The sequence below is a fragment of the Mus caroli genome, unplaced genomic scaffold, assembly GCF_978045245.1.
Source record: "Mus caroli unplaced genomic scaffold, Mus_caroli_1 scaffold_19, whole genome shotgun sequence".
In the NCBI taxonomy this organism is placed as follows: domain Eukaryota; kingdom Metazoa; phylum Chordata; class Mammalia; order Rodentia; family Muridae; genus Mus; species Mus caroli.
This window is the reverse complement of record NW_028227274.1, coordinates 54301211-54589568: the sequence shown is the minus strand read 5'-3', so window position 1 is coordinate 54589568 and position 288358 is coordinate 54301211. Positions and strand designations below refer to the sequence as shown.

Sequence of the window (288358 nt, the reverse complement as noted above, 5' to 3'; positions counted from 1 at the left end):
ATGGTGTTTTGGATGTCTTCAGGATCTGTTGTTATGTCTCCTTTTTCATTTCTGATTTTGTTAATTAGGATGCTTTCCCTGTGCCCTCTAGTGAGTCTGGCTAAGGGTTTATCTATCTTGTTGATTTTCTCAAAGAACCAGCTCCTTGATTGGTTGATTCTTTGAATAGTTTTTCTTGTTTCCACTTGGTTGATTTCACCCCTGAGTTTGATTATTTCCTGCAGTCTACTCCTCTTGGGTGAATTTGCTTCCTTTTGTTCTAGTGCTTTTAGGTGTGTTGTCAAGCTGCTAATGTGTGCTCTCTCTAGTTTCCTTTTGGAGGCACTCAGAGCTATGAGTTTTCCTCTTAGAAATGCTTTCATTGCGTCCCATAAGTTTGGGTATGTTGTGGCTTCATTTTCATTGAACTCTAAAAAGTCCTTAATTTCTTTCTTTATTCCTTCCTTGACCAAGGTATCATTGAGAAGAGTGTTGTTCAGTTTCCACGTGAAGGTTGGCTTTCTATTATTTATTTTGTTATTGAAGATCAGCCTTAGGCCATGGTGATCTGATAGGATGCATGGGACAGTTTCAATATTTTTATATCTGTTGAGGCCTGCTTTGTGACCAATTATGTGGTCAATTTTGGAGAAGGTACCATGAGGTGCTGAGAAGAAGGTATATCCTTTTATTTTAGGATAGAATGTTCTGTAGATATCTGCCAGATCCATTTGATTCATAATTTCTCTTAGTTTCACTGTGTCCCTGTTTAGTTTCTGTTTCCATGATCTGTCCATTGGTGAAAGTGGTGTGTTGAAGTCTCCCACTATTATTGTATGAGGTGCAATGTGTGCTTTGAGCTTTACTAAAGTTTCTTTAATGAATGTGGCTGCCTTTGTATTTGGAGCATAGATATTCAGGATTGATAGTTCCTCTTGGAGGATTTTACCTTTGATGAGTATGAAGTGTCCCTCCCTGTCTTTTTTAATGACTTTGGGTTGGAAGTCAATCTTATCAGATATTAGAATGGCTACTCCAGCTTGTTTCTTCATGCCATTTGCTTGGAAAATTGTTTTCCAGCCTTTCATTCTGAGGTAGTGTCTATCCTTTTCTCTGAGATGAGTTTCCTGTAAGCAGCAAAATGTTGGGTCTTGTTTGTGTAGCCAGTTTGTTAGTCTATGTCTTTTTATCGGGGAGTTGAGTCCATTGATATTAAGAGATATTAAGGAAAAGTAATTGTTGTTTCCTGTTATTTTTGTTGTTAAAGTTGGCATTTTGTTCTTGTGGCTGTCTTCTTTTAGGTTTGTTGAGGGATTACCTTCTTGTTGTTTCTAGGGCGTGGTTCCTGTCCTTGTATTGGTTTTTTTCTGTTATTATCCTTTGAAGGGCTGGATTCGTGGAGAGATAATGTGTGAATTTGGTTTTGTCGTGGAATACTTTGGTTTCTCCATCTATGTTAATTGAGAGTTTGGCTGGGTATAGTAGCCTGGGCTGGAATTTGTGTTCTTTTAGTGTCTGTATAACATCCGTCCAGGATCTTCTGGCTTTCATAGTCTCTGGTGAAAAATCTGGTGTAATTCTGATAGGCTTGCCTTTATATGTTACTTGGCCTTTTTCTCTTACTGCTTTTAGTATTCTATCTTTATTTAGAGCAATTGTTGCTCTGATTATTATGTGTCGGGAGGTATTTCTTTTCTGGTCCAGTCTATTTGGAGTTCTGTAGGCTTCTTGTATGTTCATGGGCATCTCTTTCTTTAGATTTGGGAAGTTTTCTTCTATAATTTTGTTGAAGATGTTTGCTGGTCCTTTGAGTTGAAAATCTTCATTCTCATCCACTCCTATTATCCGTAGGTTTGGTCTTCTCATTGCGTCCTGTATTTCTTGGATGTTTTGAGTTAGGATCTTTTTGCATTTTACATTTTCCTTGATTGTTGTGCCGATGATCTCTATGGAATCTTCTGCACCTGAGATTCTCTCTTCCATCTCTTGTATTCTGTTGCTGATGCTCGTATCTATGGTTCCAGATTTCTTTCCTAGGGTTTCTATCTCCAGTGTTGCCTCATTTTGGGTTTTCTTTATTGTGTCTACTTCCCTTTTTAGGTCTAGTATGGTTTTGTTCATTTCCATCATCTGTTTGGATGTGTTTTCCTGTTTTTCTGTAAGGACTTCTACCTGTTTGATTATGTTATCGTGTTTTTCTTTAAGGATTTGTAACTCTTTAGCAGTGTTCTCCTGCAATTTTTTAAGGGATTTTTGTGCTTTCTCTTTATTGTCTTCTGCCTGTTTAGCAGTGTTCTCCTGCATTTCTTTAAGTGTGTTATTAAAGTCCTTCTTGAAGTTCTCTATCATCATCAGGAGATATGCTTTTAAATCCGTGTCTAGCTTTTCCGGTGTGTTGGGGTGCCCTGGACTGGGCGAAGTGGGGGTGCTGGGTTCTGATGATGGTGAGTGGTCTTGGTTTCTGTTAGTAAGATTATTACGTTTACCTTTCGCCATCTGGTAATCTCTGGGGTTAGTTGTTATCGTTGTCACTGTTTAAAGATTGGAGCAGAAGCTGTGTTCCACTCACCATCAGTCTCTAAATCCTGCGGCGGGGGTCGTGGGTAGCTGATGGTACCCCGGTGCTGGTCCAGCCGGAAGAGGCCTGTGGTCCTACACAGGCCGTTTTTCTGCTTCCCTAACTAATGCAGTCTCTGGTCCCGCGTGCAATTGGATTGGAGCAGAAGCTGTGTTTCACTCTCCAGAAGTCTTAAGATCCTGTGGTGGGTGTTGTGGGTAGCTGGTGAGTGTCAGCCGACCCTGCGCCCCAGCTGCCCCGGTGCTTTTCTGACCGGAAGAGGGTTGTGGCCCTATGTAGGCCGGATTTCTCTCTCCCCAACCAGAGCAGTCTCAGGTCCCGCGTGATTGGACTGGAACAGAAGCTGTGTTCCACTCACCAGCAGTCTCAAAATCCTGCGGCGGGGGTCGTGGGTAGCTGGCGGGTGTCAGGCAACCCTGCGCTCCCGCTACCCCGGCGCTGATCCGGCCGGATGAGGCCTGTGGCCCTACTCAGGCCGGTTTCTGCTTCCCTAACTAATGCAGTCTCTACAGTGGTTTCTTTACTTTGGTCATTTCCTTTTTTCCCCCGCAAGGGAGTACTGATAAATGTAAATCCAACTTTATAGGAACACAGCCAGGTCTGCTGGTTTATAAAGGAAACAAACCTTCACTCATAACTTAATGCTGGCTCCATCCTCAGCCCAGACTGTGTGTTGGTGACATGATCCTGGCCTGGTGCCTTGGTTGACTTTGGAGTTGCCAAACAGCCGTTTCCCATTGGACTTTCTTGGCTCTCTTTAAGACTTCTCTGAAGTATAAATCATTCCCAATTACTTCTTTAATTGACCAGAATATTGAAACGTCCAGGCAGCTTACCTCTGGCATCCAAAGCCAAGATCTTGGTATCTTTGTCTCGGCTCCTAATTCTAAAGTCCAATAATAAAGATACCAAGTGACCAAATGGTTTGTGTATTACAGAGTAAGTCTGTGCATCACTTAGCGTGCTCAAGCTTTAGAAACCGCTTGCAGTTCCTTGGGACAGATTGATTCCAATACAACACAGAATCATGAAATGCAGGCGAGGGATGGGGAGATGGCTTGGTGGATCAAAGCACTAGGTGTGCAAGCCTCATGGCCTGAGTTTGACTCCTGAACCCGTGTAAAAAACCAGAGGCAAGGCTGGAGAGATGGCTCAGCGGTTAAGAGCACTGGCTGCTCTTCCAGAGGGCCTGAGTTCAAATCCCAGTAACCACATGGTGGCTCACAACCATCTGTAATGGGATCTAATGCCCTCTTCTGGTGTGTCTGAAGACAGCTACAGTGTGCTCATATACATGAAGTAAATAAGTCTTTTTTAAAAAGAAGCTAGGTGTAGTAGGTACACTTATAATCCTACAGTGAGGGAGAGGCAGATTCAAAAAAAACTGGCTAGAAGCTCATGGGCCAGCTATTATAAAACAGAGCCACAGAAACGAGAGACTCAGTCTCAACAAGGTTAAAAGCAAAACTGACTCCCAAAGCTGACCTTGAACCTACACATACACACACACACACACACACACACACACACACACAAAGGTCCCTTGAAGTCATGGTTCAACTGGTGAAACTGAGGCTAAGCAAGGTATATTTTTAAAGATATTTATTTATTTTATGTATCTGGGTGTTTTGCCTGGATGTATGTCTACACCAAAAGAATGCATGGGATCTTGCGGTACTACAGTTATGGATGACTGTGAGCCACCAGTTTGGAGTTGAACTCTGTAGCTTTGGAAAAGAGCCAGTGCTCTTTACCCCTGAGCCATCTCTACAAACCAGGGCCAGGAGAGATGGCTTAGGGGTTAAGAGCACAGGCTGCTCTTCCAGAGGACATGAGTTCGATTCCCAGCAACCACATGGTGGCTCACTGTAACTTCAGTTCCAGGGTATTCAATGTCCTCTTCTGGCCTCTGAAAGCACCTGACACATACTTGGTGAACACGCACACATGCCGACAAAATTATCATTTTTTAAATTATTTAAACCAGACCGTATAGCAGGCTGATAGAGAAACTAAGTTTGGAATCCAGTTCCTCTGACCCAGTGGCCTTTGGCCTCTACTGTGTTTACTAGAGAGGAATAAAGAGACTAGCAATGTAACTCTCAGGTGAAATAATTCTTATGTGTCTTAGTTAGGGTTTTACTGCTGTGAACAGACACCATGACCAAGACAAGTCTTATATAGACAACATTTAATTGGGGCTGACTTTCAGGTTCAGAGGTTCAGTCCATTATCATCAAGGCAGAAGCATGGCAACATCCATGCTGGTATGGTGCAGGTAAAGCTCAGAGTTCAACATCTTCAGCTGAAGGCTGCTTGTGGAAGACTGACTTCCAGGCAGCTAAGGTGGGGGTCTTAAGCCCACACCCACAGTGACACACCTACTCCAACAAGGCCACACCTCCTAATAGTGTCACTCCCTGGGCCAAGCATATACAAACCATCACACTACACCAATCAGTGACTTCTCTAAGGAAGTGTAGCAGAGATTCTGTAACAGAAGGGATCTGGAGAGTATCAGGCTGACTCCCTAGAACATCGGCAATCCCGTTAGAGTTCAGAGGTCAGAGTGGAACCCATTGGCGCCGTTACAACTCCTGTCCTGGTGGCTAAACACAACTGATGGTTACTTATTACTCCGTTACCAGCATGGATGCTCCAGGCTTATGGCAGCCTTCTGCTTAATAATTCAGGAACCCAGGGTCTCCCTAATCCCAGCTTCCACAGCCTTACAGACCGGAAGAAGACAGGGAAAGAGCAGGCAGAGAAGATTCCTCAGTCCTCTTGACCTTGAGAAAGTACAATTATTTCACACATTTCCACACTCTTCGTGTGGCCTCGTTTCACTGTGAGAGGCCAGGAGATGAGGTCTGTGACTGACCACTGACTTTGTACACTTGGGAACCAGAGCACAAAAGTTCGACGAGCCCTCCCAGAAGCAAGGGGATTGGACCTACCCTCCGATATCAATCGATTATGGATCCCAGAGAATCTGCGCGGTGGGGAGGAGAGCATAACTATCCAGTTGTATCTGGTACAGACAGCTTCCCTCAGCCCGAAGCAAGCCCCTTGGGAGGCACATCACATCCGGCATAGCCAACCTGGGAAGATGGTTTAGGGGGACAGTCATAGCATCTGGTCCGGCCAAGCATTTGCACCACTCAGCGCCAATCATTCCTCGCGGTAATGCCACTCCATCTGGGGTCTAATCTGCCAGGATTCTGACTGGTGCAATCTTTGAGTACTCTTGAGAGAGAGTTAGTGTTATAAACGTAAACAGCCTGAGCGGTTTGTTGCAGCTGGGCCTGAGCGGAGGATAACGGCCATCATCTCAGCATGAATGCTTGCTTGTTGCGCTATGAAAAGCTCTCAAGTAGCCGCTTTGCCTCCACAAGTGGCTGGTTGATTTTCTCAAAGGACTCTCCTCTAAGGAAGGCTCAGCACTGTTTTTCTCCAGTGACGTTTACCACCACAGCAACAGCAGCAGTTGCTAGGTCAGCTTTGCTGAGGGTCCACGCTGTTGAACTCATTCATAGCTCCGTGTGCTATTCTGTTCATAAGGCAACTAACTCACTGACTGTGTAAGAGCTGGTGTGGCCAAGGCCAATAGCTGAACTGTTCTGGGTGGTGTTTCCTTTTACTTTTAAAAATCATTTAAAATACATTTTCAAATAAAATTTAAAAATGATTATTTTATGGGTTTAGGCGTTCTGCCTGCATATGTGTCTGCACACCACAGACATGCCTGGAGCTCACAGAGGTTTAAAGAAGGCATTGGGTGCCTTGGGACTACATACAGGTAGTTGTGAGTTGCCATGTATATTCTGGGAATAAACCCAGATCCCCTGGAAGAGCAGCCAGTGCTCTTAACTGCTGAGCCATCTCTCTAGGCCCCTGTTTTCTGACTCTTGTTTGGTGCCTCATCTAACATGGTTAGTTTTGGTGTGTGTTATTGGTACTCTGGGGAAAAAATATTACATTTATTTGTTGGGGAGAGGGACATGCCGTATATGGGCGTGGAGGTCAGAGGACAGCTTTACCACATCAGTCTTTTCCTTCTACTAGATAGGTCCAGGAGGATGGAATTCCAGAGTTTTTTTTTTTTTTTTTTTTTTTTTTTTTTTTTTGGTTTTTCGAGACAGGGTTTCTCTGTGTAGCCCTGGCTGTCCTTACACTCACTTTGTAGACCAGGCTGGCCTCGAACTCAGAAATCCGCCTGCCTCTGCCTCCCGAGTGTTGGGATTAAAGGTGTGCGCCACCACGCCCGGCCAGATTTTTTTTTTTCTTGAGGCAGGCTCTTGCTAGGTAGCTCTAGCATTCCTGGAACTCACTATGTCAACCAGGCTGGCCTCTAACTCACAGATATCAGCCTGCCTCTGCCTCCCAGGTATTGGGACTAAAGGTGCATACCATCATGCTGAGCTGAGGATAGATCTCTGATTGACAGCAAGCACATTTACCTGCCGTGCCATCTTGCTGGCCCAGTAGCCCTTCTTGATCAGTATCATTGATCCACTCACACACCCATTCTTCCAGGCATTCATGGTTCCACACATAGCGCTCTTTCCAGGCACACCAATGGTCTGGTCCGTGATCCCTATATACCCTTTTATTAGAACAGTTTCCTCTCCACCCAGAGAGAATACAAGGCGTCCCGCCTGAAGTTCCAGCCCCAACACTGTTGTCTTCCTTCCTTCTATCCTTTTGCTTCCAATGTTGAGGATCTAACTCACTAAACAAGGAAGTTGTTTACTCTATACTGAGCTACACCCTCCCCTCAGCCTTATGCTTTTCCCTTAGATGCTAGGGACACAAAGCACAATATTTCCAGAGAGGAGATGTCTTGCCATGTGCCAGAACACATGGACACTTCTCCAGGGTAGCAGGCAGGTTCCTTCCTGTTTTTAAGGGTTGCCTTTGATCTGTAGTGTCTGTGTCTTGACAGCATTCCAGAGGACTGGGCATCTCTTACTTACCAGGTTCATCTTGATATCGACAGGGTTGACCAATATAAATGTCTATAGGCTGTCAACACGATCCTTTTGTGAATTTTGTTGGTTTTGTTTTGAGACAACATCTTGTTACATAGCCAAGGCTACCCTCCAATTTACAATCCCCTTCCCTCGGCTACCTACCTCGGTGCTTGGATTACAGATTACCCCACACACACCCTGCACTTTGTTTTGCTTCTTTGTTGGCTAGAGCACCTGGAGAAACTGAGAAAGGACATTGAATCATCCCATCTCATTCTCGTAGGCCACCCAGACCCAACCTTGTTCACTCTAACACTGAGCCAAGCATGCCCAGGCGTTCCTGGCCACCATCTTGCCGTTTTGAATGGGTGCTCTTAGGCCTTGCAGTGAACCTGTCTGCGAATGTGCACACCATCTCTTTCCATTTAAAACATGGTTTACGTTATGTGCATGAGTGTTCTGCCTGCATGTGTGTCTAGGTACCACATGTATGCCTGGTATCCCTGGAAGCAAGAAGAGTGGATCCCCTGGAATTACAGATAGTTGTGATCTGCCATGTGGGTGCTGGCTGAACCTAGGCCCTTTGTGAGAGCAAGATCTGTTACCTGCTGAGCCATCTCTCCCAAACTTTACTTTTTAAACTATGATCTCCAACTGAGCATGCTCCAAATGTGTGCCTTAAGTTGAGCATGCTCAGAAACGTCCCCATCCCTGACCTGCTTTCCTGCACCGATACGTATATAGTCTGTAACTACATTTCCACGATTCCTTTCTCAGGGACAGCATTGCTTCGCAGAGAACCTCAACGTGACCTGCAGGCTACAGACAAGAAACCTTTCTCTACCCTTCTATTACTGATTACGTGTTTCAGCTTTGCACCCATGGAGACAAGACAATGGAAAGGGAACGCTGCGTTCGATCACACGGTGGCTAAGAGTAGCATAGTAATCAAAATGGCTGGATTATATAGGAAGAGCCTCTAGGGAAAGGGCAGCCCCGCCCCTGGTATGCCAGCCATACCCTGTCATGTGTAGGTTCCATGCTGGGTCTGCTTTGATATAGTACATAGGCATTTTGGCCACTTGCCCCAGGGTTTTAGACTTAATACAGACAAGTATACATTCCTGTGACCACAAACTATTTGTTATCTAACTGTCTAAGAAGAATAGAAAAGAACAAAATAGCCAGGCATCATAGTGCCCTCCTTTAATCCCAGCACAAGAGGCACAGGCAGGCGGATCTCCGTGAGTTTGAGACTGGCCTAGTCTACAAAGTGAGTTCTGGGACAGCCAGGGCAGTTATACAGAGAAACCCTGTGTCAAACAACAACAAAAAGAAAAAAAGAAAAAAAAAAGGAAGGAAGGAAAGAAGAGGAAAGAACAGAACTACAGAATTACCAGGCTAAAGTTGACATTTCCCTCTTCTGGTAAAGACACTGAGCCTGTCGCAGGAGCCCGTTAGGACTGCGAGTTGATTGGCTCTGGTGCTCTGTGCTCTGCCCGGCTTCCTTTCTCTCTAGAAATCAGGCTGTTTAATTAACTGGATATATATGGAAACCACTGTCTCCATATTTCTTAGGCATTGGGAATATGTTACTATCTACCATTTCTACCCAGGATTCAATACTCCTTTCAGCTATTGCTATTTAGTTGTTTTTAGTTTCAAGTTTATGTTTGGAAATAACCAGAGATTCACAAGAAGTTGCAAACTACTCTATAAGCAGCCCTGTTGATCCAGAGTCTATGGTCCCTCGTGTTTCCAAGGCCAGAACCAATTCACAATTCAGTGCAGCTTCTGTCAATCATCCCAGTGAACCACAGAGGGATTCATTACTTGCCTGGTTGGCATGACAAATACCTGATAAAAAACAGCGTAATGATGGGCAGGTTCATGTTGGCTTGCAGTTCCGGGGGGATACAGTCAACCATGCCTGAATAAGACAGCAGGAGGCTGCTGCTCATGTTGAATCTGCTGTTGGGAAGCAGAGAGGCATGAATCGAGTTCTCAGTTCACTTTCTCCTTTTTGTTACAGCCCAGGAATTCACAGAATGGTGTTACTACCCACAATTAAAGTGGGTCTTCTCACCTCAAACGATCTAATCTAGATGGCCCCTCATGGATAATGCTCAGAGGTTTGTCCTCCCGGTTGATTATAGGTTGCCACGTTTGGCAGTCAGTATTAGCCAGCACTGATGAGAAAGCAAGCCTCTTAGCAATTAAGACTAATAATAGTTCACCCACCACAGATGACACAGGGTTCTCATCGCCATCTAGTGGATGAATGATGCAAGAACTTCCATGGCCAAGCGCGTAAGTGGTCCCTGTGGGCAGAACCTCAGATGAGGAAACTGAAGAGATGGCTCAGTCATCCAAACAATTCCTAGTGATCACGTGGAAACTCACAGGCCTCTGTAACTCAGGTTCCATCGGATGCTCTCTCTTCTGGCTTCCATAGAACCAGACATGCGTGTGGGTTACACACACACACACACACACATGCGAACACCCATACACATAAAATGATTTTTTAAACTTACAGAAGAAAGAACTTGGGATAGGATTTTTTTTACTCCTGTGATTCCAAAGGAGAAGCTCTTCATGGAGGTGAAAAAAGGTGAAGAAATCCAGACTCCAGCTAAACCCTGAATATGAACTGAGCTGCAGGTGCCCTGCCCAAGAGGCTCCTGTCATCCTTCATCTGTGAATCTTTGCCATGGTCTTCTCCAGGAGTCAGGCAGAGCCTTTTAGACATTGTCTCCATAAGCACTTCCAGGGAGGAGGCTGCTGTCAAGCAATGCTAACCCTTCTACAATGACAGAGGCCTGAGCCCTGGTAGTCAGCAGTTCCACAACTGGAGCATATGTAGAGTCTGGGGAAGGGGACGTGGTCAAGGCAGCCAACAGCATCCATTCTGCCTCCCAAAGAAGACAAAAGTCAATATAAAACACTGAATGATAAAATAAGAAGACAGCTATGTCAATGTCTCGGAGCCATGCCGAGATGAGAAGACCTTAGCATGTATGATGTCCTTCAAGAAGGACAACGTGGGTGGAATGTGAAGGTGATGGAACCCAGCCAGGATGGCCTTGCAAATATGACAGAGCATGAGGTAAGAGCAGCTGGCTTTCCCTCAGGACACACTAAGTGATTTAGCTCCTCCATTAATGAATAATTTATACAGGGAACCACTTCTCTTTAATAATTGGAGAAATGAGAGCCACTGTATTAATTTGATGGGCACTAAGACACAGAGAAATTTGAGTTCGTGACCTGGTTTGGATTTGTTGTTCTTTCATTAAAATTACTCATCCACACATCAGCTCATAGCTCATTCTAAACGTATCAGATCTTGGCTATCGCCGCTCTCATGAATTTTTATGAGATTACAAAGCAAGTCTGGCGCTGACCTTGAGAGTCTTATCTACCCTCTCTTCATTAGGCTGTTCTCGAAAGGGCCATTCCCTAAGGAGAAGATGTATTAGTCACACTGTAATGCTCCAACACAAAAGAGTCCCGGACTTGTCACTTCTGACACCAACATCGACCTTCCCCTCTGTGTCACCGTCTGCCTTTGTAGTAGGCGCGTTTTAATTCCCACTCGAAGGATACCGTGACTCCAATAGTGCCTTCCTGACTTCATTTATGGAGGCGACTCTCACCGGCAGTTCAGCAATTCTACTGTGGATCTCGCAAGTCTCCGCCTTCTCAAGCCCCACCCCCCACCCCCGTGGTGAGTCTCTCCTACCACAAACTCTTCTTCCCCGCCCCCTCCTCTCCCCTGGTCCTCATCAGAGACCCTACCCGGTTTGTTAGTTTTCTGTTTGTTTTTGTTTTGCTTTCTATGGAAGCACTCTTGTCTTTTTCTTACTCTGCAGTTCGTCCTATGAACCACATCCAGATGACTGTGTGTCAAACTGGGCTCTCCGCATGAACTTTCTCCTGTGATCCACGGTAGCCAGTCACGATTGCTTGTTTGGGAATTTAAAGTTCTTTCTGAGAAGCCAGGCGCGGTGGTGCACACCTGTAATCCTAGGATTCGGGAGGATGAGGCAAGAGGAGCTTGAGTCCCCAGCTGCAAGGGACACTTCGCTAAAACAAAACAAAACAACAACAGATAAAGAAATCTATTCATGAGCAGATAGTTTTTTTTTCCTATCTAATAATGGAGGGTTTTTTGTTTTTATTAAATTTATCTTATTTGTTATTAGTGTGTGTGCACGCTCAAGCCTGTGTGCCAACAGCATGCGTGGAGAGGTCAGAGGGCACCTTTGTAGACTTGATTCTCACCTTCCACCTTTTTATACGTTCCCAGGACAGAGCTTGTACAGCATGCACGGTTATCTTCCGAGCCACCCGGCTCTTCTCTCTCTCCCTCTCCTTCTGCTTCTCCTCTTCCTCTCCCTGTCTCTCTGTCTCTCTCTGTCTCTGTCTCTCTGTCTCTGTCTCTCCTCTCTCTCTCTCCCCCCTCTCTTCTCTCTCTCCTCTCTCTCTCTCTCTCTCTCTCTCTCTCTCTCTCTCTCTCTCTCTCTCTCTCTCTCTCTCCCCTCTCTCTCTCTCTCTCTGTTGGTAGGGATCAATTCTAAAGCCTGGTAGATGATCTCTCTACTTTCTGAGTCTCATCCTCAGCCCTGGGAGCGTCCGGTGTGACTTCCCTGCGTGAGGACTTTTAGCAGCTTCTGCCTTCTGCCTGACTTTATCCCACGCACTTTTTCCCTTAAGCCATAGTCAAGAGTATGAATGAGCACATGCTGATATGTGTGGGCCTCTATAGTGAATTATATGACATAAACATAAATCCTTGGGACCTTTGAACTTAAGACCAAATGTTCTTCATCCAGTGAATGGGCAGATTGTGGCACGGCCATAGGACAGACTACTGGTCAGTAATAAAGAGTAATGAGTTACTGATACAGAAAACAATTTAGAGAGCTCTCAAGAGCGCGAGAAAAGCCAGTTTCTCAAGGGTTTGCTTAGCAAAGTGTTGTGGACTGTGTGACCTTTCATTTGACTTTTGCGAAATGACCAAGTTATATGAATAGAAGGCAGATCGGGAGTGGTCAGAGGGACGGTGTCCTGATCAAAGGGCAACCCGGGAGAGTTCATTGTAACAGCAGATCTGTACGATTATTGTAGCCATGGTCACCTGTGCCTATACTTGTGATAGAATTTGACCAACTGACCAAGTGTCTGTAATCCTAGTACTCAAGAGGCTAAAGTTGGAGGATTTGAGTTCTAGATTAGCCTGGGCTACATAGAAAGACTGTCAAAAACATTTTTTCCCCATAGTATTAGTCATCAAAACACCAAATCACAACAAAAAGAGTGAAAACTGGTAAAATCAGAATCAGAATTTTTGGTTTTTGAGACAGGGTTTCTCTGTGTAGCCTTGGCTGTCCTGGAACTTACTCTGTAGACCAGGCTGGCCTTGAACTCACAGATCCCCCTGCCTCTGCCTCTTGAGTGCTGGAATTAAAGGAGTGTGCCACCACAGCAACATTTTGAGATGTAGGGAGAGATCCTTCAAATTGGTAAGTATGACAAATGTTTAGACAGTTAAGGGCGTCCTGTCCCTTGAGAAGCCCATTCACAGGGAGGGATGTCTTATGTCCCCTGCTCTCTCCTGGGAAGCACACCCCCGACCTGGGGGGCCAAGCTTTCCTCTGGGCAAGTTTCTTTGTAGCTTTATACTTAAGCCGGTTTTAAAATCTCTCTAGCAAACTCCCAGCTATGCTGGCTCCCAAAGTAAGCTGGCTAGTGCTGAAGCTCAACTCAACAACGACGCTATAAACCCTGGTGTGATTTCAGTCAAGATCCCTAAGTCACTCGAGCTGGTATGGATGGCAGTGGGAAGTGTCTGTCCTCTCATCACAGACAAGTGCAGGGATTAGAGCTCTGAGGAAAGCATTTTAAGGTGTCCTTCCAGCGGGTGCATGAGCGACTTTGTGGACACCTCAGAACACAGATTTACTCCCAGCGGATTCCATGTTTCAGCCTGGAGACAGTTTCACGAGGTTTTTATTGTTATGAAACAAGGGCAAATCAACCAAGGCGCTTTTCAGTTAAGTTGTTGGAAACATCAGAGAAGTGGGTTATAGCTAAGTAGGAAAAACCTCTGCTGAGGCCTCGGATGATATCTGATAGCTGTCTGGGTTTGGGCGGCTGGAAGCCAGTACATCCCAAAGAAAGTTGAGTGTTCCATTTGTACATTGCAAATGATCAACACACTGGTCACAAAGCTGTTTGTTAGGCCAGGTACAGAGGAGGGCAGTAAATGGCTATTAAGATGGCTAAAGATGGGGCTTGGAGAGCTGGCTCAGTGGTTAAGAGCACTGGTTGCTCTTCCAGAGGACCTCAGGTTTAATTCCCAGCATGCTTAGCAGCTAATAATCATCTGTACCACCACCTCTTTCTTCTTTCTTTCCTTTTTCTTTTTCTTTTCTTTTCTTTTCTTTTCTTTTCTTTTCTTTTCTTTTCTTTTCTTTTCTTTTCTTTTCTTTTCTCTTCTCTTCTCTTCTCTTCTCTTCTCTTCTCTTCTCTTCTCTTCTCTTTTCTTTCTTTCTTTCTTTCTTTCTTTCTTTCTTTCTTTCTTTCTTTCTTTCTTTCTTTCTTTCTTTCTTTCTTATATGTAAGTACACTGTAGCTGTCTTCAGACACCCCAGAAGAGGGCATCAGATCTCATTACAGATGGTTGTAAGCCACCATGTGGTTGCTGGGAATTGAACTCAGGACCTTCAGAAGAGCAGTCAGTGCTCTTACCTGCTGAGCCCTCTCTCCAGCCCCTGTACTGCCATTTCTAAGGGACCTGATCCTTGGGCACCAGGCACACACCTGGTGCATATACATACATGCAGACAAAACATGTATATACATATGATAAAAGTAGTAAATTGGAGGGACCAAATAGGCTAAAGATGGAACAAGATACTGAGGCTCTGGTCCTGCAACAGTCGACCCTCTGGCCAGTCACTGTTGCCCCTTTCTGTTCCTGATGCAGAGGCTTGGCTAAAGCTTCTTTCTGGGGACTTCGGCTTCCAGTTCGCCCTGGTGGCCGAGGTGTGTGTGTGTGTGTGTGTGTGTGTGTGTTGGGGCACATACTGTTTATTCAATGTGATTAGTGTCCCATGACACTCAGAAAGGCTTGCTGGGATCGTATGTAAATGGGGCTGAGTCAGGAAAGCAGTCTCCAGGACAGAGGATTCGCTGCCAAAGACATTAAGAAAGAAACTGGATCACATTAAACTCTACTAGACATTATGATCTGGCTCTGATCTTTTAACATTACTTAATCTTTTGTACTTGACATAAAGTGATGCATATTAGGAGTAATATACCTAAATTAAAATAATATCAAGAACATTGTATGAACAGATGAAGGAAATACACATTTTAAACAACCAAAATTTCTGTAATTTCTAAGACTAGGTTGACAACGTATTTGAATCTAAAACACAGAAAACATATTTAAGGTATCTTAAGTATCTAAAAACGTATAAATACAGGTAAAACACATTACTAGTCTTGTGTTTTCTTAACCAATTTAAATAAGTTCATTTGTTGAGGAATTAAGTCATTATAGCAGCTCCCTTGAAATTGCTTTTTTTTTTTTTTTTTTTTTTTTTTTGGTTTTTGGTTTTTTGAGACAGGGTTTCTCTGTATAACCCTGGCTGTCCTGGAAGCTTTTATTTTTTTAAAAAGGAATTTATATCTCCTTCATAAGGCATTGAAAGCCAAATAAAGTTGGGGTATCTTAATTTTATTCCTTTTGAGCCATGTGCTAACCTTTGTGGTAAGTATGATAATCATTTAACAAGTATTTTATCTAAACTATTTTGTCTTTACTTAACAGTAAAATCACAGAGATGAATCATTGTACCGTGTGTATTATTATGATTATGACTAGTGAAATTACCTGTAAACTTTTGTAAGCTTTGACTCAGGTCTTTAAAAATGACCACTTAAAAAAAAGTTATGTCTTACTTAAGCTTCAATAAGATACTGAACACTGAAAAATCCCATTTCATTTTGTTTTAAAAAGCATAAAAATACCTTTAAATCTTTAAAATGCACACATATACATACACACACACACACTCTAAAAGAACTGCGATCAGTCATACTTTTGTTTTGCTTTGGTTTTGTTATTTGAGACAGGGTTTCCCTAGGTAGCCTTGACTGTCCTAGAACTTGCTCTGTAGACCAGGCTGGCCTCAAACTCACAGAGATCCACCTGCTGCTGCTCCACCCACCCCCAAGTGCTGGGATTAAAGTCTTATTTTAAGTCATTGGCATAAAAAGCCCATGAGAGGAGTGCAAGTATCCCAAAGAAAAAAGTGTGCTCAGAGAAGTAACCATCTCTTTCTCTAGCAATAGGGGGCAGGTTGCAGAATCATAACTGAGACAGGGGCCCAGAAGACAACATCGGAACCAGAACCGTGTGGTTTTATACGCATCTATTTTCTTTTCTTTTTAAAAGAGAATTTTCATTTAAATTTAAAAGCTTATGTTGCTGGGCAGTGGTAGCGCACGCCTTTGATCCCAGCACTCGGAAAAAAAAAAAAAAGCAGAAAAAAGTAAAAGCTTATGTTAATTCCAGCCAAGTAGGAGCTATGGCCAACAGCCCCCTTCTCTTGTTCCACCCAAGTGTTCACACTGACCAGACACCTTCTGTTTGTTCTTTGCTGCTATTCTGTCCCTTCAACTGGCATTCTGGCCGTGGGGCCAAACTTACTTACCTGGCTGCAGTCCGTACTGATGCTTTCCGCTTGAAATTTTAGTTTGACTCTGCGCTGAGAGGAAGCTGAACCAACTGAACACCTTCAGTTTACCCGAGAGCACCTACGAGCCAGTTTGGAACTGAGTAAATGATATGTGTGCACCATAGACATGAATAATCACGTCAACTTTTTATAAAATAAAACCGAACAGCTGTCAGGTGGGCAGCTACCTTTACTGATTAAAAACATTTTTTTTCAATGTTACTTTAGGGCATTTTTTTCTTTTTACCATCTTAATTATATTGACTATGCTTGCTTTTGTATCTAAAAGAAAAGGGGGAAGAAAAAAGAATAAAAGAAGTGTAGACTCTTGGATTAGGAGTCAACTCCTGGCCCAGTGCCAGTCTGGAATATAGCTCCCTTCCTAGATCTGGCAATGTTGGTTGGTCTCTTATCTGGATTACACAACACAGGCCTGTCCCCACACAGCCTTTGCTCAGCATCTGGTCCTGACCAGTGTTCAGATAGCTCACTCCTGCTTCCCTTTAGGCATCCCTAGAAGCAGGAGGCCCTTGGATCAGGAATGTTTCTGTCCAGAGTAAAGTTTAAAGACCAGGCATACACACACACACACACACACACACACACACACACACACACACACAGGGGAGAGAGAGAGAGAGAGAGAGAGAGAGAGAGAGAGAGAGAGAGAGACTGGCTTTATAAAACTTCTCATAAAATGAGACGATAAGATAATGAAGTTTAAATTCATCTGCTTTGGCCTGTGAAGTTACAGAAGCCAGCCTCTTCTTCAGAATGTCCTAGACGAAGGCAGGCTGCAGGAGTCCTCTTGTCTAAGCTACTAGCTTTATAGACAGCAGGCAATTCAGGCAGGTGGGAGATGGTGGGAGAACACATTCCAGACCTCTGACTAAGAGAAAGTTTAGGCATTCCTAACGTGCTGCTTCGGGGAGTTGTTCTCTTGGAGGTAAGAGATGCCCCTAGGTCACCTGGGTAACTGGCTCTTAGGATATTCCCTGGAGAAGCTCTGCCTCACCAGACCCAGGAACAGGAATAAGTAGAGGGGACTTTTATTTTTGGCATCAGTTGGCACTTAACAAATGCTACCTGGGTCTCTGGCTAGAGAAACAGAAGCTAAGGAACCCGAGGGAACACACAAGCCAGGCTTAGCAGGGTGGATCAGTCAAGCATCAGATAGAGGGATTTCACTAACACCACTTGAAGATGGATCTCATCACAAGCCCCCAAATTGTTAGCAGTGAGAGCATGGAGAAGTAGCTTCTATGGCCACCCCTAGGAGGCTAAGGAATTCCCTAAGCTCTAGGGAGCTCCATGCAGGCCAGATAAGGATTAGACTTCTAGAGGAAAGGGGTGTTAAAGCAGGCAGTATAGTAAAGAAGTGTTAATGATGGTAACAGAAAAAGAGCTGCTCACGGAGGAATAGAACTATAAAACTGAGCACAGATTCCCAAGGGAAAGTGGCCTTTACAAACAGGGTTTTTCTTCTTACTTACTTTCTTCTTTCTTGAATTTATTTATTTATTTATTTATTTATTTATTTATTTTATTTATTTTTATGTGTGTCTTAGTCACAGTTCTATTCCTGTGAAGAAACACCACGACCAAGGCAACTCTTATAATAAAAAACATTTAACTGGGAGTGTGCTTATAGTTTCCAAGGGTGAGACCACGATATGATCATCACGGCAGGGAGCATGGCAATACTCATGGCACTGGAGCTGAGAACAACATCCTGTCCTGCAGGCCCAGAGAGAGGGGTGGGGAGGGGACTGGGCCTAGCATGGGCTTCCTCCAACAAGGCCACACCTCCTAATCCTTCTAATCCTTTCAAACAGTTGTACTGCCTGGTGACTAAGTGGCAAATTTAAAAGGAGTAAGTATTTCTCCAGGGAAAAGATACATAAAGTTGATTTTTCTTTAGTTTAAGAGTTTATCTTTTTTTTTAAAAAAACTTGCCAGTTAAATTAACATACTAATAAAATGTAAAACTAGCTGGGGTACCAAATACCTATTATTTTTCCAAACCCTTCTCACTTCCCTAAGTTAGATATAAAGCAGTGTTCTGGGGTAAGGGATTCAAAAGACTAGCAAGCTTAATAAAGTGCCTTCTAGAAACAGCAGAAAACAAACCTAATGTCAGAAGTCAAAATGCTTTCAATGCAAATGAACATGGAGACACCTTAAACCTGACACATTGAAAACAAATCCAAACCAAAAAGGTATTTTCCAAGTAGGATCCTTAAACAGCCAGCTCATAATAAACTAATGGCCCATCAGCAAGCCACCAGACGCCTGAACGCACCAAGAAGAACTCACCAAAATTCACCGGAGGAGATAATGTCAGAAGTTGTTTGTTTGTTTGTTTGTTTTTCTTAATCTGTTAGTCACAGAGTGTTTAGACATGGAGGTAGGCAAGGAGTAGTTGTTTAGGGGTCTAAAGGCTGATGGTAGTTGGGCTCTGGACCACAAAATTCCAACTTTCACAGTCTTTGTAATTATGATCAGCTTTTCAGCCTTGTTCTGTTGAAGGTAAAACATTTTTTTTTTCTGGAAATGTCTCATCACTTAACAATGAGGAAAGCCGGGCAGTGGTGGTGTACGCCTTTAATCCCAGAACTCGGGAGGCAGAGGCAGGTGGATTTCTGAGTTCGAGGCCAGCCTGGTCTACAGAGTGAGTTCCAGGACAGCCAGGGCTACGCAGAGAAACCCTTGTCTTGAAAAACCAAAAAACAAACAAACAGACAATGAGGAAGATCCACCACACACACACACACACACATACAGAAAGACACAGGCACACACATAGATGCATACCACATTACACATATACCACACATATACCATATTACACATATTAACATTACAATTATTATTATACAATTAAATACACATTATACATACATATTACACATATATGCAAATACCTGCTACACAGACACACAGGCAAACACATATTGCACACACCATACAAAGATACCTTACATGAGACACACACAGACTCTATACACATGTTTGTGAAAGAAGAAAAGCTGAACTCTCCATGAACTCTTCAGCTCAGGGTCCTCTTACCCCTCCCATCTGGAGATTGTTCCCGGAACACACCTGAACTTTTTACCCCAAGGTACCCCCTCCCAATTGGAAACTGCTCCGGGAACATTTTTTAGATAAGGGGTCTCCTGGAACAAACCTAGTCCTACCCCTCCTAACTGAGGACTGTTCCAAGAACATTTTTGAGATAGGGGCCTCCTGGTACTACCCCAGAATGTTCCAATAGATCGAGTACATTGCCAAAATATAGGACACGACCCCTTGGTGACGTAAAACTTGTACTTTTCCCCTGGCTATTTCCTATAAAAGCCTGTGAAAATTTGGGCTAGTCGCCGAATCTCCTCTGCACCTTGCTGGCTGCATGAGTTTCGACCCCAGATATCTGGTATATGTGCTTTTTATGTGCTTTCTTGTCGTTGCTGTATTAAATCTTACTCTCTATACATCTTAAGTCCGGTCTCAGTGTCTTCTTGGGTGCGCGGCTGCCCCGAGGCTTGAGTGAGTGTCTCCCTTTGGGAGTCTTAGAGTCTTTCATTTGGTGCGTTGGCCGGGAATCAGCGCGACCACCCAGAAGTCCTGGACCCACTCAGAAGTAAGATTTACTGTTCTGCTTTGGTCTGGTGTCTGTGTTCTGTTAGTTTCTGAGAGGCCAGGTAGGCTATTCTGTATCTGGTGTGATCGCAGTTTCGGTTTTGCAGACGCTCAGTGTGCAATGTGCACAGTGAGACCGCGCTCCTGGTAGGAGCGTAGGGTGTGGACAAGGACAGACGTGTCCAGGTGTCCACCGTCTGTGCGCCCTGGGAGACATCCCAGGAGGACAAGGGGAGGACTAAGGACGCTTAGTGGACCCCTCTGGAGACCGGGTGGGTCTCAATCTGTGCGAGATCGTGGGTTCGAGTCCCACCTCGTGCTTCAGGTTGCGAGATCGTGGGTTGGAGTCCCACCTCGTGCCTCGGGTTGCAAGATCGTGGGTTCGAGTCCCACCTCGTGCTTTGGTTTTTTCTTTTTGTCTCAAGTCTTGTGTCTGCTCTTGTTGTGTTTGCTATTATTCTAGAAATGGGACAATCTGCTGGGTGTGTAGGTGTGGAACTGCTGCATTTGTGTATTCTGAGATTGTGGGTTTATTCTGGCAGCTGCCACTGTGGACCGTAAGGACCCTAGTGGCTGTGAGAGGACGACTGTCTATGGCCTCACAGTCTGCACCCCAAAAAGATGTTCCAAGGGAGACCCTGGAAGGAGTGCCCAGGGTACAGAACAGTCAAAAAGACCTGGCTGTTGCCTGGCAGAGTGAAAGAGAGAGAGAGTGTTCTCTCTGCCAGAGCGGGAGTGGATGTGGAATCCCACCCCTATCAGGAAAAGGAGTCAATGTAGAATCCGACCCCGTCAGAAAATAGCGTTTGGCTGGTTGAGTAAGTCCAGGCGTGGACGAGTGTGCTTGTTTGTGGCCACGTGACAGACTGTGTGTGTGTGTGTGTGTTAACCCTTTGTCGACTGTAGACTTGGACTGACGTCAGGACAGAATTTGTCAGGTTTTAAAAAAAAAAAAAGAGAGAAAAAAAACCACCAGGCCGGTCCTGCCCACCGTGCACTCGGCGAGGCAGTACCGGCGGCTCGCAGCAGCAGTGGTGCTGAGGTTCTGAGTTCTGCAGACACAGCAGCAACGGAGGCTGTCTGTGCCCTGCGAGTGAGTTGTGAAATGCTGGTAGTGAGTGCGGCGGCCTGTCGGTCCCGCCTGGTGCCCTGGAGTGGCCGTGAAGCCTGCCACAGCTGGGGAGGGGCCGACTACAGCCGCCGTCCCTCCTTTGCCCCCCCCCAGAGTCTACCCGCACTCCCTTGTGCCTGCCTGGCTGCGTGCTCCCTCCCCAAAGACAGTGCAGAGAGCACCGGGTGTCTATCAGGTAGTTAAATAGTTAAATTGCTGCCTCTGCCTGCCAGTGTTTGTTTGCCACTCCCAGGAGTTTACGCCGCATTCCCCGCAGCTGCGGAGACTCGGGCGCTGGGCTCTTCACATCGAAGGATCTGTTTTCAGCCTTTGCCTGCCTCCTGGGTGGGAGAAAGGCTCATTCTCCTGTCCCCTGTATCCTGTCTCTTGTAAACAGAAAAAATTGTGTTCATTTTGAGATATCAGTGGTCTGGTGCAGCCAGATGATGTGAGAGCTGCACTCCCTTCTCTGCCCCGTGTGTTTTCTCTTCTCAGGCATCGCCCTGAGCTGCTAGCAGTGAATCTGTTTTAAGCTCCGGTGAGGGAGACATACAAGGTAAGGAGCACCTACGAGTCTAACTGCCAGGCTCTGATGAAGGATAGAGGTCTGCAAAGAAGAACTGAGAGCAAAGCTTCAGCAGACTCAAAAGAAATAGGTTAACAGTAAAAAGAGGTAAACTATGAAAAAAGTTAAGTGACAGAATATAGATGTAATAATTAGATAACATTCAAAGTAAGCAAAGACAAGAAAGAGATATATATAGATAGAAAGAGAGACATTATATGAGATCTCCATTGCAGTTAAGAAATAGGAGCAAAGAGAGATAAATGACAAAGACTAGAACCTAGCAAAGTGACACTTGCTAATAATACTAGCACTTAGAGATGATCTGTAAGAAATAAGGAGCCAGAAAATTTTCTAAAAAAGATAAGAGAAATGAAATGCTGGTCACAAAAAGTCAGGGAAACTAGAAAACTTAGTACCTGGCAACAAAAGCAAGCCTTTGGCTAAAGATCAAAGTGTTTACTGTCCTAACAAAAAGAAGAGGAGCCCCCCTCATGACCAAACCCTTCACCTGTTCGTGGCTAAAAATAAAGAGATAGCAGAAGGGGTGCTAACACAGAAGCTGAGTCCTTAAAAGAGACCGGTAGCCTACCTGTTGAAGCAGCTAAAAAGAGACTGTGTTTCATATTCCTCCACTGACCAATGCAAAGCAAGTTTAAAAGGTCCCTGGACACTACAGGCCGTTGCAAACTGTGGATTCCAGGTTTTGCTGAATTAAAAAGATAAACAGCCCTTCGTATAAGAAATAAAGAACAACCTTGGATGGCCTTAGATGCTATTGAGACTGCCCTAATGTTGTCCCCAACTTTGGGACTCCTAAATGTGACTGAGAACAAAAGTATTGCCAAAGAGGTTCTTACTCAGAAATTGGGACCCTAAAAGACCAAGTGGCACTTGAAAAAATTAGACTTGGTGACTGAGAGATGGCCTGCTTGTCTGCACATAGTGGCTTTTGGTCAGGGACACATGATCCAATTGTTTCCCTGACTGATGGACACATTATCAGAGCTTTTTGTTGACAGAACAAGTGACCTTTGCTTCCCCTGCTAACCTGCTGAGTCTTCACCTACTCATCACTGCTCTGACATTCTGGCAGAAGGAACTTCGGCTCAGAAGGCTGAACTCTTGGCGCTAACCCAAGCCCTGCGGTTGGCTGAAGGCAGAGACATCAAAGACAAAGAAAAATTCTGGCCCTCCTAGAAGCTCCTGAATGAACTGGGTGAGTTGGGGTACTGGGTATCAGCCAAGAAAGCTCAGCTATGTCGCACTGAGGTGACCTACTTAGGATACACCCTCCGAGACGAAAAGCGGTGGCTCACCGAGGCCAGAAAAAAGACTGTGATGCTGATCCCAACCCCCACCACCCCGCGCCAAGTACGTGAGTTTCTGGGGACGGTGGGCTTTTGCAGACTCTGGACTAAAGAAAAAGTCCCATTCACCTGGACTGAGGAACACCAAAAAGCCTTTGACAGCATAAAGGCAGCCTTGCTTGCAGCCCCCGCCCTGGCTTTGCCAGATTTGACTGAGCCTTTTACCCTATATGTTGATGAGCGGGCTGGAGTAGCCCGCGGGGTTTTGACTCAGACTCTGGGGCCCTGACAAGCTTACTCTGGGTCAGCATGTGACTATACCCACTACCAGAATTTGTTGCTGAATGATTGAGTAACTTTTGCTCCACCTGCCATCCTCAATCCTGCCACCTCCCCTTGGCGGATGACTCCACTCCTGTACATCAATGTGCTGATGTCCTGGCTGAAAAAAACTGGAACAAGGAGAGATCTGACTGATCAGCCTTGGCCAGGTGTGCCTGCCTGGTACACAGATGGCAGCAGCTTTGTCACAGGAGCAGCAGTAGTAGATGGAAAGCAGCTCATATCCATGGGGCCATCTACCAACAGAGGGGGCTACTTACCTCGGCAGGTAAAGATCAAATCAGGCCTTGGCCTGAAAGTTTGACACGGATGGCAGTAGCCTCATGGTTAAAGGTAAGCGGAAGGCGGGGACAGCAGTGCAGCGGTGGACAAAAAGCAAGTGATCTAGGCCAGCAGCCTCCCTAAAGGAACTTCAGCCCAGAAAGCTGAACTTGTGGTTTTGATACAAGCTTTATAAATGACACTGACAGCAGGTATGCTTTTGCCACTGTATGGAACAATATACAAACAAAGAAAGCTGTTGACATCTGCAGAAAAAGACGGTCTCAATATGGATAAATGAGACTGCTCACATAGTCATCAAGAAGATTATTAAAGAAAAATTTTCCAAGGTTCAGAGTGCCAAAAGCAATAGTTGCCCAGGTAAGTCAGGGTGTGGCCAAGCATTTAGAGGTCAAATAAAAATTACATTGTGTGTATAGACCTCAGAGCTCAGGATAGATAAAAATTAGTTTAAAACTCTAAAACAGACCTTGACAAAATTAATCGTGGAGACTGGCACAGACTTGGTGTTCCTTCCCTATGCCCTATTTCTTGATTCAGTTTTACTCTGTTTAAGATCCTTTATGAAACTCCTATGCCCATTACTGTTTTAAATAATGTGTTTAAACCTATGTTGTTAATAATGCTCTGTATGCTAAGTTAAAAGGGCTTGCAGGTGGTACAGAAAAAAAGTCTGGTCACAACTGGTTACAGTGAACGAGCTGGATACCCCAAGGACATCTCACCAGTTCCAGCCAGAGATCTGATCTACGTGCACCTGCATCATGCCCAGACCCTAACTAAATTAGTTATTGAGACTGGCGGTAAAGACTGGGTGACCCTCCTTCCCTTTGTGCTTCTCAGAGTCCGAAACACACCTGGACGTTTCAGTCTTACTTCTTTGACTGAGTCTAGCAGGATATTGGATCCCTGTGTTGACTCTTCCTCACCCTCTGCTCTGTTTACCCATTTAAAGGCCTTGGAGGTTGTCAGAACACAGATCTGGGACCAGATCAAAGAAGCTTATGCACCGGGGACTACGGCAGTGCCCCACGGGTTCCAGGTTAGAGATTCGGTCCTTGTCAGAAGACATCGCACCGGCACTCTTGAGCCTCGGTGGAAAGGACCATATTTGGTACTGTTAACAACTCCAACGGCAGCAAGAAGGCTCCTAGCCAGGGTGGAGGCAACCATGAGGACAACTGGACGATGGCAACTACTGACAATCCTCTTAAACTTCGCTTGTGTCGCGGGTGCCACCCTAAGCTTGGAGAACCACAACCCTCATGCCCCAATTCAACAGTCCTGGGAGGTGCTTAATGGGGAGGGAAACGTTGTATGGGCAATCACGGCAGTCCTTCCCCCTTAGACTTGGTGGCCTGATCTCACCCCTGACATTTGTAAGTTAGCAGCAGGATCTCCCAATTGGGACCTCCCCGACCATACTGATCTTAGTAACCCACCCCCTGAACAGCGGTGTGTTCCAGGTGGAATAGGGAACACGTATGGGTGTTCAGGGCAGTTCTACCGAGCTAATCTTAGAGCTGCACAGTTTTATGTTTGCCCTGGTCAGGGTCAAAACAAAGAGCTTCAACAAAAATGTGGGGGGGCATCAGATTATTTTTGTGATAAATGGACATGTGAAACAACAGGGGAAGCCTACTGGAAGCCTTCCTCTGCCTGGGACCTAATCACGGTTAAGCGAGGTAGTGGTTATGATAAGCCATATCAAGGAGAAAGAGATCCCCATAAATACCCAAACGATGGCGACCTCCATTATGTCCTAGATTCAGATGAGGCCGCCGTAGGAGCTTATGGGTGTGCTACTGAAAACAGCCCCCCAGGACCATGCAAAGGTAAATACTGCAACCCCCTACTTATAAAATTCACTGAAAAAGGGAAACAAAACCGCTTAAGTTGGCTTAAAGGAAATAAGTGGGGTTGGCGTGTATCCAGTCCACCGAGAGACCCTGGGTTCATTTTTACAATCAGGCTGACTGTGACAGAACAGGGTCCCCCAATAGTACCAGCTCCCCCACAAGTCCTGGCTGTACCAGTTCCACCAACTCCACAGCCCAGAACAGTGAGACCTTCCCTACCGACCTTAGTTTCCCCACCGCCCCTAGATACAGAAAGCCTTCTGGTCAGTCTAGTCCAAGGAGCTTTTTTGGTGTTAAATAGGACTAATCCTAATATGATTCAATCATGTTGGTTATGTTATACCTCTAGGCCCCCTTACTATGAAGGAATTGCTCAGGTTAGGACTTATAATACTACTTCAGATCATTCTCAATGCCTTTGGGGTGAAAACAGAAAGCTGACTCTGGCAGCAGTTTCAGGAAGTGGGCTCTGTTTGGGCCAGGTGCCTCAAGATAAACAGCACCTTTGTAATCAGACCCAGAACATCCAGCCTAGCAAAAGTGGTCAGTACCTGGTGCCCCCCATAGATACAGTATGGGCTTGCAATACCGGTCTCACTCCTTGTGTATCTATGTCTGTTTTTAATAGTTCCCAAGATTTTTGCATTTTAGTTCAACTTATTCCTAGATTCCTGTATCATGATGATAGCTCCTTTTTAGATAAGTTTGATCATCGGGTCCATTGGAAAAGAGAGCCCATTACCTTAACCCTAGCAGTACTTTTAGGATTGGGAGTAGCAGCGGGAGTAGGTACAGGGACCGCTGCCTTAATTCAGACCCCCCAATACTATGAAGAATTACGTACAGCTATGGACATTGATCTTAGAACTATAGAACAGTCTATAACTAAATTAAAAGAATCTTTAACTTCCCTGTCTGAAGTAGTGCTGCAAAATAGGAGGAGATTAGACTTATTATTCCTTAAAGAAGGAGGGCTCTGTGCTGCCCTAAAAGAAGAGTGTTGTTTTTATGTTGACCATTCAGGGGTGATCAAAGACTCTATGGCCAACTTAGAGAACGCCTAGATATGCGTAAAAGAGAGAGAGAAAGCCAACAAGGATGGTTCGAAAGCTGGTTTAATCTTGGCTTACCACTCTCCTCTCCTCCATAGCAGGACCCTTAATTACACTTATGCTTTTGCTCACTTTCGGCCCCTGCATTCTTAATAAGTTAGTGGCTTTTATCAGAGAAAGAATAAATGCAGTGCAAGTTATGGTATTAAGGCAACAATATCGGGTCCTTCAGGAAGCCGGTACCCTGCTCTAAGATTAGAGCTTGTTACTAAAAGAAGGGGGGAATGAAAGAAGAAAAGCTGAACTCTCCATGAACTCTTCAGCTCAGGGTCCTCTTACCCCTCCCATCTGGAGATTGTTCCCGGAACACACCTGAACTTTTTACCCCAAGGTACCCCCTCCCAATTGGAAACTGCTCCGGGAACATTTTTTAGATAAGGGGTCTCCTGGAACAAACCTAGTCCTACCCCTCCTAACTGAGGACTGTTCCAAGAACATTTTTGAGATAGGGGCCTCCTGGTACTACCCCAGAATGTTCCAATAGATCGAGTACATTGCCAAAATATAGGACACGACCCCTTGGTGACGTAAAACTTGTACTTTTCCCCTGGCTATTTCCTATAAAAGCCTGTGAAAATTTGGGCTAGTCGCCGAATCTCCTCTGCACCTTGCTGGCTGCATGAGTTTCGACCCCAGATATCTGGTATATGTGCTTTTTATGTGCTTTCTTGTCGTTGCTGTATTAAATCTTACTCTCTATACATCTTAAGTCCAGTCTCAGTGTCTTCTTGGGTGCGCGGCTGCCCCGAGGCTTGAGTGAGTGTCTCCCTTTGGGAGTCTTAGAGTCTTTCATTTGCACACAGATAACAGAGTGTAAACACATTCCATTGTATAATCATTCCTTGTTTTTTGTTTTTTGTTTTTTTGAGGCAGGGTTTCTCTGTGTAGCTCTGGCTGTCCTGGAACTCACTTTGTAGACCAGGCTGGCCTCGAACTCAGAAATCCGCCTGCCTCTGCCTCCCGAGTGCTGGGATTAAAGGCGTGTGCCACCACGCCTGGCTGTATAATCATTCTTGGTAGTAAGTCTTTGGACTACGCAATGGGAAGGCACCACCACTATGTGGAAGGAGAAGTGGAGTCAGCTTCAGAGCTCTTCCCCGCTGCTGGCAACAGGAAGCTAAGACAAACTGACTAACAGCTGAAAATTCACAACTTGGAATTTGGTGGCAAATTTAATGAAGGAAGCAGGAAATGTAATATTTATAAAACCCAACTCAGTAAAATGTTACTCCAAAGCACAGAGAGGCCCAGATTCAGGACTTGGATTTGACCCACCCCAAGATCTACATCATCTGTGCCCAGGGGCATGCGAAAGGGCCAGTCCTGCTGATCCAAAGCTGCAGGATCCAATGTTGATGGTGTCACAGAAGCCAGAGACTTCAAACCAGACCAATGAGTAAAGATATGTGGACACAGGAATATACTTTGGGATACACTGTGACATACTAAATTCCATGATGAGATATTTTCTATGCTTTGTTTTATTTATTTATTTATTTATTTTTGTTTATTTGTATGGTTTTTTTTGGGGGGGGGAGGTGGTAAGCAGAAGGCAGATATGAGGGGACAGGGAGATGAGCAGGGCTGGGGTGCATGATGTGAAACTCACAGTCAATAAACAGTTAAAAAAATCCCCCAAAGCCTGTCAAATATCTCCTGAACCCACTGAGGCCAGGCAGTATGAGTCAATGGTGGTTCAAAGCACCCCAAGGATCTTAGGTGAGCTTCAGGCCTCCTTTCTGTCTCCGCACTGGCCCTTCAACAAACAATCACTTCAGGCCTGCTCTCTGCAAAGCCGCTGTGGTGAAGGCAAGGGGGAATACCAAGAGGATTAGGGGATAGCCTCAGTCAGGAAGACACAGCACAGAAAGAATAGTGATATAAAATGTGACTGAACCCAAAGAAAGCCCAGAGGCAGGGGAGAGTGTTTCCAGCACACTTGGAGCACAGATTACAGCTGAACCAGGCTCAGTGGCTGGTAGACCAGCCTAGGGCTCTGTCGGGCAAGGAGGGGAAACGGGAGAGCTGTGGGCATGCAGGAGAAGGTGCAAGCTGTGCCCAGGAGCCTGAAGGGTCGTGGTTGTAGAACAAAGGGGTGTGAATGCTCCCATAGTGGGGGGTGGGTATGACCAGGATGGGCTATGGGGCAGGCATTCACAGGTCCCTTCACAGCCAGGATGCCAGAAGCTGTGGGAACGGAGATTGATTGTGACAACATGTTGGTTGGTGACCATTCTAGAACACTATTCTGTAGCAAAGTACCAATAACACGAACTTTACCGATCAAACATTTTTAAAATTATTTATTTATTTCATGTATATGAGTACGCTGTAGCTGTCTTCACACACACCAGAAGAGGGCATCTGATCCCATTACAGATGGTTGTGAGCCACCACGTGGTTGCTGGGAACTGAACTCAGGACCTCTGGAAGAGTAGTCAGTCGGTGCTTTTAACCGCTGAGCCATCTCTCCAGCCCCCCGATTAAACATTTCTATACAGTCAACGGCATCAAACACAGCTGTGGCCACTCACATGGCTGTACCGCCACCCTCACCATCAACCTCACGTCTACCCTCACCATCCTTCCACTTCCACCTTTCTTGAGCGCTTTTGACGGGGAGGATGAAGATCTAACTTGAGCAAGCAATCGCTTTCCTTTCTCTTTGACTTTGGAGACTTGGTTTGATGGAGACCCAGGTGGCCTCAGACTATGTAGCTAAGGATGATCATAAACAACTAATCCTCCTGCCTCCACTTATCCGATCACAGGAGTGCTCCACCTCATCAAGCTTTAACTGGGGACTTCAGGCACCTCGGTGTGGTAGCTTATGCTGAATTGGTAGAGAGCTGTTGTCCCAGTTTGCCCGTGCGATAGAGGAGGAAAAAGCAGGGAACACAGTAGGCACTTAATACTTGGTACAAAAGAGAAAAGATCTGTGGGAATGATCAAGAATGCCTCCATTTTAGAGATCTGGATCTCCTTTTAAACTCGAGTAAACTAACAGGCCGGTAACTAGCATTAGTTTCCAAGTACCCCCGCCCCCAACAAAACCTGAGCCTAGCTCCAATTTTTAGGCTAACTCCAACAAACTACATCTCCAGGTTAATCTCCCCCAGCATTTCCAGGTTAACTACCAACAGGCCTGCCCCTGCCGGACACCCACCAATGCAGAGGGGAGCAGAAGTTAAATTTATGGTTTGACTCCCAGCGCCAGGCAATTATGCTAAAGGCCATAGTAGTTCTCTAATTAGACACTTGCCGGGCTAGAAACACTCACCCCTCGCTTGCCACTTTCTGTAAAACCTTGCCCCAGAAGTGTTCAGGGCTCTTCACTAAAACTGTCCTGTCTGTCTCACCGGTGGGCTAAGCGCAAGCTCAAGCTTGAATAAAGGCCCCCAGTGCGATTGTTTCAGATCGGCTCTTGCTCATCTTTCGGGGTTCACTTACACTTCCTTGGCACAACAGTGGGTGCAGTTTTTAATCCTAGCTGGGAGGCAGAGGCATGTGATCTCTAAGTTCAAGGCCAGCCTGTTCTATAGCATGAGTTCTAGGACAGACCGGGCTACAGAGGAACCCTGTCTCAAAAAACAAAAACAAACAACAAACAGGTGCCTATTAAAAACACCAACAGGACACAAACAGCACTCCTGTTCACCTACAGGGCCGCTGAGTGGCTTTGGTGGGGTGAGTGTGGGGGACAGGAGTTTAAAGTGATTTTTGAGACCCAGAGAACTAAAACTAAAAGGAATGCCTTGATGATGTCACCAATCAATACTAAACCTTCGGGAAAAGGTAAAATAGGCTGAGCGTTGGCACTGGAGAGGCAAAGACAGATGAATCTCTGTGAGTTCAAGATCTGCCTGGTTTACAGAGTGAATTCTACACTTGCATTGTCAAATAACCTAAACATAAGTTAAAAAAATATATTTTAAGGTTGAGACTTGGAAATCTTGATGAATTTTCTCTCTAAGGTCTGTAAAATTATAATGTCTCTAAAGAAAACTCTTTGATTTAAATGCAAAAGTCAGGCCCTACCGCTATCTGAAGAACAGTTAGAGGCCGTGGTTGCTGGGGACAGGGAGTCGGTTTCTTCTGCGCTGTAGTCACTGGTAAGTTACCCGTGCTCAGGAAAATAGCACCACAACAGAGCTCCCGTTGGGAGGCAGAGGCAGGCAGATTTCTGAGTTCGAGGCCAGCCTGGTCTACAAAGTGAGTTCCAGGACAGCCAGGGCTACACAGAGAAACCCTGTCTCGAAAAACCAAAATAAATAAATAAATAAAATAAAATAAATAAATAAATAAAATAAAAACAAATATTTAATACATAAAAATAGTGTGTGTGGGGGGGGTTGTTGGTAAGAAGGGGTTCAGAGCAGGGAGGGGATAAGAAAGAGTAATGGGAGGCGGATAGGATTAAAACATATTATGTACAAGTATAGCATTGTCAAAGAATGGGCTGGCGAGAAGGCTCAGCGGTTAAGAGCACTGACTGTTCTTCCGAAGGTCTTGAGTTCAAATCCCAGCAACCACATGGTGGCTCACAACCACCCTTAATGATATCTGACGCCCTCTTCTGGTGTGTCTGAAGTCAGCTACAGTATATTTATGTATAATAAATAGATCTTTGGGCCTGAGCAGCAGGGTAAACCAGAACGAACAGAGGTCCTAAAAATTCAATTCCCAACAACCACATGAAGGCTCACAACCATCTGTACAGTTACAGTGTAATCACATACATAACATAAATAAATAAAATTTAAAAATATTGTCAAAGAACAATGTTCTCAAAAGACATAAAAGTTTGTTTGTGTGCACTGAGATGTGGACCACCGACCATTGGCTTCCTCTCCAAAGAAAAATGACTCTCCCCCCTCAGCTGCCATCAACTGCCGTTAGCATCTCAGGTAGTGACGGGACCTGAGAAACCCTTCCCATGTAAACCCCTTTTTTCCTTCCTTTTTTCTTCTCCTTTCTTTTTCAAATTGTTTTGAGAATAGATTCTTCTCGCACACATCCCAACTACAGATCCTCTTCCTCCACCCCTCCCACACAGCCCCCGCCTACCCGCCTCCCTGCTCCCCCCTCCTCCCACACAGCCCCCGCCTCCCCGCTCCCCCCTCCTCCCACACAGCCCCCGCCTCCCCGCTCCCCCCTCCTCCCACACAGCCCCCGCCTCCCCGCTCCCCCAGATCCACACCTGTTTCCTCTTTAGAAATCAAATTGCATCTTAGGTGATACAACAGAGCCCCCTTCTGGTCCAGCCAAGGAACTGTGAGCACAAAAATGTCAGGAAGGAAAGGTGAGTGTCTAGGGTGAAACAAGGTCGGTCCAGGAGGAGTTGGTTCTGGAACTGTGGCAGCAGGACACAGGGACGAGCACTTGCCACCTGAAGAAGGGCTTCTGTTGATAAAATACATGTTTGTACCTCCCTGTACTCGCAGCACTCCCGAGTTCAAGGGTAACCTGGGCTACAGAGTGAGACCCTGTCTCAAAAGACCCAAATCATCATCACCGTCACACCCAGAAGTACTAACATTTGGACCATTTTGGTGTTCTGGCTTCCAGCATTGTTTCTAATTGTATAAATTATTATTATTATTATTAATTTCTTTCTCCCACATAGACAAAAGAAAAACAAACGTGTCACTCAGTGTTCTGGCACATAAATGTCCCATATTCCTTTTAGAATACACAGATCCACCCTTGCCAGAGCCCAGAGGATGGAGAGAAGTACACATAAACAAAGCCCAAAGGATGGAGAGACGTGCACATAAACAGAGCCCAGAGCAATTTTAATTCCAGGCACTGCCCACCTTTTCTGCACCTCCCCCAACCCTTCTCAACCCTCGAGGTTCCTCAGACAGACAGAAACTAGTTAGTACTGGTTAAGTACAATCGCCAGTCATCTCAGTATAGGAGAGCCATTCCCATTGGCAATTTGAACCTTGGAAGTCCCAAGGGTTGCACAATCACTGGACAGGACCTACCTAGGCTCATAGTACATTAGGTTCTATTGGGAGGAAATTCTGTGACCTCAAACTAATCCATAATGGAGGAGGGAAGCCCTGAGAGGGGTTGTGGTGGTTTGAATTTGTTTGGCCTATGGGAAATGGCTCTATTAGGAGGTGTGGCCTTATTGGAGGAGGTGTGGCCTTGTTAGAGGAGGTGTATCCCTGTGGAGGCCAGTCTTTGGGGTCTCATATATATGCTTAAGTTTGAGATATATATATATATATATATATATATATATATACACATACACATATATATACACACATATATGCATGTATATACACATACATATACATATATACACATGTACACACACACACACACATATATATATATATATATATATATATATATATATATATATATATGAGAGACAGTCCCTTTCTGCTGCCTGCGGACTAAGATGTAGAACTCTTGGCTCCTCTGGCATCATGTCTGCCTGCATGTCACCATGTTTCCCGCCATGACAATAGTGGACTAAGCCTCTGAAACTGTAAGCCAGCCCCAATTAAATGTTTTCCTTTGTAAGAGTTGCCCTGGTCATGGTGTCTCTTCATAGCAATGGAAACCCAAACTAAGACAGGAGTTAAGCATGAAATTAGGCAAGGGGCAGTCTGAAAGAGAGCACCCACAGGAAAATAAATCTGGGAGTCACAGAAATGTAAGGAAAATCAAGTGGGAGGGGGACTTAATTACTTTTGTACAATTATGATAACATACTTGGGAGAGACAAAGGTTGTTTTTGGTTCATGGTTTCAGAGTTTGGCCCATCTCTGTTACCCATGTACTTAGGCAGAGCATTATGGTAGCAAGAGGTGTGGATGAACCATAAACAGGAGGAGGACTGGGGCAAAGACTGGCATCCCCAGTGACCTTCTACCTCCAGTTAGGCCCCTCCTCCTAGAGTTTCCACAACATCCCAAAATAGCCCCACTAGCTGAGATCAAGTGTTTAAACATTCACCTGTGGAGGGCACTTCAGACTCAAAGTGCAACAGACAGAAAACCTGGTGTCGTAGAGTCACTGTCTCAGAGTTGAACTTCACAGAATTAGACTCTTCTGGTTACTATACAGTATGTACAGGGCTAGAAACTTTTTTAGATTTATTTATTTTGTATATGTTAGTACACTATCAGACATACCAGAAGAGGGCATCAGATTCTGTTACAGATGGTTGTAAACCACCATGTGGTTGCTGGGAATTGAACTCAGGACCTCTGGAAGAGCAGTCAATGCTCTTAACCGCTGAGTCGTCTCACCAGCCCCAGCTAGAAACATTTATAAAGAAAAGTTTGAACCAACTGATGCAGCCCTTTAATCCCAGCACTCGAGAAGCAGAGACAGGTATCTCTTTGTGAGTTTGAGGCCAGCCTCGTCTACAGAGTGAGACTGAGTCTCAGAAAAAGAAAAGAAGGTCTGGAGAGATGGCTCGGCGGTTAAGAGCACCGACTGCTCTTCTGAAGGCCGTGAGTTCGGATCCCAGCAACCACATGATGGCTCACAACCATCTGTAATGAGATCTGATGCCCTCTTCTGGGGTGTCTGAAGACAGCTACAGCGTACTTACATATAATAAATAAATAAATCTTAAAAAAATAAAAGAAAGAAAAGAAAAGCTTGGGCTGGAGGCATAGTTCAGTGGTCAAGAGCTAGCCCGGATGAGTGAAACTCTGGGTTTGACCGCTAGCACTGAGGAAGGAGAAAGAAAGAAAGAGCTCTTTTATGTAGCTCATAGTTTGAAGGCTGAGTGTAAGAAGGGGTAGACCCACTGCTTCAGCTCCTGGTAAGTGGACTCATAATCTGAACATAGCCAAGATGGAGATTACATCCTAACACAGGCCTACCACCTGGGAGGCCCTGGAGTTGATCCCTGATAATAAAAGCAACAACATCAACAACAAAACAGGAAACTGGAACCATTCAAGGGTTCTTACCCTCATAATAACTAACTCAGGCACCCCCCAAGTCCTACCCTAATCTCTTCTGAGGGTACACAGCCAGTTACCCAAGGCTCCCAGTCTGCTTCACCGTTTAACGCTGACACTGTGGGGAACCAAACGACTTCTACACAAATGCATGAACTCTTGTGGGGATGAGGGGACCCAAATCACAGTGGATTGATTGGTGCCACTGGCTGTGAACAATGTATTCAGGGGTCTCTGCATGTGGCCATTGCTCACTGCAACTCAAGATTTTTCTTCTTTCTAGTCCTAGAAATATATGAAGATTCCCAAATCAGATCAGATCCCAGACTCAAGGCATCCTTTCATAGAGGTCTTGGGCTCTTTAAGGTGTCCTGTGACGTTCCTGTCCCTCATTTCTGTAAAGTTGTCTGGGCTTCAGTTATCCCTGGGATTTTAAAACTCGAGTGGCATAAATATAAAGGCTATCTCTGAAGCTGACCCAAAGACCTTGTTTTCCCCGTGTTTCTAGCTGAATTTGCTTTTATGGTCAAACGGTCATAGAAATCCTGGATCGGTTCTCAGCAGGGGCAGGAAAGCTGGCTCTTGAGAACTGGGTTAATTGGTTCAGATCTATTTTAGAGACAAGGCAGTATTAAGCGATTATAAGAGAAAAATCTACTTATCCTAACTAGGCTTTAGACACTCAGGGCTACTAACCTCTCATTTCTTAGCCATGTAATTTATGTAAATGTAGAGACTATCAAGGAAGAGGTAGGAAATGAGCGCTCTGTGGGGAACTCCAGCTGTTAAGAATGGGGTTGATTATGGGACCGAATGACAGTTATCACCAGTGTGATGTTACATAGAAATGTCCGTGCTTTCCCACAATGAACATTTATAAAACAACTCACTTACAAGCCACGTTGGTTTCATCAGCTGTAGCTTGTCAAAAACTCCCAGCTGCCCTTGATAGCAGGGTTGACAAACGCAGCTTCTTTTATTCCACTTTTTTTGTTGTTTTGTTTTGTTGTTGTTGTTGTTTTTTGAGACAGGGTTTCTCTGTATAGCCCTGGCTGTCCTGGAGCTCACTTTGTAGACCAGGCTGGCCTCGAACTCAGAAATCCACCTGCCTCTGCCTCCCAAGTGCTGGGATTAAAGGCGCGCACCACCACGCCCAGCATATTCCACTTTTTAAAAATTAAATTTATTTATTTATTTATTTATTTATTTATTTATTTATTTATTTTTTTGGTTTTTCGAGACAGGGTTTCTCTGTGTAGCCCTGGCTGTCCTGGAACTCACTTTGTAGACCAGGCTGGCCTCGAACTCAGAAATCTGCCTGCCTCTGCCTCCCAAGTGCTGGGATTAAAGGCGTGCGCCACCACGCCCGGCAAATTTATTTATTTATTCACTTTACAAATAGCAGTCCTTCCTCTCCTCCCTGTACCCTCTCCTCATGCAAGTCCATTCTCCATTCCCCTTAGAAAGGGAAGCCCTGCTGTGGGTGTCAACCCCCATCCCCATCCCCCTCCCCGTATCAAGTTTTTATTCCAGTCTTAACAGCGAAGGTTAACTCCAGGTCACAGTAGCAATCACACACAAGTGTCTCTCTCTCTTTCTCTTTCTCTCTCTCTCTCCCCCATTAAATGCCCCGCCCACCCTACACCCTGTGTATGTGTACGAGTTTGTGTGCAGGTTCTCCTGCACATGTGCATCGTGGAATGGTCACGAAGAGTTAGAGGCGGCAGCAGAGTTCCAAAGGTGCCTAAGCACAGGCAAGCAGAGAGCTGCTAAGGATGCAGAGGGAATCTCTGGGCAGTCACCAACACAGCTGGTCAGCTGGAGGCAAGAGCTGTAGAGTCAAGGCGTCAGGGTTAGCGACAAGCAGAGCCTGAGAGTCAGGTTAACAAAAGTTCAGGGCTGTGTAGATGGTAGAGATGAAGGGCGGAACCAGGTCCAGGCACATGAACTAGAGGATCAATGCCGGGTCCAGATGGGCAAATGGAAAGGCCAGCAATCTAAGAAGGCCACATCAGCAGGGAGGGTCAAGCTTGTCTGTCCCTTGATGCACACAATAGGTGGTCTTGTGACAGGCCACGGCCATCACATTGTTCGGTGTTCCCCTCTTTATGGAGGTGAGTGTGTTGTACACTTCCCTCTGTCTGGTATGTTTGGTGAGTTCTCAGGCCTGGTTTTTCTATTATAAACACACCCATGTCCCAATTAATATGGTCCCAATTAACTTTGTGGGGGGGGGGGAGATGCTCTCTTTTTTTACTTTTTGCTATGAGTTATTCATCCACCCATGCCTTGTGGGTAGTGCCAGGCAGACAGAGCTGTTTAAGTTCCCACCAAGGCATTGAATCCTCCTCTCATTAGACTCAAAATAGAGTCACCAGTGGAGTCACCCAGGGCAAGGGACAGCCTGAGAAGTCAGTGTCTGTACAACGCAGTGACACTGAGTGGGGTGCAATCTGATCTCAGCTGTTATGTAAATTATATTCCACCTCATTTCTCTCTTGTGCATTTTTCTTTTCTTTTTTTTTTTTAAATCTATTTATTGTATTTATATGAGTACACTGTCACTGTCTTCAGACACACCAGAAGAGGACATTGGATCCCATTACAGATGGTTGTGAGCCACCATGTGGTTGCTGGGAATTGAACTCAGGACCTCTGGAAGAACAGTCAGTGCTCTTTTTTTTTTTTTTTTTTTTTTTTTAATAAATGAGGGTGGTTTTTTTTTTTTGCCCTTTTTTTTTAAGATTTATTATTTATTTATTATATGTAAGTATACTGTAGCTGTCTTCAGACACACCAGAAGAGGGAGTCAGATCTCATTACAGATGGTTGTGAGCCACCATGTGGTTGCTGGGATTTGAACTCCAGACCTTTGGAAGAGCAGTCGGGTGCTCTTACCCACTGAGCCATCTCACCAGCCCCCAGTCAGTGCTCTTAACTGCTGAGCCATCTCTCCAGCCCAGCGTTCTTCTTTATAATATTTTATTTATTCTTAAGAGGACTTTAAACATGAATACAGTAGGATTTTATCATATTCCACATGCACTGTGCCCCTCAGCTCCTCCTGGGAGCCTCCCTCCCCTAACCATGACTTCTCCCAACATCTTGTCCTATTATCTTTTATAACTTACAGAGTTACAGTCAATGTTTCCCACATGCACAGCTAGAGATGAGTCCTTGTGGCCTCTATTCCGTCCATGTTGACATGCTGATTGGCTGGATCTCGCTCAGGTCTTGCCGCAGCTCTGAGTTCAGGCGCCATGTCACATCCACAGCAGCCTTCCCCAACTTCTAGCTTCTACAAGCGTTTCCCCTCTTTTTCTGAGATGGTGTGTGTGTGTGTGTGTGATGTAAATGCCATATTTGGGCAGAGAACTCCACAGTGACTTATTCTCTGCACTTTTGACCAGTTATGTGTCTCTCTGTATTAACCACCATCTGCTTGCAAAAAGGACGCTTCTTTGATGGGAGACGAGAGCTGCAGTAGTCTGAGTATAAAAAATAATTGTTTACAAGTCAGACTGATACCATGCCCAGTTAGCAAAACAATAGGAGAACATTTCTCTCCAGGATCTATGACAACCTCCTTGGCCATGAGTTCTTAGCCAGGTCTACAGTGTCATCCATGAGTTCTCTCCTGTGGACTGAGCCTTAAAGTTAACCAGAGAGCAGTTCATGGTCGCCATGACTCCATGCTGCTATTGCCCCAATGGCGAGAGCTTGGGAAGCTGGGAGTTACTACAGCTTGTGGGTTTACAGCTGTGTGAGACTGATCCTCCTGTCCCCTGACCCCTGACCCCCGACCCCACCCCAGCAGCCTCCATAACACCTCCTTGGACAGCAAAAGTAGTCACCAGAAAGGAAGGTTCCCAGTCAGTACCGGTTTGATTTTCCCGTGTCCTGTTGCTCAAGTTTATGGTGTTTTCAGCATTAGGGTCTTATTATTGAGACCTGGTTGACAACCAAGAGCAATAGCAAGGGCAAAATGTAGGTTTGGGGTGGGGTTTCTAGGTTGCCCCTGACAACAACTTGAAGGGAGGTACCCTGGGTATGAGAGTTTTGTCTGACAATCTCTATCTTTTGAGAGAGGACATTATCCCCCATGTAAGCTAACCCTCATCCAAACTCTTTTTGTTTCATTTTTACAATATTTATTTAAAATGTAGGAGTGCTCTGTCTGTATGTATACCTACGAGCCAGACGAGGGCATCAGATCCCTTTTATACATGGTCATGAGCCACCCTGTGGTTGCTGGGAATTGAACTCAGGACCTCTGGAAGAGCAGCCAGTGTTCTCAACCGCTGAGCCACCTAATCAGCCCCTTGTTTAATATATATATTTTTAAAAAGCTTACAACATAGGTTCTCATATGGCTTTTTCTAGCATCCTTCTTCAGTGTTAGTTATCCCTCTGTCATCTTTCCTCTGCCTTCTCCTCTCTTTCCCTCCCTAACTTAACCCTTCCCTCTCCATGATCCCCCATTCCCCTGCCTATACCATCTGTATTCTACAATCCTTTCTCCCTTAAGATCCTCTCTCTATGAACGTGCACAATTTAATAATAAAAAATATACAGGGGCTGGAGGGATGGCTCAGCAGTTAAGAGCACTGACTGTTCTTCCAGAGGTCCTGAGTTCAATTCTCAGCAACCACATGGAGACTCACAACCATCTGTAATGAGATCCAATGCCCACTTCTGGTGTGTGTGTGTGAAGACAGTGACATATACATTTTAAAAAATAATATAGATCTTCAAAACCATAAAGTTGTATGGTTGCTCATGAACTCATAAGAGCTGCCTGTGTTAGCCTGCACAAGACTGAGTCAGTGAACATTCAGTCACAAATGGGGCGGGGGGATCTTAGGGGGCCCAGTCCCAGCCCAAGGAGCTTTATTGCAAATGAACGCTGTTGGAGGAGAGGAATCAGTGTTTTAACTAGCCTGGTGTAGCCTCTGGGAAGCTACTAAAGCTTCAGTGAGGAGCCTTACACCTATGCTCATGAGAGTGTCCCCAGTTAAACCCAATGAGTCACCAAGCAAAACCAAAACTCAAGCAAGAAGTCCTGAAAGTGGAGTGGAACTTGGCAAGAGGGAGGGAAAGAGAGTTGATGTGGTGGGAAGAGGCAAGAGGGATGAGTGTCCCAGAATGTATCTATCACATGTGTGGAACCATCCAAGAAGCTCTTTGTGCCATCTTGGTGCCCGTGGAGGCCTGCTGGGAACAGACATCTAGAGAGTAAACATGTCTGGATGACACGGACAAGTCCCTCATCACTGACAAGGAGATCTGGAGTCGGAGAGGCTGCTCTTCACGGCTCTTCTTAAAATCGAAGGTATCCACGGCTGAGATGAAAATGAATTAATTATCCTTAGGTGAGAGGTGTGCTTGTGTTTGTAAAGCAAAGGACGACACAGTGTCTCCTGGTAGCAAAGCCAACAAATCCAGAATAATGTGGGGAAAGGCAACTCAGGCCCATGGAAGTAGCTGCATAGGTAGTGCCAATTTCCAAAGCAACCTTCCTTTGGTGGCTACTGGACAGTCTGTGTGACTCTGTATGCCTCACAGACTTCAGCTAAAAGTGAAGAAATAAAAGAAAACACGCTCCTGTTTAAAAAAAAAAGAAAGAAAGAAAGAAAGAAAGGAGAATAACAGTAACATGTTTTAAATTAAAAAGAGCATAAGGCTAGAATTCTACTTCCTTGGCAATAATGTAAGCGGCTCCTCACTACTAGGGAGAATTTAAAAGAAAAACCATATAACCTTGTGGGGACACAGAGTAAACGAAGAAAGTTTTACTTAAAAACAAACAGACAAACAAAGCTCTTCTAAGGCTCAGAAGATGTGTGAACCAGAACCTTCTCTCTTCTTCATTCTTCCCAGCTTATGATGACAGAAGTGTCACTCTAGACAAGGCTCAGCCAAGGGTACAAGGCTTCCCTTCCCGAGCCCTAATCAAATGGCTACCTGTTGAGGTAAAGCTGGGCCCCATCCTGAGTTACTCCATACTGTGGAAAACTGTGGTTTTTCACATTGTACGTTGCTCTAGGAGACTCCATTTTACTATATGTAAGTACACTGTAGCTGTCTTCAGACACTCCAGAAGAGGGCGCCAGATCTCGTTACGGATGGTTGTGAGCCACCATGTGGTTGCTGGGATTTGAACTCTGGACCTTCGGAAGAGCAGTCGGGTGCTCTTACCCACTGAGCCATCTCACCAGCCCCGAGACTCCATTTTACAAGCATATGGAGGATGGAGGATGGCTGTGCATTTGGGTGGATATGTGAACAACACCTTTTGTCTCAGATCATCCATGCAGCACAGACTGGTAAGGGGAAGTAGAAAGGCTCTACCCTACACACTTATCACGGTGGACTGAAACTGCAAGCACACAGGAAATGTACTAAAGTCATTGGAGGGAAGCCAGGCTCACGGACTTAGCAAACACCAGGCCAAGGGAAAGATATAGTTTCTCCGCATAGACCCCATAAAGAGATGGACGCCCGGCACTGAGATGGCACCAGCCCTCCAACACCTGTCATCTTGTTAGATAGCTAGACAGGCATTGGCAGGCCTAGAGGCCATTGAAGATAAGCCCTCTTTAGAGCCTACCTTCTGTTCCTCTCTGTTTCTCCCTGTCTCTCTCTTTTTCTCTCTCTGTCTCTCTGTCTCCATCTCTGTCTCTGTTTGTCTCTTTGTTTCTCTGTCTGTCTGTCTGTCTCTCTCTCTGTGTGTGTATGTGTGTGTGTACAAGCAGAGAACTCCTGACTTACCTGGGGCTTCAGCTAGTCTCATAGTCTTGTTCCCTACTATTGATGTGGTCTACTTAACTGCCATCTCCAGTCTGCCTGCTTGCCTGTCCCATTCATCCTTCTCCTTGTTCCCTCACCAGGACCTGGTCTTCCCCTTCTGCCTCTGCAGCTGGACTCAGCTCCCTAGCTCTGCTCTCAAGACCCTGGCACACAGTTGCTGCCCCTTGAGCCTCTTTCCTGCGGTTGGACTTGTGTTTCTTGTCTTATCAATACAGACCATATTTAGCTCTGAGACCTTTTTGCTTTAGCTCTTTGTAATCCTATAAGCCATAAAAACAGCTTCACTATACAACACATGATGCATGAGCTGAGGCTTAATATTAGCAATTAAGATTGGAATCCATGTGTTTGCCTCAGCCTGGTTGTCAAGGAGAAGTAGTAATATCTGTTGAACTGCTGTCATTGAGAAACCTCTATACCTTGTGAATGTACTGTTATTCAATAAGTTCTGGTATTGTAGAAAGACTGGGGAGTGTTCACCGGTGTTTCTGACAATGTGCTGATGACATTAACTTTCTATGAGGAGGATGCCCACCTCCTGTACCTACTTCTCAGTTTCAGACAAGTGACCAAGGGCTAAAGGCTCCTTCTTGTACTTAATTCTAACTCATGGGATGGAAGACGTCTCTTGCACAGAGCCCCAGAGAGAACCAGGGCTTCCCTCTTCCTTGCTAAAATCCGAAGGTGGTGGGGTCCATGCTGGTGAACTGAGAAAGCCAATAGCTACCCCCGGCCAGTCTCACCATCCTGCTCAGTGCTGTAAGTTATAGAACAGAACGGCAGTGAGGAGGAAAGGAAGCTGGGACCAACCACCCTTCCGAAGGAGCTTTATTAGGAGAAAGAGAGCGTTGTGACCTTGAGGGCATCGATAGGGCCTTGGGGTGGGAGAACATTAAGGGAGACAGATTAAAGTGGAAGAAGATGGTCGCCACAGACAACACTATGAGGTAACCTGGAAAAGAAAGGGAGAGAGTAGAAAGAGACACAAATATACACAAAAAGAGACATGATAGACAGACAGACAGACACAGAGTGCCTTTAGAGGCATCCCCTGAATAGTATTGTTGAGATGGTTATTAGGGTTCTCTGGAGTCATGGAACTTATGAATTGTCTCTATATAGTGAGGGAATTTGTTATGATGACTTACAGTCTGTGGTCCAACTCCCCAACAATGGTCAACTGTGAATGGGAGTTCCAAGGATCTAGTAGTTGCTCAGTCAGTCCCACAAGGCTAGTAGATTCCAACAGATGTGCTGGCAGGTAACTGCAAGCAGGCAAAGAAGAGTGAGTCTTCCTTCTTCCAATGTCCTTAGGTAGGTCTCCAGCAGAAGGTGTGGCCCAGATTAAAGGTGTGTGCCACCACAGCTGGATCTGGGACTTGTATTGTTCCAGGCTGACCTTGCCTTGAACTCAGAGATCTCCTTGCTTCGGTCTCCTGGGATTAAAGGCGTGTACTACTTTACCTGGGCCTAAATTTTTCATAGCCACTGTGCCTCAAGATCTCCATGCCAAGATCCAGGTCAGAAACTTGTGTCTCCCAGCCTCAAGATCTGGATTACAGGTAGCCTTTCAATTCTGGATTGTAGTTCATTCCAAATATAGTCAAGTTACAGCCAGGAATAGCCAAGACAGACAGTTAGCTGGTAAGTGTGTTTGTTTAGGGTCTTCAAGCTCCACTACCTGCATTTGATCTCCAGGATTCACAAAGTAGAAGAGAACAGACTCCCGTGGGTTGCCCTCTGACCTTGACACACATGCTCAGAAATAAATACTTTGATGTCTTTAAAAAGAAATCCTTCCCACCCCGCACCCCCAAAGGGAATTTTCCTACTTCTCTGAATTTTCAGGGTGTGATGAGATGTTCCACACCAAGTAAATTGAGATGCCAGGGGGTCAGGGGCCCAGGTTCTACTAGATAGGATCATGAATTTATCCTGCAGTTACAAGAGGGGACCATGGGCTTGTTTTCTGCCTCTTCTCTCACAGCAGGGGGATGTCCGCTCTCAGGCCTGTAGGCGGACCTCTGGGAGAGGCAGCTCAGAGTTGTGTGACCTAACACTCAAGGCCTAGTGAGAGTCTTTAGATTACAGTCTTATGGCTGCTCCTTCCTGGTCCCCTCCCTGGCCCCTAAAAGCATGCTGTGCCCCTCCAGCCATCTGTCAAAGAACTGTGTTCCTGCTGTGTGGAAAATCAAGCCCAGCCCCTCTCCTCACTGCCCAGCACAGAGAATATTCACAGCTTTATCAGAGCTTCCCTGAGTGCAGGCACAAGGCCTGGGCTAAGCTAAACCACTGTAGCAGATCTCGCAGCCATCCCCTAAAACCTCTTTCTTGGGTTGTGTTTCTGAAGGGTTTTGAAGGTTTCCCTTCAGGCTCCCCGTCTTGCTATAGGTACACACTACACACTCTCTCTCTTAATGCAGCTCCCTGTGGATTTTGAAGCGCTCTCTCTCTCTCTCTCTCTCTCTCTCTCTCTCTTCAAGGTCCCATCCTGTTGTCTTTGGTATGATGCTGTATCTCTCCTAATTGTTCTCTCCATTGATAAGGCTGGATTAGGTCCCCAAAGTCCCATAACTACAAGGCTCTCTTTATTAATAAAGCTCATTGTGGCCGGGCAGTGGTGGCACAAGCAGGCTCCAGCACTCAGGAGGCAGAGGCAGGCAGATCACGGATCTCTCTGAGTTCTAGGCCAGCCTGCTCTGCAAAACAAGTTCTTGGACAGTCAGGGCTACTACACAGAGAAACCTTGTCTCAAACAACAACAAAAATCATAAAATAATTTTTCGTTAGGTGTAGTGGCACATGCCTTTAATCCCAGCAATCTGGAGGCAGAGGCAGGCAGATCCCTGAATTTGAGGCCAGCCTGGTTGTCTTAGTCAGGGTTTCTATTCCTGCACAAACATCATGACCAAGAAGCAACTTGGGGAGGAAAGGTTTATTTGGCTTACACTTCCATGCTGTTGTTCATCACCAAGGAAGTCAGGACTGGAACTCAAGCAAGTCAGGAAGCAGGAGCTGATGCAGAGGGCATGGAGGGATGTTCTTTATTGGCTTGCTTTCCTTGGCTTGCTCAGCCTGCTCTCTTATAGAGCCAAGACTACCAGCCCAGAGATGGCACCACCCACAAGGGGCCTTTCCCCCTTGATCACTAATTGAGAAAATGCCTTACAGTTGGATCTCATGGAGGCATTTCCTCAACTGAAGCTCCTTTCTCTGTGATAACTCCAGCTGTGTCAAGTTCACACAAAACTAGCCAGTACACTGGTCTACAGAGTTTCAGGACAGTCAGGCTATATACGGCAAGACCCCTTTTCATAAAACAAACAAACAAACAAACAATCAACAATAACAGCTCCTTCTGAAGGGTAATTTTATGTCAACTCCCTTTCAGAAGCTGTCCCTCCTATGGTTCCATTTCCTACCCCCACCCCTCACAGCACCCCTATTTGTAACAAGTGTGTTCCAGGGAAAGAAGTGTTCCACTTGGGCTGGTGAGATGGCTCAGTGGGTAAGAGCACCCGACTGCTCTTCCGAAGGTCCAGAGTTCAAATCCCAGCAACCACATGGTGGCTCACAACCATCTGTAACGAGATCTGGCGCCCTCTTCTGGAGTGTCTGAAGACAGCTACAGTGTACTTACATATAATAAATAAATAAAATAAATCTTAAAAAAAAAAAAGAAGTGTTCCACTGTCCTCATAGCTGCTCCATGGGCAGGCTTGGAGGTCATTCCTGAGAGAAGTTGCTCGAAGACAAGTGACTCCTAGTTCCCTCCCACAGTAACCAGCCTCTTTTGCAAGAGAGGTGTGGGGAGAAGTTTAAGCTTTAAGGGATCTTCAAAAACAAGGCACGACTGAGGACAATGCCATGGAAGGGGCCCCAGAAGCCCAGGAAGAAGGCTGCTAAGACTCTGTCATAGGAGGAAGGCTGTGGACAAATCCACGCCGAGTTTCTAAAAAGTCACCTGGACATTCAACACGACAGCTGTGTCCTAGTCAGGGTTTCTATTCCTGCACAAACATCACCTTCCTAGAAGGAAGGTGGGGAGGAAAGGGTTTATTTGGCTTACACTTCCATACTGCTGTTCATCACCAAAGGAAGTCAGGACTGGAACTCAAGCAGGTCAGGAAGCAGGAGCTGATGCAGAGGCCATGGAGGGATGTTCTTTACTGGCTTGCTTCCCCTGGCTTGCTCAGCTTGCCTTCTTATAGAACTCAGAACCACCAGGCCAGGGATGGCACCACCCACCGTGGGCCCTCCCACCCTTGATCACTAACTGAGAAAATGCCTTACAGCTGGATCTCATGGAGGCATTTTCTCAAGGAAGAGTTCTTTCTCTTTGATAACTCCAGCTTGTGTCAAGTTGACACACAAAACCAGCCAGTACAAGCTGGATGAGGGGTTAGGAGTGGGAATAGGGTGTTGGGAGATAAGAAGTCACGAAAATAACAAGCAAATAATAGTAAGAAGCCCTACATGGAGTGAGCAGTAAGAAGTCAGGACATGTCATTGCTAAAATATATTTCCTTTCTTTCTTTCATTTATTTATTTGAGACAGAGTCTCACTATGTAACCCCTGCTGTCTTAGATCTCACTAAGGACCAGGCTGGTCTCGAACTCACAGAGATCCCACCTCCCTCTGCTTTTCCAGTACTCAAAGGCATGCACCACCTTGCCCTGCTACAACGTATTTTCTAAAATAACTGTTCCCATCTAGAACTTATGAAACATAAGAAATAGAAAAAGAACATTTTATACACTAGAAAAAAGGAAGATAATAGAAACTCCCAGAAGTGAGCGCCGCCAGGTAATACCTTCCTAGAATCCATAGTAAATGTATTAGAATACTGATAACAAGTTTCAGCCCAGCCAGCACTGTATAGTAAGATGCTTTCAAAAAGGAGAGAAGTCTGGCATACACCTTTAGTTCCAGCACCCAGGAGGCAGAGGCAGACAGATCTCTGAGTTCAAAACCAGCCTGGTCTACCCATTGACTATGGGGTTGAGATCTAAATAGGACAGTGTATTATGTCTCTTCTCCCCAACACTTGGATCAAAGTAAAGTAGAAGTGGAGGTGGGAAGACTGCAAGGGCCAGAGGATGTCTGCAGCCAAACTCTATTTGCAGGACATGGCAGCTTGCTTCCACCCATGAACTCCTAGCGAGTGGGATTGAATGCAGAAGGCATTAGGGCTGGATCCATCCACTGCTATTTATCCACCTGGTGTGTAATCCCCCCTAAGGGCAGTTTCCTTCCACATCACCTCAGGTAGCCTCAGACCTGATGCCCTTTCTGAAGCTCCTAAGATCTGTACATTACGCTATTGACGTATAATCGTATAATCGTTAAATATGTCAAACTTGGGAGGCAAAATGCAACGAACGTAAGCGGCAGAACCGAGGGAAGGCAAGAGACTGAACTACTTTATCTTATTGGTTTTAGTAGTAGCGGGGTTCAAACCCTGAGCGTCTTGCGTGTTAGGCAAGCACACCATTACCGAATGACAGCAACTTCCAAGATCCGCATATCAGATCAGTCGCCTCCGGAAGCCGTGGGAAATCACTGTGCTCTGGTATCTGGAGAGAGGCGAATGCAAAGGCATGTCGGCAATCTTTATCTCTGGCAGGCCTTTCTTCAGGACGGCTTTCCGATCTTCCCCATGGCAAAGCCGCTCGCTGTAACCCCAGAACAGAGAATCTTCCAAAGGGCCAGCATAGATCCCACAGGCTTCTGCTTGCTGAGAGAGAAAACGCTTTGCTGAACAGCACACCAGAACCAGATTGTGGTTTTTTTTTTTTTTTTCAGATTGTGTTTTTAATGTTAGGTTTAAAGTGTTTTTCTTGTGTCCTCCCCAACCCCTTCTCTGTGACTATATTAGAATTTATTACTAATGTGGGTGCTGGGAATTGAACACAGGTCCTCTGGAAGAGCAGCCAGGGCTCTTCTCTGTAAGCTGGTGATTTTCAATGTCTATGGTTGTGGTCACCCTCAACCATAAAATCATTTCCTTGGTACTTCATAACTAAAAATTTGCTACTGTTATGAATAGTAATGTATATATCTGATATGTGACCCCTGTGAAAAGGTCATTTAATCCCCAAAGGGGTCTTGGGTCTCTCTCTCTCTCTCTCTCTCTCTCTCTCTGTGTGTGTGTGTAAGAGAGAAAGAGACATGTGTGCTAAATAAAATTGAAGAAAGTCTTAATAATAAACATATTGACTGACAGTGGTGGTGCACACCTTTAATCCTAGCACTCAGGAGGCAGAGGCGGAGGCGGAGGCGGAGGCAGAGGCAGGTGGATCTCTGTGAGTCTGTGAGGCCTGGCCTATAAAGTGAGTTTTCTAGGATATCCAAGGTGATACAGAGAAACCCTGTCTCCTCCACAAAAACCCTATATGTGTGTGTGCGTGTGTGTATATATATGACTGGCATTTGATAACTGAGTCTTAATTTCTTTAGATTTTGTCAGGCTTTAAGCGGAGTATTTGTAAGACAGTACCTTTAGATTCACGTTCCTGAATTTCATGTTTTCTTTCCAAGGCATGACGTAACGGGTCGGGATCATCCCTTGCTTTAGTGAGAACCGGGGCAAGTGAATATCGTCACACCTGAAGGTTAAGTAGGACAGGAGAAAGGAGGTCTCGGGTTAACGTGGGTCCGTGTCACTCTAAGGAATGGACGCAGTTGTGTTCCTCAGATTCTGCAGCTAGCTGGGACAGAGTTGTGCTATGGGTTCCATCTCACAGTGAGCCAACCCTTTAAAGCTCTCAGCAGCCTGTGGTGGCCCAGGCCCGACATCCCGACAATCAGGAAGAGAGAGGATTGCTATGGAGACCATTCTAGTCTATTGCTATGGAGACCATCCTAGTCTACTTATTGAGTACAGGGCTAGCTAGGGCTACAGTAAGACCCCTCCACAACACCAACCAGCCCAAGTATCAGCAAGATCAAGTTAGGGCTTGGTATGTGGACTCTAACTACAAATGAGAAAGACTAATCTGGATTCCTTATCCAAGCTCTATAAGTCAGATGCATTATCCCTTCTCAAACCTCTCTCTCTATGTACCATTAAGCTTTCTGTATAAACACCAAGGAGAAGTCTGTTGTGGTCTGAATGAAAATGGCCTCCATAGGTTCATAGGTTCATTTAAATACTTGGGCCACAGTAGTGGAACTGTTTGGGAAGGCTTAGGAGGTGTGGCCTTGTTGGAGGAGGTGTGTCACTGGGGATGGGCTTTGAGGTTTCAAAAGCCCACACCATTTCCAGTTAGCTCCCCCTCTCTGCCTTGCGCTTCTTTACAAGACACGAGCTCTCAGTTCCAGCACTGTGCCTGCCAGCCTGCTGCGGTGCTCCCTAACACAGTCATGGTCTAACCCTCGGAAACCAGAGCTCCTTATAAACCCTTCTCTAAAAAGTTCTTCTGGCCGTGGTGCCTCTTCCCAGCGATAGGAAAGTAACAACTAAGACAAAGTACAAAGTTACTGTGCTTTTGTATGTAGGTCCCAGACTGCAGATCAAAGCAACAACAACAGAAACCTCTGCAATCATGGAGAGCTGGAGGTGCACACCTGCAATCCCAGCCATGCGAGAGGCCGATGCAGAAGAATCACAAACTGCAGACCAGTCTGGACCTTTTAGGAGACAGCATCTCAAAGGGGGAGGGGAGAGGCAAGGTTGTAGGCGTCAGAGGGCATGGAGGACTCCTGAACATGGCCCACCAAATCAGCTAAGCAGGCCTCGCTTGGGCTCAGAGAGACTGAAGCAGCAAGCACGGGGCCCGCATGGGTCTGTACCAGGTTCTCTGTGTATATGTCATGGCTGTCAGCTTGGTGGTTTTGTGGGACTGCTAACAGTGGAAGTAGTGTATCTCTCATTTTTTGCCTGCTCTTTTCTGAAGAGGAAACAGAAGGGGAGTGGTTTTGGGGTACAGGGAAAGTAGGGGGGAGGGTCGGGAGGGATGGAGGGAGGGGTAACTGTGGTTGGAATGTATTTCCATCTGAGAAAAACCTATTTTCAATTAAAAAAAAAAAAAAACATCAAGGGATGGAGAGATGGCTTAGTGGTTAAGAGCACTGACTGCTCTTGCAAAGGTCCTGAGTTCAAATTCCAGCAACTACATGGTGGCTCACAACCATCTGTAATGGGATCTGATGCCTTCTTCTGGTGTGTCTAAAAGCAGCTACAGTGTACTCATATAAATATAAATCTTTTTTAAAAAAAGAATTGTGTGGTTTTTTTTTTTTTTTTTTTTTTTAATTTAAGGCTGCTGCAGAGATGGCTGAGAAGTTAAGAACATTTGAGTGTCCTGTCACCATGAGCACAGGGGTCAGTTCCCAGTACTCACAACTGCCTGTGGCCCCAAGTCCCCCAAAATGTAACACTCTCTTCTGGACACACACACACACACACACACAAGGAGGGAGGGAGAGAGAAACACAACCACACAGACATGTTCATAAACTCATGCAAATACACATAAGTGATTTTTAAAAATAAAAACAGGGAATAACAGTTTTAAGGGGCTGACAGGGGATGCAGTTTAGGTGGTAGAGAACTTGCCTAACATGAATAAAGCCAGAGTCCCATCTCTAGCACTGCTTGGTGGTGCACACCTGTATCCCTAGCTCTGTAGGAGCAGAGGAGTCCAAAGTCATTCTCAGCTATATTGGTAGGCCAAGTCCAGCTTGGACTATTGAGACTCTGTCCTGGGGCAGATGTGGAGGATGCTGATGAGGCTCAATGCTAGAGCACTGGCCTAACGTGTGAGGTCCTGTTCTGTCTCTAATTCAACACAGCAAACCACCAGCTCAGACCCTGAGGTCTTTAATTATTGGCAGACTTGTGTTGGGGACTATGCAAGAGGAAAAGAAAATCAGCTTTAGAATTCACAGACTGTGGCTCACCTGTCAGCACAACCATGATGGGTGTGCCTCGGAAAGGCAGAGCGCTCCAGGCTCTGTGCCCTGAGGACCTCACGCTGGTGTGGAGTTTCATTTCCCTTGTTGCCCTCATGGCTGTCAGGTCCTTCTTAATATATGAGTTGTAGAAAACTCTAAGGGGGTTTCCAGCCCCTCACTGGGACTAAGAGCTGTGTCACTGACACAGTATTAGCAATTGACCGTCTTCAAGCATTGCTGCTGAAGCAGGGTAATGATTCCCTACCGTTCTTAAGAGTCTGGAGATGTAGATCGTTGATAAAGTTAGGTAAAAGATGTTTTTATTAGTGGCCTTGATGTAGAAAATCTAGGGGAACAACTTAAAGTTCAGAAAGGCACACTTTTGATAATCGAGTGAGGGTTTTTTTGAGGGCAGGCACAAGAACAATGGCAGCTTTCCTAGTATCAGCTGGGACAGGGCTTTCTTGTTAAAACCGGGCTGATGGTCAAGGTGCTGATTAATATCTTGTACCTGTTTTTGCCCTCAGACTCTTGATATCATTTAATAAAAAAAATGTTAATGAGTAGGTATGTACCCTGAGGATTTAAAATAGAAATGACTTTTTAATATAAGTTTAAATTTGTGATTCTTTTGATTTTTTTTATAAGATTAATAATATGACTAGTTCTTTGTAACTACAAATCGCAGCCTGTAACAAAAACTGGCTGAGAAAAACCATCTTGCTTGCTTATACTTACTCCATAACATCTTGCTTAGACATGAATGTGAGTTCTTGGAAATAATTTTTTATCCGTAATACATAAAACATTTATTCATGTAAAGGTATTGGGAACATAACTGCTTTTTAAAATATTCACTAATAAAATAGAATGTAACCACATTGTTAATTTTTATGCTGCTTGAAAGATTTTGTTGGGATATATAAGCTGTGGGAGAATAAAGTTGCGACTTGCTGGAGTCTTGCTTCATCTACCAAGTGCGTGCGTATTCCCTTACCAGTCTCACCATCTCTACTTTTTCCTCTGGCCCCAAAGAATAAAGATTTATTCCTCAAAGAAAAGTCTGCCAGTGTTCAATCGATGCCTCCCCACCCCTCCTGCTTACCTGAACTGTTGAGGCGGCTCTTCTACAGGTTTGCATGTGTTCTCTGCTGTCTGGTTGTCGTCCTCGTCGAGTTTGGGTAAGGCAGGACCGTCATCTTTTTCTGAAGCCATCACTGGCAGCAATGACAGAATTCTCACCTAGAACCCCCCACAGTCTAATTCTGAGGAAACTGCTGCCATTGATGTAACAATGGTCTTGTTAACGCCACAGCAACCCTCAGGAGCTAAGAGGATGCAGGTCAGAGCTCTTTGCTGTGTGTATGTCTCTTCATGGAAACCATTATGAATGGTTTAAAAATGAGACTATGTGGAGACACTGCAGATTTGACAAAGGAAAGCTACGTTGGCCCAGAGCCTGGGGATGTAGGTCAGTTTGCGTACTTGCTCTTCATGACTGAACCGTAGGTTCTACCTTTACACACCAAGTGTGGTTGTACACACACCTGTAATCTCAGCACCAGGAAAAGGCAGGAGGACCAGATGTTCACACTGTATCACTGGCTACATAGGGGATTTGAGGCTAGCCTGATCTACACAGCGTGCATCCTAGGACAGCCAGAGCTTCATATGGGGATTCCAGCTCAGAAAGAAAAACAAAGCACCTTCTATTATTTTCTTTTAACAAACCAATGGCAAGAACCCTCAGTACAGGCTTAAGTTTCTGTCTGTAAGACTGAATGGCTCAGAAGATAAAGGTATCTGAGGTGCAGGGCCCTGCACCCTAGAAACCACTTAAAGGACAGAGACATCTGACTCCACAAGATGCCCTTTAACCACCACATGCATGGCCTCACACCTCCTCTTTCTCATGCACACAGTAATTAACGTTTAAAAGAATGATACTGGGGCTGGTGAGATGGCTCAGTGGGTAAGAGCACCCGACTGCTCTTCCGAAGGTCCAGAGTTCAAATCCCAGCAACCACATGGGTGGCTCACAATCACCCGAAATGAGATCTGACGCCCTCTTCTGGTGTGTCTGAAGACAGCTACAGTGTATTTACATATAATAAATAAATAAATCTTAAAAAAAAAAAAATGATACTAAGTAGTAGACACGGCGCCTAAGCTCCTATCTCAGCCCTGCTTAGGCTGAGGTGGGAGGGGTCAGCCCACACCAAGACCCTTCCCATTACTGAATGTAACAGCTGAACAATTTATACATGTTACAGGATATTTTAATGGAATGTGTTATAACCAAAGCATGGTTCACCAAGAAGAATCAGAAAACCAAAGTGTCGTAATGGCATGAAACAGTGGGCTGAACAGAGAGGTCACAGCCCCACCCAGGCTAACAGTCAGCACATGCCGCAGAATGAGATTTAACCTGTGCTGTGCACCGTGAGACACAGCCCTCCCTCCACACTGCTGCCGAGGGCACCCGACTGTCCACGTACATCACTACTGCTCAGGAACAGAAACAGCGCCCCTTTCTCTAGTTTCAGTACACAGTAAAGCAACCTCAGTAGAAATGGTAACAACTTTTTAAACAAAGGTTTATTCTTCAAAATGTCCCCAATGTGCTTAGAAGATGTCCAAGTCCTGAGGGTGGTCCACCTCGATGGCCTCCTCAGCATCCAGCTTGGTCTCGCCAGGTCCTTCCTGGGCTTCGTCGAGAGAGGCCAGGGCCTCATTAGTGTCACTTGCAAACGTTTCTCGAGATGTGTCATCATCCTCCTGGAAGTTCAGACTTTTAATAGCTTGTTTCATTTTCTTCCCCAAAAGCTGTGTTCTTCTTTTTCTAGCAGCTTTTTTATTTTCATATTCCTTTTGATTTTCAATGTAGAAAATGTCCTGAAATTAGAAGAGCTTGGGTAAAAAAAAAAATAGCAAACAAGAAACCACTCCATACTATTTGTTACAAGTATCCCAGGAGTCAGGTCTTTACAGTCCAGCCATCTATTTCTCACCACTGAGCAAACTCTGCAGCCTAAGCCAGGATTCTGAAATAGGGAGAGGAACCCCATCACCCAAGCACAGGTAAACTATACTCCTAAGAGGAGCTCAAGGTAACTAGCTTCTATCTGGTATCAGTATTTAAGATTTAAAACATTTGCCTGCATTTCTGTACATGCATCACATGTATAACTAGTGACTACCACAGAGGTCAGAAGAGGGTATCAGAACTCCTGAAGAGTTACAAACAACTGTGGATTACTAAAAACAAACACAAGAAGACATGAAGCTAGGAAGGACACATGTTTGGGAGATCTGGGAGGAGTTGGATAGGAATATGATCAAAATACATTGTATGTATATGCCAAATTCTCAAATAAAATGTAAGTTCAACAAAAAAGCACTTGTTGAACTAAGCAGAGCTGAACACCAGTCTATTTCCAAACAAAACAGAAACAAATGTAAACTAAGAAAGTCACCACTAATGAATCAAGTCAAAAATATATACTCATTTTATACTTCCATTCATTGTTTAAAGTTGAACATTAATAAAGTCTTTAGTTTTAGATGGGCGTGGTGGTGCACGCCTTTAATCCCAGCACTCGGGAGGCAGAGGCAGGTGGATTTCTGAGTTTGAGGCCAGCCTGGTCTACAGAGTGAGTTCTAGGACAGCCAGGGCTACACAGAGAAACACAGTCTTGAAAAACCAAAACCAACCAACCAAACAAACAAAAAAAACAAAATAAAGTCTTTAGTTTAAAATGTTCATTAATAAGGAAAAAGTACTACAAAAAATGTAAAAAAAGGCTGATTTTGGCTCTCAAAGAGAAGAACATTGAACAAAATACATAGGTTTTACTTACTGAAGAAAGGCAATATTGATCCACTATTATTAAAGTACTGAAGATTTGCATCCCTTTTTCTCGTGTTTTAAAGCATGCACTACCACACTTGGCTCTCCTCCATCTTTTGAAATGGGATCTTTCCTAGAACGTGAGGCCATCTTCCTGCCTCTGCTTCTGGGTGTTGGGATTACAAATGTGGGCCCTAAATCTGGCTTTCTGATGCATCGTACAGCCAAGGACACAGTCGTCATCATTACCTTAACCTGTTCCTCGCGGATGCTGGGTGTGTTCTTCAGGAGATTCAGAAAGACTCCACCGGGTGTTCTTCTTCGGCTACCGTTCTACAAAAAGGAATAAAAAAAGTTAGCCAGACACTTCCATAGGCAAAATGAGAATATTTCAAACTTGCCAACTTTGTCTGTGAAGACTGATTACTCACTTAACAGTGTTGAGAGAGAAGTCAGGACCTCTGTCTGCCATGCTAGCAAAGTGCTCAGTCACTGAGCTACAAGCCCAGCTCCTACAGCACGGGCTCCAAGGAGGACCAGGGCACATGTGAAGAGGTACACTTATGGAGACAGCCATTTGAAACCCAGATCTGACTCTATCATTTTATTTTATGACCATTGGTGATTTGACTACATGTACATGAGGATGTCCGATCCCCTGGAACTGGCGTCACAGTCGATTGTGAGCTGCCATGTGCTCTTAACCGTTGAGCTATTTAGCTAGTCCTGTGAGTCTGCTATTAAAATGAGGCAGGTATGGTAGCATATACCTTTAATCCCAGCAACTGGGAGGCCGAAGCAAATGTATTCTGAGTTTTGAAGCCAACCTGGTCTACAGAGTGAGTTCCTGGACAGCCAGGGCTACACAAAGAAATCTTGTTTCGAAAAACAAAACAAAATAAAACAACAAATAAACAAAATAAAACGAAAAAGGACAGTAATGAAATAGAACACAATACTACATCAATCCAAAAAAAAAAAAAAAAAGATAAAGTAGGATATTTAATAACTGTGTTGGCGTTATTACACAGTCATCCATGGTAAAGGAGAGAGATACCGTGGGCTCTGCATTATGGCAGGTTACGAAGGACTCAGCTGGGTGAAATGCTGTACACCAGGTAGATCATGAATTCAAGGCAAGCATGGTCTACACAGAGTTCCAGGTCAACCAGGCAGGGTATACAAGAAAACAAAACTTAGGTTTAAACACACACACACACACACACACACACTACACACAGAAACAGACACATCCTTATTGCTCTGTCTTTTAAGCCTGTCAGACCTCTACCCTGACCTTTTTCTTTTTCTTTTTTTTTAAAGATTTATTTATTATTATATGTAAGTACTCCGTAGCTGACTTCAGACACACCAGAAGAGGGCGTCAGATCTCACTATGGGTGGTTGTGAGCCACCATGTGGTTGCTGGGATTTGAACTCAGGACCTCTGGAAGAACAGTCAGTGCTCTTACCCACTGAGCCATCTCGCCAGCCCTACCCTGACCTTTTTCATTGTATCTTCTTTTGATCTATTTCTTTTCTCATAGTGTATATACTTTATAACACACTTGAATTATATTATTTTTTTAATCAAACAAACAAATACTTAACCTTACGTTTTTCAAGAGAGGCATGCACTCCAGGGCACAGGTGTGGAGGTCAGTGGACAACCTGAGAAGCTGCCTGGTGGTTCATGGGGATGGAACTAGGCATGGGACTCAAGACTTGTCAAGCTTGGCAGCAAAACCAAAACCAAACCTTTCCCGCCAGGCCACCTCAAAGGCCACTTTCGTTTGTTTTGTTTTGTTTTGTCTTCTTCCCCCCAACCCCCCCTCTGAGACAGGTCTCATTATGCAGGCTGGAGAGTCTGAAACTTACTAGGTAGGCCAGCTCAGTGCCTCTCAACTGCTGGGATTACAGGCATGTGTCACTATGCCTGGCTTTATAATTACTACAATAAACTGAGTTTTTCTTGTCTCCAACACCTCTCACTCAGTACAAAGCAGACACTCAGTAATTATTCCAAGAGGACATGTCAAAGTGTCCTTGAAGTTTGTTCCTGTCAATATTCAGAAGACCAGTATTACTAACTCACAGGAACGTGTACTTTCTAAAAAGTTACAATACTAATAAACCTTTAACTTTATGTTCAAGTAAATGAAAATATAAATGTATGATTAATTTTATCTTGTTTTGTTGATGATTTCTATAATTTAAGTTTATGGGCAATTCCCTTCAGCCATTATTATCAGTTCTTTTCGAAAAATTGTCAATTTTGGGTTGGAAAGATGGCTCAGCAGTTAAGAGCATAGACTGTTCTTCCAGAAGTCCTGAGTTCAATTCCCAGCAACCACATGGTGGTTCACAATCATCTGTAATGTGATCTGATGCCCTCTTCTGGTGTGTCTGAAGACAGCAACAGTGTACTCATATACATAAATAAATAACTCAGAAAAAAAAAAAAGTCAGTTTTAAGAATTAGGTGTGATAGTGTGAGCCAGAGAACCCAGAGAGGCCAGGGGCATCTAGTCCCCATGGGGCTGGAGTTAAAGGAGGTGTGAGCCACCTGTACTGGCCGGTTTTGCTTCAACTTGACATAAGCTAGACTTACCAGAGAAGGAGGAAATGCCTTGAGACACACTGAAGGTCCTGAGTTCAAATCCCAGCAACCACGTGGTGTCTCACAACCATTCATAACAAGATCTGACTCTCTCTTCTGGTATGTCTGAAGACAGCTATAGTGTACTTACATATAACAAACAAATAAATAAGTAAATCCTAAAAAGAAAAAAATTAGAAAAAAGAAGGGAAAGCAAGCAAGCAGGCTGAGCAAGTCAGTAGGCAGCATCCCTTTGCATCAGTTCCTGCCTCCAGGTTCCTGCCCCGTTTTAATCACTGTTCAGACTTCCTTCAGTGATAAACAGCAATATGGAAATGTAAGCCAAATAAACTCTTTCCTCCCCAATTTGTCTTTGGTCACAGTGTTTCAAAGCAGCAATAGATTCCCTAACTGGTACATCATCCCACAGGGGTTCTGGGAATCAAACTTGGGCCCTCCCAAGGACACCATGAGATCTTAACCACTGAGCTCTCCCTAACCTCCAATGCTGTCAATCCTGGAGGTTTTTCTCTCTATCCCTATAGCATGTTATCTATGTTACTTATGCTGTGCCTACTGGGTAACAGCACACTGGGTAACTAACTACAAACCAAGAGTAGCAAGCTAAAGGAAGACACGCACCCTTCATCCTCACTTCCCAGTGAAAGCTGAATTAATGAAATCCATAAAACCACTGAGTGCTACTGCCTTTGGCCTTGCCAGAGAACAGAGGCATTTTCCCCACCTCTCCCCCATTAGCGCTATCCCACTCTGGGGCCTTTTCAGGTATCTTTCTTTCCCACCCCCATTACCTTTGAACACATGGGTATATTGTGTATGCATCTACTGACTTACTTTGAAGGCAGGGTTTCGCCCAGGCTGTCCTGAAACCCTCAGCAATCTTTTTGCCTTGGCTTCCTGAATGTTGCGATTTCAGGCTCATCCCATCACACTCAGCTCTGGTTGGGTTTTAATTGGTTAAAATTTATTAATTTAGCCGGGTGTGGTGGCGCACGCCTTTAATCCCAGCACTCGGGAGGCGGAGGCAGGCGGATTTCTGAGTTCGAGGCCAGCCTGGTCTACAAAGTGAGTTCCAGGACAGCCAGGGCTATACAGAGAAACCCTGTCTCGAAAAACCAAAAAAAAAAAAAAAAGATTTATTAATTTATCTTTATGTATGTGAGTGTGCTATCTTCATGTACACCAGAAGGGGGCATCTGATCCTGTTAGATGGTTGTGAGCCATGTGGTTACTGGTATTTGAACAAACTCAGGGCCTCTGGAAGAGCAGCCAGTGTTCTTAACCACTGAGCCATCTGCTATTTGGGTTTTATAATTTTTTTTAAAAGATTTATTTTATTTATGCGAGTACACTATTGCTCTCTTCAGACACACCAGAAGAGGGCGGTGGATCCCATTACAGATGGTTGTGAGCCACCATGTGGTTGCTGGGAATTGAACTTAGGTCCATCTGAAGAGTAGTCAGTGCTCTTAACCGCTGAGCCATCTCTCCAGCCTGGGTTTTATAATTTAACAAGTGTTTTTGTTTTGTTTTGTTTTGTTTTGAAGGCAGGGTCCTGCTCTGTAAATCTGGCTGGCCTCGCGCTAATGCCAGGCACTAAGCTAAGACCTTATGTGGACCATCTCATCGAATCCTCACCATGGAGGATTCATCTTTTTTACATGAAGAGACTGAACACAAGGAATCAAATAATTTAGCTAAATCACAGTTAAGTTGTATTCCAAAACGAAACCCTTTGAACTTGAGTTTTTAATTCCTTCTAGACAACTATCTTAAAATTAAACCTGTAAGAGGCATAATGACACATGCCTGCAACCCCAGCACTGATGAGGTATCCCAAGTCTGTGGATAGCTGGAGCTGTGCACATAGTGAATGAACCCTGCCATCAAAAGGGGAATGTATTTGGGAGAGTGGCATGGGGCACGGGGCACAGAGAGGCAAGTTCGTTTTGCTTAAAAAAAAAAAAAAAAAGAAAAGCCAGATGATAGTACAAAAGCAGAAACAGTAAAAACAGCCTTACCATTATGAAGAGACCACCATTTTGCTCGACTTCAGCTGTTTCCATCAGAAGTTCAATGGCCTTTTTGTTCCCAAGTATCCTCACTACTCGGGCTATCAGGTCCTTCTTGGGTTCCTGCAACCTGATGAGAACACAAAGCACATTTACTACCTGACGAAATCTGCTGTAATCTCCGGTGTAGTTCTTAACTAGAACCCACAGTTTCCTGATAACATCGGCTTCCCTAACTCTCCATCCATCAGCTGTGGAATCGCTGCCATGGGAACAACCTCATCTTCAGTCACACAATAGGACGCTAACCTCAGGCTTCACAGTAACTCTTAAAGTAAGGCTCTTCCTTTGCCTTGCTGGATTATGGCAATTCTGAAAATAAATGAACATGCCAAGCAAGAAGAATAAACCCAACTCTAAATGTACGGATGGTAAACTCCATGCACTTCTGCCAAAACAAATGATACTCACACAATATGTTTTCAGTTATGCTTAACAATTAAGGTTCCAATATCTACAAATGGTTTCCTGAAATAGTTCAATTCTTTTTTTTTTTTCTTTTTTTTTCTTTCTTTTTTTTTTTGGTTTTTCTAGACAGGGTTTCTCTGTATAGCCCTGGCTGTCCTGGAACTCACTTTGTAGACCAGGCTGGCCTCGAACTCAGAAATCCGCCTGCCTCTGCCTCCCAAGTGCTGGGATTAAAGGCGTGCGCCACCACTGCCCGGCTGAAATAGTTCAATTCTAATGGCCCCACCTGATCTGTAAATGCCAATCCTTTCAAATGTTAGATACATACGCATTGTTTTCATTTCATTCTTTACAGATTAAAAATACAGGGAACCCCAAGCATGGTGGCCATTCCTTTAATTCCAGCTCACAGGAAGAAACAGGCAAGTTTCTGTGAGTTCAAGGTCAGCCTGGGCTACACAGTGAAACCTGTCTTAAAAAAAAAACAAAAAACAAAAACCACAAGGGCTGGTGAGATGGCTCAGTGGGTAAGAGCACAGACTGCTCTTCTGAAGGTCTCGAGTTCAAATCCCAGCAACCACATGGTGGCTCACAACCATCCGTAATGAGCTCTGACGCCCTCTTCTATGTCTGAAGTCAGCTACAGTGTACTTATTTATAATAAATAAAATCTTTAAAAAACAACAAACAAAACACAAACAGCAGCAGCAACAACAACAACAGTAAAAACCAATCAACCAACAAAAAAATAAAAACACTAAACAAAATACAGGCAGCTGACTAACTCTTCTAATGGTGTCAGACAGCCGTGGTCCCCAGAAAAGGAAAACAGTGCAGAGCCAGAGTGTGAGGACAGGACTTTGGTTTGTCCTCACAGGAGGCAATGCAATACTGTAGAAAAAACCCATCAGCCCAGGAAAAGCAAGCGGCCAAGGGTTCAGTTTCAGGTCTGACACAAAGTCAGCAACCTCGTGCAGGGGAGGTAACTACTGGGCACAAGGTCCTTATCTCTAAGGAAGACTTTGGTTTCTAATCCTAGATTTCTTTCCAAAATACAAACTCCAAACTTCTATTTAACGTGTATGTCTCATGTTTGATGCCCAGGAGGCCACCAGATCCCCTGAAACCCAGGCCTGATTTTAACACGTTTTAAGATTTTATTGCTGGATGGTGCTGGCATATGCCTTTAGTCTTTGAGTTTGAGGCCAGTCTGGTCTACAGATCAGGTCCCAGGACAGCCAGAGATACACAGAGAAACCCTGACATAAAAAAACCAAAACAAAAAACAACAACAACAAAAAAACAAACAAAAAAACACCAAAAACCAAAACCCCAGAAAAAAAAAACAGAAACAGAAGAGGCTGTTTATTCTATGTGTATGAGTGTTTTGGCTGCCTGTATGCAGTGCACCATGTGCAAGCAGTGCCCGCAGAGCCCAAAAGAAGGGGTTGGATTGCCTGGGATGGCTGGGGTTACAGATGGCTCTGAGCTGCCACGTGGGTCCTGAGAGTCACATGTGGTTCCTCTAAAAGAACAGCCAGTGCTCTTAACTAATGAACCATCTTCCAGCCCCAACCAACTTGACTATTAAAAACCAAAACCAAATTAAACCAGTATTGGTGTTGTCTGAAAAGTAAACACTTGTTTCCTAACACCGATACCCACTTTCAAATATGTGACTAGTGAGTGAGAGCTAATAAAACTTAATCAGAATCAGAAACCAGTGAAAAAAGCATGAATTGTCAACTTAATACCTGTGATGGTTTATCTAGTCTTGGACCAGGGAGTGGCACCATTTGGAGGTGTGACCTGGTTGGAGTAAGTGTGTCACTTTGGGTGTGGGCTTAATACTCTCACCTTAGGTGCCTGGAAGTCAGTCTTCCACTAGCAGCCTTTGATGAAGATGCAGAACTCTCAGTTCTGCCTGTGCCATGCCTGCGTGGATACTGCCACGCTCCCACCTTGGTGATAATGGACTGAACCTCTGAACCCGTAAGCCAGCCCCAAGTAAATGTTGTTTTTTATGTTTTGCCTTGGTGTCTGTTCACAGCAGTAAAACCCTAATTAAGATAATACCTGCCAAAAAATTCTATTTACCCAAAAGAAATGAAAATATATTATCAAGGACTTGCAAGCAAATGTTCATTAATAGCATTCATAATAAATAAATGTAGACTGTCCATCCATTTGTGTCTGGAGAGACACAAATCTACACACATGCAATAAAAGTCAGTATGGTGGTGCATGCTTGTGAGTCCAGCCCTTGAAAGGCAGAAACAAAAGGACCAAGGTTCAAGATCTGCCTTGTTACATAGTACATTTGAAGCCAGCCTGGGCCATGAGAAACCTTTCCAAAACTCCCAAATCACACAAAAAGCCACACTCCTTACATAAATGAAAAAAGGTGAGTAGGCACACTGAGCGGTGCACATTTTTAATTCCAGCACTTGGGAAGCAGAGGCAAGCAGTTATCTCGTGAGCTTGAGGCTGGTCTGGTCTATGTATTTAGCTCAGTGGTTCGTTCAACAATGCAACAATTTACACACTGGATTCCAGGTACAAAGTGAGGCCACTTCAAAAACAGGAGGAGAAAAGCCGGGCGTGGTGGCGCACGCCTTTAATCCCAGCACTCGGGAGGCAGAGGCAGGCGGATTTCTGAGTTCAAGGCCAGCCTGGTCTACAGAGTGAGTTCTAGGACAGCCAGAGCTACACAGAGAAACCCTGTATAAACCAAAACCCCAAACCAAACAAAACAAAACAGGAGGAGAGTGTCAATTAGTTCCTGCTGCAATGTAAGTTGATCTTACAAATGAAGAAATGAGCCAGACAGAGTGGTGCAGGCCTTTACTCCCTGAACTTGGGAAGCAGGGGCAGGTGTATCTCTGAGTTCAAGGCTAGCCTGGTCTCAGAGAGAAACCCTATGTTGAAGAAAAAGGAAAAATTGCATAAAACCGTATACTGCATGGCTAATCTGTGTGGTGAATTTACAAGGACAATCTGCTTGTCTGGGAAGGAGACCAGGGTTCCTAATAATAAATAGATACATGGATGTGGACACTAAGGATTTATCGGGTGACGGTGAGAAAAGGTTTGAAAAGCAACAGCTTTTTAAAATAAAGCAAGGGTTGTAAAACTGGATAAATCTGCCTCACATGGGGTGTGTGTGGGAGACCTGAAAAATGAACGGCTATCATGTTAATATAAATATGTGATTATTTATAATTATAAATATATAATATTTATCATATATTAACGTATCAGTCATTTTATTTTCCACCTTCAAATACAACATTGAAAAATTATATCCATGTCTTTCTTTCTTTCTGTCTGTCATTGTTTTTTTTTTTTTTTTTTTTTTGGTAGGGGGAGCTGTGTTGTGGCACAGATGTGGAGGTCAGAAGAGAACTCGCAGTCGTCAGTTCTCTACTTCCACGTGAGACCAGGGATCAAACTGACACCAGGCTGGGCCGCAAGTGCCTTTACCAACGTGAGCCACCTTGCCAGCCCCATCTTATTAATTTTTTCCCCCTTTTGAGACAATGTCATGTAGCCCAGGCTGGCATCAAACTCACTGTGTACTTGAGAATGGGTGCTGGGATTACAGGCATGTAATATAGCTATGAGGTGCTAAGGATGAACTCAGGGCCTCATACATGTTGGGCAAGCACTGTACCAACTGAGCTAGTCTTCAGCTCAAAGTTATCTTTAAAAGACACAAACGCATTCAGAGCCAAATATGCCCTGGGTTAATTCCATTAAGGAAAAACAAATAAACCAACAAACCAAACCAAAACCCTCAGCCAGGTGTGGCACACATCTTTAGTCTCAGCTCTGGGAGGCTTCAGAGGCAGGTGGATCTCTGAGAGTCTGAGGCCAGCCTTGCCTAGCAAGCTCCAGGAAATACAGAGAGACCCTGTCTCAGCAAAACAAAACCCCAGAAAGGAACACATTTACTGTCTAGCTTATTTCCTGTCAGTGTCAGGCATATGCTGCAGTGCTCCTCACCTGAAGGCGATCTCATCGGCCACTTTCTCAGGAGCATCCTCTTCTGTGATCTCATAGCGCCCTTTGTAGTTCATTTCCACTCTGTTACCCAGCCTGTCTCTGACAGGTCGTTTCCGCTTGAGGTGACCTTGCCCATTCTCCTCTTCCTTGGACTCTGGCTTTTTGTCACCATGCATATATTCATCTAGATCTTTGTCCAATTCCTTTGTGTACTCTTGCGATTCCTTCTTAGCAAGTTTCTTAGCAAGCAAATAGTTATAGGTCTCAGACTGCCTGCTTCTGTCGAGGGTGCCCTCCATGCCCAGGATGCCGAGTTCAGTGGCCACCGCGTCTTGATTCTGTTCCTGGAGCACCGCGCCCCAGATGTTGTTCACCTTCTTTCCGCCGTTGAGAGCCGTTTTCTGACCACTTGGTCCAAATGGGAAGGGCTCTGGCTTGGGAGGGGGATTATGACACTTCTGCCGCTTGCGTTTCCAAAGAGAGCAATCCTCATCGGAGTCTAGACTCTCCTCGCTGGAGTCCACATGTTTAACAGTCCGATAATGTGACACTGGTGCGCACGCAGCACTGCCCCCACCTAGGACTTTCTGCAAGCCAAAGACATGACAGTCAGTTCCACAGGACATTAATTCCACCTACCCCCGACTATTTTCCATAATGACGTAGATTGTGCATGCCTGTGATCCCAGTGACCCAGAGGCTAAGGCAGGAGGATCAGGACAACGTAGGTCACACCACTGTGTTCAGGCCCGCGTCTAAGCTGTGCATAGAGACCTTGTTAAGGAGAAAGAGTGTAGTACTCAACTGGAGCATCTACAACAATCACGCTCCTAAGACAGCTAAATTAAATGAACTTGGTTTTGAAAGATCTCCTTCTAAAAACTTAGTAAAGCTTTTACTTCTCATCTTCCAAGACAAGGATGCGTGAGAATGACACACACAGTAATTGTGGCTGGCAGCTAAGACAAATTCTGTTGGGGCTGGCGAGATGGCTAAGCAGTTAAGAGCACTGACTGCTCTTCCAGAGGTCCTGAGTTCAATTCCCAGCAACCACATGGCAGTTCACAACCATCTGTAATAGGATCCGATGCCCTCTTCTAGTGTGTTTGAAGACAGAGACAATGTACTCACACACATAAATACTAAAACAAAACAAAACTCTGTTATCTTTTCTAGTTGGATATATCAACGTCTTTTCTATGTTTTTTTTGGCTACTCCTTTAAGATCTGATGGTGTAGCAAGGTTTGGTGAACACATCCTTAAATCTCAGCACTCTAAGGCAGCAAAGGCAGGCAAATCTCTGTGAGTTCAAGACCAGCCAGAGCTACATAGTTCTTGGGTCAGCCAAGGCTATATAGTGTACACCCCTCAAGTGTCCCTATTACAATCAATTAATCAATCAACCAACCAACCAATCAAAACTGATGGTAAGCTCCTGCTAGGAAGAATCCCAGACATATTCATTTTAACTGCAGGTTTCACCAGGGGCAGTGGGGCACACCTGTAATCAGAGCTCAGGAGGCCGAGGCAGGAGGACCCTGGTTTTGAGGTCACTGTGGGCCATGAAGAGACCCAGCCTCAAAACACCAACCAACCCTGAAAATTCAGATTTCACGGCACTATGTTAACCAAATTATTAATGCAAAAAAAAAAAAATCCAAGGGACTTAAAAATAAGAACATAGTATTAATTTTCTAAGACATCTACACCTGAAGGTAATTGCTTAAAAATTTGCCACATGGTAGCGACCCAAATTTACAAAGTATAATATGATGTCCCAAAATATCCATCACTTTAAGCATTTATCATTTCATTAGGTAAAGAAGAGTCAAAATCCTCTTATTTGTGGGCGTGTGTGTGTGTGTGTGTATTATACTTGGCTTCTGGGTACCGGGGATTGAACTCAGGGCGTCCTACATGGTAGCCAGGCATGCTACCCATCTAGCTACACCCCTCTCCTTCTTGCAGCTAGTCTGCAGTACACACTATTGTTAACTAGTTCCCCCTACAGTGCAAGAAAGCACCTGAACTTACTACTTCTTCTAACTGTGTCCTCCGTCTCTGCTTTTTATAAGAAACACATAACCAAGCATCTGTTGAAGTCCTCCAGAGTTAACTGCTAACACTGGCCAGGCTTTACAGTGTGCAGTAAGTATTATGTATGCACTGCTCTCAGCAGTGTGGTGTGCCAATGCTAGCTAGCTCCACCGCAACACCAAAACACAGCTAAATAAATAAATAGTTTTGCGACGGTGCCTAGGCTTAAGTGCAGGTGGACTGGCAGGAAAGCCTTCTGAGGGAATGAAAAGGAATCTCAACAAAGTCTCAGAAAATTAGGACGCTGCCTAGAGTCACGATGCTGTACGTCTGTGATCTCCCAACACTGCTGGAGGATGAAAGGCAGGACCACAGCTCAGGTGCCAGGGCAGCCTGGGATTCACAGCGAGATGCCGCCTACAACCCTGGACGGCTGAAACAAAGCCTTGATGCCTCCACGCTGCTCGTGAAAGCTGACTAAGCTCGAAGGTGGATGGAGGAGGCATCAAAGACCCGGCCCCGAGCACGCCAAGAGCTCCTTATCTACTAAGGCAAAAACGAGCAGTTGCATGTCTCCGTCCCCACGTTCTATGTCTGGACAAAAAAATAAAAAATCTGTCTCCCGGGGCGGCTGTGCAGGAGTGGGGAAGCTGGGAGAAGCGGGAACCGCCAGGGAGGGAGGGATGCTCGCCCGATCCGGGATGCCGCGAGGCCGTCCGCCGGGGCCCCGCGGCCTCCGACTCAGTGCATTCCCGAGCCCGCCCGCGCCTCTCATTCCCGCCGCGCTTCCCCGGGCGTCCAGCCCCGTCTCCCGCGCGCCCCGTCGCTCACCGCCATTTGCAGAGGCCTATCGCTGGGGACGACCGTCATGTCGGAATCCGAGTCGGATAGCTGCCCCTCTTCCATGTCGCCAGCTTCCAGCGCCATCTTCCCGCGGCGCGTAGGGTCAGGAGAGCGCTTCCGGCGGGCGGCGGAGGAGGGAAGGCCTTAGGGCGGTGCTGCGGCGCCCCCGTGCGGGCGAGCGCTAGGGCGGCGCCTCCGCAGGCCCGGGCGAGCGTCACCATCACAAAACTCAGCGCTGGGAGGCGAGTTCCGCGCAGCCCAGCGGTTTCCCTACGGAAGGTAAGGCAGCGCTTCGGGTTCCGCCCTGACCTCCCGCCTCTCACCCGGATGCTCTGCACAGGCCTTCCGGCTGCCTTGTTCTTGTTGTTGTTGTTGTTGTTGTTGTTATTGCTGTTATTTTATTTTTTTCCGCTTCCACCTCAGCTCCCCGCCAAGCTCCGCTCTCCCGGTTGGCGCGCGTGGCTGTACATTATGGTCACTGGCCCGCTTGGATTTCTGGGCTACCTTTGTTGCCGCCGCTTTTTCTGAGTCTCCCTTAGGCTAAAGTAACTAAGCCCTTATTCCAGAGATATTAAAATGGTCCGTCTTGCCCCGGGGTACTTGGTTAGTCAGGATTAAAATAGTATTAAAGTGCTGTTAATTACAGGCCTTTATTGTTTTAATGTTTATGTTTTCCTTTATCCTAAGCCGGTGGAGGCCAGGGCAATTTGACCCTCTATTTTGCAAGAAATAAATCATGTTACTTACTGCCATGCCTCTACACCATGAGCTTTGACCCTCTCAAACCTCTTTTATTAAATATATACATGCATACATACATACATATGCACATACACACATACATACACATACACACACACACACACACAAACACACACACACACACACCTACATCATGCTCCATTTTCAATTTGAGATGGTTTAGCGCTCAATTACAGGTCAACAGCTACCTACCGACACCCTCCCCTTCCACACCCATGTCTTCCTTTAGATGGCCCCTGGTGCCTGCCTGTCTAGGCAATCTCAGTTTATCCTAGGGTTGAAAAGTTACAGGCACTCTGCCATGTGACAGAACCCATGATTGGAAAAGGAGAGAATCCTAAGACCCAGGATATACAATATATAAGGCCTTGTGTTCTGAACCAAAAGATTGGGGAATTTGGGGAGGGTGAGAGCAAAGGTTGTGTAGCTCTTTGGAATACCAGCATATAGGAAAAGAGCAGGACGTTTTTGCAATTAGGGCCTTTAAAAATCACCGTTTCAGGCTGGAGAGATGGCTCAGTGGTTAAGAGCACTGACTGCTCTTCCAAAGGTCCTGAGTTCAAATCCCAGCAACCACATGGTGGCTCACAACCATCAGTACAGCTACAGTGTACTCTATACATAAAGTAAATAAATAGATTTTTAAAAAATCACTGTTTCATGCTAAACTGGTATACCACTCATTATAGTAGGCTGGCATCAGTGTCTGCAGAATTGTAAAATAAAACCTTTGCAACTTTCCCTAGTCCCTTGAATTTGTGATTACAATGTGAGGGTTCTGTTTCTCACAAAATTGACAGGTTTTCGTCCTTTCCCTGGTGACCTAAGTGAAGGACAGTCAGCTAAGCAACTGACTATCTTCATGCCAGCCCAGCAGTTTAAAACATTCCGTAGACGCACAGCCACATGATGGGGCTAAGGAGTGTTCAAGCTCATGTTGCTGAGTGTGAATCTTTTCTCACAGGCTTATGCCGAGTGGTTGCTGAGGAGTAGGCAGTACATTTGCAGTCATGCAGTCTCTGAGTCCCCAGCAGCAAGGGCTAGTGGGGACAAGGCGGGCAGTGAATGGGTTTCGTATTGTGAGGAAGGAATATGTGGCTTCGACCGATACTCAGAACCTAGCTTTCTCTGAGTCAGTCCCCAACATAACTGCAATCCTGGACCTGTCTGCCTTTTTGTGTGCAGTTACAACACCTCATAACCAGTTCTCTCATGCACTGGGGTTCCTGGAAAGTACTGAGATCTTTTTCATTTTCCCTTATGGATCTGTTATTCCAACATCATTTGTTTAAAATACTTGGCCCACTGCATAGCTATTTGTTAAATCACATATACTTACCATGTAGAAGGCCCTGGGTTTGATTCTCTCTCCCTCTTTCACTCTCTCTCTCTCTTTTTTTTTTTTTTTTTTTTTTGTTTTTTGTTTTTTGAGACAGGGTTTCTCTGTGTAGCCCTGGCTGTCCTGGAACTCACTTTGTAGACCAGGCTGGCCTCGAACTCAGAAATCCTCCTGCCTCTGTCTCCCGAGTGCTGGGATTAAAGGCGTGCGCCACCATGCCCGGCTACTCTCTCTCTCTCTCTTTTTTTTTTTTTTTTTAAGATTTATTTATTTATTATATGTAAGTACACTGTAGCTGTCTTCAGACACTCCAGAAGAGGGCGCCAGATCTCGTTACGGATAGTTGTGAGCCACCATGTGGCTGCTGGGATTTGAACTCTGGACCTTTGGAAGAGCAGTCGGGTACTCTTACCCACTGAGCCATCTCACCAGCCCTCTCTCTCTCTCTCTCTCTCTCTCTCTCTCTCTCTCTCTCTTAAACACACACACACACACACACACATACACCAAACAGAAACAAAAGAACAATATAACTAGAGCATGTAAGTCCCCTTTGAATGCTCCATTCTGCTCCACTGAGCTGTTTGTTTACCTTAGGGCCAATATCATCTTGTCTTTAATACTGCACCTTACACTAAGCATATTGAGCCTACAGATCAACTTGGAGAGAACTGATTCCTTAGGTTTTGAAACAACATTCATGCTATAGCTCTCCATTATCTGAGTGTCTTATTCAGGGTTTCTATTCCTGAACAAAACATCATGATCAAGAAGCAAGTTGGGGAGGAAAGGGTTTATTCAGCTTACACTTTCATGCTGCTGTTCATCAACCAAGGAAGTCAGGACTGGAACTCAAGCAGGTCAGGAAGTATTAGCTGATGCAGAGGCCATGGAGGAATGCTGCTTACTGGCTTGCTTCCCCTGGCTTGCTCAGCTTGCTTTCTTATAGAACCCAGGACCACCAGCCCAGGGATGGCACCACCCACCATGGGCCCTCCCTCATTGATCACTAATTGAGAAAATGCCTTACAGCTGGATCTCATGGAGGCATTTCCTCAAGGGAGGCTCCTTTCTCTGTGATAACTCCAGCTTGTGTCAGGTTGATAGCCAGAACCAGGCAGTACACTGAGTTTTCATTTCCTATAACCATGTTTTAGTCTTCTGTTCCAGCTAATTCCAAACATGTTTAACCACATTTAAATTCAACTCCTGATACCACAAAATCATCTTTATTGAAATATAACTCACAAAATTTATAAGCTTTATATGCTCAAATCATTGGCAAATGAGTAAAAGATGCAAGCACTACAATTATGATAAAGCTGAAAACCTAAAAAGTCGTGCTTTTGACATTTGCCCATGATTTTATGAGAACGTGTTGTGTCCGGCCAGCAGATCACAGTCTGGGTTCTAGCCTGGAAAGGCATTTTGGAGACCTGGAAGAGAAGAGGGGCTAGCCGACGAGAGAAAGAAATGCAGCTAAGACAGGCAGATTCTGATCAACGCTCAATTTTACTGTTCCGCACACAGTTATGAAGCAGGGGAAGGGGGCCCAATTCCCACCAAATAATCTCGGGGTCCAGTAGCAGGGTGACCACGTGTATGGCTCCAAACAGCAAAGGGCAGGTTCCAGCAGTGGGCATGGCAGAACGATTGAGCGGGAAGCTCCACCCCTGAGCAAGCAGGTTTCAGGCTGGGGGAGGGGAGGCTACAAGAACTGCAAAGATGCTTCTACCGTTTATTTAATCACCAATTAATAAGTATTTTAGTTGAAGACAAGCAAATCTGATGCTTGGCTTGTTGGTCTTTGTGATTTATAGTTTGTATTTGTCAGAGTTCACAGAGAGACAATAATCTATATTTAGAGAAAGTTTTACAGTTAGAATGAATGTGTGAATTGGCTCATGTGACTATGGTGACAGAAATCACACAATTTTCCATCTGTGGACTAGAGAGATTTAGTGGGCTACTCCTGATTTGAATTTGAAGGCTTAAAAAAGAGGACTCCCCCCATACCCCTGTGCAAAAAAGGTCAGGCACTTGCCTTTAATCCCAGTACTCGGGAGACAGAGGGTAGCAGATCTTTGTGAGTTCGAGGACTACAGAGCAAGTTCCAGGACAGTTAAGGCTACACTGAGAAATCGTCTCAAACAAACAAACAAAACCAACCAACCAACCAAATGGGGGAGGGGGGAACTATGGTAAATATTTTAGTCCAAGTCTATTATAATATGGATATTGATCTCTAAAGGTGTTTTGTTTAGTTTTGCTTTGTTTTTGGAGAGAGGGGGGGGGGGCTTGGCTAGCCTGGCTCACAGAGATCTACTTGTCTCTGCCTCCTGCCCAAGTGCTGAGATTAAAGGCATATGCCACCCAGGCAGGGTTCTTACTTTGAGGGGCTTGTTTCTAGAATATGTAAGAGATGCTGGGCTGGGAGATGGCTCATTAGGGAAAGTGCTTGCTGTGCAGAAGTGAGACCCGGAGCGCCCGCTTCAGTCCCGAGTGGGCATAGCAGCTCACCTGTGATCCTAGCACTTAGGAGGGACAGGAGAGTCCCAGAGGATGCTGATTAGCTAGATGAACTGGATCATCAAACCCTGGGTTTATGTGAGAGATGCCTCAATATTTAAGATGGAGCGTGCTGGAGGAAGATACTCAATATTGATGATCTCTGTCTTTCACGCTCATGTGAACTCATAAAATTTATCCTGGCAGAACCGAGAATATTTCAAAGAGCTGTCTCTTTATCTAAATCTGTAAATCTATCGGAAGGTTGAAACACTAGGAAATTTCCCCAGAGATCTCATGCTGGAAAAAGGAGAAGGCACCAACCAGAGGGGGAGCTGGAAAAAAGATCCTCCACAGTTCTAGCTTGGCTGACTTTATAGTATGAGACTGAAGCCCAGACAGTGATGGGTAAATGAATGGTGTGCAGACCACACCTTGGTCCCGACTCTTTAGATGCACATATTCTGGGACCTCTATTTATACTTAAATCTCATCTTGGGACCCTAAGACTGGCTTTAGGGGAAGTCATTGGATCTCTTTGTCCCTCTCCCCAATGTGGTTGCATTGACTATATCTCCCTTTTCTGATTTTTACTATTAACTTAGCTATTACTATTAAATTGGCTAATTTAAAAAATATTTATTTATTTATGCATTTATTTATTATGTATACAGCATTCTGCCTGCAGGCCAGAAGAGGGCACCAGCTTTCATTGTAGATGGTTGTGAGCCACCATGTGGTTGCTGGGAATTGAACTCAGGACCCCTGGAAGAGCAGCTAGTGCTCTTAACCTCTGAGACATCTCTCCAGCCCTTAAATTGGCTAATTTTTAATATTAATTGGCATCTCAAGGATGAGTGGCCAAACTTGAACTTTTGAAGCACAGACTGTGACCCCCAAGTTTGATAAAACACACACGTGCCCACATATATGTGAGCATGCATACACAAATGAAAAAAAAAAAAAGAAGAAATGCTTATGATTTTATAAGTCTGACTTTTAAAACATGTTCCAATTCAACAGACTGTTCTTTTAGATGTTACTGTCTTTTACCCCAGCTTGGGTCCATTTTCCTTCTCAGGATTATGGAACCGAGCATCAACTGAGCAGAAAAGAGACTTCTTTTTGGCTAAGAGCAAGACAAATGGAAGATAAACTTTCAAATCAGTTTTGCAATTCTTGGGCACTGAGAAGTACCAGGTGTAGACTATACAAGTGAGGAAGACAGATAGGCCTAAAAAGCAGGGAGGAATATTCATATTTTTTTCAGATATCAGCTCGTGAGCATTCTGGAGTTTAGGTGCCACTTCTTTCTCCCCCTTTTCTTTTCTCCTTTCCCCCTTTTCTTTTTTTTTTTTTTTTGGTTTTTCGAGACAGAGTTTCTCTGTATAGCCCTGGCTGTCCTGGAACTCACTTTGTAGACCAGGCTGGCCTCGAACTCAGAAATCCGCCTGCCTCTACCTCCCGAGTGCTGGGATTAAAGGCGTGCACCACCACGCCTGGCTCTTTCCCCCTTTTCTATTTGTGACTGTTGCCTCGGTAATTGTCAAATGTCACCACTCTGGTGGGGAGACCTAGACCAGCAGTGCTTCCCCATAGCCTGAGGGATCTCGCCGGAGGGATATGGATTCAGGTAAAAAACCCTTGACAGCAGAGAGGAAAAGAATTCCAGGACCAGTCAGAGAGAAATAACGCTAGCAAGCTTGGTAAGATGGTGCATACTTCAGATTGAATGCTGGCCACTGTGAGAGTGGAGAGAAGGGCGGGCCACAAGATGGGCTGAGCTCAACAGCGTTCATTCAGCTTTTCTGTCTTCACAGAGGATCATGGGATTGCAACTTTGTTACATTACTCAGAGAAAAGTAACTTACAACAAGGTCTAAAGATGAAGATTAAGAATGAAATAAAAACGCATGTTCCTACTTGTCCTACATTAAAGAATTTCTTTGTGTAAAGGAAATTTTTCTTTTTCAAGATTTATTTATTTTATGTATATGAGTACACTGTAGCTGTACAGATGGTTGTGAGCCTTCATGTGGTTGTTGGGAATTGAATTTAGGACCTCTGCTCACTCAGGTCTGCCCCCACTCGCTCACGATAAAGATTTATTTATTATTATAAATAAGTACACTGTAGCTGTCTTCAGACACACCAGAAGAGGGCATCTGATCTCATTACGGGTGGTTGTGAGCCACCATGTGGTTGCTGGAATTTGAACGCAGGATCTTTGGAAGAGCAGTCAGTGAGCTTAACCTGAACCATCTCTCCAACCCTGCAATTTTTCTTTTTGTAAAGGGATTTTTACCAGGTACATTGTTTAAATTTAAAGAGAGAGGAGTGCTAATGTAGTAAAATTCAAACGTACAAACCTTCTCGCCCTAAACTGCTTAGGTCATTTGTTTTCAAAGTCCTTCCTTGCCTTTGGGAAAATAAGCTTTGTCTCTGTAGGCCATCTGTTCCTGGTTTTTGGTTTTGTTTTTTTTTTTCAGTAGTGTTGAAATTTTTTTGTCAGCAGGAAACATAAACCGGATTTTAGGGTGAGGGCTTAAATAACAAAGTTTTAAGGTTATCATTTGGGCAAAATCTCAATTCTTGCATTGAATTTTTACACTTTGCAATCTTTGTTCTCTCTCTGACTCTGTCTCTGTCTGTGTCTCTGTCTCTGTCTCTGTCTCTGTGTGTGTCTCTCTCTCTTTGGATCTCTCTCCTTGTTTTGTTTTGTTTGTTTTTTGAGACAGGGTTTCTTTGTGTAGCCCTGCTAGCCTAAAACTTGCTCTGTAGACCAGGCTGGCCTCAGACTCAGAGATCTGCCTGCCTCTGCCTCCTGAGCACTGGGATTAAAGGCCACTGCCATGCCCAATTACAACTGGCTTTTCAGCAATGGACATGACCAGAAAAGTGTGGTAAACAACTTTTCTCGTTCATGGTCCTCTAATCATGCCTTTCCATGAGCCTGAAAGCAATACTGCCAGTACTTGGCCACAACCTCTAAAATTATGAGCCAAAAGAAATCTTTCTTCTTTAAAGTCGGTTTTCTCTGGTGTGGTTTCACTGTCAAAAAGTGACTGACTTAGTGAATGTTAAGACAACACTCTCCCCTCTCCTTCCTATGCATTCTGCTACCAGCTGGCTAGGGAGGCAGACATAAGCCTGAAGCTTCCACCCTCCTGGTAATCAGCTGTACACTAAAGCCTTTGCTGTCGTATTAGCGCAACAGCTAAAGACTAAGGGGTGGGCTGGGCTGTGGCGGTGGTAGAGACTTTCGGGTGCCTTCCTGTGGCTGCAGAGGACTTTGGAAATCTGCTGATTATGATGGTCTTGAAATCTTGAAGTTAGTTGCTCTTCCCTTGGTGCCCTCAGCGCTAAGGGAGGAAGGTCACCGGCTTCAGATAAACACTCCTTAAATGATTGCTCTGCTGAAGTGTGGAGTGGAGCAGGGGGAGTGTGATCTAAAATGCCACCGCAGTGTAGGGAGGAGACACATAAGCAGTGAAGGCAAAGACTCAAGGCCTTCCTACCGCGTTTACAGTGACCCTGAAGATAGTTGCAGAGGAGTCAAGGCTTTGGAGAATAGCAGCTTTAGCATCCCGGTGACATTTCTAACTGTGGCATTGTGTGGGTTCTGTGGATAGCTAAGGATATAACTAAACACTTTGTCACAGCAAAGATTTATTTTTTTAATTTTTTTTCTAAGAGTTTTAGCTCTTTAAGGTCTGCAGTATTTTGAATTAGTTGCATATGATGGTAATTAAGAGCGTTAGCCCTTGGCGGGGCAGACACTTTTAGGGGACAAGATCATAGGCTTACTAGGGAAAAGCTGCTGTCCCCTTACAAGATTGGTAATGTGACGACAATTTTATTTTCATTTTTAATGTGTGTGTGTGTGTGTGTGTGCACACGCAGGCCTCCAGATGCCTTCAGAGGTCAGAGGTCAGATCCCTTAGAGCTGGAGTTACTGGCCACTGGAGCTATAAGCCGCCCAGGGTGGGTGCTGGAAATCAAACTTAAGTCTTCTGTAAGAGCATGAAGTGCTCTTGACTGCTGAGCCATGTTTCTAGTCCCAAATCTCCGTCTTTGATTTTCACTATTACTTGTCTTTTTATTTTTATTAAAAACTTAAATACATTTATTTTTTAGTGTGTGGGTGTGTGTGGGCAAGTGTATGCATAAGCGCCTGCCATAACTCATGTGTACAGGTCAGAGGACGACCTGCTAGAGTCTTTTCTCTCCTACCAGGTGGTGCTGGGGATTGAACTCAGGTCATCGGGCTTGGCTTCAAGTGCCTATGCCCTTTAAACCATTTATTTGTCTTTTTAATTGTCCTACCGAGGACAGTTTGACCCTATATTGTTATGATGGTTGGGGGTGCGATGGGCTGTGGTGGTGGTGGTGGTGGTTCTGACTCCACAAGTCCTTGTAACAAACTATTCCACACCCCCAGCTCACTAGGGTGTGGCTTTGAGGTGACCTCACTATTGTAACAAACTATTCCACACCCCCAGCTCACTAGGGTGTGGCTTTGAGGTGACCTGGAGTACACTTTGCTCATTAAAATGGCAAATTCTCCACTCACAGGAGTTAAGTGTTTGTCATTCCCTTTAAAAAGTGTATTTTTATACATTCTTAATATGTATTTCATATATTCTCTGAGAACATTTTATATATATGTATTTGATCATATCACCCCCACCAGCTCCTCTGAGCCATCCTTTTTTAAATGTATGCTTAAGAACCTTCATGTATTTTCTTTCTTTTTTAAAAATAATTTATTTTTATTATGTTCATTGGTGGGTTTTGCCTGCATGTTTGTCTGTGTGAGGTTATCAGGTCTCCTGGAACTGGAGTTATAGACAGTTGTGAGCCACCTTGTGTGTCCTCTGGAAGAGCAGTCAACGCTCCTAACCACAAAGCCATTTCTCCAGCCCCAGTGCACTTTCATTGTACAAATTGATCTCATTATTTTTTTTTCAAAGATTTATTTATTATTAAATGTAAGTTCACTGTACCTGTCTCCAGGCAGCACCAGAAGAGGGCATCAGATCTCATTATGGATGGTTGTGAGCCACCATGTGGTTGCTGGGATTTGAACTCAGGACCTTAGGAAGAGCAGTCAGAGAGCTTAACCGCTGAGCCATTTCTCCAGCCCCTGGCTTCGTGGTTTTTATACCCATATTTGTTATGCCGTGCTGGAAATGGAACCTATTATTATTATTATTATTATTATTATTATTATTATTATTATTGCTGTTATGGCCAGTTAGGTTGTTTTCATTTTTCCACAGCATGTTTGTTATTGCTATATAGAGAAGTCACTGTATTAGTCAGGTAGCTACACTGGTAGGTTGTTTGCCCAGGATGCATGAAGCCCTGGGGTTAATTCCTAGCAGTGGAGAGTCAGGTACACTTGCACCTGGGTATAATCTCAGCACTCAGGTGGAAGAGGCACGAATTAAGATCATCCTCAGAGTGAGCAGGAGGCTAGTTTGGGCTATATAAGACTTTGTATATATAAAAAAAGTCCCAATAATTTTTTATATTGATTTTGTATCTAATTGCTTTGCTAAATAAGTGTTAATGCATCTAGTATAGTCTTTAGGGATTTTAAAATAAAGGGTCATATAATGTGCAAAGAAGTATAGTTTGATTTTGTTTTTTCCTTTCCTATTTGTATCCTATCCTATTTATGACTTTGGCTGCAGGGTAGAAAGCAATCGAAGCATATTGAAAACATAGGCGGGGAATCATTGAGAAACCCAACACGAGTAACAGACTGGTTATCAGGGAGGCACCTAGTGCTGATAAGACGCTGGGATTTCCTTCATATAGAGAGGCCTGGTTATTGAGGAATGACACAGTTATCTGTAAAAGAGTTGAGAGGCAAGTGCAGAAAAAAGACACGGAGAGTGAAGGCCATTGAGTAAAACGACGTTTGTTCTTTAAAAGAATGTACCGAGGCAGCGTATTTAGGGCAGTACAATCATGTGATACTTTTTATTTATTAGGACATTTTGTTTTGTTTTGTTTTGTTTTTTCGAGACAGGGTTTCTCTGTGTAGCCCTGGCTGTCCTGGAACTCACTCTGTAGACCAGGCTGGCCTCAAACTCAGAAATCTGCCTGCCTCTGCCTCCCGAGTGCTGGGATTAAAGGCGACCGCCCGGCAGGAGATATTTTTAATTTACTAAAGCGGTGAAAAAAAACCTTTCTTCAAACCTCCGTACACTGAAAAACCTCCCTGGGCTACAACTGGGGTCAGTGACGTCATCGCTTCTTGAATGTTCAGGTCCCAGCCCAGATCCAAGGAACGAGCATGCCCAGAATACCTGAGCCCTGAGCGTAGTGCGGCCCAGCAGCGTGCCTCAGTTTGAAAGCTCGGCTCGAACCCAGCGGACTTCAGAGGCAGCGGGTGGCGCAGTTCCCTTGCCCCCTCAGCCCTGTCCCCGCCCCAGACCCTGAGGCAGCCACTTTACCCAGAAGGTAAGGCTCGGACGACCCCAGCCGGAGAGGATGAGGAGTGGGCAGGGGGCGTGTCTAGGGGGTGGAGCGAGGCTGCCCAATGGGATCACCGGGGGGAGGGGTCTGTCCAATGAGCGCTCGCAGAAGGGGGCTGGGGGACGGCCTCCCAAAGAAGGGGCAGGGGGCGGGGCCTGCCAAGTGGACTCTCCGGGGCGGGGGGCGGGGCTGTATTTCCGGGGCTGCCCTGACGGAGGGGCTTCTTGCGTGCTGAGCTCAGTATGTGGCGTGTGCCCCGCAGGCTCTGTGTGCAGTCTGTGAAGACCAGCAAGCTTTCCTGTCCTTGGAGCAGGCCCGCCGCCCACATGTCCACTCTGCTGATCCATCATCCCCAGTATGCCTGGCTGCAAGACCTGGGGCTCCGCGAGGATAACGAGGGCGTGTATAATGGAAGCTGGGGCGGCCGGGGAGAGGTATGCTGGAGTCCCGGAAAATTGTAGCCAAGGTTTGCCCGGGAGGCCGCAAGGCGGGCGCCTCCCTTCCCACCTCCCAACTGGAGCTGAGGGAGGATAGACCGGGATGGGAAAGTTCTAAAGTTGTACAGCAGAAGTTTTCTCCTGCAGAAAGGCAAGAAGAATCGAATTTAGATTTTAGCGTGTGAGGGATCGATGGCCTATTGGAGCTGCTAGGAAGGCTAACCTTCAATGCTTGCTTAAACCGTATGGCAGCCTTGCTTGGGATCCGTAACAAGCTCCTCCTGGCTGAAATGTTGTGAACTTTCTCCCCTTGAAGACTTGGTTTTCAGTATTTATTGCCCAGATTTAGCACCGTGATAAAACATGCAGTGGACAGGTTAAGGTTCTGGTTGCCCCAAACTTAGGAGAGTGTTTCATACTTTTAGGGGAAAGAAAGCTTTTTCAGAAACATGACGTTCAACCCTACTAGAACCTGCTTTGTTACAGGAAAAGCAACTTTTTGGCTACCCTTGGCTGTAAGAGAGACAGGGGATTTAAATTGTTACCATGAAATTGGGAGTTTCATCCCGTTGTCTCTTTTTTCTTTGTGGTTTTTGGACGAGAACCCAGGATGTGTACACCTGCGGCAAGCACTCTTACCTCCGCCTACCTCCCCCACCCCACCCCCCTTTTTGAGACAGGGTTTCCTTATATACCCCTGGCTGTCCTGGAACTCTGTAGACCAGGCTGGCCTGGAACTCAGATATCCGCCTGCCCCTGCTGTGGCACCATCTAGTTATTAGTGCCTTTTGATAAAACCTAATCTTTTAGGGGCTCTTTAGTGTTGTCTTTTTTTTTTTCTTCTGGAGTCTCTCCAGTTTCATGAACACAGGCCTTTACGTAGTGTGTTGGGACTTAGGCGGTCTGTTTCCAGACTAGAGGGTGGGCAGAGTTAAGGTGGAAAGCAGTATATAATCTTGTCAGCTGAATGTCTGGCTACAGTGAGGGTTAGGTGTGTTGTGTATATATATGCCTCTGAACATAGTATTCAGATGACCAACGCATGGATCTTACAGAGAGTTCTTAATGAATAGATGAGAGGCCCAAGGCTGTTGTGAAGAGCGCGTTAGTCATAACAGAAGGTAGCCTGAAGGCTCCTACTTTGGTTTTATTTTTCTATTTTGGGAATGATTATAATTTCTATATCTGATTGTCACTTTTTGTTTACTTGTGTTTCAAGGTAATTACGACCTATTGTCCTGCTAACAATGAGCCAATAGCAAGAGTCCGACAGGTAAGTTGTTGAAATTCAAGCTGTTACAGGGAACTGTACTAGCGTTCTCTAGAGGCAAAGGTTACGAGCAGCACAGAGACACAGAATCCTGCAGTTCCTTTTCATTCTGAGACTGTCTGCAGAGAGTCCCACTGCTGCTCTGTGGAATTAGCTAGAAAAGATGAATCGTAGAGAGGGTTAGGCAAAAGGCCTCTGCATTGTTCTTTGGATACAAGATGAGATGTAGCCCAGGCTGGTGTTGATCATGCTGTATAGTTAACAGTGACTTTGAACTTAGCTATAGGCATGCAGGACTGTACTAGGTTTATCCTAGGGCTTGAACCTGGAGCTTCCTCCATGTTAGACAGTTGGACTACATTCCTGTTGGCCCTCTGGGGATTGCTTCTGAGTCAACTCCAGAGGTTTGGTTTTTTTTTTTACAATGAATGTTCAACCCAAGTTTCAACTTTCTAATATGGGTCATGTGTTGTATCCAGATGAGGCTAGACCTCAGTTTAAAAAGCAAGGCTTCACAGCATGGCTGGGTTATCTTTTCTTGTATTAGATTCTAGCTGTTTTCTTCTATTTATGCTTTAATTTAATACACATTCCCTGCTCTCCATGCTGGGAATTGAATCCAGGCTTCAACCGTGCTAGAGATGAGCTTTGCCTCTGAGCTACTCCAGCTTTTTTTTTTTTTTTTTTTTTTTTTTGGTTTTTCGAGACAGGGTTTCTCTGTATAGCCCTGGCTGTCCTGGAACTCACTTTGTAGACCAGGCTGGCCTCGAACTCAGAAATCCACCTGCCTCTGCCTCCCAAGTGCTGGGATTAAAGGCGTGCGCCACCACCGCCCGGCTTCTACTCCAGCTTTTTAAACAATCGTTATCATCCGTGAGTCTCAGGGACAGTTTCTTTCTTTCTTAGTGTCCACTTCTTTTGCAAGGATATTTGTGTATCTGTGATGGTTTGTATATCCTTGGACCAGGGAGTGGCACCATCTGAAGGTGTGGCCTTGTTGGAATAGGTGTGACCTGGTTGGAATGGGTGTGTCACTGTGGGTGTGGGTATAAGATCCTCACCCTAGTTGCCTGGAAGTCAGTCTTCCACTAGCAGCCTTTGGATGAAGACATAGAACTCTCAGCTCCTCCTGCGCCATGCCTGCCTGGATACTGCCATGCTCCCACCTTGATGATAATGGACTGAAACTCTGAACCTGTAAGCCAGCCCCAATTAAATGTTGTTTTTTTATAAGACTTGCCTTGGTCATAGTGTCTGTTCACAGCAGTAAAACCCTAACTAATACAGAAGTTGGTACCAGGAGTGGGGTTTTGCTGTGATAGGCCTGACCATGCTTTTATTTGAAAGAATGTGGATTTTGGGATTTTGGATTTGGAAAGCAGTGGAATGCTTTAAATGGGGCTTAATGGGTCATCCTAGTAGGAATATGGAAGATTTTGTTGCTGGGAGTAATTTGAACTGTGTTGACCTGGCCCAAGAGATTTCAAAGGAGAAGAATTTCAGAATGTGGCATAAAGACTGGTTTTGTGGTATTTTGGTGAAGAATGTGGCTACTTTTTGCCCTTGTCTGAAAAGTTTGCCTGAGGCTAAGGTGAAGAGACTTGGATTAATTGCATTGACAAAAGAAGTTTCAAAAAAGCCCAGCAGAGACTTTGTTCTCTGGTTAAGTCTTATGAAGAGAAGTTTGAACAAGCATAGCAAGCTTAGAAAGGAAAAATATAAAATATATGGTTTGAGTATTAAAGGAGTACCAGGAAGTGAAATGGAGCAAAATCTTGTGTTCTAGGAGATAAAGATTAAGGGAGAGGGACCTTGGGGCAAGATCCTACCCAGCTAAATTAGATCCAGGCATGGTGGTACACACCTTTAATCCCATGAGACAAGCATGCTGATCTCTACATTCAGGGTCAATCTACAGAGCAAGAACCAGGATAGCCAAGCTTAGGCAATGAAGGATTTAGAAAACATAAAGCTAGTGATAATGTAATAATACAAGGGGATCATGTTCTAATTCCTGTAAGCAGCAGAACTCGGCAGCTTCAGCCATTGTGCCTCTGGCTCTAGAGTTAAGAATGGAAGGAACTACTGGGAAAATTGATGCTGGTTAGCTGGAGCTAAGGAATTAGCGGTGATTAAGAAGAGACCAGCATCGTTGAGGTGAAATCTTCTGGAAATTGTTTTCTGGGAGCACAAAGAAGCTGTGTTCCAGAGATAGATAAGGTTGTAGCTCATGCTGCGGCTGGACTTGGTAATGTGTAAGAGTCACTCAGGTGGTACTGCTTGTGAAGGAATGAAGGGATCATGGAGAGAAGCTGAGGCTTAGCACTGTGAGAGGCTAGGGAAGCCCATTGGAGAAGCCTCAGCTGTAGTTGATGGCCCAGGATTGAAGGGGTCATGCAAAGGATTTGAGGCTTGGCACCCTGAAGAGAGCCTATGAGAGGCTATTGGTGAAGCCTAGTTGGAGTGGAACACCCCAGTGTATTGGAGATGTCAGTACCATGGGATGATCACCAAGAACAGCAGCCGTAGTGGAGTGGATCAACCTGAGCATAGAGTGCTACAGAGCACAGAGATGGAGAAGTGATACCAGCCCTTAGGAGGAGTCCAAAAGATCAAGTGGAATCCCAGACACTGAAAGAAGAAGCTGTAACATTGAACTTGCCTTGGAGACTCAAAGATGTTAAAGATGCCAGAGCCATGGGACACATGCTGAGGAAAGCTGCTAACAGGGAGTGGAACCAACCCAGGAGGAAGCAGTTTGTTGCAGTCAAAAAAGATGAAAAAGGAGTGGAGATCTGAAGACCACTTTGACATCAGCAATGGAGATGCAGAATTTGGAGTTTGCTCAGCTGGTTTCCGGCCTTGCTTTGGGGATTACAGTTAATTAAGTTGAATGAATCCCAGAAGAGACCTTGAACTTTGGACTTTTAACATTGTTGCAACTGCTATAGACTATGAGGACTTTGAAAGTTGCACTAAATGCATTTTGCATTATGCTATGTTTAAGTATGGTCCCCATAGACTCAAGTTTTTGAACAAGTCTATGGGGACCAGGGAGTGGAATGTGATGGTTTGTATATCCTTGGACCAGGGAGTGGCACCATCTGAAGGTGTGGCCTTGTTGGAATAGGTGTGACCTGGTTGGAATGGGTGTGTCACTGTGGGTGTGGGTATAAGATCCTCACCCTAGTTGCCTGGAAGTCAGTCTTCCACTAGCAGCCTTTGGATGAAGACATAGAACTCTCAGCTCCTCCTGCGCCATGCCTGCCTGGATACTGCCATGCTCCCACCTTGATGATAATGGACTGAAACTCTGAACCTGTAAGCCAGCCCCAATTAAATGTTGTTTTTTTATAAGACTTGCCTTGGTCATAGTGTCTGTTCACAGCAGTAAAACCCTAACTAATACAGTATCCTAGAAGGTGAGTATCAATGTGTTCAATGTGGAAACCATAGCTCTCACCTTAAAGGGAACAGGAAATGGCTTATTCTGGAGCCAGATTGGAGTGACCATCATGCCTGGGAAATGCAGGTTGTTTCCCCAGGGAAGCCGTTCCATAGAGCTTTATAGGTGTAGAAGAATAAAGTACACCAAAGCAGTTAAACATTGGTGGCACCTCAGAGCGGTGGTTACAGCAAGACGAGGACACTGTCTGCTGACGGTATTCCTTAGCGTTTGTGTTGGTGGAGACTACTGATCTGCTAAGCTGATGGTTCCAAAAGGTTTTGATTGGTTAGTCATGGGGTGTGAGTTCTCAAGTCACAGCATGCTCTTTCTGACAAACACCAGGGTGGGCAAGGAATAGCTTATTCAGGGGGGTGAAAACTAGCCTAGAATAAGGTAATTAGGTTCTAGATTTGCAACATTCCAACCTCTATGCATTGATTGATTGATTAATTAATTAATTAATTAATGGTTTTATTGAGATAGGGTTTCATTGTTTAGACCTGGCTGTCCTGGAACTCACTCTGTAGGCCAAGCTGGTCTTAAACTCACAGAGATCCACCTGCCTCTGCTTCCCGAGTGCTGGGATCAAAGGTGTGCGGCACCACCGACTGGCCCTGTTTGCAGTTCTTATCAGCCGTTCAGTCTGCAGGCACAGCTTTTTTTTTTTTTTTTTTTCTTTTTTTTTCCCTCACTTATACTTTCTCATTCCTTTTCTCTCACTCTCATTCTGGACCTAGGCCAGCCTGAAGGACTATGAAGAAACCATCGGGAAAGCCAAGAAAGCCTGGGACATCTGGGCAGATGTAAGTATGGCGTTTGTGGTCCCCACTGCAGAACAGATCACCTGATGTACCCATGAAAGTCAGATGGGATGGGAAAGTGCTGAAAACTGCATTCTTGGGGACCGTGCTGATTTCCTCCTGAGTATTCTAAAGCCAGCGTCCTTCCCGTTCGGGATTAGAAGAATGGGTAACTTCAAAATCGATGAAATCTCCTGTGAACAGTGTCAACTGGAGCTGTGAATATTCTCCCCCAAACCTCTAACTGAGCAAAAGAAGGGGAGCTCTTTGTTCTCTGTTCCTCCTGCCTCTCCTCTGATACTGATCAGGGACATAAGGTCTTCACAGCATGCCTGGCTCCAGAGCATTTTCCCAGGGCTAAGGAGCTCCTGTTGGCTAAGAGGCAGAATCTGCCCCCTTCATCTCTGAACAGCATCCATCATGGGTGTAGAGTGTGATATGAAGGAGAGAAGGAATGGCTTGGGTCTTCCAGCATCCCCCTGCCTCCACCTGAGAGGGTTTTCATAAAGAGGGGAGACCGGGAGAGCCTGCCTTCTGGAGTTGTGAGGATTAGATCGCTAGAGCATGTATTGCTGGCAGGTGTTAATGGCAGAACTGGCACATGGCAAGCATCTCTACACCATCACGCCATGCGTGGGGATTACACTTAGGCTTCGTGGCAGGTGCCCTTACACACTTAGCCGTCTCAACAGCTACAGGACGATGCAGTAAGACAGTCATATTTAGCCTTCGTCATCCCGATGTCTTCAGCACAGATGTTATCATAGCTGCCTTCCGGCCTTTCTCTGCCAGCTCTCCTTTGTTTATGTCATGTTGAGGCCAGCCAGTGGCTCACATGTCCGGGTTCGAGCCTGGAAGGCATCTTGGAATCTGGAAGAAAAGGGAGCCTGGGCGGGTCGAGAAACAATGGAACCAAGACATGCTAGTCTGTTCAAAGTTCAAATTTTAATGTTGGGGGAACCCGCCTTATAAAGAAGGGGGGGCCCATTCCCACCAAATCATCCTTGGAGCCCAGCTGCAGGTGACCACGCATAGGCTCTGGAACAGCTAGGCAGCAGGTAGCAGCAGCAGCAGTGGCAGAACAATGGGCAGGCTCCACCCCAAGTGATCTCATGACAACAAGTCAAACCTGGCTCAGCCTGCTTCAGGCTGTGGGGGGAGGTTACAATGTCATAGTTGTGGTTCTTCTATATGTGTTACAGGATGTGCACACAGTTTCAGGATCACATTGTGTATGTATATCAGCATAAGGATAATGCATACTTACAGGTGTTTATTATGGTGTGTCCATGTGCACACGAGTCGTGTATCACAGAGTACATGTGGCGGTCAGAGGACAACTTTGGAGTCAGTTCTCTTTGCCTTACGTAGGTCCTGGGACTCAAACACACGTTGCCAAGGATGCATCTTTATCCACTGAGGCATCTCACCGGTCCAGTTATTTTTAAAAAGACGCTTGTTTATTTGTGTATTAGTGTAGAAATGGGCATCAGGTATCCTCCTTGATCACTTTCTGCTTGCTCCTCTGAAGCAGGGTATTTACTGGGTTGGAAGCCAGCAAGCAAATCCCAGCAATCCTCCTGTCTCTGCCCCCCTCGTGCAGCGAGGTACCGGCATTTGCTGGGAGTCCTCCTTAGGATTGCGAACCAAATGCTCCTAATCACCGAGCCACCTCTCCCAGCCACGTTAAACTTTCTCTATTTGTCCTAGTCGTCCTGGGCAACGTGCCCTATAGATGAGGCTGGTCTCGAACTCACAGATTCTCTTACCCCTTTCTCCTGAGTGCTAGGATTAAAGGCATGTGCCACCATACACGGCCAGAACATTTTAAAAAGAGATGTATTTATTTTATGCATATGAGAGCTTTGAATGTATGTCTGTGAACCACATGCATGCCTAGTGCCTTCAGAGGTCATAAGAGAGCCCTGGGTCCTCTGGATTGGAGTCACAGATGGTGAGCTGTCACATGGGTGTTGGAAACTGCACCTGGGTTTTCTACAAGAGCAACAAGTGCACTTAATTGCTGAGACATCCCTCCAAACCCGACCTACCTTCCTGTCTTTAATGCTTGCTTTCTTTTCTTCCTGCCTCACTCTTCCAAATGCTGGAATCATTCACATGTATTTCAAACAAAAACACTTATGCCCTTGTGTGTTTATCTAGAATAAACAACAACAACAAAAATATATTTGAGACTACTTTGTGTGGTTTTAGAGTTTGTCTTCCTAAACTGATTTAAAATTTCTTTTACTTATTATTATGATAATGATGGTGGTGATGTGTGTACACAGGCCTCATGATGTGCATTTGGAGGTCAGAGGTCAACTTTGTAGAGTTGGTTCCTTCATTCCTTCTTACATGGGTTCTGGGGATCAAACTCAGGTCCCCGGGCTTGAGCAGTAAACACCTTTATCTGTGGAGTCATCTCGTTTCCCTCCTTGCTGACTTTTCAGTCTGTCTCCCTTGCTGCAGTGGTCGCTGTCATGATAATCTTTCTGAGCTATTATACTATGTTGTCTTGTTGCTGTTTTGAATTTGGGATCCCCGTTGGGACTCTGATGTCTTATCTCACAGCGCCAGATTGTAATCGGCATTCCTTCAGCAGAGTTGCTGAGTAAGTCAGGAAGGTCAGCCTAGATGAGTAAGCTGGGCCAGTAAAGGACCAACTTGTTGGAATTGGAGTTGAGCAATGGAGTTCAAAGATTAGTGCAGAGACAGCTTTTTCTAACAGTCCTCTTGGGCTCTGGTCAACGTGGCAGTGACTTAGAGAAGGCATAGCTGGGCCTCACACGAAAACATCAGAGCAGGCTGTCCTGGTCTGCAACCTCTCTGAAGGGTCCTTCCATGAGGCTCTCTGCTGCCCTCTTTCCTTCTGCTGGCTTTGCCTACATCACGACAGAACACTGCTTTGTTTCATTCCAGTTAAGCCTGGAAATTTCAAAGGGAACGTTTTTCTTTAAGGGAGATAAAAACAAGGTATAATGAAGGGAACAGTTGCAGAGTCCTACAGCCAAATATTGGGCAGAACTCAGGCAGTCCTGCAGAGGAGGGGGAGGAAGGATCAGCAGAGCCAGAGGGATCAAGGTCACCACAAGAACACAGCCCACAGAATCAACTGAGCATTACTTGAGTGGGCTCACAGAGATTTGGGAGCCTCTGCATAGATGTTATGGCTGTGTAGCTTGGTGTTCCCGTGAGATTCCTAAGAGTGGGAGCAGGGGGTGTCTCTGACTCTCTTGTCTGCCTGTGGGGCCCTTTTCCTCCCACTGGGGTACCTTGTCCAGCCTTGATGTGAGAATGTGTGTCTGGTCTTACTGTAGCTTGTTATGCCGTATTTGCTTGATGTCCCTAAGAGGCCTGCTTTTTTCTGAGGGGAGATGGAGGGAGAGACAGGCAGAAAGGAGGAAGGGAAACTGCCGTTGGGTCATAATATATGGGAGAAGAATAAATACAAACAAAAAAACAACAAGAAAGATGAATATAAAGGAAAAGTAGCTTATAAAAGCTTTGTTTGTTTGTTTATTTATTTATCTTTTTTTTTTGTTTTTCGAAACAGGGTTTCTCTGTGTAGCCCTGGCTGTCCTGGAACTCACTCTGTAGACCAGGCTGGCCTCGAACTCAGAAATCCGCCTGCCTCTGCCTCCCGAGTGCTGGGATTAAAGGCATGCGCCACCACGCCCAGCTTCTTTATCTTTTTTGAGAGAGCGGTTTAACCTAGCTTAGGGCAGCCTCCAGCTTGATACAGCCACGGCTGGCCTTGAGCTCCCACAGGCTCTCCCTTCACCTCCCCAGGGCTGTGTTAGAGGTGCACACCTCCATGCCTGGCTGAAAGGATTCCTTTTTCTCGATTAGAGCTACCACAGAGAAGCTGGCTGCGACTGAGACTTGTTGCCTTCTCACGAGGGAGCTCTACCTAGGATTTTCCTCGCTCGTCTTGCTCCTCCATGTCCCTTGGGTGTCCTCAGTTTCCCCTCTGAGGCCAGTGAGAAAGAGCCAGAGACTCTTCTTTCCCTTGAGGTCAGAAGTGGATCCTTTCTCCTAACTGCAAAGAGAAACAAATCCTAGATCGCTGGGGGCTGTGCGTGCGGCCTCGTTATGCAGCAGTGTTCCCATGTTATTGTTTCTTCATGAACAGAGCTCATTGTGTCACACAAGCTGGACTTGACCCTGGGCTCAAGCGTTTCTCCGGTCTGAGCTTCCCGAGTGCCAAAACTAAAGCGGTGCATAAGCGTGCCTCAGTCTGCGTCTTTCCTTCCACACGCTGCCTTATGCCTATTCTAGAGGAGACCTCATGGGTGGGGTGTGTGCAGTGCTGAGACTTCTTATGGGAACCTGGGGACAGGGTCCTGGAGGGTTTTCTTTTCCCAATTTGAAAAAAAAAAGATTGGTTTATATTTCCTTTTCTATGTATGTGTGAACTGTGTGCAAGTCTGGAGTCAGTGTCCAGGTGCCACGGGGTAGGAATATTGCCCTAAGTGCCGAGCCATCCCTCCCAACTTTTTTTTTTTTTTTTTTAAAGATTTATTTATTTATTTATTATATGTAAGTACACTGTAGCTGTCCCCAGACACTCCAGAAGAGGGAGTCAGACCTCGTTACAGATGGTTGTGAGCCACCATGTGGTTGCTGGTATTTGAACCCCTGACCTTCGGAAGAGCAGTCGGGTGCTCTTACCCACTGAGCCATCTCACCAGCCCCCCTTCCAACTTTTAAAATGACATGTAAAAGTTTATCTTGTGTACGTATGTGGGTGCCATGCACCCATGGAGGTCGCTTCTCTCCGTTTACCATGTGGGCTCTGGGGATCAAACTCAAGTCTTTAGGCTTGGCAGCGGGCACTTTTGTCCACTGAGTCAGGTAGAGTTTCGTGTATCCCAGACTGGGCGCTGTGTAATTGAACCTCTGATCTCTCTGCTTCCATCTCCTGAGTGCTTTGCTAACATGTCTGGTTTTCTTTTTTTTTTTTTTAAAGATTTATTTATTTATTATATGTAAGTACACTGTAGCTGACTTCAGAAACTCCAGAAGAGGGCGCCAGATCTCGTTGCGGATGGTTGTGAGCCACCATGTGGTTGCTGGGATTTGAACTCCAGACCTTCGGAAGAGCAGTCGGGTGCTCTTACCCACTGAGCCATCTCACCAGCCCATGTCTGGTTTTCTGCAGTGACAGTTATTGAACACATGGCCTTACTTATGCTAGGCAAGCACCCTACCACCTGAGCTGTGATTCCAGCTATGCTTGTTAATGATATTCTCTTCTTGGACGAGTCAATCTCAGTCTAGAAACGTGGCTGTCTTCTATGTTCCTTATTCCTTTCTCCCTGTCCTCTTCAAACCCTAGTCCGTGCTCACCCCATGTCGTCCCTGAGGATAATCTGGGAACCTGAAACTAAAGTGAAAGATGCCAGGTTAGGTGATGTTGTTTATTAGTGTGACCTGGCATGGCGTCTGGTTATGAAAACCGCATGGCTGATCAATAATCAGTGGATGATCAGTTGCCAACTATCAAACCTTGAACGTTGTAAAACACCCAGCTATGTCTTAGTCTGGTTTCTGTTGTTCTAACTAAGTACTATGAACGGGGTAATTTATAAAGACATTAATGTTTTATAGTGTTGGGGGCTGGGCAATCCTGAGCCAAGGGGCCACATCTGATAGTCTCTGTGATGATTATATAATAAAATCCTAAGACAGGACAGACATCCTACTCAGGTAGGTCACTCTTCCTCCTACAAAGCTGTAATGAAGCCATAAGCTTCTTCCCTTAGACTTCACCTATCCCTAAAGCCCTACCTGCAAACCCCATTGGCACCTGACTTTAGCATCTACCCTGGAGATACACCACAAACCACAACACTCTATGGCCATCTTCGTACTAGCTCTCGTTTAACCCAGTGATCTTCATGAGACCTGTCTCTCTTCAGTCACTTTCTACAACTGGATCTAGAGCAATATACTGAAGTGTATTTTGATTTTTTTTTCTCCTTTTTAAAATCTCCTGTGATCCATGCCATGTGTTAGATCTTTGGCCCTTGGCCATGTGGCTCCTTCTCTTCTCTTGCTTCTCTGAGCTGCTTTGCTCTTGAAAACGACTACATTCTCTCTGCCTTTGACCTCTGCACATGCCCGGCTCTTCGCTCTGATATCTCTTGTCTTTTTACTTGGCCGATAACAGTCATGCTTTAAGTCTTTGCTCTACACTTTCAAAGGCCTTCCTTCTGTCTCCCATAGTAACACTGATTGGCAAGTCCTGCTATAGCTATACAACCTTGCTCCCCTTCATGTAGTCTGCTACTTCACTGAATTGTCGTTCTACTGGGCAAGAATTCCAGCTTCCTCTTTGGCAGTGATGTCTCCAGGCAGATGTACAGTAACCAGGAGACTGATTGGAGTAAATGAAATGTGTGCCCCATGGCACTGGAGAGATGACCCGGTGCTTCAGAGCACTTTCTGCTTTTGCAGAAGATTAGGTTCAGTTCTCAGCACCCACGTGGCAGCTCACAACTGCCTATAAGTCCAGTTTCAGGAGCTCAGAGGCCCACTGCTGACGTCTGTGGGTTCCTGCACACATATAGTACACACACACACACACACACACACACACACACACACACACACACTGAGGCACAGACCTACCCATAAAATAAAGCATAATTACTTTTAAAAGATATCTAGCACATGGAAGGTAGAGAACGTATATACTTGACTTCAGCGGATGTTCGTCAGCATGGCTTGACTTACAACAATGTCAGCTAAATTCATAAGAAACATGACGACACCTGTGCTCTTCTAGGAAGGATGGGATCTGTGCTATTCAGTTAGTATTACAAGGAGGACATGTATCATAAAGATGACGACTGGGCAAGATGACTCAGTAGGCATAGGTAGCTGCTGCCAAGCCCGACAACCCAAGATCTATCCCCAAGACCTACATTATAGAAGGAGAGAACCTATTACTACAAGTTTGTAATTTGTCCTCTGACCTCTTCCCCCATCACCCCCTCACACACAGAAAATCTAAATAAATACATAATTTTGGTGCTAGAAGGATGGCTCAATGGTTGAGTGTTTGCTGCTCTTGGCAGACCAGGGTTTGGTTCCCAGCACCCACGTTAGGCAACTCTCAGAGGCCTGTAACTTTAACTACAAGGGATCTGATGCCATCTTCTGTCTTCTACAGGCACCCACATGCATGAGTGTCCTATAAACACAGAGATACACATAAAAAATAAAATTATTATTATTTTTAGAAAAGTAAACTTTGAAGTTGTATAAAAAATGGTAAGTGGGAGTGGAGGGAATGCTCAGTGGTTAGAGCACTGGCTGCTCTTGCAGGGGAACTGAGTTTAGTGTCCAGCACCTATATAGTGGCTCACAACCATCTATAAAGATCAGACACCCTCTTCTGGATTCTGAGGGCACCAGGCACACATGTAGTGCACAGTCAAAACATCTATACATATTAAATACATACATAAATAAATACATAAATAAAAGTGGACATTAGCTGTAATTCTAAGGAATTGCCACTGCTGACATTTTGGTGCAGAGCCCTGGTTGAAGCAAAGCGTTGCTTACTGTAGGCGTACGGTCTTGTACTTAGTGTTATACGGTTGAAGCTCTTCTGTGATTTTCTTACGTGCTCATCCATTCATTTTTAGAGACTGTTCTGATGGGTTATCTCTGTTAGAGAACATGTACAATGGTTGCTGTTTTATCTGTTTGTGTCAACACATGTATAACACATGTATAAGCTCAATTGCTAGATACCAAGCTGCCTGCTCCAAGAGTTAAGAGTGTTTCCACCACGATACTAAAGGGTACATTCCCACCATACTGTTCCCACGCTGCCCTCCACAAAAGTCCATCTAAGAAGTGGGGGTGTTCTGAGGAAAGAGAGCAAAGTGGGACCTTCAGCTTACAGCTCAGTGGGGCTCTGAAGGATGGAGTGGGGGGCATGTTATAAGGAGGGGTGGGGAGTAGGGTTCCAGCCTATGATCTGCAGGAGCTGCTTTCTCTCTTATTTATTAATTATTCCTTTAAGACAAGGTCTCAGGAAGCAGCCCAGACTGGCCTTGAGGTTAATATGGAATTTACTACATAGCAGAGGGTGACCTTAAATTCCTGATCTCCCCTTCCTACCTCCCATCCCCACCACTGCTTCCTGCATGCTAAGATTGCCGATGTGTGCAGGCGTGTGAAGTGTCCTTTAGCTGCCTTTGAAAGAGAGGCAAAGGAATAGCTAAAGGGGCTGTGGTGACTATTGGGGAAGGTGCGTCACTGTGTCACAGCGCAATATTAACATTGCTCAGCCTATAGGCTTCAACTCCAAACCCTGCCCTTGGCCTCAGTTGTCTGTGTACGTAGCTTTTCTTTCTTTTTTCCAAAAAAGTATTTAATTTTAATTTATTTATTTGTGAATGTGCGTGTTTGTACTATAGTCTGTGTATGGAAATTAAAGGTCAACTTTCAGGAGTAAGTTTTTCTTCCCACCAAGTGGATCCTGGGAACTGAACTCAGGTTGTCAGCCGTGGCATCAGGAGCCCTTATCTCCTTAGCTACCATGACAGCCCCATACCTAACTTTTCTTTCTCTCTTTTTAAACTTTTTATTATTTTTACATTATTATTATTATTATTATTATCATTATTATTTGTGACAGCATCTCTCTGTGTATCTCTTGCTGCTTGGGAACTTGCTCTTTGACCTGTTGACCTCAATTCAGAGATCCACCTACCTCTGTTTCTGCTGGCATTAAAGGAGTCTGCTAAGGTCCCTTTTCATACTAGCTTTCAAGGGAGAGACCGGAGAGAGTCATCCTTAGTTTGCCCATTTTCCTTATTTCCTCCTCCTGTTCCGTTAGTGTGTCCTGTCAGTTCTTCAAAAACAGATTGACATCTGCTCCCCACTCCCCTTGTCACTGTTGCGATGCTACAACTGAGCTGCCAGGCTCTGTCAGCATTTTTTTTTTTTTTAAGGTAGTGTCTCGTGTAGCCAAGGGCTAGCCTGGAACTGGCTATGTAGCTAAGGATAACCTTGAACTTCTGGTCTTCTTGCTTGTGTTTCCCAGGTGCTGGGATGACATTTGTACACCATCACACCCAGTTTTGCAGGGTTCTGGTGGGTGGAGCCAACGGCTTTGTGAACGCCAGGCAACTGCCCTACTCTGTTTTAGATTGAGCTCTCTGGTTCCGCTCTCCTCCTGTAAACAGCGATGTTGAAAGCTAGAGCATAGCACTTTGTCCCATGCTTAAGAACGAGGTTTCACAGTGCCCCAGGGCTGAAACCCTCCTCCCGATCCCAGCTCTGGGGGTGGGTTGAGAGGCACAGAGTCTCAGTTTTCAGTAACTTTGGCAGGCCTGGAACTTCCTATGTATACCAGGCTGGTCTTGAACTCAGGAATCAGCCTGTTGAGTACTGGGATCAAAGGCTTTGCACCACTGTGCCCAGCTGAGATTCCCTTCTTTAAAACCTCTAGCTGTGGTGGCACAGGCCTTCCCAACCAACCCCTTTATTCTGCACGATTCTTTCTATATTTCTTGGCCAGCTCTTGATGTCCTTCAGGACTCAGTGTGGGTCTGAGCTTAGAGTTACTTCCCCTGCATCCAGCCTTGTTCTCATCTCTCTTTGACTTCTTGTCTTTAGACCTTGGATAATTCATAAATGTTGCCGGCTTTGTCCGTGCTTCACAGAAGAGGTGGCTCCAGGGACATTAGCCATATCACAGTGACCCAAAAAGCCTCTTGCAACATGGTTGCAGTGTGCTCTTCTGCAGTGAACGCTGGTAGACATGGACATAGGCTTTGACATCAAAATTCCACTCTTTTCTTAGATTCCTGCCCCAAAGCGAGGAGAAATAGTCAGAAAGATTGGCGATGCCTTTCGGGAGAAGATCCAATTACTGGGAAGACTGGTAAAGTATTTTTGAAGTCTTTTAGTGATCTCTTGAGTATCAGTCAAGAGTAAGCTGTCTGTCATGAGGTCACATGAATACATTTTGTTTTGTTTGAGATTGAGGTTTCTGCTGTGCTGTCTAGCCTTGGCTCAAGTGATCTCTCTGCCTCAGACACCTAACTGCTGGAGGTCTGTGTGCTTCCTCGTCCCACTAGGTTGAATCAGATTTAAAAAGATTAATATTTACAGGTGTGTCCTAAGATTATGATTTTTAAGAAAAACATTTTTTTTAAAGATTTATTCATTTTATGTGCATGAGTGGTCAATCTGCATAAACACCTCTGTGCCAGAAGAGGGCATTGATTTCACTATAGATGGTTGTGAGCCACCATGTGGTTGCTGAGAATTGAACTCAGGACCTCCAGAAGAGCATCCAGTGCTCTTAACTGCTGAGCCATCTCTCCATCTCTAAGAAAAACAAATTTTGAAATCAATTTTTTTTTTTAAATAAGGAAAGAGAAAAGTAAAAAAAAAAAATTACCTGGTTTAAAAGTCATCAAAGCATGATAGATTATATGCATGAATGAAAGTGTCAAAGAATTAATAAAAATAATATATTAAAAATAAGACAAAAACCAAGTAAATAAATTTCAGAAGAAAAGAAAAAATTACCATAGTTTACTACCTACATAAAATGTTTTATTTTGTCCTCACCTTAATGTTTAATATACAAATTCTGCTTGAGAAATTCTGCTTGGATTTTTATGTTTTTAGGTGTCTTTGGAGATGGGGAAAATCCTAGTGGAAGGAATAGGAGAGGTCCAGGAATACGTGGACGTCTGTGATTATGCTGCTGGCTTGTCGAGGATGATCGGGGGACCCACCTTGCCTTCTGAAAGTAAGGCTGGAGTCAGTTAAGCTAGGTGCTTGGGGCTGCGATACAGAGCTTCAAACTCTCTTCTGTGGGCCCAGCGAGATGGGTTAGCAGGATGCCTGACAACTTCAGTTCCATTTGAGTTTTGTTGTCCACTGGCCTCCGTGTGTGTGTACACACAGGCATACACCCCAGGTCGTTATGTTTTAGGATTGAGGGCAGTGTCAGGGAATTGGTTGCTATGATAAGCACTGCCAATTAAGAGGACAGACTGTAAACATGTAGGGGGCTTTCTGTCTCAGGTATGTCCTCTCCAGGAAGCACCCCAGGCCTTGAAGGACACGGAACTGGTGGTAGAATCCTTCGAGTGGGGAAGAGGGCTGCATAAAATTGAGGATGGGGGAACCATGTAGGGACCACCTTGTTTCAGCACAGCTGGTGGATGCAGTGCAGGAATCCCTATTATGAGGGACTTTATCCTGAGTAGCTACAGCATCTATGTAGACTCTAGAGGCCTCTAAGCAAGGAATTGATGGCCTGGGTATCAGGTGCTATGCTATGAGGTTACTGGCCCCGCTTCCAGCGGGAGGCATGACAAGAAGCGTCACTTACTTTCCTGCATGGGATAGCATATAAGTTTGACCAGGTCTGTGAATGCTTCTTACTCTTTTCTTTACAACCCTACCAGTGGTTGATGAAAATAAGCCTTTGTGGGATTAGCTTTAAAGTTTGCAATAAAATACGAGTTTTGGTTTTTTTCTTTAAAGATTTATTTTTTATTTATATGAGTACACTGCAGCTGTCTTCAGACACATACACTAGAAGAATGCATCAGATCCCATTGCAGACGGTCGTGAGCCACCATGTTGTTGCTGAGAATTGAACTCAGGAACTCTAGAAGAGCAGTCAGTGCTCTTAACCGCTGAGCCATCTCTCCAGCCCTTGTTTTGTTTTTTTTATACGGTGTCTTATCTATCCCAGTCTGTGCTGGAATTTACCATAGAGCTGAGAAAAACCTCGAGCTGATCTTTCTGCCTCCACCTCCTGAATGCTGGGATTACAGGCATGAGCCACCGCACCCAGCTTATGCTGTGCTAGGGATCCGAGCCAGGACATTGTACATGTCTGGCAAGCAGTCTACCAAATGAACCACATCTGCCAAAATATAGACATTTCTACTCCAACTTTTAATTTCCTTATAGTGAATGAAGTTTTTGTAATCCATCCAATGTGAGCCTGTAACATCAGGTTTCTTGTCTTGAAGTTAGAGAGGTCAAGAGACAACATGAAGATCACAGACCTGAGAATCATGTGTTCTGTGCTCTGTTTATATGTTACCCTCTGTGTTCACATCTTTTGGGGGGAACCTGCTACTATTTCATGACCTATCTCTATCTTCCAAATGGGACCCATAATGCCCTTACCTCTGCAGCTCCTGACGGATGAGGTATAATGAACACCACCACAGTTGGTAAGCTGATGTCATAATGAGCAGTTCTGTTTTATATTACAGAATATGTTCTTAAGCGTTTGGCTCCACAGAACCACTAGGAATACACTTTGGTCTGATACATGTACTTTTGATCAGAAGAGAAGTGTCTTAGGATTTTATGCGTAACAAATATGTTCACTAAGTGAATATTTATACACCTCAGGACCCGGCCATGCTCTCATCGAAATGTGGAATCCCTTAGGCCTGGTGGGAATCATCACTGCCTTCAATTTCCCCGTGGCTGTGTTTGGCTGGAACAATGCCATAGCTCTGATCACAGGGAATGTCTGCCTTTGGTAAGCTGTCATTCTCCAGTCTCATCGTACGAAGGTGATAAATAGCCGGAGCCATTGCTCTGCACTGCAAAGGGTTTTAGATGTATTAAAGCGTCTTCCAAACCCGCTTAACAAATACATAGGTCACGTGTGCTGATTGCGCTTGATTTTAGTTTGTCTTTGGCCATTGGCAGCCTGTTTGGATGTAGTAGTGTCTCCTTCCTCTGCCAGCTGTTCTTACTTTTAAGTAGTACCTCTGTTCTGACACCTAAGGACCTGGTGTTAGGCTCCATAGGCTCTCATAATGACTCGGTCGTCCATAGCACTGCCCCCGGTTCGGAGGGGTTGGTTGAGTTTTCTTTTCTTCCTTTCCCTCTTTCTTTCTTTCTTTCTTTTTTTTTTTTTTTGGTTTTTCGAGACAGGGTTTCTCTGTGTAGCCCTGGCTGTCCTGGCACTCACTTTGTAGACCAGGCTGGCCTTGAACTCAGAAATCCGCCTGCCTCTGCCTCCCGAGTGCTGGGATTAAAGGCGTGCGCCACTACGCCGGGCTTCCTTCTCTCTTTCTCTTTCTTTCTTTCTTTCTTTCTTTCTTTCTTTCTTTCTTTCTTTCTTTCTTTCTTTCTTTCTTTCTTCCTTCCTTCCTTCCTTCCTTCCTTCCTTCCTTCCTTCCTTCCTTTCTTTCTTTCTTTCTTTCTTTCTTTCTTTCTTTCTTTCTTTCTTTTTTGAGAGGAAGACTCTGAACTCTTGCCTCTACCTCTTAAGGACTGGTGTTATGGGCATGTGCTGCCATCTCCAGGACTTTATGGACTGAGAGAGAGACAGGATCTGACTCTGCAGCCCAGACCATGTTGCTGCCTCAGCGCTCCGAGTGCAGGGATTACAGGTGCCCAGCAGTGAGTGCGCCCAGCCAAACTTATTAGTGTTAAGTAATGCCATCAAGAGAACATTTCTCAGTCTCTATAAAACAGAGCATGGTTTGAAGGCTTTATGATTTGGTACCATTTTGCCAAAGGAACCTGTGCATTGTGTCTGAGCTTTCTCATTGCTGTGACCAACTGCCTGATAAGTAGCAACTCAAGTGAGGAAGGTGTATTTTGGGTCACAGATGGGGTTGGGGAGCGAACAGTCCATCATGGTGGAGCCAGCAAGGTGATGGGACCAACTTGTTCATATCACTGCTGTGTATCTGGCTTCCCCCTTTTCTCCTTTTCTTCAGTCCAGGAGTCTAACCACGGGATGGTGCTCCCCATGTTCGGGTGGGTCTTCCCCTTCAGTTAATCGTCTCTGGAAGTCCCTTCTTAGGCACATTTGAAGTTTCAGTGCTGTGTGTCTCAGCACTGGCAAGGCAGTGCTTGGTCCAGTCAAGTTGACAATCCTAAGTAACGATCGTCCAGTGCTGAAATCCAGTGTGTTAGCTATGAGCTGACAGCGCCACTTCCTTCCCTAACAGTTACCGTAACAGTTCCTGTGGTCCTGCAGCAGCTGCCCTCAGCATCATTTGGAGCAGGGTTGTTATATTCGTGAGGTTCCCAGCTCCTGAGACACCGCCTGAGGGATAGGTTTCCATTTCAGTCACTAGTGTTATTTGTTGTCTCATTAGAAGCTTTCACCTATAACTCTGTTTTTCTTTGAAATGAAAGCTATTTGCCTCTCCTCAAGTCAATTCTCTTTGTCTCTCTTAAATGTCTCTAGGAAAGGAGCACCGACAACGTCCCTCGTGAGTGTAGCTGTCACAAAGTAAGTATGCGTGGCTTTCTTTTTCCTGGTATAACATACTTTGCTAGGATGATGTGCAGGTGTGTGCTTTTTTTTTTCTTTGAGACAGGGTTTCTCTGTGTCTGCCTGTCCTGGAACTTGCTCTGTTGACCAAACTGGGCTCAAACTCACAGAGATCCACCTGTCTCTTACCTCCCAAGGGCTGGGATTAAAAGCATGCACTGCCACCGCTTAGCAGGTGTTGTTTTTTTGTTTTTAAAGATTTATTTATGTATATGCGTACACTATCGCTGTCTTCAGACACACCAGAGGAGAGCATCAGATCCCATTACAGATGGTTGTGAGCCACCATGTGGTTGCTGGGAATTGAACTCAGGACCTCTGGAAGAACAGTCAGTGCTCTTAACCGTTGAGCCATCTCTCCTGCCCATGGTGTTTTTTTTTTAATGGTGGGGAAGTGTTGTGTCTGTTTCGGCATAGCGAGCAGGTAACTTTGTCCTTTGGTAGTAAGACTTTAATATCACAGCAATTTATGTGGCTCTTTCTGAGCCATGCCATTGCACTTACCTGCGTGGAAGGATGCCAGCTACTGACATGCATGTGGCCTATTGTCAAGGGAACAGACCACTAACCAAGCAGAGAGAACTGGCTAGTACAGGCACCACACCTGGCTAGGTCACCCATTTCTCACAGCTACAGCCAGCGTTAGGTAGTGTGTAAGCATGGTTTAACTGCAGCCCTTAATGTGAAGGAGGATGTTCATGTGCACAGGCCCCTTGGGCATATAGGATACTGCTGGTTTTTTGTTTTTTTTTTTTTACTGAAGCCAGCAGATACAAGCTCTGCGCTACTTCAGGGTTATGTAAGTCAGGCCCCATCCTCCAATATATCTCCATGGTAATGTCCTCGGCTTCAGAGACTTCCCTTCCCCACTCCATCTCTTTTTGCTTTAGTTTTGTGTTTTGAGACAGGTCCTCCTGTAGCCAGACTGGCCTCAGATTCCTTACACAGCTGAATGTGACCTTAAACTCTGCATCCTTCTGCCTCTACCTGCAAAGTGCGTGTGCCACCACGTCTGGTTTCCTTTCATCATCTCTTGCTTCTCGTTTTCAGGGGAAGGGAGGTGGGAGAACAGGGCCTCTTGTGGTCCAGGCCAGCCTTGAACTCCCTGGAAGTTCTGATCCTCCTGCCTCTACCTCCAAAGTGCTAAGATTTCAGGCATGTACTACCACGCCTGGTTTATGCAGTGTTGGGAGACTGAACCCAGGGCTTCACTAGGCAAATACTGTCAACTGAGCTAAACAACCCTGCTTCCCCTTGCTGCTTCTGTGTGTGTGCAGATGCGGGAGTACAGTCAAACACCTTATTTGCTGATAGAGTCTCTTTAAATTCCTTCATCTTTCCACAACTTATTCCTTTCTAATTTCCTTACTATTTTAATGGATATGTGGTTAGGGACCAAAGAAGAAAGAGCAAGGCTTATCCGTGTACTTCAGTGAGGAGTACGCCCCAGCCTCCAATCGGTCAAACTGACTCAGATGTGTCTTCATCGTTGGGCTGAAAATATTGGATGAAAATGCTTTTTTAACCACCCAAGCAATATATCTCCTATTCATGCTCTATACAGTTTTTTCCTTTAACACTCTATTTTAAACACAGACTTCTGCTTGTAAGTGTTTGCAAACCGTATTTGTAATCTGTGAGGAAAAACCCAGGTCTGAGTGTCTGAAGAGTCAGTTGAAGAGGGAAGTCGTGTGATAGGGATTTCTCTCTCGTTTATAAGAATATTCGTGTGGATGATTGCCTGAGCTTATCTGCTGTTCCCTTCCTAGGATCATAGCCCAGGTTTTGGAGGACAACCTGCTGCCCGGTGCCATTTGTTCCCTGGTTTGTGGTGGAGCAGATATCGGGTAGGTGAATGGATGACAAGCACCCTTATGTTGAAGGACCCTGGGTTGCTTGGTGGGAATCTTCTACCACAATAGCCAAACACAGTGCTGGTAAGGAGGCAAGTCTACCTTCTGTGGCCATTATAATGTAGAGCGTCTGGGCACTTGTTAGTTTGTAAGCTTCCTGAAGAATACTTGGTTTTTTAGTTTCTGACCTACTAAATTATTGGTGTTTATATTTTGGGTGAATAATAATTTCCTGATACTTGATTTGTCCAGAGACCTATAACGTAAAGCTGAGACATCCCACTCTGTGCCTGAGAACTTAGCCTGTTGTCAGTTCCTTAGCTGGCCATAAAATGGGGCTGGGATGTAGTCTAGGAAGTACAGGATCTAGCACACATGAAATCCTGGGTTCAGTTCCTATCACTGAATGTACCAGATGTGGTGACACATGCCTATAATCTCAAGAGCCCTGGAGGTAGAAGCAGAAAGATCAAAGTTAAGGGCCATCCTCGGCTACATAGCAAGTTTGAGACTGTGCCTAGAAAACATTGTTTTAACTACCACAGGATTCATATACCATAAAACCCTCCCTTTGAAAGTGGATTTTTGTTAGTTTTGTTTTGGTGTTGGGGCAGAAGCCCAGGTATTGTATATGCTACCTAGGCACGGGTTCTCCCACCGAGTTGTACCCTCAGCTCGTACTGAGTAGCTTTTAGAACAGTCTATTTAACCTGTAGGTCGAGACCCCTTTGGGGGTTGAACAGCCCTTTCACAGTGGTCACATATCAGATATGCCACATATCGGATATTTACATATGATTCATAACATTAGTAAAGTTACAGTTATGAAGTAGTAACTAACTAATTTGATAGGTGGTCACCACAAGATGAGGAACTGTATGTATTAAGGGGTCACAGCATTAGGAAGGTTGGGAACCACTGTTCTAGAACGTTCAGTGTTGGGCAGCCATTGCTATCTTATCCCAGGATGTGTAGATGGAGCTGGAAAGAAATATTATGCTATTCACACCCATTTCCCATCGTCTTCCTCAAGTTTCTGACAATCACTAACATCCTTTTTGTCTCTATGAATTTTCTTCTGGGACCATTTTGTATAAATGGAAACCTATGAGTTCTTTTGTGACTCTCTCTTTTACTTAGCATGAGGTCTCAGTGTCTTAAGTCTAGAACTGGCTAAAATTTCTCCAAATCATCATGAAAGATGGGGTCATGTTTTACCAGCTTAGACTTTGACCAGTTAGGTTCCCTAGGTGTCAGGCCTGTCACCATGCTGGTCTGAGGTGTGAGGCCCTTATGTCTTCGTTCCTATAGATGAGAATATTAGACAACCTAGCTTCTTCCCTCTCTACTCTCCAACCCCCATAGTCCTCACTGAAGTGGTTTTAAATGTCACTGAAACATGAGTGCTGTATTCTTTGGCCTACTCTTGTTCTTGAACTCTGGGCATCCTTCTGTTGGCCTTGGCACAGCTCAGTAGCATACGTAGGGAGGACCTTGCTAAGCACAGCCACCTGTCATGTGGACACTCATGACTGTGGGTTGAACCCGAGGAGTTTTATCTGAGTGATTAGATCAAGCTGTCCAGTCTGCAGGCCAATGCAGGGCTACCCTGCATTGCTCTCCTGAATGGAAGCACAAACAACTATGAACACAGAAGTTCAAATACATAGTCTCTGAGCTACGTTTCTTAGAACCACCTAGAAAGCCTAGACAGCTTTTAATTTTTAAAAAAACTGTATAATTTGTGAGGGGTGGGGAGAGTTTTATCGAGAAGAAAATGAAGTTGAAGTGAGGGGACTGATTCTGGAAAATTCCAGATAGCAGATGACTTGAACGTTTGATCCTTCTGCCTTCCCAGCTCAGGTTCTGGAATTATAAGTATAGACCACCACACCTTCTGAATGTTATGATGCTCGCTGGGTTCCTGGAGAGGGCTGAAGCGTAACTGTGAGGACTTTTATTTTGAGGCAGTTTTTTACTAAGTTGCCCAGTGGCTTGGAACTCACAGGTCTTAAATGTGTGATTTTCCTGCCTCAGGCTCCAGGAAGCTGGGATTACAGGCTTGTGCCATCAGGTCTGCTTGTTCTTTTCTTCTAAGTAAAAGATTTATTTTTATGTGTATGAGTGTTTGCCTGCATATGTACCACATGTGTACCTGGTACCTGTAGAAACCAGAAGAGTGTCAGGTCTTCCCAAACTAGAGTTGCAGGTGGTTGTAAGCCACTGCGTGGGGTCTGGGAATTGAACCTGAGTCCTCTGGAAGAGCAGTTGATCTTGTAACTGCCGAGCCAGCTCTCCAGCCCCAGGTCTGACTGTTCTTAGAGGAATTGTTTAATGAGATAATGAGCCTGAAAGCACCTGGTGTTCATCAGCACTAGGGCCATATTGTCTCGGTTCCTTCTCAGTACAGGAAGAACTTTCTTCGTGAGCTAAGGAGACTTCCTAAAGGGCTGTCACACAGCTCACAGAACAGGTCAGCCAGCTTTCTGTGTGGTTCTGCTTGGGAAGAGTTTGTCTCATTGCCTCATGCTCGTGGACAGACTTGACTGTCCTGCCAAGGGCCCATAGCGTGCTTCTTGCCGGTACAGTCGGGTGCCATGATTTCTAGGTGGCTTTGCTTAGGTGACCCTTTCTGTTCCCGGCAGCACAACGATGGCCAGAGATGAGCGTGTGAACCTGCTGTCCTTCACTGGGAGCACTCAGGTGGGGAAGGAGGTGGCCCTCATGGTGCAGGAGAGGTTTGGTAAGTGCTGGCTTTACAATGCGGATTTAAGTCAGTGTACAATAGCTGAAATGTTTTGCATAACCTGGTGGTGTACTCTTAATTCTAGCACGAGAGAGGCAGCGGCAGGTCAACCTCTGAATTCAAGGCCAGCCTGGTCTATGTAGTGAGTTCCAGACCAGCCAGGACTATATGGTGACCCTGTCTCAAACCAAAACAAAAAAAAACCCCAACACTTAACAAAGAAAAAAACAAACAAAAAGCTCAACAAATATAGGATGGGAGGTTAACTTTACAAAATTATATTTCTATTAGTAACAAATGAAAATGAAATCTAGAAAATTCTACTTATGGTAATATCAGTAATAAAACACGGACACTTACAGTTGGAACTGAGTTAGTCTTTTGTGTGAAGTCCCTATGGGAAGACCTCAGGACCTACATAAATGCAGACAAAAAGACATCTCCTCCCCCTTCTCATATTGTTTAAGCTTGCTGAGAAGCCAGTCTTCCCAGGTGGCCTGTGAGCTCATCATAATTGCTGTCAGCATCAGCGGTTTGGGAAATTCCTGTGGCAATGCAAAGGACCCTGAGTATCTGAGACAGTTTTGAAAAAGGTCATTCATACTTCCTAATCTTACAACTTGCTGCAGAATTATCATGTGGCGTCATAGAGCAATGGAATAGAACCAGGAGTGTACACATTTATTGGCAGTGGGTGTTTTTGTTTGGTTTGGTTTGGTTTTTCCTTAGCAGAATTGCTAGACATTTCCAGTATATAAGAGCAGTTTCCTGACAGAGAGTGCTTAGACAATTAGACAGCCACATGAGTTACTATGAAATTTGTATTTGTCTTATTTTAAACCCCAAACGTAACTAAAAATGTATCAAAAGACCTCAGTGTAAGAGCCAGATTTTTAGTAATATTTTTAGTAAGACTAAATTTTTGGAAACCTAGGAAATAAGTCTTTGTTACCTTGGGTTGGGCAGTGGTTTCTTAAATAATACCCAAGACCCAAATCGTACTAGGAACAATAGTTAAAGTTCATCAAAACCCTTGATGTGCGTCAGAGGTTACCAGAGAAAGAAAGGGAAAAGAATGGCTAACTGACGTGGAACTTGCTATGTAGACCAGGCTGGCCTTGAACTCATAAAGATGCGCCTGCCTCTGCTTCCTGAATACAAGGGTTAAAGGTGTGCATGGACTCCAGAACCTCTTAAAAGCTCAACAGTATAAAGACAGATGCTGTAGGGTTTGTATGAGACACGTCCTCTGCTCCTGAGCTCCATCCCACCTCATACAGTGCAGTACGAAAATGGGCAGTGGCGGGGGATGGCAAGATGATGTTTCAGGAGGGAAAATCATTTCCTGTGCAACCCTGATAACTGAGGTTAGTTCCTAGAGCTCACGTAAAGACGCTGGTGGCTTGTGGCTGTCGTCCCAGCACTCCCATTGTGAGATGGGAGAGAAGGAGACAGGAGAATCACCCGAAGCTCACATATACAGCCCAGTGATTGAAATAACAGGGAACTCTGCCTCATAAACAAGGAGCAGACTCCCCAAAAGTTATCCATACGCATGCTGTGATACCTGCGCTCTTGTGTGCTCTCTCTCTCTCTCTCTCTCCCTCCTCTTTCTCTCTCTCTCTCACACACACACAGACACACACAAATAAGAGAAATAATAACTGAAAAATGGGCAGTAGATTTCAATAAACACCTTATGTGTACAATAAATGGGAAGATTTATTCTAGGCTCCATTCATGTCTCTTCATGGGGACAGTTTGTCACCTCCTCACCATCCCCTTACACAAATCAGGTATTAGTTGTTCTTGTGTAAGTCACGTAGTAGAATTGTAAACTCCTAAATGCATTTGGCTATCCTAAGTTGATAGCACTTTTGCTGGGGAGGGGACTGCGGGTTGGCAGTCAGGAGAGAGATTAGAGAGCAGTTACTGGGAGTGGGCGGAAGGCACAGGTTGCCAAATATCACTTGCATCCAGGAAGGAGAAACTGCTGTCTTCTGTACACAGGATCTTCTGTTTCATTCTTAGCTCCTAGCGGACTGCTGTGCTGTTGGCAGTGAGCCGTCTTTAAACCAATTCCTGCCCCAGCAGCTGGACCTGGTGTCATCTCAGGCTTTGCAGATAGCAGCCAGAGCTTTTATATTTACTGTCCACTGGATGCTCACCCGCTTCAGAGCCATGTGGTGGGAATGTACTCGCCTGTATCAGGGTCCTGATACTTCAGATAAGTTATTTTAGAGGAAACAGATTCAAAAGAACAGAACAAAGCACATAGCCACAACGTTGGGGCAGATCTCGTCCGTACACAGGGAGAATGAGATAAGCCCGTCTCAGAGAGTTCTGTTCTCTGGAATGTGAGGGAGTTGGCATCATGAGTCAGGAGCCCTGCTGGTCACACATTTTAACAGTGACTTGAGTAGATAGTGAAATAAAACTGATAACTAACAATGAATATATTCAACACTGAATGATTAAATAATCACGGTGGACTAACATGCAGAGATTTCATTTTTCCCACTACTGGGATTACCCACCCCATTATCTTCTCCTGTGCCTCCCACGTCTGCTGCTTTCCTTGGGTCTTGGGGATTGAACTTGGGCACCATTATTTGGTGGACCATCTTGTTGGGTCCCCAGCGAATTTCATTAGTGCTGCTTGAAGGAGAGAGGGTGAGGGTTTGTTTACGGGAGCACAGGAGCCTTCCTCCACCAAGTATTAACTATGTGTAGAGTTGTCAGGGAGTGGGGGGACCCCATGAGGTCCTCCTTTTCCATGACAGGGTGTTGACAGGCCCTGTCTTGTGCAGGTGGGCACATGGCCGCACTGAGCTGATTGACATAGATAGCCACAGCCTGCCTGGAAGCCACTGTTCCTGCTGCTGTCTCCTTCTATGTTTTTCCAGGGTGATAGAGTTGTCATATCCCGTTCATGGTGGGCACTCAGCAGCTGTTAGTTCTCAGTACATAGATCAGTTATGAGTCTCCACCATCAGTGCTGAACCCCACAGAAGGAAGTTTCTCTGATGAAAGCTGACCGCAGCATCAGCTGTTTGCATAATGCCTTGTCATTTACTCTTTGTAGAAGCACACATGTGAATGGGTTCTCACACTTAGAATGTGTGTGTGATTCATGTCCACTTTCACTATATTTTCCAAGCGTACATTCTCTTATATAACCATGGTACAGTGATGTAGTTGCCATTGGCATCATCGTTAAGTTGCTTTATTAATCAGAAAGTGAATGGAAAGATAACTGGGATGGCCTTACTGTGTCAGTGTGCATTGAGCCCTGAAGTAGGAATTAACTGTGTCTGCTTCCTTTTAAAGGGAAAAGCTTGCTGGAGCTTGGAGGAAACAACGCCATTATTGGTAAGGCTGCCCCTTTGGGCTTTGCTTTCCCTTCAGTTTGCTGTCTTTGTATCTGGTCATTGACTCTCTGTTACTTGCATAGGAACTCATCCTTTCCGTGCTCTCTGCTTGGGCCTAGTTCCCATCTTTAGGAATTTTCCTTAGGAGTCAGGACATGAACTTGACTGAAAGGACGATGGAGCTGAGAAGAAGCCAGCTTCGTGTTGGGAAAATGTTACCTGGGCCCTTGAGTGTGGGCACGAGACTTCTGTTGTCTCTAACATGGCATTACTTCTTCATGCTTTTTCTTCTCTTGTTTTCTAGAAACTGGGTATGCGGTTTTTGTAGAACAATAGATTGTTTCCTAAGTGACTTGCTGATTTCTTTAGTGACTGCAGGTACCTGAGGAGCCAGAAGAGGGCATCAGATTCCATGGCGATGGAGTTGGGTGGTTGTGTGCTATCTGACATGGTTGTTGGAAACCAAATTTGGGTCCTCTTCCAGAGCAGTACATGCCCTTATACTGCTGAGCTAATTCCCTAACTGCAGCTACACAGAGCAGTTAGGGAATTAGCTCAGCAGTATAAGGGCCTGTACTATCTAAAGCTGTAGTGTCTTCATCTGTAACATAGGGTAATGCTGCCTTCTGTCTGAATGGATGGGAGGCGGAACTTTAAGAGAGCACTGTGCTCTGAGACCAGATGGTGAGGCCACAGCACGATGCCTCAGAAGTGCACAGCCTTGGATTTGGTCTCCAGAACTGGGAGGAAGAAAATAAAACAGTAGAATTAGAGTCACAGAAATGGATAGGAAGTCAAGTCTGTGTGTGTGAGAGATGCATTCTTTCCACATCCTGATTGGAGGGTGCCCAGGTTAGACAGGTGACGGTGATGACATAGGAGGCAACAGTGGCTGGAAGACTGTAGAAGGTACAGGAAGCAGGGCGGCTAAGTAGTAAGTCACCCTTGCAAAGGTTAGCCATGCAAAGGTTGTCCCTTTCTCCTGAGGGCAAGCTTTGATTGTCCTCCGCAGCAGAGGGCGGGCCATCCATCTCCCCTAGGAACAGGAAGCTTTGTGACAGTGGGGAGTGGACTGGAACAAGGGAGCACCAGATGGTGGCAGAGCTCACAGGTCTTCATGGAGGCTGTAGCAAGGGTCTCTGAGACAGATGGAAGATTCAGCTGGGCCTCAGTTTACCTGTGTATCTGGGTACAGTTCGGAGACCCCTCCCCCTTGCTCTGTCATACACTCCTCTAGAGAAGAAGTGTGGCTTTCCCTTTGGACATGCATCTGTACCACGAATCTTCAGTTTTGGGATGATCCTTCTGATGTTACTGTGTTTTCTGAAGGCAGTGTTTATTATACTGCTTAGAAATGCTTTGCCTACCGCACACTGATGGCGCACATTTGTACTTCGTTAAGCTTTCGAGGATGCGGACCTCAGCTTGGTTGTTCCGTCAGTTCTGTTTGCCGCCGTGGGAACAGCTGGGCAAAGGTGCACCACTGTGAGGCGACTGGTGAGTGTCCACATGCATGCCTAAGAGCGTCCTCTTTCTTTCCTTGAATGTAGGTGTGTGCGTGTCTGTGCGTGCCCAGTGTGTTTTGTGCAGGTGCCTTCGGAGGTTCAGGTCTCCTGGAGCTGGAGTCATAGGTGGTTGTAAACAGTCCAGTGTAGGCTCTGGCAACCACACTTGGGTCTTCTGAAAGAGCAGCAAGAGCTGTTTAACTGATAAGTCACCTCTTCTGCTTGAAAACTTCAGTTCAATGAATTCTGTCGGTAGGAGTCATTCAAGTGTTGCTAGAAAAGTGTATTTCTTAAACACGAGTGGCAAATGTGTGGGTTTCCTTTATATCTGTGGTGACAGATGTTAACCCATCCTAAGCTGCAGTGGGCTCGAGACTGCTTGACAGAAGCTGGACTCAGGTGGTATCAACCTTGAGTCAGACTTCATGGTGAATATGACCGATGTCTTCTAGGGGATGAGACAAGTTAAAATCTAAACAGTAGCATTACTTTTTTTTTTTTTAATAAACATTTCGAATATTTTGTTTTGGTCTCATGTCTCAGGTTTGACTTAATGTTATATGGCTTACTGGAAACCAAATGCCTGTCATGTCTGTCTTTCCTTACGAGCATATATGCTTTGAGCACAAGTGGTAATGTGCACCTGTAATCCTAGAACTTGGGAGGCTGAGGGAGAGTCCTTCAAGCCCAGGAGTTTGAGACTAGCCTGGGTCATGTCTTTAACATACACATCACATGCACATGTGCACACGCACACACACGCACACACACACAGGCACACACACACACACACACACACACACACACACACACACCTGTATAAGGAGGTTTTATTTAGCTACAGAGTTGGGAATGTGCGTAGTTTTAATCTGTATACTAAATTGAGTTGGATTTTAATTTAGAAACTCAACCTTGATTATTTATTTATTACTTCATGCAATAGTGAAATATTGGAACTAAATAAGTTTTAGGTACAGGACATGGCTACGTTTACATTGAAAGCTGCAGTTGAATTACAGTGGGACCGGTTTTGTGTTATTTTCCCTCATTCACAATTATTGTGAACAGATGTTATATAAGATTGATTTCTAAATCAGACTAGGATGAATAATAAATGACAATATGGTCTTAAGAATATTTATTTTTAGGCTTTTGTATGTATTTATGTATGTATGTACACCTCATATGTGCTTGGTACGCACAGAGGTTAGAAGAGCGTGCTGAATCCCCTGGGACTGGAGTTAACGGTTGTGAGCTGCCGTGTGGGTGCTGGGGACTTAGCCCAGTCCTCTGGGAGAGCAGCTGGAGCTCTTTACCTCGGGTCCCTCTCTGCAGTCCTGATGATTTAGTCCTGAACTTTCTTATCCTTCTTATATTTCCTGAATTAAAAAAAACCTAATACGATAGAAATTTGTATTTTAACTTATATATACATTAAATTACAGGAAACATGCAAATGAAGAAAGAGAACAAGGGTTATTAGAAGTAATTATATCCTGTAGCAGCTCATTCCTGTGATCCTACCACTGGGAAAGCTTTGGCAAGAGCATCATAAGTTTGAGGCTAGCTTGGGATACATAATGAAACCCTGTCTCAAAAATAAGAGAGTTGCATGGTAAAATGTAAAATTCTGTAAAAGCCAGCCATTTCTCTGTTTGACCCACTTTTTGGAGGAAATATATGTGGCTATGCTCTGTATATAGTGTTAAATATTTATTTATTTTATCTGAGTACACCTTAGCTGTCTTCAGACACTCCAGAAGAGGGCATCAGATCTTATTACAGATGGTTGTGAGCCACCATGTGGTTGCTGGGATTTGAACTCAAGACCTATGGAAGAGCAGTCAGTGCTCTTAACCGCTGAGCCATCATCTCTCCAGCCCCATAGTGTTAAATATTAAGGAATACAGTTACTCATTGCTTAGATTAACTTCCATGGAAGCAGGGATTCATACAGAAAAGAAATTACAGCATTCATCAGCCTTTCCATGACTAGTTCCCAAAATAACTGTTCACTTGTTACGGGGAGACTAACCCAGGTACTGAGAGATTGGGTAGTTTGGTAAGTCAGCCCCTGTCTCTATTCTCTACATTGATTCTAAACACACACACACACACAAGTATATAGAATATGTACTGTTTTTCTTCTATATAAAGAGAAGAATGTAGCATGAAGCATATTGGTATCCTAGTCTACTGTTGTCTAGAGACCTTCAAAACCTGAGACTCAGTAGTTTTGGTGACTCATCTGAGGTTGGCCCAACAAAACTATTGAGTCCCACATTTACTGAGACTCACAGTTACAGTGTGGAACAAGTATACCCAAATAAATTATTATATTAAGTTCTGTAGTACAAAAAGAGGAACAATGGATTTGTATAGCTTAGCAGGTCAGGTTCTTAGAAACTTGGTACAGACATGGTTTATGGTGTTCTGTTTGGGTTTCTTTTGGGTGCCTTTTGTTTGTGTGAGACAGGGTCTCATGTAGCCCAGGCTATCCTCAAGCTTACTGTGTATCTGAGGATAGCCATGAACTCTGATATTCCTGCCTGTACCTCTCAACATTAGGCTTATAGGCATGAGATGTACCACACTTTTATCTACATGGTGAGGGTCAAACCTAGGGTTTTTTGAATGCTAAATGATCTTATGACCAACTAACCTGCATCCCCAGCTGTGGGTTATGGTTTTATTTCAACATCCACCTAGAAGAAATGATTATTTACATAATTAATATTAAAATAAGAAAATATATAACTAAAAGCTTGGTTTTAGCTTGTTTTTGGAGACTGTATTAGTAGTTACTAATCAGTATTATTGAAGCTATCATTCACTCTCTAAAGACTTGTATATTCATTTTGCTATTCTCCTGACTGTGTGTTCTTCACTTAGTTTTTGCACAAAAGCATCCATAATGAAGTTGTGGACAGACTGAAAAGTGCCTACTCACAGATCCGTGTTGGGAACCCCTGGGACCGTGAGTAGCTCATTCCTTTTAAGGTCTATCCTTTTAACAGCTGGTGTTACATGTATTTCTGACCCCCTGAGTTGGAGGTGATAGTGGCGCCCTTTCCTGGACGTCTGAGTGGCGTTCAATGACGTGTTTTCCTAGGTTAGGATCTCGTACTTGACATGTGGAAGAGTTGAGGTCCTACTTGGGGTCCTGGTTGGATCAGGTGATGGCTGAGTTCTTTTTCTTTTTACTGCTGCAATCCTTTCCAAGTTCCCGTTGTCCTCAGGGAAAGTGTGTGAGTCCCCAGGCTTCCTGCTTCCACTGCCTTCCATAGCAACCAGAGTAGCTACTCTGGTTCTAAGATGTATTGGTGCTGGGCATGGTGGTGTGAGCCTTCAGGCTGTCGCTGGGGAGGAAGAGGCAGAACCAGCTGGTCTCTGTGAGTTTGAGGCTAGCCTGGTCTGTGTAGTAAGTTTTGGGCCAGTGGGGAGCTTCTGTGGGCCTGGCACGATGGCGCAGGGTTAAGAAAAGCACGCACTGTTCTTACAGAGAGCTAGAGCACTTGATTTCCAGCACCCGTGTCAGGGGCTTCACAACTGCCTTTTTTCAGGGGTTGGGGTTGAGTCAGTGTCTCATAGTGTAGTCCTGGCTGGCCTTGAACTCGGAGAGATCCATTTGCCTCTGTCTCTTAAGTGCAGGGATTAAAGACATGCACCACCACGTCCAGCTTTACAGCCATTTTATAACTCCAGCCTCAAGGGTCTGATGCCTCTGGCCTCTCCAGGCGCCTATACTCATGTGTCTCCACCTACACACAAACACACACATGATTAAAAATAAATGAAAAAGTATAATTCACCCTTCTCCTTGGGACACTCCAGTGATGGCACTGTGCTTAGACTAAAATCTAGATTCCCTCTGTGGCATATTCCCAGGCCTTATAATGTCGCACCTGCCTTCCAGCCTGCCTAGTGTCCACTAGACTCAAGTCAATTGGCCTCTTTCTCCTGGGGCTTCAGATTGTCAACTTTCCAGTGTTCTTAAGCATTCCTGGCTCTTTGCTACTGTTATCTCTGCTAGAGATAATCTTTGCTTAGGTCTTTCCATGCCTGACTGCTACACACCCGCAGGAGCTGAGCTCTCCCTGTGATTATTTCAGTGGTCAACTGGTCAGTCTACCCTGTTGAACTGTGCATTAGCCACAGAGATTGTAATGGCCTTCAAGGGTTGACACACTGTCATGAACATCCATGAAACATGTGGATGGACTCTTGTGTTTTTAGGGCATCACTTTGATTGATAGCCATTCCTCTAAGGGAGGGGTTGACAAGCACATTTGGCTTGCTATCTGTTTGTCTGCCTCACAGCCATGTCTACTCGTTTGTGTACTGGGGAGCACAGCTTTCAGACGACCAAGGCCCAGTTGAGTAGACGTATTGGAGACCATTTACTTGATACAAAGCATTAAGACATTAAGCATCTTGCCCTTCACAGAAAAGATTACTGATTGCTGCTCTCAACAGAGGATATAGGATGGAGGGTTAGCCTGTTAATTTGGAAAGCCACTAACATTCTAAAATGATGTTACTGAAGGCAAAATGAAGAGCATCCCTTTTCTCTCCCCAGCCAATATCCTCTATGGACCGCTCCATACCAAACAGGCAGTGAGCATGTTTGTGAGAGCCGTGGAAGAAGCCAAGAAACAAGGGGGCACAGTGGTCTATGGGGGCAAGGTAATGAGAGTGCTGGGTGGGTGGTGGTAGCCTTGTTTCTTTTTTCCTCTGGAGCACAAGCAGATCCCTGAGAAAAACTGGTGAAGGGTCCCAGAGAGCAAGCCGCTTACCTTCTCCCCATCTCTCTTACAAGGGGAGAAGGAGCTAGTCACAGTTGCCTCTGGTAGTCCTAGGACTCTGTATGGAAGGGATGGACCTTGGTGTGCTGTAGCATAAGGCTGTTCAGACTGGTTATTCCAAGTAGGAAGGATGCTGCTTTGGAGGAGCAGTTTGCCTGGAAATGCTGTTTTGTCTTCTCTTGGTAAATGGAGGCAAGGATGATGTACTCCGACTCCGAGCCCTGGAAAAAGGAAACCCATTCATTCAATTTTTTTTTTTTCATCTTTCTGCATAAGGTCATGGACCACCCTGGCAATTACGTGGAACCCACCATTGTGACCGGTCTTGCCCATGATTCGCCCATTGTTCACCAGGAGACTTTTGCCCCAATCCTCTATGTCTTCAAATTCCAGGTAAAGAAAAAGACGAAAAGACTTAAACCACGACAGAATCAGATTTAGACAAGTGTTAACTCTTGGTTTTCTTCTGTGCACCAAAACTGCATTTTATGAAATGATCTTTGACCAGATCACAGTAAGACCAGAAACACTAACAGCTCCTGATCTTCTCCATCCTTCTAGGACGAAGAAGAGGTCTTTGCATGGAACAATGAAGTAAAACAGGGACTTTCAAGTAGTATCTTTACCAAAGATTTGGGCAGAATCTTCCGCTGGCTTGGGTATAACTTAGTCTGTTGAACATGTGTGTAAGACGTGGTGGTGGTGAGTGATGGTGGTCACAGCGAGAGCCCGGTGTCTGTGCTTTGTTCTGTTCCGGTTTCATTTCCTGTGTGTTCTTCTCACCGTTCCTCTCCTCACACTCACAGACCTAAAGGTTCCGACTGTGGCATCGTGAACGTCAATATTCCTACCAGCGGGGCTGAGATCGGCGGTGCGTTTGGTATGTAGAGGCTCGTTTCGTCTTCTTAAAGCATGTCTTTATGCTTGGTTCTGGGGACTGAACCTGGGTGTCACGTACACCAGGCCAGTACTGTACCACTGGGCTAGAGCCTCTGCCCTCATTGTCCTTGTTCTGCATGGAGCAGGAAAGGAAGAGTAGGGCTCATCTTTAGAAATTTGTCAAGAAATGGAACATAATGCAGGAGGCAGTGTCACACTCCCTTAATCCCAGCAGAGGGCTTGGGAGTCAGAGTCAGGTGGAGCTCTGATTTTTGAGGCTAGCCTGGTCGAGAGAGAAAGAGAGAGAGAGAGAGAGAGAGATTGAGAGAGATTTATTTTCTATAATAACTGTGACCAGGCCTGCCTGAAGGAACATCACTCCAACTCAGGTTCCCAGCAGGGTCCTCATCTCCTGCTCAGGTTGGATCAGGGCTCTTAGTTCAAGGTTTATGAACCTGGAAATTCAGTATTCTTTTCTAGGCAGAAGATCCCAGACCCAGAATGGTTAAAAACCTCTACTTCATATCAAAGCCAGGAAACAGTACATTGCTTAGGAATTGACCTAGATGATGGGGAAATGAAGAAACAGCAGGGGGGGCTGGAGAGATGGCTCAGCCATTAAGAGCACTGACTGCTCTTCTAGAGGTCCTGAGTTCAATTCCCAGCAACCACATGGTAGCTCACAACCATCTGTAATGGGATCCATGCCCTCTTCTGGTGTGTCTGAAGACAGAGACAGTGTACTTACATATAATAAATAAATCTGAAAGAGAGGGAGGGGGAAGGGAGGGAGGGTATGCAAACAAACACTGAGCTCTGGTGGACTTTGCAGTCTGATGGAGATGCAGTAGCAGCAGCCTGAGAGCTGAGTGCATTTCCTATCTATCGTGTGCACAGGAAGAGGAGCAGGTTAGCTACCCCACAGGAAAGCACCGTGGGAGACAGTCTCAGGTTGCAGTTCTTAGGATGAGGGAGCTGTGGTTGAAATGTTCTGCACACACAAGTTTTACCTAAAGGACAACTGTTGTTGGGCAACCATACTAAGACCCGGGAAGGCCTTGCCCTTGGGTCCTTGGCATGTCGGTGCTCATGGCAACAGCACGAATCAGGTCCTTATCTGCTCCTCACATTGTGTCTTCAGCATCTCACCTTTCAGTAGATAAAATAGTCATATTCTTCCCCAGGGCCTGTGTGTCTCTTCTCTAAATAAGATGTGAGTTACTGATGCTTAGTGGTAGTTTTTTGTTTGTTTGCTTGTTTTTTTTTTGGGGGGGGTGCATATATTAACTTCTACTTGTTTAAAATTATTCATAGTAGGGCCAGCAAGATGGCTTAGTGAGTGAGGATACTTTTGTTTGTTTGTTTGTTTGTTTGGTTTTTCGAGTCAGGGTTTCTCTGTGTAGCCCTGGCTGTCCTGGAACTCACTTTGTAGACCAGGCTGGCCTCGAACTCAGAAATCCGCCTGCCTCTGCCTTCCAAGTGCTGGGATCAAAGGCATGCACCACCATGCCCGGCCGGTGGCTGAGGATTCTTACCATCAGGCCTGAGAATCTGAGTTTAATCTCCAGATGGTAGCAGGAAAGAACCAACCCCTAAAGATTGCCTTCTGCTCTCTACACTCATGCTGTGGCATGAACACACACGCACAGACACACACACACACACACACACACATACACACAGTCAGTGGAATACAAAAGTGAAAAACAAACCAGCTTTCAGTAGGCTGAGGCAGAATTGCCATAAATTTGATGCCAGCCTGGACTGTCTACCAGGCCAGCAAGACCTAGACTGAAAAAAGAAAACAACAAAACCCCAAACTATAGTAAACTTTTTTGCCTACCAGAGCCTTCCCACCTTCCTCCCACCCAACTTTACGCTCTCTCCCTCTCTCTAAAACACACACACACACACACACACACACACACACACACACACACGAGAAGCAAACAAGCAGAAGACCCACAAGACAAAAAAATGCCAAAGCTAAATAAACATCCTGTGGCGGTCACTTTGTTTTGGCTAACCACCCCTGAGCGTGGGGCCTGCCACGGTGCGCACCGACAAGTCATTAAAGAAGATGGATTTTCTCTTTACCATCCGTTATCACTATAAATAGTTCCTTGGTTAGGGGTGGGGCCTGGTCTTCATTTCCCCATTTTGGAGCTGGACTCCCTTCTGGGTTGAACCTGTAGAGTTTTGCATGTGTTGCCGGTCTCTGTTCATGTGTGCGTCAGTTCTCTTGTGTGTGGAGGGCACTTTTCTTGGGCTCATTCACCCCCTCTGGTTCTTACAGTTTTTCTGCTTCCTCTTCAGCATAGATCTCTGTACCTCGAGGGAAGGGGTTTGATGACATCCTTTTGTTTGGTTGGTCCCCACCCCCACCCCCCCAAGGTTTTTCTGAAGCTTTGGCTGTCCTGGAACTCAGTCTGTAGACCAGGCTGGGCTGTATGTCACTCACAGAGAGCCATCTGCGTCTGACGCCGTCCTTTGTAAGGCAGAGTACTTACTCCACAATGTCTCTCAGTCTCTGCATCGGTAGCTGTGAGTCTCTGTTGATTCTTTCTTCCTTTTTTTCCTTGTTTAAACATTTTTAAAGATTTTATGTCCAAGTATTTGCCAGTATGTATGTATGTGTGTATGTATGTATGTACCCATTCAAATGCTTGGTATCTAGAGGGGCTAAAACAAGGGCACCGTGGGCCCTGGAACAGGCATTACAGATGGTTATGAGTTGTTCTGTGAGTGCTGTGGTAACTGAACCTGGGTCCTATGCAAGAGCAGCCAGCGCTCCTAGGCTCTGCCAACAGCTTCTCCCATCTTCTCTTCCCCTTTCATTTGCTTTTTGTGGGGAACAAACACTTCATCTTACATATCCCAGGCTGATCTTGAACTCGTAATCCTCTTGCCTCAGTCTCTGAGGGGTAGGATTATAGGTGTGTACTGCCCTACGCAGTGGTCTGTCTTAATCTGACAGCGCTGGTGAGAGCCCTAGGGAAGGATGTGAGGTGACTTTGCGTTTCTGTAGGAGGAGAGAAGCACACTGGCGGTGGCCGGGAGTCTGGCAGCGACGCCTGGAAGCAGTACATGCGGAGATCCACATGGTAAGAAGGGCTCTGGGCACGAGGGCTTGGTCTTGAAGCCGTCAGGAGCGGGCACTTGCTCTCCCGGCGTGCAGCTTTGTCTTCGCTCAGTCTCTGTTGATCTTACTTCTCTAGACTCTGCAGCTACCTCCTTTTTTAGCATGCATGCTACACTACAGCTTAAGCAGCACTGATGCTCCCAAATCTGAGAAACTGCATTGGCATTCACAGCTGTCATGTGATGAGCAGCAGGCAAGGTGGAGGTACCACTAGGAGTGTATGCAGTTGAGACAGTGTGCAGAGAGAGGCATAGGAAACAGGAATGGACTTCATGGTGAGACTTGAGTCCCATCCCCAAGGTGTCTCCTGTGTCTTCACATATCCCAAAATTTCTAGAAAGATTGTACCTTCCAGCCTTCTTGTCTAGCACAGCAACTGACTATGAAATTTCCTTGTTGGGTTCTGTCCCAGAGGTGGAATAGGTAGGAGCAGGACACTGGGTCACTCTGCATGAGGAGGTGGAAGGAGCTGTCCTTCCCGTTTGTCCTGTGATGGAAGTTTACTTATACAGAGAAGCAAGAGAGGAGCCTGGGGGTCTGGCCTACGAGCCTAGGGGAGGGTGACCAGCTTGGGGATCTGGCCTACGAGCTTAGGGGAGGGCGACCAGCTTGGAAGTATGAGCAGGACTCGGGAGGCCGAGTCACTAGGATGTTTGTGTGGTGACTTCTGGAGACGCTGCCTGGGACTTGCTTTACCTTTGTTGTATTCTCTCAGAGCTTGTTGGCTCAGAATACTTCTCTCGGGAGGAATTCCAGGTACATCATGGTAACTAGTTTGGGAAAAGAAAAAAAAATTTTTAAATTACTATATTCTTAACAAAATGAGAAGATTTGCATTTTCCTTAATAATGTAAGTTAAGAGAGAAAGTTACATCGCCCATGTTCTTGTATTATGACCAAAAGAAAAACCATAGGTAACAGGTGATGTGTGTCTTCCAGCCGTTTGTGCTTGTGTTTTTCCGTTGTAAGGAATCCCACTGATTTTTTTTTTTTTTTTTTTTTTGTATACTGATGGTTGTTTGTTTGTTTGTTTGGTTGGTTGGTTGGTTTTACCGACCTATAAGTTGTTATTATAAACGGACTGATGTCTTTAATGTTATATTATGTATGTGCTTATATGCTATGGATTGTATATGATGTGTGTGCTCCCATTCATTTCCTTCTCTTCCCCAGTACCATCAACTACAGCACGTCCCTCCCTCTGGCTCAGGGAATCAAGTTTGAGTGATACTGCGTGCGCTTGGCGTCGCTTAGCCATTCCTGTGGCTGCTTGGAAGAAGCCTGAGAGGACTCTGACTTGCCCCGGATAAATGATCGCTTTGAGTACAGACAGCAGTGTCTAATCTCCAGTGATTCCCAGACCCCTGTCTAAATCAAGATACTCATTTATCAAAAGTTCAAAATTAAATATTCACGACCTAGCTGCATTTAGCAACAGATAGGTTTGGTGAGTTTTTATGTTACTAATTACTTTTTTATTACAGCTAATCACTTCTTAGTGAAGTACATGCCATCATAGGAGGCTGGGGCCATGGAAAATGGAATAGGGAGGAAGAAGTCTTTGCAGTGGAGACATGTCTTCTAAGCACGGCTGAATCCTCATGGTCCCCTCCTGGCAGGGGTTGAAGGGGAGACGTACCCCTCACATACTGGAGACCTTAGCACAGTTTCATGTACATGATTTGCAGTGCTCCAAATGACAATGGGCCATTTTTGGGTGAGGTGAGGAAGTTAACACTGTTGTGAATGGTTGCTGGGATGTGTAAACCCCTGGGAACTTTGGGACTGAAGTTGCTCATGAAAGCACATCTGGATGCCTGAGTCACCTCAGGCTTCTGCAGCTGCTCATGGGTTTCTTCTCTGGGAAGGTCACTGCTGAGAGGCTAAGGTCTCACTGGGAAGCTGTGCTGGGCCCAGCGGTCCCTGTTCTCCTGTGGTGCTGTTGCTCTGTACTTCTGTGTAGCAGTCACCACTGGGCCTGCTCCTGCCACATCGGGCTCCTGGAGAAACCTTTAGGGAATAGGACATTGTAGGCCTCATGAGTTGTCATGGTGTGGAAAGATTTGGACAATAGTAAGAAATCTGGGGGACTGACAGTATGGGGAAGAAGCAGGTGGGACACTAATGCTAACATATTAAATAATATGGTAATATACCTTTATATAATTAAATTTGTAGTAGATTTGACTATAAAAATCAAAGGGGCTGTGAATATAGCTTGGTTAGGTAGGCTGCTTGCCATTCAATGCCTGGGATTCCATCTCCAGCACTGCACTAAATTCATACAAATACATGCATTTAAGTCAGATCTGTTATAAAGCTGTAAATGTGTGTTCATACTGCTCCATTGTCACCTGTGAGTAGGTAGCATTGACCTGGGCATGTCCTTGCCATCGCTGGATACGAGCCAAGCCAGGTACTGATGATGGACCTGGGTGTTTGGTTGAGAACAGTGAGGGCAGGGAACAGTTCATTTCCTATGAAAAACCGACAGTGCCCCCGGTTACTAGTAAGAAAGTGACGTGGCTTGCTAAGGTCTGTAGGTGGGCTCTGAACCATTGCTTACCGCCAGGACACATCACTCTTTTTCATAACACACACCGAATGCAATGAGCTGGCCAGTGTCTGATGCCTGCAGTAGAATTTTTTTTTTTCTTGAGGCAGGATTCTGGTTTTGGCCAGTGAGGGTGTGGGTTTGTAGTCCTGTGTCACCACCCAGCTTTATTCTTTAAAGCAAGAGAACATGAAATTTTGGAAAAAGTTAAAGAGGAAAACGAAGTTGGAGAATCACGAACAGGAGTATGGAGTGTCCTCCATACCAGATAAATGGGCACAGTGGCACACACCTGAGATCCCAGCGTCTAGCCCATCCTGCGAAACCTGAGATCATGTTATGATGAACAAAACAGACCATAAATACAGTCCGGATCGTGCTGTAACCCTGGCTGGCCTTGAACTCTGACCCACCTGTGTCTGATCCCCACCCCTGCCCCCCACACCCCCTAGTGCTGGGGTTAGAAGTCTGCACCATTGCACTTGGCCACTGCTCATTTTGCTCAAAAACACTTCACACTTTCAAATAAATGTTTAAGGAGCTATGATGATGTGGCCACACATGACAGTGACCTTGATGCACAGTGTTCTGAAGGTGACAAGGAGCTAGAATCTTAGCCAAAGCTGATTCTGAACGTTTCCTTTGAAATTTCATAAGTTTTATGTGTTTCTATCACAAGGCCTCTATCTTTGTCATCATGGTTTTATTAAACTTTTGCTTCTAAGTTGTCCTTTTTTCTCTGGTTTAAGACATAAAGACTACTTGCAGGTGTGTGTGTGTCCATCCATGTGTGTGTGGGGTGTGTGTGTCCATCCATGTGCATGTGGGGTGTGTGTGTGTGTCCATCATGTGCATTCAGATAAGGTGATGGTTGTCCACTTTACACACTGAGGCCGAGCTGATTTAGCTATCCTATATAGCTACCTGTAAACCCTCCATCTGTCTCTGCCTCACGAGCTGTTGGGATCACAAGCAGTTGCCATGCCTACCAGGTATCTGAGTGAGTGCTGGGGCTCCAAACTCAGTGCTTCGTGCTTGTGTGGCAGGTGCTTGGCCCACTGAGCCATCTTCCTAGACCTGTCTATTAATGTATTTCTATAACTGTGGGTCTCTTGCCTAGAGTATGTCTGCACCAACCAGAAGAGTGTTGGATCCTTGGGACTGGAGTTGTGAGCTGATGAGTGGGTGCTAGAAATTGAACCCAGATCCTCTGGAAGAGCAGCGAGCAGCAAGTGCTCTTACCTGCTGAGCCATCTCTTTACCCCCCATTTAAATTGCAGGGATCAGGCTGGCCTTGAACTCACTAGGTGGCTGACAATGACCTTGAGCTCCTGATCTTGTTGCCTCCTCTCTAGTGCTGGGATTACAGCTGTACACCACCATGCCAGTTTAATGCGGTGCTGGAGATGAAGATGCATCTCCAGGCCTGGAGTGGGAGAGTCTTGGTTGTCCTTACGGTGTTGACCCACAGGTGTCACTGTTGCTCATGCCATGTTAGAGAGCAGGTGTGTTGAGCTGTCTGGATTCTAGGGGTCATTATGGAAGTTTCCAGTCAGCAGACGTGCAGAACTCACTGCTTCCCTAGTTTTATTGTGTGTGCCTTTCTGTGTGTATGTTGGTACATGGGGGTGTGTGTGTGTGTGCATGTGAAGGTCACAGGTCAACTTTAGGTAAGGTGTCATTGCTACATTTATTTATTTTAAGATTTATTTATTATATGTAAGTATACTGTAGCTGTCTTCAGATAGTCCAGAGGGAGTGCTAGATCTCGTTACGGATGTTTGTGAGCCACCATGTGGTTGCTGGGATTTGAACTCAGGACCTCCAGAAGAGTAGTCAGTGCTCTTAACCACTGAGCCATCTCCCCAGCCCCTATTTATTTATTTTTGAGACACCATCTTGGAACTCACCAAGTAGACTAGATTGAATGTCCAATCAGAGAGAGACCCAGAGATCTACCAAGCTCCATCTCCAGCAGTCTAGAAGAGTAGCATAATAGCATGCCAGGTTCTCTCCCCCCAGCCCCCACATCCCCATGGTTTCTGGGGCTCAAACTCAGGACCTCATGCTTGCAAGGCAAGAACTTTACTAACTGAGCTGTGTCTCTGGCTCCACTGTTACGTATTAAAAAATAGATGTATCAGCAAACTTGTTGATGTGAGGGTGCTCTGCCTTGGGTCCCCATCTTGGGTAGACATGCACATTGGCATTTACTCCTAACCCCCCCTTTTTTTTTTAGATTTATTTATTATTATATCTAAGTACACTGTAGCTGTCTTCAGATGCACCAGAAGAGGGCATCAGATTCTCATTACGGATGGTTGTGAGCCACCATGTAGTTGCTGGGATTTGAACGCAGGACCTTTGGAAGAGCAGTTGGTGCTCTTAACTACTGAGCCATCTCTCCAGCCCCCTAACCCTTTTTATATTGGCAATTGTGAGCTTACACTAGCATTTTCAGGTCCTGCTCAGTATCTGCATTCTTATTTCTAATATAAGCTTAGCTTCCATAACCCCTGGTCAATTTTTCCATTGGTCTTATCATATCCAACCATCCACACCTCCCAGAGTTACCTCCTCATATATCTCTGGTTCTGACAGCTGGCATTGTCCTCCACAGCAAATTCAGACCACATGAGGCCCCCTACTCAGCTTGCCTTCTGAAACTTTGAGGGGCAATGTATGAGACTACAGTGTTCAGCAAAAGAAATGGAGCCAGAATGACTGGCATTTCCTTATTTGCAGATTTTTCTTTTGTTTCATTTGAGACAGGGTTTATCTGTGTAGTCTTGGCTGTCCGAGAACTCGAACCTAGCCTTGAACTCTCACCTCTGCTTCCTGAATGCTGGAATTAAAGGAGCATCCCATCACATAGGACATAAGCAGATTTTTCTTGAGTCAGAATCAAAATAGTGCCAGATTGTCCCTTGTCTGCTATGACAATGAGTGAAATGCTTGTAACTTCAGTCAGAAGGGGATGGGGGATGGCAGTGGGCACAAGTCCTTGAGATGGGACACTTGTGTTTCAGGTACAGTTGTCTCAAAGGGGCTGAATTATCTTAGAGAAATAATCTCTGTTTATAGCTGGGTGTGATGATACATGCCTTTAATTTTAGAACTTGGGAGGCAGAGGCAGGTATATTTTTGTGAATTCAAGGCCAGCCAGGGCTATATAGTGAGTTGTAGGACATCCAGGTATATGTAAAGACCCTGTCTCAAGTAAACAAATACTGGCCCCCTTAAAAAAACCCAATCATAATCGTTATCATCATCATCATTATCTCACTGTTCTCATTGTAATCCAGGTGAGCTCGTCCAGTTGTGAGGTCACATCGGGGCTGAAATCAGCCGTGTGCAAGCCATACCAAAGATGCCGGATGACTTATTTAGTCCCTGGAACCCATGTCATGGTAGAAGGAGAGAACCAGCATCATAATGTCTTCTGACCTCCATACGTACACCATAGCTCACTGTGTTCTCACTGATATACCATACACACAACAATAATAAATAAAACGTAAAAAGTCACACTTCAGCTCCTTTGGGTAGAGCCTGTGTCCCTCACATTTAGGCCAGCTGGGTCATAGCTCTGTTACCTTTTCTAGTTGCGCATGCTTCTTTTGTCCAGGCCAGGTGACATTTTTAGTCTCTTTCAGACCAACAGTTCAGCGACCGTATTCTTCAGGCACTGATGAGCCAGCCATGCCCCCAGCTACCACGTAGACTCTTATCTAGAAGAATGAAACAGGCTGCGTGCTTCTAGGCAGAGTCTGTATTATAGAGATTTATTTTAGCTGCTCCCACAAACCATAGAAAATAAAGGAGAAGCAGGATTGTTCCCCATTACCAGCCCAGGTAGAAGCCCCCAGTGTAAGCTTGTGTTAGACCTCTGGCTTCTGGTTGCTGTCTTGCATAGCTGAGGGTGGCTCACTGCCATGTTTGGGTTTCAGTGGGTGAATGAGGTAGAGCCTTTCTGTTTCAGAGTGTGGTCAAAAGTGGCCCATGTTCTTTCTACTCATTCTGTAGTGGCAGGTGTTAGTCACAGAGCAGGTACAGCCTTAGGAACCCAACATTACTAATGAGAGATGTTCATTAGTCAAGAACTCCATGTATGTTGAGAGGGTAGACCCTACTGTGGGCTGGGACTATATCCCTCATGGAGTCTGAGTGTCTGCCAACTGAAGATTTACTTAGAGTCTTCTTCCTTTTGGGGGGGGGATAGAGGTTGGTGGGGTGTGTTTATTATAAAAGAAAAAAACAAAACAAAAGACTATCAGCTTTATCAGAAGGAAAGAAATAGTCTGCTGGCAGAGGTGACACTAGGAGACAAGTGTTTTAACTCTACGCCTGTCCTTTGTTCCCTTAAGAGCCAAGTTGGAAATAAACAGGCAATTCTGTAAAGTTACAAACCCTACAAATTTGATTAAAATCTAAACTTGTTTTGCTTTTTAAAAATTTAATATAGCAAAAGGCCCGCTTTAGTGACACGCTAGTCTTACCAAAAAATAACCCCAGTAACACCCCCCCACCTCTCAGCAACAGTGTTCAAGTTGACCAGCCAACGCATACTTCTAACTCGTGTGTGGAGTAAGTATACGCATCCCCAAAACCTAAGCCTGGGGACAGGTGGTGGCAAGCAGTGGCATCCCACCGGCTACCTGTCCAACATCTGCTCCTGCAGAGTGGGCAGGGAAACCCTAAGCTGTAATGAAACTGAGCCCCCAAGATAACCAACTTTCCCAGTACTGCATCCCCACCCCAACCTCAAGAGAGCCTCACTTCTAAGCCAAGCCCCTCATCACTCAAACATGGCACCCAGTGAATAGGATGGTTCTCTCAATTAGAAAGGCATATATCCACTCATTCATATATATATATATATAACTTTTGTTTTTAACATTTAAATATAAAAATACTACTCTGCGTTATAAATGGAGGACCAAGTGCACCTCTTTTTTTCTTTTTTTTTTTAAGACTTATTTATTTTTATACATAAGTACACTGTACCTGTCTTCAGACATGCCAGAAGAGGGCATCAAGTCTCATCCATGTCATTGCTGGGATTTGAACTCAGGACCTTCAGAAGAACAGTCAGTGCTCCTACCCACTGAGCCATCTCACCAGCCCAAATGGAGGACCAAGAAATGCCAACTTTTTTCTTCCTTTACAGTAGGGCCATCCATCAGGTGACACGTTGAGTTGTGTTCACGGAGGGGATAAACTCCCCTTCCCCAGGCTAAGGAAGCATGCCACAAGAGACCAACCTTCAACTCCTCACCTGACTTCCATTTGGAACAGAAAGCTGGTTTCCCCTTTAGAAATAACAGCTCTCTACCAACAGGGGAATTGTCAGTCTAAGCCATTGAGCCTGCCCTTTCAAGTATCCTGAAGAAAAAAAAGTCCTCCTCCATCACAAGAACGCCTGCTTTGTGACAGACAGCTATGCCTACCGGACATGCATTCCCAATGAGATGAAGTAGTTGGTTACCCTCCCCCCCCTCCCGCTCCCCACTAGAAAGCTAGATAGGAAAGAAAGGGTTGGCTGTGTATAGAGATTAAGAATTCCACCCCTCTATTCTGACCAATAAAAGCAAGATTACTGGGCACGAGGAATAAAAAGACCTTGGTACTCCATCCTTTGAGTTACAGTGGGGCAAGTGGGAGAGGGAAGAGTTGGGAATGGGATAACTGGAAGTCTAGTCCACTTAGTTCTTGTATTGGAAAGGCTCGTCGCCAGTTTCATTGAGGAGACATGTGCGGGACGATGGCTTCTGTCACCACATAGGGGTCACAATTGGCAGAAGACCGATGGGTCTTCAAAGTAACCCTTATTCTCCTGGCCGGGGATGCGGATGCTGGCACTGCGGTTGGCAACAGCAGCAGAAAAGTTGTTGATGGTTTCGTGGAATCCAGTCAGATACTGGGCATTGTCCAGGCCCCCCTTGGGATGGTACGCACGGATGTGGTACTGGTGCCTCTTGTTCAATTTGTCAGTGGCCTCCTCAATGTACTTCAGACCATTCCCCTCCTGCATGGCCTTGGTGCTACAGTTGGTATGGCAGCCTGCACCATTTCAGTTTCCTGGGGTGGGCTTGGGGTCATAGGTTGCTATCACCCCGAAGTCTTCACACACACACACACACACACACACACACACACACACACACACGATGCAAGATAGAATAGGCTATCCAAAGTTGATCTCCCATGCAGGTCCCTTCACAGGGTCCTATTTGGAATTCCCATTGGGCAGGCATAACCTCAGCATTTGTCCCTGTGATCTTGACTTCGGCATACAAGCAGGACCAGGAGTAAGCCTCCATGATATCCCTGCTGTAGGCTTTGTCTACTCCCACACCACAGTAATGCAGACCTTGGGGTCCAGGGAAGCCATTGGAAGAGCAACCAAAAGGGTGGTCATCTATTCCGATGAAAGTGTATTCCTGTTCCATTCCAAACCAGGGATGCTGGTTGCTCACCATGTCCATTATCCGTTTGCAGGTGTGCTTCGAATTAGTCTCTGCAGGCTTCCAGTTATTCTTGAAAACTTCGCAGAGCACCACTTGTTGGGGTCTTTGTGGAAGGGGTCTTGAAACATGGCAACAGGACAGAGATACCATGTCACTGTTGAAGCCTTCAGACTGAAAGGTACTGAGCCATCAAAGTCCCACTCAGGTAACTCTTCCACACACTTGGGCTCACAGTCCAGGGTACGGGTCTTGCAGTGTAGTCCTCCGGTACCATCAACCCAGATATACATGGCTTGGATTGTGTCACCCTGGGGCAGGGACATGTACATTTGCATGAAGCCTTTGTTCACATGGGAACTTGCTGAGGTGGCCATGGTGAAAGGTGTTCAGAGTGGTGGCCGGCCGGATGATGGATGGGTGAACAGGCCACGACTGAGGCATCTGTCCAGCTCAGACCCTCTGCTCTACTTGCATTCTCGACTCCGCTACTTAGAGTCTTCTATCATCTCCCAGGATGATCAGCCATCTGCTTACAGAAGCACTCTGTTGTAGAAAATTCAAGGTTGACTAGGAAAGGGGGAAAGGAAGAGAGGACTGCGGACAAGGGGGCAGCTGAGGTTAGGGCTGGCAGAACTGGATACCCTGCAGTGGCCACTGGGGTAGACCAGAAAGCCTGGCTGCCTGGAAAAGGCTGATAAAAGAAACACAGATACCAAGAACAACAGAATTGTAGCCAGCTCTGAGTTTCCAGTTGCCTTTGCTGCCTTTTCTGTACTCAGTGACTCAGTGCTCCAGGCTACTAGGAGCCCTGGATTTGTGCTATAATTCCCAACATATATCATGCATGCATTCATATGTATGTACGTACATACATTCATATGTACATACCTACCTACCTACATACACACATACACACTCATACACACATACATACAAATAAATACCAGGAAACCATCTCTCTTCTAAGGTGAAATATTCTCCTCTACAAACAGTGATGGTCTTATCCACCATACTTCTTCAAGATATTTGAGCAGAGATGTAATACTGAGCATGAGAGCTTTGTGTCTGAAGTGTAGTAGGCAGACAGTAGGACTCGGGGACAGGCCTCCAGACCATTCTGTGTGGAGCTAGGTTTGGGCTGTAGCACCCCAGAAGCACCCATTCAATCAAGAGAGTCTCAGCAGTATAGACAGATGTGGTCACCCCTGATTCAAGGGTCATTTTTTAAGTAAATAGGGTCTAGTGGAGACTTCATCATTTGGGATTAGATGTAGATCTGTATAACGGATCTAGGACTTGGGCCATCAGAGCCAAGTCTTCTTATTGGAGAGAAAGGATGGGTGTGTTAGGTACATGGGCCACTGGAGTAACAGCAGCAGCCAAGGACCCACCTCCAACGAATGTGGTATCTCCTTCAGGAAATCATAGAAAAAGAGACTTTCTGTTTCCTGATGCCCTTCCAGGTTCTCTCACTGGGGCTCTTTAAATTGAATTACCCACACAGTCAGATTGACAGCAGAGAAACATGACGGAATTTTATTAACATGTGTATCTTGACGATCCAAGGCAACAGTCATTGGTGAATGACTCCACTGTCATAGTTTACTTAGTGAAGGAAAAACTATTTTTAATTCTGAATGACAAAAGTAAAAGAACCCGAAGTCTCCGGGATAGCGGGCTATGGGAAGTGATTGGTAGATTAAAAAATAGCAAAGTTGTGATGTAGTCTCCTGGCTGGTGGGGCTTCCTGGCTGGGAAGGGTCAGTCTTAGCTTTATTTATTTATTTATTTATTTATTTATTTATTTATTTATTTATTTATTTAATGTCAGTAAACTGTAGTTGTCTTCAGACACTCCAGAAGAGGGAGTAAGATCTCATTACAGATGGTTGTGAGCCACCATGTGGTTGCTGGGATTTGAACTCAGGACCTTCAGAAGAGTAGTCAGTGCTCTTAGTCCCTGAGCCATTTCTCCAGCCCCCAGTCTTAGCTTTTGTCCTTTCTGGCAGAGACAGGAGGAGAGAAGTCTTTGGAACATGGCGTTCTGCTTTGCAGCAAAGATAGGAAGGACAAACAGCTTTTCTCCAGTGTCTGTCTGTCTTTCTCTCTTTCTCTCTCTCTTTCCCTCTCTCTCCCTCCCTCTCTCCCTCCTTCCCTCCCTCACTCCCTTCCCTTCCCCTCCTTCTCTCTCCCTCCCTCCTTCCCTCCCTCCCTCCCTTCCCTCCCCTTCCCTCCTTCCCTCCCTCCCTCCCTCCCTCCTTCCCTCCCTCCCTCTCTCCTTCCCTCCCTTTCTCCCTCCCTCCTCTCTTTCTTTCTTTTCTTTTTTAAAAAATATTTATTTATTTTTATGTATGTGAGTACACTGTTGGCTCTCTTCAGATATGTCAGAAAAGGGCACTGGATCCCATTACAGATGGTTGTGAGCCATCATGTGGTTGCTGGGAATTGAACTCAGGACCTCTGGAAGAACAGTCAGTGCTCTTAACCGCTGAGCCATCTCTCCAGCCCTCTTTTTTAAAAAAAAAAAAAATGTTAATTTTTTTTATTAGATATCTTCTTCATTTACATTTCAAATGCTATCCCCTTTCCTAGTTTCCTCTCGGAAAGTCCCCTATACCCTCCCCAACCCACCCACTCCCGCTTCCTGGCCCTGGCATTCCCCTGTACTGGGGCATATAATCTTCGCAAGACCAAGGGCCTCTCCTCTCCAGTGTGTTTCTTTTTCTTCCTTTTTTTTTTTTTTAAGATTTATTTATTTATTATATATAAGCACACCAGACACACCAGAAGAGGGCATCATATCTCATTACAGATGGTTGTGAGCCACCATGTGATTGCTAGGATTTGAACTCAGGTCCTTTGGAAGAGCAGTCAGTGCTCTTAACCACTGAGCCATCTCTCCAGCCCTCCTGTGTGTTTCTTGTTTGACTCCCCAGCTCATAACAGTCCTCCGGCCAGGCTAGCAAACTTGGAGGTTGTACCATGATTCAGACCGGAGCCAGGAACCTGATTGGTTTTGGATTATTATCGCTGCCCCTATGTGTTCACTGAATTATGTGGTGTTCACGATGCAAATCTAAGCGGAAAGAAATTTGTTTTCCTCCCCGTAATAGATCAGGTTCTTAGGCTGGAAGGCATGGAGGCCATGTGAAAAAGTAGGAGGAGTCCCTCCTCGTGAGGACTCTGAGGCACGTGCATCAGCTCTGGACTGCCTGCCCCGAGGCCCTTCTGACCAGAGTGATGACTTGTTTTGTTTCTGTCATGATTTCCCCATGACAGATCATCTGAGCCAGTGGAACCATGAGCTGTGCAGGAGACCCCAGGGGGCACCTAAAGGAAGCTTCTAATGTATTTGTTTCTTGTTTTGTGTGTGTGTATTTGTGTATATGTGTCTGTGTGTATGTATTTTGTGTATGTATTTGTGTCTGTGTGTATTTGTGTGTGTATGCCTGTGTGTATATTTATGTGTGTATGTCTGTGTGTATATTTATGTGTGTCTGTTTTTGTATGTGTGTGTTTGTGTATATGTATTTATGTGTGTATGCATATATGTGTGTGTATTTGTGTGTATGTATTTGTATGTGTGTATTTGTGTGTGTGTTTTGTGTATATGTATTTATGTGTGTGTATGCATTTTTGGTGTGTGTGTATTTGTGTATGTGTACATGTGTCTGTGTATTTGTGTATGTATTTGTGTGTGTGTGTGTGGCTTCACAGCAGGGAAGATTACAGAACATTTCTCATGACCATCTCCGCGTTAAATTCAAGCTCTCCTTCTCTTTGCCTCTGACAGCTATGTATATACTTACATTTTTTCCACTCACTAAATGAGAACTCAGCGGGACAGACCCTTGTCTAGCTTGGCCATGCTCTCTTCTCTGTGTTTCATGAGGTAGCTGGCACATGGCGTGGGATTAGTTAATCTTTATTGACTAGTGGATCGAGTTGGTCCCTGTGGAGGCTGCAGTAGAATCTGTGGTGGTGATGGATCATCCCCTCCCTCAGTGCTCATCCCCCCTTTCTCTTGTGGCGGGTGCACGGCTAGAAAAAAGTCAGGTCCTTAGGTTGGAAGGCGCGGAGGCCAAGTGGGAAAGTAGGAGGAATCCCTGCTTGTAAGGATGCTGAGCCACAAGGGCATCAGCTCCGGACTACCCGCTCAGAGGCCGTTCGGACCAGAGCAATGACCTTCTGTTTTGTTTCCATTGTGATTTTGGCAGTCTGTTTATCCCTTGCAGTGAGGCCCAAGTGTAAGAGCATGTTGCATTTATTTATGTGTTTATGTATTTATGTATGTATGTATTTATTTATTTCTTTCCGAGACAAAGTTTCACTATGTAGCCCTGGCTAATCGCTAACTCTGTGTAGACCATGCTAGCCTTGAACTCACAGAGATCCACCTGCCTTTGACTCCCAAGGACAGGGATCCAAGGTGTGCACCACCACATTTCAGCCCTTCCTTGCTTTTTGAGATAGGATCCCATGCTACCCAGGCCAGTCTCAGATGCACTGTGTGGCTGAAGATGACCTGAATTGAGCCTCCTGCCTCCACCTCGAAAGTGCTGAATTATAGGTGTGTACCACTATACCCAGTTTATGAGGTGCTGGGACCAGAGACCAGAGCCTAGTGCACTCTACGGATCTCCTTAGGGGTGGTGGCAGTGGATGGTTTCAGTGATGTGTGGACAGTGGGGGAGAGGTTGGTCTGCAAGCTAGCCCGTAAGTGACCAGATTGCTGAGCCACAACTTAATGGGAAAAGTCTTTTCTTGTTTTTAAGTGAATAATAATACATATTAAGTGAATAATTCCCTATAGGAATGCTCATTAAGCATAATCACATAATTGGGAGGTTTACCAATCTCATTGCAGTTATGGATCATTAAAATAAAAAACCATTTCTCCCTGGATGACCCTGGACCCTCGAGACAAAATGTTGGGTTATTTGGAATTTGACTTTGCGGTCTAACCAACATGCTATAAACTGGGAACGAGCTGCCGTGTCCCTAAATGTTTGGAAGTAGTCCTTTGGGATTGAGTAAAAATCCATAAACAGGGCCTTTTAGTTTATTTAGAGGAAGAGATTCTTTTGTTGGTATTGTTGCTGGCTGTCCTGTCTAAAGTACTCACAGAAGACAAAATCTAATCTGAACCTAATGCTTATATAATTAATTAAATTGTAATACCTCAAAGCACAATATTCTTGTTACCTTTAGAGTGTTGTAAGGAGCCGCCTTCACATTCACCATTACAAGATGGCGCTGATGGCACTGACACCCGTGTTCTAAGTAGTAAACAAGCAAGCTGCGCATGTGCCAGGGTAGCTTTCCACGCCATGTGCTCTGCCTTTCCCGTGACGACAACTCCGGCTGATGGGCTGCAGCCAATCAGGGAGTGACACGTCCGAGGCGGAGGACAGTCCTCCATAAAAGGGAGGGGGCTCCGCCATCTCTCTCTCTCTCTGGCTCTCTTCTCCACTGGCTCCTGATGGGGTAAGCAATAAAGTTTGTGCTGCAGAAGATTCCAGTTGCCCTGAGCGTGTTCTTACCAGGGGGACACACAAAAGCGCGGGCAATAGAGTGTCATGTAACTTCATGTTGACCCAGAGCAGTAGTCTAGTCTCCTCCACACTGGTGTGAATGTGCCTTTCTTTCTGTCTTGCAGTTGGTATGTAGGGACATATCCGGGACTTGCTTAGCCTCACTTTCTGGGTAGGCCAGAGGCATGGGGCAGGGGAATGCTCACTTATCCTCACACTGATGCCTTCCTTTGGTCACAGTTTCCAACTGACCCCTGCATGACCTCAGAGCCACTACATGTGCCAACCAGTGCTGGGATGTGGGCCACTGCTTCCACATTGAGAGTCTCCACAGCAGTCCTGCCAGGTCAGATTCCATAGGCTCAAGAGAAAAAATAATCAAACAAACAGAAACCATTGTACTGTTTTGAGAGACAAGCCTGGCATATTTTAGTGGCAGGTTATTACCTAAAACAAACTGTGGGCCGATTAACTCATACATAGCATGTGGCTGCCCAGAGTTTACAGGAATCTTAGGGAAGATAAATGATTTTTTTTTCAGGTTGGTTTACTGGAAGCCTTTCTCCCTTCATTCTGAGAAAAGCGTGGCTCTCAACTCCAGCCAGGATAATCATGAGATTTGTATGTGTGTGCATCTGTGCACATGTGAGCATTTGTGTGTACTTGTAGGAGTAGCGTACTATTTCTGTGCAAAATCAGGCCTAAGATGTGTAAGGCTTGGAACTGTTACACTTGGCAGTTGTTTGAGTAAGTGATTATAAAAAATATATATATATCTAGAGCTGATGAGACAGCTCACTGAGGAAAGGCCAGTGAGCAAGAGGCAGCTGGGTCCAGTTTCTGTCCGTTTTTGTGCTAGGGTCTCATTATGTAGCCCTAGCTGGCCTGAGACTCTCAGTGTAGACCAGGCTAGCCTCAAACTCATGGAGATCCATAAGCTTCCGCCTCTGTAAACTCTGAGATTAAAGGTGTGTATTCCCCTCTGGGTAAGAAATGTTCTTGAAGAGTAGCTAGTGTAGAACCTTCTATAGCAGTGGTTAACTAATGCTTTGTATAGTGGTTCCTAATGCTTTGAACCTTTAATATAGTTTCTCATGTTGTGGTGACCTCCCAACCATAGCATTATTTTCATTGCTCCTTTAGAACTAAAATTTTGCTACTGTAATGAATCATAATGTATGTATCTGATATACAGGATATCTGATATGCAACCCCAAGGGGCTTGTGAGCCACAGGTTGAGAATCACTGTTTCAGTGGGTGAAGCCTGACTCACATTCCACAGTTCAGCAGCAACAGCAGCCTTGGGCTTGGGATGACCCTGTATTACGGTATCCCTGTAATCAGTATCTTGTGGGATTTCCTTCAAGTCTTTAGAAGTGTGTCATTTTCCCCATTACAGGGGACACAATAAATGCTCAACAAGACAGAAAACCCCCAAATCTCACCATTAGCAACCCCAGAAGAGAACTTTGAAGCCTGTAGGCTTAGATTTTTCTAAGTCTACCTTATTTAGGGTTCTTGAATGCTCCAACCTCCCTTGTAGCCCACTGACCAGAGGAAGGGGAGAAAGATGGTTAATAGGACAAGGGGTGTGTGGACCTGTTTAGAAGCAGTTCTTTGGGATGATACCAGTCGTTGTCAGAATATCAGCAATCCAGTCCAATGTTTGCTCTAAATAATGGAATCTTTGGGAGATACTATATAGTTCATAAAAACCAAATTCACAAGATATGCGATTTGAATCTAGATGTTCCCCACAGACTCATGTTTCCCTCCCAGTGGGTAGAGGTAGTACAAGTTCCTGGATGTATGCCTTTGAAGCTTATGCCTGGTTGACAGTCACTTTTCTCTTAGCCCTGAGGTGGACAGCCTCCGGCACATGCCCTTACTGCCATGACGTTCTGTGTAAGTGTATGGGGCCAGGAAACTGTGGACTGGATGGACCCTGTACAATGCTGAGCCAGATTAATTGTTCCTTGTGTACGATGTTCTCTCAGGTCCTTTGTTCTGACATAGGAAAGAAGACAGAGGCTGTGCTCTTTCATTTTCTCATGGCCAGGATTTGAACAGCATAGTACCCTATGCATGAGGACAGACATCTGCACAAGAAGCTTTTCCAGATGTGAAAGGAAGCAGGATGGGCTAGTGTTAGTCCTATCAGCTGGTCCTGGCTGCCTGGTCACCTTTCGGCACGCCTTTTACCCAAGAAGGCCAGAAGAGGGCGTCGGATCTCCCGGAACTGGAGTTACAGATGGTTTGTGAGCAGCTGTGTGGGTAATGGGAATCAAATCCAGGTTGTCTGAAAGAGCAGCCAGCGTTCTTGACCACTGGGCCATCTCTCCACGCCTCCAGCGCTGTTTATGAAGCTGGAAGCAGAGGTGGCATATTTTATCCTTTATAAATGTCATGGTCTGATTCATTAAAGTTTACCCAAATGTCAGGAAGTGGCCCATACATAGAAAGCCCGAAAGTGCCAGAACAAAAGATTATAAAACATTGATTTAGAAATAGAAAACCGCATAATTTTTTTTCCAGGAAGAGCATGTATCTGGCTTTACACATCTACTTTAACAGCAGGTGTGGCCGTGTGCAGACATTTATCTGGCGGAGAACCAAGAGGAAAGCTGAGAGCTTTTCCGCCATTGCTCCCCAGGAGCAGCATTGCATGCAGTTTTCCCACATACCCACTGTAGCCAAGCTTGCTGCCGCGCGTTTGCCATGGCGTCTTCACAGTTCATTCATCGTTATCACCTCTTACCTAGACAGAATTTAGGACACTGAGCCATTTCCATGGACCAGTGGGAGGTTCCAGTTCTCCAGCCGTGTTCTTTCCTTTTGTCTAAATCAGGCAAGGGGATGTAGAGGTGTAATTTCCACGCCCTTTCTTCCCGAGACTGTAGTTGATGTAGAGGTGCGATTCCCACCAACTATTATATGCCCCCCAACCCCCACCCCGTGAAGGGGAATTCGTTTTTCATGTGACTTGTCCCAAAGGACTACCAAATTCTTACGTATGAACTGACTTTCATATCATTTGTTGTTATTTCATTTTTGTAAGTGTTCATGAGTATTATGTGTTTGTGTGTGCCCACAGTTGTATGCGTGTGTGGAGTGTGGTGTGTAGAGGCTGGAGGTCAATGTTGAGTACCTTTGTTATTGAGTCTGGAACTCACTGATGCAGCTAGACTGGCTAGCAGGCACCATGGATCCATTAATTCTACCCACCCCGACCCCTCCCGTCCCCAGTGCCAGGATTATAGGATTATTATTATGTAGGTTCTAGGGATCCAGTTTAGGTCCTAGGGTTGTGAGGCAAGCAGTTGGTGACTAGGCCATCTTCCCAACCCCACATCTGTTAGTTTAGATTAATAATTATTGCTGATATGCAAGTACAAAGAAAATGAATACTTGAGCGGCTCAAGTTCCCTGAGATATTTATACATACTGATACAGTCCTTCTTTTCCTTTTTTTTTTTTAAATTATTCTTTACATGTGTTGGTGTTTTGCTTGCATGTATGTGTGAAGGTGTTGGATCCTCTGGAACTGGAGTTCCAGACAGTTGTGAGCAGTGTGCTGGGAATAGAACCAGAGTCCTCTGGAAGAGCAGGCAGTGCTCTTAACCTCTGAACCACATCTCCAGCTCCTACTGTTGTTTTCTTTAAAAGCCTCATTGAATTGGCTGGGGAGATGATAGCACATCAGGTAAGGGTGCCAGCATCGATGGCTACTGCTGACTGAGTTTATTCCTGGCACTCACGTGGTTAAGAGAGAAATGACACCCACCTAATGTTCTCAGACCTCCCCACCCTTACCATGGCACATGTGGGTCTACACACATACAAACACACATACACACATACATACACACACACACACACACACACACACACACACACACACACAATATAATTTTATAAACTTAACATGGAGACAGGCACATTAAATAAAATGTAGTTTAAAAACTCCACCAAAAATCCATTTAGCGGGGCTGGAGAGATAGCTCAAATGTTAAGAGCACTGAATGCTCTTCCAGAGACCTGGGTTCAAATCTCAGCATCTACATGGTAGCGCACAACTGTCTGTAACTCCAAGATCTGACACCCTCATATATAGAGACAGACAGACTGACAAGACACTAATGAACATAAAATAAAAACAATAAGTTGTTAAAACTCCATTTAGGATCTAGGGATGTGGGTCAGGTGGTAGAGTCTAGCACTCAGAACGTTGCATAAAACAGATGTGGGAGTTATACACCTGTTATCCAGCACCGAGAGATGGAAGCAGGAACACCAGGTGTTCGAGGTCATCTTGAGCCAGTCTGTCTCAAAAACACAAGTGGGCAAAGGCAGGGAAGACCTTGGTGCAGGGTTAGAGGAAGTGGAGCCAGAAGGGGGCATTAGTGTCCTGTCCCACTTCCTGATGCACAGAGGGGTACACATGGCCACTGACGGTAGCTTTAGAGGTTTCCCAAGAACCCAAAGGCTGTGTGTGCTGACTCAAATGCATGCACATCTCCGATCAAGTGTGCTAATAGGATTCTGGTTACAGGGCAAATTCTGAGCTTACACAGGGATCAGATGACTGGATTTAGCACACTGATTTAAGACTGCATATTTTGTGTGGGTGAAGAAATTTATACACCGATGGTGGGAATGTATATTAGAGATGATAGCCCATAGTTTTGTTCCTTTTAATATTTTTAAATTTTAATTTAAATTTGTGTGTGTGTGTGTGTTTATAGGTACCCAAGAAGGTCACAGGGTATTAGATACCCTGAAGTTACAGATGGTTGTAAGCTACCTGACACAGATGTTGTCAAGTTTTCTGAGAAAACAGTATATGTTCTTAACCATGGACCCACCTCTCCAGTTCAGTTCTATAGTTTCTTAAAAAGTTAACCACATACTTGCCATTTCAATTCTTAGTGAGTGGTTTTTCAGGAAAAAGTGAAAATACATACCTATAGAGACCTGTACTAGAATAGTTATAGCAGTTTTATTTATTTTTAAGAGATTGATTTTATCTTTATTCCATGTGTATGAGGGTTTGCCTGCTTGCATCTATGAGCACTGCATGGTTACAGAAGAGGGAGCCCTATCCCCTGGAACTGGAGTTACAGCTGTTGGCTGTCGTGTGGGCACTGGGAACTAAATCTGGGTCCTCTGCAGAAGCAATCGTGTTCCTTTTCTGTTGTTATTTTGAGACAAGGTTCTCTGTGTAGACCTGACTGTTCTGGAACTCCCTCTGTAGACAAGGCTTGACCCAAACTCAGAGCTTCACTTCCCTCTGCCTCCCGAGAGCTGGGATTAAAGGCATGTGTCACCATGCCTGGCTACTGTAAATATCCCTACTTACCCCTTAGCTATGCAGCTGTCTCTCCAGGCTCAGAAGCTTTATTTACAATGAACTAGAGTAAACATACCAGACGTCTACCACAAGTGAACAGATAAACAATTTATGATAGACACAGTGAAATTCTACTGAATAACAAAAAGGAGTAAAATACTGAAATATTAAAAAGTTAGATACAGCCAGGCGTGGTGGCGCACACCTTTAATCCCAGCACTCGGGAGGCAGAGGCAGGCGGATTTCTGGGTTCTAGGCCAGCCTGGTCTACAAAGTGAGTGCCAGGACAGCCAGGGCTACACAGAGAAACCCTGTCTCGAAAAACCAAAAAAAAAAAAAAAAAGTTAGATACATATTGAATAATTGTGCTAAATAAAAGATCCCAGGAGATGGCTCAGTGGGAATGGAGGCTTGCCACCAAGCCTGAAGTGACTTGAGTTCAAGCTCCGAGACGAAAACTGTCTATGGGAAGAATCAACTTCTGCCGGTTGCTCTCTCAGCCCACACGTGTGACCTCCCCCTATATGGAATCAATCACTCAGACACTGTGTGGTTCCACTTACACAAACTGCCAGAATACAGTTGTTGTCATTTTACAAAACAGAATGCAGATCAGTAGTTATTGGGCTAGGGGCACTAGGAAAGGTGTGAGAACCCACTGGCAAGGGCTTTCTTTAGGGGGTAGTGATATTTGACCATCTTGACTCTGATGACTTCTCATGTATATACTTAGGTCAGAATGTATCAGATTGTATATTTTAAACATGTAGAGCTACTGTCTGTAAATCATAAATCAATAGTGTTATGCAACTTAGTTTTGTGTAAAATGTAAATCATAAATCAACAGTGTTACAATCAGGAAAAGCACAAATCAAAATGTTGTTAGGATGACGGTGGGTAGACCAGATGGTACAAATATCCCCTGTTGAGGTTAACAAACCATAGCGTTACGGCCCCAGACATCTGATCAGGCATCTCTCACCTGGGGCAAGAAGTTTATTGGAGGCTTGTTTTCTTCTTTATTCCTTTCTTCTGGGGGCCTATATATACATAGGCAGGAGAGCAGAGAGTTCACTGTCACAACGCTCAAATGAAGGAACAAAGGGCCAAGGCAACTCCTATTGGACCAGAGCCTGAGAATGCAGGATGGAAGGAGCCCAAATATGCTTAGGGTCAACGCTTCTTACTCACTCCGTATGGCAGATGGAGCAGGGAACTGAAGACAGAAGCAGCAGTTACTACACTCACTTAAGCAAACATAGCCAAGGGACACCCAGGAAGTAACAAAGCAATGCTCTCAGGGCACACTTGTGTGGTTCTGAGACAGGAGGAAGACATTTCTCTCTACAAGATGCTTAAAATAGGTAGCCGGGGCTAGAGAGACAGCTCAGTGGTTATGAGCTTGTCCTGCTCCTACAGAGACCCTGGGTTTGGTTTCCAGTACCCCACGTTGGTTCACAGTCATCCGTAACTACATTTCCAGGGAATCTGATGCTCTCTTAGTCTTCAACAGGTACCAGGCATATATAAGGTATATATACATATATTCAGGCCAAACAACTCACATAAAAAATAGGATAAGTACATCTTTAAAAAATGAGGTTGAGTGACGGCAGGACAGACAGATGCATACGTCCCCGTGCTGTATTTTCTCATACTTTTGTGGATTAAGGCCACTTTCAGAAATAGTTGTCAAAGTGAGGCTTTTTTGACAAGACTCTTAGAACCTAAAGGATAATGAGTTGTGTGCTTTGTAAAGACCCACGTATACAGTGGCTTCATCTGCAGGCAGGGGTCACTTTACCCTCCGTTTGTCATTACTATACACAGAGCATTGGTGTGGTAGATCCAATGTCTGTGTGTGTGTGTGTGAGTGTGTGTGTGTACAGAAGAAAGAAAAAAAGAGAGAAATTTCATTAAGTGGTTAGGAACACACAAGATAAGAAAAACCACAACAGAAAAAGTGGTTTTCAGTCTTTCTTCCCACATTAGAAAAAGCTTTGCATTTAGACACAACAAAGATGGCCTGAAAATTCAGGGAATCAAAGGTGCCACATTAAGCTATGAATGGTGCATAGGCCTGAGACTCCTGAACCAGGGAAACTGGGCCTGGGGACACGTGTGACGGCAGCTTGAGCTATGTCAGGTGATCTAGTCACAGCAGGCTTAAAAACAGGAGGAATTTTGGACACAGGCTTTAAAACAGCACCCGAGGGGCTGCTGAGATGGCTCAGAGGGTTAAGTGCTTGTGTCAAACCTAGCAACCTGGATTGATTCCGAGGACTCAGATGCTGAGAGAATCAACTTCTGCAAGCTGTCACCTGATCTCCACACGTCACGCACCTTTCACACATGGTGTGTATGCTGCCCACTCCAAATAGAAAGATGTCATAAAAGAGGCAGAGAAGGTTACACATGAAAGGATATCCTGAGCTGGTGAGATGGCAAAATCCCGATGGTTACCTTCCTTAGCAACTGTGTTCTTACCAGTTCAAGGGACATTCTTAGAGGCTGGGGATGACGTGTGCTTCTGATCCTAGTGCTTGGGAGGCAGAGGCAGGCAGATCTCTGTGAGCTTGAGGCTAGCCTGGTCTACCTACAGAGTGAGTTCCAGAGAGCCGAGGCTACACAGAGAAACCCTGTCTTGAAAACCAACCAACCAACCAACCAACCAACCAACCAACCAACCAACCAACCAACCAAAAAAAAAACCCAAACCCAAAAGAAACTCCCCCCACCAAACCAAATAAAAACCTATGGTATCTGTTCTGGGAAGCCACTTGCCCAGCAAAGCTACATGCTTTAGAGGCTCCACCATCTTCACACTGGCACATTTTCTTTGGTACTTTCAGCCTCATTAATAAAATGGGTAAGAGGAAGGCAGACTATCATGTCTGAGGTTGAACACCTCTTAAAATCTCAATCAAACCTAGGAATCAAACATTCGCCTATTGATTTCAAAGCTCATTTTCCCCCCTTGATACCATTATAACAACAAACAACAACAACAACAACAACAAACCCTTAAACTTTCTTTTAACTTATAAATACTCCATGGTGGTGGTGACATTGGTGGCGGTGGCGGGTGGCAGTCGGTAAGAATGAAGCTGAAAGTGATAGTGTGGATGTGAGGAGATTTAAACACCACCGCAAGTCTTTGGCAAGAGAATTTACAAATGCAGGAAACAGCATTAGCTAGAGTGCCTTAGGCAATGAGTATTTATTAATAGCTGGTGCACCAGGCACAGTTACCCAGTATGCTCGCAAATACACACGACATCACCAATCCACTTATTAGCTTATCTGATTAAACAAAACACATTTCATAGAAATGATTTATAAAACGCACTGCAGATAGAAATGTTTTATACTTACACATCTTTTGGTACCCTAAATAATTATTCATAAAAACCAGCCAACCCATACTGCAAGTAAAGTTAGCAGACCACCACTTATTGCTTTATTGTAGGAGAAAGACATCCAATTACCATCCTGAAATGGGTTTTAGAGTCCAACACAGACATCCTGCCTCAACGCTGCTTCTGCCATCCGCTTATGATCCTAGGAACGGGGCTTTCCGTCCCATGTTAAATCACTATGACAACTTTTGGCTGAAAGGTTCGTTTTGGTTTCAGAGTGAATGTGATTTAGTATTTCAGAGTCACACCTCAAAGATTCCCGACGGGAGGTTGGCGGGAATCACTTCAATAAAGTACTCGTCACGCGAACAAGACAGCACAACGCAAATGGGACACTTAATTCTCTTTACCGGGCATGCTCAGAAAACTGAATTGGGAAATTAAAAGGCATAGATGAAAGAAATCAGAACATAAGAGCAGAAGGGGGAAAATAAAAACCCACAAAAATACAGGGGTTGGAAGCAAGCTTATTAGGCTCTTGCCTTGTTGTGGCTAATTCTCTAAAGGACCATTTTGAGTTTGCTGGCATACAGTGTACCCCTTAGGTCTGATGGCTGACCAGGATGGGTGAAGGCATGAAAGAGAAGGCTAAGAAAGGGCTGAAAAGCATGGAGTGCTGTGTTTCCTGATCGTTACCATAACCCTCGTGCTACAGGTGTCTTCCGGGACCTTGCTCACCTCCCGAGATGGGTCTGTTATCTTCAGGCAGCAGCAGCAGCAGAGACAAGGTCAACTTTTATTGCACAAAAGCAAACTCATTCCCCTTTCCCCACCCCCTTTCCTAAGCTGGAGACCTCCAAAGAGCAAACACATCTGGATTCTCAGCATCCCGCGCCTCTGGCCAGCAGGGGGCGTACAACAGACTCTCAAGAAGCACCGACTTCAAGGGAGAACGTGAGGTATTCTGTTGGTCCCAGCAGCTGGTCACTCAGTCACCATTCTCAAGCAGCTTTTGTAAGTTGTTTTGTATCTTGAAACAATAAAAAAAAAAGATGGCGTTATTATAAGTAATATGCATCTTAAGAGTGTATTTGCTGTGGCCGGGAAATGCTGGACATTATTCTATCTAGAATAAAAAAAGCTATTCGGAGGTGAAATTTAAATAAAGCTCTGGGGCTGGTGAGATGGCTCAGTGGGTAAGAGCACCCGACTGCTCTTCCGAAGGTCCAGAGTTCAAATCCCAGCAACCACATGGTGACTCACAACCATCCGTAACGAGATCTGGCGCCCTCTTCTGGAGTGTCTGAAGACAGCTACAGTGTACTTTACATATAATAAATAAATAAATCTTTAAAATAAATAAATAAATAAACAAACAAATAAATAAATAAATAAATAAATAAATAAATAAATAAAGCTCTGCCCTGTGGCTTTAAGTAGCAGATGTGTCATAATGTTTAGCAATGATATTACACATTCCTACATATAATATCTACAGAAGATTGACTTCTAGAGAGACCTGAAGACTTACAGTCCACAGTTGGGCATTAAAATGCTCTCACGAAACACTAAATAAGTGAGTTTTAAAGAATTCAGAACAGAAGAGTGCTACACTCTTTTAATCCTAGCACGGTGTCTTCATAGTGAGTTCCAGGGCAGCCAGGGTTACATAGAGAGAAACCTTGTCTCAAAAACAAACAAACAAACAAACAAACAAACAAACAAACAAACAATTCAGAGCAAGGGATACTGAGCAACCAGTATTATGATGGGAATAGAGAATCCCATGGATCAAAAGAACATACCCTTCATCTATGGTCTGGTATTTGTAGCCCCACTACTAAACAGAACCCCCAAAGTCCTATATCAGTGATCCTTTGATTTGGGGCTTTAGTCACAATTGCATTAGTGATTTACTAAGAAGAGCTATCCAAGCTCGCTTTGTCTCATCATGGAGTTCCCATTAGCAGGAAGTCCTTCCCTAGGTATGACGTCCTGACTTTAGACCCCCTGGCCTCCAGACTGAGAGCTTAATATACCCTTTTTTTCTTTACAAATTTACCCAATTTGTGAGCACTAAGTTATAGCTGCATAGCAAACTAAGGCACTGCTTGGAGGAAGCCTGTGATATCCTACAGGCATGCTTGGGGAGCAAAAAATAAGGGGGCTCTGTCTTAGTTAGGGTTTTCATTGCTGTGCACAGGCACCATGACCGAGAACTCTTCTTAGAAAAGACAACATTTAATTGGGACTGGCTTGCAGGTTCAGAGGTTCAGTCCATTATCATCAAGGTGGGAGCATGGCAGCATCCAGGCAAGCATGGTGTAGGCAGAGCTGAGAGTTCTACATCTCCATCTGAAGGCTGCTAATGGAAGACTGGCTTCCAGGCAGCTAGGATGAGGGTCTTAAGCTCATACCCACAGTGACACACCTACTCCAACAAGGCCATACCTCCTAATGGTGCCACTCCCTGGGCCAGGCAAATACAAACCATCACAGGTTCTAACAAGCCTAGGTAGGTACTTATTTATGTATTCTAGCCTTGACTATGCCACCCCATACAGAAGCAGGGTCTCCATTTGTAACTGAGGGTAAGGGATGATCAGTGATAGGACCATGTACACAGGTAGCAAGCGACAGAGCAAGAATAAATAAAAACATAGGACTCTAAAATTGAATGTTCTTCCCACTGTTTCTCTATCACTGATACCACTTCTAGTCCTAAGTAAACAATGACCTCTTTACCTATTAAAAGCTTCTGGGGGAGATGGACTGCTGGAGAGATGGATGGCTCAGCAGGTAAGAGAACTCTCTGCTCTTGCAGAGGAGCCTGATTCAGTTCCCAGCACCCACATGTGGTGGCTTACTGCCTGTAACTCCAGTCCCAGGTAATCTAATGACTTCTGTCCTCAAGGGGCACGTGTATGCATGTGGTATACACACATACATACAGTCACATATTCACACACTAAAAATAAATACAAATAAATTTTAGATCATTCTGAGCTGGTGAGACGGGTCAGTGGTTGTAGCAGCTAGCTTTGCCTTCACCTAGTCAGGAACCTAGAGACACCTAGGAAAAGGGAGCCTGGGTTGAGGCGTTGCCTCCGTCACACTGGCTTGTTGGATGCATGTCTGGGAGGCATTTTCTTACTTGCTAATGGATGTAGGCAGGCCTAGCTCAGAGGGCAATGCCACTGGCAGGCAGGTGGGCCTGGGGTGTATAAAAGAAGCAACTAAGGCCAGAGTTCCCAGCACCCAGATGCTAGCTCACAAATGTCTGCAACTCCAGTTTTGCAGGAGGGATGGGAGGCTCCAGCTCCCTCTTCTGGCCTTTCATGTACTGCATACATGTGGTGCGTGTATATATACATGCAGTCGAAACACTCAGATCCATAAAATAAAAAAAAAAAAATTTTAAAAAAACCTGAGTGGCTGGAGAGACAGCTCCGTGGTTAAGACCACTGGCTGCTCTTCCAGAGGTCTTGAGTGCAATTCCCAGCAACAACAGGGTGATTCACAACCATCTATAGGGGGATCTGATGTCCTCTTCTAGCATTCAGAGAATATGTGCAGCAGAGCACTCGTGCATTAAATAAAAAAAAAAAAACTGGGGTGGGCAGAGATGGGTCAGTGGGTTAGAGCACTTGCTGTTTTTGTAGAAGATCTGGTATCAGTTTCTGGCACCCACACAGTGGTTCACTATTGTCTATTACTCCAGTTCCAGGGAATCTGATACCCAATTCTGTCCTCCCTGGGTACCAGGTACTAGAGTACACGTGGTACATCTATACACATGCAGGCAAAAGACTCATACACAGAAAAGAAGTCCTTAAAGAAGAATGGAAGGAAAGAAGGAAAGAAGGAAGGAAGGAAGGGAGGGAAGGAAGGAGGGAGAAAAGCCAGTGTTTTTTCCCAGAAGCAGAGAATAAAACCAGGGCCCTGACTCAGCATCCTTTCACCCGTGACTATGACACAGGCCATGTAATTCTCAACTCTAGTTACAGGTTGAGGGGCCAGTCCTGGCTGCCCAGCCTGACCACCTGATTCTAATCCCTGGAACCCACAATGACTCCCACATGAACACACACACACACACACACACACAAATGTGAACAACAACAAAATCCAAACAAACCCCAAAGCCTTGCCTTTCCTGCACCCCCACCCCCGCCATTTCTGCTTCATACCAGCCCTGCCCAACTCTCAGTTTGAAAGAGGATAGGTGGAAAAAACAGGTGCAGAAAGGGTGAAAAGGAACCGAAGTAAAAGACCCAATATCCACAATATGCAAACACACCTACAAAGACAAACAAGCCAAAAAGCAAAACCCAAACAAAAGAGATAATTAAGCAACCGAGAGCCCAAACCCCAGTCAGTGGTCAGTAAATATACGAACTGTTGGTTTCTCGGGAGGCAGAGGCAGGCGGATTTCTGAGTTCGAGGCCAGCCTGGTCTACAGAGTGAGTTCCAGGACAGCCAAGGCTACACAGAGAAACCCTGTCTCGAAAAAGCCAAAAAAAAAAAAAAAAAAAAAAAGAAAAAAGAAAACATAAATAGAGGCATGGAGACCGTTGGGTGGGTGAAGATGCCTGCAGTGCAAGCTTATTGAGCTCAGTTCTGTTCCTGGAATCCGCTGAAGAAAGAACCGACTCCCGATAGTTGTTCAGGGGCATACCTGTATACTCTTGTTATACCCCTCAGACCCCATAATAATAAATAGAAAACATAAAGAAAATTCACGATGGGATTTGGTTTCACAGTGTCAGATGGGTAGTTGGGACCAGTATGGTGTGTCTGAAAGAGAATGAGGGGATATCTGAGGGCAGACCTCATAGGACTTGAAGGGGCAGCGGGAAGGGCTGTTACCCTTGGGTTTGCTGTGAGGGTGACTGAAGGAGCGGTGCCGACCCACGATCAGAAAAGTGGGTGGGCCTTCGGGGCTGGGGGATGACCATGAGGCTTGGACGTGACCAGTCACTGACCGCAGAAAGGAATTGCAGAGTTACGTCTTGGGATTTCCCACCGTAGAGCATGGCTTTGTCATTCTCGGGCTGTGCCAGGCCACTGTGCAACAGCCTCGGAGAACATTTTGGCCCAAATCTACTTTTCATAGACCCCTTTCATTTCTAGCGGCCTCCCTAGCTGCCCGAGCTGGATTCGAGCCTCCCAGGGCTAAGTCAACCGCCGATGGTACGGGCCAACATCTTTCTGTTTTCTGTTCCCTTATTTCAGGATGTGCCATCCTGGCAGGGCCTGGTGGGAGATGAGGAAGAGGCGAAGAAAGCATACTGCATGCTTCTGATGCAAGGAACGCATTTACAAGTCAGAGTGAGTAAAATGCATAACCTAGAGTGCGCAGCAGCTAGAGTATCAGGTAAAGGAGTAGTGTGAAACCAAAGGAGCTGCAGGATAGGACAGGACGGAAACGTTTGAAAGGAGAAATAAGCCTGGTAATCAGGTGGAATGCTGGGATATTTATGAATGGTTTCCCCCTCCTCCTTCATTCTACTTATCATCCTAAATCTACCAACGCCCTAGGCTAAGCAGAGTTAGCCAGGGAAGATCTTTCGGAAGGAGAAGCAAGAGTATACTCCTAACCTGAAAAGCAGATTTATTTATTAAATAAATAAGTAAATAAGATTGAACCCCTCAAGTGATAGACACACTTTACCACTGAGCCGGTCCCAAGCAGAGGACTCCCCCTGCACCCACTCAAGATAGGGTTTCTCTGTGTGGCCCTGGTTGTCTTGTGACTCACTTCGTAGACCAGACTGGCTTTGAACTCAGAGATCTTCCTGCCACTGTCTCCCAAGAGCTGGGATTATAAATGGCATGTGTCACCACATCCAGCTTTGCTTTTTTTTTTTTAAATGATTTTATTTTTAAAAAATTTATATGCATTGGTTCATAGATCAATTTTATATGCATATATGTCTGTGTGAGGGTATTGGACCCCCTGGAACTAGAATTACAGACAGTTGTGAGGTGTCATGTGGGTGCTGGGAACTAAACCCATGTTCTCTGGAAGTGTCGTCAGTGTTCTTAACCACGGAGCCATCTCTCTAGCCTTTAAAGCAAGCAGACCTCTAACCATACTTGGCCTTGTGGTTCAAATTCTACTTCCCCAGTTAAGCCTTCTATCTCGCCATCTTGAGCAAGGTAATTTAAAACTTTATTCTGTCCTTCGAGCCAAGGCAGTAATAGGGACTAAATATAATGTTTTACATGAGCTGGGTATTTACTCTGGGGCTGGTCAATAGTCTCTGGTTGACACCCGAATGCATCTCTCCATGAACCCCAGTGTCACTGGCCATTTACCCGTGGTCCCATGTCCAGCTAAGGACACAAACAATGGGCCAACCTAATTGGTATTTTGCAGAAAATGAGATTAAATTCCATTTCTTTATAGAAACAAAAAGGCCAGTAGCACTGGAAAGGAATGACCGGATTGCTCCTGTACTCAGGAAACATCAACCTACCTTTTCCAATTTCACTATGTTAGCTGTAAGTTCTTGGCAGAGGACCTCCACATTTAACTGCATTTGTGATCCCAGGCCGGATGGGGCTGTCTGCCTGTAAGGAAAACGAGAAACATCATTCATGGAATGGATATGGGTTAAGTCTGAACAGAAAACTGGGCTAGGAGAGAGGCTCCGCATCCTTTTGCCTGTGATTGATACAAGGGCACAGCAGTCACCCTCAACTCTAGGCCAGATGTCTAGGGACCAGTTCTGAGTTTAGTTGGATCTCTCTTAAGGTTAAGTATATGGCTTCTCAGAGTCTTTGTTTAGATCTTAACACTGCCTCCATTCCCCACAGCAGCTATGTGTACGTGAAGGACTGCTGGTCTCTGCCATGGGAGACCGTTTTATACTTGAGTATTCGAAAAGCCAGAGAGTATCTTTACCTAGTTAGTTAAATTTCCACACAGCCATGAGTCCCCACTCCCGTTCTTTCCTTAAGACTTGTCGTAGAAATATACAAATATAACTCATCCTATCAATTGACTATTTATGGCTGGAATCCTGCAGTACTGTACCAGCTAATCCCATAGGAAGTTTGGAGTAAGAACATGTTCCAAGAAGATGGTCAAATATTACTTCTTATATTTCCATGGTCCGCATTATCTGTAGTTTTCTCGGCTGTGATTCTTTAAAATAATATTTATTTATTTTTAAAGATTTGTTGTTGTTGTTGTTTTTTAAAGATTTATTTATTTTATTTATGCAAGTACACTGTAGCTGTCTTCAGACACACACCAGAAGAGGGCGGTGGATCCCATTACAGATGGTTGTGAGCCACCATGTGGTTGCTGGGAATTGAACTCAGGACCTCTGGAAGAGCAGTCAGTGCTCTTAACTGCTGAGCCGTCTCTTTAGCCCTAAAGATTTGTTTTTATTTTGCACGTATGAGTGTTTTGCATGCATGTAGGTCTGTGTATCACATGTATAAAGTACCCTTGGAGGCCAGAAAAGAGTACTGGACACTCATGGATGGTTGTGAGCTGCCATGTGGGTGTTGGAAACTAAACCTAGGTCCCTCTGCAAGAGCAGCAGCCACGCTTTTAACAGCTGAGCCAGCTCTTCAGCCTCTCTGGGTTAGGGTTTAATTTCAGTGGTTCCATTTTTCGATCTCAATTAACGGGTCTGATTTAGTTTCTATCTGATTCATTTTTGGAAACAGGCACTTAGAAAATCACTGTTGATGACTTATATCTTAAGGAAGCTGTCTATTATGAACACGTAGTATGTTTGTTTCTACATCATCGATTCCTGGAAAGAGAATGAGAATCCTGGAGTTTTTAGGTGAGGGGCTTTGCGGTTCAGAGAACTGACTTAGCAACAGGAGATTCTGGGGGACGGAGATTTCTTGCCACCAGGCATGGAACTAGAGGAGAAAAGTAGGCTCCGGAAGAACCTGCAATCCGCTAACAAATGTATGGGCTCAAAAGGAAGGCTCCTCAGAGAGTGCAGAGTCGGGCTACACATGTGGATTTAGCTACCAGGCTCACTCTGAACAAAGGGCGCAGGGAAAGTCAGGGTCTGGGATGATGCTGTACCGACTGTCCTACCTTTCATAGGCATCTTCTAACCTTATGTTGTATGTGGTGTGTATATGTGTGCGCATGCACGCACATGCACATTTTATCTTTTCTATGCAATTTATTTCTTTAGATTGTATTTCAAGAGGGGAATGAACATTTCATTTGTTAGAATTCCACCCTCTGCACTAAGTTAATTATATGGTACTAAAACATGAGGTATATTTTTCTTGTTGTTGTTGTTTTGTTTTTGGTTTTGGTTTTTTGAGACAGGGTTTCTCTGTATAGCCCTGGCTGTCCTGGAACTCACTCTGTAGACCAGGCTGGCCTTGAACTCAGAAATCCGCCTGCCTCTGCCTCCCGAGTGCTGGGATTAAAGGCACGTGTGCCACCATGTCCGGCTGAGGTATATTTTTCTAATTAAACCAACTCCTAAGAGGATAGGAATTAACAGTCTACAATCATTTGAAGTCACCTCTAACACCAAAAGAGAGTGGCATTAACATTTTGAACATGCTGGAAGAGCAAGGGTGTTGGGGACAGCATATCATGACAGGGACTGCCCGCAGCAGGCTGGGATGGAGACATCTCAGTAGCTTGCAGCAGCTCTTTGTAAAAAAACAGTTGTTCCCATTTCTCCTAACCGTAGCCCTGGACAATGGCTATATAGATTTCATTTGTGCATGACTGGTTTTCAGTTGGCCTTGGTGTGCATAATTATTCTATTATATCTGACTTTCCTATTTCTTCCTCCTTCTGCTGTGGTGAATTCTGTAAAACTAGTAATTCCTTGATGTAATGATTCTTAAACAATTAAAAACTGAGGCATGGGGCACAGCACAGCACAGCACAGTCCTAATGGCCCAGGTACACACTGTGTGTTCTCATCTTGGAAACAATGTAATAACTGCACAATGGTAGTTCCAGATTAATGCTTGACTTGCAAAGAAAGTTTGAAGAAATTAGAAAATGAAATAGAGCCAACACTGGGACCCCAAGAAAAGAAAAATCTATTGAAATTATGAAATAAGTTTTGCACAATATTTAAGAGTGGTTCCTGGATAAGCAAAGTATAGAATATGTAAAATCTCATACTAGCAAAACTAAGTCAAACACTGGGACTCTTAGGAGAGTCATTGTGTGCAATGTGCAGAAGCAGAAAGCTAGTGGAACTACTGAGTTAAGGGTTAACTTGATTCTTTCTGGTCACTGCCTGGCAGCTTTGCCCAGGGCATTTATCATTAGAGCTTCACAAGCAAATGCAAATAGCTGGCCTCGGTGCTCTGAGCCCTGAAGTATAAGTTAAATTTTAAATAGTGATAAGTTTGCAGTTATTATTATTTTGGCTACAGGCCTGGCAATAGGGGAAGCTTGAAACTCTGGGGAACAACTGTAATTCTTGATTCTTTGTGGGATGGGGTTATTCTTTTGAATTTGATTTGGCAACGATTATACAATTTTTTTTTTCCTACCTGCCTCTGGAGTATCAGTGAAAGACTAGGGCGAGAGAAAGGCTAGAAAGGCAGTGAGAGAGCAAGTGGAGAGAGTGAGAGAGCGTGAGAAGAGCATGTGAAGAGGGAAGGTGAGGTGTGTATGGAGAGTGTGCATGTGAGAGAGAGGAGTGTGTGAGAGAGTGAAAGGGGAACACACAGAGGTGTGTAGGAGTGTGAGAGTTCGAGAAAAGCACACAGGAGATGCAGGGTGTGTACAGCCTCAAGCTGCGAGCAAATGAACGAGAAAGAGAGCAGAGAGAGAGAGTAGAGAGAGAGCAGAAAGAGAGAGAGAGAGAGAGAGAGAGAGAGAGAAACTTTAAGCCTTGAAAAACTGCCTGTCAGTTTGTACCTGAAAAGTAGCCTGTGTCTATTTATTATGCACCTTCCAGATATCCCTGCTTCCAGTTGGGAACTCCAATCCTGTGTCGAGGCTGGACCCCAATACAAGGGTAGGATATATGGATCTGTATATATAAACTGTTTGTTAGGATTCTGTATCACGTATTGGTTCACGTATGCATTTATGGCTCCCAAATGACCTGCATGTAAGCCATAGAACAAGGCCTGCAGGTAACTGATACAGACAATGAAGAAGGACCTAGAATGAGAGATGAGAGTAGAAAGCATAGATGCTAGATGAGTACCAGTGTCACCTGGGAAGCCCTACTGCAGCCTTATTCCTTCAGAACTCTGGGACGGGCCCCATGATGGGCTTTAATGGACTTTAGTGGACTTTGACGTGAGTGCACTAAGATATCAGATCCCCTGGACACCCGGGAGCCCAGGGGCTCGGCAGTTTACAGATTGATGTGTGAACCCCTGTGTCATTATAAATGATAAGACACTAAGTATTCCTGACTCTCACTTTTCTCGGTGATAGGAGCTGGAGAGAGAGCTCAGCAGCAAAGGGTACTACGGTCTGGGTACATTTCCCAGTACCCACATGGCGGCTCATAGCTACTTGTAACTCCAGTTCCAGGAAATCTGACTCCCCTCTTCTGACTTCTGGTACACATACATGCAGGCAGGCAAAACACTCATATACATAAGATGATTCTACATTTTTATTTTGAAAAATAGAGTAATAGCTCTCTTATAAAGCTGTGGTAAAAACATAATGAAGGAAATTCTGATTTATATATGTATCTATCCATTCTATTATATATATATATATATTTTTTTTTTTTTTGAGGCATGGTCTCTCTCTATAGTTCTGGCTGTCCTGGAACTCACTATACAGACCAGGCTGACTTCACAGAGATCCACCTGCCTCTCAAGTACCTATAGGCCTTGTTCTATGGCTTATGTGTACATACATATATTAATTATGCATATACATAATATGCATAATTATATTTAATCGCATGTATAGGAGTGAACGCATATATACTATGTATACAGCTCATGGAGGCCAAAAGAGGGTATTGATACTCTAGAACTAGAGTACAGATGGTTGTGAGCAGCAATATGGGCTCTGGAAAGAGAATCCAGGTCCTCTGGAAGAGCAGCCAGTGTTCTTAACCACTGAGCCATCCCTCCAACCCTTGTACCCATTTTAATAGTGGTAGATATTCTTTAAAAGGACTCTTTCTTGTTAAAAGTACAATTTCAGTCAAAAAATCCTCATGAAAACAAACTTAAAGAAAAGAATAAATTGGTTGAATTGATTTGATTAGTACAGGAATAGTGAAAGTTGTAGAGGAATTTTAGTTCACTAACATGGCTGCTCTGGCAAGGGATCACATCCAAAAAAACCTTCTAGGTCTCTGGTGATCAGGAGAGAACGGCACATCTTTAATCCCTCTGTCTGGAATACAGACATGCCCTTAGTACACACCTTTAATCTCAAACAATGAAATTAGTTTGTAGAAGGAAGCAGTCATGTTTGAAAGTGACATCTCACTGAGGGACAGAGAAAGTGACAAACAAACAAACAGAATGAGTCAGAGATAGGATATGCCCAACTCTCATGAGAAGAGACAGGAAAGAGATGGCTTAAAACATCTCTTAAGTGCAGGGGGAGAGAGAGGGAGAGAGAGAGAGAGAGAGAGAGAGAGAGAGAGAGAGAGAGAGAGAGAGAGAGAGAGAGAGAGAGAGAGAGAGCAATTTTACCAGAACAGTTACATATGATGACATGTGCTGAGTTTTTTTTTTTTTTGTCTTAAACAAATGTTTTAACTCATTAGCATTTTCTAGAGATGAGGGTGAACAGCTTAAGGTCACAGTCACAACCACCATCTTAGGATGATTAGCGGGATGACACAATGTTTGGCTGTTCCTTGTAGTGTGGCTGGAGGCAGGACAGCAGCACAGGAGCACAGGAATCATGCAAGGTTAAGCCACTCATCTCTTGACCCTTTGTCAAGATACTTTGACCCTTTGTCAAATACTCAGTAAACTGCCTCACACAGAGCGAATTATTAGTGTTTGCTAAGACAGACTCTTAAAACTTAGGTCAACTCTCAAAATAATCTGAACAGCAAGCACTGGAAGGCCATCTTACTCAGTACTGTGGGGATCCATGATGGACGTCAGGGTCCCCAGGCGCTCCTCCAAAGTGTTAATCCTGTATCTCATGTAGAAGGTGGAGATGATCAGGGCACAGACACTAGAGGAGGGAAAAGAGAGATTTCCATTATGTTCATGGCTAGAAACTGATGTTTAAAAACAATGATCTTGGAGCCACTTTTCCATTCATGGACATTTTTCAGAAAGAACTAAATAAAGGATTTAGAGACTTTAATATGGTCTAAGTTGAAGGGCTTGAGAGATGGCTCAGCAGTTGAGAGCTGCTCTTTCAGAGGACCTGAGTTCCAGTTTGATTCCTGGCTCCCACAGGGTGGCTCACAGCCTCCTGAAACTCCAGATCCAGAGGATCCAATGCCTTCCTCTGGCCTCCATGGGCCCCAGGCATGCCTGTGATACACACACACACACACACACACACAGAGGAAGGCAAAACATCCAAATAAAATTAAAAATGGGAACATTTTTAAAAATTCACTTAAGAAAGAAAACAAGTTGATGCTTGTTATAAAACTTCACAGCAAGAAGACTTAAAATCCGGTCACACAAGTTTCTCAAAGTGCAGAAACATGACTGTTCTTATAGGATTGTCCGAGGCCAGACTCAAGCTGGATGTCTAAGCCAAAGCTCCCATCCTTCTTAGTGTTCTCTTCCAGAGGCCTGGGCAAGAGTGGTAAACCTTGTTCCTTGGAGACTCACGAATCCCCTGCTTTAATGGGGACCAGACAGCCGTATCTACTTCCCTGGGGTATGAGAGACACCCTAGAACTCAACTGGCTCTTCTCAGAACGGCAAATGGTTATAGACTGGAAGCTGATGAAAAGTGAAAAATGTCGGTGTCTAAGTTGTCACTAAAGATGGATGATATCCTGTGGAAATGAATGATGTCTTGGCTTCTGTTCAGAAGAAGTTGAACAGACAGAAAAATAAATAAGCAGAACAAAGATGCGTCAGAAGTTACTGACTGTTGCTCAGAACCTAGTTCTTTGGTTGATTCAGCACAATTGTTGTAAAAAGCAGCCTAAGCTTAACGGGGGAGAGGGGGGAGGGGTGGGATGGAGAATGTCCAAAAGGGGAAGAGAAATCACCAAGAAAAATATGTGGGTCATGTCAGCACAAGTGGGATATGCAGTGACTCTTGACCACAAGGAGAGATTATTCATCTGCAAATTAGGATCATTTAGAGAAACTTCTTACAGTCAACACACGTCTACTTACATAATTGCATAGACTATCAGGATGTGATGGAGAGTCGGGCACTTCCGAGGCTCCATTTTATGTAAAATTCCAATAGTTTCTGATTGACCTGTTGAATGGAAACCAAAAGAGCAATAATTTAGCGCCCCTGCATACTTCTTTCTTTTAGCAATATTTCAGCAGGGAAGAGGTATTTGAGGTGGGTTTATTCCCAGGTGGAGGGGAAAATATTAGTGGAAGCCTCCTTGTTGATATTTTAACCAGTAGGTTAAAATATTTCCCCCCCCAGGTTATTTTTATCTAATAATATATATTTGAGGGGCTTATTTCTGCCAAGTATTGGGGTCAGTGGGACAATGTAACATCATCCAACTACTACTACTACTGTTATTGTTGTTGTTGTTAATAAATAAGAAACAAGCCGGTAACTTGAGTTTTATCACCAACTTTTGGTTTCTAATCTCAGAAGAAGACAGCAACTTCCATTTGTGACCTCCAGCAAAGGCCAGAGTTAGGCACTACTTTACTGAATAAAAAGTGGGATTTAACATGCAAAGACAATGTGGTGAATTGAAGAGGTATGGCTCCATAGAGTCATGGTTTTGAATGCCTGGCCCATGGGCAATGGCCACTACTAGGAGGCGTGGCTTTGTTGGAGTGGGTGTGGCCTTACTGGAGGAAGTATGTCAGTGTTGGGGCTGACTTTGAGGTCTCCTATGCTCAAGCTCCACCCATTGTGAACACAGTCGCCTTCTGCTGCCTGTGGACCACGATGTAGAACTCTTGGCTCCTCCAGCACCATGCCTGCCTGAATGCTGCCATGCTTCCCACCATGATGTTAATGGACTAAACCTCTGAAACTGTAAGCAATTCTTAATTAAATGTTGTCCTTTCTAAGAGTTGCCTTGGTCATGATGTCTCTATAGCAACGAAACCCTAATTAAGGCAGACCAACAACAGGAAGGAAGGGACCATGAGAGGCAACTGTATGGTGAAACACTGGGGCTCTTTCCATGTTATCACCCCGTCATTAACCTCTTTCCTCACCATGGGCAGGCAGGATCTTGGCTTTTCCATCAGGCGCTCTGCTCCCGTGGGCATCTGTCCGAGGCGGTTTTGTTTCTCCCTTTGTGACATTCAGAACTGTCTGAGATTCGGTCACATGGAAGTCTGTCAAGAATAGGAGGCAAGGTCATTTTGGTCCCTGATATGTTTAAGACTCATAGGATAAGGTACAAAACCCATGACTTCTTCATTGGCATAGTCTATGCTATGGATCCATCTATGCTATGGATCTCCCGTGAGTGGCATGTGGTGTGTGGAGACTGAAACCCAAACTTCACGAGAAAATGATGCAAGGACGCTGGGTTGGCACCACAGACACACAATGTGTTCTCTACTCATACTATTATTATTACCAGAATAGGTGAGAAACCTCTCTTGGCCACCCTAGCATGTCAGCTAAGCCAGTGGGTCTCAACCTTCCTAATGCTACGTCCCTTTAATACAGTTCCTCATGTGATGACCTCCAACCATAAAATTATCTTCATTGCTACTTTTTTTTTTTTTTTTTTTTTGGTTTTTCGAGACAGGGTTTCTCTGTGTAGCCCTGGCTGTCCTGGAACTCACTTTGTAGACCAGGCTGGCCTCGAACTCAGAAATCCGCCTGCCTCTGCCTCCCGAGTGCTGGGATTAAAGGTGTGTGCCACCACGCCGGCTTCATTGCTACTTTTTATACACATACATACATACAAATTGTATAAAACACAATTATAACTGTAATTTTGCCACTGTTACAGATCAGAATGTAAATATCTGTGTTTTCTGATGGCGACCCCTGTAAAAGGGTTGTTTGACCTCTACAGGGGTTACTTTCCACAGATCGAGAACCACTGACCTAAGAGATGTCTGTTAAATAGGGGCGAAGGAGATGGATTTCGCCATGGAGGCAATTCCTTTTCTTAGGAACCCTTTCCCAAGATTTGCTTTCCAACTGTTAACTGGGAAAAGAAGGGTGGGTCTTGTTTTCGTTTTGTTGAGTGAGGGTGAGGGGAGGGTGTTTTATGGGGCATAAAACATTTATCAAGACACGACTTCCCCGGACCTCGGGAGTTCTCAGATTCCGGAGTCTGGGATCCTGAGCTGCTGTATCCTTCCAAGTCTTGCCTTCGTTGTCGAACCACTCCGTCCAGGTCTGAGAATTCATCATTGAAATCCTGAGGGGAGACAATGAGAGGAGGAAACAGGCAAGACTTTATAAATGCTAGTCCTTTCCCTTAGGGCTGACCCATAAAATATGGAAATGAAGCATGGGTCACCCCACATCACAGGACTTTCCTAACCCAGGAGTCTCTGGTGACAGAAACTGAGAACCTTCTACATGGTTAGAATTCTGTTAACGAACAGCACACAGCTTGTTTGATACAAACATCTCGAGAGAGCATTGGATGGCTGGCAATAGAAACTGCTTAGTGTGAGGCAGAGATGTCTCAGCAGACAGAGGCAGATAGCGTGAGAGAAGACTGGACAGACAGCTCAAGTGTAAGTTCAAATATGTATGAAAAAATTATAGCAAATTATAATTTTTTTAAAAAAATGATATTGGACACAGGAAAGGAAGTGCTAGAAAATTAAGACTGAGAAAAGAAAGCTGTAGCCTTTTAAACTAGATCTGACCAGGTCATCAGTACGGAGGGCAGGAAGCAGACAGGAGTAAAGGACACAGGCAGAGAGAGGTGCTTTAATTGGTATTCCATTGGCTTCCCTGAAGTGCTTGAGACCTAAGGAGATGCACGGTGTTCCCAGCTGGCCCCTGGCAAAGGCTGAATTTGACTGAGTTCTTAACAAGTTAGCTGCCAACAGAGAAAGGACCCTTCTGGCAAACAAATGAGCAAGTTGTATGCTTGAGTTTGCTGGCTTTGGGCCATCTCAACATTCATTTGACTCCTTACAATGATTGATAGGGGAAAAAAAGTTGGAAATTTGATTGACTGATATTTATTTATTTATTTATTTATTTATTTATTTATTTATTTATTCAGAGGCACAATCTCCATCTATCTCAAGCTGGTCCAAAGCCTCAGTGTAACTGAAGATGACCTTTAACCTTAGACTCTCCTGTCTCTACCTCAGAGGTGTGTGCCACCATGCCAGGTTTGTTTGGTCCTGGGGATGGAACCCCGGGCTTCGTGCACACTGAGCCAGCACTCTACCAGCTGAGTGAAATGCCAGTTTGAAAAGTGAAAAATGTCAGCGTCTTCTACTTAATAATGATTTACTGGGGGCTGGAGAGGTGGCTCAGTGGTTAAGAGCACTGGCTGCTCTTAACTGAAGGACTCGGGTTCGATTCCCATCACCCACAATTGTCTGTAATTCCAGTTCCAGGAGATCTGATACCCTTACTCAGCCATACATGTAGGCAGAATACCAATACACATAAAATAAAAAAAATATTAAAAAAAAATAATGATCTACTAAATGCTTATTGCGTATGGGGGTATGCGAATGCAGCCACATGGCCAGGCTAGCATTTCACTGGATGGAAGAAGTGCATCAGAGTGCAAGGAACTTCCCTTAGGAGAGACTCCAGCGGGGTGGCCTCAGATCAGAAACCATGTTTGTCGTTACGTGTGCATTCTGCACTGCTACCCTTCCCTCCTCCCCATCCCCCACCCCGGCAGTGCTACAGAGCCTTATGATGGGTTTCCTGGGATCAAATCTATCCTAACTGGAGAAGCCTCAGTAACTGCAATCATGTAGTCTACAGCCTTTTGTGTTTGACTTTAGGTCTGTCACAATGATTTAAGGTCCACCTGTGTGGTAGCGTGTATCAGCCCTTCATTCTCTTTTTATGACGTTACTTTTAATATTCCATTTGGATACTAAGTTGAAAATATCCCATGCATTAGATGAAGAACTTCAGGGTTTTCTCCTGATTTGGGGCTTTTGTGAAAAATTCTGTTATAAACATTCATTTTTGGTTTTGAGACAAGGCTTTGCTATGTAGTTCTAGTTTAGCCTTAAATTCAATATGTAGCCCAGTCTGGCCTAAAATTCAGAGCAATCCTCCTGCCTCAGCTCCCCAAGTACTGGAATTATAGGTGTGTCCCACCAAACCCAGATAAACCCTCTTGTTTGAGTTTTTACGTGAGGATATTTTAATTACACTAGTTCTTCAAAATGCAAAAGGAGATCCATAGGTGTTGAAACTATGGGCTTGTGATTGACTCAAGGCAAACTTGACCAACAATCTGTGTGTGGGTCAATCTTTAATAGATATGATTAGATCTCTTTGAAAAACAAAATTCGGGCTGGAGAGATGGCTCAGCGGTTAAGAGCACTGACTGCTCTTTTGAAGGTCCTGAGTTCAAATCCCAGCAACCACATGGTGGCTGGAGACCATCCATAATGAGATCTGACATCCTCTTCTGGTGCATCTGAAGACAGCTACAGTGTACTTAAATATAATAATAAATAAATCTTTAAAAAAAGAAAGGAAAAACAAAATTCCACTATAGGTACACACTATGCACAAATGAAATATGCCACCGGTGGTTTTCCTTGTGGTCTACAAAGTCCAGGGCAATCATAATCTCTCTATCTGCCACCTGGTCATAACAGCTCTGCCTAGCAATTTCTGAGTTTGCCTTATCTTTTCTAAGCTAAAGTCTCTGAAGGTGAGAATTAGTTTTAACTTTTCCTGGGCTTTGATAGTGTTATCAGTATAGTACCCTGAATAGACCTTTGTGAGCTGAGTCATGGCCTCAAAAAGAGAATCTCGTTAAAGGAGCACTGATGCCCGCTACGTAGCTTAGTAGAGACTGTTTAGCTAGTGTGCACGAGGCTCTGGGTTTGACTCCCCCAACACCGCACACACAAAACTGACAAGGACACAAAGCGATATCTTATGTTCTTCCAATCTCACAATCACATTTCTTCTTTGTGTAGAACAACCCTTAGATTACTAGAAAAAAAGAGTTAGAGGCCTCAGTTGTTCCTCTGCTTCTGGAGAGACAAGCTGTGCTCTGCACCTGTCCCTCAACTACTCTGGTCATGAGTTCTTCCCAAGCCCTGGCTGTGGTGTGAGCACAGGTAGCCATGGCTCCATCCTCGGCTTCTTGATCATTATTTAAGCCGAGAGACCAGATCTTGAGTTCAAACTCCGTCTTAGAGAACCTGACCTAAGGTTGAACTCTCTAGCACCAGTTTTCAGGTGACTCCCCAATACACCCGAGCTTCCAAGTGATAAGCCTGTCTGCCCCCCCTGGCACTTACTTCACTTCCTAATAAGCTGGAGGAAAACAGAAGTTAAGTTTATGGTTTGGCTCCCAGCCCCAGCCAATTATTTTAAAGGCCATAACAATCCCCCAATCAGATGTGTGCCAGGCAAGAGACCCCCTTGCTTGCTTGCTATTTCCTATAAAGTCTTGTCCCGCCGAGAGAGCCGGGCTTCTCCTTCCTGTCCTGCTACTTCAGAGACGGTGGTGTGGCCCAAGCTTTAGTTTGATTAAAGACCCTACTGCAATTGCATCAGAGTCGGTTCCTTGGTGGTCTGTTGGGGCTCGGAACGAGGGCACAACAAGGTGACTTACCAGAGGCAGAGATGAAGGGCGATCTGCCCGGAAACTGTTTTCAGCAGAAGATGGGTTGGGACTGTTACCAACACTTGTGTTCTGAAATCAGGCATACAATGAAAACCCAGATCAGCTACAGACCTTAAGAAATACCGAGGAAGGGCAGCACGGGAGTCTGATGTCATACGCACCTCTAAGTGTCCGCACACAGATTTTATCAGTTTGTAGGTTGAGTCTCTGGACAGCAAGGAAACGAATATGTACTGGAAAATAAGATGGGGCCAAGAGGTCAAGAAATACCAGTCATGTAGTTTTTGTGTTTTCTTATAATTTTTTTCAATTATGTTTAGTGTGTGACACATGCATGCACATGATGCGGTGTCCCCGCGGAAATCAGAGGATAATCCTTTCCATGATATGGTTCTTGAGGACTGACCCTCAGGTCATCAGAGTGTGAGGTACATAAATGCCTTTGCCGGTTGAGCATCCTTCCCCTACCCCCACCCCCCAGATTTTATATTTTCTAATGATAAAGACCGTTGCTTTAACTATAACCTCAATTTTTTCATCTGAACACTCAAATTTTACTTCATTTCTTAAATAAAATATTTCCTTATGTGTCTTTTATCTTTTCTTTCTTTTGAGGCAGGGTATCATGTGGCCCAGGCTGGCATCAAGCTTGCTATGTAGCCAGAGATGACCTTGAGCTCTTGACAGTTCTGCCTCCACTTCCAAGGGCAGAGATGATGGTTGTGTACCACCATGCCCAGTTTATGTGATATTGGGGATGAAATCCAGGGGTTTATGCTACTAGGCAAGCACTACCATTTGAGCCACATCGCCGGCTCCTCATATTCCGCTTATTATAGTAAGAAGACCCCCAAATTCAACTTAAGCACAATAAAAAATGGAGCAAAATGAGGGCTCCCAAAGGATGACATGGGTGTCCTCCCTTAAGAACACTAATGGAACGGGACAGGGCACCAAGGCCAGGCTCAGATGCTAGCTGGGACCCCAAAGTATCCTCCCCTCTCCAGTATTTTGTGATTCCAGGAGGAGGCCTGCTTTCTCTGCTCTGACCTGGATTTCCTAGCAGTTATAATAGGGTTGCTTTTTTTCATGTCACTTCCAGGTTCTTCCCTGTACTATTATATGGAGACGCCCCCCCCCCGATGCTTGTGAGTTATGGTAAAAAACAATACAAAACAAAACCAAAAATCAAAGCTAGACAAATACTTTGGAAATAAACAACATACGGAAAGGTTTAACTTCTTGTGCAAATGGTACATCTACTGGAGCTAAAAACTTTTGGCTTTCTCCACGTGTGTGTCAGACCTCCTTTTCATGAGTTTGAATGATTCCTCTCATTTGCCACCAAGACAGAGACGCAGTCTCCAAGTCAGCACCACTGCATTGCAGAGTAGTGGGCCCCGCGGACTCCGGCACTAGGCAGGTCTGAGTGCAACGTTCAGCCCTGACACTTACTGAGGGATCATGGGAAACTGCTTAAGCATGCTTCCTCTGTGGGGTGCATACAAATAAATTATAAACATAAAGAAAGCACTTGATGTATACCTGGCAAAGAGTAAGTGCTTGATAGCTATTAGTTTTTAAAAAATAGCATGTTAACTCACACTTTCTAGTTTATCTATCTATCTGTCTGTCTGTCTGTCTGTCTGCCTGCCGGTCGGTCGGTCTGTCTGTCTGTCTATGTAGTCTGGGCTGGCTTCAGGCCTATGATTCTCCTGAATTAGCTCCCATGTACAGAGATCACAGGTTCTGGCACACTTGGCCAGAACAGCTGTGACTGTTTCTTCTCAGCGGTACGCAGCTACCGAGCATGGTTAGAAGTTTAAGATGACTGTCATTCTTTCACAAAAACAGCAGGTGAAACAAATGTTGAAATGGAAATGGTTTTGGGTGTGTATGCTCAGGGTAGCCCAGTTCAGGAGTTACTCCAGCACCTTGGCAAATAGACACTCTGTGTGTGTGTGTGTGTGTGTGTGTCTGTGTGTGTGTGTGTAGGCCTGTCTGTAACCATATGAGTGCTATAGTGCACACATGTATGGGTCAAAGCACAACGTTTGGTACTTAATTCTCTTTTCCCACTGGAGGATCTGGCAACTGGATGCTAGTTGTTCTAGGCATCACAGTTAGCACTTTTATCCACTGTGCCATCTTGCCAGGCCCCTGGGGATCTCTTTTAATGAATAAAGTTCTTACTGGTCTCAACTGGACAGTGAGAGAAGCAGCATTTTTCCCAAAGTAGGTTTCGTGCATTCAGCATACTTCTCAGAGTTGTACTACACACAATGCAGGCTTAATGTTGTTTGCCCTCTGTGCTGTTCCTGTAAATTTGCTATTGAAATGCATTAAATTATAGCGACAACAATAACAACAACAACAACAACCAAACCTCAAAAGAACAAAAGCAGCAAGAAGGGTCAGGAAAACGACAGGCAGAGCACAGGTGGTCCTGAACTGCTGCACTCACCCTGTCTGTGACCGTCGCGATGATCAGGGCGTTTGGCACCAGAAGGGCAGTTTTGGTTTTCTTGATCAAGGTTACCGAGAAAGCTGGGATGGAGATCTGAAACAGAAGCATCAAGTCAACAGCAGCTCAGAGTTTACACACAGCACATCAAAGCTACACCTGGCTAAGGGAGCCACCAGCAGGTAAGCTCTCCGGGATGTGTGCAGAACAGGGGACCTGGGAGTGAGGGGAACATATGACTGAACTGTCTTGACTGGGATTCCCACAGCTACCGGACACAGCTGGGAAGCTCTAGATGTGTAACTGAACACAGTGTTTACACTGACGTTCACGCACCCTGGCTCAGAGCTCCATGGAAACCTGGTGCTTACAGCGTCTACTCCAGACTCAGTTCCCGGGTTGAGCACATGTGGATGGGAAAACATGCTGGACAGAAAGTCTTCCTCCTGACTCCAGCCTTGTAACTACTCACATGGCCTTCTCAGCCTGACAGGCTCTTCACACAAAGCTTCGGCCTGCTGATTCGTAAGTACCAACAGCCTTCATTATTAATACTTAGATGTTTGGGTTAAATAAGGTGAGGTTTGGAGGACATTCAGTTGTGAATGAGAACATTTACCAAATTCCTCACTCGTCTCATGATACCAGAATGCTCATCATTTACCAGAATGCTCATCATTAAAAAAAATTATGTTCACTTCTGGCTCAAATAAAAAAATAGCAACAGATTCAGCGGTTAAGAGCACTGACTGCTCTTCTACAGGTCCTGAGTTCAATTCCCAGCAACCACATGGTGGCTCACAACCATCTGTAATGGGTTCCAATGCCCTCTTCTGGTGTGTCTGAAGACAGCTACAGTGTACTCATATAAATAACATAAATAAATAAATCCTTTAAAAAATGTGCAACAAAAGTATCATTAATTCTTCTTTATCAGGTGAGACTGCCATTTAGTTATGAGGATCCTTTAAGGCTTAGACATCAGCTCATGAAATTTATTTGCAAGATACTTGGCTCATTCAAGATCCTGTGCATGAGAACATAGAAATGTTGGAATGGGACCTGCTCTGACCCTACCCGTTCATTTCCTCTCATATGATCTGCTATAGGAATATATCAGATGACAAAGAAAACAGTGACCACCACTGTCTGGCTTCAAGTGGAGATGATCCTATCACTGCAAACCTCCAAACAGTCTCACATACATGGTTGAAAAAAATGATGTGACCCGCTGCATGGGTAGACATGCTTATTGAAAATGCATTATTATTTTTAAAGCTTCATTCATTCTAAAAGAGGTCAGTGGGGGGAAGGGAGGGTTGCATTGCTTCTGTAAGCTTAAAGGAATGAAATAAGCATTTAATTTTTAATATGCATTCACATTTGGGTCTGTGAGCCGGGTTAGCCTCTGCTGAGGTTGAGTTCCAGGAAGGAAGACCGAATAATGAGCGGCTAATCTCACTTAGATACTTTTTTTTTCCTAAAAGCTATTGTTTTAGAGACATTTTCAAGGGCAGGAGATAATTTTGAGGCTGTGATAACCTTGGAAAAAAGAACTTGGGATCGGCTAAGAGAACAATGAGACCAGAAATGAGTCCAAATCGGTTTCTGAGCAGTGACACAAACACACAGTGAAATACAAGGGGGCCGTGCATTTAGGCTTTTCTGAGACACAAAAGACCCAGGAGGAATTTTAATCATCTATTCTGTGACTATAACATACAATGGAATAACTCGTAAAATGAAGATAAAGTGGGCTTTTGGTGAGACTAGAAGGGATATGTGTTAATTTTACCGGCAACTGAAAATACCCCTGGCTGAAGTTCTTCACTCAAGTAAGGTGAAGCCAGTACCCTGTTTTCAGGAAAGGGGTTCAGAAAGGTCCCCCGAGAGCAACCTGGAAGCCATTAGTTTACAGTACATCATGTTGGACTGAGGTCTGTTGACCCACAAGGGAATCCTGTAAGATTTCTGAAGCCCAAATCTCTCTGACACCATCTTTGGGGTGGAAAGAAGGCAAGCCACAGTGGTTCTTCTTCTGTCTCCTGCTAATTTATGGCTAGATGTAGCTCATACAAAAGAAACCCAAGTGTGTCCATGAATTTTAAAACTCATTATACCTTTTTTTTTTTTCATCATTGAAGTAGGGGCAGCATTTTCAAACTACCACTAAATCACAAATTAGCTTGTAGCTCACTTGCTGCCTTTGTAACTTACAGGTTATTAAAAAAGAAAAAACCCTTTGTTCAGAATGTCTTTAGTCCTTTCTTTAGTGTCACTGTTTTGAGTCCTTTAGTCTGCTTAGAGACACAGACTCCTTCTGAATTTAGAACTGTGTTTATCCCACTGAGAAGCAGGACCTGATCCCCTCTGGAACCGATGGCTTCCTGCTTATAATCCTGAAGTCTAGCATTATGGTGGAATACTACCCTGCAGTGCATTAATTTAGAGACTGCCTAAGAATAGTGTACAATAAGCATATAGAAATAGCAACATGGCGGGAGCTGCCCTCCAGAGCTAACATCAGCACATTAGAGAATATCCTTTATGTTTGCTAAATGGTTCTTATAGGATTACCAGTGGCTTTAGGGAGAAGGCTTAGATATAGCGTAATTACTTCAAAGAGTTCATAACTGGCTACTTCACAGGAATGAAAACTGCTTATTCATAATCTCCAGGCACAGTAACAGAAAACTCACCGAGGCCATGCAAAGCCGGAAAGTACTTCTCAGACCTCTGGCTGTCTGAATGAACTGGGCTATGAAACCGTAGTTCACTGGCAAGGATTGCCTTTTCCCTCTCTGTGGGACAGCTTCAGACAGCGGAGCCTGGGGAAGCTGCCACTTCCTCTGTCACTGAGTCTATTCTCAAGCTCTGGGTGTCCCATGGCTCAGCTCAAACCTGTGTTTAAAAGAGACCTAAAGGTGGCCACACCAGGGCCTATTTAAGGTCATAAGGGTCTAACTTCCTCAGACAAAGCCTTTTGCACACTTGGGTTCCAGCTCCCTTGTGTTGGTAAGGATAACACTCAAACCTGTTGTCCTTGTAATTGCTATGGATACAGCAAGATATGAATAATTTTAAAAGTTTTTTTTTTTGGAGAGGGTAGGTTGTTCAAAGCAGAGTCATATATAGTAGGTTAGGTTCACCTGGAAGTCACTTATAGCCTAGCCTGCCGTCAAATTCATGGCAGCCCTCTCGTTAGGTTTGTAGGGCTGAGCCACCACACCCAGCTATGTGTTTTGGTTGTTAATGAATGCCTTTGAAACTGACTAGGGCATATTTCCCAGAAACACACAGGAACGACTTTGGTGTCTCTGATGGCATGTGGGTAAAAGGGATGCAGGCCGAAGGGTAGGAGAAACACAAGGCGATGTGCGTGCATAAGGAAAGGATCGAGCAATCACTGTCTGGAGGGGTGGGGAGGGGAAGGAAGCCCGCATCATCTGGAGGCATTTAGAGAAGTCATATTTGGAAGCACAACTAAGGAAACTCTATATAAAGTCAGACTCATGATGGAAACATTTGTAAATATAGTTAATTTTAAAGCAGTTTCTATTTACGATATGTAAAAAATACAGTTAGTTCTAAACACACCGACCTTAGTGTCTTTTCCAAAGACCTTGGAATGAAAACAAATCCAGTTTTCCGACACAAAGAGCTTTCCTTGGTACAGAATTTCTTTCTGAAGAGCACAGGTAAAGCCTAAGAGACAGAGAGGTAGAACAGCCTGATTTAGAATCTCAGCAAACCACCATTATTCCCATGATTTCTATTTCAAATAAACATTTGCCTTTATCTTGGTCACTAAATATACCCTCATCCTCCAAAGTTCCATTGTTAGTGACCGAGAGAGGCAAGCCTCTTCAGCATTAGCGCAACCTCAAAATGGTCTGGTTTTGCTGTTGTTATTTTGTTCGGTTTTCCCCTAAAACTTCTAAAAAAGAAAAGCTTAGCATGGTCAGAGATGGCCCTGCCCACCACCTTTGTGATACTGACTATGCATAGCCTCCAAACTTGTGCTTGGCAAGTTTGGGTGAAAAGCATGCCCAGAAGTGTGTCTGCCATCTTTTTTTCTTCCTCCTTCTTCTTTTAAAAGATTTATTTATTCATTGTATATGGGTACACACTGTAGCTGTACAGATGGTTGTGAGCCTTCATCTGGTTGTTGGGAATTGAATTTAGGACCTGTGCTCGCTCCGGTCAATCCCGCTTGCTCGGTTCCTACTGGCTCCGGCCCAAAGATTTATTATTATAAATAAGCACACTGTAGCTGTCTTCAGATGCACCAGAAGAGGGCATCAGATCTCATTACAGGTGGTTGTGAGCCACCATGTGGTTGCTGGGGTTTGAACTCAGGACTTTGGGAAGTGCAGTCAGTGCTCTTACCCGTTGAGCCATCTCTCCAGCCCATTTTTTTTTCTTGAATTATGACCTTAAAATGAACATACTCAGACACATACCCAGCTCCAAAAATGATTTCCTGTTTAAGTATTATTTCCCAGAATAAAAGCCCTAGCTTCCTTTCCCTTCCTTTGAGGGGGACATTGCTTTGGAAATAACTCCTGTGCTCTTTATCCACTGCATGTAAGAAAATGTTCTTCATATTTTTACTTTCTTGTCTGTACATGTTTTTGTACTTACAGAGACATGTGAATGTACTACATCTGGCTGCACTATCACCTCTTGATCAGTTAGTTTTATTTTATTATTATTTTTTTACTTTTTTTCTTTTTTAAAAAAGTAAGGTATTGCTGTGCAGCCCAGGCTAGTCTGGAATTCAAGATTTAGACCCGGGTGGCTTCAGAACTTGACATCTTCCTACTCTAGTCTCTTGATTGTTAGGCTTACAGGCACATACCGCCCGGCCCAGCTCTAGAGTCATCTTTAGTAGAATAAAATGGGGGGTGACTCGGATGTGTTTTCAATTCAAAGTCTTAGAGACTTAGAATAAGAGTAAAAATGGGAGGCCAAGTCTACCACTGCCCCCTAGAAACCAAGCATGATGTTTTAGAAACCTCTCCAATCGCAACCTGTGTGTAAAGATAAACGCTCTTCCCAGGAACCTAGTGACTCACCGAAGATGGTCTCACTTGAGAGAAGATGGCAGGAACCAACCTCTTGACTTAGCAAGTGTACACCGAGAGAGGCTAGAGTTGTGGGTCTCGTGATGAGCCACATGCTGAGCTGTCATGCTGGGAAGCAGCTTGGGTGTGCCCATGGTGCTCTGCTCCGCATAGCACAGGCGTGACTACTTCTGTACAGTGGGAACTGTGCTCTCTTTTAGCCTCCTATGGCAGCCTTTCCTGCCTGAGGCTGGTTGTCCCAAATCTCAGGATGACTCACTCACAAACATCACAGCATGAATGGAAATGGCAAGGGGACCGTTGGGGAACGTTCCTGGATGACTCCGTATCACGAGGGCTGGCTATTCCTTCTACCTTAATCCTTTAAGGTCTTAGGGAAAGGTTAGCCCAGCTGACATTACTGTCATGACATGACCTATACCTTCTAGAAACTTTTTTCTTGGTTACCCAGTCCTTGAAATGTCCTTTCCTTCTTCCATATTTCTTAGACAACTCAAAAAACAAAACAAAACAAAACAAAACAAAAACCCCAAAAGGCTTTTTAAAATATTATTTTTAAGTGTATGCATGTTTGGCCTACATATATGTCTGTGCACCTTGTTCATGCCTAGGGCCCTCAGAGGCCAAAAGAGGGCATTGTCTCCTTGGGACTGGAGTTACAGACAGTTGTGAGATGCCGTGTGAATGCTAGGAATTAAACCCAGGTACTGTTGAGCCTCGTCTCCAGCTCCCTTAGCCAGCCTTTTAAATATGTATCTAAAAAACAAAACAATTAAACAGGTTTAAATGAAATAGGACTTACTTTGCCTCAGTGGCTCCTCAGTTGGGACATCCAGGAATAACTTGTGAAAGTGCATGTTCGCCTTGTACTGCAGGAGGAACACAAGCATTGACACTGTTGATAATTTCTCAACCATCACACGTTTTAACCCGATTTTAAACCAACTAATTTTCCAATTCGACCCTTCAGTGAGTCACAGGGGACACAGAGCCACCTAAGTTCATGTACCAACCCAATTAACACCTTGCTGGGAGGCCAGCTGAGCATCTCACAGGGCAAAGGTACTCCTAATAAGGCAGGAGATGACATGCGAAGGACTCTGGCCAGGGAATTTGCCAATGACACACACCTAGGCCATGGTGGGAAAGTTCAAGGTTTAAAAGCTTTGCACTCAGGTTACCCTGAACTTGAAGTCTTTGGCTCTACTTTGCCGTGGTATGTGGTCGTCCCCTCAGCATTTCACTTCCCCAGGGCCTTGGTTCCTTTGTTCTGTGCCTGACATCAAAAGAATTCCCTGCCTTAGAGGGATGTCTCCAGGCTTACATTGAGGTAGGACATTGGGAGACCACTTTGTGGCGGACACTGTCCCACCACTTAGGACATCCTGTGGCCACTGTTACTATTTGCTCATGAAAGCCCATGACGTCAGAGGCAGAAGAGCAGGACATAACACTCCAGGGCCCAAGGGCCTGAAGGACTGTAATTGTCTTCATTGCAAATTGCACCTGTCCCCACTACTATGGAGATAACAGGACAATGTTTACCACAAGCATCATCTCCACCCTAACCCCAAATATCCATGGATAGGACATTGTATATCAGGGATACCGAGGAACATGGCCGTACAGTGACTGAGAGACAGATCTAGGTCCCTTAGTGACAGAGGGATCTGCCTCTAGCATGCTTCTGAGAAAATATGTGATAAGACAGTGGTTCTCAATGTCCTTAATGCTGAGACCCTTTAACACAGTTCCCCATGTTGCGGTGACCCCCATCATAAAATTGTTTTTGTTGCTATTCCATAGTTATAAACTTGAAACTGTTAAGAATCTCGATGTAAATATCTGATATGGAGGATGTCTGACATACGACCCCAGTAAAATGGTCATTCTTGAGAACGACTGTTATAAGAAGTCTGGAAAGCAGGCCTTTGATGGTGTGCTATCAGAACCAGCAGAGCTCTCGACAGCAAAACCAGCCCTTCTACTGGCATGAAGAAAATCTATGGATCAGGTCATCAAGATGGCAGATGGCTCCGACAAGTCGGCTGTTTAACAGACAAACATCTTATGTAGAGTGAATTATTAATGCATGTTGCCTCCCATGTGTGTTTGTGGCATCAGAGTTCTGGAATTTTTTTCCTATGACGATTCCCATTCTAGTCCTCTATCCTAGGAGACTTGAATTTGTATGTCTTCAAGTCTGCATCAGGTGTTGAAAGTTATATGTCTTGTGGGAGGTTGGGGTGGGGGGTGGGGGCTTCCCAGAGTTTTTCGTCTTAATAGTTACAGATAGCATTGACTGCACATTTAATTTCAAATATTCCAGGATAGCTGTTCATCTACCTATAGATCTTAGAAACTTGGCCCTCGGATAACCCTGAACTTGAAGTCTTTGGCTCTATCTATAATGCTGGCTATTAGGAAACCTGAAGGTGGGAGGACCCCATGTTCAAAGCCAGCCTGGGCTATATTGGGAAGCCATGGAGTGTGTGTGTGTGTGTGTGTGTGTGTGTGTGTGTGTGTGAGAGAGAGAGAGAGAGAGAGAGAGAGAGAGAGAGAGAGAGAGAGAGAGAAGTTAAATATAATATCTGACACTTGACTGGCCCCTAAGGAGGAGTGCAAAAAAACGACCTTTATAAGACACACACCTTACAGCTGTTAGGACAGCTGCAGAAATTAAAACAACTTAAATTTCATTCCTATGTCAACTATTCTGTTAGGTTCTTAGAAGGCACATATTCGTGTATTTAGGGGAGATGTGAACAACAACAACCACAACAAACTTCAGAAAACTGGGTCAAGGGTTTTGCTCAGTTGTAGAGTGTCCTTGGCACAAGGGAGGTCTTGGGCTCAACTCAAAGCAACAAACCCCCAAATAAACCCCGAACCCCCACAAGCCTGCCCCAGTAAAGATGATGCCCGACACAGACTTGGATTCTGTTGCCTCTCTGCGTGTATTTAGCACAGGGCAGATGTGACTCTTGACAATCAGGTGTGACCTGCGTGTTCATAGGCCTTGCTTCTCTATGTGCTGGGTACCTGATGCGACTATATTATCGTGAGTGGATGCCACACTCCCCATGTTTGTTCTGTGAGATGTCAGACAAGCACGTGACTGTCAGCCCCAGTTCCACAGCCAAGCACTGTGTCTCTCCATGTGTGCTGATGGGTCAGCTGTGGAATCGAATAGGCTGGAGGAACAGTGTCCATCTGCCCTTCCACATATTCTAAACCCCTTGTTTCCTTTGGCCCTGGTTAGTAGAAAGCTGCATTTCTGGATTCCTTTGGCTGGGCTACCCTCAGAGTCAATACACACTGCCGTCCCTCATTACCTGACTAGACGATGAAGACTTTTTTCTTTCAGTCTTAGAGTCAGTCTTGCTTTCAGTTTTACAGTCATTCTTATCACTCAACAAACTGGAACCATCAAAACTGGATTTTGACCTGGGGAAATAAAACCCACGGAGATTATGCAAGGAACAGTTTATGCTGCTCATGATAAATCCTCACCACTGTGCCACATCACGAGAAAGCTTGACACTCATTTGTCTCTTCTAGATCCTGACCAGTGCTCGCGACACTCTGGGGGCATTTGCAAACTGCGTGATCAGGATGATCCCAGCGGGCCATCGTGATGAACTGCAGAAAGGGCATTCGAGATTCGAGGATAATTCTATCAGCTCAAAAGTGTTTTAATCAACAGAAAGAGGAGTCCTTGAGTTCCATTATCAAATAAAATTACAGCTGTAGCTCAATCAGAGAATATTTATTTTGTTTCGCAACCATTAATATTTAATAAGAATTAACTGAGAGAGGCATTGGGCTAAAGGTCTTAGGCACACAAGACAGTCTATCTTTAAGGAGCTTGTAGACACATGCATCAAGTCTCCCCCCTCCCCCTTTCTTTTTGTTAAAGGCAGCGCAAGCTGGGTGTGGTAGTGCATGTCTGTAATCCTAGCCCATGGGAGGCTGAGGCATGAGGCCTTGTATGAACTTCATTTTGCATTGGCCTTCTGGTCCTGCTCTCTGTGCCTGTAGGGAGTGGAAACAACACATTGAGAAGCCCCAGAAAGCACTACTGTGTAAGGAAGTGCTCCACCCACAGATGACGATGGTGCTCCACACAGGAGTCCCTGTGCTGCTGTGCCTTTCCAGACCGTCAAAGGTAGTACTGTCCCACCTGTCTCCATCTGCCCACAGTCTACACGGCTTCAAAAGATCTGCCTGGGTTTTTTGTTTGTTTGTTTGTTTTGTAATTTGGTTGACAGGAATGAATACATTTGAAGCCACCCTGGGCTATAATCCTTCAAAATAACAAGAGCAGGGTTTGGGAAGATGACTTAGTGGGTCAAGAGTGGGTGCTAGTCCAGTGTGAGGAGCCCATCTTGGATGGGGAGCCATGTCTGTGTGTGAATAACCTCAGAACTGGGCTGGATTTACTGCCGCTGACTAGCTGAAAACAACAGGCTCCAGGTTCAGCGAGGAAACCCTGTTTCAAGGGAGTAAGATGGAGAGAGAACAGGATACCTGAAGTCCTCCTCTGGTCTCTCCATGTGTACACATGGGCTCAACCCTCCCTCAACCCCTACGTACATACAAGGCATACTACACATACACACACACACACACACACACACACAGAGAGAGAGAGAGAGAGAGAGAGAGAGAGAGAGAGAGAGAGAGAGAGAGAGAGAGAGAGACTGATACACATAGGGAAAGATAGAGACAGAGTATACGATTTAGCTGTTATAGAAGTTAAACAGGGCCAGGCAGTGGTGGTGCACGCCTTTAATCCCAGCACTTAGGAGACAGAGGCAGGCGGATTTCTGAGTTCAAGGACAGCCTGGTCTACAGAGTGAGTTCTAGGACAGCCAGAGCTACACAGAGAAACCCTGTCTCCCTGTCTCACCCCCTTGCCCCCCAAAAGAAGCTAGACAGGTTAAAGACAATAATAGAAGATGGAACAGCCAGAACAATGTGGATTTGCCTTTTCACTTATCATTTTTCAGTGCTGGAGATCCAGTCCAGGTTCTGGAGTTCAGCAAGCACCAGCAGTGTGTGTGTGTGTGTGTGTGTGTGTGTGTGTGTGCGTGAGAGAGAGAGAGAGAGAGAGAGAGAGAGAGACAGAGAGAGAGAGAGAGACAGAGAGAGAGAGAGAGACAGAGAGAGACGGAGAGAGAGAGACGGAGAGAGAGAGACAGAGAGAGGGAGAGGGAGAGGGAGAGGGAGAGGGAGAGGGAGAGGGAGAGGGAGAGGGAGAGGGAGAGGGAGAGGGAGAGGGAGAGGGAGAGGGAGAGGGAGAGAGATCCATCCTTAAGGGACCTCTCACCCCACAGAATGACCCCAGTGTTCAGGGCCTTAGAGAAGGGACAGGAGACACTGGACCCGAAAGACAAGAGATAGAAAACACCCAGTCTTGGAAGACAGTGAGAATCAAGTGCGACAAAATAAGAAAAAAGAAATAAAAACGAGCATCTCTAAATCTAAGTCTTCCCTTCCCCCGACTGTTAAAGGCAGAATTCTGGAATTTGATGGCAGGATATCTTAACCCTGTCTCTCCATTTCAGCAGATGTGGGAGCCTGCACATCTGCACCCCTGTGGCTGAGGACAGTCATTTCCAAGTGGAGAAGATGTACCAGTTCTAGAGCTGGCTCACAAATCCGCTTTGTAATTATGTAGTTGCTTTACTGCTAGGGCTTGAAACAATAGACAGAGTGTCCATATTTTTTATACTATTTGAAACATTTACACTATCTGAAGGAATTCAAATGCCACAGGGGGACAGACATGGTGGAAGTAGGGGACTCTGAGAGCGACTTAGGATGTCTTAGGCTCCTCTAATAGTTTATGATCCACAACACTGAAATCTCAGGAGGGGCACCTCTCAGCAGCTCACAGTAGACAGGCTTGATCTGCTCTGGGCTAGCTAATAAATACGTTCTCCGGGAATTCTGGAGATTATTATTTTTTGAAACTCTGAGTTTACCTATTTATACCCCACCTGAAAAGATAACTATTTTTATAAATGTCAAAAATAATAATGGTGGTTAGATAGGTTATGATGGTGACTGAGGCAGGAAGATCATGATTTAAGGCCATCCTGAGGACTATAGTGAGTCTGGGGCAAGCCTTGGCTACACAAAGCCTCCAATGCAAACAATATCAACAAAACAGTGCTGTATGTGGTGGCGTACACCTTTCGTCCCAGGGCTTGGGAGGCAGAGGCAAATGGATCTCTTGTGAGGTCAAGGCTAGCCTGGGCTACATAGTGAGATCCTGTCTCCAAACAAATAACAAATAAACACCAAGAAAACAAAATCCCCAAGCAAATAAAATAAGGATGGCAAGTATGGCTTCTTCTGACTCAATACATGTTAGTGGCATCATGTTTTGGAGGACTCCGAACAGTAGGTAAATGCAGTAAGAAGGGCTGCTCTCGCTCTGAGGTCTTGAACAGCGGCACAGAGCTAACGGGAAGCTCCTTTGCATAAGTACTGATTTCTCTGTGCCTTCTCAGTCACACTGTTCTCACTTCCTATAGCTGCCCACAGACAAGATCAAAGCCCAGTGCAAAATGAAAGTGCCCGAAAAGAAAAAAAAAAAAAAAAACGGTTAGGACTTTCCAGACAGAGTGAGCAGAACGGCAGAGCAGGGCCCTCGGCGCCGTGGCGTGGCGGGCAGCAAACCCCGTGTTTTCCCACATCTCTTACTGATGCACACGGCACAGCTCTGCTCTTCTTAAGCCTGGGCAAGTCAGAAGGAACCCAAGTATTTGCCAGGTGACTGCCTGGCCCGTCACAGTGAAAGCTCTGCGAGAGGGGAGTCACTTAACGAGCGGGTGGGATGTTCTGCTGGGAAACAGCTACAGAAACAAATGTCGAAAGATAAGGCACCAGAAACAAGGTGTGCAGAGGCGACAGGGATAGCTGAAAAAGGAAACCTTGGGTGAGGAGTTAGGACTCAGGCACTGATTTAGAAAGGAGATACAAGTGGGGAGCCAGGGATGGAGGGAAACGTAGGATGTGATTGTCTCCTGGGAGAGGTCAAAAGTGGGAGGAGGCAATGGTTCTAACAGTTCTAGCAATCGGGAGGAGATCACTCGCCCTGATTGGAGAGTTCTAGAAGCCACAGTTAGGACTGGGGATGTACTCAGTGGTAGAGCAGCTGCCTAGCGTGTGTTCAGTTTGATCCTCAGGACAGAAAAACAAAACCAACCAAAATGAAAACAACAACAACAACAACAACAACAACCAGATTCCTCTTGTATCTACTCTTCTAGCTGCAGGCATCTCTAAGCTTCTCCTGGGTAGTGTTTGCCTCTGAGACTGATGGAGCCTGTAGCTATGTATTAAAAAAAAATCCCCCAAAACAAAACATCTCTCCTCCTACTTCACAGGTAAACCAGGTCTCCTCTACAGCCCCAGTCACAGATCATGGATAGCTCAGCAGATGCCTGGGACCTGGTCTCCTCTGCTCTTTCCTGTGGCTCCCAGGAAAGTGAGGGCCAGGTGTGCACATCTGGAGGCTGAGCAGACAGGGGTGCATTCTGTACGGAGAGGAGACCTTGTGGCTTCCTTGATCAGCAAAATCAGTGATTTCTGAAAGAGGCAGCCCATCTGCAGAAAGGTTCAGGAAAAGGAGCAAAAGATGCTGCGAGGAAGATAAGTGGATACCGGGGCAAAGACCAGGGCCGCGGTATTAAGGAAGAACGCACCATGCGTTCTTAGGGCATGGCTTGCCTACAGTTGAGCCACACTCTTAAAGACAACCTTAAAACTAGAAACGCCAGTGCTCTCTAAAAGCTGGAGAGTCCACTGAAGACTCACCACAGGCCAAGGCTCCTCTTCTGGTCCGGGGACTCGGCCTCCACAGATGAGGTAGGAGATTGGGCTGTTGGCGACTTGCTGACCCTCCTTCTGTCCTCCGCACCATTCTCAGCCTCTGAGCTGGAGAAGAGAGAAAACCGCTTCACTTTAGACATCCAGGGGGAGGTGGAAAGAGAAACGAGGAAGTGGTCTTGCGTTCTGGAGAGAGAAATGATCTTCATTCCTCACTGGCAGCCTTGGTCCTTCTCAGACTCCATTCTACAGGCTGTCTGTGGGAGCCATAATGGCAGCAGCTGCAGGTTGACACCTGCTTCACTTGTAAATGTCTGGCCACTTAGGATTGCTCCGCTCCTGGTCTGTGCCCGTGGGTCCCAGCTGCTCAACTCTGGCCAGCCTAGGCGTGTGCTGTGCTGCAGATCACCTGGAGGCTGGGAAAGCCCCTGTGCGCAGGCGCCAGTGGCTGGCACACATGGGTGGATGGGTGGCCTTCTGCAGGTGCTGGGAACCCCCACCCTCTTTGTTTGCACTTCTCTTAAGTCACTTATCACCTTTTGTTGTAGCTGTGACGTCCAGCTTTTGGTTGTTGTTTTAACTACATACTTCCTTGAGCAATTTACCGACTGTCATTTTTATAGCCACCCAGGCTAAGTAGGAATTGTTACCTTCACGTTATAAGTGGGAAATCTGAGGCTCTCACTGAGTATCACAGAGTTCACATCTGTTTTCTGTCCCTCCATAAGGTGCTTGTAAACACATCATTTTTCTAATTCATTCACTCATTCATTCATTCCATCCACCCGTCTGTCCGTCCATCCATCCGTCACCTTTTTTCCCTTTCTCCCACCCCAACTCACCCATTTATTTGCTTCATTGAGTGTGGGAGTTCCAAGGTGGGGCAAGAATTGCATTCATCTTTATATTAATTCACTCAACAGAGTCTAGGACGGCAGTCAGCTATGATCAATAGGCAACAAACAAACAAACAAAAAAACCAAACCAAAACAACAACAAAAAAAACTAGGCCTGACCTTGGTAAAAGAGAGTCAGAGAGAGAAAGAGATAGACAGAGAGGGAGACAGAAAGAGAGAGAAGGAGGAGGAGGAGAGGGAGGGGAAGGTAAGGAGGAGGAGGAAGAAGAGGAGGAGGGAACTTAGGGTTTGCTCACTGAACCACCAATAAATGGCTGAAGCAAACATCCCAGTGGGCAGATGAAGACAGCGTTGGGATGATTTTCAGTGTGGGAAGTGGGGGAGAAGGAAAACTGGCAGAGAACAAAGGTGGTATTCATGGTCCTGACTGTCTTTGATCTTAGCCTGTGCAGTAAAAACTCAGATACACCTCTGAGGTCATGAGCACTCTGCTGAAGCTGAGCACATAGGCAGATGCAATAAAATGGCAGTGTTGTGACACATTACCTGGTTTTAATCCTAATTTATCATTTGGAATTTCTTTTATTTGTTTATTTATTTTTTTATTACGTATTTTCCTCAATTACATTTCCAATGCTATCCCAAAAGTCCCCCATACCCCCCCTCCCACTTCCCTACCCACCCATTCCCATTCTTTTGGCCCTGGCATTCCCCTGTATTGGGGCATATAAAGTTTGCAAGTCCAATGGGCCTCTCTTTCCAGTGATGGCTGACTAGGCCATCTTTCGATACATCATTTGGAATTTCTACTTGGATGTAAGCAGGCAGGTAGTTACCACCAGGGTGGGCTCCCTGGGGATGCTCACTCACCTTGTTTCACAGCGAGTGGACATTGCAGGCCACACCCAGAGGGAATCATATCCTGGTATTGAAATCAAGACGAAGCATATTTGACAAGTAGAACCAACTAATAATTCTAGAAATGGCTGGTGTTCTCACTTTACCATCAGTACTTCCCTTTTTCTAAGAAGATAAAAACTGAAGCCCAGAGACCTGTCCTCTCCTCCGCTTTTCCTCAAGGTACACTGAAAGGTCTCAGTCCACACTGCGCTACATTACATGACAAAAGATATATGGGAAGTCAGATGGGGCCCAGTGTGGAGGCACACACCTTTTAGGTCAGCTCTTGGAAGCAGAAGCAGGTGTGCTTCTGTGAGTTTGAGGCCAGCCTGATCTACATAGTAAAAAAAATTAGAAAATAAAATAAAAACCGTAAATAATAACAAGTACTTTATTATCTCAGGGTCAATTTAATTGAGGTCTTGAGGTCTATTTATGTATTTTCTATATTTAACTGCTCTGTCTTCATGCACACCAGAAGAGGGAGTCAGATCCCCTTACAGATGGTTGTGGAGGATTTGAACTCAGGACCTCTGGAAGAGCACTCAGGGGCTCTTAACCACTGAGCCACCTCCCCAACCTTCTTTCTGTTCTCTCTGACCCCCCCCCCCCCAAGACATACACATTTCATCCCCTTTTCAAGCTCACCAAGCAGAAATCCTCTGGGGACCGACTTCATTTCAGCATTTGCTTAAAAAACTTCCTACATTTTACACAGGCTCAGAGTGCCTCCTGGAGGCAGAGCCAAGGCCGTCTGGTATAGCACAGTTACATAGAAAGAGCCGAGAGCCACTCAGCAGGGGGTGGTTCTCCTGATACTCCTCGGAGAGGGTTAGGGTTAGGCTCCTGGACCTGACCTCACTTGGGAACACACTTTTGTACAGGGCAGGGTTCTGATGGGTTCATCCCACACGGTGGTTCCGTGTCTGGGACTCCAGCTTAGCACTGGACTCTTCAGCACACATCTCTAAACATCCCTCTCCAAACAGTGATGTTCCATGGAAAAAAAATGCATTTCCACTCTCCTTGAATATGTGCCAGTCTTTCAGCACTGCTTCTGGTTGACAGACAGCCCTGCTGGGGACACACTGGCTTCAAAGCTTTCTCCCTACCTGGTCCCCTTCAAGTACCGGTTGGTTTCTTTCCTTCTTCTTTTTAAAAGGATTAATCTGATTTTCAATTATATGTGTATGGCTATGAGCATTCGAGTGCAGGTGCCCCAAGAGGCCAGAGACACTGGATTCTCTGGAGCTGCAGTGAGCAGCAGGGGGGAACTGACTTCTGGTCCTCTGTTAGAGCGCGCTCCTCGGTCCTGGACCTTAAGCTCTGAGCCATCTCCTGCAGTTTTCTTAACTCACTAGGTGTCCACTCCATGCGTCCCCCCCCACCCTGTATTTGCTTTCCTCCTGGTTCTTCCCTACTGAATCTATACTCAAAGTTCCTTACAATTCAGGCACTTTCTGGTTTTGTTCCTGGCACTCAGCAGGCCTTTTATTTTGTAAATTGATGGGCAAGCACATTGTCTCAAAGAGGAAGTGAGTTCCATCCCTGGGCCAACTCAGTGTCAGGGTGTTGTTTATTGAAAGGTTGCAGAGGTGTTTCTGGGAGCCGATTCCCAACTTTGCTGCAGGTGCCCTTCACCTTGGAGGCCTTGTCAGCAGAAGACTAAAAGTTACAGGGTATCCAAACAACGGAAGGCCCACCCTGAAACTCGAGAGCAGTGCGTGTAATGACACAAGTGCTTCCCTAAGGCTCTCTGGGGAGTTCTGGGGAATTAGTGAAAGTTAAGCTAAGCGGGTTTAACTTGATCATGAACATAAAATCTGGGTCCGTTGTTTTTAAATGAGAAGACACTGTTTTCCTGGACAGCGACTGAAAGAATCAGTTGGGAGATCCAATCAGTCTCTTGCAACACGTATGTCTCAGAAAGGTCTTTATTAGAGGGGGCTCAGAGTTTCCTAAGGGAGAGAGATTCGGACCTAATCTGAGTACCAGAGAAGAAGGAGCAGAAACTGCCAAAAAAAAAAACCAAAAAACAAAAAACAAAAAAACCCACAGGAATTATCTTTGCCTGTAGGTTACATCTTCTCTCATTTCCAACCCAAATTAAGCATCACGTACAAGCCCTCAAAGACTTGCAGTAGGAGTTTCAGATGTTTGGTTTATACAGACAAGCCCGCCCTCGTCTACCTAGAGACTGCATTTTACTACTAGCTGGGACAAGCTGGTTTTAATACAACACAGCCACACACAGTTACGCAATCCACAAACAAAAACAGGCCGGGCCACCCTTCTCAACTGGTTGATGTTTGCCATTTCCCAGACCTCAGTAATCTGCCGATGACTTAAATTCAGATTTCACAAGTTGTCAGAATTAGATTTCTTTGGTAGGGGCTAGTTGCATTTTCTTCTGGTGATTGTCCCTGGGAGTTTAAAAGGACATTCAACATTCCTTTCTCTGGGGGTCATATTGTCACTAGACAGAAGCTGGGATTAAACTGCTTTTCAGGGGAATGAAATCAAGTACCTTCCAGTGGTTTAGTCTGGGAAGCTATGATCCTTTCTAGTTATAGTGACAATTCTGTGTTAAATTAGTCTAAATGAAGGCATTAAAATAATACATCACTAAACTTTCTTGTGCTATTAAAAGTTGGGGTGATTTTCCAGCCACCTCTTTTTAAAACCATAGGCCCTTTATCATCAAAGAGGATTATGCAGGGTAGGTTTCAGGAAATAGAAAAAGAGCAGTCAGAGCCCGATCAGGAGCTGCTCTCTTGCTGAAGACTGAACCAATAGACCTGGGTCCTTATAGACCCTTGTCTGATGTGCCGTCTCGGTGGCCCAATGAAGGTCGGGAAAAGCTGCATTATTCAGGAAACAGATTTCTCCGCTAGTGATGGATGAGGGTTCTCAGAGTTGCTGGGTTACACCCTCTGTAAAAATCAGACAGATGTTCTAGCTACCCATAGGAGGAAGTAGAGTGTGAGCGGACCAGTCCAGGCAGGAGGAAAGATCCAGAGAGACTTTTCACTCTTTTTATGGCTGTTAGACTATAGAAAAGACGGTCCCCCAAGAATCTCGCACCAGAGAATCCAGACCAGACAGAGGAAGTACTTGCCTCCTAGAAAGAGATCTCATACTGTTCTAACCTGGAGCAGTCTTGGGGGGGGGGAGCGGGAGCAGGGGGAGGGGGGGTGGAGTCAGCACCAGCTGGGATCACACCTCGACCAACACTGCCAAGTTATACTTACCTTTTGTTTTCTATTTAAACCCAGACCTCCTATTAGGACCTATTAGGAAAGATGGACTGGAGTCTGGCAGGGGGTGGGGTGTTTACCAGACCTCTTTATTTGCTCTTTTCCTCAAGGTAGTCACAATGAACAAATCTCCTTTCTCTTCTTTTCACCACTAGGCATCTCTTTAATTGGAGTATTGAGAATAGTGGCTGAAATGATCTTGTTAGAGTTGACAGGACCCAGTCTTTGACCTTAACAACTCCAGACACATGAGGTGCGCAAGTGTAGAAAGAAGTTGGTAGCAGACAGAAGGACAGCTGGAAAACCCTACCGCTCCTCCAGTTTGGTAAGTGCAGACTATCTCAGTGTAGACAGAACTGTAGAAGAGCTGCCTCTGCTTGCAATTCTAACCTAGCATGCCTTAGCTTAGATGGAGCTTCTGTGTCCACATTTCTACTTCAGAATAGATACTGTAAGAACCGATGCTGCTTGTAGGTTACAAACTGGGGACAAACTCTTCTTCTACTCCTTTCTTGGTGGCGACTCAGTTCCTTTTATTTTTTTTTAATATTTTTTATTACATATTTTCCTCAATTACATTTCCAATGCTATCCCAAAAGTCCCCCATACCCTCACACCCACTCCCCTACCCACCCATTCCCACTTTTTGGCCCTGGCGTTCCCCTGTACTGGGGCATATAAAGTTTGCATGTCCAATGGGCCTCTCTTTCCAGTGATGGCCGACTAGGCCATCTTTCGATACATATGCAGCTAGAGTCAAGAGCTCCGGGGTACTGGTTAGTTCATAATGTTGTTGCAACTACAGGGTTGCAGATCTCTTTAGCTCCTTGGATACTTTCTCTAGCTCCTCTATTGGGGGCCCTGTGATCCATCCAATAGCTGACTGTGAGCATCCTCTTATGTTTCTGCTAGGCCCCGGCCTACTCCTTAGAATTGGAAACAATCACCCATGGAAGGAGTTACAAAGACAAAGTTTGGAGCTGAGACAAAAGGATGGACCATCTAGAGACTGCCATATCCAGGGATCCATCCCATAATTAGCCTCCAAACGATGACACCATTGCATACACTAGCAAGCGTTTGCTGAAAGGACCCTGATATGGTGGCTCAGTTTCTCTCCACAAAGGCACATCCTTTCTCAGTAACATGTACATCTTTCTTGTAAAATGTAAAACTGTGCAAATGAGTATGGACATGCTTTTAATGTAAGGGACGGCATACTATTTTATACCCTGCTTTTTAAAAAAGTTTTGGAGTTGCTGTAAATTACGTGTGTGTGTTAGACAGACAGAAAGAGAGGGAGAGAGAGAGAGAGAGAGAGAGAGAGAGAGAGAGAGAGAGAGAGGTGAACATGAGTGCAGATGTCTACAAAGATTAGAAGAAACCATCAGATACCCTAGTGCTGGAGTTATAGGCAGTTCGCAGCTGCCTGACATGGGTGCTGGGAACCTTTGTAAGGGCAGTAGATGACCTCAACCACAGAGCAATCTTTCTGCCCCCTAACTTTAAGAAAAGTACTTACTTATTTATTAGTGTGTGTGTGTGTGTGTGTGTGTGTGTGTGTGTGTGTAGTTGGAGGTCAGAGGACAATTTGTGGGTCTTACTTTTTCTCTTCTACTCATGTGGGTCCCAGGGACGACCTGGTGGTAGGTAGGTGCCTTTATCTGCTGAGCCGTCATGTCAGCTCAGCCCAAAATTTTAAATGTTGCTTTTAAAAACAACAATATAAAGGACTGTATCTTGGTGTTCTTTCTTCATTGGTATGTATAGAGCTTTCTCATTATGCCTCCCCTGCTTCCCTTGTTTCTCTCCCTTCCTCTATTAAACAGTCTTTCTATGTGACCACATCTATTCTTGATTTGAGGTCTTCCTGCCTCAACTTCCTGTGGTGTATGACAGTAGCCACTATGTTCAATGTCCTCATTCTTTTGTTTTGTTTTGTTTTGTTTGAGACAGGGTTTCTCCATTGTCTCTGTTAGGGTTTCCATTGCTGTAAAGAGACACTGTGACCAAGGCAACTCTTACATTTTTGGTTGTGAGCCTAGCCTTTAATGGCTGAGCCATCTCTCCAGCCCGACCAAGGCAACTTATATAAAGGACAACATTTAGTTGGGCCTGGCTTATAGATTCAGAGGTTCAGTCCATTATCATCATGGTGGTAAGCATGGCAGCATCCAGGCAGGCATGGCGCTGGAAATGCTGAATTTTACATCTTCATCCAAAGGAAGCTAGGAACAGACTGGCTGTTTCCCGGGCAGCTAGGAGGAGGGTCTCAAAGCCCACCCTCACTGTGACATACTGCCTTCAATAAGGCCACACCTCCTAATAGTGCCACTCCCTGGGTCAAGCATATTCAAACCACCACACCTGTATAGCCTTGGCTGTCCTGGAACTTACTCTGTAAGCTAGGATAGCCTTGAACTCAGAGACTCACCTGTCCCTGCTTCTGGAGTGATGGGATTAAAGGCAATGCCACCCCCTTCCCCTAATCCTTTTTTTTTAAAAAGATTTATTTATTATATATAAGTACGCTGTAGCAGTCTTCAGAGGCAACAGGAGAGGGCATCAGATTTCATTAGGTGTGGTTGTGAGCCACCATGTGGTTGCTGGAATTTGAACTCAGGACCTTCAGAAGAGCAATCAGTGCTCTTATCTGCTGAGCCATCTTGCCAGCCCCCCACCCTAATCTTTTTTAATGACTGCATACAGCTTCATTGTAACAAATGAATTATAACTGAACCAGTGCCTTTTTGATGGTCATGTAGGTAGATTTTAAGTCTTTGCAAATACAAAGAACACTGTGAATCATGGCTCTATATTTGTGGTGTGTATGAATTTATCTATAGGAGAGTATATATGCAACTCCTGAGCCAGAAATCCTGAGGCTTAGAAAGGTTATAGTAATTGACAAACTGTCCTTGGCAGAGCTTCTGGGACGTACACCTGCAAGACACAGCAACACTTAGGCATCCCTCTAAATGAAGCATGAGACTATATATGTTAAAAGTAGATAGCAGAGTCCCTGATACATAGACTAGGATTAGTAACTTTAATAATGACTGATGCTAGGCTCTTTTGATCTTTGCAAATATGAAGGGTAAAAAAAATCACATTAAAAACTTAATATTTATTTATTTTATGTATTAATTTCTAAGGTAAGTATATAAAGGAATGAATTTCATTATTGCATTTCCTGTGTGTGTGTGTGTCCTACATTATCTTTATTCATCTTTCTCCACTGTCCTTCTATTATTCCCCTGCCCTCCTCTGGCTGGTCCCCATTCCTCTGCTGTTTTCATGTTACAAGTATTCGTATTCCAACATCTTGTCCCCTTATCTTTAGGATTCCTTTTCTACTTTCTAGATTTATGGCCTACACACATTTACACATATACTTTGAAATCCAACTCCACATATGAAAGAAAACATGTGCTATTTGTCTTTTTCAATAAATAATCTCGGGGCTGGAGAGATTGCTCAGCAATCAGCCAGTAGTGCTTGCTTGCTGCTCTTGCAAATGCTTGGAGTTTGTTTTCTGGCACTCACACTGGGTGGCTTACAACCTCCTGTAACTGCAGCTACAGGGGGATCTGATACCCTCTTCTGATCTTCACAGGGCCTGAAAACACAGTCGAACACACATGCACGCACACACATGTACTTTCAAAAATCCTTAAACATTTAGAAAAGTTAAGTGCATATTAGTGGTCAGCCTGACAGTAAAATAAGCCATCAATGAAATATATGTATCTCTTTTTCGATAAACTTGTAAGTAAATAAATAAATAGCATATAATGAAAACAAATGTCCCAAACAATGTTTTACTTCAGCAAAGGTTTCAATGACATCAAATAGGCTTCTTAGTTCAAGACGCTGAAGAGGAAAGAAAATACTTGTTTCTCTCTTTCCAAGGTCTTTACAATGAGTACTTCTAAAAGCCCTCCTGTATAATGAAATAAAACCACCAAAAGAAGAATGATTCCCTAACATGTCTGAACAAGGAGATGCAGAAAATCAGAAACACAATGTGCATTTATGCATCCCTCACCCTGACCACCAGTGTCAGTGGCTTGAACCAGAACAGAGACCTGCTTGTCAGACTGGGTGCAGAAGAAGGAATAGGCGAGAAGTTTCTGGAGACACTAGATTAATTCAAGGTGTGCCCGTGAAGGACCTTTGATAGCTCTCTTCACAGCCTATACTCAGGCAGGCAGTCCAGAGCATGACACAAGAGGGAAAGATATCAGAAAGACCATCACTGAAAGATGCTCAAACCTGAAGTACAGGAAACAAGGGCCCCAGGACTGGCCTGGGCCTGGGCACACCCTCATCTTTCTGGGGACAGGCTTGTCCTTAAGCAGGGGTCACTCTCTATCCATGAACGACAACGACCTCAGACAAACTTGTCTATGTCTTTCTTGTATTTATTTCCCTCTCTTCCCAGTACTAGAGATTGAGCCAGAGTTTAAGCATGCTTGCTAAGTTATAAAATCTGCCCTTGAATTTGTAATCCTCCTGCCTTACCCTCTAGAGTAGCTGGGTTTACAGGCTCATGCTACTAGACTTGACTGAGCTATCTTTTTTTTTTTAAGATTTATTTTTCCAGGCAGTTGTGGTGCATACCTTTAATCCCAGTACTTGGGAGGCAGAGGTGGGAGGATTTTTGTGAGTTCAAGACCAACCTGGTCAACAGAGCATGTTCCAGGACAGCCAGGACTACACAGAGAAACCCAAAACCAAACCAAAAACCAACCAAACAAACAAAACAAAAACCAACCAAACAAACAAAAACCCTAACTCTCAGTACAAAACCTGGTCATAGTTTGTAAGATCCTTCAGGACTTGCCCTTCGACCTTCCTGGTCTCTCTGTTGCTTCCACACCTAGCATTATCACACCTAGCCAGCCATGCTGCTAGCTCCCAGGAGGAACCTCTGCCTGGGCTGCTCGGTCAGGTGGACACTCTCCTCTTCAAGTCTTTACCAGACACCTTCTCAGTGAAGCCTTATCATTAACAAGTACTGCAAGATAGTATCGGGATAGAAAAAGTCAAAGGGAAAAAAACAAAATCAAATAAGAAAATTAAGATGTATAAGCCAGGTCCTTTTGCATTGAATGAATAGGGGTTTTAAACAGAAGACATGATCAATAACAATACCAACTGGAAAAAAGAAACAAACAAACAAAAAAACTAGGTATGGATCATTAAAGAAGGAAATGAGAAGCTTAAAAGCTATGGCTATAGTCAGAGCTGTGTCTCAACAAAACAAAGACAGAAAAAGAAGTGGGGATCTATAGTTATACAATTCACAGTACATATTAAAATAAGCGGATTTCTTCTTAATCTGTGTAAGACCAAATTCGAGATTCTGTTCTTTCAAGTGGACACTCTTATCGTCAAGCCCTGAGGAGTTAGCCTTTGTTAAAGAAGAACTTTAATTTAGCACACTGTCAGCGACAGCGACGGTGGATCTGTACCTAAGGACTCTCAGAGTGTCTTCAGTTGTGCAGAAGAGAACCAGAGAAGCAGCGGCAAGCTATGAGGCCGTGATGCTTGACCCAAGTAAGCAGAGAGGAATGTCTCCGTCTTCATTTGATTGACAGTGGGGATTAATGAGAATTAATTAACGAGGATTAGGTAGGTGGGATGGGATGAGATGTTGACTACCCACCCTTCCTCACGAGGGACTTAATACATGCATGCCTCTGGAGCACTGTATTTTTACATCAGTGGGCAAAGATGGCACACGTGGGTGGAGGTCAAAGACGAAGAAAATGGGAGAGTGAGTGGGAGATGAATTTGAAGGCAAGAAACAGATTGCACTAAGGAGGTAATCCTGAGGTAATGTTGAAATGAGGGGGAAGAAAAGTAATGAGATATCAGAGCAAGCCAAGGCCATCGGCTGAGGGGAGGACGCACTGCAGAAGCTGTCCTAGACTCCCGAGAGGGGACAACCCACTTGGGAAGATTTTGTGAATCTGGCTTTAGATACGATAGACGTGGTCAGTGGGTAGAAAACTGTATCTAAGAAATGAAACAAAATCAAGAAAGGCTAAGAGGAGTGCACGAGGCTGTGGGGGTGGGGTGGGAAGGTAGCCAGTCTGGAACCCTGGGTTGAGCACAGCCACAGCGGTCTCTTAGGGAATCTTAGGGAACTCCCTCTGCTCCCACTGATACTGAGTGAGGCTCTGTCCCTTCGCACCCAGGCTTCACTTCCGGTCCGACTTCCTAACACACACCACGCTGCAGGTCTCCGCAAGCCTCAGGCAACTCATCTGGTGTGTTTAATTTTCAGGATACCTGCTCTGAAAGTGACCGAAAAGCAGCTCATGTTAAAAACAGACAAATGGAGAGCCAACCTCTCGGAGCAGCATCTGTGAAGTGAGGAACAGGCGCAGCTGTGTTTTCCTCCACCCCGGGGGTCACCCAGCGGGATATCCCGAGTTTGCTCTCTTGGAGCCTTCTAGGACACCAGTGACTGAATTCATCCTCCTCAGGCCCCGCCTCTGCCGCCTCTGCCTCGTCACACCAAAGCTTGGGAGCCAGCAATGGCCTTTTATTGAGCCCTGGATGTCACCCAAACCTCTCTCAGGTTCTCCATTCTCCATCTACTTTCCATCCTGGCCCTGCTGCTCTTCCTGCTATGGCCTCTTTCTCTTTCACCGTCCATGTCCATTCTGTCTCCCTCTGCATACTGTGCTTGGCTTTTCTAAGGCTTGCGGTGTGCTCTCTGCCCCTTCACGGACAGGTCCCACCATTCCCCCTTTTGATATCAGCCTCCATCTCTTCGTTCGCAATATTTGGTTGACCGGACAGTGGGTTTAATGACCCAAGGACAAGAATCTACATATTAAAGAAAGCTTATCCTTGAATTTTGTGTCAACCCTACATAGCAACTTCCTTCTCAGTTGTGGGTGACAAATCCCGTTGGAAGAGGGCCCACTGAGGAAAGAGGAGAAAAAAAGGCCTGTCTCTCCAGGCTGTCTCCTGATTAATTAGTATTATGCAGGCTTCTTTTTCAAACAGTTATCAATTTGGTGAGTAATGATTTGAAACCTATGAAGATTTGAAAAACTGTCTTCATTATTAGTAGAAAGCACAGCAAGGAAAGCCATTATCAATGAAATCATTTCTTGGCAGCGGCAGTTTGAGGCCAAGCACAGCTAGAAACAACATAGAAAAATAAGAAGATGTTGTATCAAGGAGGTAGCGTCCAATTTCCAGTCAAGGTAGTCTGATGCTGCTGACGGAATTCTCTTGCTATTTATGCCCTCTGCATGGGAATATTAGTTTGCATTGCTCAGTACCAACAAAATATACAACTTATATTTCAATTGTAAACCAGATGAGATGCAGGGATAGATAGCCCTCGTAGTCCTAAACAAGGTAGGTAGAGCAGGCTAGCCCCAAACTTGTAGCCATCTTCTTATCTCTGCCTCCCACACCCAAACATTTTTCACAGTTTTTTTTCTCCCTTTTTTTTTGAGGTTGTTCACTTACTAGTGATTGCCAAATATCAGAATAAATCACTTTTTATACACTTATATCCTGGAGGACAGGTATCTGATTAAGCGCTGTTTAGGGAAGAATTGCCTTTTTAAATATAACAGATGCATTAGTCAAGAAAAGCAGAATGCATAAAATGAGGGAGAAAATGAGCTAAAAGTGCAAACGAACAAACCTTCAGCTATTAAACACTGTAAACGTCAGAAAGATCAAATGAGACAGAAAGGTTGGTTAGATGTTTCAGAAACAGCTAAAATCCAAAGCTGAAATTTTAGAAAGCAATAGAGTCCTTGGGAATATTTTTGGGGGGAGTAACATAGAAAGAGTTATAACAGGTGATTAAATCAAAATAGCCACTTGGGATTAAATCTGATCTTGAATGGTAAGATGCAAACCAGATTTGCCATCGGTCCCATTTGTAAGGGACACCAGGATATAAAGATAATCAAGTGCTCTCCTGAGGCCCTGGGTAAGGCCACACCTAAAAACTTCATGTGAGGATTTGGTCTACACAAAAAGAAAGGGATGGTAAATCCATGATCAACAGCCAAATACACACATCAGGACTTGGCACACCCTGCAACATAGGAGGAAGAACAGACATGGATGGGACGGGCCCTGGTCCCAGTCATATTAACTCCACTCAAATCCCAAGTAGTAACATCTCGTTTGGATGGTCAGAATTCAGCAGAGTTCGTCCTAGCGGAGATGAATCTGAAACCTTCTCTGAAAGGAGAGAATACTGAAATACAAAGCCAGGAAGCTGGGTGTGTGTGTGTGTGTTTCAGCAAAAGTCATAAAAGACTGAAATTAATGCAAGGAAGGAGAAAATGGAACGCCAAGTGTCCCAGGAGTGCTGAAGCAGGGGAATGCCCGAGGGTGAATGTGTGGTTTAGGATTGAGCAATGTGCTTCCATATTCCTTGAGTGTGGCTGAGGATGAGGCAGGCAGAGTTCTGAATTTAGGTCACTAAGAGGTTCCCCGACAGGTGCCTGAGACGACGTAGCTCACAGTCATGATGACACTGCTGAGTTTGGTACATTTCCCGAGAGCAATATCTGTAATGCTACAGTCTGCACGTTTGGGTGTCCACAAAATTCCTGGTCTCTGTTGAGACAATGGTTCCTTACCTAGGCCAGGCTATGTCTGAACTCATGATGTCCCTGCCTTAGCCTCCCCTGTGTTGGACTGCAGGTGCATACCTCAATGCCCTGCTCTATGCACAATTTTTTTTGTTGAAATGCACACTCTCAAATCTGAAAGCAAGGAGGTACAGTCTTTGGGAGGTGACTAGTTAAGAGAGTGAGACCCTCACAAATGGAACAACAGTTCTAACTGAACGGTCAAGGCAAGTGTACCCAAATCAGTTTCCTCTTCCCGGGAAGCATGAATGAAGCCCAGGTGGGAATTCAGAAAGAGAAGAGAACGGGGCCAAGATACCACAGAGAGAGCCACTAATACACTTTATGGGCGGAACATTCCCCCAGGCTAAAATACATTGTTCTTGAATTAAGTTTCAATTCTCTTGTTGCAACCTTTGTGAAATTAAATCCTTGACAACACTTAAGCCTGGGCAGAGCGTGGGTAGGCGCGCAGAATTCGCTGTAGTAAAACTGCATGTATTTGTCCAGAAAAGGATATTTTACCTATTAATACTGCAATAGCATTTAAAGTTTAAATCGACACTCAAAGCCAGGACCAGGAGGAGGCAGAGTCTGAAGGGACAAATGTTTGCTTTTGTTCTGAGGGCCACCTCTCTCCCTAAGGAGCCCAGCTGCCCTGTCCTGACCATAGCCCGTGGGAGTGGACATCTGGACCCGAGGCACCCCAGGGGAAAGCTGCTTTCTGCAATGTGGCTTCTCAATGTGCAGTCTCAAAGAACTAGAGCCTTTGTCCTCTGCCCTTTATTACCCATGACTGTCTCTCTGTTCCACGCAGGGAAATAAAACAAATACACGCAGAGATCAAAAATTGGAGGGGGGCTGGTGAGATGGCTCAGTGGGTAAGAGCACCCGACTGCTCTTCCGAAGGTCCAGAGTTCAAATCCCAGCAACCACATGGTGGCTCACAACCATCCGTAACGAGATCTGGCGCCCTCTTCTGGAGTGTCTGAAGACAGCTACAGTGTACTTACATAATATAATAAATAAATAAATCTTTTAAAAAAAAAATTGGAGGGAAATACAAGACCAAAAGTACGTGGTCACCCCAGCTGAAGTGAAGGGCACCAACTCCAAAACAGCTCCAGAGTGTCGCAGGAGTCCCTTCGGTTTTGCTCCCCCCACCCCCTACCCTAAACCTGCGGTTACTGCTTCCTGTCTCCTGTGTTCTGATCTGCTACATCTGCGACCGCCAAGTATCTGAGGAGAACATAGTGTGTTCACCACCCAGGAATTTCCCAGAGCCGGGCTCATCTTATGCCACATGACACCAGATAATCAACACAGCATGGGAGGGGACAACGCCACGAGGAAATGTACTGTGTATAAATACTATGCATTATTAAAACACAGGACGCCTTTTCTAACAGCCAGTCAGGCGTGGAAGCACCTGCTTGCTGTCCTGGCTGTTTGGCAGTCTGAGGCAGGCTTGCTGTCCTGGCTGTTTGGCAGTCTGAGGCAGGCTTGCTGTCCTGGCTGTTTGGCAGTCTGAGGCAGGAAAGTCACTAGAGCTTGGGAGTCTGGCCAGCCTGGCTGAGACCCAGTTTAAAAATAAATAAATTAATTAATTAAATTAAAAAAAAAAGCAAAAACTAACCAGAGTCAACTTTTAGAAAAATTACTGTCAGTTCTTAAAAACAAGATATCTATACATTAGGGAAAACAATTTTCTTCAAAGGGCTTTGGTTAACTGGAACTAGATACATTTACTTACAAAAATATAGCAATTCATTCTACTCCTATGAAAAACAAATAACTAGTCACACCTTTAACCCCAGCACTCAGGAGGCAGAGGCAGACAGATCTCTGTAAGTTTGAGGCCACCCTGGTCTATGTAGTGAGTTATAGACCAGCCAGAGCTACAAAGACCCTGTTTCAAAAATAAAAAAACAAACAAACAAACAAACATACAGAAAAGAAAAAACAAATAAAAGGCTGTATAGTTTTTGGTCTTTCAAGTTGTATGGGAAGGTTTAAAAGTGTTAATTACATTTTTTTTTCATTTTATTTAAATATATGGGTACACTGTCATGTCTTCGAATACACCAGAAGAGGGCATCAGATTCCATTACAGATGGTTGTGAGCCACCATGTGGTTGCTGGGAATTGAACTCAGGACCTCTGAAAGAGCAGCCAGTGCTCTTAACGGCTGAGTCATCTCTCCAGCCCTACATTAAAAAAAACAAAAAAAACAAAAAAAAACCTATATCTCTCATTTGTATTTGGTTTTCCCAGGAATTTATGGCCATATGTTGTACATGTTAATATCGACAATAATTCCATATTTTACTTATTTTATTAAAATAATAATATATAAATGCTCTATTAACATATTGTTACAAATGTTGAATGCATTATGACATGGAGACACATAACTAATGATAACTCTGTATTGCTGTGGGAAAACAGGTGTCAACCTGAATATCATCAATACAATCAACACACATAACAAAAGAATTAGATGCAATACTTTTATATATTTACTTTATGTGCGTGCATATGTACCTGTCTCTGTGTGTGTGTTCACTATGTCTATGTGGCTGTCTCCAGAATCTGGAACAGGGCCTCAGATCCCCTGGTGCTAGAGTTCCAGGCAGCTCTGAGCAGCCTATTATTGGTGCTGGAAACCAATCTCAGGTCCTTTGCAAGAGTAGTATGTGTTGTTATACACTAAGCCATCTGTCCAGCCCTTAAAAACGTAGATGTAATGTGATTTACATGAGACAACTAATCCTCTTTCAATGAAATAAGCAGGCTTTAATTAGTCTTACATTTGGCATCTTTATTTCTTCATTTTAATTTTCCCATCAAAGATATGTGTGTTCTTTACCTGCAATAAAGACACAATGACCCTGGAAAACATGTCTCTCTCTTCCAGTGACTTCATGTTCACTCTGTGCTTTGCTGTTTTAAGCCATTATCTGTTTGCATCATGGCCATCAGGGTGACACAGAACCCTGCTGTTCTAAGCCATTATCTGTTTGCATCATGGTCACCAGGGTGACACACAACCCTCCTACCAGTCTTGTTAGGTGTGGATGCAAGACAGGTTCTGTTCATTCTCCACAGGTATAGAGACAACGAGGAGAATCTTTTTTTTTTTTTTTTTGGTTTTTTGAGACAGGGTTTCTCTGTATAGTCCTGGCTGTTCTAGAACTCACTCTGTAGACCAGGCTGGCCTCAAACTCAGAAATCTGCCTGCTTCTGCCTCCCAAGTGCTGGGATTAAAGGCGTGCACCACCACTGCTCGGCAGGAGGAAAGTTTTGAGGAACCACACAAAGCGACCTCAGAAGAAAGCCCCTGTCATGCGCATGTCCAATGACCTGTCTCTCATCAGAGCCAATCGGACGCCTACCTCCTTAGTTTAGTACTTTCTAGCTGAGTTTTTCCTTCCCCCCCTCTAGTTTGGTTGGCTTAGCTAGGGTCCAAAATTCATCCCACTAGGATGGATTTCCTTTCATTTGCTTTTATACACAACACCTTCTCATTTCATCTTTATTGGAAGGTAACTTTGCCATGACATCTTGAAAAAAAGCACATAGAATCACGTTGCCTAGGGGCATAGCTCTGTCAGTAGAGTTATCACCTAGTATACGTCAAGTCATGAGTTCAAAACCCCAGCCCCACATGAAACCAGGTGTGGTGATGCATGCCTATGCCTCCAGCATCTGAGTGTAGGCTAACCGGAAGGCCGAGATGTGTAATGTCACTCTTGGTTGCATAGGTCAGAATGAGGCCAGTCTGGGGTACATCATGAGAGCCTGCCTCAAACAAACAAACAAACAAGGCAAGCACCACCAGCAACAATCAAACAAGTCCCTATAACTTAGGATCGCATCATTCCTCTGCCGCCAAAGCCTTGTCGTTCTCCACTGCAGCTGATATGAGGGCAGCAAATAAGTCCTTTGCAAACTGACACGTGAGTTTCTGGCTTTGGAGCCTAAATACATTCATATAGAGTTGCCTCTGCTTCAAGATCTCCTAAGAGAGTGGCACTTTTTTTTTTTTTAACTTAGCTCTTGTTGCGGTCACACCCTAACTTCTCAACCTTTCTGGATCCCGAGGACTGACTGACCCTTCTTTCTTTGTCTTCCCTCCTCATACCCCTATGGGAAGGTTTGCCAAGGGAATGTTATCACTTCAGTACTTGGACTCAAAGATTACAATGGGCGGCTGCTTTATCTTTTCCTGCCTGGGCTGGCCATCAGCCCCTGAAGGATAGTGTTCTGGTCCTGTCTGTCACAGCTGTGTAACCTACGAAGGTGTAAAGTCATTGGCCTCAAGAAGTGCATGACCCCTAAAGTCCAGGCTGTCTGATTTCTAGCCCACAGCCCTTTCTTTGCCACACACTGTCATCCATAGCAGTAAGTAGGGATGGAGTTCATTTGGAATTGGCATAGAAAGGGCAGAGACGTTTTCTGCTGGGATCTGGATACTGCTGTTGAGTTCTGGACTAGTGGGGGCAAGTCACAAGAAGGCAACAGCTGCCCTCCACTTCTTTCAGGCTGCGATCAGACACGAGGAGCCCAAGAAGTTAATGGGTAAGGAAGCTCACCTTCACTGAGGAAGCTTCCCCACTCTTTCCCTCCAACTGGGTGAAAGGTAGTGGAGTCAGTCTGGTGACTAAAGCCAGGCAATCTTACCACTTTGCTGGGTGGGGCCATCTGGTCAACCTGTGGACTTTGTTTGACTTGAAAGGGCAATGTTCAGATACTGTGGGCTGCAGGGAATTGGAAGAAAACAGGGTAAAAAATTTTTTCCTTTATTCCTTTTTGGTCTTGGAGAGAGCTACAGAGAGTCTCTTCTCCATGATCTATGGCTACCTAAGAGGAGCCTCAGGCAGTTTCTGGGTGTGTCATCTTCAGGAAGATGCTTATCATATTTCAGCATCTTATTAAGGGGTGGGGACTTCCTATAACCAGGCCCACAGAAGGTGTCACCTCTGCATGGCATGGACTGTTCTTTGTTATGTTTTCCTCCAAGTTAGAAAACAGATTTCTAAAAAGGCTTCTGAGAGGCTGTGAACCATCCACCTGATTGGAGAAGCCAGGTGCCAGCTGAGAGACCTGGTGGCAATGGAGTTAGTTCCCTGGAAAAATCCAGGTTGGCCTACTTTTTGAGGTTACTAATAAGCAGACATCGTCATGAGGTAATAATAGAAGGCAGTCGTTCAAGAAAGAGGAAACGCTATAGACTCTGGAGCTAAGCCTGCTTCATCCGGAGCCCTGCCAACTGCTCCCACTTCTTATTTATTTCGAAACCAATCCCCCACCTTATCTTTTCATGTGGGGCTACTACAACATGTAGCTGGAGAAGGTAGTTTCTCAATAACGAGCAACAAGGCTGGGAGATGAAACAGAGGATAAAGTGCTTGCTGTTCTAAGATCAGAGGTTGGATCCCCAGAACACAAGTAAATGCTGGGAGGATATTGCTGGCCAGCTGTAACCCAGAAGGCAGAGAAAGGAGAACCCCAGAGCAAGCCAGAGGTGTAGATTTGTAACATCTGTGAGGTCTGGGTTACTAAGGTAGAGAACAACTTAAGATTTCTACTGTCCAGCTCAGGTCTCCACAGATGTATAGGCAAGGAACACACATACACATATGCATGCACAACACACACACACACACACACACACACACACACACACAGCAAGTAAGCAAAACCCAACAAAACCACAATGCTGGTCTGAAAAGAGATTAGAAGCTTCTGGTGATGTTTTTCTTTCCTCCCTCCCTCCCTCCCTCCCTCCCTCCCTCCCTCCCTCCCTCCCTCCCTCCCTCCCTCCCTTTCTCCTTCCTTCATTTCTGGTTTTTTGAGATGGGCTTTCTCTGTGTGGCCCTGGCTGTCCTGGAACTCACTCTGTAGATCAGAATAGCCTCCAACTCACAGAGATCCTCCTGTCTCTGCCTCCTGATCACTAGGATTAGAGGTGTGTGTCACCGCTACCTGGCTGCAGGTAGTAATTTCAATAGCGTTAAATCCAGATTTATTTATTTATTTATAGGAAGGTACTAATGCTGTGCTGGAGCCAATGAACTTGAGCATCTGTAGACCCACAACTAGGCACTGGGTACCAATATGAAATTCAAGGGTCATATTTCCTCACTAGCCCACAATTCTTAATAAATTCTTCCCCTCTCTTCAAAGTCAAGTAAGTGTCTTCTGCAAGCTGTCACTCTGATGTCCTCACTGTCGCTGCAAGGCTACTGAAGTGACTTACAGGTTGATGATCTATACCAGCCGGAAGTACTGGAAAAGGTGTCAGCATGGGCAGGGGTGCACAAATGTAAGAGCTCATCTTGTTACTCGGGACATACACATTGTTTACTTCTGGAATTTTCCATTTAATATTTCAGATTGTAACTAAAATTTCAGAAAAGAAGGACTATTACATTTTATGGGAAAGTTACCACCTCCACTGGTAGAGCCATGGGCGACTGGGCTAAAGTGTCTTTGAAGAGAGGGGAAGAACCCCAAGAGGGAATGTGTGGGAGAGCCAGAAGAGTGTAGATTTTTGCCTGGGGGGAGGGGGAAAGGAGTTGTTTATTTTTATCTAATTGATGAAACTCCAGTACAGCAAAGAAATACAGATTGAAACAATACTTAATAAAACCAGAACTGAGAATATGAATAAGGCTGATGAATTTTTCCCTCTTCTCTTAGGGGTTATCTCATGTGTGTGCTTAGATCATTCAGTAAACTGTCTCTGAACTCAAAGGACACTTTATATGTCAGAGTCACTTGGTGCCAGGGGTCTGTAAACACACACTTCTTAGCTCTAAGTCTGTACATCTGGCAATCCAGGGCCCAGCAGAGTGTTTCTCTCTCTCTCTCTTTCTCTCTCTCTCTCTCTGGGGGGGGGGGCGATGTTGAGACAGGGTTTTTGTGTGTAGCCCTGGCTGTCCTGGATCTCACTCTGTAGACCAGGCTGGACTCGACCTCAGAAATTCACCTGCCTCTGCCTTGAGTGGTGGGATTAAAGGCACGGGCCACCACTGCCTGGCCTTTCTCTCTCTCTCTCTCTTTTTTCTTTTTTTTCTTTGTTACTGTGTTTCTCTTACAGAAGCCTTGTAGGGTGGTGGCTGCTGGGAGACAATGGTAAACATCGCTACAACATAGCATTAAGGCAAAAGCAACCCCCATTGCCTTGAAACAGTAACTCTGTCTTCAGGAGCGCAGTTTCTGTATTTAGGATAGATACACTATACATGTTCAAAATGCCGCCCTCACTTGGCTTTCCAATTAGAGGTACAATGACTGGTGATTTGTGTTTAGTTTTTACTGTCACTGTGGTCCATGGTTGCCAAAGTTTCATAGATGGTAATGTTTTGAAAATATTCTTTAAAAAGGGAATAAGAACATAATACTTCGAGGCCTGCTTTTTTGTATCATATTCAGATTTCAGGTAAGTTTTTACAGTGTATTTGTGAGCAGCAGATAAACAGAAAAATAAAACCCAACAACTTAGCAGTCCTTATAACACAAAAGTGACTAGACACTGGGTGAGAAGCACATCTGAAACTGAGTTTGGGATGTGTTTCTTTTAAAGTTATGACTGATGTAATATTAGGTAAAAGAATGAGATTGGGAGAGAGTGGGTTCTTACATTCAAATCCTGTCTGGTTTTGTTTTGCTAGTATTCGGTGGGACAGCTAGCCTTGTTAAATTATTTTTATATGTACGGCAAGAAAAAGAATTCTTTCTAAGGATAGTAGGAAAAAATATATGATATGTGTGTGTGTGCATATATATATATATATATATATGCTAAAATTTTATTTTAGCCAACTTAAAAAGTGTTTGCAATTGATTTGAAAAACTAATATAACCCATGACCATTATTAGCTTTTAGAGTGATGCTGTTGCTTAGCATTAAAACATACTGAGCCCTGAAGTACATTTTATTAGGAGCCTGTAACAAACTGGCTAACACATTTCTAAGGTGACTTTCACTGGGGGAACTCTTATAGAATTAGAGCATGGAGTCTGTTAAACAAAACAAAACAAAACAAAACAAAGCAAAACAAAACAAAACAAAACACTCTAGATCAAGATTGTCCAACACTGCGGTACCTGTGAAACCCTACAGGACATCACCATCCATGCCTGTGTCTCTCTGATGGGATGATCAGGTGACTTCACCCCATGTGAGGAGTATGGAGTTGTGCTGAGGGTGACAATGTGACACAGGGGTGGCCCTGAGTCAACCACTCAAGCAGTCTCATCTTCCTTAGCATCTACAGGCAAGCCTGCAGCTTTGGCAAGCTACATCCCACAGCTCACAGCCCGGCTGTGACCTGCAGCTTGGTACCAGGGTCATCAGTGCCAGCATCATTTCAAGTCTTATTAAACTTCCTACTAGGCATTTTGTATTTTTGGGTGTCTATCTGCACATACCTCTTTCTCCAATTTATATTTTAACTCATTGTTAGTAGGAAAGCTGACTGATGGATATATATATATATATATATATATATATATATATATATCCCCTTGGCAAACATTAAATTTACTGAACTCTTCAATTGTGGTTTGGTCAGTTCACTTGAGTTGAAAATGCACTATATAGTTGGGTGGTGGCAGTGCACGCCTTTAATCCCAGCACTCAGGAGGCAAAGGTAGGCAGACCTCCGTGACTCTGGTCTATAGTCTGGTCTACAGAGTGAGTTTCAGGGCAGCCAGGGCCATATAGAGAAACCTTGAAAAAGCAAAGCCAAACAAAACACCATATAATAAAACTTATTCTCTATCCAACCTGGTACGTTTGGAAAGCCTGGCCCACCCATCACTCCTAATTTAGCTGCACTTATTTTTCCTTATTGCCCTTGTCCTGTGACATACTTTCCTGTGAACTTCACACCTGGGTCCTTTGGGGTTTGTCTGGGTGGCAGCTCATCAACATCATGTCACTTCTATGCCACATCACAGAAATCACTTCCCGTCCCTGTGGTGATCCTCCGTCAACACGATGTCTCTTAATGCCCCAACTGTTTGCCTGTGATCACGGTCTCCCACCAGTTCCTACCCCTTGTTGCTCTCGCCTGCTAGGTGTTAACCCTCAGAGGCAGACCCCTACCCTGGATGGTTCTGTGTGCTTCCTGTCCAGAATGCCTTCTGAACTTGGCTTACTTTCTAAGGCACTTTGGATTGCCTATGAGGTCAAGTCCTGCCACTCGCCCCTAACACCCCACTCAGCACACTGTGTTCCCGCCGACTAGCTCAAGCCAATCCCCCTGGAGTTGGGGAGATGAGTCAGTGGTTAAGAGCACCGACTGCTATTTCCAGAGGTTCTGAGTTCAATTCACAGCAACCACATGGCTGCACAACCATCATTCCAAATGCCCTTTTCTGATGTGTCTGTAGAGAGTGACAGGGTCCACACATAAAATAATTAAATCCTTTTTAAAAAAAAGCCATAATCCCTGGATTCCTAGCAGGCAGAAGGGGAAACAATCCAGTCCTAATTGTGGATTGGGGACTTTCCTGCCATTTCCCAGTCATCCTCTCCTCCCCAAGGTCAAGTTCCAACCACACATCTCACGTCTGAAGCCCCTAACCAAAGTCGGCTCATCTCTAGGCCAGTGGTTCTCAAACTCCCTAGTGCTGAGACCCTTCAGTACAGCCCCTCATGCTGTGGTGACCCTCCAACCGCGAAATTATTTTTAATTGCTTCTTCATAACTGCAATTTTGCCACTGTTACGAACTGTACTGCAAGTACTTTCGGAGACAGAGGTTTGTCAAGGGGGTCTTGACCCACAGGTTGAGAACCATGGCTATGTCATGCCTAAGAAAGGGAAGCCTAAGGTTCGAGGACAACAGCCATGTATGTGTCTTCTCCTGACCAAAGGTTGCTCTATTAGCACCAAATATCTGTTCACTCTTCCTACTTCAGAAAGTAAGGTCTCTCTCTAAATCATGTTCAAGGCCATCTCTGACACGCACATGGGTGTGTTCTTCCAGTTATGGGTTATCTACATTATTTTCTCCCTCTCTGCTGGTTCCTCCCCGATGGTTTACTCACAAGTGTACTTGGCAGACTTCTCCGTCCTGCCTCCTGAAGCTGCAGTCTATCTCCTGACCCTGCTTCCCTCCTTTCCCACCACCCAGCGCATGAAGGCTTGGCCTGCAGGCCTATCATTCCTCTCAACTCTCTCAGGTGAGTTTTCTATCACTCAGTGACAAGGACAATCCTCCGTAGTCATGGGCATTAGAACACCTGGTCCCCAGTTGGTGGTGCTGTTTAGGGAGGGTTCGGTGGTACATTCTTGGGGCTGGCTTTGAGATTAAAGAGCTTTTCTTACTTCCTCTTTGCTCTTTCTGCTTTGTGTTGGCCAGCTCCCCTTTCATGAAATCTTCTGGAACACTAAGCCAACACTAATCCTTCCTTCTGGAAATTGCCTTGGCCATGGTGTCTTATCACGGCAACAGAAAAGTGAGCAATATACCATCACTATTTGGAATCTCTTTTCCTTGTTTGCTGTTTTCACAGCTCCAGTGCATTTTATTTTTGTTTGATTCTCTTGTTTGCTGGTGTTTTCTACTGTGCTGTTTATTCCCCTGCAGTTTTGTGCCCTCCTCCTTTGACCTGCACACCAACATCTGCACACCAACATCTGCTCGCCAACATCTGCATGGCAACACAGGCTCACTCCTCTTTCTAGTTCCTACTCTTCATTCAAAAAGTCCAACCTGATGTTAGCTACCACCTGCCGGTTGACAAATTCCAAATCTATCTTCTGGCTCTAAAATCCATCACAATCTCAATTTTAAAAAAACAGGAACTCAATCTTTCCTTTCTGTGCTTTGTGGAGTAATATAAAAGTATAAGCATCCATTCTACCCTACACACACACACACACACTCACACACACATATTCACACACACTCACGCATACACACACTCACACACACACACACACTCACACACACATTCACACACACATTCACACACACACTCACACACTCACACACACATTCACACACACACTCACACACACATATTCACACACACTCACACATACACACACTCACTCACACATACACTCACACACACTCACACACACACACTCACACACACATTCACACACACACTTACACACACATATTCACACACACTCACACATACACACACTCACTCACACATACACTCACACACACTCACACACACACACTCACACACACATTCACACACACAAACTCACACACACATTCACACACACTCACACACACACACACTCACACACACACTCTCACACACACACATACACACACACTCTCACACACTCTCACACATACACACACACATTCACACACACACTCACACACACATACACACATATTCACACACACTCACACATACACACACACTCACACACTCTCACACACACACATACACACACACTCACACATACACACCTTCACACACACATACACACACATTCACACACATACACACACACTCACACATACACACACACTCACACATACACACACACACTCACACACACACACTCACACATACACACACACATTCACACACACACACACACACACACACACACACACGAGATACAATTCTTCAGCGTTGAGAAGACTGAAATTCTGTCATGTACAACATCGATTAGCTCTGGAGACCTTTATGTGAAGAAAGACAAACAGCACAATACTTAACTCAGGTCAAATTTAAAATGTTCACCAAAGAACCTGAGAGAATAGCGGCAGTTACCAGAGGTTGGAGAGAAAAGGGAAGAGGGAGGGATAGAAAAGGTTGGTGATCCATCAGTACCAAGTGACAGCTAGACAGGGGTGAGACGTTCTGGTGTCCTAATGTAATAGTAGAGTGACTACAGATAATAATAATGAGCTACATATTCAAAACGCTAGAAAAAAGTATTCCGAATAAAAAAATCCTAAATGTTTAAGGATATAGCTATGTTTTTCTTAAGAGTTTAACCTCTTTTATATTTATAACCTCTTTTATATGTATAAGTGTGTGCCTGCATGTACGTCTGTGTACCACATGGTTATGGTACTTAAGAAGGCCAGAAGAGGGTGTCAGAAGCCATGGAGCTAGGGTTACAGATGGTTATGAGCTAACGTGGGAGTTCTAGGACTCAAACTAGGTCCTCTACAAAAAGGAGTCAGCTTTCTGAGCCTCTGAGCTGTTTCTCCAGCTCTGAGGATCTCTGTGTTCGACCCGATTTAAACATTATGCAAAGTACATGCATACTGGAATATCACATGCTACCCTGCAATGGATATGTTTTATGTATGTTAAAGACAAATTTACTTTAAAATTTATATTGATCTCTGCTTTAATTTTCTTGAGGATAGGATTTATGTCAAATACACCCTAACGTCTATGACATACTATCGTGCCTAACAATATCCGTACTTTAAAAATGTTCAATTACTGATCCAAATGCAAGTGTTTTAGAGACCACAAGTAAACTACAAACCCAAGTATAATTATCGAATGGATAGCCGTGACCCACACTATTTTCCAAGTTTCCCTTCTGTGAAAAGAGCTTTTCCATCTTGCTCTGTATTCCCCAGACACAGTGAACAATTACTGTCAGACTTTCAGCGGACTGGAGAAGCTGGAGGTGCTCCTGCCGCTGAACTGGGCCCGGACTTGTTTTTCAGGCTTAAGTGACGTTACTCATTTAGGCATTTCCACCATGACACCATGGCAACATGGGGTCACGGGACCACAACTGAAAGCGGATACGGAGCTAGAGTGTGTAGGGTAGCCTAGCTTTGCTCCAGTGGTAGTCTCACCTTAAACAGGTTTGAGTTTATTTAAGGGAAGAAATAAAAAGAATTAATAAAGGTGCCAAATCATGCAGGAAAGTGAAGATCCTCTTCATACTTAAAAAGCTGTTTTCTGTTTGTTCAGGCCAATAGAATTCGCTACACAAAGGCACCAAAGAGTTCTCAGAAGTAGGTCAATTTCTTCAAAGACCAGCACTCCTTAGGTTGGCAAGGCTCTAACAAGCCCTCCCAGTCCTCTATAAAGAAGGAAACTGCAGGCCAGAGGAGAATGGTTCCGCTAAAGTGTCAAAGCGTTGGTTGCAGCGCCAAAGTCGGAAGCAAAGCAAAGGTCAAAGCAGGGAACGGATCGCAGGCTAACAGGGCTCCAGGTTTGCTTCCCGTCCCCCTGTTCAGGGCCCACCAAAAATATGCATTCAAGGGACCAGCAAGATGGTTCAGTGGGTAAAGATGCTTGCTGCCAAGCCTGTACAACATGAGTTCAAATCCAGAGGCCCCACATGATGGAATGAGAGAACTGAGTTCCACAAGTTTTCCTCTGACATCTACAAGTACTATAATATGTACATGTGCTCATGTGTGTGTGTGTGTGCATGCGCACATGTACATAAAGTATAATAAAAATTATTTTTAAAATATGCCCTAGAACTTAGAAGGATCATATTCTTATTATTCTGGTCATTTATTTCATGTGTGAGTGTTTTGCCTGCAGGTATGTCTGTGCATCATATATATGCCTGCCTGGCACCCACAAAGGTTAGAAGGTGTAGATAGGATCCCTGGGAATTGGAGTTATAGATAGTTGTGAGGCACCATTTGTGTGCTGGGAACAGAACACAGCTCCTTTGCTAGAGCAACAGGTGATCTTAGCTGCTGAGCCACCTCTCCAGGCTCTCTCCCTACCTTATTTTTTGAACCAAGATCACTCCCTGAGCCTGGAGCCCAGTAACTGGTTGGTTCCAGAGATTCTGTCTCTTCACTGACATCACAGGTACACTCTGCGACACTTGGTTTTCCATGTGTGTGCTGGATATCTGAACTCAGGCTGCCTTACTTAGGGTTTCTATTGCTGTGAAGAGACACCATGACCACAGCAACTCTTATAAAGGCAAACTTTTAATTGGGGCTGGCTTACAGGTTCAGAGGTTCAACCCGTTATCATCATGTCGGGAAATGTGGTGCCATGCAGGCAGACGTGATGCTGGAGAAGGAGCTGACAGTTCTACATCTGGACGGGCATGCACCAGGACGAGACGACAACACTGGGCTTGGCTTGAGCATCTGAAACTTCCAATCCCACCCCCACCCCCCAGTGACGGATTTTCTACAACAGCGCTGCACCCCCTAATAGTGCCACTCCCTATGAGCCTATGGGGACCAACTTATTAAAACCACCATAAAGGTTGTCATGGCTTTTAGGGCAAGTACAATGGATACTAGACAAACGGATCCATCACCAAGCCCCAAAAATGATACTGGGCAAATGGATACATCTCCCAGCCCCTAAAAGTAATGCTAATGGCATACCAGCACTTATCAGAGTATTTGCAAAAGCAATGAAAACTATTTTAGGACTGAATAGCAATCATGAAAATCTACTGTTTTTAAGAGGGCATTAAGCAGCACTTCTAGATCTGGATGTGCAGAAATATTTGTGAATATTGCCCAGAAACTGTCTTGTTATTTTTATAGTCACGGCTTGTATTTGATCAAAAAGTGATCATCTTATTTACAGAAAGGATTAAAGGTAGGTAACTACTCTTGTCTACTTTATTCACCAGAATTGGCTTCAAACAACTTCAGGCTGTTTCCAGAACTTGAATTCTCTCTCAGAAGTAAAGGCCTTGCCAACTCTGGGCCTATTCAATCAGGCTTGGAACGGAACACCGCCAAGAGGAATTTCCAAAAGATTTTAGTAAGCTGCAGCATTCTTGGTCAAGTTCTTTGGGTTGCTTTGGTGACCCCCTTAAAACAGATCATATTTACATGCTCTCCGAATAAACCAGGCACAACCTTCTACAGAAACAGTCCAGATCCGTGCAAGAGGAACCAAACTAAGGGATTTATTTATTTTATTGAGGTAGGAACTCATTAGGTAGCCTTGGCTGTCCTGGAACTTGCTACATAGACCAGGCTGGCCTCGAAGTCACACAGAAATCTGCCTGGTTCTTCCCCTGGAGTACTGGGATTAAAGGCATGTGCCACTATGCCTCGCTCCAACTATGGGCTTTCAAATGGGGGGTTTATGAATAATTACTGAGTACACCATAAGGTAAAGCTGTAACAGACAAATACTCCCTTTTCTTCTGGCAGAACAGAGTGCAGGCAGATCTCAGAGAGTCAGGCCAACCTGGTCTCGAGTTCCAAGACATCCAAGGCTATTAGAGAAACTCTATCTCAAAATCAAAAACCAAACAAGAGAATGAAATGAAGCCTGGAACCTCTCCTCCCACTGAGCTCAGAACATCCACTAGCTAAGAGCTTGAAACAGTTGCCATCTGGTGGTTTTGTTACTGTTAGAACAGTGCAGTCAGGAGAGATGGCTTAGTGGTTAAGAGCACTGACTGCTCTTCCAGAGGCTCTGAGTTCAATTCCCCACCCCCCAACCACATGGTGGTTCACAGCCATCTATAATGGGATCTGATGCCCTCCTCTGTTGTGTCTGAAGACAGCAACAGTGTACTCATATACATTAAAAGAATAAATAAATCTTTAAAAAAAAAGAGAAAGAACAGTGCGGTTACTATATATATGGGTTAAATAACCATGCTACAGAGAAACTTGGGAAGAGTGGGATAGGATGGCAATGCCTATCACTTACTAAGCTCTGCTCTCCAGATTCGTATGAGCACTCTTTTTTTTTTTTTTTTTTTTTTTTTTGAGACAGGGTTTCTCTGTATAGCCCTGGCTGTCCTGGAACTCACTTTGTAGACCAGGCTGGCCTCGAACTCAGAAATCTGCCTGCCTCTGCCTCCCGAGTGCTGGCATTAAAGGCATGCGCCACCACACCCGGCTCGTATGAGCACTCTTTAACATTATAGAAATCCCAACTCACAGTGCAAGACTTTTATCTGGTCATATGCCACATACCAGTGTCTTGGTCCATGTAGACTGCATATATCACAGTGCTCCATAAGACTATAAAGGATCTGGAAGGCTCTGGTGATGTCTCAGTGGTTATAGCACTTGCATTCAAGCACCAGGAGTGGAGTCCAGCACCCACATAAATGTTGGGAACATACAGTGGCCAGCCTGTAACTCTAGCCTCAGAGGGCAGAGGCAGGGTCCTTAGAGCAAGCTGCCTAGACAGACTAGCAGTATTAGTAAGCTCTGGGTTTCATAGAGACCTGCCTGTTAAATAAGATGGAAGAATGATTGGAGATCAACTTTGGGCCTCCATAAGCATGGGGCACCCATGTGAGTGTGCACCCACTCATGCGTGTCCACACACCTGAAAATATGTAGGCATGTGCGCGCGCGCGTGTGCACGAGCGTGCACACACACACACACACAAACACTCTCTCGCGCATACAACCTACATACACATGAGAATGGAAAAAGGAGAAAAATGCTATAACGAATTAAAATAATCCCTATGACATCACAGCATTATAACATGGTATCATGATATGCTATATGTTTATGGTGATGATGGTGCAAAGAAACTAATTGTAGGGCCAACTGTATAAAAAACAGAGCAATACTATTATAAGGTACATACTATTTGATAATGAGAACAAAAGTTTTAAAAAGATATTTCCTGTTGTGCCTTTTATTCTCTCCAAATTTACTCTCTATTAAAAAAAAATTACTGCCAGGCATCTCCTGTGCTCAACAAGTCCCTGATTGCATCACTTCCTCTTGTGCGGAAATTAATCTCTGACTATCTCCTTTGCCAAGGCCCCGAGGGGCAACAGATTAGGCCATTACAAGAACAACAAAACGGCCTTGGTGTGCAGTGGTCTGGTGTAAGTACAGTCTCTGAAGTTTCCCCCAAGGTGGAATCATTTAACAGTCTGCTTCTCCAAATGTGCTCCCATCAATGCAAACATAAGTTCCATCGACTGAAAACTCAACATTCTAAGGAAAATGACACAAAACACTTGATTCTAGGCCTTAAATAACAGTAGACTAAAAAACATCTGCTTTATCCTGTCAGAAGAAGTGTGATAAGCCTGCAGTTATGCAAATGGGCAATCAGAAAGATGTCCCAGCACCTTCCACTGGATTTAAGTCAAGCAGAAGACTTAGAAAGTCAAGGCTGAGGATTCACCAGAGGAAGGCTCAATGCCAGAAACCAGGGTACGAGCATCAGGTATCCAGGATAAGAACACGCACAGGGCAACCAGTGTCATAAAAATCAATTGTTAATATCGAAAGAAGCTGGGCGTCACAAACATGGCATGTGTGCACTCCTGGGCAGAAAATACAAAACCGAAAACCCAAGATTCCTCAGGGTCATAGAACAGATAGTTGTATGCTACTGGGAAACTTCAAACCTCCCGACTTTTGACAATTTGCTTACTGTGTATTACATCTTTCTCCTACCCCTCTCCACAGTACGTTCCAGACCCTTGGCAGTGACAAACAAAGCTACACTTTATGAACGGCTGAGCAATGTCAGCCCTGGGCCAAGTGCACTTACGATCCCCATTTAAACTTTAAAGCGAGTTGATACAACACAGGTGACCTAGACTCATCGGCTCAGCACTTTGCCAGGGCTTTTCTTGTGGGGTTCAGCTTCCTAGTTATGCAGAACTCCGAACCTCTTGCTAGGATATGGAAGTGCACTTGGGGGAGAGCTGGGGTCCTTTATCTCTCTTCCCAAGGTAGCAAATCTCCCTTTCTTGGCTTTTCACTATCAGATTGGCTTAATGAAGAGGACTGGCTGAGCCTGGCTTGTTAGGCTCTGACCCTAATTGAAGTAACAATCCTTTGTCCTCACCCCCTCTCCCCAGCAAGAAACACAACCCAGGGTATAGAAGTATATAAAATAGGTCTACAATAAGACAGTTATTCGGGTCAGAAAAGCACCAGGGCAGCTGGGGCGCAGGGTCAGCTGACACTCGCCAGCTACCCACAACACCCGCCACAGGATCTTAAGACTTCTGGTGAGTGGAGCACAGCTTCTGCTCCAATCCAATTGCGCGGGACCTGAGACTGCATTAGTTAGGGAAGCAGTAACCGGCCTGAGTAGGGCCACAGGCCTCATCCGGCCGGATCAGCACCAGGGTAGCGGGAGCGCAGGGTTGCCTGACACCCGCCAGCTACCCACGACCCCCCGCCGCAGGATTTTGGGACTGCTGGTGAGTGGAACACAGCTTCTGCTCCAGTCCAATCGCGTGGGACCTGAGACTGCTCTGGTTGGGGAGAGAGAAATCCGGCCTACATAGGGCCACAACCCTCTTCCGGTCAGAAAAGCACCAGGGCAGCTGGGGCGCAGGGTCGGCTGACACTCGCCAGCTACCCACAACACCCGCCACAGGATCTTAAGACTTCTGGTGAGTGGAACACAGCTTCTGCTCCAATCCAATTGCGCGGGACCTGAGACTGCATTAGTTAGGGAAGCAGAAACCGGCCTGAGTAGGACCACAGGCCTCATCCGGCCGGATCAGCGCCGGGGTAGCGGGAGCGCAGGGTTGCCTGACACCCGCCAGCTACCCACGACCCCCGCCGCAGGATTTTGGGACTGCTGGTGAGTGGAACACAGCTTCTGCTCCAATCTTTAAACAGTGACAACGATAACAACTAACCCCAGAGATTACCAGATGGCGAAAGGTAAACGTAATAATCTTACTAACAGAAACCAAGACCACTCACCATCATCAGAACCCAGCACCCCCACTTCGCCCAGTCCAGGGCACCCCAACACACCGGAAAAGCTAGACACGGATTTAAAAGCATATCTCCTGATGATGATAGAGGACTTCAAGAAGGACTTTAATAACACACTTAAAGAAATGCAGGAGAACACTGCTAAACAGGCAGAAGACAATAAAGAGGAAGCACAAAAATCCCTTAAAGAATTGCAGGAGAACACTGCTAAAGAGTTACAAATCCTTAAAGAAAAACAGGATAACATAATCAAACAGGTAGAAGTCCTTAATGAAAAACAGGAAAACACATCCAAACAGATGATGGAAATGAACAAAACCATACTAGACCTAAAAAAGGAAGTAGACACAATAAAGAAAACCCAAAATGAGGCAACACTGGAGATAGAAACCCTAGGAAAGAAATCTGGAACCATAGATACCAGCATCAACAACAGAATACAAGAGATGGAAGAGAGAATCTCAGGTGCAGAAGATTCCATAGAGAACATCGGCACAACAATCAAGGAAAATGTAAAATGCAAAAAGATCCTAACTCAAAACATCCAAGAAATACAGGACACAATGAGAAGACCAAACCTACGGATAATAGGAGTGGATGAGAATGAAGATTTTCAACTCAAAGGACCAGCAAACATCTTCAACAAAATTATAGAAGAAAACTTCCCAAATCTAAAGAAAGAGATGCCCATGAACATACAAGAAGCCTACAGAACTCCAAATAGATTGGACCAGAAAAGAAATACCTCCCGACACATAATAATCAGAGCAACAAATGCTCTAAATAAAGATAGAATACTAAAAGCAGTAAGAGAAAAAGGCCAAGTAACATATAAAGGCAAGCCTATCAGAATTACACCAGATTTTTCACCAGAGACTATGAAAGCCAGAAGATCCTGGACGGATGTTATACAGACACTAAAAGAACACAAATTCCAGCCCAGGCTACTATCCCCAGCCAAACTCTCAATTAACATAGATGGAGAAACCAAAGTATTCCACGACAAAACCAAATTCACACATTATCTCTCCACGAATCCAGCCCTTCAAAGGATAATAACAGAAAAAAAACCAATACAAGGACAGGAACCACGCCCTAGAAACAACAAGAAGGTAATCCCTCAACAAACCTAAAAGAAGACAGCCACAAGAACAAAATGCCAACTTTAACAACAATAATAACAGGAAACAACAATTACTTTTCCTTAATATCTCTTAATATCAATGGACTCAACTCCCCGATAAAAAGACATAGACTAACAAACTGGCTACACAAACAAGACCCAACATTTTGCTGCTTACAGGAAACTCATCTCAGAGAAAAGGATAGACACTACCTCAGAATGAAAGGATGGAAAACAATTTTCCAAGCAAATGGCATGAAGAAACAAGCTGGAGTAGCCATTCTAATATCTGATAAGATTGACTTCCAACCCAAAGTCATTAAAAAGACAGGGAGGGACACTTCATACTCATCAAAGGTAAAATCCTCCAAGAGGAACTATCAATCCTGAATATCTATGCTCCAAATACAAAGGCAGCCACATTCATTAAAGAAACTTTAGTAAATCTCAAAGCACACATTGCACCTCATACAATAATAGTGGGAGACTTCAACACACCACTTTCACCAATGGACAGATCATGGAAACAGAAACTAAACAGGGACACAGTGAAACTAACAGAAATTATGAATCAAATGGATCTGGCAGATATCTACAGAACATTCTATCCTAAAACAAAAGGATATACCTTCTTCTCAGCACCTCATGGTACCTTCTCCAAAATTGACCACATAATTGGTCACAAAGCAGGCCTCAACAGATACAAAAATATTGAAATTGTCCCATGCATCCTATCAGATCACCATGGACTAAGGCTGATCTTCAATAACAAAATAAATAATAGAAAGCCAACCTTCATGTGGAAACTGAACAACACTCTTCTCAATGATACCGTGGTCAAGGAAGGAATAAAGAAAGAAATTAAGGACTTTTTAGAGTTCAATGAAAATGAAGCCACAACATACCCAAACTTATGGGACGCAATGAAAGCATTTCTAAGAGGAAAACTCATAGCTCTGAGTGCCTCCAAAAGGAAACTAGAGAGAGCACACATTAGCAGCTTGACAACACACCTAAAAGCACTAGAACAAAAGGAAGCAAATTCACCCAAGAGGAGTAGACGGCAGGAAATAATCAAACTCAGGGGTGAAATCAACCAAGTGGAAACAAGAATAACTATTCAAAGAATCAACCAATCAAGGAGCTGGTTCTTTGAGAAAATCAACAAGATAGATAAACCCTTAGCCAGACTCACTAGAGGGCACAGGGAAAGCATCCTAATTAACAAAATCAGAAATGAAAAAGGAGACATAACAACAGATCCTGAAGACATCCAAAACACCATCAGATCCTTCTACCAAAGGCTATACTCAACAAAACTGGAGAACCTGGATGAAATGGAGAAGTTCCTAGACAGATACCAGGTACCAAAGTTGAATCAAGATCAGGTTAATGATCTAAACAGCCCTATATCCCCCAAAGAAATAGAAGCAGTCATTAATAGTCTCCCAACTAAAAAAAGCCCAGGACCAGATGGGTTTAGTGCAGAGTTCTATCAGACCTTCAAAGAAGATCTAATCTCAGTTCTTCACAAACTATTCCACAAAATAGAAACAGAAGGTACTCTACCCAACTCCTTCTATGAAGCCACAATTACTCTGATACCTAAACCACAAAAAGACCCAACAAAGATAGAAAACTTCAGACCAATATCCCTTATGAATATTGATGCAAAAATCCTCAATAAAGTTCTTGCTAACCGAATCCAAGAACACATCAAAACAATCATCCATCCTGACCAAGTAGGTTTCATCCCAGGGATGCAGGGATGGTTCAATATACGGAAATCCATCAACGTAATCCAGTATATAAACAAACTCAAAGACAAAAACCACATGGTCATCTCGTTAGATGCGGAAAAAGCATTTGACAAGATCCAACACCCATTCATGATAAAAGTCTTGGAAAGATCAGGAATTCAAGGCCCATACCTAAACATGATAAAAGCAATCTACAGCAAACCAGTAGCCAACATCAAAGTAAAAGGTCAGAAGCTTGAAGCAATCCCTCTAAAATCAGGGACTAGACAAGGCTGTCCACTTTCTCCATACCTATTCAACATTGTACTTGAAGTCCTAGCCAGAGCAATTCGACAACAAAAGGAGATCAAAGGGATACAAATTGGAAAAGATGAAGTCAAAATATCACTTTTTGCAGATGATATGATAGTATATATAAGTGACCCTAAAAATTCCACCAGAGAACTCCTAAGCCTGATAAACAGCTTCGGTGAAGTAGCTGGATATAAAATTAACTCAAACAAATCAATGGCCTTTCTCTACACAAAGAATAAACAGGCTGAGAAAGAAATTAGGGAAACAACACCCTTCTCAATAGTCACAAATAATATAAAATATCTTGGCGTGACTCTAACTAAGGAAGTGAAAGATCTGTATAATAAAAACTTCAAGTCTCTGAAGAAAGAAATTATAGAAGATCTCAGAAGATGGAAAGATCTCCCATGCTCATGGATTGGCAGGATCAACATTGTAAAAATGGCTATCTTGCCAAAAGCAATCTACAGATTCAATGCAATCCCCATCAAAATTCCAACTCAATTCTTCAACGAATTAGAAAGTGCAATCTGCAAATTCATCTGGAATAACAAAAAACCTAGGATAGCAAAAACTCTTCTCAAGGATAAAAGAACCTCTGGTGGAATCACCATGCCGGACCTAAAGCTCTACTACAGAGCAATTGTGATAAAAACTGCATGGTACTGGTATAGTGACAGACAAATAGACCAATGGAATAGAATTGAAGACCCAGAAATGAACCCACACACCTATGGTCACTTGATCTTCGACAAGGGAGCTAAAAACATCCAGTGGAAGAAAGACAGCATTTTCAACAAATGGTGCTGGCACAACTGGTTGTTAACATGTAGAAGAATGCGAATCGATCCATTCCTATCTCCTTGTACTAAGGTCAAGTCTAAGTGGATCAAGGAACTTCACATAAAACCAGAGACACTGAAACTTATAGAGGAGAAAGTGGGGAAAAGCCTTGAAGATATGGGCACAGGGGAAAAATTCCTGAATAGAACAGTAATGGCTTGTGCTGTAAGATCGAGAATTGATAAGTGGGACCTCATGAAACTACAAAGCTTCTGCAAGGCTAAAGACACCATCAATAAGACAAAAAAACCACCAACAGATTGGGAAAGGATCTTCACCTATCCTAAATCAGATAAGGGACTAATATCCAATATATATAAAGAACTCAAGAAGGTGGACTCCAGAAAGTCAAATAACCCCATTAAAAAATGGGGCTCAGAACTGAACAAAGAATTCTCACCTGAGGAATACCGAATGGCAGAGAAACACCTGAAAAAATGTTCAACATCCTTAATAATCAGGGAAATGCAAATCAAAACAACCCTGAGATTCCACCTCACACCAGTCAGAATGGCTAAGATCAAAAATTCAAGTGACAGCAGATGCTGGCGAGGATGTGGAGAAAGAGGAACACTCCTCCATTGTTGGTGGGATTGCAAGCTTGTACAACCACTCTGGAAATCAGTCTGGCGGTTCCTCAGAAAATTGGACATAGTACTACTGGAGGATCCAGCAATACCTCTCCTGGGCATATATCCAGAAGATGTCCCAACCGGTTAAAAGGACACATGCTCCACTATGTTCATAGCAGCCCTATTTATAATAGCCAGAAGCTGGAAAGAACCCAGATGTCCCTCAACAGAGGAATGGATACAGAAATTATGGTACATTTACACAATGGAGTACTACTCAGCTATTAAAAAGAATGAATTTATGAAATTCCTAGCCAAATGGATGGACCTGGAGGGCATCATCTTGAGTGAAGTAACACAATCACAAAAGAACTCATACAATATGTATTCATTGATAAGTGGATATTAGCCCAAAACTTAGGATACCCAAGATATAAGATACAATTTGATAAACGCATGAAACTCAAGAAGAATGAAGACAAAAGTGTGGACACTGTGCACCTTCATAGAATTGGGAACAAAACACCCAGGGAAGGAGTTACAGAGACAAAGTTCGTAGCTGTGATGAAAGGATGGACCATTTAGAGACTGCTGTATCCAGGGATCCGTCCCATAATCAGCTTCTAAACGCTGACACCATTGCATACACTAGCAAGATTTTGCTGAAAGGACCCAAATATAGCTGTCTCTTGTGAGACGATGCCGGGGCCTAGCAAACACAGGAGTGGATGTTCACAGTCAGCTATTGGATGTATCACAGGGCTCCCAATGGAGAAGCTAGAGAAAGTACCCAAGGAGCTAAAGGGATCTGCAACCCTATTGTTGGAACAACATGATGTACTAACCAGAACCCCGGAGCTCTTGTCTCTAGCTGCATATGTATCGAAAGATGGCCTAGTAGGCCATCATTGGAAAGAGAGGCCCATTGGACTTGCAAACTTTATATGCCCCAATATAGGGGAATGCCAGGGCCAAAAGAATGGGAATGGGTGGGTAGGGAAGTGGGGGGCGCTATGGGGGACTTTTGGGATAGCATTGGAAATGTAATTGAGGAAAATATGTAATAAAAATATTAAAAATCAAAAAAAAAGACAGTTATTCATCATAAAACATAACAAAATGTTTTTTAAAGACAATTTTGTTATAATTTTACTATTTTTTTTAATTAATTTATTTATTTCATGTATATGAGTGCACTGTCGCTGTCTTCAGACACACCAGTAAAGGGCATCAGATCTCATTACAGATGGTTGTGAGTCACCATGTGGTTGCTGTGAATTGAACTCAGGACCTCTGGAAGAGCAGTCAGTGCCGTTAACCACAGAGCCATCTCTTCACCCCCAATTTTACTATTTCTTAATGATAATTGCGCTTCATTGTTTTAATAATAAAGAATTAAACTTTTGTTATTTGACATAAATACCACAAGTCAAGAAATGTCTTTCAGACTTGATAGACATTTTGATTCGATAATCATCAATATGGAGAGCGCTCCTTGGCATAAATTCGGCAGACGTATGTTTGGGAGCACTGTTGGAAATGTTCTTTAATCCTGAACCAAATTTTGCTTAACATGCATTGCCTTTAGAGGCCAGAAGAGGGTGTCAGATTCCCCCCCCCCCCCCCCCCCCGGAACTGAAGTTACAGATGGTTATAAGTCACCACATGGGTGTTGGGAATCAAACACCAGCCCTCCGAGAGAGCAGCCAGTGCCCTTGACAACGGGGACATCTCTCCAGCTCGTTAATATATGGGTTTTTTCCCCCAGTGAAACTCAAGTCAGCAATTTAAAAATCAAATATTCTAACACTACAATCCAAAGATGTATTGATGTGATACGTGCCAGGCAACAATAGGAAACTATTAAAAAGTCTCTGTTTTTCATAACTGAACCATTATGTCCCTTTAAGAGCAGGAAACTTCACACAGTGAAAACCCCACACTCCGTAGCAGACGCTAGTCTGGGATCTGAGCTGGTGTTTCAGGCAGTGTTCGTTGGCACTGTGTGGTGAGACCAACACGTATGCTACAAAGCATGTGTGTTCTCCATACTCAGAGCGAGGGCGGAACAGAAAACACACACTGTCACACAGCGAGGAAAACCTCAGGTTCATTATGTGTTTGATTTTGAAATAACTCTGGCCATTTCTTTCAGAAACCTGTGACCGTTGCCATTTTTTTTTTGACTCCCGCATTCAGTAATATGTTCTGTATGTCCATTGTGCCCTGCAGTTTAAAAAGCCAGACTCCAAAGGCAGGAAGACCCATACCCTAACCCTGGTTCCCTGGAGCCTGAGTCTCTAACCACTTACTGCACCATCTGGATAAACCTGTAATTTCTTGCTATACTAACCTGGCCATAGAGCTAGTTTGCTTCATTACAGATATTTTCAAACATTTTCAAAGCAGAATGTATCTGTGTCATTTGGGCATCCCCACCACTGGTGGGTGTATTGGAGCATACCTTTTGCACTTTCTAATATACTATAATGTTTAACTCTTACTCCAATGTTTATACTACCAACTGAACTGGAGGTGTCAAATTTGACGGAGATGAACACACATAGACGGACACACAGACAGACACACAAAGTGCCCAGGGACAGAAGGATAATAGATAATAGGTTCTTGCACTGAGTGGGAACTTTCAAAGTTCAAGATCAAGCAGGAGAGAAACCAAGTGTAACTTGGTTAGGACTGCCTTTCTTCTCTTGTTTCCAACTCGAGACTACTTCCTCACTTTTTGTGTTGACGGTCAAGTACACCAATGACGTGCCACACCCAAGTATAATCTTATGTAGCTTTAAAAAGCTTAACCGAGCCCATGAGGTAGCCCAGAGAGTAAAGCCTGGAAGTCATGTCAAGTCTCATGATCTTGTTGATTGCCCTGGTCCAAATAGATGTGGTCAGAGAGACTCTGGAAGGTTTTCCTCTGGCCTCCATACACACTCCTCTCCCTCCCCCTCCCCCTCTTCCCCTCTTATGCACACACACATATTTGCTGCTCTTCCAGAGGACCTGGGTTTAATTATTAGCACCATCTAGCAGCTCACAAGCATCTGTCCTCTTTGGCCTCTGAAGGCTCAAAGTTGTAAGTGAAGCAAATTTTGAGTTGATTTCTAGAAATAAAAGAGAAGGAAGAGAAAAAAACACCTAAATATAAGAAGCAGAGGCAAAGAGAGGGAGCCAGATGGAGACAACCCAACTCCTATTTCTTCTGCATCTCTCTTTTTGTTTTTTAAAAATATTTTCAACATTTAATTTCTCTACTATTATTTCTAGCTGGGCCTCGAACAGGCTATCCAAGCAGCCTTCTGCCAGGTTAACATTATCCCTGGCCTTTAATTAATAGTTTAAAAGTTTTTATTTTTATTTTTGAGTATAAGTGTTTTGTTTGCATGTATGAGATTGTACTGTGTGTGCGTCAGATGCCTGTGGAAGCCAGAAGAGGTCATCAGACTTCATGGGACTGGAGTTATGGTTGTAAGGTACCATGTAGGTGCTGGGAACCAAACCTCAGGTCTCTGCAAGAGCTAGTGCTCTTAACCACTGAGCTATCTCTCCAGCCTCCTTAACCAATATTTTAAAATGACTAATCACTACACATATTTATCGGGCATACATACATATATACATATACATACATTGTATAAAAAATGGAATGAGTAAATAAAATTAATTAACATATTTAGTATCTCACTTACCTATCATTTTTAGGGATCAGACATTTGATATTGTCCTACTTTGAAATATACAATTATTTACATCCCTTTAGCTATCCTGCCAGCCAACATATCTCACATTTATTCCTGTTATCTATGTGAAATGCTCTCCTCTTAATTATGAATTATAATCATTGAGAGCACACACGTGCGCATGTGTGTGTGTGTGTGTGAGATGTGGAGTGCACCACACCACGCACACGAATCGAAGCCAGAAGACAATTTCTAGGAGTTAGTCATCTCGTTCTGCTATGTGGAACCCAGGAATCAAACCCAGCTGGTCAGCTGACTTTCCACCATGAGCCATCTTGTCAGCCCCGAAACTCTGTGGTCTGAGCACTTCCTTTCCTTCCCACTTCCTACCCGGGCTAACTATCATCCTGCTTCTATGACGTCATGCGGTACCTGTCATTCTGAGCTTGACCTGTTTCTCTTCACCTAATGTCTTCTTGGTTTATTCATGTCCCAAATCACAGGATTTCCTTCCCCTGCTTGAAGCCAGATGTCATCCCCCATCCCACATTCTCTACTGCGCATCTGGATTACGTTTTCTTTATCTCTTCATTCATTCATGGGTAAAGGCTGGTTCTCTAGCTTTGCTGTTGTGAATACTTCTGGGATAAGCATGGAGGTGCTACAAGCTACCTCTTTACTACGGGCCTGCTGGTCTGACTGGCTCACTATCAGTGGTGTAAGCAGTGACTAGCACTAGGAAAAAAGGTTGATATGGTCTCGGTGTGTCCGGGGTTAGAAGGACCTCAAACACTGGCAGAAGACTCTGTTTTAGAGTAGGCCATGGACAGCCACTCGGGTGTATACATTCTGGAGCAAGGACCAGGGATAAATCACCATCCAGTGTTTACATCTCGAGAGAGAGAGAGAATTATTGGCTTGCATCTGAGCTGCTGTTGTATTTATTCATCCTGCTGGCTTCTCAGAGCTCCAATGCTTTTACTTGTAAAGTGGAGAAACAATGCTGCCTGTCTCCTCCTGTGTGCAAATGAATGTGAAGTTTCCACATCTACCCTCTCTCATAGCCAGCATTCTTACCAATGTCAACTATTATTACGAGAAGGCTAGGTACTGGGTCACAAGGTGGCTGCAGTATGGTCCCATTCTAATACTTTCCTATGGATGTTTACTGAGACACCGGGAAACCCACAGAAGTAAGCATAAACATCTGGCAAACTAAAATGACCCCATGTGACATTGTCACACTGGTGTACCCACACCAGCAGTCCCTCTTTAGGTAACTCTTACCCTGACACCAGAGCAGGAGTCGAAGAGCTCAAAAGGAAATGCAGACAGAAGCAAATGTGATCTTGGCAGGCTTACACCAACTATGTTGTAGGGAAAAATAAGTTAGCAAATTTTGCAACAGTTTACTAAAGACGGCAATAGGCAAATATCATAACCACAGGGAAGATTTGGTTAGAGATCAAACTTTGTATGGTACCTTGTGCACTTAATGTGGCAATGGCCACATTTGTGCCCAGTCCGGCCCACAGTTCTTTCGGGTTTCAGAAGGACAGACGCAAAACCACATTTATCCTTGAACTCAACACCATGATTGTACAAGTAGGTAACAGTATTTGTTGAACTGAAACCAATTGGTAAAAGGGAAGAGTCCAAATGAAAGACTGTATCAGAGCTATGAGCTTCAGGGATTCCAAATGAAAGAATGTATCAGAGCTTCAGGGTGCCCAGTATTTCCCTAAGGTCTAAGCTTTGAATGAACAAAACTTGCATCAATGCTATCATAGAGTTTTCAAACAAACCAAAGCATGGCCTTATCTGAGGATCTAGACACCTAAGACACAAAGATGCCAAAGCTTGGCAGCTGTTTGGTAGACTTGAGTCATCCTACTTTGTGTAACTGGAAGTAGACTCCCTTGGGTTAGTCTAAGACTACAAGTTTCAAGACCCTGGCTCTCTAGTCCTGCTTCTGACCCTCAGGGCTCCAGCCACAGAAAATGTCTATAACACGGTAAAAGGACTATCCATACTGAGTTTTCTTCAGGGAAATAGAGTATGTAGAAAGATGATAAAGAGCAAAGGAAACAGGTATTATTTAATAGTCCTTTTTTTTTTTTTTGAGCCAGGGTCTTTCCATGTAATCCTGGCTGTCCTGGAACTTGCTATGTAGATAAGATCGGGCTCAAACTCATGAAGCGTCTCCTGCTTCTGCCTCCCAACTGCTAGGATTGAAGGCACGTGCCATCATGCCCGGTTATAGATCTGAATTATTATTATACAGTTGGATTTTATTCAGTGGTAAGAAACCAATTTTTATGGGAGTTTTACTTCTGGGAACATTGTTCCTTCATCATAACGAGTGGGAAATATACCACTTTTCGACCTTTCGGTAAGACCTAGTGAAGGATGAGAGATGCTAGTTTAAGATGCTGGACACTGGACCACAAAGAGCTGTCAGAACGTCAGAGACCCAGGAGAGAATATGGCCACAGCCTTGAAAGCACAGATCAAAGCAACTGACATATCTCCTTCCTAAATTTCCATATAAATGCAATTGACAGAGTCTAGAGTAGTGGTTCTCAACCTTCCTAATGCTGCGACCCTTTAATTCAGTTCCTCATTTTGGGATGAACCCAACCATAACATTATTTTGTTGCTACTTCATAACTGTAATTTTGCTACCGTTCAGAGTTAGAATGTAAATATCTGTGTTTTCCCACTGTTTTAGACCACCTCTGTGACAGGGACCTTGGACCGCAAATGGAGTCATGACCTATAGGTTGAGAAATGCTAATGGAGAATCTGCAGTCATGTATGCAGTCGTCATGTGGGGCAAAGCTGTGATCCACAAACAAAACAACCACAAAATGCCCGAAGCGTGAAATAATGGTAACAGAGAACGAGTCTTCACTATTAGAAACTGTAGTATCAATAAAGCATTGTAGGCTAACAACTGAATACTGTGAAATCAAAGCAGGCTTATTTAGATATTGACTGTGCCATGGGTTAATGTTTCAGTGATGTGGTAACAGAGCAAATCAGCAACTACTCATAGGGTTTTTTGCTTTTAAAAAGAAGAACAAGAATAGCAACCGTTTAAAAGCCATACCTCTGGGCTATTAAACAAGTGTTCAAAGTAGCACTAGAAAGGAAAGAGTTTCCTTACAGGATGTAAATACTTGTGATGGGAAACTTTGTTTTTGGTTAGAAGATTGTATAGGTCAGATAATGTGCAAATCTAATGTGCACATAAATGCTTTAAGAGGACAGACACAACCATATGGTGGTAGTGGGGTGTGTGTGTGTGTGTGTGTGTGTGTGTGTGTGTGTGTGAGGGCACAGACTTTGAGGGAAGGATAAAGGATGCTTGTTTCCGACTACTTCTCTCTTAGGTGGAAACAGTGAGGAAGAATGAGGAGAGCCGACCCTGAGCTCTGAATCAAATTAAATACACATCATTGTGAAAGTGATCAACAGATGATCTCCAATAACCAAAGACGCCTGGATCTCCCCAGATGTCATTCAGATTTAAATAGGAGGACTGAGCAAATTTTAGCACGGACTTTTGACATGGCTCCAAGATTTGACGAGTTTCCCTAAATCTCCCTGGGGAATTAGAAAACATCAACTATAATTTCGGATCCAATAATTCTCATCATCACCGGATTGCCGGATAGACAATGCATTCTTCAGTGAGGAGAGGAAGGGAGGAGACAGGAACGGAGAGCGGGAAAGAAAAAGCTGGAGACGGAAGGGAGAGAGGGAGGGATACACAAACACACACGGACACACGGACACACACACGGCGGGGGTGGGGTGGGGGGAGAGGCAGAGGCAGAGAGACAGAGAAAGAGACAGACAGACAGACAGACAGACACACACACACACACACACACAGAGAGAGAGAGACAGACAGACAGAGACAGAGACAGAGAGATTAAGATATATATATATATATATATATAAGGGCTGTCTTTACAGAAGTTCAGAAAGCCTTTCCCAATCCGAACTCAGGCTAACAATTCGGTCTGGGCGCGTTGCGTCCAGTAGAGGTCACTTACTGGGCCGGGCCAACTTTGCCTTCTCTCTTGGTGAGCACTTTGGCTGGCTTGGCGTCCTCCACCTCTTGCTGGAGCTCGGTCATCGGGGCCGTGTCCCGGGCGTACCCCAGGATTCGGCTCCCTATTCGGGGCTCCCGGCTCCCAGCTCTCCGGCACCCTAGCGCTGCGCATCCAGGCGGCGGTGCTCTCCGGCCGCCAACATGGACACGTTGGAGCCGGTGCGATTGGTCCGAGCTAGGCTGGGAGAGACCAGAGGGTGGGAAGGGGAGGGTCGAAGCAAAGTGACAGCCCTTTTCCCCAACCCACGAGACAGAGGAGGAGCAATTGGAAACCTGTTGAACCCGTCTTTCTGGGAGAAGACGCTAATTGGCCAAGCAGTTGAAACATTTGCCTAAGACACAACACAGTAGCCGCCTGCTGTTCTAGATCCCCTCTGTCTCTCCAACCCAGCGAGTATTAGGGGCGGGGGTGGGGTGGGGGAGTAAGCCTGGGTAGCCCGGAGCTGCGGTGCAGGAAGTGGACCGCATTGTGTGGTGGTGGCTCACACCAGTGCCCTGAGGACCGGCCCACTTCCTCGCCTACATTTTGCACACAGAGTCTAGTCTCACTGAAGACCGTCTCTCTCCGAGCTAACAATAGAGCCCCTCGGTTTGTCAGGTAGGAACAAAGGGAATAAATATTCACCAAGTTAATCCCTTCTAGTTCTTCAGTGGGAAAGAGATGGGAGAGTCAGTAAAACAATTATCGAAACTTCCTTAGCTATCTTGGCTGGGCGTGGTTTGGCTGAATAATATTCCATTACCACGTATACATCTTCCATAGTAGATGGTGTGTGTTTATTTATCCACAGATGGACATTTGGGGGAGTCCCACCTTCCGCTGTTCTGAATAATGCTACTATAAACTGGTGTCCAAGTGTCTGTTCAACTCCCTGCTTCCATTCCTTTGGATGCTTATCTAAAAGTGGACTTGCTGGGTCACGTGGCGCTCTGTGTTTAACTTTCTGCAAAGCCATGATCAGGCTGTTTTGATGCATGCGTAGGGTGAATATCCTGGGTAACCCTTACAGCTGAGTTAAAGAGCGCTCAAATACTCATACTTCAGCATCTCTGACTAGGACTTCTGAAAGGCAGAGGGTGTGTGTGTGTGGGGGGAGGGGGAGTCATAGAGGTGGGTTGTGGGTAAAGTACCATAAGGAGTAAGTGTCCTGCATTATTTTACTTGGTACATTTCTAATTACATCACCAAATAGCTAATTTGTTTATTCTTCCAGCTCTTGTCTTTTCTAATCTTATAAACTCTATTATATAAATTGCAAATAAATGACATCGCATACAGAAAGTAACCAGAGTGGCGCGCACACCTTTAATCCCAGCACTTGGGAGACAGAGGCAGGCGGATTTCTGAGTTCGAGGACAGCCTGATCTACAGAGTGAGTTCCAGGACATCCAGGGGAACACAGAGAAACCCTGTCTCAAAAAAAAAAAAAAAAAAAAAACAAAAACAAAAACAAACAAACAAACTCTATACAACTCAGTAAACATCTCTGCAGCTAGAACTGGCATTCTGGCTGGGTATGAGTGGTGCACGCCTTTAGTCCCAGCAGAGGCAGAGGCAGAGGCAGGTGGATCTCTGGGTTCCAGGCCAGCCTAGACTACAGAGCAAGTTCCAGAACAGCCAGGGTTACACAGAGAAACCATGTCTTGGAAAAAGAACTGGCATTTGGAACAGAAGCTCTGAAACTCCACATTCAATTTTATGCTTTCAGTGTGCAATATGTTTTATGCGCTTATCCATCACCAAAACCAAAGAGACTAACGACAGAGCTAGAAAACGCGTAACTTGCTCTTCTTTGTGTTCTTTCTCCCACACTCAGTCTTTCCACATCTCCCTGTGTGGACTTCCTTGTTCTATTTTCATGTTGTTCTTTATCCATATGCACATTTGTTTACATATTTGCCTATATTATTCACTTAATTCCACAGATTGTCTTTGCTTAATATTATACATTCTGAGTCCATCTATTTTTCCACATTCTTTAAACTTTATTTTCCTTTAGAATTGAGTAGTGTGTGTGTGTAATCCATTAATGACAGTGAGGTTGATTCCAACTCTTTGCTACAGTGAATATAGCAGCAATTATCAGGGAGATGCAAATATCCTGTGGTAGGGTAAGGCACTATCTGGACATATCCTCGGGACTGCAATAGTGGTCATATGTTAGTTCTATTTCTAATTTTTTTTTTGGGGGGGAGAAATCTCCAAACTGATTTCCACAATGATTGTATTAATTTGTACCTCCACCACCAATGAATAAGGGTTCTCATTGAGTTACTGTACCATAAAATCAAGCACAGTATATAAAACATCAGTCAAGCAATAGTAGAGAGACAGAAGATGCGGCGTAAGATGTGGGTTTTTTGACTTTGTTCTTTGACTTTGCACAGATGGGATACTCATTACTTTCCTTTCAGGCTTCTGGAAATCTAAATTCTTTTCTAAGATCAAAGAATTCTAGCCATAGCTTTTCCAGTTCCCGAAAGAACTTTGGTAGAAAAATCTGAACTCCTCATCTTTTCCTGGAGGTAGGTGCCTCAGATCATTTAGGATATGGGTCAAATGTTGACCTTTATGCAGATTGGTTAGATATACTGCACACCTGTCACCAGCCAGAGTTGTCACAAGGCCGAGTTCAAAGCATGAGTTTGGAAATTAGCGTAGAGATGTGGTTACCCAATTCACACTATGTGGCAGGGTGTACATTTATGAGTCAATATGACTATGCACTAGCTGGCTTTGTAGGCTCATAAGGTCACTCACGGCCTGCTGAGACATTTTAGAAGATGCTTGTGATCTTTCAAGAGGGAAACTGGAGGCTCTGTAATAACTTCCCCATGCCCAGTATGCATGATCGAACTGTCCCAGAAACACTTATCAGCCCATTCCTGCTTTCAGTTTCAGTCAGTTATCAGAAGTGGGGGATGGGAAGACCTTGAAGGAGTTGAGAAAAAAAAATAAAGCTGTGAAGTAATACTGGAGAGCCTCATCCTCAGACTTAAAGAAAAGCTGTAAGAATCAAAGTTGAGAAGTATTTCTGGAGTCTACTTGTACACGTTATGCATAATAGGAAAGTCTGGTGGGCACCCTCTTGACAGGAGAAGAGTATATTGAAGGCCATGGAAGCACCTGCTATCGAGCTTTAATAATAACAAGACATGGGGTGGTGCCCGCTTTGGGCTGGTGGTCCTGGGTTCTATAAGAAAGCCAGCTGAGCAAGCCAGGGGAAGCAAGCCAGTAAGCAACGTCCCTCTATGGCCTCTGCATCAGCTCCTGCCTCCAGATTCCTGCCCTGCTGGAGCTCCTGTCCTGACTTCCTTCAGTAATCAACAGTGATGTGGATGGGTGAGCCAAACAAACCTCTTCCTCCCAAAAAAAAGAAAAAAAAAAAAAAAGAAACACAATAAAATCAAAACAAAAGAATGGCCGGGCGTGGTGGCGCACGCCTTTAATCCCAGCACTCGGGAGGCAGAGGCAGTCGGATTTCTGAGTTCGAGGCCAGCCTGGTCTACAAAGTGAGTGCCAGGACAGCCAGAGCTTCACAGAGAAACCCTGTCTCAAAAAAAAAATAAAAAAAAATAAAAAAAAACCAAAACAAAACAAAACAAAAGAATGATTTTGAACCAATATTTCCCAGCCCAGATAATAGTGTAGACTGGGACACTGAACCACTGGAGTTTGCTGCCTAGAGATGAAGCAAGCACTACATTTACAATCTGTGCTGAGAGGAAAGCGCAGAGTGATATAAATCCTAGGGTTGGGAGTAGTTCAAAACCACCAGCCTACATCTGGTTCCATGAGAACAGAAGAGGCAATGCAAAATTGTCCTCATTTCAATATTCTTTGCGTACTTAAGAATTTAAGTTACTTACTTACTTTTTTTTTTTTTTTTAAGGCAGGAGCTAGACCTGAGCTAGCCTTGAACTCTCACCACATCTGGGTCGGGTGTGATGTTGAAGGTTGGACTCCAGAGCTTTGTGCAAGCCAGGCAAGCTCGGTACCAACTGAAGGGCATCTCCGCCCTCCCTTCAGTACTCATTGTTTCAAGAGTGAAACAATGGTGTCACATGCTACAGCTTAGATGAGTTTTCTTTCCGGACCCATATGTTAAAAGCACAGTGCCCAGATCATGGCAGGATGGTAGAGGGGGTACAGCCTTACACATGGGACCTAAAGAGATGAAATGAAGTCACAGGGAGTCTATTCTCAGGAATAGTGTGACCTGGCTCTTCCTACTGCTTTCTTTTGCTTTCCAGCTATCGCAAGGTCAGAGCTTTCTCTGGCACACTCCCTCACCGCACCATGCTTCCTCTTAGCAACTTCTACAATAACGAATGTTCATCACAACTGACTGTGAACGGAAATCCTCAATACTGTGAACCAAGAGTCATCTTTCCTTTTCTGTAAGTTGATTACCTCGGTTATTTTGTTACAATAGTGAGAAACTAGCATACCACATAAACACTACATTAAAATCTACCCCATAGTTTAAAAGACACATCCATCTTCTAAATGGTAAACATTATTGACCATGGTTTGTGAGGTGGAAGGTGTCTAAGGTCATTTTCACTGGCTTTCTGATTGAATCCAGGCTCTTAGGTCTAGCAATAGGAGGACATGGTATTTGAACTTAGGTCTTCTAAAGATGGTCTTACGTCTTGCCAACTTCTTTTCTTATTTTCTAATGCATGCATAGGAATAAGCATGGGCATAGGCATAGGTAGGTATATGTATAGGTACAGATATAGGTATAGGTACAGGTACAGGTTTAGATATAGGTATAGGTAGGTATAGGTTTAGGTATATTGAGAAGTTCACAAATGCCTATAATGTGTTTTGATTAAGTTTATTCTCATTCCAACCCCAGCAGCTCTTCCCCTATCCCCCTCCACTGTTCCTTTCCAACTTAATGTGAGTGTTTTTAAAAACCCTATGAGTCTATGATGTGTATGGTGTAGAGCCATCTCCTGGAGCATGGGTATCCTCTCAAAGGATGTACCCCGTAAGGAAATGGATCTCTCCCTAGCAACCATCAGTTGCCAATAACTCATGCCTGGTCCTTCCCTGGTCCATGCTGAGATTTTCCCTGGCTTGATCTTGTACAAGTCTCATACATGCAGTCCCAGCTGCTGTGAATTCATGTGTGCAACTGCTCCATCATGTCAATCAAATGCTGCTTTGCTTCTGGCCCACTACCCTGACTCTTACAATCTTTCTGTCACTGTGATCCCTGAGCCCTAGGGAAAGGGGGATGTCATATAGATGTCCCATTCAAAACTGAGAACTCTGTAGTCCCTTATTCTTGGTATGTTGACCAGCTTTGGGCCTCTGTATTAGTTGCCATCTAGTGCAAAAAGGAGCTTCTCGGGTAAGGATTGGGAGATGCACTTATCTAGAGGTATGCAGACAAGAACTTAGGGAGAAGTTTATTACTATGCCTGTCTAGAACAGCAGTAGTATTAGGTTTTCCCCACGGGCCTACGACCTAGATAGTCATAGGTTGTTGGCCCAGTTAACAGTTCCAGGCATGCACCCCATCTTGTTCAGTGCCAACTTTTTAACACTACGTCAGTATAGTCACTTCTGTGTCAGTTAGATTCTTTTCTGGGATCTGTTTCACATATTTGTACTTTGTCTTCATTCTTCCTGGAGGGAGATGGGAAACCACTGTCTACTACACACTAAGCAAAACTTAAAAATCAAACCGCCATCACTTTAAAAAAAGAAAAACGAGTCTGATCTTCAGAGAGGTTAGTGGCCCAACAATAATAACAGAAACAACAACAAAACAGTGCTCCCTAGAAAATGAAGACTCAGTTTTCTAGTCTTTAAGGGGGAGGGGATTCTTGTAGGATTATAGAAGCCCCAATAATGCAAAACACATTTTGTCAATGGCCAAGAATAGATGCTATGTTGGAGTGTGTTGAAGGAAAGTCCCAGTAGGGACCCACAGGTGTGAATACAACATATTTGTAGAAACAACTTGTTTAAATGCAGAGAATAACTGGCCACAGGGTTCCCAACCCAAACTGGTGTGCCTACTGTGTGCAACCCCTATAGCTATGGTTCAGGGAATCTTGTGGAAGAGGAAGCAGAAAGATCACAAGTACCAGAGGACAAGGATGTCTCCTGTGTGACAGTGTCTTCTCTGCATGACAGGAAAGCTTCACCCATTACGTCTCAACAATATAATTGCTTCAGTAACTCCAATTGACACGTGTCTTAGTCAGTGTTTCTATTGTTGTGAAGAGACACCATGACCATGGCAGAGAAAACATCTAATTGGGGTTGGCTTATAGGTTCAGAGGTTTGATCCATTATCATCATGGTGGGAAGTGTGGTGGCATGCAGGCAGACATGATGCTGGTGTAGGAGCTGAGAGTTTTTACATCTGGATCTGAGGGCATTAGGAAAGAGAGATATTGGGCCTGTCCTGAGCCTCTGAAACCTCAAAGCCCACCCCCCAGTGACATGTGTCCTCCAACAAAGCCACACCTACTCAAACAAGGTCATACCTTCTAATAGTGCTCCTCCCTGGTGACTAAGCATTCCAACTATTAGACTGTGGGGGCTATTCCTATTCAAGCCACCACAATATGTCAGTGTGGATGGAAGAAATTTCCTATGCATTGATGAAGAACTTCAGAAAAATCAATGACTGCTCAGAGAAGGAGAATCAATCTTCTCCAGGGATAATTGCCTTTATAGGTTGTCTAATTCCAACTGACCAGCCCTAAACATATGTGTATACGAGCAACAAGAATGACCTCAGTAAGCTGTGTGTGTGTGTGTGTGTGTGTGTGTGTGTGTGTGTGTGTGCATGTGTGTAACAATAACCATTAAGGAAGAAGAGGTTATGAATTTGAGAAGAAGTGGGTAGACAGGAGCAACCGGAGAGGCAGGAGGCAGAATGGGAACGGTTTAAGTTTAATACTCATGTACGAAGTTCTCAAAAGATAAAAATCTAAATTAATAATAGTTGTATTTGTAGAGAAAGAAATGTTTGACTTTAGAGCTATTTCTGGTGGCTGTGCTGGAAGATTCCAGTTGTTTTATAACTAATCATCTGAAACTGTAGGAGTTCCAAGAAGAATTTATTATTATCTCTTATAGTTCTATGAGTTGGCTATGCTCAACTATATGTGTGTCACTCATTTGGGTAGAGTAACGTGGAGCCCAAGGATGGAAACATTCGAAGACTCATCAAGCTAGACATGCAAGATGCATTTTCACTGGAAGAACTGGCTCTTTAGTTGGTCAGGCCATCTGGGCTGAGGGCCAGCAGGACATTCCAGTCTCCCTGTGTGATAAACCACTGAGTGGATAAACTGTAGCTTCCTTATATATAACACTGACATCTTTGTACACTTGGTTTTTATTTTGTTAATTTTGTTTTGCTTTGTTTTGTTTTGACTCATTGGGACTATATGTCCTGCAAACCAAGGTTGAATCTACATCTTACTCATGTGGCATCACTGAAAGCCGTGCAACTTCAGCTATGTTGGATTCTATTCATTAAAGGTGAGCTGCAGACCAGCCTAGACTCAAGATGTAAATGACAGGACCTAGGTCACTACGGAACATCCATAGAGACCAGCCACCACCGGGTAGACCTCTGAACTTTCTTGCTGGGCTCGTGGGTTAACAGATGTTTCTAACAGCACTGTTTTAAACATATGAGCTTTGAAAGTGAGCAAAACAATAACACCTGACTTGTTATGAATCCTGTGTTCTAGATGTAGAACCCAAAATTTGATACAACCAGTCCTCTGTATATATTCTGTATTCTCAGATGTAACTAATTGTAGGTCAAAATTTAGATGGGCCTACAGTGGTGGCATCTACACTGAACATGTATGGAGATTTCCCCCACTTGTATGACAACTATTTACCCAGAATTTCCATGACGGTAACAACATGAAGATAGTAAATGAGTAGAGATTAAATGTAGATCTTACACCAGTTTTTGTATGGGACTTGAGCCTCAGTGGCTTTTGATGTTATTAACAGCCCGTGGAGGATGCTGAGGGAACACTGTATCTGAGAGGTACCATTTCTCAATGCAGAAGAGAATCAAAGAAAAAGGCAGTGTGTCAGTTCAATGTATAAGAAATATAAAGACAACAAAACAGAAAAGAGTAGATGGGAAGGGAGACATGTTTACATAGGATAATCAGGAAAGCCCCACTGAGCGGTAATGGCCCAGCTGATTTTTGAAGAATAAAAAGGAGGAAGTCCATGAAGATCTGGATGCAAAGCTAACTGGCTGGAGGGAAGAGATAGGCAGAAACCCTGAGACCATGTCTTAGTTAGGGTTTCCGTTGCTGAGATGAGATACCATGACCAAGGCAACTCATAAAATACAACCTGTATTTGAAGCTAACTTACAGGTTCAGAGGTTCAGTCTATCCTCATCAAGGTGGGAGGCATGGCAGTGCCCTGATAGGCATGGAACTGGAGAAGGACCTGAGAGTTCTACATCTTGTTCCCAAGGGAACCAGAAGACTTACTTTTCAGGCAGGTAGGAGGTCTCAAAGCCCACCCCCACAGTGACACACTTCCTCCAACAAGGCCATACCTCCTAATGGTGCCGTTCCCTGGGCCAAGCATATACAAACCACCACAGACTGGTTGCTGAGCTTGGCATATTCTAGACATAGCAAAAAGTCTACACCTCTCTAGTGTGCCTGCTGGAGGGAGGGAGACAGCTGATGACTCATATAGGTAATGAGTTTTCGGTCTGTTTTTTTTCCATCAGTTCTCACCCTTAAGAATGGACTAGACCCTAAAATAAAGACCCTATTTGCTATGTTCATTAATGTATCCAAAAGTGTCAGCTTCATGTTGAATGCTCAATAAATATTTGTCAAGTGAATGAATCACAGGGTAGCCCTTTATACCACTGATGCCCAACCACACGCCTTAGAACAGAATTCTCACTGACCTAAGATATTTGAACACTGGTATTTTTTTTCTCACTTCACGGTGGGGAAAGGAGTAAGTGAAAAAGAAATATATAAAGGAGAAATTCTCCCACAACTTAAAAAGAAAACCACCGGCTCATCCTCTGTCATTTCTCTGCTAGTTGAGGGTCCATGTCCCTCAACAGAACATGAAAGTCTAAAGCCTCACAGACTCTAGCCCACAAGTCACTGCTCATAGCCCACAGGTACAAGGCAGAGTTGCAGAGTCTAGAAATATCCACATGTTCTCTTCTTTTCCTTGTCTTGGCATGGTGCCGTCGATCATCAACTTGGCCTTCCCTCCACTATCTTTTGGCAGGTTCTGCTTTTCTCCTGTGTAGCACTTGACAGTGTGGTCCACTATTGCTCTTGTCATCTTGTCCTTGATCATATTTAATTATCGCTAGAATCGTGTCTGCCCATGACACTTGGCTACTTCTATTGCGTACGTTTTATCGCTTGCTCTCACTTTATTCGCTCCCTCTTTACACCTTCATCTCCCCTTTTGACAAATTCTACTGGTGTTCTCTCTTATCTCTCAATCCTTACATCTATGCTCTATTATTCCTCTTGAAATGCTAGTTCACAAGAACTAAGTTAGCCCAGGAGAAATATGCAAGAAGCATGAAGAAGAGTAGTTGAGGAAATATAAAACCTTTGTTCTCCTTGTCAGTTAGCTACAGATTGACTTTGAGTTTTGGCTCAGTCTCCCTTCTTTCCCTTTCTTTCCCTCTCTCTGTTCCTTCCCTCTTTGTTTCCCTCCTTCCAACAGTTTGGAGGGGTGGGGGTGGGGGCAATCACTCTATGGGACAGGTCATATTCTGGGTGATAGAGCTATATAAACAAACAAGTGGCACGCTTGCTGTCAGTGAAGTTACCATTTTGTGGGAGAGCATATCCACAGACAGACATTTACCAAGCACAGGACGTGGACAGTTTTGTTTCATAACTGAATGCTTAGTACTAAGGACTGTCACAGAGTCAGAGGGGAGAAGGGGCTGTTCAGTCATTTCTGCTCTGTCTTGGGTCACAGAAGCCACCTCCCCTCCCCTCCATCTGCATAACATTTTAGAGCTAGTCCTAGTCTGGAAGTCAGGAGAACTGGGCTTCAGTCCAAGCCCTGTGTTTGTGTTGGAATGTGAATCTATTAGTGGAGCACAGAATGAAAGTACCCTCGCTGCCTTAAGGGCAGGGCTGGTTAGAGCAACGGCCTCCTTTCTGTTTCAACACAATGTAAGTGCGGTGGAAGGGGAGATGACATGTGATTTTTGTGTGAACCAATTGCCAAACAATTGAAGTTTCCTGAGGGTAGAGAAATTATTACAATCCATTCATCTGAGAAGACGAGGCTTTTGTCTTCTTTCCACAGGGCTGTGTGCTTTGCATTAGCTTTTACTTAAAACAAAACAAAACAAAAACAAAAACAAACAAACAACCCAGGTGGAATCAGTGCATTTCTCTGTGTATTAAGGTCATAGATTAACTAAAATCAGAATTTAAATGTAATTTTTTTATTGTAACCAAATAAATTAGCTAAGAATTAATCTTATTCTATATCAGCTGATAGGTAATAATAGTCTGTTTACCAAGAAGTGTATCACAAGGGGATCCTTGCGATGTATCCTTGGGATGTATCCTTGGAATGCTTAGTGCTATAAACTTTAAGAGTGTAAAAGCAGATCTGCAGTAGAGAGCATGAAGCATCCCTGATGGGGCTGCTGGGTATCATCTCGGCTTCTCTCTTTTCCCAGATATTGCCATAGTGTTTATTTATTTTTGTCCTTGGATGTTCAGGGATGGTGGTGGGGGCATTGGATGGTTTGTGGTGTCCTTTCAGTAAACAGCTCTTCCTGTTGGAGCTAGAAGTTTCACAAGCTTGAACTCCAGCGGAGTGGGTAAGTGTTGACCTGGCAGTCAGAACCCCAGCCAGGGGTAGAATAAGAGCATGGTAGACGAGAGTCAGGCTGACCTGAGAGTCTATGTGAATTCTACTGCCTTGGATGGATGACTTACTTTCCCTAAGTCTCACTTTCCTCATTTGTGGGGTCCCTGGGAATGGGAATAGCAGCTGCGTGTACTTCCAAGAGCCATTAAGGATTTTTAAAAGATCATTGTGTTGTGAGTAGCATGCCAGACACATACTACGCATTAGATTGCTCCTGTTAACTGTCATTATTACATGATTGACCAAAGAATTGTCTTTAACAAGTGAGGAATGTGGCTGTCTCTTAGTTCATCAACGCTTAGTATTTAAAGTTAGCCCACAGTATATAGGGTATTAATATCACCATGCTGGAGGAAGTTACTAATGCTACATGAGATGTGACCCATGCCATCCTCTCTGTATTCAATCTTATTCAGGTCGATTTATTCATGTCAGAAGTTAAGGCTATATCCTTAGGTTAAAGGCACACACATATTGAACTTGCTAAATCTCTCCTCTACTCTTTTTTTTTTTAGATTTATTTATTTATTATATGTAAGTACACTGTAGCTGTCTTCAGACACTCCAGAAGAGGGAGTCAGATCTCGTTACGGATGGTTGTGAGCCACCATGTGGTTGCTGGGATTTGAACTCCTGACCTTCGGAAGAGCAGTCGGGTGCTCTTACCCACTGAGCCATCTCACCAGCCCCTCTCCTCTACTCTTTAATCTAAGTCTTCTTGCCCCTTTCTCCACTGAAAAGATAGTTCTTAACACAAAAGCTTTAGCTCAACTAGTAAAAGAGTTATTTGAATTAGGAGTTAATCAGTATTAGCTTAATTAATAATCAGTATTAACTTAATTATTAATCAGTATTAACTCTTTTGGAGAGTTATGGTAGCTCTGCTTTTCTGGGAACAATCCTCATATGTTCCTATCATCTGGCATCCTTATAACACAGTTCTATTTCGTTTCCTAAAGAGTGACTCTATAAAATGTAGCAGGGGATGAGACAGTGCCTTATTTTGTAGTTCAGGCTGGCCTCAAACCTACAAATGTCTTGCTTCAGCCTTCCGGGTGACCAGATTCAGATTATGGGTGTGTGGTCCCCCACCCACCTTTAACCTTCAGTGTTGGCAATACCAGCTGTTTCAAGCGGGCATCCAATTAACCAGCCTGCTTCTCTGGCCAGGGGCTGCTCTCTGCCAGCTGCTGTATTTCCCACATCTATTAAATGGCTTGAAAGTTGGCAGCAAGAGGAGGTGAGAACAAATGTATGCAGTTTATCACAATTGCTGGGCTAGCCCAAGTTCAAGTGCCACTCACAGGGTGCCGGGGAATGCCCTTAAGTAGAGAGATGGAGGCTCACAGTCCGTTCAGAAGTTTGGGCCTGACAAGTTCAGTCTTGTTATTCATCTTGACTTTATTAAACAGAGTGAGTCAGATTTTTTGCTCACCGAGGCACATTGTATAAGGTTGCAAAGAGTTCGCTTCCTTCAGATGTTTCCTGAGCTGGTGTGCTCTAGGGAGAAAGAGAATTTGAAGGCTCCTTCTCCTCAGCTCCAAGCTCTGGCTTTTAGTTTAGTCACTCAGGGACTTCATTTCTGAGAGCCTTGGCTATCTAATGACTGCTAAGTGTCCACGCGATATGCTCTGCCATGAGGAAATCATAGCACAAGCCAGAAATCACAGTGAGACCAGCTAGGGACGTTTTAGTTTCTCGTTTTCCATTTGTGTCATTTTTGTCTATTTTAAGGGATGGATAGTGAACTTGGCTTAGGAAGTAGGTCAGAAGCTCTTAGATCAGTTCTGAAAACGTTCTTATATTTTTGACTGTGAGCCTTGTCTCTCATGGCTGAGCCCTCTCCCTTGCTCCTGAAAAGTGTCCTAAACATCGATCTTGGTGGTAAGTTACCTGCTTGTATAGATTGAACAAACTCATGGAATATTTCAATATATCGAGGTTCAGTTTCAGTTTTAGCATAATTTAAAGTCCCAACTGTCTTCAGTCAAGGTTTTTTTTAAAGTGTATATAGTTAGTAAAGTAACAACAGATGAACTAAAACAACTTGTACTAAATGTTTTCTACCTTTTTGGTCTCTCTTCTGAGGATCAATGTCTCATTGTCTCTGCTTTACTGAATATTTGATGGTAAAATTCAGTGCGGACAAAGGAGTTCTTGGTTGGGATTTTTCTCCATCACCTTTTCTCCATTCTTCTCTTAGTGCATTGTATTGTAAAACGCATGGCTTGTTGCCATGGAAACCTAGGGAACCTCTGCTAAAAAACATCCTAGGTCACTAAAGTCCTGGCTTATTAATAGTGTGGATCTTTACTTTTTGATTGAGCAAGTATTTCAAAGATTAGTTGAGGGGTGGAACCAAAGGGCTCAAGAACTGCAAGTAGGACATGTGACACACAACATCTGTATGCAGACTAGAACCTTAGATTCTTTATTTTACTTTGTTTCTATCCCAAAAGTTCTTTTAAGGATGCTCAGCAGCTGTGACCTGGTTTACTAGATGCGGGTAGTTTGGAGACAGAGATTTTACACAATTCAAGTAAAAGGAAATGAGGTAGTGAGAGTGAAATTAGCAGAGTGCTTCTGATAGGTCAGGCATCCTGTGAGGGACATCTCATTGTGCCAATAAGAAACAAAGACATGTCAGAGTGCCAGGGCCCCCGGGCTACTTCTGAGTTGTTAGGAGTGGGCAAAAATGTTTGAATTTTGCTTTGTTTTGTTTTTCCAGAGAAGGTTTCTCTGTGTAGCTTTGCCTGTCCAGGCTGGCCTCGAACTTACAGAGGCTCTCCTGCCTATGCCCTCATTCTGTTGGATGAAGTGAGTGTTGGGATCAAAGGTGTGTGCCATCACCCCCCAGCTATGTTTTTGAAATCTTAAGTGTCAAATTTCTTTTTTGATCAGAAAATTTAATTTAAGGTAACAGTGTCAATCATTTTGAAAATGAGAGAGTCAATGAAAAATTGAAATGAGAGAGTCATGAAAAATTATTTATGTATTTTGTATTTGTGGCAAATGTACTTTGAAAAAAGAAGAACAAGAAGAAGAAGAAGAAGAAGGAGAAGGAGAAGAAGAAAGAAGAAGAAGAAGAAGAAGAAGAAGAAGAAGAAGAAGAAGAAGAAGAAGAAGAAGAAGAAGAAGAAGAAGAAGAAGAAAAGGGAGAGGAAGAGGAGGAGGAGGAAGAAGATGCTTCTGGGCTCTCCTGGCTTCATGGGGATGTAATTCTTATGCTACGAAGTTCACCCTTTTAAGGTATGCACTTTGTGGCTGGAGACTGACTCAGTGGTTAAGAACACCTGCTGTTCCTCTAGAAGATCCAAGTGTTTTCCTTAGTGCCCAAGTCAAGCATCTAACAACTGCCTCTAACTTAGCTCCAGGGAATCCAACACCCTCTTCTGACATCCCCACCCCCATGGGAACTCACACACGTGTGCCAAACCCTCACGTGCACATACAGAGAGATACATGAATAAAATAAATATTAAAACATAAAGTGTACATTTCTATGGGTATTATAGCACTAAATAAAATTGTGCACGTATCGCCACTACCCAACTCTAGAGCACGCCTCCTCTCCACAAACAAAATCAAAAAGCAAGTCCCTCAAACCTCCAGAAACCAAAACTCTGTGTCCACTGGTCATCAGTCCATCCCCTGGGAATACTGTCTGCTTTCTGTCGGTACAGATTTCCCTCTTTTGGGCATTTTATTTAAGTGGGATCATGCGGCCTTTGGTAAAGAGCCTTTCCCACCTGCATTGTAGCATTCAATAGTCTTTTATTCTTTACTATGGTTAAATAATATCCCAGTAACATTGACAGTCTACATTTTACTTAGTTATTCCTTAGCAGACTGTTATGTGATAGGCATTTGAACATTCTAATAATATATTATTCGCCAGTGTCATTAAACACAGGTTTCCTTCCATCTTTGCTAAGGAGATTTAAATAACAAACAATATAAGCAGGTTTTCCCGTGGACAAATGTAAATTTGCTGAGTCATATCATAACTCTATGATATCATAACTCTATGGTATGACTTCAACTTTCTGAAGAACTTGCCAACCTGCTTCATTCAAAGACGTCGTATGGTTTTACATTCTCAACAACAATGTAGAGGACCCCAATTTCTCTACACACCCCACCCCACTTGTTAGTGCCTGTCCTTTCATGTAGAGCCATGTCAGTGGACATGAGATGATATCATTGTGGTTTTAGTTTTTATGTCTTAATGACAAGTGATTTTTAGTATAATATTCTATTTTATCATCTACTCATAGGCTTTGTTTGGTGAAAAAAATCTGTTCAAATCCTTTGCTCACTTTTTTAAAAAAACTTATTTTTATTATTTGTGTGTGTGTGTGTGTGTCTGCCACATATGTGTGCATACCTGTGGAGGCCAGAAGAGGGTATAAAATTCCCAGGCACTGGAGTTATAGGCAGTTGTTAGTCCCCCAGCCTGGGTGCTAGGAACAGAACTGGGGTCTTCTGGATAAACAGCATTCCATTCTTAACTGCTAAGCCATCTCTCTGCCTCCTCCCTTTGCTGCTCCCCCTCCCCCCACAACCCTTGAGACAAGGTTTCTCTGTGTTGTGTAATCCTGGCTGTCCTGGAACTTGCTCGGTGGACCAGGCTGGCTCTGGATCTGCTTGGCTCTGCCTCCCGAGTGCTGGGATTGAAGGTGTGCTATCTTTTCACTGTTGAATAGTAAGAATTCTTAATCCTAGATTATCAACATATTCATGCTTTGTAAATATTTTCTTCCCCTCTGTGTGTTTTCTCTCACTCTCCTGGTTTATTATTGCTTCACTAATACTTTTGATTCCACACACCAGACTTTAATTGGTTCCTTACTTTAGGAGGGCAACATATTTTAGCCCAGTTCTGCCGCTTTATGAAAGAGGGCATTAAAGATAGTTTAGAGCCTAACTCTTCTCTTAGTGCTTGCATGCCTCTCCCCAGCTTCCTATCTGGACAGTAGCTTTCATTCCATAAGTTATTGTGATGCTTGGATTAGCTCTTGGGTGAGGGACTAGAGGAAGACGATGACTCAGGAGACTGCTCAGAAATGGTAAGTTGCTGTCATTTTTATTAAGAGACAGAGGAACTGGATCTAATGAAGCGTCACCTAGAAGGTCTCGCTGCTTTCTGATTGGCTGCTGAAACTCCATGGTTATTTCCCAGCAAACTTGATAGGCACATAGTAATCGTGATTTTATTTCCTTTGATCGGAATGATTAACAAGTCTTTGGGGGTCTAAGGAATCATAGGTTAAAAATAAACTGTCACATTGGCAGAAATGGACATCTTTATCCTGATGTGTTCTTACTCTCATTAATTAGTGGCTATTTATGTAATTGCATGGAAAATAATAGACAAAGCTCCCTCTTTATCAATTAGATATGGTACTGTAAGAAAGGTCACTTGATAATGCAGTTAAATATTTACCATGCTGTGCAGCATTATCTCAGAGCTTTCATATAGATGAAGAAACAGGAACAGAAGCAGGCGAGGGTTATTGTTGCTGTTTTTATCATTATATTTAAAATTCTATTATTTTATTTTATGTGCATGGGTGTTTTTCTTGCATGGATGACTGTGTACCAGGTGCATGCAGTACCCACAGAGGCCAGAAGAGGACACTGAGTTACCTATGACTGGAGTTATAGATGGTTGTGAGCCACCATGTAGATTCTAGGGAATTGAGTCTGGAACCACTGGGATATTAGCCAGTGCTTTTAGCTGCTGAGCCAATACACTAGCTTTGTTTTATCGTTATAAACCCAGATCTGGTGAAAGTTCAAAGTCAAATGATCATAGTTCAGCCCACTTCTAGAGGCAGGTGCTCCAGTAAAGGGGAGGTTCCATGCAACAGAGATGTGCTCTGTGTGTGTGTGTGTGTGTGTGTGTGTGTCTGCCTGTCTGTCTCTCTCTGTCTCTGCCTCTCTGTCTCTCTCTGTATTAGATTTTTCTGAAATCTTTTTTTCTCTTGTCCTAAATATGCACTGATTTTATTTTTTCTGAAATCTTACTGAAACAACTCAACATAAAATTTTATGTCATTAAAATGTCTAATGACCCAAATTCCATCTCTAGCACTTGTGTGGTGAAAGGAGAGTACGGGATCCTACAAGTTGTCTTCTGACCCCTATACGCATGCTACACACCAGTGCATGCCCCTTTCCCACAAAATAAAATAAAGTAAAATAAAAACAACTCCTACCACTTCTTGGCCTTTGGGTAAGATCGCTTATTAAAGCCAAAACTCTAGAGCTGAAGAGATGCTTCAGCCGTTAGAGGCTGGGCTCACAACCCTAGAGACAAAACAGTAAAACTCTTAATCAATAATTCATGCGCAAATATATTTCTCAGTTTTGAACAGTTATCAATTAAAGATGGGAACTATAATGAAATTATATTTGTCAATGCTGAAGCTGTTTAAACATCTTTTGGGAAACAATCATAATTTCTCTTTGCTGGGAGATAGTTACTAAGGGAAGCCACAGAGGTGTGTGTGTGTGTGTGTGTGTGTGTGTGTGTGTGTGTGTATGTGTGTGTGTGTGTGTGTGTGTGTGTGTGTGTGTGTGTGTCTTTATTTGTTTGTTTGTTTCGTTTTTCTTAACTTTCAATCCCCAAATCTATCTATCTAGGGAATCCATTAAGGAAAGAAAAGGAAACAATCAGGTGCGTGTGGGGATTTTACAATGATGAATGCCATAGTCCCTTCTGTCAAAATGAGCAACAATTTCACAGATGATGGAGAAGCAACTGGAGAAGGAGATAAACACGTTCTATTGTAACCCAGGCTGATGAAGCAACGTGTAACCTGACAACCTGTTGACATTTGTCCACTATGCAGGTTTGTTTGGGAGACCTGCGATCTGAGGGCCTTAAAGAATGGGGCAGACTACAGTCAAATGCCATGGGCAACGTTCCTTCCATTTCAGCAAACATTCACATCGGGGATGAAACGAAAAAAGCAATGATCCAAGGAAAGGGGTTTGAGTTCCAGAAAAGCACATAAGTAAATAAATGTCATAAGCACGTAGTAAACATCAGCCCTTTCCCAGAAGTTCCTCAGAACAGATGGATTGAAACACAATTGCCTGGCACGTAGTATAGATTGTATCTGGGAAAGCATGAATGAAAACCAGAAAGCCATGTCCAGATCCAGGGCACACTGCGGTCAGCACCCAGCACAGTCTTTCGCCAGACTGACTTCTATAGCCACGTTCAGACAATCAAACAGAGTAAACACGTCTTATAGATTGAATGTAAATGTTGGTCGCAGGAGGTGTGAAAATCGTGGCCAAGAACCATCTGTGGAACAACATGCACCTGAGGTAAAAGGCCCCCTGCCTTTTCTCCTAGAGCCCCTCTTAGTTCCCCCATGGTCTTGTTCACAAGTCATTTTTATGACTGTGTTCTGATACCTCCTTTTTAAGGCAGTCCCCATTTATAGCAAGAACAGCCAGCTCAGGAGATAAAGTGTTCTCAGGCCTTCATTCTTGTGTGAAGACACACACAGGAAGTGCAAACTCACACGCATGAGCATACTGCGTGGGGCACTTTGCTGCCAGGAATGAGGACCCAGGCCTTGTAAGGCCTCAGCAGCTCCTTCTGCTAGTCCTTGTCCTGAGATTCCAGGCAACTGCTTAGAAAATGTCTGAAAATGTTATCCTGAGACCTAGTGGTCTAGTTCTTTATGATGGGGTAATGGCCATACGTAGGGCTGAGCATCCTGAAAATGCTAGGGGGCTCAAGTAATAGACAGCTCCCCTTGGGGTAACTCAGAAAATAAAGCAAATAGGGCATTAGCAAGAGTACCTTGCAAAGTAAACCCTCCGCTTTTTAATTTTTTAAAAAGGTGTTTCTTTTTTAAAAAGATTTATTCATTTATTTTACGTATATGAGTACACTGTAGCTGTACAGATGGTTGGAAGCCATCATGTGGTTGCTGGGAATTGAACTCAGGACCTCTGCTCTCTCCGGCTCCACTCTTTCCGGCCCAAAGATTTATTTATTCTATGTCAGTACACTGTAGCTGTCTTCAGACACACCAGAAAAAGGCACCAGACCTCATTACGGATGGTTGTGATGGTTGCTGGGATTTGAACTCAGGACCTTCGGAAGAGCAGTCAGTGCTCTTAAGGGCTGAGACATCTCTCTAGCTCTTAAAGGTGTTTCTTAAGGATGTACATCAGCCAGAGGTTTAAATAGTGCTACTCAGGTAAGCTAGGTAGCTCTCTATGAATATCATGGGGAGGGTAATTCATGACTCCTTTGGCCCCAAAGCAAACCAGAGCACAGTCACTTCGAGGAGGCTAGGACCCAGCAGTCCTGAGGAAAAGTCTTCCCTGTTAGCTGCTGCCCTGGGCTACTTGGGGGTTTCAGGGGCATAGCTATTAGAGTTCCAGAAGCTGTAGCGTTTCAAACTCCTGAGGGATAGCTATGTAAAGCAGAGGTGGGGGTCCTTGTCTCGCATGGGCAGGCTCTGGCTTTCATCCTCAGCACCAAGAAAACAAAGCCAACCACAACACCAACCATGATAACGCCTCCAGAACTGGAGGCTGGTGGTTTTGCTTGCATACACTGAACAAGGCTCTGGGTTTGAACCACCACAAAAATAACTCACAAACAGTGGCAAGCAATCCTGTGAGTGACACTTCAAAACTTCGTTTCGTTTTAGCTTTAAGCAAGTTGTGGGGTAAGGTTTATGATTTAATTTAAAGTAAAATTCCACATCAAGGAAACATGGGCGTGAGCAGGAGAGATGAAGGGCAGGAGATATGGGGGACAGAAGACATTGGGGGGACAGGAAATATGGGGAATAAGAGACAGGGAGCTGAACAAGAGACATGGGATAGAAGACACGGAGGAGAACGAGACATGGAGGAACAGAAAACATGTTGTGGGATGAATTTGGAGATTTATGTTAATAGTGTGGTTTTCAAAGTGGACACATGACTTCCGCCTGGTCTCTGTGTTGGCCACAGAGACTGGAGGTTCTGGAAGCAGGAGGTGGGTCCTTAGTTAGCCATTTACTTACTCAAGTAAGATTTGATTTCAACAGACTTTCTTCTATATGTGGTGTGTGCTAGAGGGGAAAGTGTGTATCCTTAACTACTTCTCACCCAACCAGGAACTCTAGGAGGAAAATATCCCTTTGTTTCTGTGTGAATTTCCAGTCTCTCACTACACCTTAATCACAACAGCAGCATTAGAATACTTGTTATATAATACACAGACAGACAGACAGACACACACACACACACACACACACACGATATTTCATGCTTACGTAATAGTGTGCCTATTTCTGGGACTCTCCACAGACAAAGGACAAGTGTAGTGGCCATGCCTTTAATCCCAGCACTCATGAGTCAGAGGCAGGTGGATCTCTGTGAATTCAAGGACAGCCTGATCTGCACTATGAGATCCAGCCAGGGATACATAGTGTGACCCTGTCTCAAAATAACAACAACAAAAATCACAACCACAACAAAAAGAATTCTCCACAATCCTGATTATCCACATCTCACAGTTGAAGGAAGTGAGATACACAGAAAGTTATTTCCTAAGTTACAAAGCCAGTTGTACACCAGGCAGTGCTCCTTACACAAATGCCCACCCCACCAAGAGATGCTTCGAAGTTTTTCGTGACTGCTTAAAGACATGACCCACCACACTTCCCATCTCACACTTCCCCAAAGCTTGCAGAGCACCTGTCACTTCTCTAGTCAGTAGACGGACCCTGACAGGCTTCAGCATTGTCTTCTGCTTCGTGATCCTGTTAAGGACATATGTGTTCCACAGAAACCATACTTTCAAAGTAATGTGTGTGTGTTGTGGGTATGTGTGTATTTTCTTGTGTGTGCACTTTGTGACTGTGCATGTGGGGGTCAGAGGTCAGTCTCCAATGTCAGAGTTTTCAGAAGCTGTCCGCCTTGGGTTTTGAGAGAGGGTCTCTCACTGGGACCTGGGGCTAATCAATTTAGAGAGGCTTGCTGACTGACTAAGTCCACAGTTCCTTTTGCCTCGGTCTCTCCAGCAACGAGAGACTACAACTCATGCCTTTATCATCACTATCACCATCACCATCACATCGCCATCACCATCACATCACCATCACCATCACGTCACCATCACCATCGCCATCACCAGAGGGCCGGGAATCAAACTCAGACCCTTGTGTCTGAATGGCAGAATTTTTGAGATGTTGACTATTTCCCTGGGTTATGGTATATGGTATTGTCAATGAGAATTTCTGTCTACAGAGATGGATTGACTGATTAGAACGGCAGTGATGTGCAGAGGTTGGAATGCTGCAGGTCCAGGACTAATTACCTTATCACAGCTAGCTTTAGCGCCCTGAACTGGCATTCTTTGTCCACCTCTGTGTAGGAACTAACATCCTGTGACTAGTAGATTAAAAACCTTTTGGAATCTATTACTTTAGTAGACAGTGAGCTTCCACCAATCCCAAAGCTATGAGCGCCATCAGATAGCATCTGAAGCCAATAGAGAAACTTCCCCCATCTCCCTGGAACGCCTCTCTGACGTTCCCACCGATGTATTTAAAACTTGCCTTGATTAATGACGTTCCTTGTCCTGTAAAAATTAAAACGTCATGAAACTGCCTTCATGTTGGAACATGGGATTTAGGTTAACCCAAGTCTGTGTTCCTGGGCCATGGTCAGTCAAAATGGCTCTGGAATAAACTAGTATTGCCTTTAAGAGAAGAGCTGAGATTCTATTTGTTTGTTTGTTTGTTTTTTATTTTTATTTTTTTTTTTGCGTAGGCAGGTATCATAAGTAAATCAATCAGGAGGCGCTGAGGCACATCTGCCCATTTACTAGAAACTAGCAGAATTGTTTAACAGTTAGTATAGGCTCAGGAATCCCAGATTTCTCTTTTACACAGTATGATGCCTGTTTCTGACTGTCTCTTCTGGGACTTGCAAGGCTATCCTAGGTGAGATAAATAAATGGAACTCAATGACCATTGAATTTTGACACTAGATTCGATCTCAAGCCAGGTGAAGTGCAGTGAAGTTGGCTAGGACGGGTCCATCAGGGTATTCGCTCCCGTAGCTAATTTTGTTTCTGTTGGTTCTATTTCCTTACATAGATAGCAACACAGAAGACTTGTCACTTTCCTACCTTATCTAAGCAACCTAGGGAGTGACCGTAATCTAGGCCCTCTCAACCTTCCTAAAGCTGTGACACCTTAATATCTCAGGTTGTGGTGACCCCCACCCCAACCATAAAATTATTCTGTTGCTACTTCGTAACTATAATTTTGCCACTGTTATGATCTGTAAGGTAAATATCTGTTTTCTAAAGGTCTTAGGTGACCTCTGTAAAAGGGTCATCAAAGAGGTCGAGACCCACGGGTTGAGAGCCACTGCTGTACACTGGTACACTGTAATCCAGCTGATACACTGAAAAATGACCAAGCTTACGGAAGTATTCCCAGGCATTAGCCACGGTGCACACACATGAGACAGTCATTTGTGCTGGGCTCTCTGCGAGCACTTGTTCATCCCATTCATGCTGCCTGGCGACGATCCCTACAGCCCCACAAAGCTGCTCCCTGCTCCGTCCTCCGCAGAGCTGCAGAGGAAGTGACTCCTAGAACGTTCACTACAGTTCTCCTCGCCTGCTTTTGCTTTTGTTAAACACACGTTAAGTAAATATCAAGTGAACAGAGACACAATCACACAAACACGTCCGTTTGTTTTTTTTTTTTTTAAATCTGCTGACAAAGTAAGGGTTTTTAAGTTGAATTAATCTGCATGGGTTTAAACTTTAAAGAAGGGTCAGGATTTAGAGCATAGATGATTAAATCGTGCTTTTCTAAAGATCTGCAATTTTTAATAGAGTGAAATTTTCTCAAACCCATTTCTAAATTTGGCTTTCTTACACTTTTTCATTTTTTTGCCAAAAGAAAGAAAGAAAGAAAGAAAGAAAGAAAGAAAGAAAGAAAGAAAGAAAAAAGAAAGAAAGCCCGATAACAGAAGTGACTTCCCAGCCAGCGTGACTTCCTCATGGCGGTCTATCTGGCCAAACCACATCTGTTCCTTAACTCAGTACTATAGAGCTTGTGGCCAGTGCCAGTGTCTACCCACACTGAAAGCGCAGATAAGCCTGGTGCATACGGTCAGTTATAACCAGACACAGATGCAGCCTTTGAGGGTCTGGGGGAAGTTATGCAACCTTAAGTTTTTCTGTAAGAAATGTCATGACTAAAATTTAGGTATAAAAGTGGGTATAATATATATATTATATATATATATATATATACACACACACGTATATATGACATATTACACATCATATATTATATATCACATATTATATATTTATTATATATCATGTATGGAATGAACAAAGAAATTAAATTATCAATTTGGAGAAGGCAAACATATATTACAACATCTCCAAATATAGAAAAGTAGTCCTCATTCAATACAAGGGTTACTTAATTACCAGACAGAATCTATGAAATATCTTTACAATTTGGGTCAATAGTAATTTTTTTAAAATCTGTTGTCATAAATGCTGGTCGATGTGACACACAGATGACAAGGATATGTTTGTATTATTTGAGGTTAGTCCCCACCACACACCACAAGCAGGAATTTTGACAAACTATTGTGTGCAGTTACCCTAAAAAAAACCCAAGTCTAATATTGGTTATTTAGTTATGTCATTGGAGTCTTGTCTTTATAGTCACCCAGAGGTGACTAAGCAATCGTAAGATTGGTGTCTGTCACTTGGGACTTACACATCTGATGATGGGAAGGACTAAGCCAAAGCCTAGCTTCTGGCTCTGTGCATTTCCAATTCTTGATTCTCTTCCCCTATCCACGTGCCTCTGGTTTATGGCACCTGTAGGGAATAATGTTCATATTATGATATTATCAGTGGCTCTGCATCCCTGTGCCACTAAGCAGGATAAATTGCCTGAAAGGCATTCCAACCCCAGATGGTCAGCAAGGTCTAATGTGTACACAGAGATAAAGGCGAATTACAAAAATACATTCCATAAACTCCCAGCGAAATGAGTCTCCAAACAGCATTCCCTAGATCAGAACGTCAAAGACGCCCTTGGCTCTTCAACCAGAGGGGAAAATTAGCAGAGAAGGAGAGCAACCAGAGCCACGGTAGGAGTTAGAACTGTAGGAGTATGTGTGTGAGCATCTCACTGCAAACTCCAGGGGCCCCGGAAGGTAAGTGAGGTACAAGGTAAAGTTGTGCTGGCTTGATTAAAAAGCAAGCAAGCAAGCAGACAGACAGACAGACAGACAACCATGCCCCAGTGCAATATATTCTGAAAACGGCCCCAGGAAAGTCCCCCAGAGGTTGGATGAGGCCTTTTCAGAAGGTTCATCTTGAACAAGGAAGAAAGACTATGAGGCAGTCAAGGTAGAGAGAGGTGCGCTGCATGTTTGAAGCTCCATGGCACAGAGTGCTATTACTAAGAACCCAGTCTATGCTTTGGGTAAGTGACTGCGGAGGGCTGTGTGTTGATGTTGGGTGAGAGATTCTCTCTTCTGGCAGTGTTAGCTGCTGAATATGTCTATCTTCTTCCACTTCGAGAACTCTGACTCTCCTTAGGAAGAGACCTCCTCATTCCCACCTCCAGAGTCACAGTCCCCTTACAGCCTCGTGTTCTTCATTCTCACTGCCTTCTGAGTTTGCTTGCCCCCCCCCACCCCCCGCCCTTCTGAGGTTCGCCAGCAGTCCTGCTGCTCTGACACTCTTCACAGAAATACTTGTCCCACATCCAGGAAATCAATGACTACTACCCTACCAGTCTTGCTTTCTTTGACTGTTATCAAGTCCTCCTCCCTCCTGGAGGAGGGAGTAGCGATGTTCACAGTCTCCAAACTCAGCTCCCCCCGTAGAGTCTGAATTTCCCTCTTGTAGCAGTGACTCCGGTGGACAGGAGTGACAATAGACTATGGCACAAAGTCTACTTGGTTCCTGCTCTTCAGGTGCTGTGGAGTGCCTGTCCTTTGTGCCTGGTTGAGCAAGAGGGAAGCTCTGGGAAAAGGGAGAGCTAGAATGAGGAAGGCAATCGCTCCCTCTCCCACCCACTGGTAGCAGCTGCTAGAGTGGAGGAGTGGAAGGAACTAACTCAGGTCACCAAGCATGAGTGTGACTGTGTGGCCACCCTGCATTCTGATGTCATTGTTGGTTATCTGGAACAGTCCCCAAACCAGAGCTCGGGGACAGTTGTCAGGCATGGCTGGTCCTCTTTCCTGCATTCCAGCACAGCTCTGCCTCATTCTTGACCTGATGGGTTAACATCAGGAACCCAGTGTGTGTCCCTAAAACCCATAATGGGCCTTACACTTAAGGGTCAATGAAGAACTTTCCCCTTGCTCTCACTGCCAGTCTACACAATGAGTGTTCCAAAACAACTTGATCCAATAAAATTTCTTGATTTTTCTGTTTGCTGGAAGACAAAGTTAACTAATTACCGTATACTCATTAAGTCTAATTAATTTAATAGATGAATTAAAAACTGAAATCAAAAGGAAAAGAACATGATTGATTCTAGATAGGGTGAAGGAGAAAGTTTATTATAGATATGTGGGAGAGCATGGCCAGAGGAGGGGACATCTGGGAGAGTCCAGATGGATGTGACCAGACTGAACTGTGCGTGTGAGGAGAGGGGGAGGGAAGGAACAGAGGGGAACCAGGTGCAGCAGCCAGGAGGCCCAAAGAGCTCAGCTAACCAGAATGGTTGGATTATACAAGGAAGGGCAGTGCAGCCCCCTGAGCTTGAGGGTTCCGTGTAGGGGGCAGGGTATGCCAGCCAGGAGGGCCCTGTAACAAGCAGGAGCTGAGGGGAGCAGGGGGAACCTGGAGGCCAGGTCCTGCTTTCATATGTTAAATAGGCACCTCAGCCATTTATCCCAGGCTTGAAATCTAACAAATATTAATTATGATTTAATTATTAAGATGAATCAATTTAACTATTAATTTGCCAAAACTTTGCCCAATTAAATGTACATTAAGTTGTAGCAATTTGTATTTCTTATGAGGCTGTCTAGTGTCCTACATACTTTAGCAAATGGTGATTTTGTATGTGTGTGTGTGGTTTTGAATGTAGTGACAATATACATATTATACATGTCAAGATTTTTTTTGGCTTTGAATTATTTTTTTAATATTTTTTATTACGTATTTTCTTTAATTACATTTCCAATGCTATCCCAGAAGTCCCCCATACCCTCCCCCCTACTTTCCTACCCACCCATTCCGATTTTTTGGCCCTGGCGTTCCCCTGTACTGGGGCATATAAAGTTTGCTTGTCCAATGGGCCTCTCTTTCTAGTGATGGCCGACTAGGCCATCTTTTGATACATATGCAGCTAGAGTCAAGAGCTCCGGGGTACTGGTTAGTTCATAATGTTGTTGCACCTACAGGGTTGCAGATCTCTTTAGCTCCTTGGATACTTTCTCTAGCTCCTCCAATGGGGGCCCTGTGATCCATCCAATAGCTGACATGTCAAGATTTTTAAATGAGGTCATTTTAATGGAAGCTAAGGAAGTGTGTGGTAGCTTTTATAGCTCCTTGGAAAACCTGAATTAGAAGTTGTTTTTTTTTTTAAAGTCTGAAAAAGATTGATAAATACCGAGATGTTGAAGAATCTCCTTTAAAATTGGAAAGAAGAATGTCTGAAATGCCTGCCTACGTGCAACATTCTAATTGTGTTTCTTGCTTGTGTAATAAATAAAAATTAATTAAAAAAAGATAAGAAGAGTGGAATGGGGAGATGGCTCAGTGTGTTAGAACATTTGAAAACCTGGGTTTGATCTCAGCACTCAAATAAAAAGCCAGGCATAGTCTGGGCAATGGTGGCACACACCTTTAATTCCAGCACTTGGCAGGTGGATCATCAGAGTTCATCGGAGGCAGGCAGATCTCTGAGTTCGAGGCCTGCCTGGTCTACAGAGTGAGTTCCAGGATAGCTAGAGCTACACGGAGAGACTCTGTCTTGAAAAACCAAACCAAACCAAACTGAACCCAAATCTAGACATGGCCACTGTGGTAGTTTGAATATACTTGGCCCAAGGAGTGGCACTATTTGGAGGTGTGGCCTTGTTGGAGGAAGTGTGTCACTGTGGGCATGGGCTTTAAGACCCTCATCCTAGCTTCCTAGAAGCCAGTCTTCTCCTAGTGGCCTTCAGATGAAGATGCAGAACTCTTAGCTCTTCCTGCACCATGCCTGCCTAGACTCTGCCATGCTCCTGCCTTCATGATAATGGACTGAACCTCTGAACCTCTAAGCCAGCCCCAATTAAATGTTGTCCTTTTAAGAGTTGTCATGGTCATGGTGTCTGTTCACACCGGTAAAACCCTAAGACAGCCATACATGCACATAACCTCAGTACTATGTGGGCAGAGACAGGAGGATTGCTAGGCCTTCCTGGATGCCAGTTTCATTCCTGGTTCAGTGAAAGCCCTGTCTCAAGGGAGTAGAGTGGATAAGGACAGAACTAAGCATCCAATATTCTCCTTAGACCCCTGCACAAATGCACACCTGAACACATGTATAGTACACCAGACCCCCCTAAACAGACACAGTAAAAAAATATATTAATCTTCTTAATTATTTTATTATCTACAAAATAGACATTTTAAAGCCTATAAATTATCAAAACCAATAAAAGGGTGTTGAATAAAAGATCAATTTAGAGATGTGCCCAAACACATGTGCATATAAATGCACCCACACACACATCACACACACATGTACATGCAAAAACCCCTCAGTCAATTTAGAAACCTAAATACATTTCTATACAAGATTAACAAAATAATTGCAAGAAAATGTGTTTACAATAGCAACACAGAATCCAAGTACCTAGAAGTAAGTACAATAAATGATCTATAAGATCTTTGTGTAGGATGTTCTAAAATCTTGTTGAAGGTTATTAAGATGATCTAAGTAAATGGAGAGATATATCATGTCTATAAATATGGACATTTATGCTGTAAGGATGCCAACTTTCCTTAAATTGGTTCAATGCCATTTCAATTAAAATTAAAAGGCAATGCTAAGACTTACTAGAGTAACTATACCCTTCCATTAGGTTAGGAGTCCCTTTTTTTAACCAGGTTTTTTTTTCTCTATAATGTGATAAAAATTAGTAGGATGTATGCCAGTCTGACTTTTCATATTAGGCACGAGAGGAAAGGCTAATCAAGAAATAATGTAGAACAATTCAGTATCTAAATAAAATACTTTGTTTTTTCCAAGACAGGGGTTCTCTGTGTAGCTCTGGCTGTCCTGGAACTCTTTATAGATCAGGCTGGTCTCAAACATACATCTGCCTGCCTCTGCTTCCTGAGTGCCAGGATTGAAGTTGTGCACCACTACTACCTGGCCTAAATAAAAATTCTAATTCTCTTGATTAACACAGAGAAACAAAGATATTCCAGATGTAAGTAGAACCTTACCTTAAAAGGAAACATTAAACAAACCAACAAATGAGCATTCTTGTAAGGTGTTCTCTACAGAAAACCACAACCAATCACAACACGGAATTGCAGAGTTCAAATTCTAATGGATACATGGACAAAACACTCCCTCACCTAAGGCATAGGCAGCATTTGGAAAAGGGGGATGAAAGACAGAAAAAGCCAGAGGCCGGGGATTTACTGTGAGATTGTCTTTCCCAGTAATGTCTGAAGCTACACCCATAACGTCTCACCAGCAAGACTTCACAAAATGAGCTGAACAAGGGTGATATCAGTAGGCACACTAAAATGGATGGGAGAAAGACCATGGGGCCGCGACCCTATACAAAGACAACTCCAGGCAACCAAGGAATGCTGAGAATGGGAGAAATAGTCTTCCCCAGTGACTATTAGTCATGCAATACCAAATATTTATCCTTGAGAACACACATACAAGTAACATTATACAGACTGGGGTTATACATATATTTCCACAATGGCACCACCCACAATGGGCTGGGTCCTCCCACATCAATCACTGATTTAAAAAATGCTCTACAGGCTTGCCCACATCCTGATCTTATAGAGACATTCTCTTAACTCAGGCTCCTTCCTCTCAGGTGACTCTAGCCTGTGTTAAGTTGATATAAAACTGGACAGCACAATCTCCCTTATCCCTGGTGTGTGCTTCTTTCCACACTGTTCATGACTGGCTCTTTCCATTGGGGTTAGTATCACTTCCTTGGGGGAGCCTTTTGACCACTTCACTTACATTAGTTTCCCTAATTTCTTTTTCCTCTTAGCTTTGACTTGTTTTCCATTAAAAATACTGGTTTTAAATTATGCATTTATGTATGTATGCATACATCTATATGTTTCTTTGTTTATTTTGTTTCCTTTTTCAATATTAAATTCATCTCCACCATGAAACCAAGGAGTACCCTTCTCTGGCTCATGATGGTATCCCTTCCACATAGTCTGGCCTACAGTAGTTACTCAATAAAGTTTGACTTAATTACATGCTTGAATAAAAATAGTGCATGGATTCTATCTGTTTCTATTTAAGGTAGTTGATCAGAGTGTAAGCTTTATCAGCTCTAGTTCATGGGAAGTGTAAATGTAACTTTTATTCACCTGATATAATTGTCTTGAATAAGCTCACCCTTTCTAGATCCTTCTGAACTCTGGCTGGCTGGTTCACCTCAGCTGTTCTGGCTCAAATTCCTCTACAAGCTGACAGATTCAATCTGGTTTCTCTCAGCTTCTCACTGAATTGCTCTGCTTGTCCTCTAACTAACTCTGGCAATTTGTTTTAATCTTTTGGCTCCTTCTTATTCTCTGGCTTCAACTGCCTCTGCTGACTGAGAGGCATGAACTCATGAATGAGTGCAACTCCACTGTACTCATTGCATCACACTGCACTCACTGCACCACAGTGCATCATACTGCACTCACTGCACTGCACTGTGCTCACTGCATCACACTGCACTCACTGAACCGCACTGCACTCACTGCACCATACTGCACTCACTGTACCACACTGCACTCACTGCACTGACTTCCAACTCACTGAACTGACAAACTGACTCCCCAATAAACCCTTGCACTTTTCCTGTGCTGTTCTTAAGTAGACTCTTCTGTCTGTTCTCATGAGAGTTGGGCATAATCTATCTCTGACCCATTCTGTCAAATCTTTCTCTGATTTGTCACTTTGTCTGCCCCTCAATTAGATGCCATTTTCAAACATGACTGCTTCCTTCTACAAACTAACCTTTAGGGATTAAAGGTATATACTAAGGGTGTGTCTGTATTCCAGCCAGATCATACTGTAATTCAGGGCATGTCTGCTTTCTGGCCAGATCAAATAGACCTAGAAGGTCTTTTTTTTTTTTTTTTTTTTTTTTTTAAAGATTTATTTATTTACTATATATAAGTACACTGTAGCTGTCTTCAGACACTCCAGAAGAGGGCGCCAGATCTCGTTGTGGATGGTTGTGAGCCACCATGTGGTTGCTGGGATTTGAACTCTGGACCTTCGGAAGAGCAGTCGGGTGCTCTTACCCACTGAGCCATCTCACCAGCCCTAGAAGGTCTTTAGATGTGATTTCTTGCCAGAAAAGCTATGTTGCTGGATTAAAATTTCTCTATAGGAAGGATACCAAACAGCCACAGTCACAGAAATGTCGTATATATAGAATATAGAAGATGTGTTTATTTGTTTATTTTATATCTGAAAAATTTAACCAAGTGACTAAACTGTTGTTCAAAGTAATTTCAGTAATTTTATACACAAAATACCAGGCTCTTTCAACTAGATTAAAAGTTCTTCAAAGTCTACACTATCTGGAGGTATATAGATGTATTTTAGGTTGTTTCTAATACACATTTAAAAGTAGCACTCATAAATACTAAGATGGAGAAGTGATGTTAAATACTATGCAGGGGACATAGATCTGGATCCTTTCAAAAAGATGGGAGCATTTAGATTTGAGCACCCTTTTCTTTTTGTAAGGATTTTATTTTTATTTTAAAACTATGCATATATGGGGCAGGGGTGGTTGTACATAGACCATCAGTGCCCATGGACACCAGAAGAAGGCATCAGATTCCCTGGAGCTGGAATTACAGGGATTTGTGAAGCACTAGATGTAGATGCTGGGACCAGACAGATCACCAGTCTTCTGCACGATTAGCAAGTGCTCTTAACTGCTCAGACACTTCTGCATTTCTTTTTATCCTACTTTTTTTAAATTGAAAATTGTATTCATTATATTTACTTAAATCACAGCTATTAATATATTTTGTTTGCTAGTGCACCTCATTTATCCACTTTATTTTTGCATTCCAAAGAAGGGCTTGGGTGACTGTTTAACGATAGGCTAAGGAGACAGCATTTGAAAGACCATTGAAACTCCACAGAACATGAACACGTGCTGCAGGAGTTGGATATTTCATTTTTTAAAAAGCTTTATTTAATTTTATTTTCTGTGCATGAGTGTTTTGCCTGCATGCTTATCTTTGTACCACATGTATGCATTGCCCAAGAAGGAGAAGAGGGTGTCAAATGCCCTGGCATCGGAGCTACAGACAGTTCTGAGCTGTCATGTGGGCTCTGGGGAGTGAACCCAGGTCCTCTGCGAGAGATGCCGGTGCTCTCTGCACTGATGAGCCATCTTGCTAGCTCAGAGTTTTACATTGTCAGTCACTCAGCTAGCCACTAACGCTGGGTGGAAAAATTAAGCCAACAGCATGAAAACATATGAAACAACGATTGAAACTAAATTAACAAGGAGTTGAGTTTTCATTAGTAATATGTCATTACACAGCGTCAGAGCAGTGCATTGATTTTAACACAGCTACAAAGGGACACATCTCGACTGTGGTCAAAGGTTCTGTAAGTCACTGTACAGTAAGGAGCTGAACCAGAGCTCATAGTAATACTTGAATATTTAATTAGAAAGGCAAAAAAGAGGGCAATTGCCTGAATGTTTTAAGAACTACTACTTAAATAGCATCTTAATAGCAAGCCAGGGAATTCTGACACCATAGTAGGTTTCTGCTTTGACTGTCTAAGTTTGCTCTCTGAAAACCTACAGCAAGTCAGGAACTGAGGAGAGTCTCGGTATCTAGTTTTCTGATACAAAAAGAATATGTAAGAAAAAGAAAGATTGAGCTTAGTGGTGGCTATATATATATATAATTTTTTTCTCAGTTCATACCCGTTCTCTTGTCACACCTTCCAAATGCACCCTGCAGGATCCTATGAAGTTTTTTTCCCCCTGGTCCAGTGTTCCTCCAAGGAACCTAGTTCCCAGATCTCCAAGGGCCACCTGAGAGGTGGCTGGAGGCGACTTGGGGAGTGCCACGGAGAGCCGGGTTGTACCTACCTGAGAAACACGGAGCTCGGGCTGTCAGTGGAGCTGTGTGGGGCCTCAGCACTGGTCTTCGGGTTGCTGGGGATCTCGAACTTGAACACATTTTCACTGGAGGAAAGCCGTTTCTTCACCATTATCGTCTTGGCCACCACCACTCCAAGGCGCCAGCTCAAAAGCTCATTTCGAGAGCTCTCAAATAAAGTGAAAAGTTGTATTTCAGCCCGTCACAGTGCCTGCTATGCAGGAAGTTCCTACCTGACTCTGATCTAGCCCAGGCAATTTTTTTTTTTAAAGTTAGTTAATGAGTAACCTATCAGTATGACACAGCATGGTTCTCATCCCACTAACATTTGCTCTGAAAGAGAAACAGATGTGTTTGGGGAATTCGGCTCTCTCGCTTTGGTAATGTGAGCATTGCTGACTGAATCTGTGGACTTAGGCAGAAAACCCTACGGAAAAATAAACAGTTTAACCAAAACACAGACAGAGAAGCAGAGCAGGCTGCAGGTGGACATTAAAAACAGGACCTTGCTAACAGCCCGAGCCTGCTGGGCAGGGTGAGGAATGTAGATGTGCTATGCCCCCCCCTCCCCCCCCCCCCCCCCGGAAATAATCCTCATCAGAATGCCCAGGATGCTTAAAGTTGTGTGAGCCTTGGTCCTCGGAACCTGATGAACAAGACAAGGCAAAGTCAACTGAATCCAAACACTGGCTGTGTATTCTGCTGAGGTACAGCTGGCCACAGCCTTTAACAAAGCCTCAACAGCAAAAAGACTCTAAGAAACAAGAGCTGGAGTCTCATCTGTTATTGCTGACTGGGCAATTCATATGGTCCCTACCATACTGGGTGCGGTGTCTGTCTCTCTGCCACACAAGCTTAGAAGATAATTAATTCCATGGAAGAGTGCCCATAGTGATTTGTAATTAAGCATGGGCTGATATACATGGTACCCAAGCCCAGGAAGTCCAGAGAGGACAGTTCTTTATGTGATCGTATTCAAACACCCATGCTCATGTGCTGGAAAACCCCGGACTCCTCCTCGTTGTGTTTCTACAGTAAGGAGGGTTTACACCAGAGGAGTTTGAGTTCTTTTCTTGTGATTTTTGTGATTAGCCAGTGACATCAAGAAAAGTACAGATTTGGAGTGTGGAAGGCAGCACAGTTTCCTGGGAAATCAAACCTTCAGCCTTGGCCTTATCGCTGCCGATAACCAGCCAGGGGCAGGTTTGCTGATTGCCCCACTGTCTCTAGGCACACTCTGGAAATTAGACAATGTATGTGTATTGCAGTGGAATTATACTGGTACCCAGTAGGGTGACCTGTTTATCTTTGTCTGCCTAGGGTTTTTCTCTCTTTAGGCCTGAATGTTATGACTCCTAGGAATCAACCATTGCTAGGCAAACTAACTGGTGGCCACACTAGTGGCCTAGGCTGAGACACTGATGGTGTCTTGGACCCAGCTATTCCCTTATGATTCCTGTCGAGGCATAGTCTATGTCTCTTTTGTTACTTTTTCTTGGTATTTCCATTGTGTGGGAAATCACATTGCAAAGCCATGGCATAAAAGCTAAGTGATACTCAAGTTGCATGAAATCGATCATCATAGCTCTTTGAAAAGCAGCTATTTCCATGATAGCTTCTACTCTTTGTTAAGAAAAGTCTGCTTGGCCCAGATATTAACAACTAGTGTTGTGTAGGATATTGTTTCTCTCCTACAGGTATGGATTTTAGCCAGAAGCAATGTTTAACTTAGAATAAAACGTCTTTAAAGGAGAATATTCTGGTGTCATGGCTTTCACTAGGAGAGCTTTTCCAGTACTCCATTAACAAAACACATACCTATTGGCAAAGTTCTCCCCTAGCCTGCAGCCTTCACTGAATCCCTACCTGCTCTGTGGCTCCTTCTCACATTCTGTATTTTAGTGTAAAAGTCTTGGTTTAGATGACGTCCCAAAGTCTTCTCAGCCTCTTTGTGTAGGCATCACAGAGTAAAATTTGACTCTAAGTATATATATATATATATATATATATATATATATATATATATATATAATTCTTCAATCAAACAGGGTCCATAGTTCCAACAACTTGGCATTGCACAATGACGATAGTCTTGTTAATTGAGCCCAGGTGGTCTGAAGTCTATGTCTGAAGAAGTAATTTGCCTTCTGCTGCTAGGCTAGATCTGAGGTGGGGACTCTCTGGCTGTTTATTCCTCTTTCCTCCTCTTCCTTCTCTGCCCTGTCTTTTCTAGGAGTGTAGGATTTGGCTCTCCAGGCATACAATCGAACTGAAAACACCAAACAGTTTCAAAACAGCTTCCCAACGGCATGAAATATCAATTTCTACTTGTAAACATTTACAATGTTTCCTCCATGCTTAAGGAAAGTTAGAAAGATCTATACTCAGAGACTCATATGGTGAATTAGCCTGTCTTGGCTCATATGAACAGCATTAGTTGGTGTGCGCTAAGCTTCTGTTACTACCATTTGGGAATAGAAGGTTTGAGGACGCAGTCTGTACACAGATTCAGAAAAATACTATGGATGACAGGAAAGACTATGGCTTTTTAAAAATGATTTATGTTTAATTATGTGTATGCTCCTGGGTCTGTGTGGTATATGTGAGTGTAGTGTCTACAGAGGCCAGGAGAGTCTGTTTGATAACCTGGTGTTGGAGTTACAGACAATGGTGAGCTGCCCAGTGTGAGTTCTGGAAACCAAACTTGGGTTCTCTATAGAAGTCCTTTTGTTAAAGAAGCAATATGTGCTTTTAACGGCTGGGTCATCTTCTCTAGCCCCGACTGACTTTTGAGCTGGCCATGTTTTCACTAATTTTGAGTAGATACTGTATTAGTTAGGGTTTTATTGCTGTGAACAGACACTATGACCAAGGCAAGTCTTATAAAAAAACAACATTTAATTGGGGCTGGCTTACAGGTTCAGAGGTTCAGTCCATTATCATCAAGGTGGGAGCATGGCAGTATCTAGGCAGGCATGGCGCAGGAGGAGCTGAGAGTTCTATGTCTTCATCCAAAGGCTGCTAGTGGAAGACTGACTTCCAGGCAACTAGGGTGAGGATCTTATACCCACATCCACAGTGACACACCCATTCCAACTAGGTCACACCTATTCCAACAAGGCCACACCTTCAGATGGTGCCACTCCCTGGTCCAAGGATATACAAACCATCACATTCCACTCCCTGATCCCCATAGACTTGTTCAAAAACATGAGTCTATGGGGGCCATACTTAAACATAGCATAATGCAAAATGCATTTAGTGCAACTTTCAAAGTCCTCATAGTCTATAGCAGTTGCAACAATGTTAAAAGTCCAAAGTTCAAGGTCTCTTCTGAGATTCATTCAACTTAATTAACTGTAATTCCCAAAGCAAGGCAGGAAACCAGCTGGGCAAACTCCAAACTCTGCATCTCCATGGCTGATGTCAAAGTGGTCTTCAGATCTCCACTCCTTTTTCATCTTTTTTGACTGCAACAAACTGCTTCCTCCTGGGCTGGTTCCACTCCCTGTTAGCAGCTTTCCTCAGCATGTATCCCATGGCTCTGGCATCTTTAACATCTTTGAGTCTCCAAGGCAATTTCAATGTTACAGCTTCTTCTTTCAGTGTCTGGGATTCCACTTGATCTTTTGGACTCCTCCTAAGGACTGGCATCACTTCTCCATCTTTGTCCTCTGTAGCACTCTATGCTCAGGTTGATCCACTCCATTACGGCTGCTGTTCTTGGTGATCATCCCATGGTACTGACATCTCCAATACACTGGGGTGTTCCACTCCAACTAGGCTTCACCAATAGCCTCTCATAGGCTCTCTTCAGGGTGCCAAGCCTCAAATCCTTTGCATGACCCCTTCAATCCTGGACCATCAACTACAGCTGAGGCTTCACCTTCTCCAATGGGCTTCCCTGTCCTCTCACAGTGCTAAGCCTCAGCTTCCCTCCATGATCCCTTCATTCCTTCACAAGCAGTACCACCTGAGTGACTCTTACACATTACCAAGTCCAGCCGCAGCATGAGGCACAACCTTGGGTATCTCTGGAACACAGCTTCTTTGTGCTCCCAGAAAACAGTTTCCAGAAGATTTCACCTCAACGATGCTGGTCTCTTCTTAATCACCGCTAATTCCTTAGCTCCAGCTAACCAGCATCAATTTTCCCAGTAGTTCCTTCCATTCTTAACTCTAGAGCCAGAGGCACATGGCTGAAGCTGCCGAGTTCTGCTGCTTACAGGAACTAGAACATGATCCCCTTGTATTATTACATTATCACTAGCTTTATGTTTTCTAAATCCTTCACTGCCTAAGCTTGGCTATCCTGGTTTTTGCTCTGTACATTGACCTTGAATGTAGAGATCAGCATGCTTGTCTCATGGGATTAAAGGTGCGTACCACCATGCCTGGATCTAATTTAGCTGGGTAGAATCTTGCCCCAAGGTCCCACTCCCTTAATTTTTATCTCCTAGAACACAAGATTTTGCTCCATTTCACTTCCTGGTACTCCTTTAATACTCAAACCATATATTTTATATTTTTCCTTTCTAAGCTTGCTATGCTTGTTCAAACTTTTCTTCATAAGACTTAACCAGAGAACAAAGTCTCTGCTGGGCTTTTTTGAAACTTCTTTTGTCAATGCAATTAATCCAAGTCTCTTCACCTTAGCCTCAGGCAAACTTTTCAGACAAGGGCAAAAAGTAGCCACATTCTTCACCAAAATACCACAAAACCAGTCTTTATGCCACATTCTGAAATTCTTCTCCTTTGAAATCTCTTGGGCCAGGTCAACACAGTTCAAATTACTCCCAGCAACAAAGTCTTCCATATTCCTACTAGGATGACCCATTAAGCCCCATGTAAAGCATTCCACTGCTTTCCAAATCCAAAGTCCCAAAATCCACATTCTTTCAAATAAAAGCATGGTCAGGCCTATCACAGCAATACTCCACTCCTGGTACCAACTTCTGTATTAGTTAGGGTTTTACTGCTGTGAACAGACCCTATGACCAAGGCAAGTCTTATAAAAAAACAACATTTAATTGGGGCTGGCTTACAGGTTCAGAGGTTCAGTCCATTATCATCAAGGTGGGAGCATGGCAGTATCCAGGCAGGCATGGCGCAGGAGGAGCTGAGAGTTCTATGTCTTCATCCAAAGGCTGCTAGTGGAAGACTGACTTCCAGGCAACTAGGGTGAGGATCTTATAACCACACCCACAGTGACACACCCATTCCAACTAGGTCACACCTATTCCAACAAGGCCACACCTTCAGATGGTGCCACTCCCTGGTCCAAGGATATACAAACCATCACAGATACATACATAGTGAAAGACCCACAACGTGGGGACTCCCCCACGTCCTGACTCAGGAGAGGCGACACCCCAAATCACACAAGAAACGGTCTTGCTGCAACTGCAAGAGGATTTTTATTCAAGAGCGCTCTCGGGCCCATGGTCATACACCACACAGGGGTAGAGGACCATGGTGCCCCGAGTAGCTGAGTAAGGGGGTATTTAAAGGAAGAAGCCACAACTCAAGGAGGTGGGGAGGGCGTTGTTGGAAAATACTAAAAATACCAGTTAAGAGTCACAAGGAAGTATAAAGTCACAAGTGTCAGGTTATCTCTCAAGACAGTTTCTAAGAGCCCCTAACAATCTAAGAGCCCCTAAAGATAGCACATTTGCATTGCAGTTCCAGTAATGGTCAGGGTGCCATTCTTTGAATGAACACTCTTTGAACCCAGGAAGCAGGTGGGTGGAGGAAGGAATGTCACTATCTGTTTTATGACCAGCACCTGGAGCACTAAGCCACAAAAGCCACACTCCCAAGCCTGGGCCCAAAAGCCTCGAATTTTGTTACTTCTTCAATAGCACAATGAAAACATATGGTTTCTTTTTCTCACTGTGAGTGTGATTGTAGCTGTATGCCCACACATGGCTTGTAAGAGACCCAATCCCAAAAGCAGAACCAAGAATCTGGGGACTCCAAATGCCCCAATTCATGGGAATGGTTCCATCAAGGGGCTGATATTAATCCACGTTAACTCGTGGGCAGCATTACACATAAAGCCCCTTTCAGTGTATTTAAAATCTTCTGTTTTATGGTTTCTATGATAAAGATTAGAGATAAGGCTAGTTCATCTCTTGCTGTACCTGCCTCTCCGCTGTACTCACTGATGTATTTTAAACTTGTCTTGGTTTATGACTTCTTTTCATCTGTAAAATTACAAAATTTCATGAAAATGCTTCCTCATTGGAATATGGAATTCTGGGTAACCCAAATCTGTGGTCCTGGGCCATGGTCACTCAGATTGTCTCCAGAGCAAACTATCTTTGAAAGGATAGAGCGAGAAGAAAGACGTTGGCCTTGACAATATAGAAATACATAACTCTCAGCAGAGGTCATGACAATAGAAGGAATTCTGGCCCCAGAAAGATTAGAAAATTAATCTTCCAACTGCAGGAAAACAGAACACACTTGGGACAACCTTTCCTTTGTGCATTTGATCTTTGTGACAGAAAGGAAAGAGACCTGACAACCCAATTTCCACTCACAGCCCAACTACCAGCTTGGGCAAATGTTTTCATCGTTCTAAATGATGTTTGCTTACATTTATAAATTAAATCATGATTGTTGATTTTGGGCTGGTAAGATGGCTTCATGGGTAAATATGCTTGTGACCAAAGCTGACCAATTCCTGGAAACCACATGGTGGGGGCAGAGAACGGATTCTGGAAACTTCTGACTTTCACATCCAGTAAGGCAGTGTCACCCGCCCCCCCCCCCAACAGAAAATAAATAAAGATAAAAATTTTAAAGCCTGATTCCTCTTCCCCCCCTTCTTCCTTCTCCTTGTTCCTCCTCATCTCCCTCATTTCCTCTTCCTTCTCTACTCAACACCTCTGCAAAGCCCACTGCTCAGAGCCCACACCTCTGGGTCACAGTTCCATCTTCATTTCATTTCACAAGGCCAGAGATGCTAGGGCCTCCTCCCTCTGGTGATGGGGCTGCTCTCTTGCTGAGGTGAAACAGCACCTTTCACTAGCAGCATCTTCTACAGGAGTCTGAGGGAGAGGCATGAACACGGGTTCAAAATGGTTGTCACTGCTGTCAGATTTATCAGAGTGCCTGTTTGTGTCAGGGACAACAGTACATTTCTTAGAGCATGGTCACTGGGCCATCTGACAAGTAGAGGCGTCATGTTTCAAAGGATGCTGCCTGGTACCCAAAATGGATTGTTCAGTTCTCCTATTCACAAGATAGGGACTTTCTAGATCCTTCTCTTCCATGCCTCAACCTGGTCCTGTCAGTCTGGCAATTTTGTCCATTTGGCTGACTTACATGGACAGCAGATAGCGGGCCCACAGGAAGCCTACCATTTCTAAGTCTCTCAGGCGTGTAAGCTGTAATGCTGCAGTCAGGGATTTTTGAAAAGGTTAAGTGACATTCCAAAAGGAAAGGTCAGAGGGCGTAGAGCTTTAGTTGACCTTATTCTCACTCCAATTCAGGGTGGCTCTGCTGGAAGGAAGACACTATTCATGCCATATGCCTAGCCTGAGCAAGCTCCTTAGAAGAGACTTGGCTGCAGTTGACAGAGAAGTTCAACCCACAGCAGGGTTGCCTTTAAAATACCCAACTAATGCTATGGGTTTCAGTGATGACTTGAATATGCTTGGCCAAGGGTGTGGCACTATTAGGAGGTGTGGCCATTTTGGAGTAGGTGTGGCCTTGTTGAAGGAAATGTGTCACTGTGGGCATGAGCTTTAAGACCCTTCTCTTAGTCAGGGTTTCTATTCCTGCACAAACATCATGACCAAGAAGCAAGTTGGGGAGGAAAGGGTTTATTCGGCTTACACTTCCATGCTGCTGTTCATCACCAAAGGAAGTCAGGACTGGAACTCAAACAGGTCAGGGAGCAGGAGCTGATGCAGAGGCCATGGAGGGATGTTCTTTACTGGCTTGCCTCCCCTGGCTTGCTCAGCCTACTCTCTTATAGAACTCAAGACTACCAGCCCAGGGATGGTCCCACCCACAAGGGGCCTTTCCCCCTTGATCACTAATTGAGAAAATGCCTTACAGTTGGATCTCATGGAGGCATTTTCTCAACTGAAGCTCCTTTCTCTGTGATAACTCCAGCTGTGTCAAGTTGACACAAAAATAGCCAGTACAACCCTCATCCTAGCTCTTTAGAAGCCAGTCTTCTCTTAGTGGCCTTCAGATGAAGATGCAGAACTCTCAGCTCCTCCTGCACTATGTCTGCCTGGGTGATGCCCTGCTCCCACTTTGATGATACTGGTCTGAACCTCTGAACCTGTAAGCCAGCCCCAATTGCAGGTTGCCCTTATAAGGAGAGTTGCCTTGGTCATGGTGTCTGTTCACAGCAGTAAAGCCATAACTAAGACACCTTCCTTATTCTGTGTAGCTGCCTGCTGGCAGTGGCCGACATCCATGCTACCTTAGCTCCAGAACATAGCGTTTGTTCCTTCTCTTCTCCATTGCTTGCCTGCCCTAGAGCTTTCCTTTTTAACTTTAACACACTGTCCTTAATCTTCTGCTTGAGTCTATTCTTTGTCCGTGTGCTTCTGTTTGGACCCATTCTTTAATTCTTTTATTAATGAGACTATAAACCTCAAAGGAGAACCTTGATTTCACTTGTATCATCTGATAGCTCAGTTGGGACTCCCCCAGATTTCCAGGAACACTTACTTTCTGCCTTTTTATGATCCAGTTCCTTTACCCCTAGTTGCTTCATGATCCTTAATACCCATGTAACAGGAATGATGTCATGTGCTTGCAACTCTAGTGCCTGGGAGTGAGGGGTGGGATGGAGGCAAGCGGATTCCACTGGCTTGATAGTCAGTCAGTCTAGTCAGCTGTGAGCTTTGAGACTGTCTCAAAAGATAAGGTGGAGAGTGAGAGAGCAAGATCCCCAAAGCTGACTTCTAACCTCACCCTCACACACATGTACACACATATGCATACAACAGACACACACAGACACACAGACACACACACATATTTGTCATTCATTTTCAGCATTCTGTTATTGTGATTGACTAGCCCATTTCATATTTAGCAATGCTATGTTAATAAGCTGGTTTTCCAGAAAACAAAAGGTCTACTGTGTTGTGGTGGATGATTTCCGCTGTACAAATTCTCCCACGGGGCTGATCCCAACACAATGTCCTCATGGCTCGATCACAGTCAGTCCTTGTGAATCTGCACAAACTGACTTCCTTGCAGGTGACAGACATTTTGACTTTGGAGCCTGGGTGCTGGGTGAAGCACCTCCATCTATCCCTAGGATACTAGATTTCCAAAGCCTGTGTTCTTTGATTTAATTAGCATTATCAGCAGACAGATTGCATAGCAGCGATTGCACACTCTGCCTTTGGCTATACATAGGTTGGTAATTATTTTTGGAGATATTATGATTATTTGTGCCTCTTTAGGGCTCTTTTTGGTGATCTTATTAGAGTAAGATATAACATAAAAGTTAGAATTTTCAAGTTAATAGGTTGCTGATATTATTTATAAAACAAATGTGTACTTATTTATTATTCTGAAAACACATAAAACATAAAGAGGAAATTAAACATTGTCTATACTCCGTATCCCTGAGAAAATTACTATTCACCTCGGAGTGTCATCAAACTTACATCTAACTCCCAAAGTTTGCCCAAGTAGTTTGGTAGTCTTTAAAGTACATCCAACATGACTAAATATACTTGTGAGTCCTTATCAAAAAGAGAGTAATTAAAAATACATCTTCTTGGCTCCTTTATTATCAGAGACCAAGGGTAGTAGAGATAACATTAAGAATATCCTTGGACCGTCTTATGACACAGATCTGTGTTCACCAATGGCTGTGATGGTTTTGAGATGACTCTAGGAATTCGATGCCTAGGGACTAATATGGACAGCACAAAGCATCCAGTTAAGATAGCTCATGGTAGAGAAGTCTCATCCCAGTGTGGAGGGAATGGTGACCCTCTCAAGCACATCAGTAACAAGACTAGCACCACTTCCGGGCTCCCCTTCATTTCTGACTTGACAATCTGGATGCTTTCTGCATCATTGGTATAGAACCAATCCTCCTTGTGACACACAGGAGGTCAACTCCCTTCTGGGGTACCCTGTCGATATTTGTTGTTTTTTCCTTTTGTTTCTTTTTGTTGCCTGCTGTGCAGCCTAGGTTGGCAGTGGAGCCGATCCCTCCTGCTGTTCCCTCCCAATTGCTGGAACATCAGATCTGTATCATCTCACTAGCATCTCACAACAGAAAGATGTGACCCTGTGTGTGTCCCTTTCCAACTGGCCACCTGTCTGTCTGTCTGTCTTTGTATTTCTACATTTTGCTTTTAGACATTAGCTGTCTGAGCCTTTTTCATCAATTATATATGCTTTTTAAATTTTTAGATATTTCTACTTATATTAATTATTCAATTGGTTTGTGGGGCTAGTACATATTTTGTTTTTAAAAACATGTTTGAATTTTCTAAAATTTATTTTTATTTAATGTGTATGGGGTTTTTGCCTGCATGTATGTTTGTGGGCCAGATGTGTAGAGTACTTGCAACTTGCAAAGGCCAGAAGATGCCCTGTGACAGGAGCTATAGATGGTTGGGAGCTACCTTGTGGGTGCTGGGAGTTGAATCTGGGTCCTCTGGAAGAGCAGCCATTGCTCTTAACTCCTGAACCAACTCTCCAGCCCCATGTTTGAATTCTTAATGTGTCATTTTCATATCCTGGGATCTTAAAAATTCCCATGTTTTAGTTTCTTTATCTGTAAAGAGAGAATAAGGGGATCTACCCACAGGTTTTTTTGGAAAATTAGCCGGTTAGTATTTGTAAAAAAAAATTTTTTTTTTTTTTTTGTTTCTCGAGACAGGGTTTCTCTGTATAGCCCTGGCTGTCCTGGAATGCACTCTGTAGACCAGGCTGGCTTTGAACTCAGAAATCTGCCTGCCTCTGCTTCCCAAATGCTGGGATTAAAGGTGGGCGCCACCACTGCCTGGCAAAGAATTTGAATATGACTTAACATCCAATCTACTCTCAGCAACTCTCTACTATCTGACAACATTTCTCATTGTTTGCTTTTATATTCTCAGTAAAATGTGATGCATTACTTAAAGCATATCTGTGTACACACTCATGAGTATGTGTGGAAAAGTGTGCCACAACTGTGCTGGTGGGGGTCAGAGGATGACTCGTAGAAGTCTGTTTTTGCACCATGTGGGGCTCAGTGATCAAACTCATTCCTGCTGAGCCACCTCCTTGGCCCTAACTTGTTTCACACAGCCATATGATAATATAATCGATATAATACAAAGTTCACATGTATGAGTATTCAGTGTAGAATACCTAGAGTTGTGCAACTATCCCCAGCATCTAATTTTAGAACATTTGCATCACTCCTAAAGAAACCTTGAACTCAAGAGCAGTGTCTCTGCCCTTCCCACTCCTTTCCTCTCTGCCCAGGTATCTACCACTTTCTCTTTCTATAAACAAGACATTCCACTTCTTCCATAGAGGGAAAAAGTTCCTATTGTGGATGTTTCTTACAAACAGGCTCCTACTATATGTGATTGTTTTGTGACTAGGCATTTTTTTTTGTTTTGTTTTGTTTTGTTTTTTGTTTTTCGAGACAGGGTTTCTCTGTGTAGCCCTGGCTGTCCTGGAACTCACTCTGTAGACCAGGCTGGCTTCAAACTCAGAAATTCACCTGCCTCTGCCTCCCGAGTGCTGGGATTAAAGGCTTGTGCCACCACGCCCGGTGTGACTAGGCATTTTTTTATTTAGCATATTTCAAAGCATCGTCCATGTAGCATATGTCAACACTTCATTTTATGTTGAGCATACTAATATTCCAGTGAGTGTGGATACCACAGCTCACTTCCTCATTCTTCAGTTGGTAGGTATGTGAGTTGCTTATGTCTTTGGGCTATTATTAATGACACTATTACTGATATTTGTGGGCAAGTTTTGTGTGTGGCCATGCTTTTAATTCTCTTTGATGATATACCTGGGAATAAAATTGTTTATGTTTATCTTTATGAAGGGCTGCCCAGCTGTTTTCCAAAATGTTTGTAACATTTTACATTTTGGTCATCAATGGATACAAGTCCATTTGTATCCATTGTATTTGGTCAACAATGGATACAACTTGCCCAGACTTGCCCAGACTTTGCCATTCTAGTGCGTGTAGTGTCTCTGCCTTGTTTTGATTTATATTTTTTAATGACCAATCATAAGAAGCACCTTTTTTATGTGCTTATTGGTCATTTCTACATTCATTTTTGGAGAAAAATCTGTTCATATTCCTTGGCTTATTGAGGTGGTTTGAATGAGAATCCCCCCACACCCCAGAGGGCTCATAGATTTGAATGTTTGGTCTCTACTAGGTGGACTGTTCAGGAAGGATTCAGAGGTGTGGACTTGCTGGAGGAAACGTGCCACTGTGGCTGGGCTTCAAGGTTTCAAAAGCCCACACCAGACCTAGTATGGCTTTCTTTCTACTGCCTGCTTGTGGTTAAGATTTCAGCTCTTAGCTACGTCTAGCAATATGCCTGCCTGCCTTTTGCTTCATTTCTTGTCATCATGATGATGATGGACTGACCCTTTAGTTAGCAAGCCCAAGCCACAATTAAATGCTTTAAAAATATTGCCTTGGTCATAGTGTCTCTGCACAACAGCAGAACAGTAACTGACACAACGGTCTTTAAGTTGGATGTTTGCCTTTTTATTATTGAGTTGTGTCTTTTATACACTTTGGGTACAAGTTCCCTGGACATGTGTCTTATAAATATTTCTACCATTTCCTATGTTCTTTCTTCCATTTTTAAAGATTTATATAATACACTGTAGCTGTCTTCAGACACTCCAGAAGAGAGTCAGACTTCATTACGGATGGTTATGAGCCACCATGTGGTTGCTGAAAATTGAACCCAGGACCTCTGGAAGAGCAGTTGGTACTCTTAACCACTGAGCCATCTTTCCAACCCTGAACATTTTCATTTAGACAAAATCTAATTTATTCATGTTCGCTCTTTCACTTTGTCATTTTGTCGTCATACCTAAGATACCATGGCTCAACCCCAAGGTCACAATGGTTTAATCACTATGTTTCTCCTCCTCTTCCTCTTCTTCCTCTTCTTTTGTTAATTAGCCTTTTTAGTGTGTGTGTATGTGTGTCCAAGAACAAGGGAAAGGAAAGGGCAGCCAGCAGGTGCAGAGATGGTCGTTTCCACATTTCATTTCCACACAGAGCTAAACAGATAGCACAGAGTCACTATTGCGGTTTAAAGCTGGCAGCACGGGGTGAAGGGAGGTGAGGAGCAGGGGTGTTGTTAAAAAAATATTGGCTCCCCCAAATTGCATGCCTGGGACGGGACTTGTTCTGCTTCAACCCAAAAGGAACCAGAACGTCAAAAGCAGTTTGGGAAGGACAGAACCATCAGGGATGGAGGGAGGAGGATGGTCTAGTGGGTAGTGAGGACGTTCGGCAACTGGAGTGAAGCTATAGGTCTCCCCTTGCTTCCATCCCCAGCCCCTCTGGTCTGGCAGGAAAGTGGCAGCTGGCAACATCCAAGAGCTGGTCTGGGGCTGCTAGATGCTCTAGGCAGGGGCTGGAGGCCACTCGCAAAGGCTTGTGGTCCAGGAAGATGACGACGCCGCTAGCTAGTTTTTCTGCCAGAGTGCAGCAGTCCTTGCCCTTCTTGTCACCCTTTGCTTGTAATCCATGCTTGCTTCCTGTCAGTTTCCTCCTGATGGCACCCTTGGCACTGACACAGATCATTTTGATCTTAAGGGGAGCACTCTGAGGGGCCCAGAAGATGGGTCCTCCTTCTTGCTCTCCTTGGTCTCTTAGGTTGCATCAAAGAGATCATAGTGGCAGAACTTGTCTGGCAGCTACTTGACAGTCTGCTCCACATCTCCTACCAGGATCTCCCTGCCCTCCGACCAGGGGGACGTTCTTCTTATCCTTACCTAGGCAGAAGAGCACTGCCTTCTTGCCGTTTCTTCACTTCTCCCCGCATGAGGACTTAACACACTTTCATGTCATCGAACACCTTGATGGCACCGTCATCAGAGACAGCCACACCAGAGGCTGTGTTTCCAGAAGCAAAGGGGAGACAGAAAGAGCTACAGAAGAACTAACAGAGCAGCTTCAGCTGTTGCTGGGACCCGACTCAACAGCTGTATTTCTTCTAAATATAGTTTGATAGTTTTAGTTCATCCATAAGACCCAAGGGCGAAAACTTTAGCCAAAAATACCCAACAAAGTGGAGATACAACCTGTAGAGACCACCTCCAGTAGAAAGGCATGGCCCCCATTTGTGTATTGGGAAATACCCACACATCTCAAAAATTTTTAACCCAGAAATGTTCCTGTCCAAAGGAAAGACAGGGACAAAACAATGGAACAGAGACTGAAGGAAAGGCCATCCAGAGACCACCCCACCTAGGGATTTATCCCATCCACAGACAACAAATCCCCACACTATTGGCAAAAAGCACTTGCTGACAGGAGTCTGATATGGCTATTCCCTGAGAGGCTCTACCAGCCCCTGACCAATACAGATGAAGGTACAGTCAACCATCAGACTGAGCCTGGGGACCACAATGGAAGAGCTAGGGGAAGGACTGAAGGAGCTGGAGGGGGTTGCAACCCCATAGGAAGAACAATATCAACCAACTGGACCACCCAGGGTTCCCAGGAATAAAGCACCAGTTAAAGAGTATACATGGAGGGAGCCATGGCTCCAGATACATAAGTAGCAGAGGTTGGCCTTATCTGACATCAATGGGAGGGAGAGGAGCCGTGATACCCCACCTTAGGAGGATGCTAGCAGGGTCAGGCAGGAGAGGGTGAGTGGGTGGAGGAGCACCTTCATAGGGTGAGGAGGGAGAGGGGGGATGGGATGGGAGGTTTGTGGACGGGTAAACAGGAAGGGGGAATATCATTTGAAATGTAAATGAATAAGATGATTAACAACAACAACAACAACAACAACAACAACAACAAAGAGTCAAGCCTTAACCCCTTGCTATTATTTCTGAGTGTGTTGTGAGGTGGAGTCCTAGCTTCCTTTTGTCCTTTGTCCCTTTGCTTTCATTGAGAAGACTATTTCCACATTGGATTGTCGCAATCACTTTGTTGAAAATTAATTAGCTACATACAGTAGTTACTGTTTATTCCCGGGTAGCTAATCGTTTTCAACAATGTACGTAGAACCATGCTCAGAATTAGTGACCCCTCGATTACTTTTAAAGTAACTGGCAACGGAGCCATGAATTTGATTTCACGTCTGAGGATCCAAAGCTTAGCATCCTTGTGCTGCTTCCCAGTCTCCTTAGGAGGCAAATGTCACCCCTGTTTTCTTAATCCAGTTACATTTCACAGCATGTCTTTTGCTCCCGTCATCCCACTCGGGTGGTGTTTGCTTTTACAATGTTGTCTGTGAACATGGCAGTACCTTGTCATGTCTATCTGGACTTGTTCTCTTTATTGGCTTACTTCTGGCCAGTCCACCCTCCCCATAACCGCCCAAATAAAAATCTTTACCCTTTGAAGATAGACATCTTTGAGGGATTTAAAAGAAGTTGAGGCCGGAATAGTAGAGAATTGAAGAATATCTCTCCCTATGTGCTGATAGTTTTAAGAAAACTAAAACTGGCAAACAAAGAAAAATTCCCAATCCCAAAGCCTGACCCAGTGGCTCTCAACCTGTGTGTCATGACCGCTTTCAGGTTGCATATCAAATATCCTGCATATCAGCTATTTACATTAAGATCATAACACTAGCAAAATTACAGTTATGAAGTAACAACAAAAATAAATGTATGGTCAGGGACACCCCGATGTGAGGAACTGCATTTAAGGGTCAAAACATTAGGAAGGTTGAGAACCACTGAGTCCTAACCCACAGTTCCTGCCTTAAAAAAAATTCAAATTATTTTTAATCCTCTCTCTCCCTCTCCCCCACCTCTGTGTCTTTGTGTGTGTGTGTGTGTGTGTGTGTGTGTGTGTGTGTGCGCGCGCACGCGCGCGCGCGCGCGCACATGAGTGCACAGGAGGCCAGAGGCATGTGCTAGGAACTGAACGCAGGTCCTCTGAGGGAGCAGTGAATGCTTTTAACAGGTGAGCCACCTGTCCATACCTCATTACAAGGAACTCAAGAAACATAACCTAAAGGCATACCTCGCTTTTTAGATTCAAAGGAACTGAAAGCCAAACCCTGCAGGGCTGACGCACCGAAGTGGCAAATACAGAGCTCTCCCAGGCAGGCTGAGTCTTAGGCTGTGGTCACAGTCACAGTCACGCCTTTCATCCTCCCTCTGCCTCGCTCACCCACCTTCTTCTCTTCCCTAACCTGAAGTAAACAAGAAACCAAGTCTTCTGGGCAATGCGCTCACAAGCTAAACACTCTTGTTCAGAAGTCTCTGAGTATACTCAAGCCTGCAGGACCATGGTTAACTTTGTTCAAGGCTCTGAAGATAAACTAGGAAAATTCCTCAGTGAGCCACCAAAGACCTTCTCCATGCAAGAAAACGACCTTCCCCACAGCAAACGGCTGCGCGCCACTCTTCATTGTTTGCTTTTCAGGTCGGAGACCTGTCACTTACAATTCCGTGTCCAGTGCCTCTGGCTTCACTGCCCTCCCTGGGAGCAAATTCTTCCAGGGCATGAGCTGAGCTTGCAGTGTTAGCTGGATGCTCCTCCTTGGTGACAGGACCTGCTGCTGTGCTTCCTTCATCTCCAGAAGCCAGCTGATCTCCAAGAAACTCTGCGGAGAGCCAGGAAGGAACTTTGAGTTTATGCTCCACCTAGCCAATGGCAGCCCTGGCAGCCAAGTGTCTGGTTTCTCTTTCAGAGACTGCTCAGTCAGATGGGATCAGCCTCAATTAAAGACGGTCGGTCCATCTGTGGCTCTGAAGGTGCCCGCAAGAAACTTGTGCAGCCACTGTGGAAATCAGTGATGGAGGTTCCTCAAAAACTAAAAGTAGAACTCCCGTATGATCCAACTATGCCTCTCCTGAGCATAGACCTGGCCGACTTGGAGTCAGCAGACCACAGGGAGCCTCATACATTATTGTAGCATTATTTGAATGAGCCAGGACACGGAACCAGCCTATATGCTCATGAGACGATAAGTAAAGGATACTGAGTACACACACACACACACACACACACACACACACACACACACACACGATGCTTTATCTAGTCATAAAGAATGAAATGATACAGTTTTTATGAAAATGGATGGAACTCAAGATCATGTTGAGTGAAACGAGAAAGACTGAGAGAGATAATCATTACATTTTCTCTCACATGAGGAGCCTAGGTTTAAATGCATGTGAGCACACACAACGCAAACATATACGTACTCATGGTGAAATCATAGGGAGCACTTTGCTGAAAGGAGGTGGCCAATGGGAGATTGGATTAGGAATGAGTGAGGGACCTACATTACCAAAGAACACTGGGACCTGATTAGGACCTACATTGCTAGGTCCTACACCAGTCCCAATGTTCTTTCTAATTAGGAGACAGTGTATGTAACCTGTAGGTTTTCACCAGAATTCTTAAATTATCCTGTTTATTCAAGTTTAGGACTGTACATTATATAAATAAAATATCCCCAATGCAAGTTGGATGCTCTCTATTAAATTATATCACCCACATGTCAACTGGACTTCCTGTAATCAGGATAGAAAATGGCTTTTGCTGACTGTGTTCAGTGCCAGGTTCATCATGGTTTGTCCCTCATAGCAGAGAGTCTAGGAATATTTTTCTAATTAACAAAAGAAAACCTGCCATGGGAGGAAGTGGATTGGCGAGAGCTGTTCTTTTTGTTTGTTTGTTTGTTTTGTTTTTATGAGTATTTTTTATTAGATATTTTCTTTATATACATTTCATATGCTATCCCAAAAGTTACCTCTACCTCCCCACCCCCACCCTGTTCCCCTACCCACCTACTCCTGCTTCTTGGCCCTGACTTTCCCCTGTACTGGGGCATATAAAGTTTGCAATACCAAGGGGCCTCTCTTCCCAGTGATGGCCGACTAGGCCATCTTCTGCTACATATGCAGCTAGAGACACGAGCTCTGGGGTACTGGTTAGTTCATATTGTTGTTCTAACTATAGGGTTGCAGACCCCTTCAGCTCCTTGGGTGCTTTCTCTAGCTTCTCCATTGGGGGTCCTGTGTTCAATCTTATAGATGACTGTGAGCATCCACTTCTGTATTTGCCAGGCACTGGCATAGCCTCATATGAGACAGGTATACCAGGGTCCCTTCAGCAAAATCTTTCTGGCATATGCAACAGTGTCTGGGTTTGGTGGCTGATTATGGGATGGATCCCTGGGTGGGGTAGTCTCTGGATAGTCCATCCTTTCGTCTTAACGAGCGCTGTTCTTTTCTATTCTCTGCAAAGTGGTTCCATCATGTCAGTAAGGCTGACACTAAAACTCCTTATTAATTAGTAGAAGGGGAGGTCCTAACAGCATTTTTTTCCTTCTGTGTCAAACAAAATCTCAGTTGTTAAACTCAAATGGTTGAACATGTTTTATGTGCTTTTATTTTATTTACAATCACCACAGAACAAAGGGTGCGTGAGACGATGGTTTGTTTGCACAGGAAGTACTAAGATAACGGCGATCAAACAGAAGAACACAGCATGTCTGCATTTAAGGAGAGATGGAGCCAGCAGTTCCCATGAACAAGACTATTAGGGCCTTGGATGACTTTTATCCTCTGATCTCTGCCCTTTTTCCTCCCCTTTGATGAAAAGTTGCCTGAGATTTTGGGGGAAAATTAGAGGCACTAATGTTCATGTCAGCTTTTTGTCACTGTGACACCTGAGAAAACTCTTACAGAAGAAAAAGACTCATTTTGACTAAGGCATGAGCAATTGCTGTCCATGGTCAGCTGGCTCCATTGCCCTGGGTCCGAGGCTAGGCAGAATATCATAGCAGCTAGAGAATATGGCCACATGGTTTTATCTAAGTTAATAGCCCCCATACAGGACCCTTCATAGCTTCTGCCCACTTTAACTTGGGTGTAAGATTTGGTTTGTTGGGTAGAATATACAAGTGAAGTTTTGACAGGTGGAAGCCTAGACCTCAAGAAATCTGAGTGCTTCTGCTTCTCTGTGGTTCCCATGGCAACATGCCTGAGTTACAGGCCACCTGAGCAGACTTGAGTCATTCCAGCTATGGTAGACCACCCAGCTCCTAGATCATGGGCCATCCCACCTGAACAGACCTGGATCATTCCCGATGTGGTAGACCACCTGAGCAGACCTGGGCCATTCTAGCTATGGTAGACCACCTGTGCAGATCTGGGACATGCCAGCTATAGTAGACCACCTTAACAAACCTGGGTTATTCTAGCTGTGGTAGACCACCCAGCAGACCTGGATCATTCTGGCTATGGTAGACCACCTGAGCAGACGTGGGTCATTCTGGCTATGGTAGACCACCCAGCTCCTCAAGGACAGGCTATCCCACCTAGTGATATGAATGAGCCCAGCCCAAATTCAGTCGATCTGGATTTGCAATACTTCTGCCAACCTGTAAACTCATGAAAAAAAATCAATCATGTTCAAAACTTATGTTTTAAGATGGTATGTTTAAGACAGCAATGGATAACTGCTTCTGACCATGATTCATACTATAAATGGGGTAGACTCGTAAGAGCTTCTCCCAGGGACAACTGCATTTTAAGTGTCAAATGTTCGAAGTACATGAAGCTAAATCTGAGGCTGTGTCTGCATCGGGAAGAGAGCAGGCAGAATCAAGGGCATCTGGAGTCTTCATGGAATGATGGATGCATATCAGAGCCAATGGAAGAGCCAGGGGAAGGAAACATTAGGACTAGGAGTATGATAATGATATCAGATATGGTAGACTAGAACTCTCCCTCTCATGTCTCCAATGTACTGGGACCACATCCTTACCCCCTCCCTGTTCCAGCATTCCACTTATAGCCTCTTAACAAAGATCAAGACAAGGCTTAGCATCTTTGTTTTCAGGCCTGTTCCCAAAGGGCTATTTTCTAGGACCCAGCTCTCCTGCAGTAACACACCATTAGTGTGGCATCCACACAGCTTTGGTGTTCGCCTCATGCCTGTCATATAAGCACACTCAGATATTCCAAGGTCTTATAACCATGCAGTTCAGTTTTCTTTTCTCAGAAATGATGGCGAGGGAAGGAAATTGGCTAGGCCAATTTCTCCTCAGTATCAGCCTCAGTGTTAGGAAAGATAGAGAAGCAAAACAAGAATTGATCGATCGCTTTTAAGAGTGGCAGTCCAAGGTCTTTTTGATCACCAGGAAAGATGCTTTCTCCTGACCTGGAAGCTTGGACTCATAGCCCCAAACTTTCAGTAAATATTAACTCCCATTTTACTACTTTTCTTATCAGCCACAGAAACAAAAGTTCAGACTTCATGTGATGTAGATAAATCCAAAGTCACACATATGATGGCAAGTGAGATCATAAATGTTATAAGAGCTTGACTATCCAAGTGTAGTGGCCCAGGGAGTGGCACTATTAGGAGGTGTGGCCTTGTTGAAATAGGTGTGGCCTTCTTGGAGGAGGAAGTGTGTCACTTTGGGGGTGGGAGTTGAGACCTGCTTCTAGCTGCCTGAAGATGCCAGTCTGCTCCTAGCTTTCTTTGGATGAAGAAGTAGAACTCTCAGCTCCTCCTACATCATGCCTGCCTGGAAGTTGCCCTGCTCCCACCTTGATGATAATGGACCGAACCTCTGAACCTGTAAACTAGCCCCAATTAAAAATTTTGTCCTTTATAAGAGTTGCCTTGGTCATGGTGTCTCTTCACAGCAATGGAAACCCCAACAAAGACACTAAGTTATGATCATCTTTAGAGGAAAAAAGAAAAAAAGAAAAAAAAAAAAGAAAGAGAATCTAGCTCCTGCTTCGACATCATGAATATGTAACAAGGTCATTCCTCCTTCAGATGTTTCTAAGCCCACAATATGATTCCAGGCACAGCAGAGAACTTGAAAGTCTTCCCTAGGCATCTCATCTGATAGAAATTCTCTCTTCATCAACTCAGCCTTTAGGAAAGCAGGAATAGGCTACTCAGAGGAAAAGGGGTAGAGGAATGCAGGAATACATTTCAATCAGTAAGTAGCATTAATTATAAGGACAGCATTTTCTAGAATGAAGAGCTCCAAGCCATGTTATCAGACTACTTCACTGGTATGGGATGGTGCTGAGGTCATTGTCTTTGTTGTCTCCCGGTTCTCATAGGTAATACATGGCCGTGGGAATGAATCGGCTTTCCCCTAATCTGTGGGTAATTCTTGTAGTTCGTACGGGAGTTGAGAAATGCTGTATAAAATGTCTGTGTCATGAAGGTCATATGTAATAAATCTAGGCCCTTGTATTAGCTCAGGCTTAGCCAATAAAGATCCCAGAAACCTATTAACACCTGTAGGAAGAATCATTTGAGGCATGCAGACACAGGCAATTAAGGCTTTCTTTGGCTGTAAATATGTCTACTGTTGCCAAAGGAGGAAATGAAGAGATCATATTTTGTTGATTGCCTCCTATTCTGCCAGGCACCATCCAAGTATTTTATAGCTTTCTTGTTTATTCATTACAATAACCATATGGAATAGTATTATTTTACCTTGTCGATACTGACTTTAATAATTATGCCCCCTTCCAACCAGTTTAGCTTTATAAAGAGAGCAACAAAAGACACAGAATCTCTGGGGTCAGTTTTGTTCTCTTGTTTTACTTTTTTGGCTTTTGGAGACAAGGGCTCTTTATGTAGCTCTAGCTGTCCTGGAACTTGCTATGTAGACCAGGCTGACCTTGAACTCACTGGGACTGACCTACCTTTGCCGCCTGAATGCTAGGATTAAAGGTTTGTGCCACCATGCCTGGTAGGCTTGTTCTACAAATCTGTAAGGCTATATTACCAGCCCTATGATGGAATGCCATATATTCTACTGATCTGAGCCCTACTAATCCGAACAGTTCCCGTGACTGATCCCTAGTAAATTAAACATCTCAGATTTCATGTGACCGAAGTAAAATTTTAAATTCACCACCAAAAACTGAAAACTTTCCTTGTGGTATTTACCTTTCTCATCATAGTGTTTTCTGGGTGATGGCCAAACAAAATACCTTTCTCATTACATCTGCCTGGGTGATGGCCAAACAATATAGACAATGCAGGTGCCTCTCATTGCCCTCTTCCTCACAAGTGACCAGTTATTATCAGCGGTGCCTTCAGGACTTGCCTCTAAACACCATAACCCTGTCAGTTCTGCAGGTCTGTTTTCCCTTCCACATGAATCTGTTCTACACAGGGTGATCTTAAAAAACCAAAATTAGACAAACCCTCCATCCCGCCCCCATGCTAGGGACTAAACCCTGGGCAGACTCTCTACACCAAGCTACACTCTACCCCTCAAGTTCTATTGCTTTTTATACTTCAGATGGGATGACGGAGTATGGGATAATCTCTTGTGTACTGTGTCACCTGTCAATAAAAATCACATGGCCAATAAAGTGAGGCAGGATTAGAAGGTGGGACATACGGCAGGGAGGGAGGAACTCTGGGATGTGGTCAGGTGGGAAGATTCAGTACACGGACTCAGAGGAAGTCAGACATGTGAAATTGAGGAGAGGTAAGTAGCCAAGTGGCAGAGTAGAATTGTACAAATGGGTTACATAAATTATGAGCTTAGATAGCCTCACCTCCAGCTTTTCCTCTTAATCAATTTCTCCTCAAATGTCACCTCCTCATGTCTACATGGTACCATGTGTCAGGATGCTCTTGGGGCAAACGTTGGTAACTGTGCCCATGGATCCCTTGGAGACCACTGGGAACTCAACTTTGATGAATGTGCCAGTCAGCTACATCTCCATGGAGGTCTATGTGTGGATGGAAGAAACAACTCCCACTGTTGTTTCCCTGTTGACTGTATAGGTAGTGGCTTCACTTGGACACATTGTGAGACTTTGATGCCTCACTCTTGGTCAAAGCCTTGTTGTAATGATGCAACATGTGAAGAAGACACCGTTGTCAGCTATATTTGTCACTGCTGACCTGGATGCACAGGAGTCCTGTGTGAGACAGGCATAAATGAATGCAGTAGCAACCCCTGCCAGTTTTGGGGAGATGTGCTGAGCTGTCCTCAGAGGATCAATAGGAACACATTGCAGGCCCACCTTCCTCCTTCAACTACCTTGGAGCCTCAGGCTGTGTTTGTATCTGTCAGCCTGGATTCATAACTGTGCTCTGAGAGGTTCCGCCCAGCATCTGAAGGAAATAAATGCAGAGACCCACAGCCAAACATGAGACTGAATTGGAGAATTCTTGTGGAGTTGGGAAGGATTGAAGTTCCTGGAGGGTGATAGGGGCTCCACAAGAAGACTATCAGAACCAACTAACCTGGACCCTTGGGGACTTCCAGAGTCTGAAACACCAACAAAAGAACATATAAGGGCTAGATCTGGGTCCTCCACACATATGTAGCAGATGTGCAGCTTGGTCTTCATGTGGTTCCCCCATATCTAGAGTAGGGGCTGCCCCTGCCTCTGTTGCCTGCCTGTTGATCCTGTTCCCCTAACTGGTCTGCCTTGTCTGGCCTCAGTGGGAAAGGAGGTGCCTAGGCCTGCAGTGACTTGAGGTGCCAGGGTGGGTTGGTACCCAGAGAGAACCTCCCCCTTCTCAGAGAAGGGGAAGGAAGATGGGGGAGGAGCTATGTGAGGAGGGACTGGGAAGAGGGCCAGGTGTCTGTGATCAGGATGTAAAGTGAATAGATAAATTGATTAATGAAAAAAGAAAAAAAAAAAGAAATTGCAGTTTCAGGAGGAAAGTAGAAATAGAAAATATACATGATTGGATACAGTCATTGTGAGATTCTTACCCTGCTGCTCATGACTGGTAAAGGCCACCACTTGTAGTGGCTTTTCTCCTCAACACATGCCCTCTAAGTGAAGGGACAGGAAGGGGCTGAAGCAGCCTCTCCCTGAGACCCTCTCGGGAAACACCTGTGTATTACGACCAAGATAAATTCAAGGGGGACTGCTAAGTTGAAGCTCGGTAAATATTTCTAAAAGTTGGGGAGCTGGGAAGGGCTGATGTACTAAAACAGAATAAAGTACCAGCAGGAGACAGTCCCATCTTTGAGGTCCTGGCACCATCTAGTGGCTGAAAGAATCCTGGTCTCTTGCCCAGTCGTTTCCTCAATAGGCGCCTCTTCAATTTCTTAGCTAGTGTAGGAAATGAGCAAAGAGATTATACAAATACTGTCTTCACATTCTTTCTATAGGTGTAGCGTGTGACCTGGACATCACCATTTTTTAAAACAACCATTCTAGGTGCTCTACCATAACTGATTTTAAGATTAAGGGCTCTTTTCGGAAGTTGGTTCCATCTGTCTGACTTCTCCCTGCGCCTCCCTTATTTTGCTTCATGACATTAAATAGGGCATTTTATTGTGTAAACTCAAAGTGAATTGTGATCTACAGTACTTTTGATATTTGACATGATCAAAACAAAGGCCTAGCATTCACTGGGAAGACAGTGGAGCCAGGCTGAAGCCTAGAGAATCAGGGCAGTGGTCAGCCATGGGCCATAGCATGGAAGATGGACTTGGTGCACTTAGCTAACCTAGCTCTGGCTGTCCCAGAACTCACTTTGTAGACCAGGCTGCCCTTAAGCCCTGAGATCCACCTGCCTCTGTCTCTTGAGTGCTGAGGTTAAATGAGTGACCCCCCACATCCGGTTTCACATCTCCTTATTAAGACTTAAGTCACTTCAGACTTAGAAAGAACAGAATTCTCATATTTCATCCAGATTCCTCAAGTAGTAATGCTTCACTTATTCATGATAAATATTAAAATAAAATGCAGCTCTGATATAATAATATCATTACATAATTTGTAGGCTTTATTAAATTCCACTATCCCATGAATGTGTTTGGCCTGTATTCCTACCTAATGGTAAAAAAATAAATAAAATAAAAAAATAAAAATAAGAGTGTGTAGTCTTGCTTTCCAAACTGTAATAATTTGGAGTAATTTTATTGTCCTTCAATAGACATAGATCTTTTGAATCATACTAGACATTAATTTGTATAAAGCCCTAACTGGGCTTTCTGACGTGTCTTACTGATTAGGTCCAGGACCCACCTTTAGTGAGAATGTGGCAGAAACCATGGTTCTCCTATCAGCCCAGCTGATCAAGGGGTCAGTGATGCCAATGGACTCCAATCCCATCACTTCCGTTGTGAGTGTCGGAGGCTCCTCTGTTAGCTGTTTGACAAGACATTGCAGAAGGCGCTAAGGGAGGTGTTTCTGTGGAAAGCTTGTCTTGGGAGCTGTAACCAGTGCACAGGCAAACTTAGTCAGGATGACAACACAGATGTTTCTCGTGACTCATGGAGTTTTGAGGGTGTGTGTAACCTTCAGGAACCCAAAGATACTTGGGAACTCCCCCAAACCCTTTTTTTATGAAATTTCCTAAGGAGAAGGATCCTCAGAGGTCAAACCAGCCAGGAAACAGCAGGCAGTGCTGGCGTGCTGTCTGTTTCCAGTGTGGCTATCCTGGGCAGTCCTGGGCAGACGTCTTCCCAGGAGTTCCTCCGGTGCTTGGCATGCTGCCAGGAGCTTTCTAGGCTGATGCTCATCTTAGAAACGCAGGAAGACTTAGGATCAGCGTTTGGCACTTGGAGCACTGGATTGATGGGTAGACGTTCCTGTGTCTCCTGCGTTGCACAGGGCCTCACTGAAAAGGAGCATGGAGGTTGACTCAGCCCGAGACTTTATCTCCCGGATGGAATTGTGTTTGAGGGGAAGGATGGTAGCCTGGAGAATTTTATTTCAGATTCTGTCTACTTTGAACATAGAGGCTACATGGCCAAAATAAATAAGTGTAGAGAGGGAGAGGGAGAGGGAGAGGGAGAGGGAGAGGGAGAGGGAGAGGGAGAGGGAAGATAGGCAGATGTCCTGATTAGAAATAAACTGGGCCCAATGACTCAGATCAACATCATAAAAGTTTAAAAATAGATACTTCAAAGAAAACCCCCAGCTATTTGGAGCATCTTCCTTACAGAGATGTTGCATTCCATGAAACAGGAGCAGAACCTGTTTTTCTCTTTCTTATGTTACAAGCACCCATCAGGTTTGGTGGCTTAAACTACTGACTGTGGCTCCTACAGTTGGGCCCTCATTGAGATGGCTCTGCAGTTGTTCTTCCCTGGGCATCCATCATCAGTGAGTTTTCACCCTGGGGCTTCTGTAGTCTCTTGCAACTTCCTCCAGTATCAGTCCAGGAGCAAGAGCAAGCACAAGTTGTACAGCATCTGGAAATCTGAGCTTAGAAGTCAGAGACAAGCTTCTCAAATTCATTCATTGGTCACAGGTGGTACCTGGCTAAACCTTGGCCACTGCGGGAGGGGCCACCTTATGTTACTACAGCATAATAACTCAGTACCCAATGACGCAAGTGTCCACTAGATTCACTACTCATGTGCTGATAGCTCCTTTCTTCTCTAGCGAATATTCTCCAGCCTCCACTCTCATTCCTACCAAATATTTTAAGCTAGGACACTTGGAGGTGTAATAGCTTTCATTAATCTGTAAGTAGAAGAGCAGAGGGGGAAAGTGTAGGCTTTCTGGCTATCTTTCAGATCTTCTGAAGTCAACACCTGTAAAAATGATTAAATTGTACTTCGAAAGACTTGTTTTATGAAGCCAAAGGTCCTGTTCCCCCACCTCTGTGTGTGTGTAAGTGTGTGTGTGTGTGTGTGTGTGTGTGTGTGTGTGTGAGAGAGAGAGAGAGAGAGAGAGAGAGAGAGACAGAGACAGAGAGACAGTGAGAGAGACAGAGAGAGGAGAGAGAGACAGAGAGAGGAGAGACAGAGAGAGGGAGGGAGGGAGGAGGGGAGAGAAGGGATGGGGAGGGAGATGGCGGGAGAAAAAGAGGGAGGGATAGAACTGACTGGGCGCTCTTCTGACATATTTGCTACAAAGATGCTTGTAACTGGTAATTTTATGAAGCATCCATAAGTTTTAGGACCTTGAATACTGGAATTAGATGGTAATGACGGTTTAGTAACTCAAACATTTACCTGGAATGGGAAGGTGATACAAAGAGGAAGTCTTGATAATAAGTGCTGGGAAGAGGCAGAAATAGGATGGGGATGCCTGCTTATGGGAGGGGTTATTGGGTTAAGTGTCAAGTGATGAGCAGGGAGCTATGGAGAAACTCGATCCCACACAGGTTGCTAGGACACAGCAGCAGAGAGTTGTGGAAGAAGCTGACCCTTCACAGGCTCCAGAGGCACAGCTGGAGAGACAAGCCTAGGAAGGCTACATTTCAGAGAGAAGCTCAAAGGCTGTGGGAGTCAACTTACTATTAGGAAGGGCAAACTGGTTTTCTTTTGAAAGAAGACTCCCAACAGTCCTGACGTTTCGGAAACAGCTTTTCTGACTCCCTTTGTAGAATTTTAAGGTGCTTTGAATTTGCTTATTTGTGGGTGGTGTTTGTTTGTATGTGCTCATATGTGCACATACCTGTAGGTGCATGTGCGTGTGTGTGAAGCCTAGAGCTGACCCTGGGTTTCTTCCTCTGTTATTCTCTAGCTTATCCTGATTGGGAGTCTCTCACTGAGCCCTGTGCTCACTCATTCTGTTAGACAGGCTGGCTAGTGAGCTCTGGAGAGGTACCTATTTCTGCGTGCCTCCAATCTGGGGCTACAGATATGTGCCACTGTGTCCTTCTTTTACGTGGGTGCTGGGGATTTGAACCCAGGACCTCATGCTTGCATGGCAAACATTTTATTGATTGAATCATCCCCCTAGCCCCTAAGTTGTATTTACTTACTTATTTAGATTTATTTTGTGTCTTTTGCTGGCATATAGTTTTATGTACCACATACGCACAGTATCCAGGAAAGGGCACCGGATCCTTTGGAATTAGAGTTATAGACATTTGTTAGATTCTACTGAATCAGGCCTTCATAGTTTCCCAACCTTAGCACAAATGACTCCACAATGGAAGTGCTACTTAGGCCTTGAAACCCAATACATAGACAACAACACCTCCAAAATGAGAACAAAGATCTCATCCATCAAAGTCCATAGTTCTGGGAGAGCCCCTAAAATACTAACCTTGCTTTTGGCATCTGTCTTTCCTCTTCTCACGATCTGTTCTTCGTAGTGGAGGTATGTCAACCCAGGGTGTGGCTTTTGTGCTTAAAAGCTCATCCTAGGAAAGGCACAGTACAGCACTCAGGTCCCAGACACCCAGTATAGTCACAGCTGACTACAAAGACTTTCTCTGTACGAACCTGTGTCAGATTGGTCTGCTCTGGCAGATACCTCAGAGCACTGTTGGATGCTGGGAACAGAACCCCGGTCCTGTACAAGAGGAAGGAGTTCTCTTAACCACTGAACCATCTCTCCACCCCTTTAAGTTTTATTTTTGACAAAAACAATTGACCTCTCTGTCGCTACAGTAAAATATCTAATGGGGGTGACTTACTAGTTTATTTTGGCTGTTTGGCTGTGTAGCTGGAAGGCGTGGTGCAGGAACGTGAAATAGCTGCTCATGTTGTGTCTACAGCGAGGCATCAGAGTCAATGCTGGTGCTCAGCTTGCTCTCTCTTCTCCCTCCTTATGAGATGACACCCTTCACATTCATGGCGAGTCCCCCCCACCTCAGTTAAATCTCTTTGGGCACTCACGCAGATATACCCAGAGGTGTGTCTCCCAGGTGACTCTAAATACAATTCCCTGGATGAGAAAGACGAACCACAGTATTCAGGGAATACAATATAAGGTTCCCAGATGTGCAAACATTGCAGAATGGTCAAGTTGAGATAATTAACATCACCAAAGAGCTCTGCTTATCTGTCTTCCTCTCTTCCAAACCAGCTGCCCAATGCTAACTTCACCATTTGCTCTTTGCTTGCTTCCTCGTGCACGGAAATGCATGATAGCTTTGATAGTTTAGTGCTGGGAGTCAGCTATGTCCAGTGTGCTCCACTGAAACATTTGCTTAGACCCTTCTCAAGTTGCAGGGGAGGTGTGATAAAGCACCAGCCAAACATGGAGATCGCAGGCAATATGGGGGTGGGGAACACTTTCTGCTCAATTTCTGAGAGCTGGGGTGGGGGGCAGTCGAGGGGGTGAGGGGAGGAGGGGATACTGGCATGGGGTTCAAGGTGCTGATTATGAATCAAGTGCTGGTTGCTTAGAGTGGGGCTTTGAAAATTCATAGCTGGACTTAACTTCTGTGCTTTCTGTTTCTAGTTGGTTACAAAGTAGAACACTGAAAGACAAAAGGCTTTCCTCATTGACTCTCACCTGGGAGGCCTGAGACTTGGGGCCTCCAGTGGTGAAAATTAAGCTTGTAACGTTTATGTTACAGACCTACTCTTTCCTTCCTGGCGGTGATTTTTAGTTTTCTTTTCTTTTCTTTTCTTTTTTTTTTTGGTTTTTCGAGACAGGGTTTCTCTGTGTAGCCCTGGCTGTCCTGGAGCTCACTTTGTAGACCAGGCTGGCCTCGAACTCAGAAATCCGCCTGCCTCTGCCTCCCGAGTGCTGGGATTAAAGGCGTGAGCCACCACGCCCGGCAGTTTCTCTCTTTTTATAAGCTCCATTCAGGGCGTCAGAGTGACAACCAGCACCAGAAAGAAGACAACAGCACACCACGAGGAGAGGGGCCTCCGCTGCCCTCAGCCACGGGGCAGCTATTTAGGGAAGAGAGATTATCATGCTCCAGTATGTGAGGAGGCCATAAGTGACACCCTTCCGAAGTCTCCTCAAATGGAAACTGAAACTTGAACTTTGAACACTGAAGCTATTGAAACCAGAATTTCTAGACAGAGTTCCACCCAAACACCACCGATGGCTGTTCTTTGTGATGTTTCTTGGAGAAAAGGGAAAAGTTTTAGGCAGAAATCACATATATAAACACACACATATGTATATACACATTCATATATACATATGCACATATATACAAGAAAGGGGAATGGCATGGCTCCCTGTGTTTTAGGAAGTTAAGTTAGCAAGGTCTTTGAGTAGAGAGCTTATCCTGGGTTTAAATAGTATGCATATGGTTGGTCCAGAGCTTACACAAGCAAGCTATAGGGTGAATATGGTAGAGAGTTAATTGAGCGGTCACTTGCTCAGTGTGTATGAGTCCCTGGGTTTGACCCCCAGCTTTGAAAACCAATCTAACAACAAATATGAGCAATTTCCATGTATATATACACAGAAGTAAAGAACATACGGTGTGGGATAACATTGATGGTACTTTCATGCTCATAGATGTCTGGGAAATGCTGTGTGTGTGTGCACACGTTCTGAGGTATGCCATAAAATACATCATATAGGAACATTGAAATCTGTTTTCATATTGAGACTGTTAAGGAAACCCAGTAGAGAGTCTTGCATCTCAGGATTAGAGAGAGGAACATGCAGAAACATGAAGCTATGAAGAAGTTAGAGAGGAGACAAAGGTGAAAACAGAGACCGAGACTGAAGTGGAATGCAGAATGTAGCTGTGGTCTGGAGAAGAGCGGGGATGACTTAAAGTTCGTCTGAGTGCCTTTCATACCGACCCTTTGAGAAGCCTGGGTGTTGCTTCTTCAAGGTGAAGGTGGCTTGTGCAATGTCTCAAGGACCCTTCAGTTAGGCTTCCTGTATCACTGACTGAACGAGCCCAAGAAGGAAAATGAATGGTGTAACGTCAAGTAGTTCCTTAAAAGGACACACAACTTTCTTTTTAAAAAGTACATATTTCGTATTCGAGCATCTACTATCCGGAACCCAAACTGGTCCCAGGCAGGAGCCTGAAGGGATACTCTGGAATCATATGGTCGCCACTCAGTCATGTGAGATTGAGCTGATGTCACTAATTGAGAACAAAACCCATAGAATGGTTGGAGTTTGAGCTAGAGGAAACGGTAGTCACCAGGTCAACTGACTGGAGGATAAATGTATTTATGACACATAGTCACATGTCATCTATAACTGTTATATGACACACAGCTCAGAGAACGATGCTGGGCTACTATGTCCATCTGGGGCTTTCCCTAGGTACTGGTGGGGAGCCAGCTCTTCTTCGTGTCATCAGGGTAGTGGAACAGTTTGAGCCTCCCTCCCTCCCTCCCTCCCCCACCCAGACCCCAGATGCTGTGTATATGTGTCATCTGCTTGATTTCTTGGCTCTACCAAGCATTTTCTCACCAAAAAACAAAATAAGACAACTAAACAAAACAACCAAGCAAACAAAATTTCCAAAACAAACAAACAAACAAACAAACCACTCAGGAAGAAAAGTAGTGGAGGCAGAACTTGTGTTACAAACTGTGAGCCCCGTAAGCAGATAGGCTTAGCTTTCCGGGTTAAGTCAGGGCGGGATTGTCGGTTTCTTCTAGCTTGGCCCACTCTCCTAATTCTTCCTGAATGGTTCTACAGAGGGAGGTTGAGAAAGCCTGGGCTTGAGTCCTGTGCTTCAGAGTCAGGTGAGTGAGGCTGGGTGTCCTAATGATAATAGGGAGTCTGGGAGGAGGATGCTGAGCTCAGCATGTCCGTTGCATATTCAAATGGGCTTGCCAGGGAACGAGTGTTCTGGTCACTTACTAGCTAGTACCTGAGATCTCAGGAAATTCTTATCTTGGACAGACCGCAGTGTAGCCATCAGAACGAGGGAACCTCTTCCTTGGTTGCACTATCACGCTGAGAGCAAGTGTCCAAGGGCCTGCACTTCATTTCCTCTTCCATCTTCCATCAAGATGGAGTGCAGATCTCTGTCTGAGACGTGCGCCCCCCTGAGGTTCAGGAAGAAATGAAGGAGCTAAACTCTACCCTTCAAGTCCATCTTCACTTGGACTTGATGGAGTGGCTTGAGTTCTTCTGCGCTTTGATGTTTCAGAGTCTCTCCTTGTCTGGTGGGACACCTTAGCCTCTCACCTTCCAAGGGCGGGAGGAAAGGAGAAGAACCGCGTCTGTCGCAAAAGCCACCCCACAACCATTTTCCCTCTGAACCATGAAACGAGTGTGGAATTATCCTCCTGTAAGAGGAACAACCTGATTGTTCTGTTGTTAGAGAGCCAAGTGGCTCCCCACAGGTGACCCTGGTGCCACCCACCAGGGCTGCTGCCTAGCATGGCCTGCCTTGTGGCAGCTCTAAGGGATGATTTGAGGCAGTAGAAACCTCTTATGTTACAACCTCTCTGACCTTTTCTGGAGTTCACTCACAAGCTGTACCTGGGACTGCTTTTTGCTGGTCTTTGAAGCGATATATCTTCATTAGGACTTAGAAGTAAATAATTTTTTAAACCTTTACGAAGGAAGCAATTTGTCTTGAACACAGTGGATTTGATCTTTAGAGAGGGGTGAACAACTTGCCTTTTTTCCTCAGCAGAAGCTAAAGATGATGAATGAGGTGCCCAGGGCTTGGAAAGCTTCTTTTACAATAGAGAACATTATCTGTGAGGAGAGTTTAAATCAACGTGAAGGAACACTGTCCTTCTTGCATAGGACTGCTGATCTCTACCACAGAACTGCAACTGAGAGACTTGGGAGTATGAGTATTAGAGGAATAAATCTTGCAAATTACAAGTGTCCGGAGATCTTCAAGGGAAGGATAAACTCGTGTGGATTAAATGTGTTGGCGATTAACACTGAGTCAGCAACAATGCTACATTGTTGCCACATTGGAAAAACTCAGAGCCCTTCCCCCTTGGAGTCATTTAACCAAGAGCGAGCCCACAGTGGAATTCTCTACCTTCAGGTGTCTCCTGTTGGAACTTCAGGCTTCCGGTGTCTTCTGTCCTTTGTCTGCGTGTTGCACGAGTCTGAACTCTGCCTTGCTGAAGACTGCTTTCTGCATCTGTCCATGTGTCTGTCTGTCTGTCCCTGTCTGTCCCTAGGAAAGGGCTTTGCTCTGCATTTATTAAGTATCACAGAATGTATCACGTGCGGGAAGAAATGAGGGACACTTTATAGAAATTGTAAAGTCTTCCAAGGGATTAATTTGCAGACTCCAACTGGCCCGGATAACTAATAGTAAATATTAAAATATCCAAATGTTGAGTTCAACATTTTCAGCGGATATTCATCTTATAAGATGACTTCCAACCTTTATATTTGCTATTTTTTTTTAAAAGCAAATGATGGTTAGAACACACATGCATTACTCTGGGCCAGGGATATGAAAGTGCACGTAATTTAATGTTACAGCTATGCACTAGCTTAGTTTGTAAACGTTGGTTACGTGGGAAACCCGAGGCAAGGAAGGTTGGTTGGTACATTATTCTCTCTTAAAGGCATGTTAAACCAACAGGCAAGCGCACAGTGGGACGGGAGTCTTAAGTCTTGTGTGGCCTCAAGGTGTATTAGTAACTGGGGCTGCAAAAGTTCCAGTCTCTTAAAATGGAAGAGATTGTAAAAAAGCACAATGCATTGCCGAAAGCTCTTTCCATGTGCCTGGTAAACACTTGATCAAAACAGGAGGCTTGTTTTCTGCTGTCGTGTGAAGGAAGGCACAACCATGCAGCTGGTCTTCTATGTGACTCTGCATTTTGGACTCTTTAGTGGGGAGGAAGAAGGTGGGCGTTGCCTGCTGGTGAAGATGAATAGAGCGAGTAAGACTGCCTAAGTATTCTTGTTTACTTAAACCAAGGTATGTGTGGTTGGTTTACTTGAATGGATTACGAAGATATACATTTCTCTCTCTCTCTCTCTCTCTCTCTCTCTCTCTCTCTCTCTCTCTCTCTCTCTCTCTTTCTCTCTCTCTTTTTGGTCCCTGTAGTATTTTGCTAATCTAACATGGAGTCATTTGAGGCCAGAATGTGACCAAATCAAAAATGTTATTCGTATGCAGTGGTGCGAGCAAGAAAGGTTTTGGTTGAGAAAGGCCTGCTCTCTTACCTGGTTGGATGGAACGCTTTTCCAGTGGTGTGGGCACTGAAAACCTGTAGCTTGTTGTGGACAGGCAGACAGGAGTGAACACCAGGATTAGGGGCTTAGAGAGACTGAAATGGCAACTAGGGAGCCTGCATAGTCTGTACCAGGTCCTCTGAACTTAGGTGATGGCTGTGCATCTTGGTCTTCTTGTGGGGCTCCTAAGAGTGGGAGGGAGTATCTCTGACTCACTAACTTGCTCTTGGGATTCTTTCCTTCCTACAGGTTGCCTCACCCACCCAGACCTGGTATGGGGTTTGTGCCTAGCCTTATCCCTCAGAGGCCTGCTTTTTTTTTTTTTTTTTTTTTTTTTTTTTTTTTTTTTTTTTAGAGAAAGAGAGGAGGAGTGAGTCTGGGGGAGAGGGGAGGTGGGTGGGACTGGGAGGAGTGGAGCGAGGGGAAATTGTGGTCAGGATGTAATGTATAGGAGAAGAATAAATTTTAAAAAATATAAAAAAGAAAGAAAAGAGAATCAACAGATACCTGCCTTTCCCAGAACCTCTTCTGAGATTTAACACCAAGAACTCTGTTAAATTCATTGAGACTTACAAAGAAATAAATTCAAAAATCAACATAAATCCATCTGACAGAAAAGCAGGAGCCTGTTGATCTTCTGCATTTGTAGAAGGACCGATATTGTCTTCTACACACAGGGCAGTTTTCTTTGCTCACCATCATGATAGCCAAGGCTCGGTGGATGCTATGTGCAGTCTCTCCCCTCATCTGTTTATCTGACACAGCCTGGTTCAGGATACAATTTGGTCACTCTGCTAAAGACTTGGGTTTCTCCTTCCTGGAAATGCTCTCTACTTAGATACTTTCTTTGCTGGATGTGTGGTTGCTGTATTTTAGTTTCATTGTTGCCCTTTCAAGCTGACACATCTTTGGTGTTCCAAACTTCCTGCCTTTCTTGGCCATTGACTTTAATGAGTGATTAACTGGGCTTCAGTGTGCCTATGTCCAAAGCATTTGATATGCAACAATACATACTGATTTAAAAAGAAAAAGGGAAAAAAGATGAGAGAAAAGAAGAAGTAAAGGGAGAAGATACAGATTCCACCATCGTTGGGTGACTCAGAGGCAGCCCTGCGCTCATGTGTCCTTCAGGACATATTATGGGCGTAGATTCCTAGAACAGGCTGTTTCAGAACCTGCCTTTTCTGCTCAGTGTAGCTAATGTGTTTCAGTGGCATCTTCACCTTTTTATCAAACCTTATCAAAGGCTGGTAATCGCGGTTGACTTAAACCGTTGACACTGTCGGTGTTACAATGTCTGATTTTCCAGTGTTGTAGGAAGCACCAGTGAGTGAGGGCCTTTTGGGGTGTTTATGCTGACATCATCATTTCTGCAGGATGGTTTCCTGGAGGCAGAGTCTTGTCTCTACAGAGGCTGTCAGGCTGCTCTGAAGAGTGCCTGCTCTGGTTAGTGTAGGCACACTCCCCCATCTCCCCTTTCCTCTTGACCCTCAAACCCTTCCCCCCACCCCTCATCCCCCACCCTTCCCCCCACTCCCATCCCCCACCCCTCACCCCCAGCTCATGCCTTAGGTTTCCTGCGTGTGGTTTTCCTGATTTTCTCTCTGAGGTATTCTGTAGATGCTCCATAGGATCTGTCCCGGGGAAGCAAAATAATACAAAATCAAACAAAAGATGAGGAGTAAGACCACCAAGTGGGTGTCTTAGTTAGGGTTTTACTGCTGTGAAGAGACACTGTGGCCAAGGCAACTCTTGTAAGGACAACATTTACTTGAGGCTGGCTTACAGGTTCAGAGGTTCAGTCCATTATCATCAAGGTGGGAACATGGCAGCATCCAGGCAGGCATGGTGTAGGAAGAGCTGAGAGTTCTACATCTTCATCTGAAGGTTGCTAGGAGGAGGCTGGTGTTCCTGGCAGCTAGGAAGAGGGTCTTAAGCTCACGTCCACAGTGACATGCTTCCACCAACAAGGCCACACCTCCTAATAGTGCCATTCGTTGGGTCAAGCGTATTCAAACCACCACAGTGGGTATTTGAGTCGAGGAAAGAGAGATCCTCATTCTTCCAAGCATGCATAGGTGAAGTCGAAACTACCCAAGGGCCTTCACCCTTGGCAAAGCCTGGCTTCCTAGCTCTCAGGAACTATGATAACAGCTACGCTGTTTAGTACAGGAATGTGTAGAATGCACTCTGTACATCCTTCTCGTGTTTCAGAACTCTGACATTCTTTGGGGGGCTCAGTGATCTACTATGTCATCTTTTAACCTCAGTTGGAAAGATACAAGACCCTTTCTTGACAATACAGTAGTACTGAGATTGTATTAGGATGTTCTGAGAATTTATTTTGTTTCTGAAGTCATGACTACTGGAGTTGGGGCTAAAACTGATCACTGTAACACTGTAATCCTTTCAGAATGGAGGTGGGGAAGACTTTCTCTCCATCTTGAGATGGGTCACCTTGGGGATGAACCCTCAGGGTGAAACAGAGGAAGTCTACCCTCCCCCCACCGCCCTTCATCCCCCTCCCCCTGACTTCACACTTCTTGCTGAACATGAATTCCTAAGTGCAACGGCAAGGACTGACTTGACTCAACGGATTGTGTAAAGGGGAAGGGACCAGCAAGCAAAAAAGGCACTGAATGTTGTTTTGTTGATAATTAAAAAACCAACTAAAGCTGTGCATCTTAGCATATTCCGCCATCCTAACTATTCTGGAGTCTGCGGTGGGAGGGTCGTCTGAATCCTCGGTTTTGATTCCAGTGTGGTTAACATGGTGAGACCCCCTCTCTCAATAACAACAAAATGAGGATCTTTGATTGTCTGTCTCCAAAATTTGTACGCTGAAAGTTGATCACCAAGATGAATCTAAAGATTCATGTCTTATTCTCAGTGCGTAGGAGGCCATGGCATGGGGAGTTCATGATCTGAGACTAGCCTGAGCCCCAGAATGAGTCTGAGACCCCTTCTCAAAACATAAACAAGAGAAAAGGGAGGGAATGGTCTTAGGGTTTCTATTGTTGTCACGAAACACCATGACCAAAATGCAAGTTGGGAATGAAAGGGTTTATTTGGCTTGCACTTTCATATCTCTGTTCATTACGGTAGGAACTCAAGCAGGGCTGGAACCTGGAGGCAGGAGCTGATGCAGAGGCCATGGAGGGGTGCTGCTTACTGGCTTGTTCCTCATGGCTTACTCAGCCTGCTTTCTTATAGAATCCAGTACCACCAATCCACGGATGACACCACCCACAATGGGCTGGGCCCTTCCCCACTGATCACTACTTAAGAAAATGCCATACAGCTAGATTTTTATGGAGGCATTTTCTCAATTGAGGTTCCCTCTTTTTAGATAATTCTAGCTTGTATCAAGTTGACATAAAGCCAGCCAGCACAGAGATTAAGTCATGAGACTGTCACCAGTGAGTAGCGTGCCCTTTCTTGTAAAACAGCAAGGCTGAGCTGGGAAGACAGCCTGAATGCTTGAATTCCATTTCTCAAACAACAGCCATGTCCAAGCGGTTTGCGGTTATCTTGTGTGAGGATGAAGCAACGGCTTTGAAGGAGAGAATGGTCTTTCCCAGACACGAAACCTCTGCTGTCCTGATCTTAGAATTTCCTACTCTCCACAACTGGGAGGAAACAAATGTCTGCTTTTTTCTGTTTCTTTTTCTTCCTTCCTTTCTTTCTTTCTTTCTTTCTTTCTTTCTTTCTTTCTTTCTTTCTTTCTTTCTTAATGTAAGTACACTGTAGTTGTCTTCAGACACACCAGAAGAGGGCGCCAGATCTCATTACAGATGGTTGTGAGACACCATGTGGTTGCTGGGATTTGAACTCGGGACCTTTGGAAGAGCAGTCAGTGCTCTTAACCGCTGAGCCATCTCACCAGCCCCTTTCTTTCTTTCTTTCTTTTTTTTTTTTTTAATAAATTAGCAAGGTATAATTTGTTACAGCAGCAAACGTGGCAAGAAGCAATGGTGTCAAGAAGTAAATATGCTTTTCTAACAAATCCCTAAGACGTGGAAAGGGCTTCGGGGCAGAAATGGGTGGTGGTTGGAATAGTCTTGTAGTGTGTGATGGGAGAAACCTGTCCGAGCATCCGTGGCAGTTCTGATGAGACCTTCAGCTTTCCCAGAGTTTACCTAAGTGCTTATGCAGAAATGTTCATAGAAATACAGAACCAGGGGGCTCAGGATGCGGCTCAACAGATAGGTACAGCTAGGGTGCTTGTCTAACGTGCTCAGAAGCCT

At 44.4% G+C, this 288358-nt stretch overlaps 4 protein-coding genes and 1 pseudogene across 6 annotated transcripts; 1 reads left to right on the top strand and 4 right to left on the bottom strand.

Annotated features, from left to right (window-relative positions):
- Positions 1–46668: 46668 nt before the first annotated feature.
- Positions 46669–51403, bottom strand: Spmip10 (sperm microtubule inner protein 10). The gene is made up of 3 exons (XM_021151014.2): positions 51261–51403; positions 47757–47865; positions 46669–46994 (listed from the first exon to the last, which is right to left on the bottom strand). The coding sequence occupies exons 1-3, from the start codon at positions 51368–51370 to the stop codon at positions 46785–46787; spliced, it is 429 nt and encodes a 142-aa protein (XP_021006673.1). The 5' UTR covers positions 51371–51403; the 3' UTR covers positions 46669–46784.
- A 1335-nt stretch (positions 51404–52738) lies between these two features.
- On the bottom strand, positions 52739–66216 carry Phax (phosphorylated adaptor for RNA export). Its single transcript, XM_021151147.3, has 5 exons — positions 65980–66216; positions 63111–63697; positions 58647–58767; positions 54255–54338; positions 52739–53050 (listed from the first exon to the last, which is right to left on the bottom strand). Exons 1-5 carry the CDS (start codon positions 66073–66075, stop codon positions 52781–52783), a joined length of 1158 nt encoding a protein of 385 aa, XP_021006806.1. The 5' UTR covers positions 66076–66216; the 3' UTR covers positions 52739–52780.
- Aldh7a1 (aldehyde dehydrogenase 7 family member A1) lies at positions 66110–117096 on the top strand. Of its 2 annotated transcripts, XM_021151145.3 has the most exons (20): positions 66110–66270; positions 76881–77074; positions 77352–77523; positions 78746–78799; positions 82982–83047; positions 92877–92957; positions 93713–93836; positions 95468–95600; positions 97272–97316; positions 99128–99205; positions 101857–101954; positions 105288–105329; positions 106731–106825; positions 109726–109810; positions 111413–111519; positions 111915–112031; positions 112200–112297; positions 112445–112518; positions 115546–115621; positions 116833–117096. In XM_021151145.3, exons 3-20 carry the CDS (start codon positions 77416–77418, stop codon positions 116885–116887), a joined length of 1536 nt encoding a protein of 511 aa, XP_021006804.1. In that variant the 5' UTR covers positions 66110–66270; positions 76881–77074; positions 77352–77415; the 3' UTR covers positions 116888–117096. The 2 variants fall into 2 exon arrangements, with proteins under 2 accessions (XP_021006804.1, XP_021006803.1); XM_021151144.2 differs by lacking the exons at positions 66110–66270; positions 76881–77074 and having other exon boundaries at positions 77275–77523.
- A 6822-nt stretch (positions 117097–123918) lies between these two features.
- On the bottom strand, positions 123919–125063 carry LOC110285014 (glutamine synthetase-like; annotated as a pseudogene).
- A 13696-nt stretch (positions 125064–138759) lies between these two features.
- Gramd2b (GRAM domain containing 2B) lies at positions 138760–250405 on the bottom strand. Of its 2 annotated transcripts, none has more exons than XM_021150618.2 (14): positions 250157–250405; positions 173172–173291; positions 168677–168788; positions 166144–166210; positions 163856–163959; positions 160255–160350; positions 157952–158023; positions 157779–157859; positions 154292–154403; positions 153235–153357; positions 152209–152296; positions 150968–151072; positions 145410–145503; positions 138760–139957 (listed from the first exon to the last, which is right to left on the bottom strand). In XM_021150618.2, the coding sequence occupies exons 1-14, from the start codon at positions 250276–250278 to the stop codon at positions 139916–139918; spliced, it is 1338 nt and encodes a 445-aa protein (XP_021006277.1). In that variant the 5' UTR covers positions 250279–250405; the 3' UTR covers positions 138760–139915. The 2 variants fall into 2 exon arrangements, with proteins under 2 accessions (XP_021006277.1, XP_021006278.1); XM_021150619.3 differs by lacking the exon at positions 250157–250405 and adding an exon at positions 217826–218080.
- Positions 250406–288358: the final 37953 nt, after the last annotated feature.

Bases quoted from the DNA above. Each gene is read 5' to 3' on its own strand.
- Spmip10 (XM_021151014.2), bottom strand. From the start codon at position 51,370: ATGGCTTCAGAAAAAGATGACGGTCCTGCCTTACCCAAACTCGACGAG. The intron at 47,866-51,260 runs GTAAGCAGGAGG...CTTAACCTTCAG, and splicing joins GAGCCGCCTCAACAGTTCAG to GTGTGACGATATTCACTTGC. The intron at 46,995-47,756 runs GTACTGTCTTAC...TTTCTCTCTCAG, and splicing joins TCAGGAACGTGAATCTAAAG to CAAGCAGAAGCCTGTGGGAT.
- Phax (XM_021151147.3), bottom strand. From the start codon at position 66,075: ATGGCGCTGGAAGCTGGCGACATGGAAGAGGGGCAGCTATCCGACTCG. The intron at 63,698-65,979 runs GTGAGCGACGGG...TTTGGCTTGCAG, and splicing joins ATAGGCCTCTGCAAATGGCG to AAAGTCCTAGGTGGGGGCAG. The intron at 53,051-54,254 runs GTAATGATGACG...TTCTAATTTCAG, and splicing joins TCCGCGAGGAACAGGTTAAG to GACATTTTCTACATTGAAAA.
- Aldh7a1 (XM_021151144.2), top strand. From the start codon at position 77,332: ATGTGGCGTGTGCCCCGCAGGCTCTGTGTGCAGTCTGTGAAGACCAGC. The intron at 95,601-97,271 runs GTAAGCTGTCAT...AAATGTCTCTAG, and splicing joins ACAGGGAATGTCTGCCTTTG to GAAAGGAGCACCGACAACGT. The intron at 112,519-115,545 runs GTATGTAGAGGC...GCGTTTCTGTAG, and splicing joins TGAGATCGGCGGTGCGTTTG to GAGGAGAGAAGCACACTGGC.
- Gramd2b (XM_021150618.2), bottom strand. From the start codon at position 250,278: ATGGTGAAGAAACGGCTTTCCTCCAGTGAAAATGTGTTCAAGTTCGAG. The intron at 160,351-163,855 runs GTCGGTGTGTTT...CTTCTGTTTCAG, and splicing joins TCTTTGGAAAAGACACTAAG to ATCTCCATCCCAGCTTTCTC. The intron at 157,860-157,951 runs GTGCGTATGACA...GCCTGATTTCAG, and splicing joins CTGTGTGCGGACACTTAGAG to AACACAAGTGTTGGTAACAG.